At 44.7% G+C, this 288,358-nt stretch overlaps 2 protein-coding genes and 2 long non-coding RNA genes across 8 annotated transcripts; 2 read left to right on the top strand and 2 right to left on the bottom strand.

Moving 5' to 3' along the window:
• Positions 1-94,542: 94,542 nt before the first annotated feature.
• On the bottom strand, positions 94,543-228,532 carry PCDH19 (protocadherin 19). Of its 2 annotated transcripts, none has more exons than XM_083722737.1 (5): positions 225,354-228,532; positions 220,824-221,151; positions 156,540-156,598; positions 148,875-149,047; positions 94,543-96,113 (listed from the first exon to the last, which is right to left on the bottom strand). In XM_083722737.1, the coding sequence occupies exons 1-5, from the start codon at positions 227,498-227,500 to the stop codon at positions 95,521-95,523; spliced, it is 3,300 nt and encodes a 1,099-aa protein (XP_083578863.1). In that variant the 5' UTR covers positions 227,501-228,532; the 3' UTR covers positions 94,543-95,520. The 2 variants fall into 2 exon arrangements, with proteins under 2 accessions (XP_083578863.1, XP_083578864.1); XM_083722738.1 differs by having other exon boundaries at positions 148,875-149,044.
• Positions 114,319-125,996, top strand: LOC310837070. Its single transcript, XR_014560404.1, has 3 exons — positions 114,319-114,516; positions 117,353-118,383; positions 125,916-125,996. It is a non-coding gene; the product is annotated as an uncharacterized lncRNA (long non-coding RNA).
• LOC310837067 lies at positions 127,475-134,795 on the top strand. 2 transcript variants are annotated; one of them, XR_014560400.1, is made up of 4 exons: positions 127,475-127,604; positions 131,500-131,607; positions 134,397-134,482; positions 134,632-134,795. It is a non-coding gene; the product is annotated as an uncharacterized lncRNA (long non-coding RNA). The 2 variants fall into 2 exon arrangements; XR_014560401.1 differs by lacking the exons at positions 134,397-134,482; positions 134,632-134,795 and adding an exon at positions 131,869-131,939.
• A 44,739-nt stretch (positions 228,533-273,271) lies between the features above and the next one.
• On the bottom strand, positions 273,272-280,880 carry RAB9B (RAB9B, member RAS oncogene family). 3 transcript variants are annotated; one of them, XM_083723132.1, is made up of 2 exons: positions 280,709-280,880; positions 273,272-277,671 (listed from the first exon to the last, which is right to left on the bottom strand). In XM_083723132.1, exon 2 carries the CDS (start codon positions 277,652-277,654, stop codon positions 277,049-277,051), a length of 606 nt encoding a protein of 201 aa, XP_083579258.1. In that variant the 5' UTR covers positions 277,655-277,671; positions 280,709-280,880; the 3' UTR covers positions 273,272-277,048. The 3 variants fall into 3 exon arrangements, with proteins under 3 accessions (XP_083579258.1, XP_083579257.1, XP_083579259.1); XM_083723131.1 differs by having other exon boundaries at positions 280,740-280,878; XM_083723133.1 differs by lacking the exon at positions 280,709-280,880 and adding an exon at positions 279,679-279,753.
• Positions 280,881-288,358: the final 7,478 nt, after the last annotated feature.

The following is a 288,358-nucleotide window of genomic DNA, read 5'->3' as shown; positions in this document are numbered from 1 at the left end:
AAAAAATTGGAAACCAAAATAACAAAAATGAAATGCGTATAGACCACCAAATTGTAAAATAGCACAATGAGAATAGTTGGAAGTCAAACACCTAGGGGTATTTACATTGGGTATGTATGTAGGTGATGTAGGTAATGTATGTATTGTATGTATTGTATGTATTGTATGTATTGTATGTAATGTATTGGATTGTCTAATTTTAAGTTTAATAAAAGTAAATTAAAAAAAAATACGGGGCAAACTTAGAATGTGGGTGTTGGTTTAAAATGTGTGTAGCCAATATGGTGCCCCACAGATGTTAGGAACTACAATTCCCATTATCTCTGACCATTGGCTATGGGGGCTGGAGCTGTTAGGAGCTCTTGTCAAAAACATCATCAGAGCGCTTCATTGGCAAGCACTGGTTTCAATTAACTAGAGAAAACTTTCACCACAGATATACTGCAAATTCTGATTTATTTCCATCAATGCAGGATGAAGTAGACTCTCAAATCATTCACCCTATTATAAATAATTATAATACATGATCTATCAACATTGCAGGAAATGCTAAGCATTTATTCTCACATTTTCTTTATTACAGCATGATCCAATTTCATTTCACACTGGTGACACCAGGACTTTACTGAATAGCACAGGATTCTCTCAGTTAGCAAGAACTTCACAGCATCCAGCACAAATTATTTTTTGCATCCCAAAACTATAGCATTCCATCTCAGCATATGACGACTTAGGCATAGTCTGCTTTCTGCCGGCAGATGGTACTCCATATGGGCAGAACTGAAAACGACACACACTAGTACTGCATCACCAGTGGCAATTGAGTCTCCTCCTCATCCCTATGTTCTTTCTGAAGATTGCACATGGCACTGGGAATTGCAACCCTCCAAGTTCTCTTAATGTTTTCTTTCTGAACATTATGTAGACATCAAAATACGGCACAGGCTGCCCAGACTCACTTGGTTGGACAGGTGTTGGGGAGGCTTCAGTTGTATTTTCCTACAGCCATTAACACATGTTGCTGTTGTAGAAGCTGGGGAGGAGACATGCTCTAATCACTTGTGCTGACAGAGGTCTGTGGTCAGTGTTCTTAGAGAGAGACCTCAGCAAGAAGGGGAACACAGCATTTCAAACGGCACTGGCTGACCTGCAAGAATAATGTAAGTTTCTCTGCTGGATCAGAACAAAGGCGCATCCAGTCTAGCATCCAATTTCTCACAGTGGTGAAGCAGATTATTATTATTATTATTATTATTATTATCATCATCATCATCATCATCATTATCATTATCATTATTATCATTATTAAGAATAATTCATTCATCTCACTTATGAATTACTTCCTATGAAGCATCTCAAAGCAATTCCACAATGCAATAAAAACATATAGAAAACAATTGCATATAGAAAAATAGTTTCAATACAGATGCTGAATTGGGTTTGAAACATCCACTTCAAAGGCTCACTGAAGGAAGAAAGTCTTCAAAAGATGCTCAAAAGACAATGCAGATGGCACTTGTCTGATATGCAATGGAAGGGAGTAACTGCCACTACACCAAATGTCTGATTCCAAGGTTGGGTGAAACACACCTCCTGATAATATGGAATCTGCAGAATGCCTATTCCTACAGAGCACAGTGATTGGTTGCAGTGGTGGACCTTGGTATCTCAAATTTCAGTGGCACCCTGTGTGATGCCAAAATCTGGCAAACCCCATCAGCACCACCTCTTGCCTTCCAATGGGTGTAATAGTGATGGCACCTGCTGTGTTGCCCCAGACACTCTGTGCCTGGTGCAACTGCACCAGCCACACTTCCCAAGAGCTGCCTCTATTGAAAGCATATATACGGGATGAGACAATCTTTTAGGTATGCACCCACAAATAGTTGGGAGCAGAGCCATAAGAGTGAGAAAACAGGCAACCAGTGTAGTAACCTAACAGCCAGTTTTCTCCCACAAGAGGCAGTGATAACCACCAACTCGAATGGCTTAAAAAAGGAATGGACAGTTCCACAGAGGATAAAGTCTTCAGTCACTACCAACCATGATGACTATGTACTGCCTCCAGCATCAGAGGTGGGTGTGCCTCTGAATACCAGCTGCTGGGGAAGACAATTGGGAAGAGTTACTATTGCCCCCAGGTCCTGCTTGTGGGATTCCCATAGACATCTGGCTTGTCACTGTAGGATGGAGATGCTGTATTAGATGGGGCTTTGACCAGGTCTACCATGTTCCATTCATGACAAAGTATTGCTTGCAACCACTCTTGCAAAAAGCAACAAGGATAATAATTTCAAAAAGAGAGAAAGGTGCTGACTTATTTCAACCACCCTTCCTCAGTGAACAGCACAACACCTTCTGAATGGGGAAGTCTCACCGAATTCAGTCAGGCTTACTCCCAGGTAAGTGGCTGTAGGATTGTAGCCAAAATGAGCCAATTTCCCCAACAACAGCAAGAAGAAAGGCAGACTGAGAATCTGACAGAATCAAAGAGTCTGCATAGTGCATAATTGCAAACTCCTGCCAAAAGAGAAAGAAAATGTTCCTTTCTTTCTTTCTTCATACGGCAAAAAGCAACACTATTTTCTTTCTGTTTTTCTGGAGAGGGAGCGAGGGGGAGAGAGAGGGAGAAGCCTGCCTGCTCTATTTCCCCCCTAACCATTAAAATAGTGCTTTTTAATGTCTCTTTATGACAACTCCATCGGCAGACACAACATAATTATTGCAAATTGCTTTGTCTTTTAATTGTTACTGCAAGGCAGTGAAACAATTGTTATGTTGACTATTCAAGAGTGGATTGTTAATGGCTCTAATCATTTGATAATCTGGTGATAACAATCAATAAAAATAGTGCGGCTTGGCTGAAGAAGGTTCCTGGAGAAGCAGGTGAGATTTGCTAACATAGTTTTAGCATTCTTTATTAGCCTGGTTTTATCAACTATGGAAGAGATTTTTTATTTAAACTAAAGGATTATTATTATTATTATTATTATTATTATTATTATTATTATTTATACCCCGCCCATCTGGCTGGGCTTCCCCAGCCACTCTGGGTGGCTTCCAACAAAACATTAAATTACAGTAATTCTCTAGTTTATTGACTTGGCCAGTCCATTGAGAGTGTTTTGGTTGTCACTCCACAGATGCTCAACCTGTATCTTTGTGAACAAACTCAAATTATTATAACATGCCAAAAAGCTCCCAGAGAGTTCCTTCCAAAGGGAACCTAACTAGGGGTAAGCACTGCCCATTGAACCTGGCCACTACTCAGAGAAGCAGGGGTGCATATAGCAATGTTAACAACCCAAATATTACAATAAATACTCATCATTTGGTGATACCCTGTTGAGGTGAGGGCAGGATTCTCAGAGGTGGCTTTTCCAAAAGGAAGAGAAATTCACCAGATATATGATTTAGCAGGCCTTTTCAGCTGGATTTACTATCCACAAATAGGTGAGGGGGGGGTGGAATGTCACTGCCAAGCAGACAATAGCTAGAGTCGTGGAAGATACAAGAAATAGTTACTTGGCTGAATGGGAAAAAAGAATAGGAGGCGGGTGCTTAATGCAATTATAGGTAATGAGACCACTGAAGGAAGAGGCAATACCTGAATCAAGATAAACGGAATATATTCATATCTGTGGAGCTCAATGAAATTCACCCCAGAGGCTTCAGAGAGAGAAGCAGAGGTGGTGAAAAGAAGCATTTGCAATCACTTTTGAGAGTTTGTAGAGGAGGGAGATGAGCAGGAAAGGGTAAATATCCTATTTTCCAGAAGATTAAGGGGGGGGGGGGGTCCTAGAGAATTACACTACAGCTGAAGTTTCCCTTTAGCATCTGATCAAATGAAAAGCTTTGAAGGCACCCTGAGAGTGTGCTGGGGAGATGGGAGGAGAAGAGGAAGATGTATTGAAGGGAATGGTGGAGCTACTTTCATTGAAATCTTCCTGCTGGGGGGGGGGGGAGATACAGCAGGGACTATTCAAGCAAGAGGAGTCAAGACTAAGCTTCCCAAAATTCAAACATCCCAGCTAAGTGAAAGCAGCAACCTGAGCTGCATCCTAAGGCACAGGGGAAAACACACAGAAAAATCAAATGCAGATAACAAAAACAATCAGTTTTTGGTGCCATAGGTAGAAATTCAATTGGCCTGGCCTGCACGTTAAAGTCAGCTTAGGGAGAGAAACAGGGGGAGTGTGCCCCTGTTAACTCTCCTTGGTCTTTTAGTGACTTTCAGTACCATTGACCATGGTATTTCTGAGTTGGGAGCAGGTGGCACTCCTTTGCAATGGTTCTAGTCCTACTGGGATGGGTAGGACTAGAACCAGAGGTGGTGTTGTTTAGCCCCATGGAGCCTTCAGAGTGGGGTTCCATGGGGGTTCAATTTTATCTCCTATGCTATTTAACATCTACATAGAACCACTGAGTGGGGTCACCTGGAGTTTTGGCATATGTTATCAGCAACATGGTGATGACACAGAGCTCTACTTCTTCTTTACATCTGCAGGTATGGCAGTGAATGTGTTGGACCATTGTCTTGCCTCGGTGATAGGCTGGATAAGAGCAAACAAACTGAAGCTCAATCCTGATAAGACTGAGGCACTGTCAGTGGGTAGTTCTCTAGACCTGATACATGGGAGGTTGCCTGCTCTTGACGAAGTTACACTCCCGCTGTAGGGACATAGCTTGTGGGCACTTCTGGAGCCATCAGTGTTGCTTGAAATTCATATGGCCTCAGGAGCACAGAAGACTTTCCATCTGCTTTAGTTGGTGACCCAGCTATACCACCATCTGGACAGGGATAGTCTAACTTATGTTGCTTATGCTCCAGTAACCTCTCGATTGGATTACTGCAATATGTTATACACAGGGCTGCCTTTGAAGACGATTCAGAAAATGTCCGACTGCACTGTCCAACTCCCCCCCCCCCCCAAGAAAGTTAAGAGTCCAGGTCTCCTGCTTTGGGAGGTGCAAGGATGAATGTGAAGATAAACTACCAGTTGTTCAAAGTTTCACACACAAACCAACTTAATTCACCTTTAGTTCACCCTGCAATTATGGGAACTACTTTCAGGTATAGCTCCATCCAGTCTTAAAAGAAGCAAGCTGCATTGCAATGCACTGATTAATTAACGGAAGAGACATGCTATCTTGCGAAGTGCTCACAAGTGCATCCTCTGCCTGCAAAACAATGGTTTTTCCACACCAAAAAATTCATTAAATATATGACTGACTCAATGTTAGGGAATGTTATCATTTTTTGCTGGACCTCAGCAAGGACCACCAAGAGAATATATGGCATCCAATGATCCCTTTCACCAGCTGAAGAATGTTGGGGCAAGGGACAGAGAGCTCATTTCTCAAATCTGTAGGCTATGTGATGGGAGAGTGACAACCAGTAGCTCTGGCTTGCCCCCGCTTTTGAGGGGGCCGACGTCTGGTGTCATGTGCCACATCACACAACACACTGCCATGGCATGCCACATCAACCGGTCAATATTGAGGGGGCTTGGCATCATCCTTAAGAACTTCAGTGGACCTCGCCCCCCCCCAAGCTGGTGTGCGTGGTGATAACAATTTGTGCCAAATAAGGATAAACTAATTTATGACCTTCATGAATTTGAGCAGTGGCTTGAGATCAATAAAATGAGATTCTGTAGGACAGAGGAAGGTGTCTACGTGGTTTAATCTTTTCCAGAAGATTAAAGGGAAGATTTGGGAGCAGGCATGCCCCCCACCCCCCAAAAAAAAATCCACAGCTAGGGATGCTCTTGTATACAACATCTCTGAAGTCTCTTAGCTGCCTGCTGTAAATTCCAAAATGCCTATTGTTTACTTAAAAAAAAAATGCACGAGAATGTTGTAGTTGAATGTTTAATCTCACCATGCATCTGATTATATGGAACAGCTGCAACTTCCAAAGACATTCAGCAATACTTATTTTCAAGATAGTTGATTAGGGCTAGGTGAGAGGTAGAGAAGCAGTGGATGGGCATTTTTGGAAAGGCAGAGTTGAGAAGTGGTGTGGATTCTGAGCAAGCGGTAATCCTACAGGAACAGAGCCAATTCAGTAATGTGATGCTGTTGTCAATGGCATGATAATTGTTTCTCTCCACGCAGTAGGAGTTGGGTCCCCATTTGATTCCTTGTGTTTGGATTGAGCATCTTATCTTAATGAAGATAGACAAGCTGGAGAGAGTTCAAAGAACATGCAAAGCAAGGCAGGCAGACTCACAAGAGGAAACAAAAATGTAAAAACCTTTGCAGTTAAGGTGAAAAGAGGAACTAAGCAGTGGATTTTTCTTCTCTCCTGCTGCAGCTTAAGATAGTCTGGAGGCACTACAACTGGCAGAGGCTCACACAGAGAGACTAGGAGCCATCTGGAGGTGTCACCCAGGGCAAAAAACCTAGCTAGTCTCCAGCTATGGCTCTGCAGGGAGTAGAATTGAATTGGAAGGGACTCCAAGGGTCAACTAGACAAACTCCCTGCAATGTAGGACTCCTACCCACAGCCATCCTTGGGTGGGCTTGAACAACCAACCTTTTGGTTAACAGCCAGTGACCCTTTGTGCCACAGGAGGGTCTTTCCTAGCTTTTTCTTGAGATTCAAGGAATTCAACCTGAGGCCTTTTGCATGCAGAACAGATACTGGAATTATTTTTAGGTGTTTTAATTGTTTCTATTGTGAGTTCTCTCTCTCTCTCTCTCTCTCTCTCTCTCTCTGTGTGTGTGTGTGTGTGTGTGTGTGTGTGTGTGTAATTGAAAGAAAGATACTGAATGTTGGATATAAATTTAAGAAACTAAGCCTGAAAAACCACTAGGTTCTACCGCAGTAATATGACAAGCATCCCCTCCCTTGCAAAGTGCTTAACAATTAGCAAACCTTTTTTTTAGCAAACCCGAGTGTTCCATGATGATGTATGCAGGATAGGCCCAGATGACCCACCCCAGGTCCCTTCAGATCTGAACAATTCTGCCAAGGCTCACTAAGTGAAACAAGAGCAAGAAAGCCTAAGGAAAATGCTGGCTGGCTGGCTGGCTGACAGCCAGGATGTAGCTCTGTGTGCTAGAGCTAGAGACGAGGGTCAGAGACTCTGCAGAGTTTCACAGCCTCCTGCCCAAAGCCCAAGCGGAACCATCTGCCAAATTAATATTCCCAGCTATTTTTAATATCTTGTTTCAGAAAAGATCGGAGGTGGAGGGGCAGGGAGTGGGGAAGCTGGCAAGGGGAGAGGAATCAGAAGGCCTGCGATTTTGAAGTCCTTTCAAGAGCCTCATTGGCTGGTTCTTTATTTCAGATTAGTGATCAGTTCTCAGTTTCCCCACACTTTTTCAATGAGACCCAAAACACAGCTAGCCTTTGCAATTCGCATGTCTCTGAATTTTGCAATGTACTTCTCTGACCAATGTTTACAAATATGCATATATTATTGGGAGGAGGTGTTATGAAAAAGGCTATATTAATGAAAATCACATACAAAAATACAGTATATTAGAGGTAATTGCTTGCAAACAAACGTCTGTTACTCAAAAACTGCATTAAAATGTGTTTATTAGGAGATTGCACCTAAATACTGGTGCATTTTCATTAAGGTTTGTTTGTTTGTTTGTTTGTTTGTTTGTTTGTTTTTGTTTGTTTGCTGCAGAAATATGGAGAACTTAATTTAAGACTGGAAACATGAGAAATGGAGCACTGGAATTGTCCGATCATGCCATCCATAAAAGCAGGCACACAAAGCAGATCAGGTCACAATCAAATCATACATTTAAAGCACTCTTGCAGCACTTTAGCAGTCATGAACAATCCTGGGAAATGTAGTTTCTTAAGAGTACTGGGAATTGTAGGTCTGTGAGGGTCAGCATCTTTAACAAACTACAGCTGTAAGGATTCTTTGTGGGAAGCCATGGCTGCTAAAGTAGTATAGAAGTGATTTAAATGTATGGTGTGGATGTGACCCCAGTCCGCTAGGCTAAGAGCTTCAAAGAACAGCACTGAGCCCACTCCAATACCATGGACCTATCATTTTGCAAAACAAGTCTGAAGATTCCTTGAATATACTCATTCCATATTACTATTTTGGATGAATGAGAAGATGTATGTGCATTTGAAAGAAAGGTGACCACTGCAGGGAATGTTATCATCGCTGACAGTGATCTTAAATAAACAGGACTTAAAATATCAGAGTAAGTAAGAAAACATTCCTTGGAAGAAATGTCACATTCTAGGACAGTTGTGCCCATCTGCTTAGAGGCACTCTGATAAGACCCAAGGATGATGACAGGCCGTACAACCCAGGGAGTGTGTGTGACTGACATGTCAGGTTTACTTACCACATCGTCCTTGCAGTCCCAAAGGAACATCTCCAATCAATCTAAAAGACTGTGCAGGGAGTATAATAACTTTAGAGACATAGCCAAATGGGGCAAACACTTCTGCAAGATCTCAAGGAGCAATGTGAAGCTCCACCATCACCTTGTTCATCCCTTTGTGCTACTAAACTGGCCAGCTAGTTAGGCAAAATAACTTCCTCCCTCCAGAGCTCATGTGAATGGGTCTCACAACTGAGAGCTCTTGAGCAGAGGAAATTAATAAATCATTTCTAAAAACTTAGTAAGAAACTTCGAAAGCATAGTAAGAATCTACAATTAGAGATGGGGAAGAAAGGTAGAAATGGACTGGACCACATGGCAATGAAGAACTGGCTTAGAATGGGGGGGGGTGGCAACATTGGAAGCTGCCTTTTACAGAGTCAGACCATTGGCCCATCCAGCTCATCACTTTGTAGACTGACTGGCAGCAGTTCTCTGTAGCTGCAGGGAGGGGTCTCACCCAGTGGAGATGGCAGGGGGGTTAGAACTATGACATTCAGATTGTAAAACAGATGTTGTTCCAGTGCACCGCAGTCCTTCTCAGCACTAATTCCCTGGACCTTCTCCTCCCAACATTTCACAATGAATGGCTGGTGCTCCCTCCCATTGGGAAAAATAGACGGTTGTATATGGTAGAGGGGTCTTATTTCATCAGTCTGTCTACTCCAGCACTACTTACTCTGATGGGAGAGACAGAAACGGGAGAAGCTGTCAACACAGGAAGTCCTCTTTCCAAAAGGTGAAGAATTGTGAAGGAGGGCATTAAAAATAATATGCCAAAAACCAGCTGGTGAATACCTTGTTCAAGGGTAAACAGAGAACACGCACCACATAATTAAAGCATAATACAGGCTCCATAGAATATACATAGAGGTTCTGTCCAATGTTGGTTCTATTCAGGGCTCATCCACACTCCTACTTGCCCTGCTGCTTTCACTTGAGAAAACCCACTGTTTACCGCTGAATCAGAACAAAGTCAAACATTTCCCCCTTCAGACTGACGTTTGCTCCAATTCAGCAGTATAATCAGTGGGTTTCTCTGGGGAAAGCAGTTGGACAAACAAAAAACTATTTGGGGCCATATTTAGACAGCATGGGACAAACAGAAAACCCCTTGGATCCATGCTCTTAGGTAAGTGTGGATGGGCCCTTAGAGTAGGCCCATTGAAATAAATGGACATAACAAACAAAGGTCCATTAATTTCAATGGATCTCCTCTGCAGGGAATTAACACTGGGATTAACATCAACAAGCTGTCAGTTAGCCAAGTTTCTTACAGCACTATCACATCATAACCCTTTATAGACTCGTAGAAGGGCCCATCCCTGATTTTGTGGGCCCAGCCTGCAATATTCCATGAGGTTATTTTTAAATAACTCCTCCTATCATTAGCAGTTGGACTTCATGTCAACGTTCTCCTTGAGAATAAGATTGACACTATTACACTGGGCTGTAGCAAAATTCCTCTTGGAGGGAGGCAGTAAAAATCAGAAATCAGTATGTACAGGCTAAAGTTCCTCTGTTGGCTAGCAAGGATGATCTTACACCTTAATAACTGTTGATATATACTATTGTTGTATTGTGTATTTTGGGCCTATGGACTTCAATGAAATTTTGTTTGTGCGAATTAACATTGGACACAACCCATGTGAATACACACACTAGCAAAAGTCCAAATATCTGGAGGGCACCAGGTTAAAGAAGGCTGCTCACTTAGAAAACCTGAGCTTCAACTAGTCATAACACAAGCCAACTTCAATCACATCCAATATACTTGTTTTTCATTACAGAGCTAAAATTTCTCATTACAAAACCACCAATGTTATAATTAGAAATCCCTTCATACACACAAATCCCTAAAAGAAATTATAGTTGATAGCAAATAAAAATCTATTGACCCCCTTGGCACAGGAAAAGAAATGAACAAGAATTAGAAAGATGAAAGAATTAAAGATTGTTTTACTACAAACCTCTTTTAATGAACATAAAACAACGACTCACAGGAACACACACACACAAGTCTTCTATGCTTACCAAGAATTTGTTTTTTCATAATAAAAGCAACATCACTCAACGGTGCCTATTCTTATCTAAGGCAGGGGTTGTCAATGCAGCACCCACCTTTCCTCCACAGAAATTAGGCTTCAAAGAAGCATTTTATTGTAGCTGATTTAATAAGTCACAGTCTGCGCTTGATAGTGAGAGGGGAGTCCACAAGAGGTTTGCAGTTTTGCAAATATGCCCACCACCTCAAAAAGGTATACCACCCCTGCTTCATATATGTATTCAAATACAACTCATCTGTAAACCAAAGGCTCACTGGGCTAAAAGGAATATCGTAATTAAAGTGAAAGCAAACCTATTATATTAACCCTTGAAAGACTGAACTTCAACCATGACGTTATCAGAATCCAAGGACACAAGCCAGCGAGGCAAAAACACTCAAGGAAAGTGTGAGTGATGTGATCTGGAGACAGTCCCCCAGGCCAGACAGGGGAGACAACTGCATTTGGCACCTAGGCCTGAGGTGCCCCACAGCTTGCATACACTTGCAGGCAGCAGCTCTCCAGAACTTCATGCAGGAGCCTTTCCAGCCCTACCTAGAGACTCCAGGGATTATTCCTTGCACCTTGCACGTTCTGCAGGGAAAACATGCGCTGATATAGGGTTCTTCCCCTTTCCTAAAAGTTCTTCCAGTATTCAACATCTCCATTCCGCTCTTCATATATGGCAGAGAACGAAGTAGCAGAATGGGTTATACAACTTCAGCATGACCAGGGATGATGGGAGTTGTAGTGACCAACAACATCTGGAGGCTGCCATGCTGGCTGCTCCTGCTGTAAGCCCAATAGATACAGTACTGTGGACCTTAGCTCCTTTTGGCGCATCCAGGTGGCCAAGAGTCAGGTATGGTGAGAGTTGTAGTTCACGGTATCTGGAAGGCACCATGTTGGCTACTCCTGCATTACCCCAGCAGCTCCTTCTGGGCAGCAGTCAAGAATAAAGGATGTCTGCTGATCTAATTCACACATAATGATTTCACTGCTAACAAGATACAAATTGCACGTTCTGTCCTGAAGCACTTTCTTGCTTAAAGTTGCATTAACACAAAACGCCTTCTTCTTTTTGGTCTCTCTTTTTTTTTTTTTTTTTTGCTGGCTGGCTGATCCCTGGCTCAGTTCCCTCCAGAGGGCAGTTTGTCACCTCTGTAGCTCTCTTACCATCACATATTCAACCCCAGAAGGGAAATAAATTTCTCTGCCTTCAGCATGCTTCACAGCAAAAGGCCCAGAATCATGACACAGCCAACAACATATCAAGGGACAGCCACCTGAGAAGATGTCAAACAAGCTGAGTTAGGGCTGGTGCAAGCAAACATCAGCCCATCCCAGTGAATTGTGACATGGGAGTGCCAATATGCAAACAGTCAGGACTGGCTATAGACATTTTGATGTCTGCAGTGAAAAATCTAAATAGAGATCTTTCCTACAGCAAACATCTCTATCCATGCAATATATTAAATGTGTCCCTGCTGCAACCATGGTGTATAGCATCAGTCATCACAGCATTTGGAGGCACTTGGTATGATGGGCTCATGAAGTGCTTTTTTTTGAGGGCGTACTCAAGGGTATGCAGTACCGGCACCCCAAATGTTAAAAGTATGGCACTTACTGTACCAACTTCATGGTAAGTACTGACACCTCCCCCCCCCCCCAAAAAAGCACTTAGCTCATGTACCAGTACATGAACTTATGGGAAACAGCCATCAGCTTATGGGAAACTTACAGGAATTTTCCATACCAGTTGAAGGAAGGCAAACATGATAGGCAATGTACACACTGACAGCCACAGTAAGCATAAGTCAGCATACAAAAGCCATTTCTAAAACTCATAGAACCAAGTGCTGCCTCTGCCATTGGCAGCATACCCATGCATTGTCAATGCCAGGCTGTTTTGCACCCTAGGCAAGGTAAACTACCTGCACACACCATCACAACACACAAATGTTTAACTTCAATTTTCAAAACATATGACTTGTAGAAAAAATTAAAATCAGAAAACTTGAAACTGCTGAATTTATTTTAAATTGCAAGAATAAATGATAAAGCAATCTTTGATTATATTTCTTACGTACAAAAGAAAATGTTTTAGCACACAAACCTTTTGGAATAATCTATTAGAATTTAACTTTCAACTTCAGACATATCAAAATTTCACTTTGCATGCCTTTTTCTTTGCAAATGTTGTCATCATTTCCTTCAGGTCAAGTGCCAATGCTTGGGCATGCTCAACTGATATAGTTGCCAAGCCAACTAGTCTCTTTTGCAACATTGTTGAGCATATGTGTGTTTTCATAAGTTTGCGCTTTGAGAAACTGTGCTCACCACTTGCCACTGACACTGAAAGTGTGAGAAGGATCCTTAGAGCAACAGAAACATTAGGCACATTATCCAGGAGTTTTTTTGTTGTAGTATGAAGAGAAGTACTCCTTGAAGCAGCATAGACTTTGGAAGTCTTCGAGCTATTGCTGTAAGTTCACAGAACAGATCTTCAGTATCAATTATGTTTGTTGCCATTGTGCATCAACTGTTTTTCCAAATTCTTGCAAGCCTTAAGTACATCTTCAGTAGATTTCTTGTTGATATTGTATATATCATACAGGAAGCCAAATAGGGAATTATATTGCTGTAGCTGTTAGAATCTCTCCTCAACAGATTATTTGGCTGTGTCTAAGACAGCATAGTAGAAACCTATTTGAAATTTCTGCTTTGGCTCTTGGAGAACCCCTTCTTGGGCCTCAAACTGCTATTCCTTTCTCCTTTTTCTAACTTGTTGTGTCTCAAAGTTTGGTAGTATTTCTGGCTCCTTTGCAATCTCAGTTGTATCCATCAAAACTTGTTGACAAACCTCATCTCACCTGCAACTCACAAAGTAATTCTTGGTCACTTACAATTGGCTTGTAGCTGAATGTAAATCACCTCCCTTATTTTGTAGTAGCTTGCTTGCAAGATTGACTTCAAAAAGGTTGTGTACCATGTAAGGAGGGATACCACAAACTTGAACTTACAAATTGCATAAGCAACGGCCTTAGCTTCAATTTGGGAAGTATTTCCAAATAAACCTTTTAGGTTTGTATTATCAAATATCTCTTATTAAGGCATCATAAACTACCAAGATGATATTTCAGTGGTTTTGCTCTATGTCTTTACAGTTATGCCCAAGTCTGCTACATGACTAGTTAGAATTTGCCAACACTATCAATGCAGATAAATTATTATAGATCTGTTGAACCAAAATGCATCTTGCAGGGCAGCCCTGTATCCCATTCACCCTGAGGAGCCCCAGTTCCCCCGGCTGGAGGGCTGGGAGGGATACACGCCCAATGCCTAAGCCAAGGTCTTCCTACATTTGAAAGTTTAATAAAGTTGTTGCCAAAAATTTAATTCCATAACACGTTGTCACGAGTAATTATTCCTTTCTGGTGGTCCCTGGGGGCCAGGGGGGCTGGGCTCCACCTGGTCACGCAATTCCATTTGCTCCAGCTGTCCATTAAGAGATTCTGTCAAAAAGGCACCTGTAGTTTCCTTTAGCATTCAAGTTCACTCCAGGCCTGATAGTTTTCTAAATGGTCAGTATTCCTCTCATGTGAAGACAGAATTGCTTGAGTCTTTTGAACCTATTCCTTGTAGGGTAGATGCACTATTCTTTTTGCTGTACAACTCACAACCCCCCCCCCCCAAAAAAAGTTGAATCTTTCAGCAATTGATGGTCCACTCCTGTATACTATGCACTTCTATATACTATGAGATTAGCATTTGCTAGTATATAGGAGAAAATATTCTGTGTTTGGGGTCTTTGAGGAAATCATGTGATGTAACCTGCTGTGGTCCATGTTGTATTATAAGCTGCTGCAAAATTATCACTGCAATAGTTAGCCACTTAGCTGGGTCCCTGTAATTCAAGTCAGGATGGATGCAATCTTCTTTTGCAGACATTGCAGTACTCTCACCTTTTTTTTTTCTTGTTCCTCTGTGTGTTTTCCAAAAATATCTTCAATTTGTGAAACTTCTGTCTAGAGTTTATATCATCTGTGGTAGGAGCACCACATTGAGCTCCCTCAGTGCTAGTTTCAACAAAAGTATAGTCATATTCTTGTTCTTCAGTTGCTTTCTGTGTACAAAGTATTTCAGGAACAGCATCACTTGCTTTGCTTGTTCCTTAGATTTTCATGCCTTTCGTTTGCAATACTGAACTCCATATGGTCATATTTTAATCAGCCATAGCTCTCTGGGAAAAAATGAATACATTTCCTAAATAAGATTAAGGTGTGACTGTAAGATTTAAAATCAATTGCATTTTCGCTTTATTTTATATAATTTATACACCATTTGATTGTAAAAAAAATATCCTCAAAGCAGTTTGCAAATACATACACACACACACACACAAAACAACCCTTTTGAAATCTAGGTGGCTGCCTAGTTGTCCTAGTGATAGCACCAGCCCTGGACCCACGGCCCTCAAAGAAGCATGCACCTTCAAGCACACCAGCCTCATAGGGGAAAAGAGTCAGGTGACTGCATGTACCACATCCCAACAGCCTTTAAAAGCTGGAGGGAGAGGCATAACCATTTGCTGAGACATCTTCATAGCTTCATCCAGTCTTGGACGCCTCATGCTGTTCTCAAATGCTTTATTTTTGTCTTTTATTCCATAAAAGTTATACACTGCTTGATTGTACAACAGCAACAACTTTAAAGTGGTTTACAAAAGGATAAAACAAGAAAATCACGAGAAACTCTTTAGCTATGCCTTTGACAGTCTGCCCCCCACAGCCAGACCTGTGCTGTAATAAGCTGTGAATAAAGCTGACCTTCTTTCTTCCAAGAATCTGTCATAGTGCTTGGGACACAAGCCTGTACAGAACCTCTAGATTATCCAACCCTTCCCATTTTACATGTAAGGATATTGGCCAAGCCACACTCACCTGTCTTATACATGATATCATATAAACCATCAGGTGTGGGGTAAGTAAAGATGTGGCTGGGCTTATAAAGAGTTAGCAGGCACCAACAACCAGATGATTGGCAGCAGCTGTGATGGGTGCTGGACTTTGCAATTGTTGACAATCAGCTGGTCACTGGGGGAAGCAAAGCCCTGCTATTTTGCCCACATGGTTTTATTTCAATGGGCAAAATTGGTCACACGATATTATTGTGACAACAGGTAGCTTACTGGAGAACAGCCCTGCCCACCTGTCAAACATGGCCTCCATGGCATGGGGGACATAAAGATATGGCCCACCTACCAGATCCAGTTCCCCACAATGGACCTCACTCTTTTCCATGCATCAATTGCACATAGATTCCAACATGTGGATTCCAGAACTGTGCAACTGGAAAGATCATGTGCAGAAGGTCTTACGTGTATACAACATGCATAGGTTCTCTGCTGATCTTTGGATCAACACGCTGCAATCTTAATCACTGCCTTGTCTCCCACTCATGGACACAGTTCTCAGATTCTTGGCACAATTATTTCCAAAAACTTCATTCCAGAATTCACTTCAGTGCCCAAACATAGATCAAGTTGCAAGATACACAGCTCATAAAACAGAGTTCATTGCATAAGTTAAAATGTCATCCCAACACTTGTGAAGACCAAGGTGGGAACAGACTTTCATGAAGGCAACACCCTGAGTCAATGGACAAGCGAGTGAGCCCTTGTACAAACAGGCCGGGTTTACTCAAGCTGCTGCAACTGAAATTACCTCCTTGGAGATGGAGGCAGGGTTAATAGGTCTGTTTCCTATTCAGCCTAGGCTCTGCTACATCCTGAGGACCAAGGACCAGGAAGTGCTTTCTGGCAAGAGGCATCACCAAGGCCAAGTTCAGCAGCTGTCCCTTGCTGCTTTCTCCTGGCAACCCCCTCAGCCCCTCTATAGTTATGATCAATACTTTCCAACCTACTGGGCCCCTCCCCAGGTTCAGCTTGCACCCTGTTATCCCATTCCTTCTCCCTCTCCTCCCTGCTCTGCCAAGGTGTCTCCACAGGGTTTGGCATTCAATGTGGCTTACTTCCAGCCAGCTAAATGGGATTTGGATTGCAGGCTAAATTACTTGTGCCTAGTCCCATTAAGATCAGTGTGGGAAATTAGTCGTGATATTAGCTGAGTCCCATTGATTTCACTGGGAACGAAGTCTTGATTCCAACCACTGAGTTTTGTGGTGCATTCAGAAGGCAGAATCCTGCTTCATGTAGTGATTCTATGTGAGGTAGTTGTGTGAAATAAAAGCAAAATAAACTGGAGTGCATTTTCTAAATCTTAGATTAGTATTAGAGACATGGGAGCTTGTGAGTGTCACCAATTGCTTCATCAGGCAGAAAACATTTTGGGGCTTTATTTGGAACCCCCAAACTTTCCATACTTCATTGCCTTATCTAGATGGGCCAAATGGAAAGATATATAGGGTTGTGGTTTTTTGCTACTCTTGATGTGCAGACTTGATGAAGGTGACAGGCAGTGAAGACAGAAAAATCAAGAGGCTTAGTCTTAAGAGAATCCAAACCAGCATTAAATGAATCCTGAGGAGATCCAGGCACTCATCTCCCCTGGATTAGCTCCACTTGCTGAAGCCATTTACAGCAGTGTGTAAGAAGCAATTGGGTCTGCAGAATTCTTACCGCTGGTTGTAATAACCTGCAAGGATTGCTATTTTGCCACCGCAACAGCTTTCAACTGTCACAGCTGGAAATAAAACACTTAGGAGTGGTAGGTAGTCTCCAGTGAAACTTTTCTTTTGGATAGGCTGCAGAGAACTCTAGAGCTGCTCTTGCAAAGGGCTCCCACTGCTTTTCATTGTCCATTTTAATGGTCTTCTTGTTCTGGGGATGATCCTTGGCAAACTGATTCTTAGGATGCCCAATGTCTTAAAAACAGTTCTCCTATCCAAGCGGATTTTATAGTGGCTTTCAGCTGAAGTCCATCTAGCTTATTGTTCCTAGAAGAAGCTCAGGGCTTATGGGAGCTGTATCTCAGCAACATCTGGTCAGCCTGAACACCTAAGTTGGGTTTCGTTTCCTAGGAATGAAGGTCAGTGGAGGCTCGTAGTGTCTGTGATAAATGGCTTTCTTTACACATATATACCAGCAAAACCTAAGATGGAAGGGCTCACAGTATTAACACTCCAAAAGTGTTTGCTCCCCCCCATTACATTTCTAGGAGGGCAACAAATCCAAAGCTTTGGATTCTCACAGAGAGCAAATTTAGCATTACATTCATATCTACCCATTCCTTCAGAGAGCTCAATGTGGCATTTATGGTTCTCCCCTGCCCCCATTTTATCCCCTGGACAATGACCTTCATTGATGAGTGGGGATTTGAACCCTGGCCTCCCAGACCCTAGTCCAACATTATAATCACTACACCACACTTGCCCCCTGTCTTAAGCCTCAAGAAAGGAATGGCTGACTATTGTACTTCCACACTACCACCCAGCCAGGAGAAGCGAAAGAGGTCAATCTCTGATTCCCAAATGGTTCTCTTTTCAGAAACATCTCCTTAACAAAGATAGGATCACTAACAACCCTATCAGAGCCATCACGATAATCTCCAGAAATCTTGTTTCCTTTCATTAACGCTCTCCTGATCAAGCCTCAATTTTATAACTACCGTAATTACCCCAAGCTCCAAAGGATCCCTTAGATGTCATCTTCAATATCCCAAAACGCACACACACAATTTACATTGCCTTGTTACTTGGAAGGCTGTGACATTTCCATTTCCTAAACTACATATTGATCCCAATGATATACCATATTGTCTGACTCCAATGACAAAGCAGAATGTTTAAGAAGCCACAGCATCAGCATAACATGACAGAGAGTTCCTGTTCAGGCCAGACTTTGAGAGGGGGGAGTGAACATTGTGCAGAGGGTGGGGTTGTAATAAACATTTCCCTTTAAACCACTACATCTCGTAGATAAACTGGACTTTGAACATCCAGATCTTTTGGATGAAAAGGCCTACCAATGAGAAGATGTGAAAGAATTTCCCTGCTTTGTGTTGGATTCTTCAAATAACACACACACTATTTTAATTAATCACACTATGTAGTGAACACCTGCATTCATCAGAAGACCACTGGAGGAGGAGGGCCTAGGAGAAACCTCAGCAATAATTTACCCCCCCCCCAAAAAAAAACAACTACCTAAGGATTCTACAAATGCTTTTAGCTACAAATGCTTTTGGCTACAAATACTTCAAGTTACAAGCTCTGCTAACCCAGAAGTAGCTGCTCCTGGTTATGAACTTCGCCCCTGGATGTAAACAAAAAATCACACGTCAGAGGTGCTAATGGGAGACCCCATTAGTGAAAGCGCGCCCCAGTAGGCAGACCAAGTATGCGCTTAGAGAACTAGCAATGCAGAGGAACCAAAAAGAAAAAAAAGTTTTAAAAGAATTTGACATTTGATATATATTTTTTATGCCATGAAAGTAGTCATCATGGGAAAAATCAGAACTTTGTTAGACTTCCTTAAGTTCCACTACACACTCTTCCTTCCCTTTGTTCTCTTTTTATTACTTATCCGCACCTTAGCCAGGAGGCATCCTACTAACATAGATCAAAATAATGTGACGAAATCAGATTCTGTCATGTGTTGCAATAAATCTTTGTTTCCTTTCGTTTATAAGATTTTATTTTACGGTTTAGTGTTGCTTTATTTTGAATTGCATTTGGGAGGCACCATATCCCCCCCCCCCCGTGCTTAGGGCCTCTAAAAGTCTTAATCCAACCCTGCACTTGCCTTCCCCCCTCCCTAAACTCCCCCTCCAGCATCCTTGTTGACCCCACAGTCCTTTTCTGTTCTCTTTCCCCCTCCTGTCTGTCATCCCCTCCATTGCTCCTGACTCTCCTTCACTTGGAACGTATTGCAGATGGCTCTGAATGCCAAGAGATAGCCCCTCTTGTTTCCTCTGATGTGGTAATGGCAGGAGTGGATTTAGGGCTATGCGAGTGGTGCACATGCACCGGGCACTGAGCCAAAGGGGCACCGTCTCAAAGCCTAGTAAGTGAGGCATTGGGCTTTGGGAAGGAGGCATGAGGCTCTGATAGGGTCCCACACTCCTCTTGCTAACCTCCCAAAGCCTAGTTAGCACTTTCTCAGCAGTGGGAAGTGGGCTCTAGGACCCTGGCAGAGCCTTGTGCCTCCTTCCCAAAGTCTGGCACCTCACTTAAAGGTAAAAGGACCCCTGACCATTAGGTCCAGTCGTGACCAACTCTGGGGTTGCGGCACTCATCTCGCTTTATTGGCCGAGGGAGCCGGCGTACAGCTTCCGAGTCATGTGGCCAGCATGACTAAGCCGCTTCTGGCGAACCAGAGCAGCGCACGGAAACGCCGTTTACCTTCCTGCTGGAGTGGTACCTATTTATCTACTTGCAATTTGAAGTGCTTTTGAACTGCTAGGTTGGCAGGAGCAGGGACCCAACAACAGGAGCTCACCCCGTCGCGGGGATTCGAACCACTGACCTACTGATCAGCAAGTCCTAGGCTCAGTGGTTTAACCCACAGCACCACCTGCATCCCTCCTGGCACCTCACTTAGCCTCTTTACCCACCTTTGGGAATGTAGTGCGGGGACTGGATTGGTGCCAAATTTTGGCCTTGCACAGGGCACCAAAGTACCCACGTCCACCATCGACAATGGCCTCTTGCTTCCTCACAACCAATTTAGAGAGTAGCATTTCTGTCCTCTTGATGTTATGCTCTAAAGCAGAGCTGTAGAAGCTGCAGTGCTGGAGTCCACCAAAATCTGGAAAGCCATAGGTTTGCTACCCTTGCTGTAAAATACCATGTGCATTGATAGTGCTGCATAAATATGTAATAACCATTTCTTAGGAAGGGAGGGGCTTTTTCTTGTCTTGAACATTTGCGCAGGAGTCGGAAGTTTAACAACAGAAGCCTTTTCCTTCATTGAACATTCCGGCTGGTTGAATGTCTAAACACACCGGTTGAATGTCTGGTCACAATGAAGCTGCTCAGACAAAAGGTGTCCCGCCCTAGATTCCAGAGTTCTGAGTTGCCCTTTGACACCATCATTGAGCAAATGAAGGGGGATGCATTTAATGCTGCTGGAAAAGGGAGTCCTCAAAAAGAAATGACAGTGGGCACCCATTTCATCCTGCAGGCAATACAATGAAAGACAGAAAGCAAAGAAAGGATTCCGTCTCACACGTTTCCAAGCTGCCAGAAATCCAAAGGCTTGCGCAGAAAGATCCGAGAGGGGAAAGATATATGTTTGAAAGAACTCATGACTCGCTCCTCCCTTAAGCAGGCTTTGATTACTAAGGACATTTGCCTGAATGGTGTGCGACTCCCCCCTCCCCCCTCCTTTACACAGTGACCTTTAAAACTACCGGCTAAGCTATTTGCACTGCTTAGCCTAGAAGCTTCACAAGGCGGCAGAGAAAGATGGAGCATTAAAGTTAATGGCTAAATCACCGCATGTCACTCTGGAGAGCAACCTCCCCCCACATAGATGGAAAGCAGCAGTCGTCAAAAAATAAAATAAAAAGTCTCCCAGTGAGAGCATACATCTGAGACCAAGTTCAGCACCGAAAACCCAGTTTTCTCTGTCGTTTCTTCGACATCTGCTGGAATAAGGAGGTAGTGATTGCTTAACTACATAAGAATAAGCACCTTTTGTTCCTCCTAACAAGGCTTCTTTGCCTATTATCACCATCGTAATGACCACCATCACCATTTTGTTTAAGGGATGTAACTTAACATCAAAATGACTTTTGTCATCTATGGGCTCATCCACACTTGCCTTTTGCCCCACACTTTTTAGGCATGGGTCCCACAACTGCAGTCCACAGCAGCCATTTCACTAGGGCAGAGGAGGAGGACAGAGATGGGACTAAACTAAGAATCTCTCCATCTGCTCTACCTTTTGGCTCATCCTCTCCTTGAAAAAAATCTGTTCAAGCTGGTCTTTATGAAAACTAAGAAAAAAATAGCTACTGGGTCTTTTTCTTCTCCTCCCTCCCACCCTGCCAGTCCATTCCCCCTTTTTGTCAGGCCTGAGGACAGGGACTAGGTTTGGAAGGATCTGTCACCTTCAGTTACCCTCTTTTCTCATTTGATCAATCTTAATTCAGTTCTCCAGATTTATGTGATTTAAAACACACACACACACACCCCAAAATTCATCAGCAGGATAGTGCAAATTTCTCCAAATAAACACATCATCATCATTGGTTTTTTATTTTTGTATGCCACTTCCACTAACAACACCGATTTTTATGCACACCTCACCCCAATATATGCACTGTTGTAATCATTATTTGATTGGAGAACTGTGTCACGGAATCCAGATGAGTGCAAATTTCAAAGGCTGGCTATGTTTGCGTCCTCACATTGTTTTGGAAATGCAAATTTGATAGAGTTGCCTTTAAATGTGAACTGGATCAAATCTCTCACCCCACCCCTTGCTAGGAATGACTTTTTTTTCCCTAAAGTGATATTCAGACTGCTGGCAGTAGGTGGGGGTGGGTCTTTAATTTCTCTTTTTGAGCAGGCTCAAAATGCTTCCCATAAATACATGAATATTCTACCTGCCGAACTGCAACCAGCCTTGCCAAGAACACCACCGCCTTTGTATGTTCCATCCATGCTACCTGCTGTGTGATGTAGCCACATGTGTGGACAACTGATAATACAAAGAAGCATGGAATTTTTTTGAATATTTTTTTCTCATTTATGCTAAAATGCCTTTTCATTTAAGCACCATTGCATGAATTTTTAATTTACCTTTTAATGCATTTTAGCACAAGATTAAAAGCAGATTCTTTAAAACAAATAATAATAATAATAATAAAATTGCTAAAGTAGTATTGACCACTGCCTAGCACAAGAAAAGTACTAAAGCAAAGAGACCTGGTAGTAAAGCAGCTTAACAGACTTAGGGGAAAATAGGTATTTTTGGTAATGCTTTAGGAACATTACAAAACTAGTTAACCATCATGTCCAACTGTATGCTGCTTCCAACCTGCTGTAAAATTCCAAGTGTTTTTGTATGCTGTTTATCTTTGATTTATTTTGTGTATTAATCAATAAATTTGAGGGGGGTACACTTGAATTTATACCTCACCTTTCCTCCAAGAAGCTCAAGGTAACGTACATAGTTCTTCTCCTCATTTTATTCTCACAACAACCATGTGAGAAAAGTTAAGCTGAGAGTCAGTGACTGGCTCAAGGTTGCCAAATGAGTTTAATGGCTAGGTAGGGATTTGAACTCAGGACTCCCAGGTCCTAGCTTGATACGCTAGCCACTACACCACCATGGCACTGGACATATCAAGATACAAAAGCAGACTATTTGCCTTGTATGTTTATAATTAGTGATGAGGTATATAATGTATAACCTACATTATGGCATTTTCATGGAATGCATCTTAGTATAACATTCTTCAACATGGTAGCTTCCATATGTTTATTACTCCAGCTCACATCATTGGTCTTGCCAGATGTGTCCGATGGCGGTTACAGACCAGAAAGCACTAAGTTCGTTATCCTGGCCTACATCGCAATTGGCTTCTCTACTCTCAAGTTTGCTTCAAAACATAAACTCTAAAGTGTTTGGTAGTGAACCACTACCTAGACCATGTTCTGAGCCTCATCAAAAGCCTTGCTATAATTCAAAATTTCAGGTCTATTTGCCCTTCTTTTCACTTTTCAGTATACACAGAAACGCACACACACACTCCCCCCAGCAAACAGTTTCTTTACAGCGGAAATCAGTGCAGCCTCCAACTATCTATTATTCATGTCAGAAAACAAATTCTCTTCCCTCCCAGATCCCCAAATACAAAGTCTTAGTCTCCATTGTGCAGCTTAAGACAAATGGAGGACTCCTTCACTCTCCCCTAATAAGACTCTAATAAAACAGCTCTATAAAAAAGGGCACACATTTTAGTATCTCCAGAGAATGACCCTTATTCCAGGAGTCAGCAATAATTCTCCCACAACCTGAAACATCAGCGGCCTTCTTTCAGAATGCTGTGAACTGAAAGAAAGAAGGGTCTTGAGGTAATTTGTTGGGCCTCTTTGGCCTACAGTTGAAAGACCATTGGATGCCTCCCCGCCAAAACAAAAAACAGGGGTAAGGGAATGAATGCAAAGGGCAGGGAGGAGAAATGAGGTCATTGATTATTTTCCTCACTTCTACAGAATGTTCCGGCACTTTTACAAATTCTGTTTGAGGCTGGATAGGATGACAGACAGCAGTTTGCCTGAGGCCACAAAGCAGCACCTCAGCCTTCAACAGACAACATTCTCACTAGTTCCTGTAGCTATTTATTTATTTAAAATATTATTGCATTGCCTTTCAACCCCAGGGTCCAGAGGGTGGATTAAAACTCATCGTTTAAAAGAACAATACTGTACAACAACCACAAACAATCCCAAAAGAAAAGGAAATAAAAGCACCCACCCTCAAAGAAAAACCAGGCTTTGTGCACACCACACATTAAAAGCATATGCGTTCCCCCAAAGAATCCTGGGAACTGTAGTTTGCTAAGGGTTCTGGGAATTGTAGCTCTGTAAACTACAGTTTGCATGTTTCTTTGGGGGCGGGAAGTCACATGCTTTCAACATATGGTGTGTATGCAGCTGCAGCACAGCCAAAATCTGTTGTTGTTGTTCTTTTTTAAAACACACACACACTCACACAAACAAACAAACTCAGAATCCAGGGGCGTGCAGCATGTTCAGTTAATCAAGGGTCACTAAGGGAGTGTTTAGACAAACCCATACATAATGTGGTTGCAGGTGACTCCACAAGTGCTGGGCAATGAACAAGACCACAGAGTTACTCACACATCTGGTCAGTAACTGGAAGTGTGCATGTACAGCTCTTACACACTGAGAGCCAGTGTGGTGTAGTGGTTAAGAGCGGGAGACTCGTAATTTGGGGAACCGGGTTCGCGTCTCCGCTCCTCCACACGCAGCTGCTGGGTGACCTTGGGCTAGTCACACTTCTCTGAAGTCTCTCAGCCCCACTCACCTCACAGAGTGTTTGTTGTGGGGGAGGAAGGGGAAGGAGATTGTTAGCCGCCTTGAGACTCCTTCGGGTAGTGATAAAGCGGGATATCAAATCCAAACTCTTCTTCTTCTTTCACATGCCACCCAAACACTCAAGACAGGTTAAAAACCAGCCAGTTAAAAACAGGCAAGGAGGGTGCAATGCACGTCCGGTGAGGAATGTGGCTTTCAGAGAAGGGTGTGGCTGGGGAGAGTCCTGAGGGCCAGATAGAGAGGCCTGTTGAGCGCCATTAGGCCATGGGGTCTGAGATTCTCTGTAATGACAAAAAAATGCAGGAATTGCTATTGATAGACTTTCCGTTTAATTCCATGCAGAAACTGTGGCCACTGAAATGAAACTGGAGGGTCAGTCTTTTGTCTGAACCGATTTTGACCTGACTCCTTTGCTCTCACCACCATTCAGTCTAATTCTTGTGCCAGAATGGGAATTACCATTCTCGCAGGAAGCAGTAATATGTTCCCCAAATGCACCTCTAACACACAACTCTCTGTCTCTCTCTTTTCCCTGTTGGGTCTCCCTGTTCTGATCAAAAGTAATAAGCCATCAGGGTTGTCTTAGACTTGGGGATGCCCACCTGCTGCCTTCAGAGAGGCCAGACGTGTGTTCTCTGTCTGCAGCACACTTGAAGGGGAAGAGAAGACTCTTTGCAAAATAAGACATGGACCTCAATTAAGTACAAAAAGAATCAAATGCAGGGGGAGGGGGAGAGGAAGGGGAAGTGGGGAGGGGGAGCATTGCCAGTATATGATACAGAAACAAAGGAGGATTACCTGTCTCAAGGAAGTTTATTTATTTGTATTTATTAAATTGCTATACTGCCCTTCATCTGAGGATTACAAGGTAGTTTACAATATAAAAACACAAAAATGTATAGCAATTTAAAGAAGCAACCCCCCCCCCCCAGTTTACAAGGCCACCAATTGCTTTATCAGTCAAAGACCTGGGAGAAGAGGAATGTCTTTACCTGGCAATTAAGATATGCAACGAAGACATGTCAGACAAGCCTCCCTGGGGAGCAGTTCCCTGCCTCTGCAAAGTGGAGAAATTCCTGAGAGCCTTAATCTCAGCAGGAAGTGATCTGACCATGACAAGGGCTGATATCAATATCAATACCAGCCTGGACCCTGTGATCATCATCTGAGGCCTTTTCTCATGTGTCTCCTCCCAGAGAGGTCAGGAAGGCAGCAACACAAGAACAGGCCTTTTTGGTGGTGGCTCCCCATGTGTGGAATGCTCTTCCCCAGAGAGGATCACCTGGCACCATCATCACATATTTTTAAAAGGTAAAGGGACCCCTGACCATTAGGTCCGGTCATGGCCGACTCTGGGGTTGCAGCGCTCATCTCACTTTATTGGCCAAGGGAGCCGGCGTAAAGCTTCCAGGTCATGTGGCCCACATAACTAAGCCGCTTCTGGCGAACCAGAGCAGCGCACGGAAACACCGTTTACCTTCCTGCTGGAGTGGTACCTATTTATCTACTTGCACTTTGACGTGCTTTCAAACTGTGAGGTTGGCATGAGCAGGGACTGAGCAACAGGAGCTCACCCCGTCGCAGAGATTCGAACCATCGACCTTCTGATCGGCAAGTCCTAGGATCTGTGGTTTAACCCACAGCACCACCCGCGTCCCTACATATCTTTACGCACCTGGCAAAAAGCATTCCTCTTTACCTAGGCCTTTGGCTATTAAATAACCTATGGCCTGTTACAGCTGGTGTGGGAGGGGCTGTTATTATGATTATTTTATTATTTTGCTGTCTATTATCATGCTTCTTATTACCCAGAGTCATACTGGCATTCAGCAACAGCAGCCCCAAGGTCTGGCTGATAGGACAACCACAATTCCTCCGGTAGGAGGAGGGGCTGGCATGGAGCACAGTTACTTACCACCTGTGCCGTGTGCCCCTTAACCACCTCACCCCACCTCCCACACCATACCTCCCCCTCCCCCTGAACCACTGTGATTGCCCCCCAGATTGCTCTCCTCCTCTCCTCTCAAACACATCTCCCCACACAAAAAGAGTTAAGACAGAATAATTTTAAACAGATAAAATACAAAGAGCTAAAAACATATTTTTAAAAATCATCAAAAGGTCATTAAACACCAACAGAATTGAAACAATATAAAAAACAAATCTATTAAAGCACTGGTAACAAGAATAAGAATAACATTGTTAAAACATTTTCCTTTAAAATCAGTCAGTTCCCCAAATAAAAGAGTCTTCACCTGCAGGCAGAAGGACAAAAAGGAGGGAGCCAGTCTAGTGCAACTTGGAAGGGAGTTCCAAAGTCTGGGAGCAGCACCTGAGAAGGCCCTTTCTGGTGTCCCCACCAAGCGTGCCTGTGAGAACAGGACTATGAGAAGGGCCTCCCAAGACCATTGAAGCTACAATGTAATTCTGCAATTCAATTTTTGGATTCTGAAGATCTCATAATTCAGGAAATGAATTTCAGAATCAGAACTCCATCTTGGAACTCTTTTGATTGACTAAATTAATAGAGCTAGTATAGAATTTGCTCAATTCTGCTGCTGTGTCAGCTGTCATGTTCTGATTGCTGACGTATGCCAGCTGCCAGTTGCTGTCAAACAATGATAGCAGCTGTCAGATACTGTCACATTTTCACCACTATGTGTCAGAGACTCTGAAATACTGACTGGTACTGCATGTCGGTGATCAAACATTGTCAAAACCTCATAACTACTCATACTGACTGCCAGACACTCTCCAAATGCAAGACTCACAGGGCAAAAAGGGCAAGTGTCAAATGCCATTGTTAAAGATAAAATACTCACTGAATGTGTGCAAATATAGACATATTTGACAACTATTTGCCATTTAAAAAATAATCCACAAAGGACATTTGGGGGCTAATTGCTTTGATTCAGCTCAAGAGGTAGGTGACAAAGATGGTAATTTGCATGGATACCAGTTGCCATGAAGAAACATTGCAGCAGTTGGGTACGTTTAGCCTGGAGAAGATGAAGAGGTGATCTGGTGACTCCTATGTTCAAATATTGTGAGGGCCATCCCATCAAATAGGGGTAGATACCCTTTTTTCCTCAGCTCATTAGTCACATTGCCTCATGGGCATACTTTCAGCAAGTGCACCCCAGAGGTGCGCAAAGATTTTATTATTATTATTATTATTATTATTTTAAGTGGGCAGTTCAATGGAAGTAGCTCTTCACTTTGTACAATAGATTACATTCTAGCCATGCAGAAGTAAGAAGTTCCTGCACACAATTTTCTCCGTCCAGACAAGCAAAATGTGGTGTGTGTCATCCCACCCCCTGGTGATGGTGTTCAGATTTAATGCCCACCCTTCACAAGAAGGTCCCAGAGCAGGTTACAGCAATATAAAATGCAGCATTGTTGTTGTTGTTGTTGTTTAGTCGTTTAGTCGTTTAGTCATATCCGACTCTTCGTGACCCCATGGACCAGAGCACACCAGGCACGTCTGTCTTCCACTTCTGTCTTCATGGATCACTGCCTTGCCGAGGTGAAGGGGCTTGAATAACTCAGAGAAGCTATGAACTATGCTGAGCAGGGCACCCAAGATGAACAGGTCATAGTGGAGAGTTTTGACCAAACGTGATCCACCTAGAGGAGGAACCGGCAAGCCACTCCAGTATCCCTGCCAAGAAAACTCCATGGACAAAGACAACAGGCATATAAAATGCAGCATTTGGTAAAGGTAAAGGGACCCCTGACCATTAGATCCAGTCTTGACTGACTCTGGGGTTGCAGCGCTCATCTTGCTTTATTGGCTGAGGGAGCCGGCGTACAGCTTCCAGGTCATGTGGCCATCATGACTAAGCCGCTTCTGGCAAACCACAGCAGCACACGGAAATGCCGTTTACCTTCCCACCGGAGCGGTACCTATTTATCTACTTGCACTTTGACGTGCTTTCAAACTGTGAGGTTGGCAGGAGCAGGGACTGAGCAACGGGAGCTCACCCCGTCACGGAAATTCAAACCACAGACCTTCTGATCGGCAAGTCCTAGGCTCTGTGGTTTAACCCACAACGCCACCCGCATCCCAAAAAATACAGCATTAAAACAGTTTAAATTACAGTCAGAACTAGAGTGAAATATATGTATCAATTTTACAGGCACTTCCAGCAAGGCAAAAGGACTCAAGGAGGTCATGGAGCAGGACTAGCAAAGGGTGGAGTTTGTGAAGAAGAGCCATGACCCAGGGGTGGGGCATTAGCCTGGAGAGGTTCCCAAGCGCCAGAGAGAAAAGCCCAGAGGGATGCATTTGGCCCCCAGACCTGAGTTCCCCCACTCCTAAGATAAATGGTAGAGGAACATTGCTGCTCCAAAGGGCAGGATCCAAACCAACAGGCACAAATTACAAGGCAAGGGATTCTGCAAAGCAATAGCAAAGGCTTCCTGGTTCAGCACAAGTTATTCAACAGTAAATCAGATTGTCTTGGAAGCTGCTGAAATCTCTACTTTAAGTAGAAGATGGATTGCCAACCTTTTAGGGATCCTGAATTTCCAGCATCAGAAGAGGTTTGAATTTGGTGACAAAACTGAAAAGCCCCAAATCCAGGACATTTGCTTTAAAATGTAAAGTCCTTCCCCTGAATGGGCATGTAAGACCCACCCCCCCAAAAGAGGACATGTCCAGAAATTCCCAGGTGTATGGCAACCCTACTATGTATCTATGGTTCTAGATCCCTAAACAGCCTTACACAGAAGCAAGTTGTTTTTTAAACCACTGCTGTTCGTTGTTGTTTCTGTAAAAACTTTACCCTGTTATTGTTATTGTTGTTGTTGTTGTTCCCCTTCTTCATCTCTTCCTTGATGTAAAGCATCGTGTGAGCAAGTTCACCATCAGGTGGATGCATTTCTGCCTAGAAAGGAAACACAAATGGGACTTGTTTTCCCAGAGTCAGAGGAAAGATGCAAAGAATGCTTAGGCAGCCAGCATTATTAATAGGCAGAAATGCAACAGAAATATCCCTCTCATCGTCCCAAGTCTCCTAACATGCTCTCTTTGTCCCACTTAATAAATCCTTGCAGTGTTCACTTGCCGGGTGGGTCAAGATCATTTTCCTATCAGAGCAATCAGGGAGAAGGCTGGACAATGGAGACCAGTTTCCATTGTATATTGGCAGTCCAACTGCATTAATCTCATACTGACAGATGAGCCTAAGGGACCATTCTCTCCTCCACCCGCCCTCGCCTACATGTAGTTTAAATGCGGGTCCCTCCAGCTCCTGTGTCAAGGCATTTTTTCCTTGAGATCCAGACTCTGAGGCAATGCCGTTGGTCTGCATTTACATTATACATTGGTCTGAAATTCCATTCCAGACTCTTTTTTTTTTTTTTTTTTAAGGAAGGTTTGCATGGAAAAGGAAACTCAAGTTTCTCCTCTTCTTCAAAGCCAGAGGTCAACTTGGTTGGAAATTCAGAATGCCAAGTTAGTAACTTGCTAAGAGCCTCCAGGCTGCCCTTCATTTGCATCTAAAGTTACATACATTTTTAATCCAAAACTCTCCAATCTGCTGGCACGGCACCTTCTTTAATAAATAGAAGCTACGCATTCGAATTTGTTAGATATGTATGTACACACACACACACACACACACACACACGTTTATCAGGTCTGCCCCAGCCATGCAATTACTGGCAACAGGTGGCCGGTGGCAGCATTTTATTTCTCTGGGGGAGGCAGCCTGGGTCCCTCTGTTTAATAAAGTACATTAAGATTGAGAAGCCTGGAGGATTCCAGGGGAAAAAAAACAGTATGCCAGAGGCAAAACACGCAGCCACTCTCGCTCAAAGCAGCGTCGACAAGGGGAAGGGAAGGACCATTTTGAGCCTCTTGAAATCCATTAGGACCTTTTAATTAACTGCTATTACTTTAATGAGATAAAAACAACGGAGGCAGGAGAAAAACACAGAATTGACTGCATAGAATCCAATTCACCGGCAGACTGACTGCCTGTGTACTGATGACCATTTCATCCCTAGACTTTCTCTCCGGGTTTAATGTGCACCAAAGACCTTCTGCCATTTGGCACGTTACTGCGGTTAATCTTTTTTATATTATTATTATTATTATTGAAGCACAAGGCAGAAGGGTATCCCAAAAGGACATCTAATTCAACCCATCCTAGAGAATGCAGTGGTATAATAGTGGTGCTGTGGGCCTATAAGACTGGACCAAATAGGCAGGGGTCCCTTTACCTTTAATGGTAAAGTCTGGAAGTGGGGAGCTCATCATAGCTGCCTCCATTATCATGCTTCCAAGGAGAGTCCCAAAAATGCATGCAGCTGTGTTGGTCCATGAGAGATAGGCAGACCTGGTGGTACATGGAGGTATTAGTAGTGGCTTTGCCTGTGGTGATCTTCTTTCACAACAGCCATGAAGGTCACTGGCTGACTTGGGCCAACCACAGTCTAAACCAAGGCTGGCTTACCTTAGGCCCAGGAGCCAAATGCAGCCCTCCAGAGGCCTTCCTTTTGGGCATTGTCGGCCAGAGTGTGCAAAAGAAGGATCGAACTTTTTTTATGTATGCCACAGCAGCAGCAAGGATACTTATCGCTAAAGGCTGGAAAACTCAAGATCTGCCCACATTGGAAGAATGGCAGATGCAACTGATGGACTATATGGAACTGGCAGAGATGACTGGCAGAATCCGAGACCTCGGAGAGGAACTGGTGGAGGAGGATTGGAAGAAATTTAAGGATTATTTACAAAAACATTGTAAATTGTACGAATGTTAAGAAAGATGTAAGATTTGTAATTATATGGCTCCAACAAATTAGTAATAAGGGATTAAATTTAAAGGTAACTGAAAGAAAAGACAAATTTTAGATAAATAATATGTTAGAATTAAATTTTAAAGAATAAGTGGGATTTAAATTCTAAAATTTGAGATTTAATATTGGACAATTACATAATATAAATTGAACTAAGTAAATAATTTGCTAGAAAAATTTATGCGTTCAGAGTGCAGCAACAAGAGATGAGAGGAAGTCCAAAGATGAGAATGAAATGTGGTTATTGGAAAATAATATGTTTTTATGTATGTTGTTTATTGTTTAAAAATTTAATAAAAATTATTATTAAAAAAAAACAAATGCAGCCCTCCAAGCCTCTCTACCTGGACAGTGGAACTCTTCCTAAGCCCTGCTCCCTCAGCCCTGCTTCATCTCCCCAAGCCATACTCTCTTCTCAGCCATGCCTCCTCCTCCTCCTCCTCCCTAGACCACGTCCCTTCCTCAGCCATGCTTCCTCTCCCCAGGCCATTCCACTCACTGACCCTGCTTTCTACCTACAATGAGTGTTCTTGCCTGGCTAGAATTCAAACCCTCAAACCCTCAAACTCTGATACTGCTTCTTGCTTGTCTGGATGGAGACTAGAGAGTTGTGTGTATAAACTAGCCAACTGTACAAAGATAAAATCGATAGTTGTTGTTCTAACCACTTTTGCTTCCGGCTCTGCCCACCTCTCTGAAGGTGGCCCAGAAGGGAATATAACCCCAAGCTGAAAAGCGTTCCTGCACCCTAGCCTACTTAAGCAAAGGGACCATGTGTGAAGCCACTCCAGCAAAGCTTACAACACCACTCCAACACATGTCATCTCTCCTGCTGTGAGAAAGGGGAGGGGAGCAATCCTTCCTTCCCTCCCTCGATTATGCCACTGACCATTTTTCACATCAGCCCCCACACTCTGAAGCACCCATGGCACAAACCAAGAACAGTTCCTATGCCCCCTAACATGCTTTGGCATCTTTTGTGAAAGTGCCCTTGGCCTGGAACTTCAACACAGTGCAAGAATTGTCTACAGCCTTGTCGGTGTCACAGTGCTGGAAGATGCTTTTTAAGAGGTGACATATAGCTGCAGCTTCCTTCTTTCTTTCTTTCCCTAAGTGGGAGGGTTGTAATTTGAAATAAGCATTTGCAAGCAGGATTTCCCAGTGTAGCGCATGAGTATGCGATAATGGGATTCGGTGCAGTAAGATAGCTCTCTCACTCTAAAGGTAATGATTCTTGGGGGACACCTGCACAGGTGCTAGAGAAATTCTGTTCTTTCATGTTCTGGGAAATTTCACAATTATTATTTTTTTAAGTCAAGAGCTGGAGCTGAATGCCACATTAAGCGGAGGAAGACATTATTGCCTTTGTGATGCAGTCTCAAGCTGCTGTTCATCAGTCCTGGATGCTTAGCTGGAAGTCTTTTTTATATATTAAAAAATGCTTAGGCCAACACATGATACAATAGGGAAGTGGGAGCAGGGAGAAGGAGATATTTCTCCTATGCCCCACACTGTTGCTGATATTACTTGTGCTCTCATGCAGAAGTGAAACTAATCCTTTTAATGTGATCCCTGCAAGAGGAACTGCCGAGCCTGTTCTTATCCCGCCTCGTGTCTAATCCTTTATTGGATCTTGCTAAGCCATTTGCTTCAATAATATCTTGTGGCAGCAGGTTCCACAGCTTAATTACAGGGTGCAAAGGAACACCTTGCCTCCCTTTCGGGTTAAAAATAGCACTTGCTTGAATAAGGCTGATCTCTTGTTCCAGTGATGGTGAGAAGGGCGGGGTGGTCTCAGACAGGCAACCATCATTATAAACCTAGCTATTTTACTGTTCCAGTTGGTTCATATGCATGGACGAGGATGCAGGCAACCTGAATTCTAATCCTCAAAAATCATAGGGTTGGAAGGCACCTTGGAGTGTGTGTGGGAGGGGTATCTAGTCAAATTCCAAATGCTGGTTCTGCAGTACAAGATGCAACAACAGGATCCCTTCAAGATGACCATACACCCTTCAGTGAAGGAGAGCCAATTATCTCCGAAGACAGTATACAGTTAAACATTGCTTAACTGACATCTGCTTCCCTGCAGTTTCTGACTTTTGGTTCTAGACCTGAAATGACAGAGAAGTCTGCACCATCTCCATGATGGTTGCCAGTTTTGTCCTATTGCAGAAGGTGCAAAAGTTTGCAGCGGTACAATGCATACTCTGCATGCATGAAATTCCAGTGCAGGATCTCAGGTACCAGGTCAGGAAAATACCTTGACTTGAGACCCTTTGGCATCTTCACCTGCAAGGATCTCTGGTGTAGAAAGTCTGAGACCTTAGGAAGTTGGTGGCATTTAAAATACTGGAGATAAGTAGACTGATGTCCTGGCTAGTCCAAGGTAGCTCCTTATTCTGTTATTCTTCTCCTTTGGTTGCTGGTCTATGAAAACGTTGCAGTGGCACAAGAAGTGGCAGCCCTAGGAGCACGGAACTGGTCAGGGTAATAGGAAGCTGTCTTAGGTGTCCATACAGCCCAGCATTCTCTCCCATGACTGGCAGAGCTCTCAGATGGGTGTTTTTCTCATCACCTGCTACCTGATCTTTTAAACTGGAGATGTCAGGGATTGAGCCCAGAACCTTGTTCATGCAAAAGTATGTACTCTACATCTGAGCTATGGCCAATACATAAAAATGCATGTTCTTCTATGGTTCAGGCAGTCTCAGCACAGATTTAAACACATGCATGGAGCAAATGGCTTTCCCAGCTGCAACCTTATAATTCAACAGCCATCTGACTCCACAATAATATCCAGTTTGCCTATGCAGCACAATTCCCTGAAGTTCCACATTAAACAATGGGGACTTCTAGTTACTGACATGCAACAGAGATGGCACTCTAAAAGGTAAAGGTAAGGTAAAGGACACATGGTCCAATCGAAGGTGACTATGGAGTTGTGGCGCTCATCTCACTTTCAGGCCAAGGGAGCCAGGGTTTGTCCACAGACAGCTTTCCAAGTCATGTGGCCAGCATGACTAAACTGCTTCTGGCATAGTGGGACACCGTGACGGAAGCCAGAGCGCACGGAAATGTGGTTTACCTTCCTGCCACAGTGGTACCTATTTATCTACTTGCACTGGCATGCTTTCAAACTGCTAGGTTGGCAAAAGCTGGGACAAAGCAACAGGAGCTCACCCTGTTGCAGGGATTCAAACCCCCGATCTTCTGATCGGCAAGCCCAAGAGGCTCAGTGGTTTAGACCACAGCTCCACCCTCTCCCTATAGATAGCACTCTAGATATTGTTCAACTCTCCCATCAGCCTCAGCCAGAATGGCCAGCAGAGGAATGATGGGAGCTGTTGTCCAATAGCATTTGGCAGGGCACCTGTTCCCCATTTTTCCTTTGCAATAAAACTGTACATTCAGACAGGTCTTAAGCTAGATATGACTGAATCTCTGGCCTGCCAGATGTTGTTAAGACTACAACTCTCATCAATCCTGACCAGCAACCATTCTGGCTGGGGCTGATGAAGTTGGAGTCTAAGAACCTCTCATGGGCCACAGGTTTTCCTTCCCTGATGTTACAGGATCAAGTTTTGGTGGGTTTCTAAGAGTTGATGGGAGAGTAGTCAGACTAGGACAAAGACTCTGCACCTTATGGTGGCTCTGTTGGAGACTGCATCAGGTATAGTTTGCCATACAAGTTGTGCCTGCTGAAATTCCCTCTTCAACACAACCAGGCGCAGGAATCCTATCCTCTTTTGCCTCTGGCCCTCTAGTTTGGGCAAGGCCAATTCCCAAGATGTTGCTGAACCATAACTCCCATAATCTCTGGCACACAGCCCATGCTTGTTGAGGCTGATGGGAATTGTAGTTCAGTAGCATTGGGGGGTGGCAAAGGTTCCCCATGCCTGCTGTATGGGGAACAGCCATGAAGGAATGTTTGGCTTAACAAAAAGCAGTCTGAAGATCATTTCAACCAGAGAGAGTGCACAGGAATGACTAAGCTGACAACAGACTTCAACGTGGGCCCTGAAAAACAGCTTTTGTGAGTTTTATAGCAAAGAAAATATATGCCTTCATAAAAAGCCCTAACAGCAGGAAGGCACAAGGCCAGGGGAAACAGGCAGACCAGTAATGGTCTTTTGAAAGCATTTCTTTTCAAGCATAAAACCAAATCTTGATGAAGAAGGTGATGCAACAGAGAGGCCTGGTAGGATATTAGCATAAATGCTTGGTGTAGCAGCAGCAGCTTTAGGAACCAGCTTGCACTTGGGAGAATAACAGTTGGGCTGTGGATGGCATGCAAAGTGCTGGTCACTCAAGGAAGGGTAGTTGCTGATGTTTTTATAAAAAATAGTTTGGGAGTCATTAGAAGCTGAGAGCAGCTCCACGTGTAGAAGCAAAAAAAAACCTCTTGATAAGGCACCTTCATGTTTCATCTGCCTCCCAGGGAGAAAGTGAAGCAAAAATTGGTGGAAGGAAACATCAAGGCAAATGCATCAACACAGCATCTGCTGTACTTCTTAAAAAATAAGGAAGCATTCTTTTCTTTGACAGTTGTAAATGTAAGCTTCCAAGTGAGGGGGTAGTACGTCAGGATCTGATCTGGTTTGAGTCAGATATGAATGTAAAAGGGTAGCCATTATGGGTTCACAGGAGCAGCTGCCTGTTGACCACCATAACAGCCATGGGGGACTGCAAAGCCATTTTGGTCAAGCTGCACCCACCTGCCCTACACCAGATGCCATATATGATGTCAGGTGTGGAGCAGGTCCAGTTGGGCCAACACAGTTGGGCCAAAAAGGAGGTTGCAGAGTCTGCCAATCAGCTATGCCACACAAAGCCCTATGCAAGCACTGCCAATCAGCTGAAGTCCCCTATTTCTGATCTGTAAGCAACAGTACTAGAGCAGAAGACAGAGCTGTGAAATGCAATCCTCTTGTAAGTCCCTACTCTGCCATGAATCCCACTGGGTGATCTTGGACCAGTCATTATCTTTCAGCTTAATCTGTCCCTCGGGGTTACTTTGAAGGTGAAATAGGGAGAAACGATGTATACTACCCAAAGGTCTTTGGAAGAAGGGTGGGCTATGAATGCAATTGATAATTATAGTGCAGTTGGAAAACTCCCATTCATTCCTGTGAGATGTGCACAGAAAAAACTCTCAAATGACTGTGCCCCACATTTATTGATCAGACGTGGGGCTTTAAAGGTGATATCCAGCACTTTGAAATGGGCTTGGAAACAAAAGCCAATGCTGATCAAATAATACTCAGTTCTGCAGAAGCAGAGCCTGTGGGAGCATCAAGAGAAGGCAGGTTTATCAAGTGATCTGGGACAGTGAGACAGGAGCAGCAGAAAATATACAGGCAGGCACCCCCCAAAATAAAACCTGGTGAAGGCAAGCCTTCCAGGACCCTGGACAGAGAACAGGAACTTAGTGTTGGCATGCAACTAAGGAAACAGTTAGAAATACTAACTTCTGACAGATGAATTGGCAGGCCCCCAGCTGGCTCCAGCCCACTGGCCGGTGTGCCAGGCGATCTCCAGTCCTTGGTGCAGCATCAGCGACCCTAGCTTCAGAAGCTAGAGCACGCTCCTCAGCAGAGCAAACGGTACGCAACAGAAGTGGCAGGAGAAGGCTGTGTGAGCATATTTACAAGCAGTTCATTCAGCATAAATGTAAAGGTAAAGGGACCCCTGACCATTAGGTCCAGTCGTGGCCGACTCTGGGGCTGCGGCACTCATCTCGCTTTATTGGCCGAGGGAGCCGGCGTACAGCTTCCGGGTCATGTGACCAGCATGACTAAGCCGCTTCTGGTGAAACCAGAGCAGCGCACAGAAATGCCATTTACCTTCCCGCCAGAGCGGTACCTATTTATCTACTTGCACTTTGACATGCTTTCGAACTGCTAGGTGGGCAGGAGCAGGGACCAACATCAGGACAAAAGGAAAATATGTCCGATCTCCTCTGTGTCCAAGTAAGACAGCTAAAGCAAAAGCTATACACAAAACAGAAGTTCCCAGCAAGCTGTGCTGGAGTGTAAACAGACACGTGACATACAACAGTTCCACACTTCTGTTCTTAAAGGTGCCTTCTTCAGGAAGAAGCCCATTCTCAAAGTATCCTTTTATACACTTTAGGTTTCCTACTCATCTCAGTTTTCTATTCTCTTGCTTGGCTCAGAATCTTAAAGAGGGCACTGCTGGCTTGGAATCTAGCCTTCTATCGTCTCCCCATGATTTTCCACTGGATTCACCACCTGCACTGGTGCATCAGATCAGTTGCTTATGCAGCCATTGAGAAAGAGGATGCTGTCCTCCAATTGAGCTTAGAGCTGCTATCTCTAGGGTTTTCAGACATTGCTTGTTGGGCTTGTGAACTCAGCCCAGAACTTTTCAGTCTGCACCACTGACCTCTTGCCCTCAGACTCTATGTCACTACTGGATTTGCGGTATAACACGTCCCAGTCAACAGTCTGGCAGCGGCAATCTCCACTAGTGGAATGAGGCAGCCCCTTGTGGAGGGCATTGTAGTGGATGCAACTAACCTGGATGCAACTAAAGCATGTGTGAAGTATTACCTATCTATTTTAGTTAGTGCTGAGACATAGATTTTGGCTCACTTAAATAGGATGCCGGTGGCACTGTGGTCTAAACCACTGAGCCTCTCACCGATCAGAAGGTTGGCGGTTCGAATCCACACAGCAGGGTGAGCACCTGTTGCTCTGTCCCAGCTCCGGTGAGTTCATGACAGAGGAAATTGTTGATGTTGGGGTATGGGGTTGCTATCCTGACTTTCAGCTCTGCCACCATGCTACAATAGCACCAAAATGTCTTAGACCAGTCCACATGAGACTGGTCCACTTTTCATTTACAGTTTACAGTGGTACCTCGAGTTAATAACTTAATTCGTTCTGGAGGTCCGTTCTTAACCTGAAACTGTTCTTAACCTGAGGTACCACTTTAGCTAATGTGGCCTCCCGCTGTCACCACACCTCCGGAGCACAATTTCTGTTCTCATCCTGAAGCAAAGTTCTTAACCCGAGGTACTATTTCTGGGTTAGCAGAGTCTGTAACCTGAAGCGTCTGTAACCTGAAGCATCTGTAACCCGAGGTACCACTGTACAGCTATCCAAAGTGTATACACACACACACATCTACTCTTAATTAGTCCTCTCTTCTTCAGCAAAATGTTAAAGTAATTTTTACTCCCCTTCTTCCGCAGCCCCGATATACAGTCCCCAGGGAAGCATTCATTATATCATTAACATACACAGCAATACTTTTATTGTCCCCAATAGGTGACACCACCATGAGCTGGCATAGGAGACAGTTGCTCATACAAATGGCTCATGAGTGCAAATCTCCAAGCAACACACCCAGTGTGGGAAGGCACTTGGGGGGGGGGGGCGGAGAGACTCAACATTAATGGGGCCATTAGTTAGAAATACCAACTTCTGACAGATGAATTTGTAAAAAATTAAATGCCCTCCTAGAAAACTAATATCCTAGTTCACTGCCGTCTCCAACGAGAAAGATGCTATTTGCTTGCACATAGTCTATTATGCTCTGCTACATGAAAGGTCAGGTTTAAATGTGATTTCTTTTTAAACGAAAACCCCCCATTTTTGCTTTAGTCTAAAAGTCACCCACGTGAATGACACATTCTTAAGGCTGAGTGGTATTTGTTTTAAAGAACTCAAGATTACCTAGGAAGCATTTTCTTGTTGTTTTGGGAAGGGATGGTGCAAAAGAAATATTCACTTCTGGTGCTTGACTTTTGCATAAGGGCAACTCAGCGCTACAAGCATTTTTCGGTTTTTATAGATGTTTTCTTGTCATTTCCTGTCATTGTTTTCTCTCTCTCTCTCTCTCTCTCTCTCTCACACACACACACACACACACACACACAGTCTCGGGAATTGTTGAGTGGTGGGAAATCTTTCACCTACCTCACAAGTTCACGGAAGGAAGAAAAATGACTTGAGATATTTATGTTAGTTTAAATTTGGTGAAAGGAAAAAAAAATTGTATATAAAAAGGAGGATTCCCTGGATGCCTAGATCCAGGTTTGGGGCAAGTACTCGTACTCTTTGGTGAGAGAGCCCCAGCAGAGATTTAAAACCACAAAACCACAAAGTGAAGTGTGAAAGAGACCACATCCTTGGTAAGTTATACATGGTTTACTTACAAATTCTTCAAAGCTCAGATTCATGTGCTTTTCCATATAGCAGTAAGAACACACAGGCAGTAAAACTGTGGTTCCAAAGTGGTGAATGTTTATAAATTATTTGTATAGAAACATAAAGATGGTGTGCTTGTAGTCTGAGCTGGCACGACCAGCTCAGACTTCCTTATTAGCAGGAGTTCACATGGTGGAATGGGAAGGCCAAAGACTTGATAACCCTTCTTCCTGAGGTGAAGGGAAGTGACCTAGTTAAGCCTAGCTGGACAGCTTAAGCCTGTCATGCATTAATTGGACCTAAGCATGTTGGTTATAGGAGGCTGGCTATCCCACAATTTTTGGTTCCCTTTATGTCTCACAATTAGCCCACTCCAAATGGAGACTACAAGAAGGTGGGGCAGAATTTAGGCAAAGTGACAGGACCATGGATGGCTCAATGTAGAGAAGAAACAGGTTTAATCTGTAGAATCATAGAGTTTGAAGGTACCCTGAGGATCATCTAGTCCAACCCCCTGCAATGCAGGAATATGCAGCTGTCCCTTACAGAAACCTGCAACCTTGGCATTATCAGCGCCATGTTCTAGCCAACTATGTTTCTAGCTGAGTGTACATGGGCACAAAGGTAAATCAGAGAATGATGCTGTGCCAGCAAAGATATGTAGTCAACTGAATGCTTAAATAGACTATTGTTAGCTCAGGATATCTAGGTCCCACCCAGGGAAACTAAAAAGGTAAAAGGTAAAGGACCCATGGATGGTTAAGTCCAGTCAAAGGCAATGATGGGGTTGTGACGCTTATCTCACTTCCATGCCAAGGGAGCCGGCGTTTATCCTCAGACACCTTCCTGGGTCATGTAGCCAGCATGACTAAACCACTTCGGGAACATCATGACGAAAGCCAGAGTGCATGGAAACGCTGTTTACCTTCCTGCTGCAGCGGTACCTATTTATCTACTTGCACTGGCATGCTTTCAAACTTCTAGGTTGGCAGGAGCTGGGACAGAACAACGGGAGCTCACCCTGTTGCAGGATTTGAACTGCCAACCTTCTGATCAGCAGGCCCAAGAGGCTCAGTGGTTTAGACCACAGTGCCTAGGCCTAAAGCAGCCATGTTTGATTCCTCATGATTCTTTGGCATTGGCTCCATTGGTGCTAGCTGTGTCTGTGGTGAGAGGAGGATCTGTTCACCTGAGGGCTCAGTCTTAAGAGTCAAAGCCCAAGCAACTTTCTCAGACTATGGAAGTGGTAGCAGTGCTTAAGTCAGAAGAACATTAGAATATCCCTGTTGTATCAGACCAAAGACCCATCTAGTCCAGCATCCTGGTCTCACAGTGGCCAATAAAATGCCTATGGGAGACCTGTAAGTAGGATCTGAGTGTAATAGCACTTCCCCGATTTGTGATTCCCAGAAACTGATACTGGAGGTGGAAAAATCCTTCATGATTTTGTCTAATTCCCATCTAAAGCCATCCAAGTGGGTGGTGATAACTGCATATTGAAAAAGCAGATTCCACAGTTTAACTCTGCACTGTACTTTCAGTCTTCCCTGCATCTCCTGTACCCTGGTCTTATGGAAGTGTCTGCTTCCAGGTGCCTTCCAGGATGCATTTTTGGGCATTCTTGCACTCAGTCTTTCGGTGATCCTTCTTTTGTGCTGGGCCGCTGGGACATTACAGCTATAGTTTTACAAGGTGGCTAGTAATAGGGGGGAAATTATGCTCAAATCAGCATAAGAGTTTCTTTAGGCTGTGGTGGCAGATGAAGACTCTGATGTAAAAACAGTTGTCTTTTTGTTTCCTTTTATGTAACCACTTCCACTCCAATTGCCGCTCCTGAAAGTTTCAACAGTGGTCATAGGGAAATAGCCCCCTCACTAACCTGGGATGAGAGCACCTAAGCAGAAAGAGGCATTTGATGCTGCAAGAAGATCAAAAGAAAATAGATGATGTATCTGCAGAGAGACAGTCTTGTGTTTCTTGCAAATATGCAAAGCATTTTGCAGCTGCAAACATGCAATTTCTGGGATGCAATTGCATTTGGAAGTTAGAGGCTTGGAATAGCAGTGTGGCAAGGCATGCAGCTCAGGTGCACATTTACCTTTTTTGAATTTTCTGCTGAGATCACTGAGTTCTTTTTGCCTCTTGCAGAGTCAGGACAGATAAAAGTTCTTGGATGACTTACACTTTCTTTTTGTTCTTGGCAGACTTTGCAAAAAGAAAGGTCTATTAGGAAAATGGAACGTGAGCTTTAAGAGGAGTTACTAAGAATTAAATATATGCCTCTTTTTCCATGGAAAAAAAGTCTGCTACGGTAGTCTTCCCTACTTTGAGGTTCACAGAAGCATCCGGTTGTTCGCTGTTGGAAAGAAGACAGTAGATTAGCTGGTCTGGTCCAACAGAGCTCTTCTTGTGTTCTTACTGTGTGCAATTATAAAAATAAAAGGAAAGGGGGGGAATACAGTATTTATAAAGGCACTCTGCATTCAAACGGCACCACTGTGGAATAAATTTCCTTTTTAACACATGGAGCTATGGGGGGGGGGGAATCAAAAATCAACCTAGCATTGGCTTAACCCCCCACCCCCACCGCCTGAGGTTGTATGTATTATAGATGGATACATCTTGATCTGAATAAATCTGCAGTGCTTTTTAGGCACCAGTCCGGTTAGGATCCATTACTCCTGCCAGACAATGGTAAGATCTTTTGCACAATGCATAATTAACATATGGCATTCACTGCCATGTCAGTGACCCCTAGCTTAGATAGCTTCCATATGCAGCTAGACAAATTCACAGTGGTTAGATCTGTCACTGGGTATTTAACTATGGTAGCTAAATGGAACCTCTGTATTCAGAGAAAGTATACTCCAGAGTACCAGATGTTCAGGACATGCATTGGAGAGGGCTGTGCTTTCATTACCTTGCTTTTAGGGATCTCATAAATAAGTTCTGATGTGTTCTACGTTATAAGTTCTGATATGCAACCCACAGATTCAGAGACAGTAGAAGTTGCTAGGAAGGGGCTTGGAATGGGCTAATGTCTTTCTATCATGACTTTGGGTATCTGATTTGCCACAGTGGGGAATGCTGGAGCAGGCAGACCTTTGTTCTGATCAAGCAAGGCTCTTCTTGTTTTCCTATGAAAATGGTAAGACAAAGATGTCTTTGACATGCACAGTTCTTTAACCAGAGACTGCAAATGGGGCAAAACAAGGATTGTAGGCTTTGGAAACATGACAGAAACCTCAAAACCTCCTTTACCCAAGACAATAGTGGGATGAGTGCAGACATCAAGGGCAATGATGCTTCTTCAATAATACCTTTAAAATTTGCAGGCAGGCAAGAAGGGACGCGGGTGGCGCTGTGGGTAAAACCTCAGTGCCTAGGACTTGCTGATCGTAAGGTCGGCGGTTCGAATTCCTGCGGCGGAGTGAGCTCCCGTTGTTCGGTCCCAGCTCCTGCCCACCTAGCAGTTCGAAAGCACCCCTAAGTGCAAGTAGATAAATAGGTACCGCTTTATAGCGGGAAGGTAAACGGCGTTTCCGTGTGAAGCACTGGTGCTGGCTCACCAGTGCAGCTTCGTCACGCTAGCCAAGTGACCCGGAAGTGTCTTCGGATGGCGCCGGCACCCGGCCTCTTGAGTGAGATGAGCGCACAACCCTAGAGTTGGTCATGACTGGCCCGTACGGGCAGGGGTACCTTTACCTTTACCTTTAAGAGGGGACCTACCATCTTTCTCCAGCAAGGGAATTGTCACTATCCCATGGGGGGGGGGGGAATCATATGACCTTGAGGGGAGGACATTAGAGTGCCACAAAATAAAGGCATACTTTTCTAAAGCTGCATAGCTGCTGCTGCTGCTGCTTCTTTTTAAAGCACAGACACGTTTAAACAATGAACAGGGCTAAAGGGTTAAAGAGCCTCATTCATCTTCCCTTTTACAACTCTGCTGACTCGGAACCTCGTTAAGCCAGTTTAATTCTTCTTTCTTTCTGTGAGAACACACACACACATATAGAATGGAAAGAAGCTGATCTGAATAGGGAGAAGAGAACACATCTACTTAAAGCAACTTGAAAAGGCAATTATATAAATTATCCCTCCTGACTCCCATATAACAGTAATTCCTAAATTAACAGCAATGCTGTATGAATTGTGCATGCATGCATGCATGCACACAAAAGCTCATACCAATAACAAACTTAGTTGGTCTCTAAGGTGCTACTAGAAGGAGATACACACACACACAAACACACACACACTGAGAGGGGGCAGAGAGGGAGGGAGAAAGAGTTTGGCAGCCATGCTGCTGTTCCTACAGTTGCCAATTCATTATCCTCTTATGGCTTTGGCTTCTACTTTTGCAAATAACACAAGGCAAGTTGCATATAGAGGCATCAGGTCTCCAGCATCCCCAAGATGCAGGAACTGTGAGACAGATCATAACAATCATGGGTTGGGGGCTAGAGATGCTTGAGGAATATGAACTGATCCAATCTCCAGCTTCTGGACTTTGCATCCAGAACAGAATGCTACCCTTCAGATTTTGTGCTTCTCCAAATGTTTCCCCAAAATGTGCATTTTAGGCTTAAACACATTTAGAAATCCATGATTTAAGTGAAAATAAGACATATTGCCCATGTAGTCCAGCATCCTGTTCTCAAAGTGGCCAACCAGTAGGACGTGAACAAAAGACCACTCTCTTCTCCTGCAGGTTCCAGCAACTGGTATTCAGAAGCTCTACTGCCTTCAATTGTGGAGGCAGAGCGTGGTAATCATGGCTAATAGCCATGATTCCTCCATGAAGTTGCCTAATCCTCTTTTGAAGCCATCCAGTTTGGTGGGCATTGCTGCCTCCTGTAGGAGTAGGTGCCTTAGTCAGAACACACTCAGAATACTGTGTCCAATTCTGGGCACCACAATTTAAGAAGGACGTTGACAAGCTGGAACGTGTGCAGAGGAGGGCAACCAAGATGATCAAGGGTCTGGAAACTAAGCCTTATGAGGAGCGCTTGAAGGAACTGGGTATGTTTAGCCTGGAAAAAAGGAGACTGAGAGGAGATATGAAAACCATCTTCAAATATCTTACAGGCTGTCACATGGAGGAAGGAGCATGCTTGTTTTCTCCTGCTCTGGGTGGTAGGACTTGAACCAATGGCTTCAAGTTTCAAGAAAAGATATCCTGACTAAACATTCGGAAAAATGTTCTGACAGTAAGAGCTGTCCAGCAGTGGAACAGATTCCCATGGTAGACTCTCCTTCCTTGGAGGTTTTTAAGCAGAGGTTGGATGGCCATCTGTCATGGATGCTTGAGCTGAGATTCCTGCATTGCAGGGGGCTGGACTAGATGACCCTTCAGGTCCCTTCCAACTCTACGATTCTATCATTCTATGATGTTTATGAGTTCTAGGGTTATCAGAGACTGAGAAAAAGCTTTCTCTATCCATTTCCTCCATGCTGTGCAGATTTTTATAAACTTCTGTTATGTTGCCACTTACTCACCTCCTCTCTAAACTAAAAAGACCTGATAAGTGACCAGAACTATACACTGTATTTCTAATGCAGTCATTATGATACTGCCAGGTTTACTTTTGATTCCTTTCCCAGAGATGCCAGGCATGGAATTTGCCTTTTTCACTGATGCAACACACTATGTTTGGAAATTCATATTCTGTGAGAAAAGACATATTTAAATACTATATGAATTTCCATACTGGTTTTTGTTTTTTAAGCAGATTGATGTGGAAATGGGAGAGAGCAGGCTTGTGATAAATGATCATATGTGAAACTGACACTGACCGGAAACAGATTGATCATTGCATCCCCAAATGTAGCCACATGGATTTATAGAATGGGGTATGAGGATGCCCTTGAGTGTGGACCTGTGGTGCCAGTCTCTTTTAAGGTCCACCCATTTTTTTCTGGAGTTTTTAATGGATGGTGTAAATTGGGTTTTGTTTGTAGTTCGCTTGGTTAGCCTGCCTGTTGTTCTCATGCTGCATTTTTGAAGAGTATTATGATCTGAGATGCTCATAATAGGAATGTGGGTGGGGCTGTGGGTTAAACCACAGAGCCTAGGACTTGCTGATCAGAAGGTCAGCGGTTCGAATCCCTGCGACGGGGTGAGCTCCCGTTGCTCGGTCCCTGCTCCTGCCAACCTAGCAGTTCGAAAGCACGTCAAAGTGCAAGTAGATAAATAGGTACCACTCCGGCGGGAGGGTAAACGGCCTTTCCATGCGCTGCTCTGATTTGCCAGAAGCAGCTTAGTCATGCTGGCCACATGACCCGGAAGCTGTACACCGGCTCCCTTGGCCAATAAAGCGAGATGAGCGCCGCAACCCCAGAGTCATCCGTGAGTGGACCTAATAGTCAGGGGTACCTTTACCTTTATGAGCTTAGAACTGCAGTACAGTATTGGCTCATAGTGTATTTGTTCATAATCGGTATTTGTATGCTGTGAACCTTAACAGGCACCCATTGATACCAGTCTCTGAAACCTGCCTGGAGATGAATACTGTACTATTGTGGGTTAATTGCTACTGGTCAAACTGCTAATAGAGCAGAAGGGGAAACGCATGGCCCCCAATGCTCACTTTATGTGTCCTTTAATGTCACTTGAAGTTGCCCCATTCTTCCATCACAGAGTTCCTCCCTCCCTGCAATTTCTTCCTTATTTTTCAAGGCTTTTTGAATTTCTACTCCCTCCTTTCTAGGTTGTTTCAAAACAATTGGAAAGGCCAGTATTTTAGCTGAAAACCCTCAATTTATTTTAAACTTTTTTTCCCCTGGTTACAGAGAGAGAGGGAACAAATTGGTCTGTTTCTACTCTCACTTTCTCTTACCACACTAAAGTCAGCCCAGTATACCTGAAGGAGAGTCTCCACCCCCCATCATTCAGCCTAGACACTGAGGTCCAGCTCTGAGGGCCTTCTGGTGGTTCCCTCGCTGCGAGAAGTGAGGTTACAAGGAACTAGGCAGAGGGCCTTCTCAGTAGTGGCGCCTGCCCTGTGGAACGCCCTCCCCTCAGATGTCAAGGAAATAAACAAGTACCTGACTTTTAGAAGACATCTGAAGGCAGCCCTATTTAGGGAAGTTTTAATGCTTGATGTGTGTGTGTGTGTGTGTGTGTGTGTGTGTGTGTGTGTGTGTGTGTTGGAAGCTGCCCAGAGTGGCTGGGGAGGCCCAGACAGATGGGCGGGGTATAAGTAATAAATAGATCAGTCACTTATTTTGGGCCTATTGTGCTAAAAAGCAATTCCATGGAGCCTGGAGAGATGGGGTGGCAGAGAAAGAGTGAGGGAGATCTATACAATCCTGACAGTTCCTCTATTTTGGCTCCAGCTCCTCATACTATCAAATTCAGCCCAATCTTTGGTGGGTCAACAACCGTTCACTGGAAAAAAGTTTTCCCATCCCTTTTGTAAAGATTACAGAGATCATTTATGTACGAAGGACTTTGAGAACACATGAACATTCTGCAAATGCACTAAGTATCACCTGCACTTCCTTCCATCTCTGGTTTTAAAAAGCACAGACACAAAACCATAGGGAAGCCGGCCTCAAATCGTACGCTGAAGGTTTTACAGCTGTGCGTAACAACACCTTTTCCCTCTCCATCCTGGAGAACATCAATGAACATGCGTGACTGTAACCTTCTAATCTGCTAACAGGCCTATTAGCTGGTGAAAAAGTCCTTTAAGCGAAAGCAGTTGAAGCTTCATCAGTCACTGTGAAGGTACTAAAAGCGAAAAAAATAATAAATCCCACACTGTATGAAATAATCCTCCGTACTGGCAGGCAGATGAGCAAATAGCCCTTTTTTCCACCTCTAATTTCGGAAATCCCCAGTAATGCTGAGATGGATATGTCCTGATTTATAAGGCTGTAGCTAGCAATTATTTCCAGAATCCCTTCATCTCGGTTGTAAAAAATTCACTCCGGGCTGATAATTAAAGAGCAATTCCTTCACCTTGGCATCGGTTTTGTAAAAACAGAAGAAGAAGCAATTCTCCCAGTATTAAACTCCGCAAATATGAAATGAGAGTTTGATTCCCTAAGTGAAGATAATTATTCAGGTCTAGGTTTTTTTAAAATAATAATAATAAAAAAATCTGCACTACAAATTTTCAGTGTAACTTTCTAGACCAAAATAGAAACAAAGATATCTGGTGCTAAAGTTTTGGCCATATCCACCTCGCTTTCACAACTAAATGTTAAAATATCTATGCTACTGTTGCTAACTCCATGATGCAGTATTGTTCTATTATGTTTAGATTCACACCTGAAATCCATAAATGGCCACACAAACATGTTGCTGCTCTGGCAACAGCGATCAAAACAAATCCTAGCAACTTGGGTGTTGAAATGAATTTTATATTCAGAGAGCTGATTCCAAAACCGATAGCAGTAATGGCAGACTGTATGTATGTATGTATGTATGTATGCATGTATGCATGTATGCATGTATGCATGTATGTATATGTAATCTAAACTTAATTTGGGCATTCAGAACAAACAATTAACATCAGCTGAGCCAAGAAAACTGAACTGAGCTCACTTGTTTTGCACCCCACAACCTGACCCTTCTTGATACCACCCATATATTTGAGAAGGCTTCCTGAAGCTCAGCAACCTTCCAAGCATGAAGGCTGTCACCATGAGATGCCACCCTCAAGGTTCCAGCTGAAAGACATGGTTTACTCTCATCCAGCAGGCTGCTCCACTGCAGACCTCTTCCCAAACATAGGGACAGTGTTGGGGAGCAGATAGCATGGAGTACAGGCATAGGCACAGACTGTGCTTATTTTTTCCCCAGTGGGTACTCAAGGGTACACAGTACTGGCAGCTCTTTTTCATTGTTGTTAGAAAGTGAAACACTTACTGTAACAACTCCATGGGGAGTACCAGCACTGATTTTTCTGGGGGCGGGGAGCACTGGGCACAGTACAAACGCATGCTGTCCCCCATCCGAAGGCAACATCCTTCTTTGGCTTTTGTTGCACCTTCCTTGAATGTTTTTGCCTGGCTAGAATGTCTCCTTGAACTACTGATAATACTTCTTGATTGTCTGGCTGGGGATACAGAAGAATGTGCAAGTTAGCCTACTGTACAATGGGAAAATTTGTATTCGTTGCTCCACCCACTTTTACCTCTGGCTCTGCTAACCACTGGCATGTGGCCCTCAGAAGGTAGCTCAGAAGTCAATGTGGCCCTTGGTCTAAACAAAGGTTATCGGTCACTGCCCTAAGGTGTTAATGTATTAATTAAGCATTGATGTATGAACTGGCCGTTATTCTCATGGTCCATATATAATTTCCTTTCTGTAGGTCAATTGGCCCAGGGATGGCTTGTCAGCATCAAATTACCAGCACATAATTTACAAAATGATTTTTGCACATATGCCTTTGTAACTGTCGACACGCTGTGCCAGTTCAGACAGTCAGGATGGTGAGGCGTAGACTTCCAATCACAAGGTTTTGATGCATTTTATCACCACAGGAAGGCATAAACAGAGACCTAACACTCCCTTTGCTCAGCAGGAGCATTCCAGGAAATGGAGACAGAGTTGAGGGTGGAAAATACTTGCAGATGGCTATTCAAAAGCAACAGGTATGGAAAAACCCCAGGAATGAATGTCCCAGGTGCAGATACCAGGCAATGTTTAAAAATCCAATGAAGAAAGACAGGCAGCTTTAATTTCAGTGTGGCTTGATTCCAAGCACATATTCTTAACACTGCAGCAAATAAGATTGCCGGTGAAGCACTGTAGCTAAGAGGCAGAGCTGTGAATCAGAAAGTCCCTGGTTCAAATCTTTCCTTTGCCATGAATATACTAAGTAAAGGTAAAGGTAAAGGACCCCTAGACGGTTAAGTCCATTCAAAGGCGACTATGGGGTTGCGTTGCTCATCTCACTTTCAGGCCGAGGGAGCCGGCGTTTGTCCACAGAACCTTTCCAAGTCATGTAGCCAGCATGACTAAACTGCTTCTGGTGCAACGGAACACTGTGATGGAAACCAGAGCGCACGGAAACGCCATTTACCTTCCTGCCACAGTGGTACCTATTTATCTACTTGCAGTGGTGTGCTTTCAAACTTCTAGTTTGGCAGGAGCTCTCTTCATCTTCAGCATTAAGAATAAAAATACTACTGACTTTTCCTACAGTAAGGATTACAACTAGATACCACATGCAAAGGACCTTGACCTTTGTTAAATGTTAAACATCATTGAGCCCGACTCTCTCAAAAACCCCACCCTTGTGTCCCAAGTTCTTGACCCCAATGGAAATGGAACGAAGAAAACCAGGAGTGCTATTTATTATTTGTAGTCATTCCAATGGCATCCCTTAATGTGTTGCAAGCAAAGCCATTGATGATCTCTGATGCAGGGGATCTGTCAGCTGCCAATCAGAGTAGATTAGGGTGGGGAACCTTAACCCCAGTGGCCAATTGTAGCCATCCCAAAGCTCCTCTGCCTGGCTCTTGAAACTCCCAGACTGGTGCTTTTCTGCAAGTGTATTCTGCAACAAATCAAAATAGTGGTGGGTTTATACTGGACCCATCATTCTGCTTTATTAGTTGTTCTGTGAAGCAAGTTATTGCATTATTATTTTCTGGAGGGGCACCCATGCACTATAGTGCAACGAAAAATAAACTAGGACATTTGTGGCATGAAAAATTTCAGCAGGATGTTATGGGACATGCACTAGCTAGAAACACAGCAGTGTGTCCACCCCTAAACTTTTGCAGGCACTAACAGCATTGGAAACAGGAAAGACATGTGAATGCCCACATACCATTAGAAACACAAATAATCATGAATGCACAATAAAAAAAGAGGGCAGAAGGGGAGCCATAGTAGTTAGCTGAATGAATGTTATCTGAACAACAGCAGGAGAGCTGGGCTGTATTTTATTATTGTTATTATTTTATTTTCCCTTCATCCCAGCCAGAGATCAAAACCATAGCTTAGGAAACTGCAGTGAAGGTGAAAATGCCAAAGAATCACGTGAGCCAAAGTCAGGAAGTCACTTTTGAAAGCAGGAGGGAGGGCAAGGTTATCCTGATTTCACTGATTGTTTCCAGGATAAAAATGACAAAGCTTTTTAACTTGGTGCAGAAGGCTTCTTCATATACGTATAAGCACACTTTGTACACATAGCATCCATGTACGATGCATGAGACTTTATCACAGCTCAAGGACACATTCCTTCTATGCAAAAGCACTTGAGGAAGTGGCTGGGGGGGGGGGCTTGGTTTGGAAGAGTCCCAAAGGACAGATAGACAGGCCTGGATTGGGGCACGTTCAGTCTCTGGGCCTGAGGTGGCCCACTGTCTGCGCAGAGGCTGCGATGTGCTGCACAGAACTCAAAGGCTCCCAGTTCAAGTCCTGGCAGCTCCTCATCCTGTGTTTGACGCAGATTGTAGAGCTGCATAGATAAAGATCACATAATATATAATAACAGTTCTTAACATCATCATATCTGGCCATGTCTCCAATGGGGAGCAATGGACATGTTTTTAAAGAAGGTAAAAGAAAAGTCAGGCCACTTGCTCAGAATAAGCTGTTACAAATTAAGAGTCCAAGGCTGGGGTGACCTGAGCAAGTGAACACATCCAGGGTACACTAAGAAGGCAGGCATAGGGGGATGGAATCCAAAGCCTACACACCTCCTGGGTGACCAGGAAATGTTTTTATACATCAAGCCACCAGTAGGGTTTACCATGTTACGTGCTGATTGGTTACAAAGAGTTGGTGTATATGTTGCCTTAGGAGCAAGGTATTTGCAAACTATTCAACTTTTTCTACTTGTTCTTCATTTCTGTGGTGTATTACTTCCTTACCTTCACCCTCGTGTACAGGAGGGGGTGTTCTCCTTGCTGTTCCTCAGCAGTACGTTCCAAAGGGAGGGGTAGTGATTGCAAAAAGCAGAGGAAACAATACGCAACACACTCGCCTCAGGGTGGTGGCTGCTGTTGGCCTAAAATGATGTTTGTCTGGTTCTGATCCTCTACAAAGCCATGCATTATGGCACAAATACAGCTTTGAACTGGTCCTGCACCTGCAGCCAAACACAACAGAGCACATTAAGCCACTGAGGACTATAGCAGGGGTGGGCAAATATCAGAGACAATCAACACTGGGAAGCAGTGATCCATTTACTCTACACAATGGCATCTACTTAGTAAGAGCAGATAGTCATGACAACAAGGAATTGCATCAGCTTTAATAGTCTCTACACCAGTGGTGGGGAACCTTTCAGTCTGAGAGCTGCACTCCCTTCAGGGAGACTCTCCAAGGGCCCCAAATTTTACCTTTGTACAGTAGGCTGGTTTCTATGCAGACTCTATGCACCACTCCCCTCTATCGCCTTCATCCAGGCAAGTGAGAGGCCTTATCAGAGTCTGAGGACACCTTCCAGACAAGCAAAACACATTCAGGGTAGAAAGCAGGGCCATTAATGCATATGGCCCAGGGACAGTTCTGAAGGCCAGACAGACAGGGCCACATTTGGCCCCTGGCCTGAGATTCCTCACCACTGGTCCTCACCTATTATGAACTCACCCAAATGCTGGTTCCAGGATGGGGCAATAGAATTCATACGAGGCTGTCCGAAGCACAGAAATGACTGCTTAAGACCTGCCATTCTGAAAACAATCGTTTTGGACTTCTATCAGTGGTCGCTGTGTGCACCCAATGCCTGGGGGGAGGGGGAACCTTCAAAGATGCAGGTATTCTATTATGAAAGAAGAGAGATGGTAGTAGCAAAGGTAGATTTGGGGAGAGGAGGGCGGGCCAGGAAAGCCTTTTGATGTCTTGTTTCAGAGAACAAAGAAGCAGAAAGGTGGAACTTCTGCAAGATGAATTCTTTGGAGGAGAAAAAGAACTTGCCACTCACACTCATAAATTCTTGCTTAACAATTTGAGAGAGAGAGAGAGAGAGAGAGGGAGATTCTTTCATAAATGAAATACATCTTACAACTTGCTTGGGGAGCAGCAATACCCAGAGCAAAAAGCAACATGAGAAGCAACACTGTGGAGCCAGCAGTACTTCAAGTGCTAAATGGAGAGAGAGAATTATAGAATTATGGAGCTGGAAGGGACTTTAATATAGATCAGCTGACTTCTGGTGCCATAGCTTCAAGAGGAGGGATGGTGGTTAGGGGAGGGATGGTGGCTCAGCAGCAGAAGACTTGTTTTGTATAGGCCCCAATCTGCACTATACACTTAAAACCTCATCATACCACTTTAAACAGCCATGGCTTCCCCCAAAGGAGACCTCTACTCCTCTCGCAGAGCCACAATTCCCAGAGCGGATACTGTGGGAACTGGAATTCAGTGAGGGGATTAGGAGTCTTCTATCAATTGTCAGTACCCTTAACAAACTACAGCTCCCGGGATGCATGGGGGGGGGGGCAACCATGATTTTTAAAGTGGCATGATGATGCTTTAAATGTATTGTGAAGATGGGGCCATACAAAGAGGACTAGTTTCAGGACCAGAGAGATCCCTGCTGCCAATCAGTGTAGATAGTTCCAAGCTGGATGGACCAGTGGTCTGATATGATAGAAGGCAGGTTTCTGTTCAGAGGAATATTATAGAATTACCTCAGTGGGACAATGAAGGATAGAGGAGAAATCCAACTCAGTTCACATTTAAAGGTGAACCTACCTAGTTTGCACTTTTGGAAACATTCTGGGGACCAAAGCACAGCTGTCCTTCAAAATCCGCACCTCTCTGAATTTTGCAGTCAATTCCCCATCCAAGTGCTGCTTATAAAAAGGCATGTACTTGGGGGAAAAGTACACTAAAATGCAGGGCCAGGCCATTGATGAGACAAGGTGAGGCAGTGGCCTCAGGGCAGCAGGCTTATGACAGGTGTGAGGGCCAGCACCCACCTGCCACAGCATGCATGCCCACTGCCTCCGCTGCTGTGTGCCCATGTGCTGCTGCCAGCAGGCATGTGGTTGGGTGCACGACAGAGGAGGAGGCAGCAAAGTGGGACACCACATTTGCTGTTTTGCCTTTGTGGCAAAATGCCCTGGGCCAGCCCTGTTAAAATGCACACATGAATGAAAATAGCATTTAAAAATGCATTATATAAGGAAAAAGTGCTTTGCCAAAATGTGCTCATTAGGCAAAATCATGTACAAAAATGTCCATATTAATTTGTACTGGGATCCTGGTGCATTCTCACAAGGCCTTTTTTAAGAAGAAAGAATGCATCTCAAGCTGATGTTGAAATGTGGAGAGCTGAACTCAGGAGCTCAGGAAAATGAGAAATGGAGAGAAACAAAATCTGACGGATCCATCCATCCCTAGCTACAATACATGTTTTCATGCAGGAGGTCTCAGGTCCATTTTCTGGGATTTCCACACAGGACTAGGAAATACTTTCTGTCTTAAGCCCTGGACAGCCAATTAAACTAGATGCACCAAAATCCTGACTTGGAGTAAGGCTTATTTTGTATGGCTGTGTGCCTCTCCCTGATCAGATGCTGAAAACAAGGGACTTAGATATGAGAGCATGGTTGGTGATGCAGGTATATAATCCTTGCTACGGTCACATGGGCATTAGAAAGCCCTGCAGCATACAAGGGGAAAGTAATGCAGTTGTCATAGAGCTAGAAGCAGCGGGAAGGTGGTGAGACAGCATGTCTCCTTGTCAAGGCTCAGAGCAAAATTTGTAGTCACTGTGAGCGACAAGGTGCAGCTACAGAAATCTCTGACCTAGATTCCATGGGGTTTCTTGTTCACGGTGACTTGGTTAGCAACAAGCGCATGGCTGTGGGTGACTCCAGTTGCCCACTGCTCGCTCCTCATGGAGTCCTTGCTACATTACTATGTAAATGCTGGGCTGTTGAGTGCCAGGCACAATTTCGCCATTGCATAGAAAACTCATAAGGTTGTGCTTATTGGGAGGCACAGTTCCATTTCCTGAAGGTCTCAGCTTCTTCTTCTTCTTTTTTAAAGCAACTTCATTCCTAGCCCTTATGCACATCAGAAGCTGTCTTATATGGAACAAGATCATGGGTGCTTTAGTTGAGATTCCTGCATTGCAGGGGGTTGGACTAATTAATCCCGGGGGTCCGCTTTCAACTCTACAATTCTGTGATTCTATGATGCTTTTATCTGTAGGTTTGCCACCATACGTCAGGAAAATTCCTGATGTGTCCTGGTTTTTGGGTGTAAAAATGGTGTCAGGGAGCTCCACAATTTTGGTGGCTTCCTTAAAAAAATATCTCAACTCCCGCCCCTCTGCAGGGAGTCCATCTAAGAGTAAACCACAATAGGGGGCCCTATGACTTACATCAAATAGGGGCACCCCGGGGGATCCCCACTGTGGTCGTGGCATAGCCGAAGCCCATGTCCAGGCATCAGACAGAATCCACACCCTTGGATCCCTTTAACAGGATACCCTTAATGAGGAGGAGCAGATTAAGGCTACAACCTCCCCTCCATCCAAACAAAGGCTTACCCTATGTGTAACTGCTGGCAAAGGGTTTAAATTCCCCTCCATGCTCCCTACCAGCACTGATTGGACAGTGGGGCCACCCCTGGGTGAGGCCCTGCCCAGCGCTGCTGACGCAGCCAGGACAGCATGATGGGGGCGTCAGTCTCTGCTGGACCACTGCAGGAGCCCGGATGCCTGGCCGCAACACTGCTCACCGGAAAAGGTGAGTGGTCTTCTTAGTCAGTCACTACAGTGTGAACTATTTGCCATCACCATACAGTAATCACAGCAGTTGAGAAAAGCCCAAGAGCGTTTGACAGGAAACTCCCCTCTCCCTCCCCCCCACCCTCGGTGAACAACTGTAGAGCAGAGCTAAGCAATGGCAGCCGTGTGAATCTGCTTCCCAAGTAGTTAAGGCATGTAAAGAGCAGAGCAAAATTGGAGATCACTGAAGTGAAGCCATGGGCTTTTTCAGTCCAGTGAGTTGGAACATAGTTAGCATGAATATATTTTCTATTTTTAAAAAGTAGCATGAAAGCAATCTTCATTTGCTAGTAGTACTCTAATTGCAATCAATTCTGGGAGGAAAAAAATTGCACCAAAGAATGGGGGTGAAAAACATGTACACAGATATTCTGCATCGAGGCTTCCAAAAGCTTAGAAAGTACAAAGAGCAATAGTGAATGATTTGCACCACTCACCTGGCATTGGTCAGTTGTGCTGCTGCTTACCTAGAGTTAATGAGGTCAGTGTACTGCAAATGCATCAGTGGTGCCAGACCAGTGCTCCTGCCAGTGTGTTTACACTGTGCTGGCCTCACTGCCACCACATCCCTCCCTATCTCCCAATTTATGGCAGGGACACAACCAACCAGAGGTATGGTGACCAGTGCCACCCCACCATGCCATCTGCTACTGAGCATATGCTTTTAAACAAACTACAGTTTCTCATGGTGTCAGAACTCAGAACAGTGGTGTGTTTGAACTCTGGTCAGTGAAAGGCATCAAGGCAGGAACAAACCATGTTTCCAGATCCTCACTTGTTCTGAAACTGGAGTTAAAACAAAGCATATTTACTCCAGTCTTCCAGATTTATCTCAGATTTTGTTTATCTCAATACTCAGTAGCACCAAAACAGCTCTGGGAACATGTGCTAATTTTATCTACATATGCAACAGAGTAGGGTAGGAAAATGCTTGGTCCCATTTCATATAGCAGGTGGGAGATGCCTTTTCAGAAAACTCCCATCATGTAAAACCAAAAGGATCAAGAGGATGATGTGACCCCCCCCCCCCACATGAGTAAAGTTAACAGCATTTGAAGCATTTTAGTTTAAATAAAGGGTCAGTAAGAGGGGACACGATGGAGTTGTATAAAACACTGCATGGCATGGGGGAAATTGTGTAGAGAAAAGTTTCTCTCTCTCCCCCACCCCACTCTACCCCCATAATACTAGACCTCAGGGACATTCAATGAAGCTGAATGTTGGCTCTCTCGGCTCAGTCATTAGAACACGATTCTCTTTCATCTCAGGGTCATGGGTTTGAGCCCCACATTAGGCAAAAAATTCCTGCATTGCAGGCAGTTGAACTAGATGACTCTTGTGGTAGCTTCCAGCTCTATGAATCTAAGATTCAAGACAGACAAAGGGAAGTGCCATTTCGCACAGTGCACAGTCCAATGGAATTTGCTCCCCAAAGATGTAGTGATGACCACCAAATTGGATGGCTTTAAAGGGGGATTAGATAAATTCTTGGAGAATGTGGCTGCCAGTCATAATGGCTATGTTCTACTTTCACTGTTGGAGGCAGTATGCCTCTTGAGTACCAGTAGCTGGGAACTGCAGGAGGGAAGAGTCACTGTGAGAAGAAAAGGCTGGGATACATGGGTCTTGCTTGGTTGGTTGAGGATGGGAGTGGGTCTGTGTGTATCTCAGGCTTTTGCACGGCAATAACGTATCTTTCTTTGGCCTGACCCACCAATGGCCCACCACTCTCAGAAAGTTCTCCACAAGGGAATGTGCCTCTCAGGTGGAAAGAAAAGTTCCCTGTCCCTGATTTTACTTGGAAGACCTGGCTCAAGACCCCATATATATATTACCCCATATATGCTTCCCTGAGCTCCTTAGAGGAAGGTGGGATGGAAATAGGGTGGGGTTTTTTAACCTTCAGATCCTTTCACCCCGTTTGGATAGCATCCTCAGGCTTAATCACCACAACACCATACTTCCTCACGAGGCCTGCTGACAGAGCCACGGTACACCAAACAAATGTTAGCCCTACAGTTCAAAGCCATTCCTGCTGAGGTGTCAGATCGATGCTCGAACGATGCTGTGGAGCACAGAAGCCGGAGGCAGGGAGGAAGAGGTCAAGGAGAACATGCTAACATTCAGCTCACAGAGCAGGAACCACTAAATCAAAGACTAATATTCCTGTATGATAGAGAAGCAAGGAATTTGTCCCTGGTCTGCCACAATATCCATTCCCTATTCATTTCTGACAGGCATAAGAGCCAAACTGTGCAGCAGAAAAATGAAGCCTGCTGTGACCCATTATATTTTGCTAGCAGAAACTCTATCAGAAACTCCTCACTTTCACTTGCATTCTTATCTAAGTGGCAAGAGCACTTAGGCTTGGATTAAAGAGGGACTAGTTGCCTTCAGAGGGACACGGGTGGCACTGTGGGTTAAACCACAGAGCCTAGGACTTGCCGATCAGAAGGTCGGTGGTTCGAATCCCCGCGACGGGGTGAGCTCCCATTGCTCAGTCCCTGCTCCTGCCAACCTAGCAGTTTGAAAGCATGTCAAAGTGCAAGTAGATAAATAGGTACCGCTCCAGCGGGAAGGTAAATGGTGTTTCCGTGCGCTGCTCTGGTTCGCCAGAAGCGGCTTAGTCATGCTGGCCACAGGACCCGGAAGCTGTACGCTGGCTCCCTCGGCCAATAAGGCAAGATGAGCGCCACAACCCCAGAGTCGGTCACGACTGGACCTAATGGTCAGGGGTCCCTTTACCTTAGTTGCCTTCAGCAAAGGATTTTGGGACAGATGTTTGGAGGCCCACTCAGTGGAATGAGCAGGAGGGCTGCCAAGCACAACAAGACTAGCTGACCCTATGTTAAAGAAACACCCATTGCCGTTTAAAGATCATATATGATCATGTAAATGCCATTAAGTCTAAAGTCTAGAATTACATGATGTATTATTGAATAGGGATGCTTTGGAAATGGTTAGAATTCCTCCCTAGTTTGGATTAATAAACTCTGAGTTCCAAAGCAGAATCAATGAATTAAGAATCTTCAGTGTTTTCCCTCTTTCATTTACAGTGGTGCCTCGCAAGACGAAATTAATTCGTTCCGCGTGTTGTGTCGTCTTGCGATTTTTTCGTCTTGCGGAGCGCGGATTCGCTGGGTGTTAACGGCTTTAAGAAAAAGGAAGCAAACCCGCAAGACGTTTTCGTCTTGCGAAGCAAGCCCATAGGGAAAATCGTCTTGCGAAGCAACACAAAAAATGAAAAACCCTTTCGTCTTGCGCGTTTTTCGTCTTGCGAGGCATTTGTCTTGCGAGGTACCACTGTAATTTCCAGATTTTGTATAGAGGCTGCCAGAGTTTTCTGTTCTTTCTAATCTCTTGCATTATTCTGATCGTCTGTATTACCAATACACGCATAAGCATTGATAAAACTTCAAAAAAAGAAAAGAAAAGAAAGTATGTGATTGCATGTATAGTTGTATCACAATCCTTTTTTATTAGTGCTCAGGGCCATACGTTTGTGCATCACTCAAACAACATACAAAAATAATCTTGATACAATGGTATGTAGAATCATGTCAAAAGCTCTTTTCTCATGGTGTTTTACAGTGCACTCTTGCACATCAGTATTGCTGAAGGGGAAAAGATACAAATAAACTTAAGCAATCTATGCACACTCCAATTCCAGAAGCAGTTTTTGAAATTATTCTAGCTATACCAGAATCCAGGAATGCAAAACAGAGGGAATCTATGGAATCACAGAGTTGGAAGGTTTCTTGGGGGTCATTTAATTCAACCCCAGGGCAATAAGGAATTGTGAAATTACATCATCTCTTACAAATGGCCATGCAGCCTCTGCTTAAATATATCCAGTAAAGGAGAGCCCACCAATTTCCTAGAAAGCCAGCTCCACTGTGTAATAGCTCTTACAGTTAGAAAGTTTCTCCTAATTATTAGCTGCAATACGCTTCCCTGCAATTTCCACCCATTAGCTCTAGTCCTGCCCAAGTCTGTTCTGTCTTCTGTTCTGTCTTCTGCATGGTAGCACTTAAGATATTTGAAGACTACTATTACCTGTCCCCTTAATCTTCTTTTTTCTGGATAAGCAGAGATAAGCAGCTTTTTTCAATCATTCATGATAGGGCTTGTGCCCCATCTGCACTATGCAGAGGAGTCTTTTAAATACATCCCTCTACCCAGGGAACTCTGGGAATTGTAGCTCTGTAGGGGGAATAGGGGTATCCTAACAACTCTTAGCACTCTTAACAAACTGTAGCTCCCAGGATTCTTTGGGCGAAGCCACAACTGTTTAAAGTGGTGTGATATTGCTTTAAATATATAGTGCAGATGCAGCATTAGTTTCTGGGTCCCTCATTATCCTGGTCACCTTCTTCTGGAATGATAAAGGAACCAAAAGGGGGAAATCCATTCACCTCTAGAGTTAAGCGACTTGCAAAATTCCCAAGAAAACTTCTATCTCACAGTTGTTTTCTTGGCTCAGAACAATAGATGACAGTTTGTGCACTAATGGCCAAGAGCACGTGCTATGAGAGACCCTAACCAAAGGATTACTATAAATCTAACTGTGCTATGAATTCACTCAATGCCTTTATGGTTTTTGTTTGTTTTTTTTAAATAATATTTTTTATTAAGTTTGTAAAATACAGAAAAAAGAATAAAGAGCATGTTATGAGAATAAAATAAAAAGATTACAAATTTTCTTGTTCTTTTTTCCAAATCTACTGGACTTCCCCACATCCTCCCAACCCTGCATTCTCTGTGAACATAACATCAGCAATTTGTTAACTTATTTCATTACATATTGTATCCTTCGTTTTATCATGTTACCCAATTTCAAATGTGTTATAACCCGAATCATGTGCATTTTCATTTAAACACAATAAAGTTATTTCCTTATTCTATCTCAGACTTCTTGTGCCTTAATTTCCATTTCTTTAGTTTAACATTACTGAAGCTAGAGTTTCCTAAAAGGTGCATTTTTTAACATTCATACAGCTTATAGTGTTTTTCCAGATAGTCCTTAAATTTTTTTCAGTCCTCCTCGATTGTTTCTTCTCCCAGGTCTCGAATTCTGCCAGTCATTTCGGCCAGTTCCATGTAGTCCATCAACTGCGTGTGCCATTCCTCCAGTGTGGGTAAATCTTGTGTCTTCCAATGCTTTGCAATCAAGATCCTTGCTGCTGTAGTAGCATACATAAAAAAAGTTCTGTCCTTCTTAAGCACTCTCTGGTCCACCATGCCCAGGAGGAAGGCCTCTGGTTTCTTAGGTAAGGTAAATCTAAATACCTTTTTTAGTTCATTATGAATCATTTCCCAAAAGGCCTTCACTTTCGGGCAGGTCCACCAGAGGTGAAAGAATGTCCCTTCCGCCTCTTTACATTTCCAACATTTATTATCAGACAGGTGATATTACACTCAATGCCTTTATGCAAGCCACTACCTCCCAGCCTCATTCCTTCTTCTGTGAAATGGTGATAACAATATTGGGCAACTTTATAAGGATGTCATTGAGCTAATACATGAAAAGTCCTTTGGATGCCTTGGAAACTCGAAAGATTGGAAGAACAAGAAACTGAGAGCAGAGAGACTTCCGGGTTGGCGCCATCGCCGAATGGCGGACTCCCTCCGAGCTCCGGAGGGAGCCTGCTCGGCAGGGGCTGGGTCCTACCGCACCGGCGATGCGGGGACCCTTAAAAACCACGGCCACGGAGGCCGTGGACATGGAGACTCGGCTGGCACCGCTAGCGCCCTCCCGACTCGTGAAGGAGCCTTTTTAAAGGCTACGGATCGGGTGCCGGGGAGAAGCGTGGTGCTTTGAGTCCTCTGCTATCCCTGCCGAGCGAAGCCGCATGCCATCCGGCGGAGAGCGCTGACTTCTTCCATTGAGAATTCGGACTTTCAACAACAACCCGTGAGTAATTTGGAAACCGGGTTTAAAAGGAGAAAAAAAAGAATTTTTTTTCGGATTTGATACGAGCGGGGGGGGATCCAAAAAGGAAGTCAGTCCCCCTCCCTACTGTAAACCTTCCAAAACAAGGACTGGGAAACCAAGGTCCAAAAAGAATTGTATTGCTGATAAAAACTAAGAATTCCACGATGGGAAATTACAAGAACTGTGCTGGAGGAAGAATTGAGGGAGAAGGAAAACGTAACCCCCCCCCGGGAACCGGAGTGATTGAGGAGAGAGCCTGGCGAAAAGTGAAGGAGATTTTGACAGCTGTCAAAGTAGCTGTCAAAGTCGGAAATTCAAAGAGGACCTTAATACTAGGACTTTGCTGGTTAAATTTTGTTACAATTAGTTACAACCCGTTAAAACTTGGATACAAAATGGCGAAAACATGGATAACAATCGGACTTTTGGACTAGAGAAAACAAAGTTACAATAATCCCCCTAGAGGAGCTTCGGGACATTACAAAGAAGGTCGTAAGTGGAAAAATACCATCGGAATTTTACAGGACTGGTTATCTTCTGGGAAAGCTGCAAAACGGAAACAATATTGTGTCTACAGGGTGTTCAGCTAAAGGAGACAATAGAATTTTCTATTGAAGAAAGGAAGGGACTGAACGCAAGTTTTTGTTCCTGAATAACAATAACCCCTGCAGACTTACTAAATTTCTGAACTAGAACGTTCTAGCAGCGGAACAAGAGGAAACTGGACTACAACTTGGAAAGAACAATAGGGGGAGCGTTATTAAAGATTTGATGCTAAATGGTTTAAAAATAATTCTAAAAATAATTATAAAAAGAAAAAGCCAGCAAGGAGTTGGGGGAAAAATGTGATTTATGGACTTTAAAAATTCCAGGCAGACAACATGGATTGGTGGTCAGGGGGAAACTAAACCGGGGACAGGGGGGGGGGAATAGAATCCAAAGGCTTGTCAACTATTTTCTGAATTGGTTTTCTTTTACTTACTATACTTTCTATTTCTTATTTTCTTATATTTCTATTGTGTGGGGTGTCTTTATCATTAAAAAAAAAGGGAAATTGTGGAATGGAAAGGGGGTGGGCCCTGGGGAAAGAACTTTTGTTTTGTTAGTAAGGGTATTGATGGGGATCGTACAAAATTAAACTTAAATTCGACTAATGGTTTAAACAAACTAAGTTTTAATTAGAACTGAGAGCTTGTGGAGCCAACAATACGATAGGGGAATATGGTAGGGGTGGGGGAAAGAGGGAGTCCCGGAAAGTGGGTGTATGAAAATAAGGCTTTGAATGTACCTTAATCTTTTCTTTCTGTATTTCTGAAAATCTTAATAAATATTATTTTTTAAAAAAAGAAAGAAACTGAGAGCAGTGGCATAGCATCATTTGCCAACACCTGAGGTAGGCATGTGTGTGCCAGGCAGGGGGGGCATGTGCCAGGTTTATGCACCAGCCCTGCCCTCACCAACACCAGAGCAAACCCACCCGCACCAAAGCAGCGCCACACTGAACCACCTGCCCACCCGCCCATATAGGGGGGAGCCCAGCTTGTCAATGCAGCCCTTGGAGAAGGGGTTGGGAATGCCATTCCATGCTGTGCTGGGGTATCCTGTGGGGGGCACCTGGTTTGCACCCCCTCAAAAATTGTGTGCCCGGGGCCACGGCACCCCTGGCACCCCCCACACTATACACCTGGCTGAGAGAAACCAACATTGGCAGATTTGCCTGTCTCTATCTGCCACCTGAGGTGGTTGGCTCACTCTGCCCAATGAAAGGGGAAGCCCTAAAAAAGGTGTGTATGGATATTACTTGTGTGTGTGTTTAAAGAGTCAGAAGGCTCATCCACGCTTATCTTTTGCCCTGTGCTTTCTGGGCACTTAAAATCTTCATGTCTGAGCACTTCCCCTCTTCCCCACCACCTCTTTCCCCAGGAAAACCCACCCACTCATTAACACTGAATCAGAACCAACCATTTGGGTTTTCAGCGAGTTGCCATTTGCTCCGATTCAGTGGCAAAGAGCAGGTTTTCACAGACCTGTGCCTAGAAACACAGCACAAAAAAAGAAGTCTGGATGAGCCTGGAATCTTATCTCCCATGAGAGCATGCCTTCCCTGGCCCACACTGAATGCAGTTGACCAGAAAGAGCATCTATGATTTGCAAATTAATCACTCTTCCCCTTGGGTAGGGAACAGCACAACTATATGCCAGCCCAGCATGGTGCAGGCAACAGGCTTGATCACCTGTAAAATACATTTCAAAGATATTTAACAAGCTGAATATCAAAACACACACACACAAAGGGCATCTGTCTCCTTCTCCCTCTCTCTGACAGAAAGAAAGGTTCAGAGATGTTGGAGATAACAAAATAATAATTTTTCTTCCTGGACACACTCAACTTTAAGGGGTGGGGAGAGAGAGAGGTGCTCTCCTTTTGGGATTGCTGACTCCCCTAAAAATTCACTTCCTCCCTGGACAATAGCAGCATTATCCAGCAGGTCATGTTGTTCGGATGCCTGATTATCTTCTTCCAAAGGTACTACTCTATTCCAAACTTAAAAATGGAAAGCATAATGCTGGTGGTCAACAAAAGACTCTCTCAAGGCAAATCTAAAAAAAAAAAAAGTATAAACACCAACAACTGGGAAACACTGGCCTGCGAGCACTCCAACTGGAGAACAGTCTTTACCAAAAGTGTAATGGGCTTTGAAGACACTCAAACTCAGGACGAAAGGGAGAGACGTGCTAAGAGGAAAGCACACTTGGTAAACCCTCACCTTGATCTCCCGCCTGGAAACCAATGTCCCCACTGTGGAAGGATGTGTGGATCCAGAATTGGCCTCCACAGTCACTGACGGACTCACTGTTAAAACTGTGTTTATGGAAGACAATCTTACTCCGCTACGAGTGATCACCAAAGAAGAAGACAAATATCCAGCAGGAAATAGAGAGACTGAGAATAGGATAAAAGTTATCCATGTTCTATTTACAGACCACAAAAAGGACCCAAAGGGAGAGATCAAAATTGAGCATTTGCTTTTGATCTCTCCCTCCCCCCCTCCACCATCCACTCTCTCAAATTAATTTAATATGTTAATTAATAAAGTTCCTTTGCACTTCTGAAGTGCCTTTAATCCAAAGGTCTCAAGGCACTCCTGAAAACATTTCCTTCCTATAACACACATAAACAGGCAGAGTGTTTCCCCCACCTCCCAAAAAGCATATCAAGTGAGGTCACCAGCAGCCATAGCTAGAATACTTACACAAGACCACAAAAGGAGTGAGGTTGAGGCAAAGTGTGTCCCTAACCAAAGGATTAGTATAAGGTTGAACTCCCCACTTCCCTCCCAGGAATAGCACCATTGTAAGGAAAAGGTCATCCGTGTCTAGTTTTTGAGCAGAAAAATTCTAGGTAGAGATGGCATGGATTGAACCTGGAACCTCTGTCCAAAGCAGATGCTTTACCACCAAGCTGAAGTCCTTCCCCCATAATGACAAGTGAGAAGAACGCTGTTGCACACAGATTCTGCTTGTGATTTTCCACTAGGCATCTGGTTGTGTCATGAATGAGCCAATCCCCAAGGGAAGTTTGCAGCCAGCTCCCAGTGAAGAAAGGAGCCAGGAAGAAGAAGAGGAGGAGGAGTTTGGATTTGATATCCCGCTTTATCACTGCCCTAAGGCACTGTCCTAAGGCATCCCTAAGGTTAGTCTCAAAGCAGCTAACAAGAAGAGAGAGGGTTAACTGCAAGACAGGAGGATTATAGCCAAGAGCCAACTCCCCCACCCTTAGGAATGCCAAGTGATAACAGAGTTTCAGAGAGTCAGCCAGCAGCTTGCCAGCCTGCTAGTGAAGGGCAAAATGCAGAGGCTAGAAACAAAAGCAGCTCAGAGAGCGGGAAAGACCACGGAAGTACACTCTCAGAGAATGAGGAAAGGGTGGAAGCTGACCCCCTTAGCCCAAGGTGTATGGGGGGGTCTTCAAGACAAAATATGTCACAAGAGGAAGTTCAGCTGTTTCTGGTCTTGCCGGAAACACCCTCCTTAGAAGGGACATCTTTGATTTATGGACGGACGGCTGTGATCACCGCTCCTGTGAACTCTGTTTTTTGCAAAAAAACCCTTCCTTTTAATTAACTACGCTTGTTTGTTATCAAGACTCCCTTACTGGTTGGCTACTGTGAGAACAAGATATTGGATTAGATGGGCACCCTTTGGCCAGATCCAGAAGAGCTCTTCTTATGTTCTTATGCCAGGAGCAACCACAGAGGAGGGTGACTGCCCACTTACCAAGTGTCCCTATTTTCCACGGACATCCCAAACTTACAGAAGTCATCCCAGTTTTTTATTTGATCCCAGAAGGTCCTGCTTTTCCTTAGGACGTCCATATTTTCATCAGATAAATGTTGGAGGGTATAGAGTTATGGGAACCCAGAGCCAAGAAGATAAGTAAATATACATCTGAAGGCAGCCCTATATAAGTTTACTGTTTTTATATGTGTTGGAAGCCACCCAGAGTATTATTTTTATTATCATTATGGAATAGGATGTCTCTATTTTCATTGGGGACATGGGTGGTGCTGTGGTCTAAACCACTGAGCCTCTTGGGCTTGCCGATCAGAAGGTCAGCGGTTCGAATCCCTGTGATGGGGTGGGCTCCTGTTGCTCGGTCCCTGCTCCTGCCAACCTAGCAGTTCGAAAGCATGCCAAAAAATGCAAGTAGATAAATAGGTACCACTCTGGTGGGAAGGTAAACGGCATTTCCATGGGCTGCTCTCGTTTCGCCAGAAGCAGCTTAGTCATGCTGGCCACATGACCCGAAAAAACTGTCTGTGGACAAACGCTGGCTCCCTTGGCCTGTAATGCAAAATGCAACCCCACAGTTGTCTGCAACTGGATTTAACTGTCGGGGGTCCTTTTACTTTACCTTTATTTTCATTGGAGAAAATGCCACACATAGCGCTGTCCTACAACACCTCTTTATAGCATCCAGTATCTGTTACCTGAGGCCACCACATCACTCTGCTTAATGGTAGGGCCATCCCCAAATGATGATAAAAAATCTTCCTTGCTGCTCTACCTGAATTTCCCTATTTGGTTTTTAGCTTAATTTTATGTGTTTGCTTGAAACATTTGTAAAATGCTTATAGATGCATGGGTTGCTACCTCCATCTTCAAGGTCTGCTCATAGGCTTGAGATCCAAGACTGGTTTAAAGTCACATAGCAGATGAAGCTGACCAGGATGCGGAATGAGAAAAGAGGGAGAGAATGATTTTATGTTGTGATCTTCTGCTGTAGCACTAAAGCACCTTGTGGACACAGGGCAAACAAACACCAACACACAGATATGTCACATCCAGCAAGGCCTTCCCAAAAGTTCTGCCAGCATTGCTGGTTTACTATTTAACATGTTCACATGAATATTTATTAGTAGATGTTTTGCAATTGTGGAGATCTTCGTGTATAAAGTGTTTTGCGTCTCACGCTCTGTCAGCAGGGAAAGTGTAACAAAGCTTGAGACAAGCTTCTGGACTCTAATGCAATGTGATGAGTTCCCTGCTTTGGAAGGAAAGTCTATTTCTTCCACCCCGAGCATCTGCTCTAAGCAAAGAAATAAGGAAGTCGGCAAAGTCTGCTAGCAGATGGAAGGAAGGAAGCATTTTACTTGCTTCAGCGTCACTCCAGAGCCCATGAACACTTCACTGCCCATGGAATAGCCCCAAAGTGTGGCTCAAACCAGAGGGATGTGTGGGTTCTAGCCCAACACAGTTTTAACTGGTCTTCAGTGGTCTGAATTAAAAACAGAATTCATTTTAAAATGAAGCATATCAGCTTGATTTCTAAGAACACTGGCTAATCCTGCGAATGCTAACTGGGAGTATTTCTCACTGAAATCAATGATACTTACTTCCAGTGCTTTTTTTCTAAAATAAAGTTTGGGGGTACTCTCATTTTGACTCAAAAAATCACCATTTTATAGTTCAGATCAGGGGGAAATGAATACAGTAAATGGACAAAACTACAAAGAACATGCAGTACCTCATATTACACAGCTGACAGCTCATAGTAACTCACTTCCGTCTGAGACTCAAGAAACACCGGGAAAGGAAATAAAGGCATCATCGGAGGTGGTAACAATGAAACTGACCAATCACCATGCTAGATTCCAACTCCTACATCACACATTAAACGCTTGCTTCCATCTGAGACTCAGGAAACACCGTGATAGGAAATGAGGCCACCATCAGGAGGTAGGAATGGAACTGACAATTCACTGTGGTATTTAATGGAACTGACAATTCACTGTGCTAGAGAAGAAACAAATTTTTTTAAGTGAGTTTCTTCTCCCATTAGATTCACAAAATGTTTAGGGGTATGCATACCCCTGTGTCACTCCAGAAAAAAAGCACTGCTTACTTGGATTGCACTAGTATGGAAGTTCACTGAAGGAATGTTTCTGGTCTCCTCTTCCCCCTTGAAGCCACCTGTACCCTCTCTGGGGATGGGAGGGGAGGGGCTACTGTGGTGGTAGGAAGAGAAGTGGACCCACTATTGGACTCGACTGCTCAATCCGCCAGAGCCTGTCTTCACATGCAGGGAAAGTCCCTAACTCACTGGCTACTTTCACCTGGTTTAGCCAACCAGTCAAAGCTGTTGCTAGGCAGGTTGTGGTTGCCATCACAAACTGACAGCTTCTAGGAGCCACAGGTGAGAGCTGAGTGCAGAGTGTGGACAAAAGGTGAACAAACTACCTCAGAAGGAGCACAATGTGTTCCCCACCAGACATACTATCACTTAAAACAAATGCACAACTTTCCACCCACTATGTAAACAAGAAAAGTTGCTAAGAAGTGACATAAAGTGAAACATGCACCAATTTGCTTTCAAAGGTTGAGCTTTCGTAATAGATGGTGGCAGAGGAAGGAGAGAATAGGCTCTTTTTGTACAGTACAAGGTGTATAGACAAATGGGAGCCACATATTTGGGGGTATTTAGAAGTGGACTGGAGGAAAAGGACTGAAAAATAACGCAATCTTAGATAACAGGACCTAGGTGATTTCTCCCCCTCTGCCTTTTATGAGTGTATGAATAAAGTTACCAAGAGGACTTTGTCTCTGCCCTGTTTAAAATGAAAAGAAATGCCTGTGCTATTATCCTTCAGACTGCAATGTGCTGCTTTTTTATGAATAATAAAAGCCTTTCTGAGCTAAATTGTTACCTTTTTTAAAAAAGGGGGGAGAGATCTAAAAGTCGAATCTCATTCTCATATGACATAGAAATGCTGGTACAGAAGTAGGATTGCATTAGTGATTCGTGGCTGCATTGTATTAACATTGTATTTTACGGAGAAAGGCTGCTTCCGAGTTATCTGGGGATTCTTCCGAATGCTCTCAGTATGTGGATTTCTAGCAGTGGAGGGAAGGAGACATCTTTGGAAGGAAACATCTTTGTATGAATCTGAATGCCTTGAAACAGTAGGTCCAGGAAAGTACAAGCATCCTGGCAGGGGGAGAGAGAATCGGCTTTGCTCACTTTTATCCTAGTGCTTTAGAATCACAGAAACGATGCTATGCGTCATCTAATCTAGCTGCTACCTAGGGAGGAAATCCTGTAACTAAACATGCAGATGAAATTAGAAAGACACCCTAATCTACTAGGGTGGGAGAATCTTTCCATTTCCAGTCCGTGTAACTTCCACATGTACTGTCGTTACCAAAATTCCATTTCCGCATTAATCTGCATTTAAGAAGAAGAAGAAAAGTACATGCAAAAAATACATATCTGAATGTGCCTTTTAATACTTCTGGATAATTTGTGGGATCCTGTGGATAGCTAACTTCTGGTTCAAACATTAGCCTGATTCACACACATTATCAGGTCATTTAGGCTAGGAACTTGCAAAGATCAAACTCCTCAAGCACTCTGAATGTAAGGAAGACCAGTATTATCATTACAGTGGTACCTCGGGTTACAGGACACTTCAGGTTAGAGACTCCACTAACCCAGAAATAGTACCTCAGGTTAAGAACTTTGCTTCAGGATGAGAACAGAAATCGTGCTCTGGCGGCGCGGCGGCAGCGGGAAGTGCCATTAGCTAAAGTGGTACCTCAGCTTAAGAACAGTTTCAGGTTAAGAACAGACCTCCAGAACGAATTAAGTTCTTAACCTGAGGTTTCACACACCTCACACATCCCTGAGGTATCACACACACATCCCGCCCCATATTGCAGCTGAGGTGGAGTGCTGACTGCAACCTGTCTAAAACCCACAGGCCAAACTAGATGTAATCTGGGTAATCCATAACTAGAAAATTCAATAAACCCAAATGCATGGTGAAGTTCAGCACTTGGAGATTGTTCTGTTGTTGTTGTTGTTGTTGTTGTTGTTGTTGTTGTTGTTGTTGTTGTTTTTAAAAAACAGTCTTTGGACCTGGTGGGCAGAACATAGAGCTGTACAACAAGATCCCAAACTAAACATTTTTAAGTAGATCAGCAAGGATTTCTGACTCACTTTTTTTAAAAAACAATAGAATGACCCCCTCAAATCAGTGATGGGACCTGAAGACCATGTACCTTTCTGGCCAAGCTGCTAGGCACCAACTCATACCTCTCCAACTGTCGCAATTAAATCGGGACATCCATTGTTTGGCATGCTCTCGCTGTGGGATGTAATCCACTGGGAGCAGTCAAATACAACATTCCTTGTTTTGCTAGTAGAGTGGATATGCAAGGGAATGTTTGGTCCAGCCAATCAAAACATTCTGTTCCTCTTGGCCTGGAGCATCCTTCCTTGCATGTGACTAGTGGGCATAGCTATCAACGTTTCCCTTTTTTAAAGGGAAATTCCCTTATTCCGAATAGGATTCCTCGCAAGAAAAGGGAAAAGTTGACAGCTATGCTAGTGGGTGGACGTGGTAAAAGACCTGGTAAAAGGCCAAGGCATGCTCTCTCTCTCTCTCTCTCTCTCTCCCATCTTTCTTTCGTCCTGTGAACTTCCCGGACTGCTAACTGCAGTTGCTAGGTCAACCCACATATGGGGTAAACCTGTTTTTATATGTTTGTAACTTTAAGCCTTAAGCCTTCCTTCAGGGATCACACTGTGCTCTGCCTGATCATGAGTAAACTTTCTTTTTATTGCTTATGAATAAGACTGTGGTGTCTTTATTCTTTTAGGAGGGATTTAAAAGGGGATCTTACCAGGAACATACAATTCAATCTGAGGGAGACTGAACTGCATAATAGTAAGAGGTTCTAACGAGCCTGCAACAAGTTTTCTGCTGTATGAAGGGGAATGCACTCTGCTAAGTAAAGGAACTTGCTAGTGCAAGTTAGGGAGGATATTAATAAACAATATATCCTCTCCTGTCATCCTGAACAGTCCCACACTCGCATGAGAGCACATGGGCCAAAAACGTTATGCTCTCGCATGGATCACATGACTCACATGGGAGTGTAGCCCCAGAAGGTGTGCATCCTGGTTTTCTGCAGGGACGTGTTGGGAGGGTGGTGGGCAGAGAACCATGTACACTATCCTCAGCTCCTTGGTGGATGAATAGAGTTGCAAACATAATACAATAATTATGATATTTGTTTGCTTGGTTTAAAGGGCACAATTTCAATTTCAACTGTAATTGCAACGTAAAAAGTCTTTAATTTGCACTCTCCCTACAGCTGCTACAAACTCTTATTTTTAAAAGGCAGGAGATCCTATTCAAATATAGCTCTGAGTCCTCAGCATGTGTAGGATTTGAACCAGGCACTCATCACTCAACTACTTAGCCCCTATATTCTACCATCAGTGCCAGCGTACAGGCCTTTAATAATAATAATAATAAACACCATAAGGTAAAGATTCTCTTCACTCCCCTCTGGTCAAGACGCTGACATTTTAGGTGTGAAAAGCAATATGTATCTCTCACTCCTGGAGGTTTCCGGCAAAATTAAATCAAGGAACTAATAACAAGCCTGTTTTTTCCCTGGTTGGCATAATGGTAACAAATATAGAGGCATGTTAAAGCCAGCCTGAATCCCCACTCTCTAAGATGTGAAAATTTTTGCAATAAAACCTGCTTAGAGGCCTTTGATGAAATCAACACTCAAGGTGCTCTCGGAAGAACCTGGCCAGGGGAGGAGGACAGGCAATGAGAAGCAAAACACAGGATTTAAAAAACACTGCCCAGCCTGCCAAGTGATTTTCTTTCAAATGCAATACCTCAAGGACGTGAAGTTACAGCTTCAGTCTTCACCAAAGCATGAAATCACTTGTTCAAATCACAAGCATGAGAAAAATGTAGCCAGGAGTAACGTAGCTATCCAGGCATCAGGGTTTGAACTTTGAACCCAGAGAGATTCTAATTCAGCCCCCACCATAATGGCCTTAAAAAATGAATGGCAATATGTATTAAAGCATGCATTCAGTGTTAGCCGTCACTCAGAGCAGCCCAACCAACATCAATGCGCAGGGCTAACTTAGATGCATAAATTCAGTGGGTATATTGTTCTGAGCAGAATTTATTTATATCCTGCCCCTCCTTGTCTCAACTTCAACACACTAGGAGGGCCACTTAGACATTGCCCCCACAAATACGCAGATTTCCATACATGTTCCTGTACAAATGTATAGATGAAAATTTAGGAATTCAATTTCATTCTGGAACTTCAGGTTTGTGCAATTAGTGGAAGAATGTGCTCTGCAGCCCTAACACAAATTATCCAATATCTCTCTCTCTCTCTCTCTCTCTCTCTCTCTCTCCCTCCATATATATATATATATATGTGTGTGTGTGTGTGTGTGTGTGTGTGTGTGTGTAGTTCTCATCAAGTGCGTATACCCCAATAGTGATTCCTTCAAACAATTGGAACGGCTTCCTCTTCTTTTCCAGCCTTGAACTTGTCACATTTACACAGGGAACCGCTTTGTTGCAGGAAGACTCCCTCCATCCCTGAAATCTCTCATTCTTAACCTGGAAGGAAGTTAAACCAGCCAGCAGATTATACTAGCTGGAGGCAGCCTTTATTAAAGAAACAGGAGAAGGGCAGGTAGGCACCAAACATGGTAGGATTGGAAAAGTGAAGATTTCAGACAGTGAATGCATCTGCAAGGCTGGAGAGGAAGACTTGGTGATTTGAAGTGGCTGTGCTCCTCCTGTTTCTCATAGCGCTCCTCCTAGGGTAGCCCACATGCTCTGCTTTTCAGAGGAAAGGAGCCCTCTATTTAAAGGGCTGTCCAGTTTAAAGATACAGAACACAATATGATGGGAGAGCAGCATGGGCTTTGAAGTCGCCCATAACATGGGTCACTTGGCACAGCCCCCCACATTATGGGGAGATACATTGCATATCTATTTAAATTGTGGTAATTCTAAATTTTTATACAAGCTAACCTGTCCAAATTTTAAGCAAAGACATGCCCTTTTTGATGGCGCATTTCTTCTTTTCTAATGTAGTGCAAGTGACCACTCTAACATCTCTTCCTCTCTTTTGTTTATTATTATGGTCATTATTAATTCAATTTCTTACCCGCCCTTGAACATAACTTGTTCCAAACTATTTTTAATATTGCATTTTTAAGTTGCTGTGATCTACCCTGGCACAGCATGGTGAAGGGCCAATAATATAATAAAAAAATATTCCAGGGCAAGCTATAGCAGTGTGAAAAGGGGTATTAAAATTAGTTCAAACATTTTCTAGTGGCTCAGTTGTCAATATTTGGGATTTTAAGATAATCAAGAACTGCACCCCTTTCTGAAGAATGAAAAGCAGAACAACCAATGGGATTGGGAAGCAGAGAGAGACTGCAATTTCTTTGCACCATGTCAATCAGGTCTGTGGCATTACCATTTTCTTCTTGCTTTTTGTCCCCCGCGCAGGGCTTCAGATCTCTGAGAAGGGAAAGGAGGACAAGCTAGGCGGCCACACATTGCCTAGGCATTGTATCCTGCAAAGCAGATTTTCTGTTAGCTGCTTTAGTAAGCATCAGCTATTCTTCCTAAACTGGACGCACAACACGTCTCGGTTATAAAATCTCAATCCGTTGCTTTCATTGAGTTGCATAGCTGGATGCCCGTTATATTTTAACAGAGGTGGGAGCTAGTGCTGACTCCGTGTAAAAACTCATAAATGCAGATAGGCCCAGAATCTTTTTTAGGAAAAAAAAAATGCCTTTGGTGGCTCCTTCTGTCTGGCTCATCTATGGTTCGAATGCCATTCTGCAAACAGCATGATGACTTCATCCCTGGAAACATCACCAGTTCCGGTTCCTCATCCACACCCTAGATCAGGCAGAAGCAAACTCCAGCCCTCCAGATGTTTGGGACTACAACTCCCATCATCCCTGACCACTGGTCCTGTTATCTAGGGATCATGGGAGAAGAAGAAGAAGAAGAAGAAGAAGAAGAAGAAGAAGAAGAAGAAGAAGAAGAAGAAGAAGAAGTAGTAGTTAAATTTAAAAAGGGAGTGGGAGAGGGGTGGGCATCTAGGCGGGAAATACTTTGGCAACCCCAACCACCATTGCACATTGTGCGCACAATGCTGCGAAGAGCCAGGAGGCGGAGCCGAACACTCTCTGAATATTGAGAGGGCTAAGCACTGCCTTGGCCCCTAGGAGTTGGTCACCTGCCTCCAGCTGCCTGTGAGGTGAGGCATCATCATTGCCCATCACCATAGTAATGGGTGGGTGTCATTTTCCCATAGAACAAAGATAAGATTTATGCCTTTGGTTCTCTAAACAAGATGCCTTCCTGTGGTTAATGCCAGCAAACAGCAGTCATGATGACTTATTTAAGAGGAGATTGAAATATACTTCTGCGCTTTCTGATATTTCAAAAGGGCGGAAAGTCATCTAGGCACCCCTCAATAATGCTACAGTTTATGACGCATCCCTCCCTCCAAAAGCACTCAATCCCACACACCTGCCAGTGCTTCCAGGTACAAGTTCTCGGGGTTTTCATGTGTTATTACATCTTCCACCACTTTACGGAAAGTCATTCTCTACATGCTATACACTAAGGGCTCCTTCTCACATTCAGGGCAAAGGCAGGTTCCTGCATTTCCAGGGCACATTTTCTGCAACATTTGTTTTCTTACATTTAGGGATAGGCGGATCTTTCCTTTTGAGATCTCTCAATTTATCAGTCTTCTAATCTTAAATCTAAATCTTTACATTTCCTCAGCAATCTGTTATTATTCTTTCTAAATCCCCATGAAACTTTATCAGCCAGTCAGTGCCAATTTCTTCCAACGCACACATTTTTGTGTGCAGTTTTTACTAATGTACATGTTTTTTTTGCAAGCTATTTCTCCTAGAATTGTAGAGTTGGAAGGCACCCTATCTAAACCAACCTCCTGCAATGCAGGAAATCACAGCTAAAGAATCCCTGACAGATGGCCACACAACCCCTATTTTAAAAGTCCACTACCTTCCGATGTCATCCATTCCACTGTCAAGCAACTCTTCTCCTGTAATATAGAGCATTTTTGCACTATATTTTCAGTAATATATTCGATTCTAGTCACATTCTCTTCTTATATATGCATTTTGTTATTCATATTTGTCCAGATTGTTGTTTTCAATTCCACAAATAGTGTATATTAATGATGTGGGATTTTTTAAAATATTGCTCTGCCCTTTCCTTTGCACTGTGAGTTCTGTTATATAAGCCACATAATTCTACATTAAATAGTGGACAACAAGACAAATAACACAGTATTTGGCAGAAACAGAAATGCTGGACAAAGGAAACAGTGCTGATTGTGACAAATACAGGTGTGGACAGAAGTCAGAAACCTCCTATTCTAGAGTGCAGAAGGTAACATTATGCCTTCCAGATGATGTTGGACTCCCATCACTACCAGCCAGCATGGCCAATAATCAAGGATGATGGGAATGGTAGTTTAACAACATGTGGAAGGTACAACATTGCCTACCCCTGCCCTAGAGCAAGGCAATAGTTTCATTCCACTCTGAAGCTAGACCCAGGTGATCAATTGCAACACGCAGGAAACCTGAACGAATTAAATTTGGGTTGCCATATTTCAATAAGTGAAAATCCAGACACAAAAGTTGTTGAATGAAGTTTTTGAGCTACTTTTAAGGAAATTCACCCAAATCCACACTTCCAACATAGGTTGCCGTACATCTGGATTTGCCAGGATGTTTCAGTGATTTCCACCCAGACACTGTTTTCAAAGGCCAAATCCTGGTTGCGTTTGCATACAGGGTGTATGGCAGTCCTAATTAAATGCTGACATATGGCATTGTTTCTAAGAAAGGTATAATACCAGATAACTATGAAGTGCATGGTGCAGTGTGGCTAAGGTCTGTATGTGTTGTGGGTGGCAGTTAGTCCTTCAAGAGAGCATTAAAGAGCTACTGTTGGGATGTGTTGGTGCATTCAGTCGTTTAAAAGCTGCATTTTCATTGCACGGTCACAGGAAGCCCCTCTTCTGGTGCATTCTATGAATGCAGATTTGAAACCAAATAGAGACACATGGCAAACAATATTAACCCCATCACCAATCAAGCTTAAAAGCTTTTCCTCAAGAAAAACACAAGGAGATTGCTGTTAAATAATTGCCGCGTGGGTTCAGAGCTCCTGAGGGCAACGGTGAGATAGTTTCAGCAACAGCAAAATGCCGTCTGCCAAAAGGGAGGAAAAAAGCTTGGCTCCTACATTCTGCTCAGTGCCTGGTGCTACCAATAAAACCTTTTCCGGTCTCCAGGGGAGAACTGAGCCATATGGCAAGGGAAGGTCAAAGCTGTGCACTCGACCTATTCCTTGCAAGGCCTTATGAGAGTCAATAGAATAATTTTCAACTCAGAATCTCTGAAAGGAAAGAAGTCTGATTTTAAAATAAAGGAATGGAAGCAGCAGCTCTGGCAGGGCCTGTTGCCCTAGCCAAAGGTTTTCAGGGCCCCAATTTTATTCTATTTTTAAAGAGCTGTGATAATGAAACTTACAAGAAACCAAAGCTGCAGGATTTCGGGTTTTTTGTGGGGGGAGGTAAAAGAGTTGCCTGGCAACATGACAGGTAAGCTGTGAGGAAAAAGCAGCAATCACAAACATAAGGCCTACTTGACAGTGGAAACACTTTTAGCAGTATGGGCCTAACATGGAATTTCTATTTTAAAAAAGGGGGGATGTCAATGCTCGAGAAGTCTGCTTGGAAATGACATCCTTTACTCCAGTGTAAGGCAGCTTCCTGAGTTCCTGAAATGCTGTGCACTGCCTCCTGTTCCTGTAGGACAGGCATGGCCAAACTTCACCCTCCAGCTGTTTTGGGAATACAACTCCCACCATCCCTTGCTAACAGGACCAGTGGTCAGGGATGGTGGTAACTGTAGTCCCAAAACAGCTGGCGGGCCAAGTTTGGCCATACCTGCTGTAGGAGAAGATACAAAGCAGCCTTATACTGAGTGAGACCATTGGTCCATCTAGCTCAACATTTTCTGCACTGACCGGCGGCAGCTCTCCACAATTTCAGACTCAAGAGTCTCTCGCAACCTTACCTGGACATACCATGAATTGAACCTGGGACTGTCTACATGCAAAGCAAATGCTCTCCCCCTGAACTACAGTCCTGAGAAGCACAAGTGTGAGAAATCCTTAACAGATCAGCTTCCCAACTTCTGTATGCAGCTGATGCTGCACTTGGATTGGTATATCCACTTCTACATCTATCTTATCAGGTCCATCTATTGTAAGAAGAGTGTGGAGTGATGCATACACAATCACAGAGTTGGAGGAGCCCTTGTTGGTCATCAAATCCAGTCGCTTGCTTGGTGTAGGAGAGCCTGACCTAGAGTATCCCCAAGAGACAGCCAGGGAGAGTCCATAACCCCTCTAAGCAATTGGTTTCATTCTCAAACTACAAGGACTCGGGTGGCAGTTATTGGAGAGACAAGCCTTCACCAAAGTACTCAGGGTTGCAGATGCAGCACAATCCAAACAAGCCAAGGTCAAGCATGGAGAATCAGTCTAGGACCAAACATGTCCCCAAAACAAAGTCAAGGCAACAGGCCAAAGTCAACATCACTTGAAGTTTCAGCAAGGTGGAAGGAAGAAGGAGCCACAGGTCTGTGTCACTCCCAGCAATTGGAAGGCTCAAGGGGGAATCCTTATATATTCTTGCCTTCTTAACCACAACTTCTGGCAGTTAAGAGTTATCATGGATTGCTTACTTAAGACTTTTTTGTGTCAGTGCCCTTGAGCATGGAAGGGCTGCTCCACCTCCAGCATTTCCAGGGGTTCTTCATCAGGTAACAATTGGTGAATCCTGCTAGTGTATCCTCAGCATTGGATTCGGGGCTTCTGCTTGCTCCTCAAGGTCCCTGTAGGGTGTCTGGTATGTCTTCTGAGGACCCCATGACTGGTACCAGGTCAGGGCTAGGCATGGCATGCTCCTCCTGTTAAGAGGTTTCTCTTAACATTAACCCAAATCTACCCTCCATAAATTTAACCCCCATAGAACTGTTCCTATCCTCTGGGGCAAGAAAGAACTAGACTTTGCCCTCTTTTGTGTGACAATGTTTCAGGTATTTGAAGAAAACTACCAGGCTGAAGTCTTAAATCGCTAAGTTGCTTGTTATTTCTGCTCCTTGGGTCAATTGGCAAGTCAATCTTTCTTCCATGGCAGCTCTTGACTCTCTCTCCTCTCACAACTCTGGGCTTCCAGCTAGTATCAAATATTGGCTTTGCATCTTCACCATCAAAAGCTCTGCAGATCTTCTCTCCACTCACCTTGGCAATATGACCTGCATGTGCTTGTTCTATCTGATGTGCAGGGTTGGTGGTCTCCTCCTCTTGAAACAGGGTCTAGCATAGAGGATCTGTGGGCTTGAGGTGGAGTTCCACTGCTGGCTGGTGTAAATTCTCATAAAATGTAGCTCCACAGGCAGCTACACTTTGCTCTCTTTGTCAACTTCAAGGCACAAAGGAAGGCCAAAACCCAGGCAAACTTCCATCTCAAACAACTCCAGCTCAAGAGGAAAATGAACCCAGTTCCAGCCCAGGGCTGGCCCAGTGCAATAGGCAGCACAGCCCTTTTTCTGGAACAATAGAATTCCAGAAACATCCAACTGATTGGGAACTTTTTTCAACTATGGTGTTCATCTTGCAAGATCAGCATACTTTAGAGTGGTGGGGGATGCAACAGTTTGAGCATTCAAGACAAAGCTGCATCTTCAATTTCTCAAGCATTTATACAGTGCATGGTTAAACAATTGAATTTGCTCCTACAAGAGGCAGTGATGGCCAACAACTTGGGTGGCTTTAAAGAGGATTGGACAAATTCATGAAGGCTAAGGCTGTCAATGGCTACTAGACATATGGCGCTGTTTTCTACCTCCACAGTCAGCGACAGTATTGTCTCTGAATACTAGTTGCTGGCATAATGCTGTTGCACTCAGATTCTGCTTGTGGGCTTCTCAACATACAGCCGTGCAATTATATTAGGGGAGTTGTTTGCAAAATGTGCACATTATAAATATGCACTAAAATGCTGGTGAATTTCCATGAAGACTATATAAAAATCACAAATTGATGTGGAAGTCAGTTGGAGAAATAAGAATCTGTGGTAGTGAACAACTCGATTCAACCTTACATCAAACCAGGAACAGGCCCTAGTAGGAACAGTGTCCCTATTTTCCAGGGACATACCTGATTTAGAAAACTGTTCCAGTTTCTGATTTGAACCCAGAATGTCCTGCTTTTCCTTAGGATGTCCCTATTTTCATTGGAGAAATGTTGGAGGGTGTGGAGTTATTCTGATCCCCGAGCTGCCTGAAGGCAATCCTGTATAGGAAAGTTGTTGTTTTTTTAATGTTTAATGTTTTTATTTGTTTTTATGTGTGTTGGAAGCATCCCAGAGTGGCTAGGGCAACTCAATAAGATGTGTAGTGTATAAATAGTAAAATTATCGTTATGGAATGGGACGTCCCTATTTTCATCGGAGAAATGTTGGAAGGTATGCTAGAACTCCATGGCAACTGCATCCTTCGTTGATGGCCTTTCAGCTGCTGCTTAAAAACCTTTGAAAAAGCAGAACAAGCCATCTTCCAAAGCATTCTGCTCCACTATAAACAAAGTGTGTCATCAGGATGCTTTTTGCAATATTCAGTCTAAAAAGATATTAAAACACATATGAACTTCCTATATGTCTGGATAGGCTCGCCTAAACAAAAACATTGTTAAGCAGGCACCAAAAGGAGTATGGCAAAGGTGCCTACCTGGTGCAGGGAGTTCCAAAGTTAGGGAGATTGGTTTTGTATGCATGCAGAATGAATATCATATGACATCTGCAGCCATGCAAGTTCTGCAAATCAAAGCACTTAAATGGGCATGTATGGGGTAAGGTGATACTGGAAGATGATGATGATGATGATGATGATGATGATGAAATCAACAGCCTTCTCTGCTGCCTCTGACAAGGCTCCCTCTACAATGCCTGAGGCTGAACAGGCAATGATAACTGCCTTCCATGAATAATAGAAGCTTGACTTACTGGGAACATATTTTTTTGACTTACTGGGAACACACTTTTTTGCATTCAGGACTGCTGATGGGCACATTTCAATGCATTGAAATGTATGGGCCTTTGTCGCTCCATGTCACAAGGTTGCCATTGTGTCCACATTTTTAAGCTACAAAATGCCCCTGACTTAGGGGGCTGCATAAATATCCTTTTGATTGAAACCTGGCCATTATCCCAAACTTTCCACTTTGGAGAGGGCAGGGGGTGCCTGTTCCTCAGCCTGGTTTATTTTCCAATTAAGCCCCATGACCCTTTCCCCTCCCTAGGCTCCAGCCCAGCTGCTTAGGAATGTGGGGCATCAGAGCAGGTTGTCACTCGGTCCCACAGGCCAACGGCTGAGTGGAATCTGATTATAACAAGCCATTTGCCCTCTGCACTGTAAGTCTCACCTGGAAAAGAAGAAAGGGGGAGAGGGAATAAATAAAGGCCGTTTGGGTCCAGAGCATTTTGCTGACACCTTTGGTTTGCTGGAAAGAAGAAAAGCAAGCAGGCAGGCAAACACACTCACTCCAAAAGTGCAAGGTGTCAAGAGTTTTTCTAACTCATGATTGGTAACTCGTAGGGATGCTGTGCATTTAAATGAATCCAGTGTAAGCACATTTGCAATTCCCCGTGATCATCAGATAGGGTTGGGATTTTTTTGTATGTGTATGGGGTTTTTTGTGCTGCCCTGGAGAAGGGTTTAGATTTTAGAAATAAGCACAAACTTTTTTCAGGTGTTTCTGGAAAAGCAGGAAAACTCTGCTTTTCCTTCACTTGCAGGGTTTCCATCTATCCTGTCATCCTCAGAACGAGGCATAGAATTTCAGGAAAACCTGGATCAGGCTACAAGACCAGTTGTAGGTTTTTTCAGATGAAGGTTTTTCCAGTATAGAGACAAAACTCCAACATTTCACATTTGAACATAAGAAGAGCCCTGCTGGATCACCCAAAGACCAGCATCCTGTTGTCAAAGTGGCCTACCAGATGCCTATAGGAACCCAGCAAGCAAGACAGGAGTGCAGTGGAATTTCCCCAACCTGTACTCTTCAGCAGCTGATATTCAGAAACATACCACCTCTGGTAGTGGAGGTAACCAGGGCCGTCTTTACCTGGGGGTGCAAGGAGTGCCAAATTCTGGGGTTATCGCTGCCACTTTTTATTTTTTCAAGTTAACTGTTTTCGCTGATTCCCCTCCTTAAAAGGTCAACAAGTTTGACCTGCCCCCTCCAAAAAAAAATTGGGGGGCACTGGGCAGATCTTTGCACCCTGGTGCCGCATATGCTAAAGACGGCCCTGAAGGGAACATACAGCCATAATTGCTATTAGCCTTTGATAACCTTCTCTGTTAATTTGTCTAGCCCCCCCCCCTTTCTAAATTCAACTAAGTTGGGGGCCATTACTAAATCTTATGGTAGTGAATTTCATATAACTTTTCTTCTTGCCCCAAATCTCCCAACGTTCAACTTCATTGCATTCCCCTGGGCTCTAGTCTTATAAGAGAGGGAGAACAACTTTTGTTCCCTGTTATAATTCACTGCTATACATATTATCCACAGGCCTCTTTACCTCCATCATATCCCACCTTACTAGCATTTTTTATAAATGAAAAAGCCCAACACGTAACATTTTCTCATAGAGAATTTGCTCCAGTCCCTTGATCATTTTTGTTGCTCTCTTCTGAAACTTTTCCTGCTCTACAATATCCATTTTGAAGTAACCTGACCAAAACTCTACCTGCTATAGTATTCCTTGCGTGTTCACACCATAGATTTGGATAATGGCATTTTGATAATTGGCAGTTTTATTTTCCATTCCTTTCCTAATGGTCCCTAACATGGAATCCCCTCTTTCACAGCTGCTGCACACTGAGCCAACGTTTTCATCAAACAATCCACTATGATCCCAATATTTTTTCATTGCAGGTCTTAATGTTTTTAGTGATGTGCTCCTTGATTTGGGGGTGTCTGCTTACATTTCTTCTGCCAAAGTTTTGCTTTTCATTTGAACAAAACTTTCATTTTCTGAATGAAGCCTTTTTGCCTCTTATAAGCTCCTCAACTTGGCTTGTTAACCCAGCTGGCCTCTGTAGAACCTTCCCTGATTTTCACTACACATTCTACTGGAGCTCCTGTTATTGTGGGTTTGAATAACCCTCAAGAATTCTGGAGAGATTTGACCCTCTTGACATCTGCTTTCAGCTTCCTTTTGAGTAGTTTCTTCTTGCAAAGTCAAATGTGACAACGTTGGATTTCCTTGGCAATTGTCCACTTAAAAATACACTGCATTTGATAGTGTTGTGTTGTGGCCACTTTTTCAATTAATTCAACAACACATACCTCACCAGGTCCTGGAAGATAAAGTCTAGGGTCACCTTCCCTCTGGTCAGTTCCATGACTAGGGCACAATCATTTAGGATATCTAGAAATGTTACCTCTTTGTCATGGCTGGAACATGCATTCACTCAGTCTAAGGGATGGCAATTCAAATATACTACATTTATTGTTTGACTCCCTCCTTGGTTTCATTCTCCATCTTATCATTGCCCTGGACATTTTTGGTCAGGAAGGCAACATTATGTCCCTGGTACTAAATTACTCTTGGAACCCAGTATTGCCACCCATAGTAATTTTGTGGAAGGCTGTCCTCCTTGGGATTTCTCAGTGTGCTCTTTGACATAGACAGTGACACCACCTCCAACACATCCTTCTTTGTTCTTCCTAAACAGTTTGTATCCAGAGATAGCTGTGTCTCACTGGTTATCTCCATTCCACCAGTTCTCCTTTATGCAGGCTGTGTTTGTGCTTGCTTTAAATACCAAGCACTCCAATCTTGTCAATCTTGGCTCAGAGACATTCACATATACTTACTCAGTGTCTCTCTCCAAGAGTCTCTGGAATGTGCAGGTTCTCCTACAGTGCTTTGGCCTCTGGATTTGCTTATTATTATTATTATTATTATTATTATTATTATTATTATTTATATCCCGCCCTCCCCAGCCGAAGCTGGGCTCAGAGCGGCTAACATCAAATGCTATCATTTCCCCTTGCACTTTCATTGCCTAATTTTACCCTTCTTCCATCTGGACGTTTTCACAAACATTTTCACTTTCACCCTGGTCAGTATTTTCAGGATGGATTCAAGTGCACCACCAACCTTCCTAGCTCCCACATTATTGGAACATCATAGGCTACCAAACACTCTAGGTATTACCTGAGGGCAACCCATGGATAGCCCTTCTCCCAGAAATATTGTGGGAGCCTCATTGCTTCAACATGTGGCAGTGATGAGTGAGGTAACTTAGATGGCTTTAAAAGAGCACTGAACAAATTCATGGAGAATAAGGTGATAAATGGCTACTAATCCTGATGGCTGTGTTCTGCCTCCCCTTGTTGGACACAGTAATGCTTTTGACTACAAGTTGCTGGAAACCACAGGTATGGAAGAGTGCTGTTGAGCTCAAGTCTTACTTACCAGCTTCCCATAGACATCTAGTTGGTCACTGTGAGAACAAGATGGTGGACTAGATGGGCCATATTCATTGGTTTGGTGGCTTTTATCTCCGAAAATGGCTATGTGCAGAAGATTGTTGATATCAAGGAGACAGTTTCTGGCATTGATTGAGATGATTGTTTATAATCTTCTACCCAATGGCCACCAGTGATTGTAGGATTTGATGGCTTCAAAAGGGGATTAGATAAATTCCTGGAGGATAAGGCTGCTAGCCATTTCTGCCTCCACTGTTGGAGGAATTATTGTCTCTGAATACCAGCTGCTGGGAATAACCAATGAAGAGAGTACTGTTGTGCTCAGGCTCAACAACAAACTACATATCTATCCGCGCTGCATATTTAAAGCACTATTTTACCTTCCTAAAAAGTCATAGCTTCCCTCAAGGCATCCCGGGAACTGTAGTTTGTTACGGGTGCTGAGACTTGTCAAAAGACCTCTATTCCTCTCACAGAGCTACAGTCCCCAGGGAGGTTTAATGAGAAAACCCTCTTCCCAGGAAACTCTGGGAACTGTAGCTCTGTGACTGTTTAATGTGATATAATAGTGCTTTCGGTGTTTAATGCAGATGGGGTCTCAGTGTGTGCCTGTCCCTTTAAAATACAAGTGATTGGGAAGAGGCTGCTTCATATACATTTTATTTCATTGGCAAGTTGATTTGTTTGTTTATTTTTTGCCTTTTACTTCTGAAGATTTTTGCCCTGGGCTGTTGTCATAGCACATGAGTACAAAAAACCAGCAGCCCTTTCAACCAACGGTACCTCCTTATTAAAAATCCATCCCTGGAATTCAAATCTAAAACACTACATTCATAGCTTCTTTCTGCAGCACACTGTTTGGCTTTTGCGTAAGCGCAGGCACCTTGTAGAATCTTGATGTATTTGAGGATGTAATTGAAAATATGAAATCTAAAGATTTTACAGTAAACATCGACTGTGTTTCTACACGCTAGTGAGCTGTGGATGTGCTTTGTACACAAGGTATAGATCATGAGCCCATTAGAAGCCATGGGTTACAATCCTTGCCTGGCACAAATCAGCATGGTGCTCTCGGCTATAGTGGAGTCTAGCTGCCTTAACTCCAGCATCAGGCTCACACCCTTGTTGTTTATGTGACTGCTGTCCTTGAAAGGAATAACATTTAGCACATTACTCCTGGCTGGAGCGTGACTCTGGAATCCTTTTGTTTTGTGGAGGTCTATAAATCACCTGCCTCACCTAAGCTGTGCCCCACAGGCCTGTTATTTATGCAAACTTCAATACCAACATGATTATCATCTAAGCACGCTGCGGTTTTAAGACACAGTGAGCTCCCAAAATGTACCCGGAAGAGGCACAGGCTGTTGACAGCTGGCCAGGAACCTGGGAGGGGGGAAGATGTCATAGCGCTGGCATTTCAGACAGCTCAGCCCTGGCGGCAAACAGGAGCTTTGTAGAATGCATAGTGTAATGATTCTGGGCTAACAAGTGTTTGAAGATCATCGGCCTGATCCATCTCTATTACGTCGCTCTCATTCAGCATCCGTGAAATCCAAAGGGAACATGGTGCTATTGTGCTTGTAGGCTTCTTTCATCCCTCTCCTTTCTCCCCAAAAATCCACAATCTACCACTGGGCAATACCTATATCTGGACCAACCGAAAGGTCACGAAATAATGAGCGAGATTTTGAGTTCTGCAAAATTCTTATCCAGGCAAGTTGTTACACGGAACAGGAGGATGAGGAAAAGTTTCAGAAGCAGACAAATTAGGTGAAGTCAACATGGAGATTGGAGCAGATGGAACAAATCTCTGCTAGGCACTGAATGAAACAGGTTACACATCTAGGGTTCAGGAGAAATGAACCAGTGGCCACTCCCCATTTTGAAAGCTCAAAGGTCAACTGTTAGAGACCCAAGATGGCTGAAATATGAAATAGAATTGGTCAGGGTTACCTGCCATCCCACACTGACCTTAAAAGTCCAGGGAGAAGCAATGCAGGGGCAAGCTGCTTGCCAAGAATCAATATGTTCACACAATCATAGTAAGCCATATCCTGGTTTACTGTGATGTGCAAACCAAGCTAACTGCATTTGCAGAAAAACTTCAGTGCATGATGAATTCCAGTGATGTGATTAGGGATAGAGGATAAATTTGGTTCATTTCCCATTCAAAATCAAACCAACCTAATTTACACTTTCTGAAGCAATATGTGAACTGAAACACAGGCACTCTTTGCTGGTAGGCACTCTTTCAAATCTGCACTTCTCTGAATTTTGCAATGTAGTTTTCCAGTACATTTTTGTACAAAAATGCTTCTAGAAAGTTAAATTGTGCACAAAAATGCATTTACTGGTAGAAAGATGCATTATACTAGGGGAAAATTGCTTTACAAAAATTTGTATAATGGGCAAAATTACATACAAAAATTGAGTATATTAAGAGAAATTGACACTAAATTGCTGTTGAATTTTCATGAGAACTTTTTTTTTAAAGCAAGCTGATGTGGAAATGTGGAGAACTGAACTTAAAATTGGAAATTCAAGCAATGGAACTAAAACTGAGTGATTCATCCATCTCTGGATAGCACGAGGTTGACATGAGAAACCTCCTAGTGCACAGAAGAGTCCATCCAAAGCTGGCTTTTGTCTTGGCATTGCAGATAATTGAAAACTGTATTTGACTAACTGAAAGCTTCCCCAGGCTGGAATTTGAGCACACTAGCATGATTCAGCTGGAACAACTAGAATGGACCACTTTTTTTCTGTGGATATGAAGGGTGGTTATATGAAGATGCCTTTATTGGCCGATTTCCCCCTTACAGTGTGATATTTCTTCCATCTTTCCCTATGGCTTTTGATAGCAGATATTGTGAATATTCAACATCACTCTATTTTACATTCAGGATTTTGACATCCAAAGATTTTGTGCTGCAGCAGTCAATGTATGACAGCAACTGCCATCCAGCATTTTACTAAATCCTACTGCAAGTCATCTATCAGATACTGTCAATTACCTACTGCAGTATTTGACAGTGTCTGATAGATGGCTTGCTATAGAATTTAGCAAATGGTAAGACGACCCCACCATGAGCAGCCAGTTTCTAAGCTCTATGGCAAGTTCTGATTTTTCCCATTTAAGGCTGTATTTTGAATTTTCTGACTTTTGCAAAATTTCAACATTTTACATTGTCTTGTTGTGGTTTTACCTCTAGCTCACCACAGCAACTTCCATAACACCTCTCCAACCCAACTGTTCATTGCTTTCTTTGGTGTTGCTGCTACATATCTTCCATTTTCATCCTATCACAGTGGTGGGGAACCTTTTTGGCTCAGTGGGCCAGATCTTTAGCTCCTTCCATTCCTGTGGAGCCATCTGGTGTCATGATGATTTCAGGTGACTGACAGCTGGTGGGGTCCCACCTAGTGTGTTTCCCATAGAGAATGAGCTGGTGAAACATCAACCAGCAGGATTGAACCCTGCCCCCATCTAGTCACTTAAATGAGCTAATGACATCCAGTGAGCATGATTGGGGGGAAATGGCCACTCAGGTCAACTTGGACCCCCTGGTGTCAGCCTGCAGAACAGAGTTTCCTCATCCCTGCCTTCAGGTGTTCTAAGTCTGCAATCTTAACCATGTTAAGTCCTATTTAATTCAGCGGAACCTATTTCCAAGAAGTGGGGTTGGGATTGTAGCCCAAACTCTTGAGGGTATGATTCCATAACTCTTGAGTACCACACTGCATCTGCTAAATAAAAATAGATCAAACCAACAGGTTTGGCCATATGTGATGTTGTTAGTTTTGAGCTATAAAATCCAATGAATTCACAAACCTTAAAAAATGGCACCACCTATATATCAACCTTCTAGCCACCATGCTTGCATGTCTTCCTGTTGGCTTCCTAGATCTTAGTGGTCAAGTTAGGTCATGTTAGACTTTGTGGGGATCTCCCTATTTAGAAGGTAATGTGTGTTGCTTCACTTGGTTGAAAATCCAGAAAGCCAACAAAGCTTCATTTTAGAGGGATCTGTCCACTATTCTGAATGGGGCCTGAAGTTCTGCCCTAATGGCATCACTGCCCAGAAATATCTATTTCACCACTATTAGGAGGATGCTGGAATGAATGGGCCCTTGATCTAGCCAAACAGGCTTCTTGTTATCCCCCTCTGTTAAGTTCTTCATTCATCAAAGTAGTCCTTGCACCTGTTAGTATCCATCCTTGCAATTCAAGCACCTATCTTTTCTGTGGTGGCTCCTCATCTGTGGAATTCTCTCCCCATGGAGGCTCACCTGGCAGCTTCACTACATATCTTTAGGCACGAGGCAAAAATATTTCTCTATAACCAGACCTTTGGCTGATTCAACAATCAATGGCCTTTTAAATGTGCTGGTGGGAGGGAGTTATTTGGGTTTTGTTTTGGTTGTTCTTATCACAATATGTATTTTGTGATTTCCGTTTGTATCTGAGATATTTGGATGAGGCGTAGTATGAGGAAGGACCACCTGTCTTTGAAAGTGTTCTTCTTTCTTGTCTTTTTTAGAAGGACTATAAACCTCATTGCTACTCAGAGGGATATTATCATATCTTGCGAGGAATCCTATTCAGAATAAGGGAATTTCCCTTTAAAAAAGGAAAACTTTGCCAGCATGGATATTATTAATATGCTGATATATCTAGATGGAGTCTGATATGTGTTGGGTATTCCCTAAGGCCTAAGCAATTTAGCCTAGGACTATTAGATCTATCAACCATGTGTCCTTCCTTCAGTTCCCACTCTTTGACATCCTGCCTGCCATGCTTCGTTGAAAAACTATCCAGAAGCAGTGGCAACCACCAAGTGCATGAAATTGTAATATGCTGGGCCAAGTCATTGCTCCAGTTACTCCAGTACTGTCGCCTTTTGTTGGCAGCAACTATCCAGAATCTCAGACAATGTCCTATTCCTAGCTCTGCTACCAAAGATCCTTTTAACTGGAGATGTTGGGGATTTAACCAAAGACCTTGCACACACAATATGGATGTGCTCTCATCCATCTAAGCAGTTGGTAGATGGTAACCAGGAATGAAGAGAAACAGAAGAAGCAAGAGGTATTGCTTCTGTAATGGGCAGTCAACAAAAGCCTCTTGGAAGGCCTCTTCCTCTCTCTTGCAAGAGTGGCCCCATTTGTTTTTGGTGCAGTAGATTTGCAAGAATATTCACAGCAGGGAAAGTCTCTTGTGCAGTGGTAGAATGCACACAGAAAATCCCAGGAATCTCCAAGTAGGGCTGGGCAGAACTCCTGGGGAGCCACTGCCAATAAGTGTAAGGTAAAGGTAAAGGTACCCCTGCCCGTACGGGCCAGTCTTGCCAGACTCTGGGGTTGTGTGCCCATCTCACTCAAGAGGCCAGGGGCCAGCGCTGTCCGGAGACACTTCCGGGTCACGTGGCCAGCGTGACATCGCTGCTCTGGCGAGCCAGAGCTGCACACGGAAACGCCGTTTACCTTCCCGCTGGTAAGCGGTCCCTATTTATCTACTTGCACCCGGAGGTGCTTTCGAACTGCTAGGTTGGCAGGCGCTGGGACCGAGCAGCGGGAGCGCACCCCGCACAGGGATTCGAACCGCCGACCTTTCGATCGGCAAGTCCTAGGCGCTGAGGCTTTAACCCACAGCGCCACCTGGGGAGCCACTGCCAATAAGTGTAGACAATACTGAATGAGATGGACCAATGGCCTGATTTGGTATAGGTCTTAAGTTCCAAAGCAAGCTATACATGCAAGGGCTCCGCTAGGATAGCCATACATCCAGAATTTCCTGGACATAGCTAGGATTTGGTCTTCGTGTCCAGGTGAAAATGACTGAAATGTCCAGGAAAATATAGCAACCCTTGTCGGGACTCTAGATTTTGGCAAATTTCCTTTAAAATATCTCAAAAACCGCTCTTTTTTGAGATTTTGCAAATAAAATTCAACAACTTTTGTGTCTGGATTTTCACTTTTCGAAAGATGGCTCAGCACAAAATATGTGGGACAGGGAAGGAATACATCAATGTGTCTAGATAAAGGAATAGAGAAGGATGTGCAGCAAGAGTGATTCTGCTTCTCTGGGCACTTCTTGCTGGACTGATTTTTTTTAAAAGAAAACAACCCTACAAATACAAATCTACTTCAGTTGACAAGAAAACCCACACAGGCAGATTTAACCAAACACTTATTTTCCATTTTTATTCAATAATTGCCTTTAATACTAAAATGCATTAGATTCTTGAAGCAGAGAAATAAAAATCACATCAAAGTGGGGAAAACAGTTTGCATCAGGTTTTTTTAAGAAAGAAAAAAACAATGTGGCAGGTACACCATTCTTTTCAAACAGAGTTGTAATAATTTAATAAAGCTGCTTTATCATCTTCATAAAATAGACAGCATGGTGATTATTTCCCCCACCCCACCCCATTTCTCCCTGTTTACAATGATTCAATCACTGTGAAAATGTACATAACATACATATCAGCATATACAACAAGTTTTGTTCTTCATATTATCAGCAGCAGAGACACGTGAGAAAGCAGGAGAAAACTCAAGTCCCACCAAAATCTTTCCACTGCAAAGCGGGCAACACAAGTGTCTTTAGCATCGCGACGCGTCTCTTTCTCTCCTTTGCTGCTGCTGCAGGACTTCAAACATTTCTGCAACTTTAGACCTTGGCATTTGATTAGCGCCAGGTGGCATCCGTTGCTGAAAAGCACAAGCTTCTGCCAGGTCAGCTCTTTGTCATAAAGATTACAAGATCCCAGCTTGAATCAGCTGAACGTCAGCTGATGCCAGTAACAAATCCATTTTCACCGATGCCACAGTGAAAATCTTGCCGGGTTCCTCCACTAAAGTGAATACAACTTCTATGCCGGGTCAACGATTATCTAAAGCTGCAAAGGCAGCTGTACCAACACGATAATCAATTTCCCCCATTGATCGACAAATGAAGTTTCCATTTGTGATTAGTTTCGCTCTTTTTTTCTCTTTCCCGCCCTCCCTCTCCAAGAGTAATTTCAACATATTAATTGGATAACGTGTTCTTTACAACTTGTTTCCTATTTGGAAAAAAAAAGGAAAACATAGTTCACTTCTGCACAATGTGTGTGATCCACAAGCCATCTCCAGCTTCACAATAAAACAAGGGAAATGGCAACAGCCTCATCTTGACAATACAGTTAAATGCTCATGTTCATTCCAGCCATGAATCATATTTTACCAGCCCTTCCCACGCTACTGCCTTTGTAAATTTCATTCAAACAACAACAAAATGGATGTTCCTGGGAGGAAAAAGTATAATTTGACTTGTGAGAGGAACTGCCTGACGGCTAGTTTAGCAAATAGGCAGAGGGTGTTTCCCCCCTTCTAAAATGAACTACCCATAAATCCACTCATGTTATGGTATCTTTGGAGCTAGGTACTCAGAGAATAAGCACTGATTAAATTACAACTGTGAATAAAAAGCATTGCTGCAAATCAAAATCCATATTATACCTGACCGGGGACGGGGGGAATGCTACACTGATTCAACAGGTAAGCAAAGCAAGTTTGACAGTGGGGAACGTTTTGCAGGGTGCTAATATGACTTTCCATGAATTGAAAATAACAGTGAAATGGTGGCAGTGAAAAACATTTGCAATCCTATCTTTGATAAAGGCAATGAGGGATGGCTCAGGCGCAACAGTGATCCCCCTATCTGGAGCTTTGCATGCTCTACAACAAGCACGGGCAGCCCTTGCGTCTGTATAGTGGCCCATTCATTTCAAAGGATGAATGGCCCACAAATCCTTCATTGAAATGAATGGCCCTTCATTGAAATGAATGAAGAAGTCCTTGCTGCTGGGGAGCTTTCATAGGAAGGGCTGCAGCTTAGTCGTAGAGCACATAATTCATATGCAAAGGGTTCCAGATCCAGTCACAGTAATCTCCTGTCTGAAACCCTGGAAATTTCCTGTCTGAAACCCCAGTGTAGGCAGTATTGACAAAGTTGGGCCCATGGCCTGCCTTCTATGAGATGACACAACAGCGCATATGTACCCGCTGAGCCATTTGCTTTTGCATATGCCAACACTTGCACACTACAGGATTTTCTTCCAGAGCAACCTATGGACAGAGGGCATTGATTTCTTGATGTGCTCTTTCTCCTTACACACAGAACAGCTGCTCTACTTGGACAAGGACCCAACACTAGTGAAGCATGAAAGTGGCTAATGTCAGTAAGCGCAATGCTTTCGCCTATGGATCTACAAATTACAAAATGCCACAAATCTCATACAGTGAGTCCTGTGAAATCAGCGCTGGTTGGAGATGGGAACTGTGAAAGGGGTGTGTGTGTCATGCTGGGATATTAAGCAGAATCTTGTGAGTCAGGTGACCCAGGAGCCAAACTCTTACCACTGTTGGCATTGTAGCTCCAAATACCTCTTGCACTCCCATGGTCTTGACAGTTTGCTAAAGCAGGGCACTGGGCCATCCCTTCTATTCTTTCCCAGCTGCTGGCTGGAATCCTTCTCCTGCTCTTCCAAATACATACTGCATGCAGACTGGATCTTGCTAGCACTCAGATCTTGGTGCCTATCGCAAATGTGAGGGTCTTTTTACACTAGCAGTACCTATGGATCAGATCCTATCAAAGGATCATGTTTCCAAGAGTTAGGAATAAGTGAACAGCAATTAAGTGGGCGTGATTTCATTAAATTTCCTTTTTTTTAAAAAAAAAAAAGGCAACTTTCAACTTATTGGGCAAAAAAAGCACACTGACAGTCTATAAATTAGATAACTGCATGAAAAAGCAGAACACCAAGCCCTATCCACTTTCTCTACCTTTTTCTAAAGAAAAGAAATTACTCCAGCTTATTTGATTTGCAGTCCGATAAAGATTGGAGGCTGTTTTTCTGTAGCTATTTTTTAATTTAAATAAATCAAAAGTGACTAATTTTTTTTTATCAAGATAGGTTAGAGCCAGGAAGATTGTTTCTCTAGAAACCATTATTTTCTGTTGATTGGCAGAGCAAGTGTTGAAACAGCAATATATTTCCTTCCCAGTGATCTCCAAGCTCTGAGGAGTATGTTGTAGAGCAGCAAATTCTATCAAATGTAGGACTAATAGCAAGAACAATAGCCCTAACCTGTGTTCCCAACCATCACTGAAAAATTATCCAGTGGGAAATAAAAATAGTAATAATAATAAAAAAAAACCATTCCATTTAATTCAACTAAATTTGTCCTTCCTTTTTTTTACCAAATGTTTCTTATGCGGATGGGACGGGCATCACTTCACAATTTCACACGTGCAAATTTTGTAGCCACACAAAATAATTTGCCGTGGGTGGGAATGATTATTCACCAATGTTCTTGCTTCAAGTGAAAGGGATATATCCATAGCGATCAGCAGCACTCTTCTCATATTTAGGCTGTGCTTCCAAAACATACTCACTAAACTGAATACAATAACTTCTGAGTAGGCTTGTGTAGTGACTGCTCTGCCAGTCTGTCTGTTCTTTGATGCACGTTTTCTATTGCCTAGTTTCACTACTTCCATGGTGCACAAAGAAAACCGAATTAAACCCAGCATTCAGAAGAGCATCCTGTGAGGATGTGCAAACACACATTCATATAGGTAAAGGTAAAGGTAAAGGTACCCCTGCCCGTACGGGCCAGTCTTGCCAGACTCTGGGGTTGTGCGCCCATCTCACTCAAGAGGCCAGGGGCCAGCGCTGTCCGAAGACACTTCCGGGTCACGTGGCCAGTGTGACATCGCTGCTCTGGCAAGCCAGAGCTGCACATGGAAACGCCGTTTACCTTCCCGCTAGAAAGCGGTCCCTATTTATCTACTTGCACCCGAGGGTGCTTTCGAACTGCTAGGTTGGCAGGCGCTGGGACCGAGCAACGGGAGCGCACCCCGCCGCGGGGATTCGAACCGCTGACCTTTCGATCGGCAAGCCCTAGGCACTGAGGCTTTTACCCACAGCGCCACCCGCGTCCCAACACACATTCATACTAGCACTCAAATGTACCCACATTTTTGCACTCCGTTTGATAAACTTTGATAATCAGAGTAAGTCACACAGCTTATCTGCTTCTGGGTGGCTGTCCCCACCCCCCACCCCTACACCCCACCCCATGCACCTGGCTCATGATGAATGGATGAATCAATTCTGAAAAGTTTGGAAAATCCAAGCCAATCTGCTAAACACACTGTAATGTGCTGTGAAGAACACCCATCCAGACATGCTGTGCCTCTACCGGATCAATTACACTAACTTCCTCCAACCTCCTTCTGATCAGTTTCTGCTAAGGGCAGATAATTATACCATGTCTTTGCCACAGGCATGATTAGATCAGTCAGTTACTGCCAAAGAAGGCACAAAACTTCATTTTCTGAAGTTTCTCCATGTGTCCCTGGGGGACTCTTTGCTCAGTGCTTCCCTGATTCCAATCAGGAGGCACACCCAGAAGAGGAGTTTTTACTAATGCTAATTATCATGGGTGGCATCCTTCCCCCCCCCCCCCACTTACACACACTAAAAAGTTTCTTGGGGGCCTAAGAGTAAAAGTGCAAGCCCTATTTAGTTCCCAAGGAAGGAGGGAAGAGGAGTACTCTACGCTGTACAGTATTTCAGAATTTTAGGGGGTGGGGAAATGGAATAGCCATGAACAAGGACCACTGTTTCTGGAGCCATCACAAATGTCCCAAATGAAATTACAGTTTAGGATTGCAATAAAACAATTTGAACTTCATCCACCTGAAGTATGGGAACTGTGGGTGGTCTGCCGAGCTGCGCCCATGTGATTGTGATTTTGACTACAGTGGACAATGTAGTCAAGCAAAATACTAACTTGAATATACAAGGCCATTATTCATGTAAGCATTCCATGCCGCTACTTATAAATGGGCGTCAACATTTGCTGGCCTGTTCTCATGAGGTGTTAGGATGTCAACAGCACAGCTGCCTAGACCAGCCATATAGAAAATGGGATGATGCATGTGGTAAGTACATTTAAGCAAGTCAGGAATGTGCTTGAAATGTTTACACGAGTAATGATTTAACCTGTGGCCTACAACATACACAAATTAGGCCTTTAAAGCATCCTATTCTTCTGGTTCCTAGATAGGTAAAATAAAAATGGGAGATTTGCAGCAGGAAACCAACATGTCGTTTTGGAGAAATAATGTCATATTCTTCCTTGAAAATGCAAGGAAAAGGAAAAGGGTGGGAGGGGGGGAGAAATTGATCTCATAAAAATTTCAAGACAGTGCATCTAACAACTGCAAATGAGATGCTAGATAACCCCTAAAAGACCTGGGGAAGAAACATCGCACAGTGGTGGAGATAGTATGTGGTACAATCATCTGGCAAAATGACAAAGAGCTATGACAAGATTGGCTCTAAATTTTGCAGTTTCTCCAGGTCTTAAGATTGTTTGTTTGTTTGAAGAAAAGGAACGAAAAAAAGAAAACGAACTTGAAAGCATTTCCCATCACTAGACATACAGGAATTTGCAATATCAAATACGATAATAGTACAGAGAAGCATGTGGCAGCAAAAGGTTTCCTAAGGCAGGGGTGTCCACAGCAAAAGAGCAACATCTTAAAAAGTACAAATTAGGCTCTGGGTGTGGGATGAGACAGAAAATTCACCGGCCACAGTCCATAACTCCATGGGGTGCTAATGTACATTTGGAGATGTTGAGCATAGAGCCCCTTCCAGCATGGAACACATTGAAGTGGCCCCCATCTTGCACATCAGAGCTCCCACAAGTGCACGAAAACTGCCGATCAGGGCAACCCAATCTCCAGTTTGCCATGGCAAACGAGCACCCCATTGCTGAAGTTTGGAGGCATGACAAGGGGAGTACTAAGGGAAAGAGCCATCTCAGTGGTTCAGCATCTCCAGGTAGGGTTAGGAAAGACTCCTGGTCTGAAACCCTGGAGAGCCACTGCCAATCAGAGTAGAAGACAATACTAAACTAGATGGACCAATGGTCTGACTTAGTAGAAGGCAGCTGATTATGTTCCTAGAGATTACTTGAAACTGAGGTGTGTGGTGTGGTTTTTCCTTTAGGGATTTTTGTTTTGTTGGGGGTTTTTTTAGATTCAATTCTTCATACAGAATGCCATTTCATAATAAGACTTTTTGAGCTACAAAAATATATAAATTCAAAATACTTCATAGATAATACTTCCAACCACTGAAATGCCACCACTTCTACCATAGTGGGGAGAAGCTGAAGAATGGTGCTACTTTTACTTAGACCAACACCCCTGCTGCCTGTTGAACCAAGTGGGATTGTCACATTAATGATAGCTTCATATATTTTTTTTATAAACAATACATTTAGGGAAAGCTTTTAAATACAGCAAATTTGTGAACCATCAGTAAGCCATTAGAAACAATACACACATCCAGTACTGTTGTTTCCTTTCCTTTACAGTGCAACTTAGAGTACTATGTCCTTTAGCCTCTTCACACCAGGTGAGTCCTTCTCTCTACATTCTTGCAGAAGAGGGTTAATCTCATGCATGATATTTTCACTGTCTGCACCCCTCGGCTCTGCCTCAATGGGCCGAGAAGGGCCATTGTTTACAAACGGCTCCAGGTCGCGACTTCCTGGGCAGTGCATTACGTTGTAGGACACTGATGGTTTGCCAGACAAGGGGCTCTTCAGGTGGATAGGCGACATGATGGGGCTGACAGCTTCACAACCATTCCCTGCCTCCCGGACAGCACCGTTTACCTTCGGGCTACAGATGGCCGGATCCACTGTTCTTTTACCTTTCGAGTTGACTGGGCCCCGCTCCTCGGAGACAGGTTCACTCCCCTCTTTGCCAAATGTTGCAAAAGTTCTCTTTGTGCTACAGTCTTCGTAAAGCTCTGTATCCACAGTGGTAGCTTCTATGGAGAGGGACACAACATTCCTTCCATGCTCGGGGGATTTTGCTCGGCTGGGCACAGGGTTCCGGGGCATCCAGCATCGGTCAGAATGGCCAAGGATCCGGCACTCTTCCCGGCAATGAAATCCCTCACTCTGATCTGTAGAGAGAAAGACAAAGAAGGGCAGGTGATCTATCATGAGCTGCTACACCCAATCCGAAATGTTCACTTGCTGAGGCTTAGCTCCAAGACCTATTGATAAACGACACTACAAGGAAGAATGCAGAGAAGAAACTTGTTCTCAAAATTGCCAGCTTGGAAGATTTATTGCATTTCATCACATTTCAGAAGGCAGGTTCCTTCTTCTGGGGAACAATCTACAAATAATTAAAAATATAAAAGCCAACTATTGGTGCACAGGCACAATCATACACAATGCTATTAAAAACATTTGAACCATTTGGAATATATGTAGTATGTAAGAGAGAGAGAAATTATTATTATTATTACTTCTTCCCAATATCCTTACCAGGCTGAGTTCACTACAAAATTATATATAATTATAAAACAAACAAAACAACTATAAAATGAAAGAAGTGTAAGTACAATTACAAACTGTTCCATATATAAAAACACTTAAAAACAGGGCCAGCACAGATGCAGACTGGGTTGTAAAAAAAAATCTAGCCATCATTTAAGACCATTATATCATCAGTAGTATGAGTGGTTGGGACAATGTACAGTATAGTACAGTACATCATATCATATCACATCATATCAAATCAAAAACACACTTCCATCTAGTCACCAGACCCAGAAACTGCTTAGTTTCAGCAAGATTGTCTTATGTGCCTTCAGACAATGCCCTGGGAACAGGCGTATCTACACCACAGCTCTCAAATGGCTTGAGAGTCATGCTCTCTGCACAGAGAATCCTGGGAAGTTGATTTCTTATTAGTAGTAATTGGTTGAATATGACCGCTTGGCGCAGACAACTAAGTATACCTGAATACTTTTGGTCAGATACATATGCCTCTGGTGTGGTTTTATATTCCTACTTCAGCCAGCGTTTTTTTTAAAAAGAAAACCAATTAGTGTTTGAGGGCACAACTACACCGCAGATAAAGTAGTTCAGCAATCATTTCTTCTCCCATGGATATTGTTGGAATTGTGATTATGTAAGCCACAGAGAGGCAACTTCAGCCCTATGGGCTGAATGTGGCCCCCAAGTGCTCTTTATGAGGCCCTTAGGACTCTCTCCAGAACTGCTCCACACACTTTTCAAGGGCTTCTGCCTGGAGGAATGTCTTGTGACAGTGCCTCCTGCTTGCCTGAATGCAAGTCGTGGGGTGTATAAGAATCTCTGACTTTTGCATGGCTAGAATACAGTCTTCTTGCCATACTAAGGGAAGAGTCGTGCCCATTGATCTTTTGCCTTTGGCAGTGGCGTAGCGTGGGTTGTCAGCACCCGGGGCAAGGCAAGCAATTTGCGCCCCCCTAACCCATGGATTTGCGCCCCCTAACCCTAACCCCCAGATGTTGCGCCCGGTGCGGCCAGCCCCCCCTGCACCCCCCACGCTACGCCACTGGCCTTTGGCCCCAACTGCCACTGGCATGTGGCCCCTGGGAAGTTGCATGTGCAGGAATGCAGCCCTTGAAAAAGGCTCCCCCACCCCTACTATAAGGCCTGTAGAAAAGGAATTACCTGCAAGGACACTAGGGAATCCATTAACAGCTAAATTGGCATAAAACCTACTTACTACCTACGTTTGTAGGGTAGAACTGCGATTCTGCCTATTTTTAATCCCATATACACACCTCTCGTTTCTATAACAAGTAGTAGACATTGGCAAAGTGACATTTTAAAGGGCTCTTTTTATCGCAGTGGGTTTCTCTCCCCTGCCCCCACTTCTATTATTATTTTAACAGGTTGAAGTTCAGCCTCCAACAGGCTAGGTGTCGTTCAGAATTTCTGCTGCTGCTGTCAGAACAAAAAGCTGAAGGGAAACACATTACGATGGGAAATAAATTAAACCACGTTCAGCCTGCGTGGCTGGCTGCGTAGGAGTCAGCATTTTCTTCTTCCTATTGCCAGCGCTAAAAGGCATTGTGCTTTAAACCTTGCTCGACATGAGATATCCAAGTATAAACTCCACACCAGGCAATGAATTTTGCTGGCTCCTCTTTTTATACTTTAGTTGATTTGTACTTTATTTCCAACAGAACTGCAGTGGTGTTTGTAGGCACCTACCAGACTGAGAGGGGCTATAAACAAGTATGCTGCTCAGATTCACCATGTAGCCAGATATTTACTCATGCCAGGTGATGTGCCACAGTTACTTAGGGGCGACTAAATGATGCTTGTTTTACTACTTGGCCACAGTACGAGGATTAACAACAGAAAAACAAAAGTTAACTTTGTGAGCTCTTATGATTGCTAAAGGACTTATACAGTACTTTGAGCCTGGAAGGATAAATATCCACTGTCCATGCACTGGTCTGAGGACCTCATGGCCCTGACGGCATTTGAACATATTGCATATAGATATCAATCTCACATGGAAACCTAGTTGGCCATCTGGAGACTTATCTATTTAATTTAAGTTGCGTGTACTGACAGTTATTGTTTCCATAATGTGAACTGATACTGTATATTATAAGTAGTAGTGGTAGCTGTATCTATATTTTATTTATATTAATTCTTTTTTCCCCTTCCCTCTTTCTTTTACTTTTTAAATTTGCAAATTAAAAAATGATCCGGGGTTGTTTTTTTCTAAGACAAAGGAACAGGGCAAAAGAGGGTATGAATGTCTAATTATCCATGAACCCAAATGCTCCCTGAAAGCTAGTTGTTAGATTTAAGATGCTCTATACTAGGAAGGACAGAAAAGGGTACATTGGAAGTGATATCACTCCATATGACAAAGCAGATATAGACCCCCCCAAAAGCCATAGGAAGTAATTTAGTACTGTGGATGTATTGTCCCCCCTCCTTCCTGGACCAAAATGCTGTGTTCTGAACAATAAAGCAACAACCATAACCCAAACATGGATCTTGAATTCACATAGTCTCACAATGTTTTAGTGAACATACAAGAGAACATTTAATAGTTCATGCATGGCACTTATCAAAGAGAGCCAAGCACATTTTTTTTAAAAGGACTTACATGTCCCTAGAGGGTGAATGCCTGATAAAACTTCATGAACATAGGTTAAAGGTGAACATCACAGCTCTATAAGCCTATTGAGTTTCCTGACCCTCTGAATAATCTATTATGCATTTCATTTTCTGCTAATGAAGTGCTAATAATATCTCTATCTAACTCTTGGAGATTTCCATCCTAGATGCAACCAAAAGGAGCACCAACAATTGTCTATATGTATTATCCTGTCGTTAGCTGGTATTAACAATAAAGAGCACATAAATAAAGGAGGCATCCAAGGGAGGAAATGTTGTAGTAAAGGGTGACTTCAATTACCCTCACATTGACTGGGTAAATGCATGTGTCAGTCACAAAAAGGGGTGGAATTATCAAGCTACCCTAAATGGCTGTGCCCTAGAACAGCCAGTCACAGAACTGGTAAAAGGAGGGGGACACTGAACTTCATTACACATATCAGGGTTCGCCTCTTGCCACCACAAGATGCAGTAACAGCAACCAATTTGCATGGCTTGAAAAAGGGGTTTAAAATATATTCATAGAGGATAAGGCTAACGACAGCTACTGGCCAGGATGGCCTTTTACAATCTCTAGTACTGGGGTAGGCAACCTAAGGTCTGTGGGCTGGATGCGGCCCAATCGCCTTCTCAATCAAGTCTGGGAATCAGCGTGTTTTTACATGAGTAGAATGTGTGCCTTTATTTAAAATGCATCTCTGGGTTATTTGTGGGGCATAGGAATTTGTTCATTTCCCCCCAAAAAATATAGTCCGGCCCCCCACAAGGTCTGAGGGATGGTGGACTGGCCCACGGCTGAAAAAGGTTGCTGATCCCTGCTAGTATCAGAGGCAGGCAAGGCTGTGAATACCAACTGCTGGAGAACATGAGTGGCAAGAGCACTGTTGTATCTTGTCCTGCTTGTGGGCTTCCCATAGACATCTGGGTGGTCACTTTGAATGCCATGGTGCAGCAATCTCTTTGTACATTCTTACAACCTGGACCTACCTCAGTAATAAAGCATGAGCCCAATCCCTAGTATCTCCGGTGAAAATAAACATCACAGAACAGGTGAAACCCTTGTCTGAGCATCTGGAAAGCTACTGTTTTGACAGTCTGACTTGGTATACAGGCAACTTCCAACTGAAGCGGGAGTTATGTACCAAGGCACCACACATTTAAGTGAAACTGCATATATTTGAAACACCATTGACAAAGCCTGCAAACACCCCCCTTCTGTGATATTTTCAGGTCACTTCCAGGTTCAGCACGATGTGCTTGTGTGCAGACATGCACCTATTAGATGTGTCTAAAACAGTCACAGCCTGTATGCTCTTTCCTATGTTCCTAACATGGCTGAGAGAGAACCCGTTTTGTTTGACCATACCAATTTTTGACTAAAATATTCTCCTTTGGAATTCAGTAGTATCTTTTAGCAAACACTCCCACCTTTAATTAGCCACCTTCTAGCTCCATCTCACTTTCCTTATTTTCCATAACATTAGCCCAAGCCACAACTGAATCACACCTTCAGAGTTTGATGTATTGAACCTCACTCGCACCTTGCAAACACACAGACCTTGGAATCCACTCAGCCACAGTGGTGGATCCCAACTGTCTGAGGAGATAGTTCATTTGGATGCTTTGTTCATCTGTGTATGTAACTTCTGCTTTTCAGCTCCATTTGTATTTCCACCACATTCTAGCACAAAAAAGGGGGCTAATAAAAATTCTTGGCACATAACACAATGCAGCAAAAAAAGAGAAAAGGGGGGGGAGAAAGAGCAGCTTTAGCACTTACAGGGAATCGGCTTGTAGAAAAGAAAACCTTAAGGTACTTGCGGAAGGCAGGGAGACAAAAGAGGAAGAAACCAAGTGGATGGAATCTTGTATCTTTAAGGCTCCTCTCTCCTTCACAGCAGCCGCCACATCATTCAAGTGGCAGCAGCAAGTGACTGTGGCCTGGGCGCTGCTGACCCGTCTCATTCTCAGCAAATGAAGCTGCCAGACATGCAAACACACTGCTTAGAAGTGTTTAAATATTGGTGCCCAGTAAAATGTTGGCTTTGCTGTTTTCAGTTCTTGAGCAAAAACAAAGGATTAAAAGTCTCTATCTTCCTGTTCATCCCCAAATGAACAGCTGAAGTCAAGACCATGATATTCTAGTATTTTGCACAAGCATGGGATCGGGTATTGCATGCCTCAATCAGCATCCTGGTGATCGTTATGTATCAATGCATGCACCTAGTACTTATGACTGTGAAGACCTGTGTGTATTCTAGCATTCAGCAGAAGCATGGGACTTGGCACTGTATGAAGAAATCTGCATACTGATAAACTTTATTTGTTTGCTTTTAAAGAAAGCTCCCAGTCCAACTGCAAATGTGGGGGTTAATAATAAAAGTTAAGGGGTACATAGATGGTTTCTACTGGTTAGGAAGTTGTTCTGTGATACCCCTCACAATAATTAGGAAATTGATGGTTGATGCTCCCATTCAGGCTTCTTTGTATAATCTATGCAGGAGGCAGAATTCTTCTCCTCTTCCCTGATGTTTTGTTTATTTTTTTGTTGGAAGCTGCCCAGAGTGGCTGGCGTAACTCAGTCAGATGGATGGAGTGTAATATAATATTATTATTATTATTATTATTATTATTATTATTATTATTATTATTATTATCAGCAGCATCCCTCAATAATATTCCCCCTCAATGCAGAATAGGCAGGGCAGCAGATCTAAAGAGTGGCAGCAACAGAGCTATTAGCTATATCCAGTTGTCCCCAAAAGGAGACAAAAGGCTTGGGACATGAAGGAATACTACCACATGCCCATGCTTTCAATCACACAAGAGAGAGCAACTAAATACAGGCAACTCTCAACTTACACAAAGGTTACCTCCTGGGGATAGAGCCTAAAGCCAAAATCACATTTAGTCAAAACGCATTGGGTTCAATGGTGGCTGGGATTGCCAAAAGTCTTTTCCCCCGGACAGCTTCCCCCTTTCCTCCCCCATTTTGTTATATTATTTGCCAAGTGTGTAAAGCTGAATATACACAAGTTAAATGTCCGTAAGTTTTGAGTTATCGGTACTCCACTGATGTTGCCAAGCTGCCATTAGGCATCCTTCAACCACTTTCTGTTTTTGCAACCCAGGATGGGAATTGCCTCAAAGTGACAGATCCTAGCCTTAAACAATGTATGAGAGCAGCAGACTCACTGGTTTAAGCCCAGAGCTCTGTGCTGAGGACGGCAGAAGGCAGGTGACTGCCTACTGGTGGGCCACTGGTTAGTTTATGCTGGACCACGTAGTTCTGGAATTTGCACAAAAATAAATAAATGCTGTACTAGGTGGTACTTGGTCTGATCCTGCTGAGTTCAGAATACAGCACAGCAACTGCACTGTTTGAGATTGGAGGGTGTGCACTGCATAACACCTTAGTTTTCATGTGTCAATGAATATGCATGCGCATCAAAGATGAGACAAGTCCACTCTCCACTCCAAGGTTTAGAGACCCTGGAGAAGTGGTTGGACTGCAAAGAATGGCAATGCTCGCAACTCACGCTGACATTTTGACAAGACAGCCTGAAAAGTAAAAAATGGAGACTGAATTACCAGGGACAGGGATTAAGAAATGGGGATTGTCCTTGGAAAGTGATGGCAGTTGCAGCATCTGTAACACTAGTCCTAACCTTTTTGCAAAATCAGCATGCCAACCACAATAGTGAGAAGCAGCTTGATTTCTGCCTGTATAACAGACGTACCACTGCTGAATACAACCATATAGGCATGCTCTCCTAGCAACTGTGAGGCTGTCAATCTCTCCCTGAGCTCCAGTTAGACATATGCAAGCTCTGGTACTCATCCTCTTCCCCCTTGATGGCTCACCCAGAGCCCTTGCAGAATTGTCTAATGCAACATATAAACAACCCTATGAAGTAAGCCAAGATCTTAAGAAACAGCAAATTTTACTCAATATATTATTGTACATAATCAAAATGCAATTTTTAAATGCAAAACCTTTCAACATATTACTAAAATTAAACCAATTTGGATTCCTCATCCACATTACAGGAGGCAAGCTATGTCCTTCTCTGTCTTCTAACAAAAACATCACCTTATTGTGTTGAAAGATTTTGTATTTTAGATCCTGCATTTTTAAGCAGTCTATGTATAATAATATATTGTGAAACATTTGCTCTTGCACGGGGTGGTGTTGTTCTTATGGTCATGACTTATAGACTGTATGTCTGCATAAATTCTCTCTCTCTCTCTCTCTCTCTCACACACACACACACACACACAAACACCATAGATTCCCTCACCACAAAATTCGTGGCTACAGGTCTGGCAGTTGTATATGACAACCCTGGGAATGCATATTTTAAAACATGGTCTGAAATAGTGACATAGGTGTGTGGTTGTTGTTGTTTTTTAAAAAAATTATCAGTGAGAGAGTAATATGAAAGAGGAAGAAAAACAAAACAAATTATGATACAATAGAGCATATAGGTATTTAAGTAATACAAGTATTCCAATAATTGTAAAATTATTAACAAAGCATTATATTTTTCATAAATAGCATGAGTGTCATGGGTGTCTGTGTGTGTATTAGTAGGAAAGGCAGCACCCATCTGCACTATACACTTAAAGCAGTATTATGCCACTTTAAACAGCCTTGGCTTCCCCAAAAGAATAATGGGAAATATGGTTTGTTAAGGGTGCTGAGAGGAGACCCCTATTCCCCATACAGAGCTACAGTTCCCAGAACGGTTAAACAACCAATCCTTCTTCCCATGGTCAAAGTTTAAAGCAATTCCCATCCTGTGTGAAAAGACCTCAGTTCAGCCAACTGTGGCAGAAATATCATTCTCTCTGAGAAGTACAGCTAACAACCCCAAGTGAGCCCGGTTTTTCCAACCACCTCTGTTCCAACCTCAAGGGACTGTCACACAAAGCAGCTAATAATGATCCCCAACCACAGACATGTTGTGTCTGTATTGATTCGAGAAGGTCTGAGCCGTGAGGCTTTCTGAGATGTGGGCTGGCTGCAGAGCTGCCAAATTGCTTCACAGAAGTCTTAGGTAAAAAGAAGTAGCGAGGAACTCTGGCGCTTCCCCCGCCGCTCACCTAAAGACAGAACGAAGCCCATATTGTTAAAATAAAGAAGCAGGAAGGGGCAGGAAGGCACAGAGGGAGGCAGAAGGCCCAGCTCAGAGGTGCCCCAGAGATGAAATGGTGGTTATTTTCTGGGAAGATGTAGGAAGCTGCAAACAAATAGGGCCTTGCAGGAACAAAAAAAATCATGTCGGAATTGCCCGCCGTTAGGCCCACAGTGTGCGCTAAGCTCGGCTGCCTGACGACTGCAGCTCCCCCTCGGTTTCACTGCATTTACAGAAGTCTATTACAGAAACACATTACTAGCTCCCTGGGTAAGCTGTGGAATGGGGTGGGGGGAGTGAACAAGCCTCCTCTGACAACTGAACACAACACCAGGCCTGGCTTTAGGTTTTTTTTAAAGCCTCTTATTCACCCAAACAGATATGGATTTAAACTGGAGCCAAGACTGAAAAGCCAGAACTAGGTTTCAAGACCAGGCTGCGCTTTTCCTGGATCATGTTAACAGAAAAATGTGAGGTGGGTTCAATAAGGAGAAGATGCAAGTGCAGGGTGCTCTTTTAAAAGCAAAACAAACAAAAAAAAATCTAGCTGTCTATTGCATTTTCATCACCAAAGAGCCTGATCCTATGTGCATTTGCTTAGAAGTAAGCAAGCGGGAAAGGACATGGGTGGCGCTGTGGGTTAAACCACAGAGCCTAGGACTTGCCGATCAGAAGGTCGGCGGTTCAAATCCCCGCAACAGAGTGAGCTCCCGTTGCTCGGTCCCTGCTCTTGTCCACCTAGCAGTTCAAAAGCACATCAAAGTGCAAGGAGATAAATAGGTACCACTTTGGCAGGAAGGCAAATGGTGTTTCCGCATGCTGCTCTGGTTCGCCAGATGCTGGCCACATGACCCGGAAGCTGTACGCCGGCTCCCTTGGTCAATAAAGCGAGATGAGCGCCACAACCCCAGAGTCAGTCATGACTGGACCTAATGGTCAGGGGTCCCTTTACCTTTACCTTTTAAGCAAGTGGGACATGCTCCCAAATGGGACTTGAATAGGACTTGCTTCCAAGAAAATGTGCACAGGGTTGCTTTCTTAAGAGTGGCATAGGTAGCTCCCCCCACCCCTTTTTATCAGCTCCTCAAATTTGTGAGCAAGGCTGCTATTAGTTTAATAAGATCTGGAAAACTTGACTGTGACTCTAATATCTAAGAGGGTTTTCACTTTCAGAGGGCTTCAAGCAATATGCTGCTCAAAATCTGGTTTCAAAGAGCAGCTTGAAATAGAGAGAACCTGAAATTACAGTTTGGAGGCAGGGAGATGGTATGCAAATGATTTCATATCAGCGCAGCAAAATGTAAGCAAACTGCAACCGCTAGAAACAGTGGGTGTTAAGGCTGCGAGAAGATGTAGACACCATACATTGGAAGTACGTGATTCCCAACAAAGAATCCTGGGAACTGTAGTTTGTTAAGGGCCTTTGGGGACTGTAGCTCTGTGTGGAATAAACAATGGTTTCCATGATTATCTGGGGGGGGGGGGGAGTCATGTTCCTTAGATGCACCACTTCCATTTCCAAAATGTCAGCTTTCCCTGCCAGTATCTTCGTATGGAAAAGGGGGGTTAAGACGGCCAAAACATTCTCATTTGTTGCAAATGAGCCCATATTAGATTTGATCCGACCTGTTGGATTCAGGTTGAATCAAAACCAATTGCCTCACATAAAATTATTCGTTTTGCAAAAGTAAATTGTTGCTATTTCCAGCCCTGTTCTAAAGTTCGCCTTCTCACAATCACTACTGTTACCAGGAGAACAATGAGGCCTGGAGGCGTTCCTCCCACCTATGTAAGCTACACTACTACAATCCAGAAGACTCTCCCCAGTTTCTCCAGTTACAAGAGGAGGCAGTTTCAGTGGCTCATGGGGGGATTAGACCCTTGGTAGTTCCCACTGATCCTTGCAATCAAGGCCATATCGCTGCCGTGTTGGAGAGCCACTGGGCAGCCTTTAGTAAAGACTCTCCTAACTACTGCAGCTGCTGTTTTTGGATGGAAAGGGGAAGAACAGTAGAGAGGGAAGGACAGCTCTGTTAGAACCCATTCTGCCCAAAGTTTAGGAAGCCTGGCCTGATTCACAAGTGGGCTTGGGGTAGAGGGGACATGCATAAAATTAACATTCCAAGCCTTCCCCCACACCATTCTAAAAATTGGCACCATCACTTGTTTTTAGAGCATTGAGACCAATATGGCCTTCCTCTCTGAATTCAGCCTAAATGTACCTTACCTTTCTACGGTCACACTTAGAAGAAAACAGTTCTGAGTAGGCATGGTTAGAACTGCACTATGGCAATGTAAGTAAATAAATAAATAAATATGCCTGCCAAACAAAATTGAAAATGCAGTAGGAATCACTAGCTCGACTTATGCATTCTGCTTGAAGGACACACCGCTGTGAATTCTCATTTTATATTACATCCGACTCTGCTCTGGAATAGAAAGGGAGAACAAAAGTACCCAGTGCATGCAATTAAAATATGCATCAGCTGGCATTTGGGTGCTATATGACCACATATACTTCCATATATTTCAAATCCAAATTCACTGTAGCCGAGCACACAACAAGATTGAAAGACTGACCTGCTCAGCTCTCCTAAGCAATTGAATTATTGGTGATGGAATCTCCAGCACCAGACACAGAGGCAAAGTTGAAACGTACTGAGGTACAAGTGCTTAGGGATTTAATATCACTGATAAATGCTCTGATGGCATGTATGGTTATGCAGCCTGGGCAATCACAATAGAGCCCAGAGCTTCTATTTTGTGGAGAGAAGCACAATTCATTCCAATCTATGTCAGAGGGATTTTGAAGAGGCATATAAGTAGAAGCCATTTGGACTATTTCATACTGAGAGGGAACTGAAGCAGCTGGGTCTCTTAAAAATGGAAGAGAGAGAGAGCATGCAGAGAAGGCACAGGTGTCTGCCTACTTTTGAGCATCATTGAAGAAAACCAATACAGACAAAACTGTTTCTTACTAAAAGTTTTGCTTAAGACAAAACAGGCTTCAAGGGGAATTCTGGATGTCATGTGCTTACATTCAAGATAGTTGGCACGCTAACGATACAAGTATTTATGCAGGAGTCGCCAAGTGTTTTGAGCAAGTGGGCACATTTGAAATGATGAGAAAATGCTGCAGGTGCCACAAAATGGCTGCCATGGGGTGATAGGAGTGTCATAACACAAAATGGCATCCACATATGAAAGAGCAGGCTAAGAGTCAGGACCACAAAATTGTGCAAGCGAGCCTTCCCCCACCCCTAGTAAAACAGCTGTGACTGCACTCCCAAATTACCACCAGAATTATTCTACTTTTCACCACTGCCCTCCTGAAAATGGTCAAAGAAAGCAACAATACTGCTGTAACTATTCAGTGACCATAAGCACCAACCACTCTCCAAGTTCTGAAATTTCATCAGCCATGGTTCACCTGATTGCAAACTCATTTCAGCAGCCATAAGGAATTTGCTTTGTTATGAGGTCAGACTGCTTGTTCATCTGGCCTGCTACTATTTACCCTGGCACAGTTCAATGTAATGCTAAAATAAACACTGGTGCACAAGTGTGCAGGCTGCCGGAGAAGAGATTGCCACTGCTTTGCTCCTCCTCTGCTCCTGCTGCTCCTGTTAGAAGATTCAAGATAGATAAAAGAAAGTACTTCTTCATGAACGCAATTAAACAGTACAACTTGTTCCCATAGAAGGCAGTGATGGCAGCCTACTTGGATGGCTTTAAAAAAAAGCACTGGGCAAATTCATGGAGGGGAGGGCTTTTGAGATCTACTGGACGTGTTGGCTGTGTTCTGCCTCCCCAGCTGGAAGCAGGGATGCTTCTGAATGTCAATGGCTAGAAACCACAGGAGCTGAGAGTTCCCACAGGCATCTGGTTGGCCACTATGAGAACAGGATGCTGGACTAGTTAGGCCATTTGGCACGATACAGCAAACTTTTCTTACGTTCTTACATTCACTGCTCTACGTGGGGCTGCCCTTGAGACTGACCCAGAAACTCCAGCGGGTGCAGAATGCCGCGGCGAGACTCCTTACGGGGTCTTCGCTGCGAGATCACATTCACCCAGTACTATACGAGCTGCACTGGCTCCCGGTGGAGTACAGGATCAGGTTTAAGGTGCTGGTTTTAACCTTTAAAGCCGTATACGGCCTAGGACCCTCGTACCTACGGGACCGCCTCTCCTGGTGTGCCCCACAGAGAAACCTACGGTCTGCAAATAATAACATCCTCAAGGTCCCAGGCCTCAGAGAGGTTAGGCTGGCCTCAACTAGAGCCAGGGCCTTCTCGGCTGCGGCTCCAATCTGGTGGAACGCTCTGTCACAAGAGACTAGGGCCCTGCGGGACCTGACATCTTTCCGCAGGGCCTGCAAGACAGAGTTGTTCCACCAGGCCTTTGGTCAGGGTGCAGCCTGACTCCCTCCTCTGGCAACCTGCACAGAATATTGCTTAATCGGTTGCCATTAATTCGATTTTAATTAATTTTTATAATGAATATTTTGAATGTGTGATTATTTGATTGTTTGATTATTTGATTATTGTTAGCCGCCCTGAGCCCGGCTTCGGCTGGGGAGGGCGGGATATAAATAAAATTTATTATTATTATTATTATTATTGCAGTGAGCAATGGTTTTCCTTAGCATCTCATCCAAATCCAGGCTTATGGTTTGTTTCCTTCAGCCTGTGTTTAGATCACATGCTAAGCCAAATCATGGCTTAACACACAGCAGCAGCATAGGTCCAAAGCAGAAATTATCTTCTTCCCAGGAGCCTGCACACATTCACAGAAAGCCATGGTTTGCCATAGTGTTATGTGTGAAATGAGTCTCTGAGTGACTGCGGCTCTCCATGTCCAAGAAAAATGTTTATTGCCTGATTCATGTTCCTTGTAACTGGAGATACCAGGGATTGAATCTTGGGCTCTCTACATATAAGGCATGTAGAGTCTACCACTTAAAAAGAAATAGATTCTCAAGGCACTGGAATACTGGATAAAATTATAGAGCAAGATTCTTGCTGGCTCCAGTTATAAAGGCTGCTCCTGATGTTTCAGGTGTCTATTGTCTGGGGATGGGGGGGACAGGACAGGGCTCAGACTTAAGCGGTGTTAATATATAGTTTTGGGTTGATATATGGGTCTATATATATGGATCAATATATAGATTTGAATAAGATGTATTGGTTCTGCAGCTATTTGGATTAATATTACTGTCTTCATTTGTATTGTCAGGACTCATTACAGGGATGGGGAACTTGTGGCCCCTCCAGAGATTGCTGGAGACTGTAGCTCTCACCATCCTTAACCATTTTACGTGTTGCTAGGGCTGAGAAAAGTTAATCTGCATGGACATATGTTTCCTGTCCCTTTCTTAATATGAATTATTAGCAGCTTGTTTCATCTTAGAGTATATTTAGCAACATAAAATGTCTGGCCTATTAATATTTGCACGACTATTCAAATTGGCTGATATTTCATAACTGCTTGCAAATTGTCTTGAAATATTGCATCATCATCATCATCATTAGCATTTCTATAGCGTACCCTTCAGCCAAAGATCACAGGGCAGTTTACAATATTAAAATGCAAAAAAATAATAATGCATACAATAATAACTAAAACGATAATCCCACATGCTGTTTAAAAGGCTGTGCATTGTTTACTAAGAGTTAGCAAGCGAACAGCAATCTAGGGGTCTGTGTGCAAGTGCAAAATCACAAAAAGTCAGGGAAATGCAGAAACACCCCCCCCCCAAAAAAAAACCAGTGAGGAAGCCCTAAGACCCTTCCAGATGCTCTTAAGCAAAGCAGCACCTTGCTTACCAGCCTCTGGGGTGCTCCCAGAGCCCTCCCACCTCCTTCCCAGAGGATGAGAAGGAAGGCATCGCCATGCAAGGGCGGAGCCCTCCTGCTTCCTTCCCGAAGTCCTGTAAGCGCTGGGTGCAAGTGGGGAAAATAAATAAATGGAGAGAGGAGAATGGTGGGTTTCCCCAGTTCTCCATTCATTTATTTCCCTACCACCATCCGCATAAAGTTGAGATAAAGTGAGCCCAACTTTCGGGCTTACTGTATTTGGTTAGGTACTTTTTTTTCTGAGTTTGTGATCCACTTTCGGCATGCAAATAAAACAATGACAATGAAGGAGCGTAGCGGAAAATGGCTAGCTAGGTTTTGTTGCCCCTAATTAAGAATGCCTACCAACAAGAGCACAATGCCACAGTGAAAATTTGGTGCATTTTTTTGGCACCCCCGTGGTGCTACTGCAATCAGTACAACACCATGCCTGGGTACGAGCAAACAGCACGACTGTTAAAAAATTCATTTCAAAATCTTCCTGGAAGCTAATAAATTTTACAGCAGTTTCAATCCTTTCTCATTGCAACAAAGGAAAGCTTAGTTCCAGACAAATTAAAAGTAAATTGATTGCCTTAGGGGAATGTATTCAAATATCACTTTTCCATGTTAGAAATCTCTTTCCCTAAAATGCCGAGGAAGGGAAAAGAGAGAGAACGAACCACAGCAATGGTTTGGAAACAGTAAATCATTAAATCCCTGTTTGCAAAAATGGATAGCAAGGGGCGGGGGGGTGGGGGCCATCAAACTTAAAATAAAATGCAAATATGTCACTGGGGTGCAGGCCTAACATTTGTGCCTGAATTTATGAATAATAAATATGAATAAATAGTAAACATGAAGGGATCAAACATTGCATTCAGTGTTCACCCACATTTATCCATCTCTCCCAGACAGCATCTGGAAAGCAACTTTAAATTTTATTGTGTTTAGGGGCCTTGGGGAAAGGAAAGCAAAGAGACCATTCTGCAACAACTCTGTACGGTGGTACCTCGGGTTACAAACACCTCGGGTTACAGACTCCGCTAACCCGGAAATAGTACCTCGGGTTAAGAACTTTGCCTCAGGATGAGAACAGAAATCACACGGCAACAGGAGGCCCCATTAGCTAAAGTGGTACCTCAGGTTAAGAACGGTTTCAGGTTAAGAATGGACCTCCGGAACGAATTAAGTTCGTAACCAGAGGTACCACTGTATTTAAACTTAGAGACAGTTTACACAGTCTTACCTTATCCTTTTTCTTTTCTAAGAAGCCTCTGACCCCATCCTTCCATTGTCTACACTCAAGTTGGGAAAATGTAAATGATCACAGATATAGAGAATTGTTCTGACACCAGCACTATTGCACCCCAGCAGTTGTTGTAAGAACGTTAGGAATTGGTGCCCAAGTATGATCCCCGCCTTCCCTTCGCACCCCTCTTTTTGTGTGTTTCACAACTTTTAGGTGGTTTGCCTAAATCAGGGCCTGAATCCCTTCTCTAGCAGCCTTTTTAGCAAGGTAATAAATCCCACTGAATTCCATGAGACTTACTCCCAGGTAAGTGAGCACAAGAACACAAATCAAGCTACTACACTGAAATGAAACGGAAGCATCTTGGTTGCTTTCTTTTCTCCCTCCCTGTACTTTTTAAACATTGAATCATACAATACATAAAGCTGGCAAACAATGACAAAAGGAGAGAGAGAGATACATACATCATCCTTGATCGATAAGTAATGTTCATAATTCACAATCTGTAGCTCTGTTCGCATCGCTGCATTCATGTGACAATTTGGTCTGCTCTAACAAATCATACCAAATTTGAACTATATTTTGTAAAAATTGCAGCTTACTTTAATTGTTTGAGAAGTTCCAGGTCCTAGAAAGCCATAAATCAATGCCAGGAGCTTCTAGCTGAAGCTAATACTTGACAACCAACAGCTTAGCAGATTCTAGAATGCTTGGGAAATTCGATCATCATGAATTCCGGGTACAAAACGACTCAATCCACACTGCTCCGACTAAATGTGCAGAGAGCAGCTTAGATATCCCTTAGGTTTTGCATTTATGAATGTTCTGACACAGAGCTCAAAAAGGTATCACTATGTCTTTCCAAAATGTGCATTTTGACAAAGAAAAACCATTTAGAAATGAAACGAGCATACTGAGAATAGTATAGATTATTAAGAAAACCCCTTTGCTATGTTGTTTTTGGTGCTTAAAAAAGGCAAGCCTACCCACACATGTAATTTTATTGTGTATATTTTTTTGGGGGGGAACTTCTGGATTTATTCATATTTTTACAAATTTTGTATAAGTTTCATTTTATCTGTATTTTTGTGTGAATGTTTTTCATTGTTTTATGTATATATTTTGTTGATTGTGCAGTATATAAAGCTTTTTAAAGCCTGTACACTTAGAAAAATGCATATCTTGGGGAAAAAATACATATTTATGTGTGTGTGTTTTTATTCAAAAAAATGCAGATTAATGTGGAAACATGGCAGAACGGACTAGTGAATTAAAAAACACACGTGGCACAGATGAGAAATAAAATGATTCTACATCCCTCGTTTGATATAATAAACAGGATACTGCTTATGTGTGTTGAGAGAAATAGATTGAGACAGAGAGACATATGTAATGCAAATGAGCATTTCGGACCAATCTACATTTTACATCTGCATAACAAATCGACTGAAGCAGGAATGCCTTTAAGCAGTCGGAAGTTTTTGTTTCATTTTACTTTCTGTGGAAGGTTCTTGGCTACTGTATTTATTTATTTATCAATCACAGGATGGAACGAAGTCAGTGTACAGTGGTACCTCTGGTTACGAACTTAATTCGTTCCGGAGGTCCGTTCTTAACCTGAAACTGTTCTTAACCTGAGGGACCACTTGAGTTAATGGGGCCTCCCGCTGCTACCACACCGCCGCGGCGCAATTTCTGTTCTCATCCTGAGGTAAATTTCTTAACATGAGGTACTACTTCTGGGTTAGCAGAGTCTGTAACCTGAAGTGTTTGTAACCTGAGGTGTTTGTAACCCGAGGTACCACTGTCCTTGGTTAGTGAACAACCCACTTGCTTAGCCATCCATAGTGAAATGCAAGTCACCCTCTGTGGATGGATCATTGCTTGCTCATAAATTACGAGGCTGCCTCTCTTCCTTATCTCTCCACACGGTTTAATGTCAGGAGACAAGATGGGAAAGAATTACTGCATAATATTTCTCACCTCTTAGCCTTCTCCATTTGCTAATCAGAGAACCTCAGGAATATAATCCAGGCATGGCTTCCCTTTGGATAATGCTTAGAAGATGCTAATAGCAGGGGAAAGAGGCAAATACATCTTACAGCAACTCAGGACATCTCTCTCTCTCTCTCTCTCTCTATATATATATATAATAAAAAAAATCAGACACACAATTTCAACTGTTCCACCATTTCAAGAAATGGACAGAATTTGGACAAAAGAAGCAGTGGTTCAAAAAGAAATTCTTTTAATGGGGAAGGAGGGAGAGAATTTGAATTGCACCAATTTATCAAGCAACCATCAAACAGGCCCAAGGTCTGAGAATCCAGCTTGGTGGGAGTGGGGGGAGTGGGGGGGATTTCCACTGTGATCACCCTGCTAAAGAGGTTAGATCCACAGCCTGCAGAAATCGCTGTAGCCCTGTAAAAAGCAGTGGAGTTGTGCACATTTGCACCAGGTAAAACTGTCACTGGCCTTTTCTTTCTCCCAGCCTATATAGCCATTAATAATTTAATTCCTTCTTGTTTACTGTACTCATGTAGCACATGAAGTGTGACACCTTTGGTTATTTACATCCGAGATAATTTCCTCATGACATAATGGGCAGATAAATAGAAAACAAGAGGAAACAGCAGCTGCTCAGGCTGCAAAAATAACAAGAAAGGAGGTTTATTTCAACAGACAGGATGCTAAATTTGAACACGAGTCCTCAGCTATGGACTTCAGCAACTCACTGGGTGGCTATGCACAAGTCATTCTTGTTCAGCCTCAGGTACCCGTTTCTAACAAGGGAAGCACAACTGGCTTCCTCAATGAGTAAATACAATCTTATACTGTAAGGGGTTTGCTGTTGGTGACACCTCCAGAAGCCATTGGCTGTTCCGCTGTGATGTCAGAGATATGAGTTGGCCCCTCTGCTCCCAGCAACTGAGGAACTAAAGAGAAACCAGAGCTCAGTGGTCGAGCACATGGTTTGTACATTAAGTGTCCTAAATACAATCCATGGCATCTCCAGTTTTAAAATTGATCGATTAGCCCATCATGGGAAAGACCTCTGTCAGGGATTTCAGAGAGCTGCTGACAGTCAACACTAAAAAGCTGCATGGAGAAATAGTCTGACCTGGTATATGGCAGGAGGAGGAAAGAGGAGGAACTGGTGAGAAATGAGGAAGGGCAGGAGAGGAGTGACAGCACTAGGAAAGCGGCTCCCATCTAAAACAAGGATGGGAAACCTATGGCCATCTGGTTGTTGTTGAGCTACAACTCCCATCAGCTCCAGCTGCCATGGCCATGGTCAGGGTTGGTGGGAACTGTAGACCCACAACACCTGGAGGGTGTAAAATTCTGGAAAGCCACTGGCAGTCAGCATGTAGACAATACATAGTTAGGTGAATCAATGGCAAAAGGCAGCTTCCTATGTTCTCCTAAAGCTGCCCCTGCATTGTCATGGGAATCCCATGCTCCTTCATATTTGAAACAAAGAGAAAAACCCAGTTCATATAGAAAACAGAGAAAAGTTCATAAAGAAAACAACAGAAAGGTTCAAGTCTAGCTTTCTCCCTGAAACAATACTCTTCTGTGTATGGATGTTTCTCTTCTTGGGACAACATTTAATCAAACAATGTTTACATGCACACTTGAAGTCTGGTGGTATATTATAGAAATAGTCTTGCCATGTGGTGAGCTGTTTGCTGGACAAGATCTAGGGTCCATATGCACTATATATTTAAAGCAGTACCACACCACTTGAAACAGTAATGGCTTCCCTCCCAAAGTATCCTGGGAATTGTACTTTGTTAAGGATGCTGTGAGTTGTCACTCACCTCACATAGCCACAGTTATTCACCTCACATAGCCACAGTTCCCAGAGTTCCTTGAGAAGAGGGTTGGACTGTGAATTGTAGCTCCATAAGTTGGGTTGGAGGTCTCCTAGCAACTCAGCACCCTTAACTACAATTCTCAGGATTCTTTGGGGGAAGCCATGACTGATCAAAGTGCCACCATATTGCTTCAGATCTATAGTGCAGATGGGTCCTCGGACACATTGTTGAGGTAACTGAAGGTTGCAGAAATTGTTGTTCCCAGCAATGCTAGGAACATGAGCCTGAAACAGCCAGTGCCAGCATCAAATTTTTGATGGTCCATAGGCTGTGCTTTTGCCCACACAGCTTGGTTTCAAGCCATGTGGGCAAAACAGGGTCGCCTGATGTCATTCAGACATCTGGTGGTAGGCATTTGGGAAGCCCTACTCTTCTATCAAACATGGCCCACAGTGGGTGGAGGAGAAAGCAATCTGGCCTGCTGACCATACCCAGTTTCCCACTGACCGTGACATTGGTCTTCAGGTTATGGCCTGATTTTTTAAAATATATATTTGTATAGAGCTAAGGCTGCTGTGACAGTGCATCTTAGATCAGTGGGGGGAGGGTCAAAACAACATTCAAATATATTGATTTTTTTAAAAAATAGGAAATGGGTCCCCAAGTACATGTTTGAATTAAAGGGTTTGAAAAAGTTGAAGACTACTAGTCTAGTCTAGTCTATTACATACCCACAAATCTGGTGGGTCCCACTGGCACATTCCTAAGCTTGTTGTGGACAGTAGGCCCAACACCAGCTTGCTCTTCATCCTTGCATCATACCCACAGCAAGACTGCTAAATCATCAACGTAGCTAATAGGGTATTCTGTACTAAAGCCATTGTCACCAAGACCGCTTGCATTAATAAGGTGAGCCTTAAGAAGGGGGATGAACTCAATAATCTGATAGGGCTTTTTCATCTCGATCCATTATGATTCTATAGTTTGCATACCCAATTCCCATTAATGCTAATGGGAGTTACTGTACTGCGTTCCGTGAGAGAAGAATACAGGCCTTTTGACTTCATTACGGAAATTTAAAATTCATTACCACAGGATACTGAGGGATTGCCCTAAATACTCTCTCTTTGTTATATATTTCCTAGTTAATGCGACCATTTGAGTGTACTGTACCCTGCTGAGTAGGAAACATTTTCTAGGCTGTTTAAAACACATTCTCCACAATTGGAAGCAAGTCTTTTGTCTCCATTTATGCCTTTGACACTGGCAGCCTTCAGCTTAATGGGACCAGAGTAGATAAAAGCAAATTAATCCAAAAGGTGACTTTTTCTATCCTATTGTCAAATCTCACAGATACAAATTCAAGTATTCCTCGTCTTCCTGCGATTCAACACAAGCCATGCATTCAAATCTGAGCTGCAACAATGAATCCAATTATTAGAACATCCTATTCAAAATTATGCGTCAATCAGAAAATGACCGCTTGACTATGCTCATATAAAAAAATACAAAACACTGAAATTGCCAGTGGGGGGTGGGGAAGAGGGGGAATAAGAGGAGATATTCCAAGGTGCAGCAGTGGGGCACACCTTAAACTGGAAAGAACTGGAATTAACCTGCAGAAAATTTGTTCAGAATACTTTTTCTCCAAAGACCTTGTTGTTCTCCAACTAGAAGCTGGAACCTGACTAGCTTTTTAATTGACTTGAAAGGTAGTGTAAGACACATACATCCTAAAAGCCGATGGTGTAAATGAGAGTAGTGAGGTAGCAGTGACTAGTAAGGAGCTAGTAAGACCTGGGTTCAAATCCCTGCTCAGCCATAAAGCTCCCTGGGTGATCCTGGGCCACTCAATTATTCTCACAGCCCAACCTAGGGGCGGCCAAGTGTCCTCCTTAACAGAGGGCAGTCCTTCATTTGACAAGTTGGCTTCTCAAGGTTCAGTTTAAAGATAAAGAACCATAACAGGAGGGGCCTTGAAGTTGCCCATCATCAGCTAACACCCAGGCAGGATACAGAACAGGGACACTGGTCACAGTATCCCCTGCTTTTTTTTGGGGGGGGTGCACTGTAATTCTATAGAAATTATAGCAAGTATTTTATTTATTTATTTATTTTTAAAAATTGCTTCTTAATTAGCACACACAATTCTTTTTTCTTTTCTTTGTGCAGGTCAGTGTATTTTTTGGCAATCCGTTTGTGGAGATGAGCAATTAGCCTAACCAACCTCACTGAGTAATTCCGAGGGGAAAGATCTTCCATTTAAGCTACTTGGAATAGGGCAGATTGCAGAATAGATAGGCAAACAGTGAGAACTGCAGGCAGGGTTATGCTGACAGCATCTCACTCCTGTTAGCAGCTGGGCTGCAGTTTCCTGCTCTAGCTGCAATTTCTTGACCAAGTGCAATACCTGCTGTGGTCAAGCTATCCGAGTCCAGGAACAGCCACGGTTTCCATGCCAGCTGAAAATTGATAAAAGGTGCTCCTAACCCACTGCGATAGCCTAATGTGAATTTCTCACCTTAGCAAGAGTCGGACCAGGGATTTTCTCACTGTTCATGCTCTTAGGGCACAGGAAGTGACCTTATTCGAAGTCAAACTACTGGTCTATTTAGCCCAGAATAGTATTACTCTGACTTTGAATGGCCCTCTTATCAGCAGCTTTTTTAAACTGGAGATGCCAGGGTCCAAACCTGGGACCCTCAGCATGCAATGCATGTGCTCTTCCCCTGAGCTATGGCTGTTGCTTCCTAACTCTTAGTAATGACACACCACCAGCCATTTATTTACTCACCCAGCCCAGTAGTAAATATAATGGTGATGTTTCATGCTTGAGGAAACAAACCTACCATTTCCCACGTCTCTCAAAGGCAAGAATATCAACTTCGGGATGGACCGGGCAGTCAAAAGTGTATTCATGGCACCCTTCAATAGCCTGCCTATTGGGACCTGGCAGCCTCCACCTAACACTGGCCCTCTGTTGTCCTTCATGTAAATATTGTTGGGACGACAGCCAAGGCAGAGGGAAGGGAGTGCCTCTTCAAGCAAGATGGGAATCTCTAGTGTCAGATACAGCCAGCCTGACTAATGAGACCTCCTGCTTGCCAAATCCTCTGTCTATTCCAGCCATTGAATATGCTCAGAAGCTCCATGGCACCAGCCCAACAGTCTACAGATCCCAATCAAGTATCAATAGCTTAAGTGTAAGTGATGGCAAAAGGGGAAAGTGCCAAGTGTTCCTTTTCCTTTCTTTTAGTTTCAGGAACTTCAGTTGCTGTTATGGCACTAGTGGGAACGTAAGCAAGGACTTAATTAATCCTATCACAGAATGGATCCACCACAGGGCAAAGAAAAGCGGGGGTGGGGAATCAAAAGGAGCTATTTTGGAGTCTTTACAAAGAGAGAGTGCCAGGGTGAGAGAGTTGGCACAGTTTTCAGCTGTGTGAGGGTGGCTCCCATTAATGAGGGGAAGTCCGGGATTCTCTTTCAAGCAATGTTCATGGGAAGAAAGGTGAACAGTGTTAGTTTCTTCTGAAGTAGCACACATCACTTAGGGCAGGGGACACAGCCCAGTGCAAAGCCTCTTCTATGTTGTGCAGAAGGTTTCAGATTCAATCCTCAGCATCTCTGGTTAAAAAGGACCTTAGGCCTGCAGGGCAAGAAATACCCTCTGTCTGAGTCCTTGGCAATCTGCTGCCACTCAAAGGAGGCAGCACTGATCTGGATTGACATAAAGTTCTGACACTGTGTAAAGAAACTTCATACACAGTGGTGCCATCAGGGCAGGACTTTGGGGGCAGGAGCCTAGGGCCCAGCCCAGCATATTGAGCAGAATGGCCTCCTCAAAACCAGCAGGGGTAACTTACTACATTCTGAAGTGATTTAGATGTAATGTGTTGCTAAAGAGGGAGGCCCCCCGCAAGACCATTAAATGCAGAGTCTAAAATTACCTGATTATACCATACTCAGACAGGAACATTTTAATGGGGCTCTGAAAACCAGGCATGTAAGAGAGAAGGATGTAAGGGGCAGGATGACACATAAGACCTTAGGAAATTGCCATTTACCAGGGAGGTTTTTTTAGGTTATCTGCCCATCTACTCTCACTGGCTGTAGGTTTTTGAGGGGAGACTAAGCCTGAAGAAGAGATGATTAAGAGGTGAAATGATGACAGCCATCTTCAAATATTCAATGGGCTGTTGTCAGGGCCGGATTTAGGTTTGATGAGGCCCTAAGCTACTGAAGGTACTGAAGGTAAGGGGGCCCTTTATATGTCCAGATGTCCTTTGTCAACAACAAATTTGTCATTGTTTTTTGTGTTGAATATATGCCATGCAACCAGTCTGTGCAGAATGTAGGCACCCTATATACAGAAATGAGAAAACCCAGTGATATTTTAGGGAGCAGGCTAGTAGGCGGGCCCCATTACTTACATCATAGGAGCCTACACAACACAAAACACTGTTGCTGTATGTAGGTTTTATTTTATTTGTTTTTTTATCTTATATTTTGGAAATGTACAACTAGGGTTTTTTTTTCTTTATATTTTTGGGGGGGCCCAAGAGAGTGGGGCCCTAAGCTATAACTTGTTTAGCTTATATGTAAATCCAGCACTGGCTGTTGTATGAACGATGAATTCTATCGCAACCTTCAACCCTTGGCCTAATTGCAAAAGGCCTCTGCAAGCATTCAGTTCAAAACTCTGGCAAAAGCAGTTTGTCCCTCCTATGCAGGGGCAAAGTGTGTGTGGGGAAGAGTGGGTTGCAGAAAAAGAAAAGGTGGCCATCACTATTTTTGGCTTTGGCCCCACCCACATTTGGATTTGCCTTGCCCACCTCTGGTATATGATGCTACCATGGAATGCAGCCAGTACTCTGCATATATTCTGGACCTTTTCCTTCAGCTTTGTTCAACTGGTGACCATGCAATGGGTGCAGAAGCATTCCAAACCCAGAGAGGAACCAACTTTGGCACAGCCCTAACTGAAAAGAGATTATTTGCATTCATGGGATTGAGTGATGCAAGACAGTATTGCCTAATCATTTGTCAGCTGCCAATACATGCACAAACCTCTATTGGGTCTTCATTAGCCCTGCCAAGAACAAAATGCTTCCTTCCAACTGGTGCTGGCTGACCCATCCACTACTTAATTGTCATTTGCATTTCCTAAAAATAAGCCCTAGTTTCCACAGGGAACACTTCTGCCACTCAAGTGCAACTATGGTATGGACTTGAAACAATATCCCCAATTCATTGTTGCCCCCTAGAATTGCACATTCAGCCCACGGAAGACTTGTACTGTTGTGCTTACAGTGACTCAAGAAAATTTGCACATTGTTTCAGAGCATCCCCTTCCACCTATACCTGACTGTAGCCAACCTTATTTTAGGGTATCCCTCTGCCCAGGAAGCAAGACATTTAATTTGTCCTCCTTGCAAACCAATGTGCAGTCTGCCAGGTTCTCCCAACCAATGCTGTCCCACAGTGGAAGTCTTCACAACCTCATGATCCTTCAACAAGACGTGATTACTCCAGCCCCAGCTGGACCCCACTCTTGATTCTTCAATACCATTCTCTTGCCTTCTTCCATGCTTACTGTTTTCCTTGGATTAGTTAAGGACCTTAAATAGATGCCAGCCTCAGGTTCCCCATGTTCATCTATTCCTAAAACATGTTGGAAGTCTTCTGAGAACGCAGGCTACTATTAGAAATATAATTTTACAGCACAATATATTTGCTAAACTGGTGAAATGCAGAATGAAGCACAAGAGTGAATCACAGTCTGCAGGCATAGAGAAGGGGGCAGTGACATATGCCCATAAGGAAGATTTGTGCTTAAATTAAATTCCTGGTTGTTTCCTTGTGTGTGTGGGTCACTCTCAGTGCCAATCAGTATACTGGTGCCAACAGCAAAACCCAACAGTGCCATCTGAACTAAGTAGTTCAACTTGCTGTCAGTGCCAGTCAAGCAACTTTGTCTCTTCATAGCATGGTTTGGATTCCAACTGCACCTGCAAACCAACGGGCTTGGTATAGCTGCCAATCAGTTGGGCAGTGGAGCAGATGGCCTCAGAAGGTGGTGGTCTCTCCTTAATTGGAAATCTTCAAGCAGATGGAGTGACCTTTGAGTTGCCTTCCAATTCTATGGTTTTAAAGAAATGTAGTTGTGCAAACAGAGGAGGGCATCAATTGGACACACACAAAATGGTTTCTGCCTTTATTGTAATAGTTTATAAATGTGTTTCTATGCATATTAATCAGTGCATGACTTTTTTTGGTGGTACATTTCCACTTTTTTGGTGATGCGTGAATGAGCTCCCTATGCCTTAAAAATGCAGCAGCATCTTTGGAACTTTACTCTTCACTGATCTGCTGAATGGGAGAGACCTGGGCTGATGCTGTACAGAGGAAATCCTGCCATTATAACACTAGCAGTGGCAGCCAGAGGTTGTGCCTTTGGGGTGATGAGCAGGCAAAGAGTGTGATGTCATCCTTGAAAATAAAGCTGGGGGCAAGTTGGAATGCTCTCAGTTGCCTGAAGGGAGACTGCAGTGACCAGGAGACAAAGGAGGCTGAGTATTAGGACATAGGGTGGGACAATAAGGCCAGAAGGAAGACCTTTGCAAGGCTATAACAGGATTAGCACATTATTTAAACTGTTTTGTGCTGAATTTAGCTTTTGCTTGTCTAAAATGTTGAAATATGCTATGATTTGTTGCACTAACTTGCATTCTGATAATTTGTGCTAATTGGGTTGCTGTTCTGTTTTGGTCTTCCTTTAGGCAGGAAACACTGGATATAAGCATGATATGAAATGGAAATGGAATTCAAGAGTCACGCTACCTCTGCCTATGGAGGTTCCATTTAACCATCAGGACCAACAGTGATGGGTATGGAATGAGCGTGATGCTTAGGGGTCCTGAAATAGATCCCCAACCTTAGCTATGACTATCAAAAAATATGAAAAAGACAGACATCCAAAATAAATGATTAAATACCAGCTGCAATGTATGCACACAGAGAGAGAGACACCCAGAGTCAGAGAGAAAATGCAGAACCCAGCTTTCCTTAGTGCAAAAATCAGATTGCTTTTAAAGAACAACTTATTACAGAGCATATGAAGTTCTGGTTAGTGGTCTGTAACTGGTCAGATAATTCATAGAATCATTGAATTGGAAAGGACCACCAGGAGCATCTAGTCCAGGGGTAGGCAACGTAAGGCCCATGGGCCACAAGTGGCCCACGGGGGTTGTTTAACCGGCCCACAAGCCACCCCCAAACCAAGCCACCCGCTTGGTGAGTCTCCCTGCGCTGCACTAAAGCAGCGCAGCCTGGCACGGGGTCTCGCTTCTGCAGCGCCGGAAATCGCATCTGCGCATGCGCAGATGCTGGAAATCGCGGGTGCGCGTGCAATGTGGCCCACGAAGGGATCTCTGCTGGAGTGAACTGGTCCAGGCAAGGTAAACCTTGCTGACCCCTGATCCCTGCAATGCAGGAATTTTTCACCCAACATGGGGTTTGAACCCACAACCCAGAGATTAAGAGTCTCATGTTCTTCTATAGTGGAGCTATCCATCAGGGAACTTTCTTATGTGATCTTGACTCCACACCCCAAAGTGCTTAAACTACTCACTCAGCCTCAGTCTGGACTCTAGAAAAGAGAGCTTCCATAATAGAAGCAACTTTGGAACTTCTAAGATATACTCATTTAAATGGAATGCAGTGTAGGGCAGAGGGCTGTTCTATCTGAGTTTGCAATAAGCCTCCCTGACCTCCCCACAAGGAATCAACAGGGTTTTTAATACTAGGGAGTGATGAAACTCTCACATTCTGGGAACAGCAGGAATTCAGTCCCAGAAAGGAGCCTGGTTGGAGCTGGTGAATATTTAAAGTTTGATTCTAGTTCCTCCGTATACAGACACCAACCAGAGTCTCCATTTGAACTTTGAGAGTAACTTTCCTCTTCTGAAAGGGCAAATGTAGCCCTATAGAAACCCTGCCGAACCATCTCCATGGGGAGTCTTCCTGACGCCTCCTCCATGTCTGGTGCACAGATGCAACCCCCACCTCTTGTCACTATGCAGTCTAGTCATTTAGAAAACACTTAGCCATGCAGCAGGCAATAGAATTAAAAAAACATTAAACTTCAGAAGGGGGCTGGGGAGGGGGTGCTCAAACTTTGACAAGCTGCATCTAATGCTAAGTATAATTAATTAAATTGGATGAGGCACAAGGGGAAGAAGGCAGAAGACGATGGCAAGCTGGAATCAGGATGGTAATGCACTGATATTTTGCGCGTCATCTGGTAAAGGAAATAAGCAGGGCTGTAGTGGTGCAAAAGAGTTGGGGAAGACGTGGCTTTCAAAAGGATGCATACTGGGGAAAGGGAGCAAAACGCAGGAGAAAGAAGTAATAGCAATGCAAGAGAAGATGATTAAAAGAAAGCCAGGTAACTAAGAATATTATCTTACAAAAACTGCAATGAAGGCTGCAGGGGTAAACAGCTCAGTGGCAGAGCATCTGCTTGGCATGCACAAGATCCGAGGTTCTATGCCAGGTATCTTCAGGTGGGGCTGGGAATGTCCCCTGCCTGAAACCCCAGAGAGCAGCTGCTGGCAATAATAAACTAGATGGCCTAATGATCCAACTCAATATAAGACAGCTTCCTATGAATAAAATAAGGAGGTCAACAATTCAATGTTGTGAGGTCTGAGAATGCAGATGCACACCCAAAATGAAGAAACAAGAAGCTACATATAGATGGAAGCCACCCTCTCAATCTATTGCTGTTGAAGCCGTTATAGCAGCACCAGTTTCCCAGAGACAGAACTGTATATCCCCCACAATATTCCAAGGGGCAAAGTTTTAACAAGCTTGACGACTCCATCAGCACAGATAATTAAGCAATTAGAACAGTCAGAAGTTGACAAAGCACCAGCTGAATGATGCCCATGAAGCTACAAAAGAGAAGAGGGGTTCTCCCAGTGGAAAAAGCTTTTGTCAATGGTTATCCTGATTGCTTGCCAAGGGTAGGGGGAGCTGCAAGGCACACAGGCAAGGCTGGTTTCCATGCTGCCATGAGGGGAAGGGCAAAAGGGAAAGGCTGGAAAAATGAGAGGGACCGATCGTTTTATTTTATGTGGTGTTTACAAGCCCTCATCCATTGCAAAGGGGTGATGTAGGAAAAAGCTAATTCCTAGTGATATTACTAAATGTTTTTGGAATGTGTGCTTCACAAAGAGACTTCCCTTATGAGCTCAGAGAGGAAAAGCACATTTGAGTCACAATATTTAATCTAGGGACGTTTATGAACAATTTCAGGCAAGGATACTGAGACATGCTGCCAATCCCAGCACTCATCATTCATAGAGAAACAGTTCCACACCCTAGTGTATCAGTGCTATGCAAAAGCCTTCATATTAATAATCTCAGATGGCTCTCACATGCATTTATAACTTACTCCTGAGGAAAAGGAATATTGCTGAGGACGTTGTATTAGGAGTCCTTGCAGCTTGGGTGAATTAGATTGAAGCAATCGTTTACAGTTTCTGGAGTTCAAAGGCTTTATTAATGCAGAAACTATTTATAGAATGAGTGGAAAGGAGAGAGAGAAAATGACTGACATCTTGGCTCAACATTAGGAAAGAAAAATAAACCAAAATGGCCCAGCTTTTTAGAGGTGGAATTAATTTAGAGACAGAGACTACAAGCAGGGAGTAGCTGGATCACTAGTGCCCTCTTGGAGTTTAAAGTAACACAGGCATTAACTACAAATTCAAGAGAAGAAAATGTGTTTGCTTTTCTCCAACACTGTGCATCCAGGAAACTGTCATGGTCCCCAAGGCACCACAAAATACCCAAAAGATATTTTTAAATATATCTCATAAACTAAAAGTATGTAAAGGGCAGAGCTCAAATGACGGTGGGTTTTTTAGTGTTTTTTGTGGCATGGTTTTACTACTTATATGCAAATACTGAAGCACATGGCTACTCAGAGTAACCAGTATATGCAAACATCTGGCTCATCTAAGGCTTTAGAGAACTTTTATTCTCAATGGTGATGGAACTCACAGGTGGAAAATACTTTTTATTTTTACAAATCTTTATTATTTGTAAAGGGGATCTTTGTACGAGTCAATACTTTACTATCCCTTTGGAGCCCTTTGAAATTCTTTTATCCTTCCAAGCAGTGACACTTTATGGCTTACATTTTTTATTCTTTATGTTCGCACTTTGTTTTAACAAAATCTACAAAATATTAAATGGGGGGGGGGGAGAAACGTGTATGTTTTGCAACAGCAAGACACACTGCAATGGTCTAAGATCAGGGGGTCCCCAACATTTCTGGACCCCAGGGACACATCTAAGAAACTCTAAGAAAAATTAAGAAACTGTCATAAGCACCACAAAATACCCATTTCACAGAAAAGCAACAGGCAATGCTCAGAACCTAAGATTCTCAGGAGCCACTCCTTCTCCCAAAACAACCAACTACACACACCCCAAAACAAATAAAACACAGACATATAAAGCAGGCAACTCCTTATAAACCTGATACCCTGCCCCCCAGCAACTACGACAACAAAACCAGCTCATTTAAAAAATATTAGGAGGGGCAGGGACCTTGATGGGCACCAAAGATGGTTTCTGAGGTGCCATATTGAGGATCCCATTCTAGATAAAATTTTGGTCCGATCCAACATTACTCTATTACATTCTTATTCTGAATCAACAGATGTGCATCTCTTGAAAAGAAGATGCACTGCACCCATCTGCAGGCCCCAGATATTCCTCACCTGCTGCCACAACAGATATGGAAAGCCAATACTGTAAATGAGCCTCAAGGAAGAAAAGGAGATCTGCTGAACTGAAAACAGTAGAAACTTGCATGCAATTATTTCATACGTTCCAGAAAAGCTGTGGAATGGGCTCCCATGGAAAGCAGGACCATGTAAAAACTAAACTGTGCTCACCTAAACACTAAAGGCTTCTGCAGCAATCTCCTTCCCTGGGCTGGAGACAGTAGCAGTGGGCATTTTCAACAGAACGGGGGCATATTCACACCATACATTTAAAGCACATCCAATGCACATTTAAAGCACATGGCTTCCCCAAAAAGAATCCTGGGAATTGTAGTTTAAGAGTGCTGGGAATCGTAGCTCTATGAGGGGGAAACTGCAGTTCCCAGGTTTCTTTGGGGTATGTCAAGGGTTTTAGAAATATGTTGAATGTGCTTTAAATGTATGGTGTACATGCACCCCAAGTGTTTTTTCTCCCCATGATTTGCCAGATACAGAGTTTAGTAGCCTGAGGGGCACAAGAGAAGGAGGGAGCACTTTGGACACATTTTCCAACACTGCAGGAGAAGGAGTCTACTACCCTTGCATTTAAGCACTAGCCTGGCAGCCACAGGCAACAAAGAACTACATGCAGAAGAGTGCTTAGAATCCCATGCAAGTGACTGAGTAGGCTGGCAGGGGAGGGACTATTCTCTCCTCTTCTGCACTCAGCATAGACAACAACTGAGTTGCCAGAGAAGGGCAGTCCCCTCTTCTACCCAGCACAGAAATGCAGAAGGCCCCCCACCCATTCTCTGCCAGCACCTAGCAGGCTAGTTTTAAAAAAGCAAGTTAGCAACTTTTGGGGGGTTATTAGACAATCCTGGTCTTCTGAATAGCCAATGTGAAATGTTTAAGATGCAAGAAGCGGAGGTTGTTTTTTACGACCTTGGATGGTGAAAACTGTTCATGATAATTGCATGTTTCTAACTAACAGAAGGTCCCCAGGTGCTGCGAGTTTTGGAAAAACTTACATGAATGAATACATTCCCTAAGACGAAGAGGGCTCAGGTGGAAGATGGATGGTGATACAACATTTCTCCTGGATCCCAGGGAAGGACTAAGTACAGCTTTCGGCTGCAACGCAGTCCAGTGATATGCTGATGGGGAACCAATAGGTGCAATTTCCATGGGGCTGATGAAGAATAATTCATTTCCTTCAAGGGAGTGAGAATAATTCATTTACTTCAAGGGGAATAAACAACCTTTAGCATCAGAAGCATGAGCTCCAAGATTGCTTTCATTTCCCTTGTACATAAAATGAGTTTGATGCAAGCTCCATTTCCAACATGGCTACACATGCTAATGGCAAGATTAGAAGGGTGGCAAGACTGAGCAGCACAGCAAGCAAAATTCAACTGACACGAGTAGCAGGAGCTTCTGGGTTAAGCATGTGGCTTGGTGTCAGTTTGGGGGAAAGGAGTGTGCTCATTTCAGAGAATGAGGTGAGACAGCAAGACCATTAGCCTGGTCTTTCCACTTGGCTACATCTGAGGGAGATGTGAAACAGCAACAGCTCCTCCATGGGCCTGGCTGGGAACAACTATGCTTGATCTCCTCTCTTCCCCTCCCAGAATGATCTCCTGGTAAGTGAATTTGACATGTTTTCTTCACTCGCTGTCCATTTCTCCTCTTGTATCATGTCTATTAGATTGGTAGCTTTTTTAAAAAAAAAAAAGTTGAGCCAGCTTGAATGCAGCTCTTTGACCTGGCATCTTCTGAAATGTGTGTTTTCAGGACCCACCCTATCCCTGTGGTGTAAATTGCTTTATTTGTTTTTTCAATACTGAATTTTTTATTGTTGTAACCTGCCCTGGTACGTGTTGAAGAATGGGTGATAAATGCGATCATCATCAGAAAAGTGGTATACAAATGTAGTAAATCTCTCTCCCGCCCCTCACAAACACTTTCCTTCTAAACCAGAAATGTCCCCGATGTGGCTTCATTTAGTGTTGTGACTTGCTGACCCAATGGCAGCTAATGTGAACTGTGAAAGCCATCACTTTCCCGTTAGGAACTTCGGGAGCCGTGGCTGCTAGTTCTGCATTTAAATGACTAATTGGTGGGAGCAGAGAGGTGAACGAGCAACCCTTCCATTCTATTAGTGCTGGGCTGCATCATTCATTTCCTTTATTTTCACAAAGGTCAGAAGCAAGCAAAGCAGAAACAGATAATTAAACAGTTCTCCAGCCATCACCAATGCACATATTTCAATGAACTTAGAGGCAGCTAGCCAGTGAGAACAGGATTCAAACTTGGTCCTTTCCATCAAGGAAGAATTACATCATCCTGATGCACATGGGTTTGCTGAACGCATGGGCAGAAGGGGTCATTTCAAGGGGAGAAGAGGTGGACAGAAAGGTCTGCTTAAGCCTTTTCAACCTGTTGATGCACATATTTCAATGAGGTTATAGGCAGGATGCCTTCATGGTTGTCATACCACACCACCCCCCAACCACACCCTACTAAGCCAGTACAATAAAAATGAGCTTTCTGTATCTTTGTTTGTGGTTTGGTTGAGCAAGGAATGCAGGATGAGGTGTGTGGGGTTTTTTGAGGTCCTGTAAGAAGACAAATGATAGAGACAGCAGAAGGTTTCGTTGCTGTTGCTGTGAATAAATTACAGCTCACAGAAAGCAAATCACACACTCAGAGCAAAATGGTGGTTTTGTTTTTGTTTTGCGAAGTAAAGCAGCTTTCAAAAGTTTCAATAATTCAGCCCACAAGTAGGGGATGGGGGGTGTTAAGTTACAGGGTAGAGGCAGAAATGAAATGAAGTTTCAAGATATCATGGCCCTTACCAAAGTAATAGCTATTTGCCTTCAAATGAAGCTTGTTTCAAGTGTTTCTCCAGAGAATAGGGGGGAAAGGGAAGGAATAAGCAGAAGCAATGACCTTAACAACAGACACTCGGGTGCAAAATTGCCAAACTACCTGAAGGGAAAATATTTGGTGCTGCAGATAATGGCCTATTAGGCTCAATCTTTAGCCACTTAGAGGGCAATTAACACCAGAAGTTTGTGAAAGACAAGACACAAGCCAGTGCAAATCACCACTTTTGGGGGATCTGGGTTTGTAGGACTAGGGAACCTGCTGGAACCCTGCTCCTCAAAAAGTAAAGGGTAAAGGACCCTGACATCATAACCTCAATGACTTCACCCCTGATCCTCTACACTGGCATTATGAGGCAAACACAGGTTTTGGAGGTTCAATTTCTGGCCCAGAACATATGTGTCTATTCTAGGAGAAATATTTGAACTCAAAAATAGCTTTGAAACCAAGCTGCACATATTCAATTATACATTCAGCTATACAGCCTTCATCAAACTGGTGTCTTCCAGATGTTCTGAATTACAATTCCCATCAGCACTAAGCAAGCAGGGGCTGATGGGCTTTATAGTCCAAAGCATCTGGAAGGCACCAGGCTAGTGAAGGCTGCATTTCAAGTTGTGCATCTGTTGGACTAAGAGCCCCAAAAAGTACACTATTATTTACTAAAAACATTTTTCATTCCATTGCTCCCACTATCTGAGGGGGCTTTCATAAATTTTAATTTAAATCAACAATAAAAACATATCTTTTTAAAAAAAAAACCAAAAAACTATGCGGCTCTACAATGGTACAAGCAAAACAGCAAAGACTGCAGTGGCAGAAAACCATAGGCAAAAGCTATGTTGACCTTTGTTTCTTCTATAACCAGATGTTCACAGCATAAGATGCATAAAGCTAAAAATATATGGTTTTAAAGGGGGATTGGACAAGTTATGGAGGGGAGGTGTGTTAATGGCTGTTAGCCATCACATGTAGGGACTGCAACAAGCCGTTGCATTGTGTGTTCCTTCCTAACAACAAAGTTCCTGTTCAGGATTTCAGACAGCCTAGGCAAGGCATTCAATTCTCTTTCCTCCTCCCCTGGTCTGGTTTTCTTTCCCAACCTTCAACACTGCTTGACTATCATGCATGTTCCGTTCTCATTGGGCTTGCAGAAGGAAATGCCCCTTCAGTTTTTAAGAGAGAGAGAGAGAGAGAGAGAGAGAGAGAGAGAGAGAGATTTTGTCAAACCTCAGGCTTTCACCCAAAATGATATATTCCTGTTGTTTCTCAGTGGGTTTGTTTTGGCTGCATAGCTATTGGCATTCACTAGCTGAGTTAGCTTTAAGAAGGAACAATGGTTCCAAGTTCAGAGGCAATGTGAAACAGCATATCAGTTGCTAGAGGGCTTCCTAGCAACATCTGTCTGGACACGGTTGGAAAGAGGATGGTGGGTGGAGGTGCTCCCTCTGAGAGAGGCATTGCTGAGTCGGAAAATCATATACTTATAGAATTGTAGAGTTGAAAGTGGGAACTTGCAAAGGAAGCAATGATAGCAAGAGCTAGTGTACTGTGATAACTAGAGTGTTATACTTCAACTGCAGAAACCAAGATTCAGTCTTGTTTGGCTACTGAGTGGCTATGGGCCAATCATTGCAACCACTGCTGCAAGGGGAAAAACGGAATGAAACATGTTTACAGCTGGCCACTGGAGTCCATGCATTGATAACCCTGAGGCTGGATTGCTGCAATGTACTCTATGCGCGGCTGCCCTTGGGCCTGATCCAGAAGTGCCAGCTGGTGCAGAATGAGGCAGCCAGACTGCTACCACCAACATTCAATATCACTGTTAGAACATCCTTACTGCCTGCCCATCTACTACTGAGCCATGTTCAAGGTCCTTGCATTAATTTACAAAGCCCTGAACAATTTAGACCTACAGTGCCTGATGGGCTACCTGAATTCTTATAGCTCGATCACCTGAACTCCCAGCTAGATCACTGAGATCATCTGCAGAGTGTCACCGGTAGTCCCGAGTTGGTGAGGCTCATCAGGGAACAACAAAAAACTGAGCCTTTAGTTTAATCGTCTCGATGCTGCAGAATGATCTGCCAATAGAGGTTCAGCAGGCACCTTCTGTTTCAACCTTTAAACATCTGCTGAAAACTTTTCTGTGTTGCTAAGCTGATGCTAAGCTTATGCAGACAATTATGAAAACATCTTTCTGTAATAGCTGGTTGATGATCTCCGATTTCAAATTTTCATGTGTGTGTTTTTTTAAATTGTACTGTATACATGTGTGGTGGTTGAAAATGGCTTTGATGTTTTTATGCAGTAGTGGTATGCACGCTCCCAGGGTTGTCTGTCTCCTAGCTGTTGAGCTGGTGGACTGGTGAGATTCACTGTTGTGCAACAGTCGCACTAGCAGAAACAAATTGGCATCAGATTGTGCAAGTAAATTACCAGCAACTTGCTTATGCTCTTGCACAATAACACTTCACTTGTAGAAAACACAAATAAGGAACTCTTTTGATCTTACGGAGCAGACAGGATGGTATAGAAGGAAGCAATTCCCAGGATATACTGGTCCTAAGCCATTTAGGGATTTACAAATATATTTGCCAATCAATCCCCACTCCATCTTATGTAGAATCTCATTATTTTATGCAGAGGTGCAGAAGAACACCCCCCATTGTCTTCAATGTTCTTTTAAGCAACTCTTTGATCAGTATCAACATGTGTCCCACCCCCACTGCCTCTTCCTTCACACACATACAGGTATGTCTGGAGATGGTCCAGTGTTTATAATGTTTCTTTAATAAAAGTGTCCTGGATTTAAGGGAAGCAGCAAGACTGATGCAGGTTGCTATGGCAAATACACATTTTCCTATTTAGTAGCATAATCAACAGCCTTGTACAATTTTCTGATTTCAGATTCTCATTCCAAATTGTGCAGCTTGGGTTATCCAAGTCACCCTGTTATTAAGTTATTCAAACCATTTTAATTGGAAATATTATTATTATTGTTATTTTTAACAGCTCTGCAAATGCAACACTTTTAAGCCATGCTCTATGCCTTTCTCAAAAGCGGAAATGCCAATAAATTACATTCAGGTTAGGTATCTTTTTTCTGCCATTTTAAGCACAGTTCCATTGCAGCATTAATCATCTGCGCCTCTGCTGAAGAGGAACGTGGACATTCAAGATCAGAATTAAAAGGTAAATGTGCCATGCAAAGGTGGTCTAGGGAGTTGGTCCGTTTTTGTAAAAAAATAAAAAATACCATTGCTATTTCAAGCTTAGAGATCTATATACTGTAGTTTTATTTTGGCTCTAATTAGTGTCATGAAGGAAACACCAAAAGGTTAACAAGAGACTGTTAGTTTATAATGCACGCTTCCTAGTGCCAACTCTGGCGGTTCAGTCTGTTTTCAGACTCATTAGCTATGTAGACTGATTACAGTTTCAGATCAGGAACTGCTCGCTTGCTGTGTTAGCAGAAGGTTCCTTTTTATTCATACACCTACCCTACTGCTAAATATGAAATGGATGGCTTTAACTCTTTGTGGGACTCAAAACTGCAAATGAAAGAGGGAAAGAAGTTAAGTTCCTTCCTCAAGAAGTAACAACTTACTGGGCCCAATCTTGGGAACAAGAATCAACACAAGAGGCCTCCCCTCTGTAGTGCTATTAGGTAATTTTATATTATGGACTTAAAGGTCTTAAGGGGGGGTGTCTTCTTTAGAGTGTTAGTATATATTAATTCAAGGGACGCAGGTGGCGCTGTGGGTAAAAGCCTCAGCGCCTAGGGCTTGCCGATCGAAAGGTCGGTGGTTCGAATCCCTGCGGCGGGGTGCGCTCCCGTTGTTCGGTCCCAGCGCCTGCCAACCTAGCAGTTCGAAAGCACCTCCGGGTGCAAGTAGATAAATAGGGACCGCTTACCAGCGGGAAGGTAAACGGCGTTTCCGTGTGCGGCTCTGGCTCGCCAGAGCAGCGATGTCACGCTGGCCACGTGACCCGGAAGTGTCTCCGGACAGCGCTGGCCCCCGGCCTCTTGAGTGAGATGGGCGCACCAACCCCAGAGTCTGGCAAGACTGGCCCGTACGGGCAGGGGTACCTTTACCTTTACCTATATATTAATTCAATGACTTCAACATGTGTTTAAGCCTACCCTGCTACATTCACCATCTCCATCACTTCATTCTGCTGAGCAGAGTCTCAGACATCTGTCCCAAGATCATGCCCTGACAAGCTGCATTACCTGGCTGAGTACACATCATGCATTTAAAACACACACCCCCCCCCCCCCAAAAAAAAGAATACTGGGGACTGTAGTTTTTAAGGTTGCTAGGAAGTTTAGCTCCCAGGATTCTCTGGGAGACAAAATGTGCTTTAGGTGTATTTTTAATGTATGGCTAGTGGAAGCCAACAGATTTCTTAAAGCTTCTTTCTTTTTCCAAGACATCTTTCTTTTGGGTAACAGGGTGCATTCACAGAATGGTTTCATAGCATCTCATCTTTCAACTGGACAGCCAGAGATGGAATTTAAAGAGGGCAGGATGAGTTGCTTTTGGTGGCAAAGTTCAGGAGTGTAGATAGAGTGATAAGCTCAGTTTCTGCAGAGTGAAGTCTTTAGCAGGGGTGAAATTGAACTGCCTTAGGATTTCTTGTTAGTTTCACCTTGCACTTAGAATCATAGAACTGTAGAGTGGAAGGGACCATGTGGATCATCTAGTCCAGCCCCTGAAATGCAGGAAGGGCCCCATATGGTCCCCCATCCAATTTGAAACCATCCTGGGTCCCGCTTAGCTTTGCAAAGGTGCTAGCAGTTTTATTGCTGAACCATACACCCGTAATAACAACTCTTCTGGTTCCTTTGCAAAATTGAAAAAATGCTTTGAAAAAAAATAAATATTTGAGAACTGGTTCTCAGTCTCACAGGCACTTAAATGTTCAAATTCTGGAGTATTTCAGTCTCATCTAAAAATGGGAGATGCTGCCTGTGTGGCAGGAAATTGCATTTTTCAAGGATTAAATGTTCTTTGGCAAAGAACCTCACCAAACTCCAAGGCTTATTCATTATTCTTGTCCTCTGCTAAGATGTAAACCCCCTTTCTCTTAATAGCACACAGAATAACTGGGTGTTTTTTTATTTCTTTGCAGGCCCCAAATCAATTCTACACATGGGACATAAAGAGATCTTAAAGAACCTGGAGACATGATGCCAAATTACATGTTATACATGCCTACATCAATGTGTAGCTTTAATTTTGAAGGAAGAGGGTGCTTAACCCTTTATGGTATCTGCTTTATCCACTCCCCCTCAAAATCACAAAATACACTCTGTACTTCCTCCCTGCTCCAAAGGGTTCCCGATTTGTGTTTATCCCCATTTAAAAAGGAAAGATGGAGCTTTGATACACAAATCTATGTGAAATGTGTAGCTTGCCCCCTCAAATAATCACTGTTTAGATGATGGTGGTGCTATGTAGTTGTTGGCGAAAACAAGAACATAAAAGAAAACATGAGATTTTAAACAAAACCCGCCTTGCCTTTCTGTTAATTAGCTGCTTTTCACTCAATACCTGCACTTTCAAAGACGGATTCGTATTTTTCCAGTTGCCAAGAGAGGTAGCAGAAAAAAGCACAAAGGGTGAGCATCAAGGCAATTTTTTTTATTATTTTCTTTTTTTTTTAATAAAAAAAATCAAAAAGCAGAAAAAAACCATATATTAAAACTGAAAACACCTTCCAGGTCTCAGCCAGAAAGGCCACATGCTCAACCTTCATTTTCCTTTCCAGGTGGCCTTTAAGCAGAGGGGAAATCAGCAGCACACTCCCATCTGGGATGCCATTTCCTGCAGTTGCACAGAGACACAATTATAGCTGCAATCTCTATCTAACTCCTGTGACCTTGGATTCATTAACTCCAGTGAAAGACACATTCCAACATTATATTATTTCATGTGACAAGGTGTGGGGTTGGGCGCTGGGGCGGGGGAGGTAAGCAAATTAGAGAAAGTCTTTCAAATGCCTGTGATATTTAATAAACCTTGATGTGCAAACAAAGGCGATTACAAGCCTGTTTACTAGTGCGCCCTTAAACCAAATGGATTACAGTATGTTTCTACAGTCATAATTTTAATCTCTCTCTCTTTCCTCACCATCATCACCCTCCAATGAGTGCTTAAAAAGGTAAAGGTAAAGGTACCCCTGCCCGTACGGGCCAGTCTTGACAGACTCTGGGGTTGTGCGCCCATCTCACTCAAGAGGCCAGGGGCCAGCGCTGTCCGGAGACACTTCCGGGTCACGTGGCCAGCGTGACATCGCTGCTCTGGCGAGCCAGAGCCGCACACGGAAACGCCGTTTACCTTCCCGCTGGTAAGCGGTCCCTATTTATCTACTTGCACCCGGAGGTGCTTTCGAACTGCTAGGTTGGCAGGCGCTGGGACCGAGCAGCGGGAGCGCACCCCGCCGCAGGGATTCGAACCGCCGACCTTTCGATCGGCAAGTCTTAGGCGCTGAGGCTTTAACCCACAGCGCCACCTGCGTCCCAATGAGTGCTTAGTTTTTGCTTTAAAAAACAACAACACATGATCTCCACAATGGCACCTGAACTATATGAAGCATTGTTATACCTCTTTGAACAGTCGTGGCTTTCTGCACAGACTACTGGAAACTGCGGTTTGTAATGGCTGCTGGGTGTAGTTTAGAGACCCCTATTCACCTCAGTGAGCTACCGTTCCCAGTATCAGATTTTTATTTTTTTCCTAACAGTTTGTAGCCCTGTAGTTTCATAAGTCCCCATGCCACAAACCTCAGGCTTAGTAACTTAGTTTGCAACTCTATCTACTTCTAGGAGAAAATTTAGACACAGCGAAACATGTAGCAAGCTCATTCAAATTCACATACACACACACACACCACATTAAAACATGCATTTCCCAACCAAATTGAGTTTCTAGTCTCCAAGGCAGAACATGAAAAAGGCAGCAGAAGAAATAAAATAATCCCTCTCCCCCTCTCCACTGGGCTGAAATGAAGTAGCTAAACTTTGGGAACCGACAGGTTTGCAAGAGGGCAGAGGCATGTGTTGTCTTCTGTCTATTTTTTTAAAAGCACTCAGTGTGAGCAAAACCAAAGGAGAAATAACTCCATGAATTGCAAAAGAGGGTATCCAGCCTCAAAGATGCTAATTCGGGCCCTGAGGGATCTAATCAACCTCTTTGTTAAAGTAAAGATAAAACTTTCTGACAGCAAATGCTATTCTGATAAAATGGAATTTTCAATTATGCTATGAGCATCTGGTCCATGCCATCGTTTATGGAGCAAGGCGCCGTGCAGCTTTGCAATGTCAGAAGCTATTCCGCGCAGACAGCTTCTCCCACTGCTGAGAGAGGTTGGGAACGAGACCTATACTGACCAGTATGTTTTGTGCAAAGTAAATTCTGTGCCTTTTCATTTGTGAGGCCTTATAAGATTTGTGCTTAAACCAGTTTGTAATGTAAACATAAACACTGTCGCTGTAGCTGAAAAGAAAACAACTGATTCAGGAGTGAAGAACCTGCATTCCTGCAAATGTTCCTGAACTAAAACTCCCATCATGCTTGATCATTGGTCTGTGCTGGCTGAGGCTGATGGGAGCTGTACTATCAACACATCTCAGGCCACTTCTAGGTTTTAGAACATGCTTGAGCAACAGCCAATCAATGGGCCATCTAACCTACTCATGTCTAGAAAAGCTGAACAATGGCCCATATCCAAGTTAAAATCCCTGATCAATTACAGGGCTTACTGGGTGACCTTGAGCCAGAACCCGCTCTCAACCTAACATACAGTGGTACCTCAGGTTACATACGCTTCAGGTTACAGACTCCGCTAACCCAGAAATAGTGCTTCAGGTTAAGAACTTTGCTTCAGGATGAGAACAGAAATCGTGCTCCAGCGGCGCAGCAGCAGCGGGAGGCCCCATAGGCTAAAGTGGTGCTTCAGGCTAAGAACAGTTTCAGGTTAAGAACGGACCTCCGGAATAAATTAAGTACTTAACCTGAGGTACCACTGTACTTCAAAGGTGTGGAGGGGAACCCTATGTTTATGTCATAACATTTATATACTGCTTGACTGTAGAAAAAAAACTCCAAGCGGTTTACAAATACACCCCCCCAAGCTCCTTGTACAAAGGGTAGGGTGACAATGATAGTGACCATCACTTAAGAAGTCCAAAGTATTTTTGGGCACAAACATGATGCCCTGCTAACCTGTGTCGACCTAGGGCCAGACCACACACACATGGGAGGGGAGGAGACAGAACTATCCATGTCATTCCTAGTATGGCAAGTTACAGTAAAAATTGATAAATAATTCATTTCGATTTTAAAAACAAAGGAACAGATTTCTAGCCCTTATGCACAACAATAGGCTTGAATGAATGTTATGGGTGTCCTCTGGAGGGTGGAGACAAGGGGAACACTCCCCCTCCTCAGAATCCTAAATGTATTTATTTATTCTGAAGTACACAGACACATGCACATCTAGCTAGCCAACAAGAGGCTTAGCATGATCTCTTAGACCAGAGATTTCCAACCTTTTTGAGTCCACAGCTCCCTTGACCAACTACATTCTTTCTGCGGCATTTCTGTGGGGCACAGGAGCCCAGTGGGGTGCAGGAGCCCCTGCCTGCAGAGCTGGCAGACTCTCGCCCTTTTTCGAACATCCTCCCTTGTGTGGTGTTCCCTCATCCTCTTCTTCTCTACCCTCTCCTTGGGAGTCCTCTGAGCAGCCACTGCTGCAACTCCTGTTCTCTGAGCTGCCCCAAAGAGAGGTACCTCCTCACACTGCCCCACAGGGAATTGTCTGTCCATTCCCAACAGCAAGGGCTGGTGGACAGGCTGGCTGGGCTTCCTCACCCACTTGCTTACTCTGAGGCCACCTCAGTTCCTGGCAAACAGCACCCCCTGGCCAGCTCCAGAGGCACCATTCACCTCTGAAGCTTATAGCCAGGGCTGCTGCAACAAACAGCTGTGCAAGTCTTTGGGAGGCAGGCAAGAGGGCATCTGAGGAGGGAGCAAAGGAAAGAGGGAGAGAGGCCAGTATTGCCCGTGGCACCCCTGACCACCATTCAACTACCCCAGGGTGGCATGGCACATTGAAAACCACTTTAGACAATTCCTATTCAGCTGCTGAAATTACATCTACCTCAGATTTTCAAGCCCATGCAGATTCCATTCAGGATGTTTACAAATTTAAAAAACTTTAGGAGTGTATATGTTATTTGGTGTGAGTTATGAGCAAAAGGACATGCCCCCCCCCCAAAAAAAAAATACACCCATCATTAAACCTCACTGAACTATTGGACCACACCAAATTGTTTCCTGCTATTAAAATGGTGTTTTTTTACCACAGTTTCCCTCCCAGTTACAACATGTACAACTGAACAATCCTTTTAACACTTTGCACAGGGTGAAGACATGACTACGTTCAACAATGTGTGATTGTTTGCCTTGTGTTTGCTGAGTGTCAATAAAGCTGAAGAGCTATCTCAAGGAGAAATTTGTAAAACTTATTGACCGTTTGGGCCAAGACCCTTGAGGACGCCTGTTTTAGTTTAAGGAATGACCCACTTTGTACTCAATTTTCCTTTGTGTTATGGGCAGAGAAGCTTTAACAAAGAAGTCTGTCTGGTTTCAGGCCTTATGCCTGGCATAATTCTTTGTAAAAAGCGTGAAATTCAGCCTTAGGGGTTTTTAATATGGTTTAGAGACCTCCATTACAGTTGTTCAATGGGCAAATTGATTCTATATGCCTTTCTACTAGTGCCTTACTATTTTGTTGTTAAATTGGTTGCTTCTTTTTAGCACCATGCAATGGTGTGTGGGGTACAGTCATATAAAGGCTACAAATAGCCAACAACCTGTAGTTGCAAGTCATGGGCCTCCCCCGCCTACCTACCCAAAAACAAGTATTTGAGTGGACAAAGAAGCCTGCCAAGATCCCAGAGACCATAGAGAGAGGAGCTGAACTGTCAGTACTCAAATGGCATCGCTACAGCCCACCAAATAGATGTTTACCTATCCTTAATGTGTGTGGAGGATGGTGTCCCTTACACACACACACACACACACACCAGTGACCCTCCCTTGGTCCCACCCTAGCTAGTTTTATCCATGCCTCCGGAAGGCAGAGAGAGACTGGCATTCAGTCTTTTCCTTATCCCTAAACTTGCTTTGTTAGCATCAAATATGTGAACCCCATCAACAAGTTGCACCCATTTCCTGTATCATTTTCCATCTCCCTAGTTATGCTCCCATCCAGGGGGCAGGGGGGTGGAGATCAGTCCTTATGAGGGAGTAGTGTTGAAAGAGGTAGGAAGGAGTATTTTGGCACACCATCAGTGGCATCTTCCTCTGCCCTTCTGGGTTAGAGGCTGGAAAGCACCCAGCTGTGTATCACTACCACAGGTGGACTGGCAATTGCCATTCCTTCAATAGGAATGAATCTTCTACCTTCTACAACCCCCCCCCCCCGATTCCCATTTCCTCTGACTTCAGTACTGTAGGGGCACTCTCCAACTCTTTCCCCATATGACTAGCAGAGCAGACTAAATTATGCAAAACAAAATATGTACAAAGGTGCATAGGAAGCTGCCTTATACAAAGCCAGACTATTGGTCCATCTAGCGCAGTACTTTCTACTCTGAATAACAATAGCTCTCCTGGGTTTTGGACAGGGGTCATTCCCAATTGCTACCCTACCAGGAAATGCCAGGGATTTAACATTTGCATTTAAAGCAGTTGCTTGTGTCAGTGAGCTATGGCCATTTCCCCATATGAATTTTCTTAGCACAGAATCCAGGTAACCTTAGCATAGAAATTTGGGTTGTTTGCTTTTCACAAAAAGCACAGAGTATGCATAGCTGGAAAGAGCTTTAAATCCTACATTACACATTTTAAAGAGCAAATTCCTAGCAGACTGTTGGGTTTTAGAAAGGCACCGGGTTTCTCTGGAGCCTTGTTTTCTCCCAAACAAACCAGCTACGTGAAAGTTCAGCTGACAAAAAGAACCAGTAAATAAATATGTTGAGTGCATTCCAAGCGATAGCTCTGCACCCTCAGAAATAAACAGATTATTAACTTGTAGGCAGGTACACCAAAGGAACAGCACATTAGTGCAGGTTCCGGTGGGTTCCATTTGGTATCAATTAGCAGGGGAAGGAAAACAATTCAGTGCGGTAATGAACTCCAAATTGGGTGCATATTAGAGCAATTAAAAGCAATCTTTCCAACTGATGAAATCATTCTAATCAATCATTAAGACCATCAAAAAGTTTAAAAGGACTGGGCACAATTCCGACTGCTAAAATAAGATGAGCGGCAGAAGTCAGGAGGATGTTTCTGAGCCCCTCCCTTCCCCACTCCAACCCTCCCCCCACCCCTTTGTAATGCCACACTGACAGACTTTGCCTCGGAAGAGACTCCACCGAGGAGGGGAAGCCTCAATAATTCAATAGGAGAAAAGGGAAGAGCCATAGACTTCCTGTAAAGGCAGACACAAGTGCTTGGGGTCAGGGCCGAGAGTTGCTCCATTAAGGCACAGACAATGGCACATTAATTGCAGTCACAAAATTTACCGCAATGGGAAAATGCTTGACTGGACCTGTCATTTTGAGTGGGAGATTCTAAACCCTACCTTGAAAGCTGATCATCGGACTCCCCCTCCCCTTCTCATCCTTTTGATACTATTGGTTAATCCTAAACAAGGGCACTACCAATGAAGCTGTCCAACAGCATATCTGAGACAGCTGGGGGATCGATCCGCTGCAGAATGTGGTCGCAATGTAAACTGATATCATGTTAAAGGCCATGGATTTGGAATTGGGGAGGAGGGAATTGCACTCTAAACCAGCCAGGGATGTCCTTGCTGACTCAGAAGCATCTCCTGAACTCTAGCCCAGAAGCCACCATTGTAGCAAGGTCTTTCCTACACCACAGCCAATGACTATTCAAGGAAGGAAGGCTCCTTTAACTGAAGAGGCTGCTGTCCAAGTGGATAAGCCCTGCGTATGGAGCTTTCCAGGGTGTTGCCTGCTTTGCCTTGACTTTGCCTTATTGGTCAGGTTGACTTGCCTTATCAAAACCAGAACCTTGCCTTAATTGCTATTGCCTTACTGGTGCTTTGGATTTGCTTGACAGTGTGCTGCTTCTCTTTTAAAAAAATACCTAAAATCATGCTACTTTTGCTACAGAGAGAGAGAGAGAGCGCGCTTCCAGCACTTCGATGCTAGAGCCCGTCTAAGTTGAGTCCATTGCCCGGAGAAGAACATGTACATGACTACTTTTTCTCTTTTTCATGGACATGTTTACTTTCATTCATTCTGAACCATGGATGTTGAAGTCTTACATTTCTGTATATGACTCTTAAGACCAGCTACTCTAAATGCAGAAAAGCTGTAAGTAAAACTGCAGTGGAAGAGCAGATTCTAGCAAGTGTGCCTTCATGGCAGAAATGACCAACTTCAATATAATCTTGTGGGACACTGACTGTCCAGACAGTATGTCCAGGAGCTTCAAATGATCAGCTCTGTAATAAAATTGGCACCATTTAATAGTATGGACTTAACCTTTATGGAGCATGTGCACTCAGGCATATAATTGCGTTGCATCCAGATACAGACATTAATTATATTACATATAAAGAGAGCTCTGGCATTGAAGTGCTGGAAGCGCTCTCTCTCTCTGTGTCTTACAGCTTGAAAACATGTTTACTATAGCAGTAAGAAGCCTGATAACATTGTTCAGGAGGCACATACAAACCAAAGGCTGACAATTGGGCACACCTGGGCTGGGGGGCGGGTTGCCAATTCCCTGCCACTAGCACCAGATTCCAATCCAATTTCTCTTTAACCCTTTTTGAGGTGCCATCATTTTATGCCACTACACGCCCCTCCATCCCTGAGATTAATAACTTTCCAGCTCCAAGCAGTCATGTTATTCCCCACACTGGCCCACCTGACTCCACAGTCAACTTGCATCATACACACATTTAGCTTATGCAAATTCAACTATACGTGCTCAGCTGCAGCACCTGTTTTGTAGACAGAAATCACTCTTGGTGCTTAAAATATTAACAAGACAGCCTCTTTTTCAAATTCACTCTCCCCCAGTTCCCAGATGACAGGATTTAAACCCAACACTGCATTATGACATTGCCCCATAAATGCTCAGCCCCAATAAACCAGCCACCAACATCCTTCAAAATGCAACCTTTTACCAGCACAAACAATGAGTAATGTAATGCAGCTTAGCAAAACGAAACAGGAGTAGTGAGGAATAAGGAATGCTGAAGCTTTAAAAAAGGAAGAAGTTAAGAACGCACCATCAACTCCAGTCCTTTTTGCCTCCCTCTTCCTCACTTCTGCTAGTCACTCGCATGTGGAGGAGTGAAGGGAGGCAAGCAGAGACACAGGGAAGGCCCTCCCCACAGGACATCCCACCACCTTGTCTGCCAGCACTGGGACCAAGGAAGGTGCTGCAAATGATGTAATTTTGAAAATCTGGTAAGATACTTTTGGCTACATGTAATATCTGCCTTACCTGCTGGCCTTGGAACTTAACCTCCACTGAAGATGTGACTCTACTGTATTGTGAACACACCTGTGTTTGGCAATAAAAAAGTACTTTATGCAAATCTTCTGGATTCAGAGTCATGAGAGCAGCAGTTAGATGAAAGGAGGTGAGGGCAATGGGGATCACCACCCAGGTTCCCGTTAGAAAGCTGTAAGAGTCTGCAGAAGCACAGCGTATTTGCATATCTCATTCACACCTAAATGTAATTTACATAATATTTGCACGGAATACATTAAAGTGTTTTGCACCTCCTCTATGCAATATTAGCTGAGAGACAGCAGCAGTAGCAGTTCTTATGAGAAAGCTTTTGAGACCCGTCAGCAGCTTCAATTTACAGGTGCTTTCGCTTCATGATGAAATATTTGTTCACAAGCACAAAAAGGCACAGCACAGAGGGAATTAGTTCTGGAAGCAACTCATGGCGTGTTGGAGGAAAGTCCAAAGCCCTTCTGGATTGGTGGAATTAATGTGCACAGTTCTCTTTGGGTTCTTTGTCCTGCAATGTTCCAGATGGCCATACAATCAAACCTGCTTCCTCAAGCCTTGTGTCCTCCTGATGCAATGGATTACAATTCCCATGAGCCCTAGGCATCAGGGACAATGGTCAGGGATGATGGGAAATGTAATCCAAAACACCTGGAGGTTAGGGGAGACTGCCACAAACGATGCTTCCATTGACGTAAATGCATTTCCAATGTCCAGGGAGGTAGCAACAGACTCAAGAGAACTGAAAGGCTTTCAGAATTACAAAATAGCTTTAGAGTGGAGGGGGAAATATGAGCAACGGAACCTCAAAAACAGCCCAATGAGACCTGAGCATGCTCAATCGCCATGAAATGCTGATTGATTGGGAGAGAGTGAATATCAGGTGAGAGGTTTGGTGTAATGGAGTACTGTGAAGAAGGGAATGGCTGGTGGTGAACTGCAATCTTTTATTGCAGGTCTCACTTGTAAAAGTAGTATGCACAAAAAAGGACAACTTGCTCCACGCTCATGAAGAAAATACAAAACAGGTTTCCCCAGATTTGCAAGTCCAGTTTCTAACCCACTAGCTCTACAATAATCTCACAAGTGCTTCATTTTTTAAAAAAACTACTACCAAAGTATCAGTGGCAGAAACCAATCCTGAAACATCAGGTGTGGGGTTGGGAGACGGAGGTGAGGAGGAAGAGGAGATACAACAAGAGTGTTTCTGAGCATGGAAAATAAATACCTTCCTACCAGTCAATAGCTACAGTCAGCTCATATATCTCGGTCAGAAGCGGGTCATCAGCAGTCGTATTTGTGACCCTTTTTGAAAACTCATTAAAGGCCCATCCAAATTCTTCATAGTTTTAATGTTAATTTCTCTATTGCCTTCTGCAAACTCCCTAGATAGTTTACAAATTCCTTGCTGTTCAACACAATTTGCAACAGCAAAATAAGTTTGCAAAAACTAACAGAAGCAAGAAGCAGCTATCTCAGCTCCCCTTGAGGTGAGTTTAAATCTAGAGGAAAAGCCCAAGAGGCAAGAATGACAATACCAAGGAGGTGAGCCCACTCAGGGAAAAGTTTCCCCTCTGAGCACGCCTTGCTCAAAATCATGAACCAGCTTGGGTCTAGAGGTCTGATAGCACTGACCCAATCTCCCTGCTCCCTCCCCCTCCCACCAACTTTTCTTTTTTTAAAAGACTTTTCCTTCCTTTCTTAGAGGAGAATAATAAATGCTAAGTTATTTCAGAAACAGTCTAGGTCTGGAAAGAATTTAAACTTCCATAGCACAAATCTATAAATGTTTAATTTTCTCATCTCTGCCCATAAGAAGGCTGTCCAGAAAATACATTATTACAGGAGATCTTGCCGCTTGCCCATTAAGCATGGCTGGTGGTGGTAAATTGGAAAGTAATGGCCATGGACTCCCATTTAGAAAGTTTTACAGGGTCAACTGAAGTCATGTCACCAAAATACCCCAGGAATTGAGGTTTCAGGCACCTTTCCTCTCCTTCCGGCAAGGAGCATTCTGCTGTTTGGACGGTGTGGGAAAGAAGCCCTTTGATTTCCTAGGTCACAGCCAGCTTTTCTTTCTTGGTGGGGCTGTCTCATATTTCCCAGGGCGGGCGTTGGAGAAATTATCAGGAGAGGAGGGTTCTCCTAAGAGACAATGGAAACTTAAGAACAGTCGTAGTGGATCTAACCTAATCCAGCTGCCATTTAGCTGCCATGCTAGGCCCACAGCCATAAGGGTTGTTCAGAGAAATATCCTCCTGTGTTCAATGATGAGTATTTATGTATTATTTATTATTATTATTATTATTATTATTATTATTATTATTATTATTTATTATTATTATTATTATTATTATTACTTAACTTTATATACCACCTTTCAACTGAAGACATCAGGGTGGTTCACAAGCTAAGCATACAGGATAGATGCACATAAAAAATAATTATTATCAGCCAAAGGCCTGGTTGAAGAGGAACATTTTTGCCTTGCGCCTAAAGACGTATAATGAAGGCACCAGGGGAAATTCCCCAAGGTGAGAATTCCACAAACATGGAGCTGTCACAGAAAAAGGCCCATTCTTGTGTTGCCACCTTCCTGACCTCTTGTGGAGGAGAAGAAGGGCCTCAGAGGATGATTGCAGCGTCTGGACGGTTTATATGGGGAGAGGCAGTCCTCAAGGTGGGCTCACACTCACAAGCCACACCACCAATGTATTCCCTGGCCACATCTTCCCAGAGGTCATGCATTCCACAGCCAAATGAAAGGGAGCCTAAGGCTAAAAACATATTTGTGCTTCCCTGGGAGTAAGCATGAGTGAACACCACTGGAACATTCTCCCAAGTAGACCAGTCTGCTCTATAAGGACAAATGGGGGCACTGCTCCACCAACCTCACTCTGCTCTCAGGTAGCTCCCATTTGTCTGCCTTCTTACTTACAACCCAGTCTAAGGACAGCACTGCCTGTCAGCTTCCTCCTCCTTAAGCTTAGTGTGGATGGTGGTGGATGGGAATAAAGCTATAATCAGTACTATTTTTTCTAGAAAAAGAGGCACCAGAACTTACCATGAACACCTCCCTTGTTCTCTTATAATGGCAATGGCACCCAAGCTGAGAGATGCTGGAACTGAGTTCCAGGCAGTTGACCTGTCTATAATTAATTGGCTTGGCCTGTCATTGGCTCTGTCTCTAACTACTGCTAGGATCCCTGCCTGCTGCCCTAGCAGCCCCAATGGGCACCAGCCACGACTGAAGTAGACATGCCTTGTATCGTGCTGAAAGGAAGGGGCAGGGCCCTGGTAATTACAAATATTGGCTTGACAATCCTGCAAGACACTTAATGTTTGCAGGCCCTGGATAATTCCTCCTCCACCACCCCCCAGCCCCCATCTTCTTGCTTCAGATTGAATTATTCCTCAATGGCACATATAACTCTGGTTATTATATGGTATGAACAATAACTACAACAAATCTCTTAAAATGCATCACTTCCTTTGTAATTTAATCTTGAGTTGATCTAGGAGTAGGCCTTTGAGCCTTGCAGTTAATCTTATCCCCCAACCCCATGAGAAACTCAAAATGGTTTGGGGAGCTTAATCTTGTTGACTGAAAGCTCTTCATTATAGTTTCAAGTAAAGAGAGGAAATCACAAAAGAAGTGGCACTCCCACAGACAGGAAAGGCAAACTCATTGGTGAAGGAGAGAGTCGTCTTTTTAAAGAAATCTTTCTTGGAGGGAGATAGCTGATCTAAGGTAGATCTTTAACTCGTACATGCACTCACATAACTGCTTCCCTCCATTTGATACAAGAGGTGTTGTTTTTTAATGCTTAGGTTTTGTTTTGTTTATGGGGTTTTTTCTTAAAAAAAGAAAGATGACCAACTTGCAGTTTCTGGGGAGAACTTCATCTTTTTGTAGATTCCTATTGTAGATGCTTTTCTAATAAAATGGTGAAAGCCTATTTTATAACAAACCCTGTTTTGTAAAACCAGTGGTTTCCTCCAGTCTTCTAAATGTTCAGTTTCCGTGGAGTTAATTCTTAGACGGAAATACTGAAGCTTTGAAACAGAAGGGAATTGCGTGTCCCTCACCCCTACTGTCAAAATGTATGTGCTCCACCGCACAAATTATGTGGGGTTGGAATGTGTATGTCTAGTGCCTGGGTTACAAATTGACTGCAGATCAGAACTGTTAAGGCATGTCTGGATAAGGTGGAAAACAGGATCTTGGTACATATGAAGTTCAAGCTATGCAGATTGCTAGAAAAAGAAAAATATGGAGATGGCATATTTTTTCACTTCTCATTCAAAACCTGAGACGTAGAATCCATTTCATAACTGGGATCTGCAACTAAAAGTTGCAGTGTGTAATGATCCCAATTTAGCAAGCCACACCTTCTTTCAGGACACTATTCAATTCTCTCCTCTACCCCCACTTCACCAGACACCCAAAATTCTGTGGTCACTGAACATCGCTCACTCCTCCATGGGGTGGTTTTCTGTGGGGCACTCCTTAGATTCCTCACACACAAACATTTTTTTGTACTTTTGCAAACCTGCTCTCGTGCCACCATTTCCTTCTTGTTTCTCACTACACCTGTTCTGGCTACATAGCCATCATAATTCAGCAGCTAAGTTTGCTGTTTCTGTATATTGGGGTGGAAAACTCAGGCTTAGGAGCCAAACACGATTGTCCAGGTCACTCCATCCAGGACCCTCCCAGCCCACACTAGCACTTCCAAGGCCACACACCCTCCCTAGAGGCCACACCCCTTCACTAGCTCTGCTCCACATTTGAGTGCCCTTGGGCTGTGTTAATTTATTTTGCTTGCTTGGATGGAAGATGGAGAGGGGTATGTGCAAAGCACAATGCAGTTCGCATATTCCCCTAAAACGCATCTTTATAAATCACTTCCTCATCTTCTCTGAACCTCATCCAGCAAGATCTAAAGTTGCAACAGCCAAGGGAGGAAACCAGATTCAGAAAAGGTCCTGAGCCGAGCTGTATAACGCCTCTGCAGCAGGCAAAATTGATCACTTGGGACTTCCAGTTACGAGAAGAACATTTTGCAACAGGTCAAACCAACATCATTTGTCAAGCGGCATGAAGAACAGTTTCAAAACATCATGTCAGGATGAGAAACAGATGCTTTACACTTCTAAAGCATCTCTTTTTATGAATGGATGTGCATTTTCAGTCTCTGACAGCGTTCTTGCTCATATAGACACAGTCTGGAAGAACTGGATCCCAGCCATCAATGCCTGAGGGACATCAAAGGAAAGGACAGAGAGGCCCCGAAGGACAAACGGAATACAGGCAAGCAGAGATGCATGCCAGAAACAGTCTGAGTGTCAGGATTCACACTCGGGGTGCATAAAAATAAAGAGGAAAGTGCCTCTGAGCATGCACGGAGTAGATCTCTCTCAGTCCTAGGTAAGGTTTCCAGAGCAGATAGAACCTTTTTGAGAAACAAAGGACTCCTGGCAGTTAGGGTGAAAATGTATCCTAGTCTGCAGATGACAGTTGTCTGTTTAAGGAATGGTCCAGTCCAAGTTCAGTTCAAAGTTAAGAAGGAGGCAGAGGGGCCTTGGCATTTCCCACTAACAGTCTGCAGGTCTGTTACTGTATTCCCCACTGCAATGAAATGTGTTGTATTCCTATTTAATTATGTCTAAATTTGCATCCAGGGATATAAATCAGCATATGCACAAAAAATTGTTCCTCCCCCCCCCACACACACCTTTTTGTGATGTGGTGTTGTTGTTGTTGTTGTTGTTGTTTTGGTCATGACTCCTCCTGGATGCCACCACTGCCATAGTTGTAAAAATGTGGTGAGCTTTATAAAAGACATCACACATACTGCCCATAAATGTTTGTTAAGTAAACACAAATATCTCCTGGAACAGCAAATTTGTGTGGCATAGACAACTGACCGACAATTTTAGTTCATCACGTTATTCTTAAGCTACAGGGTCAAATCACAAACAGGCCAGAATCTGCAGGCAGATGCGGGTTAGCTTAATGATGAATTGCGATATTCAGAAGACATATTTTTCTAACAGTCCTTTCTCCTTTGAGTTTTGGCTTACTCGTTTCCATGTCTTCTGCTTCACACCTCCTGGATGTCACTCTCTTCCCCACTAACCTACCTGCCAACAACCCTTGCTGCCTGCGGGTCTGTCACGAGCCTTTTCCACAGGCCTTTCCCTTCCTTCCTTAGAACAGCATTGTTTTCATTAATGGTCACTTGCAGGCACCTTCTCCTTGAGCAGTCAGAATGTTCACAAACATTCCATAGCATCATCATCAATGGGCTCAGGGCAAAGGAGAGGCAAAACAGCTCACAAGCAACAGCAGGCTATCTGTATGGGTCCTGTGTGCTCAAAAAACAACAACAACTAATCACAAGTAGCATTTGTAAAATAACTGACACAACAAACCTTGTTCAGGCACCTGAGACCCCATGGAGGTGACGCTGGTATTCAAAACATCGTTGACAGCTGTGTCACAGTACAGCCCGCGCTGGACATCATGCTCACTGTCTGTCTGGTCACTCTCCTCATGCCCGCTGTCCTTCAGGCTGTTCCCCTCCAGATCTTTGAATGTCGAACTGCTGGGTGGAAGAAAGAAGAGTGATTTACCCTGCAGAGCTGTGTCTGAAAACACAAAGCACCCCCATGGCTCAGTGTCAAAAGCCTCAGGCAGGATCTGCAGCATTCCCACCATCCCGTAGGGAGCAAGGTAAGCTTTCTCCACCAGGGTGTCACAAGGGGGCTATTTCCAGTACAAGAGAGCAGCCACTCCAACTCATTGATCTTGGTGCTTGGCATTCAACAAGGCAGTCAGAACTGGAGGCAGCCCCCAAGGTGTGCAGAAAATTAGAGAAGATTCTTGCTCTTATCCTCCTGCGAGCCTAAGCTGTGTTGTAGCTTGCAGAACAAAGTGAGGACAAGGAGGGAAGCTTGAGCAGATCACAGCCAGAGCTCCACTAGAGGCAATATTGGGGTGGGAGGGAAGGCACAGGAGCACCTTCCCTGTGAGAGCAGAGTAATCGGAAGAGACAAAGTACAACAACAATCCAACCTATTCAGCTCAGCACAAGATGTACATCTCTGAACTCCTGCAATGGCACAGAAATAGAGGTCTCCTGTGATTGCTAGTGAAGTGCAGCTGAACATTACGAGGTATGCTTAAGTAGAACTCCCGGGCTAGGTTACTAAATGCACAGGAAACACCTAACAAGACACGGCAGCTGAGCAAGGAACCCACGGAACAGATGCAATATTTAAATGTTCACATCCTTGTAAGACTATCTTTCGCAACAGGCAATTTGCAAGGAACATGGTGTTGCATGCACCTGCCATGGGCTTTGTGCTTGTGGCCTGAGAAATGCGAGTCAGGAATTCAACCAAAGGGCTGAGAAAGAAGAAACCAGCCAAAAACTCCTGTGTCAGGCATGCAGAGCTGCTGCAAGATGACTGGTTTCAGACCTGCTTTGCCTTATTTCCCACCCCCACCTTTCCTTTGCCACACTCTCCATTGCGGGGGATCCCATGTCTAATGGCATAAGAGGCCCAGTCAACCAATCAGCTGAGATTTTCCTGCTCTTCCCTCCCTCTCCCATCACCATGGCATCCAGCACTGTCAGCTTTGATGGCTGCCAGAGCTTCAGTCCCTGGTGCCATAAGGAAAGCCCAAAGACAGTGATACAGCATCTGGTTTGAATGCCAGAAGGTCCCAGGTCCAAATGCTGGAACCTCCCAAGTAGGGCTGAGAAAGGCTCCTGTCTGAAACCCCTTAGATTGCTGCTGCCAGTCAAGGTACGCATTGCCGAGCTCAATGGACCAATGAAATAATAATAAAACATCTGAAGGGCACCTGGTTGAGAAAGGCTGTTCTATAAGGACACTGCTTCAGGGGAACCACGGTCTTGCTGAATCAACTCATAGTTCCATAGGTCTGGAGAGAGAGTCAGGAAATAAACTACTACAATTCACTGCTTTGAAGCTGGCAAAGCCAAAGTTTAACAGCACTGGGGCTTGCACTTCTCCCAGTGACTCATGCTAGGCAAAAGCCCAAGGATCTCCAGCTGAACCACCAGAATGGACAGGAAATGGCTTCTCAACCACAAATACAGCAGACAGGGCACACGTAGGCAGTTAGTAAGGAAGGATACTCAATCCTAGCCTTTCCAAGCCCTGCAGTACATATTGCATAGTGCTTCAATCTCTGCTATTCCCTCCAAATGTTGTTGGGCTCCCAACTCCCATCATCCCCAGCCACCATGGTCAGTGGTCAGGGCCAGCAACATCTAGAAGAGGAGCAGCCTTGATTTAATGTATGAATTTTAAATATAAGACTCTGCAAGTCTCACCATACTCTCTTTTTAAAGTGCTGAGATCAGAAGTTCGAAAGAAGAGTGGGGAGACTTGTAAAGCTGTCAAATTTGGCCTGCAAGGCTGATCCTGATAAAGATCTGGCCTGTGGATACAAAAAGGTTCCTCACCTCTTAGCTTAAAAACCTGTCCCACCAGATTCTGAGGCAGTCTGCTCCATGACTGAACAACTCACACTGTCAATAATTTCTTCTTAAGGTTAAGTCAAAATCCTCTTTCCTGTTTACTTTATATGTGGAAGCTACCTGAGAAGGACTTCCCCACTCGTCTCATTACAGCCAACATCCAATTTAAACTCAGGAACTTTCTTTTTCAATTCAATAATAGAGATATTGGGGGGGGGGGGACTGTGGCCCTTCGAATGTTGTTGGACTCCAACTCCCATCACCTTCAGCCAACATGACCAATGGCCAGAGGAGATTGGAGCTGCAGTTCAACTGGCAGACCACAGGAAGCTGTTGTGGAAGTAGCCAAAATACAGTTTTGCTTTCTGGAGGTTTGGAATAAACCATGAAAATTAGAAGACCCTGTGTTGAATACAGCTAGACACTGGAAGCCAGTGAAACAGTTTCTTAGTAGGAACAACAAGACCCTTCCTGCAGGATGACTTAGGAGGAACAGAAGTTTTGAGTCTTGCCATTAAGAGAGATCAGGTATTGGTGAACACAATGGGCTCCTCAGCAAGTGTAATGTTCCTGACTGGTCAGCAGATTGCTAAATGTCTAGCTGTCCTCCCCACATGGTCCCAGCTAACCAGTCACCAATCCTATGCTTGCATGATGGTGACTGAAATCCCCCCTGCCTCCAATGTTGCCTCCTGTCATATTGAAATAGGTTTGGAAATTCCCTTCCTAACCTGATCAAACAGGTTAGCAAAAAAAAAACACCCAGCCAGCAATTATTCCTGGCAAATTTCTTTGCTGGCCACCAGGACAAGAGGGCCATGGAAATGGCTCACACTTCAAAGCCTTGGGGAATTACGCATGCATCTGTTTGCAAAGACCTTTTCAGGTCTCCATGGAAACCAAGTGGACCACCGACCACGGGATGTTGCGCGGAACCAAGAACAGCATGCAGGAAAGAGGAGAGAGAAAAGCCTGGGCTGAGACACACTAAAACTGGAACACCTTCAAATGCAGCCTTTTAAAATAAAGACATCCCTGCAGAAGCCCTTTAAACCTAGGATTTAGCCAGCATGCATAGAAGGCAGGAGGCGAGGGAGAAATCAATTCAGAAAGACCAAACAGATTAATTAAAAAGTAAGGATTTTGAGATTCACACCACAAAGTTAAGGCAGCAATCACACTTCTCCAAACAGCGACGTTTTGCTGGATTAAAAACACACCGGAGGATTAATAGTTGACATTTCAGCTCTCTGATGAATACATCATGCTCATGACATTCATTAGGGCAAGACTTTCACCAGCACCCCTTGGATGCAGTTCTTTTTTCTTTTTTCCTCGGCTTTATCCCTTGACATATCAGGAATTCTCTTTGCAGATCAAGCATATGGAGCCATCTCTATCTATTATTGCATTTATATCCCATCTTTCCTCCAAGCTGCTCAAGGTGAGCTATACAGCTCTTCCCCTCTCTACATTATCCTCACACTACCCTATGAGTAGGTTGGGCTAAGAGGTGGTGACTGGCCCAAGGCCACCCATCTGCAATATCATACCACTTTAAATAAACATGGTTTCCCCCAAAGCATCTTGGGACCCACGGATTGTTAAGGATGCTGAGAGTTGCTAGGGTACTCCCACATTCCCCTCATAGATCTGTAATTCCCAGAGTTGCCTGTGAAGAATTGACTGCTAAACCACTCTGGGAACTGTAGGTCTGTGAAGGGAACAGGGGTCTGCTTTATCATACCTTGCTCCAGCAAAGGAACAATCACACCAGCAGCTTCAATGTTCCTTTGAAGGCTCATTGGTAACCTGTCCCGGTTTGACATCACACATGACATCAGATATGGGGCAGATGGGTATAATTTGTCAGGAATAGCCTGGCGGACCAAACTGGGATAGCTTCTGGGACAGACTTGGTCCACAGGCAGACAACATCAGAGAAACACGTAAGGATCCCTGCTTGCTGGCTGTAGCCATAGAGCTCCCCTGTACTCTGTCCATGGTCCTGATGCCTTTCTCACAGCTCTTGATTTCTGGCTCCCGAATTTCTGCTTAGTCTCACTTCCAGGGGTATGAAGCAGGGATGGAGGGAGGCAGGGAGAAAGAGCTGCATACACCAAGTTCCATATGATCAAACATCTGGGCAATCTGTACTTTATATATATATATATATACACATTTGCCTTTTTAGCAGAAGCAAAGCCCATGATGCAAGAGGTCAACCTACAACACCAGACTCTCTCTTTAGTCCCTTTCCCAAAGTGTGGAAAGCTTTTTCTGCAGTTAAATAATTCTTCCACCAAATCACAGTAAACTACCACCAAACTGTCAGTTTAGTTTAATGGTAGGTGCAAAGCAAAAGACATGAATAGATTTCTTCTACGGAAAGGACAAACTCCATATTGGACTGCAGTGAACAATACGATGCAGGCCGCAATTTTCTCTACCACAGCAATTAGAAGATTGTGGTTGAATATCATGAGCAATGCAGACAAAAAATATTCATTTCCTTGTCTGAATGGAAGCTGTCTACATGACATGCTCATAATTGCCATACTCCTTATATCTCTTTTACAAAATGGGAGCTTTGGGGCAAGGGGATAATCAGATCCTCTGAAAGGATGTAACAAAATGCACAGAACCCATTGTGCAATCCATCAAGTCCTCATGAGTGCACTGATTCAAGCAAGCTAATAGAATCATAGAATTGGGAAAGGGACCAAAAGGTTCCTGAGTGGGTTTCCCCTCAACAATTCAATGCTTAAAATGGGAGTTGTAATTAAGGCTGCAGTGTTTAACCAATTGATCAATGGAAACAATCAATTTAAAAACAATTTTGATAGATAGACAAAAAGCGGCTTCCAGTTAATTAGGCAGAATTTTTTTTTGTTACTATATTTAATGCAAGCATATCTATTGATCTATCAATCTATTGGTTGATCTACCTATATAATGCAAGCACACACACACACAGAGAGAGAGAGAGAGAGAGAGAGAGAGAGAGATGGATGCATGCTTTGTGTATGGTTGGCATCAACAACAGGCAATTGCCAGGGCCCCAGCAGCACAGCACAGTTCACAGATGCCTGCCATAGTTTACTTCATTAAAATGAGAATGCCCAGTCCAGTTTTCCAAGCAGCACCAGCCAGCTTGTTGTAGCTACCCTTAAAACTTCTCATGGAATGGATCCATAAAGTCCTTTAGGGAGGAACCATAGCACAATGTTAGAGCAACTGCTTTGCATGCAAAAAGGTCCCTGGTTCAATCTCCAGGTAGGACGGGGGGTTGGGAGTAGACAATACTGAGGTAGATGGACTTATAGTTTGGACTCAAAGCAAGGCAGCTTCCTTTGTTCCAGAGAGCACATTGTGCAGGAACTGGCCCTGGTAAAAACAGCAGGTGGCACGCACCATCTTCAAAAAAGCAGAGCTCCTTTCCATGTGGGAAGCTACAAGAAATTCCCCTACTAAGATGATGAGCAGGCTCTAACTAACAGGCACTGCTAGTGGAAGCTGGCATAAGGGCACCCACTACTGCAATGGGGCTTTTTTCTTTCACGAGCAAAGTCTGCACTGTAGGGGCTCATCCACACCTTTGTTCCACATTTTCTAGGCACAGATCTGGGCTTTCCAAGCCCAAATCCAAGCAGTAGGTATTTATGCCCCAGCACTTTTCCTGGGAAAACCTGTGTTTTACCACTGAATTGGAGCAAATATAAATTGGGTTTTCTGCAGATTGCCGTTTTCTTTGAATCAGCAGTGAAATGGGGCTTTTGCATCTTGCGACTGGCATTCGGAAGCATAACAACTGCAGAGAAATGGGTACCAAAGTCTTATGGTAACGCTAACCAAGACAACAGCAGGGTTCGGCTGCATATGAATGACACCAATGCACAGAATTATATTTTAGAACTAAAAATGAAGTTAACATAGTGAAATTAGAGCTTGCATGGTACAGCAAGGAAGAAAAAGAAGAAAAAACATGAAACACTGTTATCCTCCTAAACTGCCTTGATGTTCTCTGATCACATGGGTTACTAACATACCTTTGTCGACAGCCACAAGGAATAGATTGGAAGCCTTCCTTCCTGGTTTAGATTAACCATAGTTTAGCATGTCATCTGAATCGTAAACTGTGATCAGTATTAACTGTCATTTGTTTAAACAACCACGAACCATGTTTTTTAGGTTGCTTGTTTCAAATAACCATAGATCAGGGGTGGGCAATGTGCTGCCCTCCATATGTTGCTGCATTACAGCTCGCATCATCCCTGACCCCTAATGGGAGCTAGAGTCCACAAATTCTGAAGGACACCATGTTAGCTACCCCAATTTTACATTAACAATAGTTCTGATAAAACTGTAGGCAAGCTGTGATTAATCTCAACTGGAAGCAAACCCTTCTAAACCCCTTCTTTTTGTCACACTGGAGAAAGAGTGGGGATGACACAAACCTATGGAAGGAATTCAACATAGTGCTGTGACAAAAGTGCTTTTCAGCTTGAAGATTCCATATGCTGTTCTGGATTTTTTTCCCCCAGGGGCTGCAGTTGGGCCCACAGGGGAGAAGAGCTGAGGGAACCCACTGCTGTAGAGAAACTCCTTGCATGGCTTTCCACTAACAGGACTAACTAGTTGAACACCCCCCACCAAAGGGCTTGCTGATGCTTCTTATCAGCACACTAAGCAATCATTCAGCACAACATCTACGCCAGGCCAATAAGCTCTTGCTGGCAGAAATGGAATCAAAACCAAAACCAACTATTTACCAGTTTGATTCCGGTGCACATGACTTACGCCACAAGCATTGTAGCGAGGGTAAAGGTAAGGAGAAATAGAATGCATTTTTGTCCGCTGTGAAGTGCTTCTGAAATGTTAGTAATTATTGTCAACACGTTCACTGGGGACCAAATTCATTCCTAAGTTTATGCTTGGATGAAGCCAGGGCAAGGATAGATTTATTTTAATAAAGAGGGTGAGGGGAGGGAAGCATGGGGGATGGGAATGAACTGCAATACAAATGTGTGTATTTTTATTTGCAATTCAAACTTCAAGTGAGGAAAGAGTGGTTGCGGGGGGGGGGGGGTAGGAAAAAGAATCCCAAGTTCAGCTGCCTTACCCCCCCCCCCTGACAAGTTCCTTTTCTCTCCTGATATGCCAGGGAGCTCTCTTCATCCACATCTATCATTTTATTCTTGTGCATTGAAAGAGAACAAACTCTATGAATTATAAGTTGTCAGGGTAACAGGGTTCTGCCTAACTGTATGCTCACTTTCCTATATGAATGAGGCACAGCTCATTGGAGAAGGGTGTGTGTGTGTGTGTGTGTGTGTGTGTGTGTGTGTGTGTGTAAACTAAAGGCCAAAGCAGTGAGAATTTAATGGGATGCAAATGCTGGGGGGGGGGGGTGAGAGAGAGAGAGAGAGTTTCAAATGAACAGATTCTGTATACAACTAAATGAGCAGAAAATACTGGGGGAAGTAAAGAGTTAGACAATGTGAATTCGGTTTAAAACTAAGCACTTCTCCCCACCCTGCCCCCCACTGCCACCCCATAGAAAGCAAACAAACACCCTACATACCTTTTTATTAAATGAGCTCTGCTGTTCACATAGTTGGAATCAAAAGAGTAGTTTTCAGTCTGAAAGGAGAGGGGGGAGGGGAAATAGAGATGGTTACATGCACAATCCATTGGCAGTTTGAAAGAGCCAGGCAAGCTGGGACAAAAGCCACAAGTTAGGGGTAGGGGGTAGATTAATCTGCCCCACCTCAGTGCCTCACTTCTCCATCCTTGTGATTCAGTTCTCCACATTCCTGCAGCAATTCGTGAATCCTCATGAAAATTCATCAGTATTTTAGTGCAAACCTCTCCTAGCAAACACATTTTTGTATGCAGTATTGCCAGGTGTACACCTTTTTGCAAAGCCATTTCCCCAACAGAATCATATAATTTTGGAGTTGGAAGGGATTGTGAGAGTCACAACACCCTCCCACCCCACCCCCGGAGTGCAGGAAACTTTTGCCCAGTGTAGGGCTTGAACCCATGGCCCTTGGGATTAAGAATCTCATACTCTACTGAGTGAGCTATTTCAGCATTTTAAGTGTTATTTTCACTACTACAGGCACACTCTGCCCTAAGAAACACATTTTCCTACACATTACTTGGCTTGATAACCGCACTGTAAAAGTCAGAAAACAGCGAATTTTGAAGGATGGCTAGGTTCCAGTTCACATACTGTTTGGAAAACCTCTTTAAATGTGAACTAAATCAAATTTCTCCCCCATCCCTAAGTTGGTGAATAATGTAGATCTGAGCCACACCATCACCTCTCGCCAGCATGCAGGTGTGCCAGCACCTTCACATGAAACAGCTTACTGCACATAATTGCAAAGCTTTAAAAAAACACCCCACTTGCAGTGGCATGCAAGAAAGCCAACCCGCACAGCAGTCTTGTGAAAGCGAATGCCATATATTTCATCAGAGCACATAATTTAAACGGCTGCCGCACAGTGGGATGCTGGCCACGAGCTTTGAATGTTTAGCCTGGAGATTATTAAAAGGCAATATGATAGCCATCTTCAAATATTTGAAGGGCTGTCACAAAGTTGATGGATGATTTTTTTTTTTTTTTTATTTTTTTTGGCACTTCCAGAGCAGCAATTGCCAACTTTTCCGAGGGCTCGAGGGCACATTTGAAATTTGGTAGGAGTGCTATGGCCATCACCCCTTTGGTTGCTTATCTCACACTCAGCCGCTGCAGATAGAGATGAGAAAGCCTGTGGACACGCACACAAACACCAATACACACACACACACACACACACACACACACACTTTGCTTTTCCAGGGGGTCTGGATGAAAGCTGGATCCAGGAGAATTAAAACAGATCCTTTTAAATCTGCAAGATTTTACACAAGGTGCAAAAAAGACTCATTATTGAATTAAAGCTTAACAGTGCAAGACTTCACGACAAAAAAAAAAAAAATCACAGATCCAGTGCCTGCCAACCTCACAATAATACTAGTTTGTATCCAACTGCATCATACCCAGAGTAGAGACACACTGAAATCAATGGACATAAGTTATACGCTTTCAAAATGGTCATAAATGCTGGAACCTTGATTTTAGTTTTAATTCAACTTAAGAGATTCTCAGGATGTTTATATGCCAAATTGTGCAGAGTGCGTGCAGATCTGCCAACTGATGACAAGAAAACCTCTGGATGGTAAAAGACAGATACAAGGACCTGCAAAGGTTGGATTACCGAAAGGGCTTGAATTACCTTCCTTTTACTGCCCCCTTAGCTGCTGTTTCTAGAAGGCTACTGGGACCATGATCTGGCAAATCTGATACCAGCTATACCAGCTGCACTGGCTCCCAGTGGAGTACAGGATCAGGTTTAAGGTGCTGGTTTTAACCTTTAAAGCCCTATACGGCCTAGGACCCTCATACCTACGGGACCGCCTCTCCTGGTATGCCCCACAGAGAAACTTACGGTCTTCAAATAAAAACATCTTGAAGGTTCCAGGCCACAGAGAAGTTAGGCTGGCCTCAACTAAAGCCAGGGCTTTCTCGGCTGTGGCTCCGATCTGGTGGAACGCTCTGTCACTAGAGACTAGGGCCCTGCGGGACTTGACATCTTTCCGCAGGGCCTGCAAGACAGAGCTGTTCCACCAGGCCTTTGGCCAAGGCACAGCCTGACTCCCTCCCTCGGCAATCTTCGCGGAGCTTTGGCACAATGGTTGCCAGTGGCTTGATTTGAATCAATTTTATAATGAATGATTTTAGAGTGTTGTTTGTACTGTGCTTTTGCACTTTTTTATTTTTGTTAGCCGCCCTGAGCCCGGCTTTGGCTGGGGAGGGCGGGATATAAATAAAATTTATTATTATTATTATACCATGCACAGAGTAGTGAGTGCAATTACTACATACTTGAATTTACATCCCATTCCCCCACCAATGAGCCCCAGGTAATGCACTTTACTCTGATCCCCAATAGCCCTGCAAGGTACGCCAGGCTGAGAAAGAATAACTGATTCAGCGAGCTTCACGGCTGAATCATGGGGATTCGAAGAAACCTTAACCCAGCATTTTCCAACTGGGTGGCCCTAAAAAGATGTCTTAGGCCTATGCATCACATCCTCATAGACCATTGACAAGGTGACATTATCAATGCCCACTGATACAGGGAAAAAAATTCCTTCCAGTAGCACCTTAAAGACCAACTAAGTTAGTTCTTGGTATGAGCTTTCGTGTGCATGCACACTTCTTCAGATACCTGACTTCTTCAGATACCTGCATGCACACGAAAGCTCATACCAAGAACTAACTTAGTTGGTCTTTAAGGTGCTACTGGAAGGAATTTTTTTTGTTTTGACTATGGCAGACCAACACAGCTACCTATCTGTAACTGACACAGGAAAGGCACTCCTTCTGGTATTCAGGGCTTCAAGGTAAGAACCAGCACCTTGAATAGTACTTGGAAGCAAACACACAGTTCTTTAAGGCTTGGTGTTGCTTTCTGTCTGTTCCTTCCTGGCTATTCCAGCTCTGGCAGTTGTGCTATGCATTGAATGAAGCTTCTGAGATATATTCTAGGGAGCCCCATGTATTCTGCGTTACAACAATCCAAACAGGAGACAGACCACTGTGACCAGACCTGTCCAGGAATGGTAGGAGTCTGTAGGTTGCCAATTTTATTATAAACAACAATATCTCATGTCTCTAAAATAAAAATTTAAAAAATGCTTTTTTGTCCAGCATCTAAACAATGAGCATGCATATTTTAGATCAGAAACTTATGCACTTGAGTGTCTTTTGGAACATTGCCTTTACAGAGCAGTCTGCAATGGCACAGACTAATTCAGGGGAGACCTAAAGCGCATAGAATTACCATTGCCTTGAAATAGCCTCACAGAGCATATTTTTAAGTGCTCAGTTTTATTCTGCCAATTGCTGTTGCTTGTTATTAAAACATTTTTTCTAAAATGCTTACATTTCTTTTTTGGAAAACTAGTTTCATTGTGGAGTGTGTTTTTTTAAAAAAAAACACCTAAAAATGTCTGTAAGGCACTTTGGGCACCTTCTAAAAGAAAAGTGGGACACAAATAAATAATTACGAGCCATATCACATGTGTGTGTGTGTGTGTGTGTGTATTGACACCTCTTAACCAAATTTTGCAAGATGGTTCCCGAGACCATGGAGCAGGTTTTTGCCTATGTCTGGATATGGTTGGATGTCATTTTAAATCAAGACTGAACCTTTCAAACTGCACTGGTTTTAATCACTGATTTCAGAACTGTACTGATTGCTTGGTTTTAGGATTTCCAAGCAACACTGCTACTACACATATAAGCATTTTTAAAAACAAAACAAAACTGACAATCACAACAGGAGGATTCAGGTTTAAGTGCAGGCACGCTAGTATTCTTGAACCCTTTCCTCTCTGGATGATTTTCTACTCATAAAACTTCCCCTCCACCTGTTTTCCCACCCCGGGGGGTGGGGAGTTATGCGGCAGAGGAACTGAGAGTGGGAAATGACAGGTCCAGGGATAAATAGTTGCCCCCTTCCCACTACTCCTCGATCAAACTCCCAGCCCCCAAGGCAACTTTTGGAAAGTGGCTTTACACCAATTCTAGGCCAGAGAAATTGTGGTGATGAGCAGCATTTGGGCCATCACAGGCCACTAGTTCCCCTTGTGAGGGTTGCTTGTGAGAGTTACCTCACTAATATGCCACCACATTTAGCAGGCCCAGAGGTGAAGGGCAGGTGGCCCATCCTCAGGGCTTCAGGTCAGCAACTGTAAATCACAGGGCCATCAGCCTCCCTCAAATTGTGACCAATGAAACTGGGAGTTTCTACAATACCCAGAATTCTCTGGGAGGAGGGACTGATTGTTAAACACCTCTGATAAGCACAGCTTCTGTGGGGAACAGGAGTCTCCTAACAACTCTCAGAAAGACAACAGTTCCAAGGATTATTTGGGAGAAGCTATGCTTGTTTGAGGTGGTATGATACAGCTTTAATCATACAGGTGGGCCCTGAGAATGTGGGGGTTCCAGACAATGACCTGTGCATGCAGCTTTCCTCTTGCAGTGACATTTAACATTGTGTATTTTCCCTGCCCCATTCAAAAACCCCATTATTTCCGCTTCTCATGCAACAGGTATGAAGAGGGGAACAAAAGGAAAGAGAAAAGCTTTAGTGTCACAGTCTATTAGGTAATGGAAATTGCTCCCAAGGGAAAGCAACAGCCATTCTGCATCGCTTGGCAAAATAGAGCTGGACAAAGTGCTAAGGAATATTCAGCACCGAACGACATGTGTTGGCTAAGGAGATTTGACAGCTGCTCCGACTCAAAATCTGTAGTTTTATTAGTAATAAGATCTCTTCCATATTTCACAATCCCACCACGCCAGTCTGGTGTTAAGTAAGTCATGTCTCTTTTATCTTATATGGCTGCTGCCTGTCTATGGGCTGCTAGGATGTCAAGGAATGTTCACAAACATTTAAACTGCTCAGGGTGAAGGGACCCATAACATGATGTGACCAAACAGTTCGGCATACATAAAAAAAGAAGCAGAGAAAACACAGGGCCCATAGGTGGCAGGAACAGAGAAGCAGAGAGAGTCTGAGAGAAAGGGAGGAAGGCAGGGTAGAAAAAACCTGAAGCAAAAACTCACAAAGTCTAGATAGAGGAAAAGCTGTGTACCCAAGACAGAGAGAGAATAAGAAATACCTTGGAAGTTGGGGGAGCAGGTTTGGGAGCTGAGCCTAGAGAGAGAGAGGACTGTTTAGTCATGGGAGAAGCTATATGGAGTATTGATGGCCCAGTTCCTGGTCATCTGTCACTCTGCTCAGATTCCACATACACAGTAACAAGCACTGATTTCCTGAGATTTTCCCCAGGCAAACTTACAGGCCTAGTTTCTACTTCTCATTTCAAAAAATGAAAGGTGATGCTTCCACCAAATTGTGTCTCAAACACCAAGCATGGTGGATTCCAAGCAGTGAAGAGAGTGCCCAATCAAGACTCTCATATGAATGTGCATTGCGTGTCTTCTCTTATCTGGCCCGATTCCCCTTTACACAGTCCAGGGTTATTACAGCACTGGGCTTCACAGAACTCATTCCAATCACCAGCCACTCAGCTGCAGGTGGCATGGTAGGGTGATGACCCTTACATGGCCTCCCATTAGTCCCACTGTTGCTGCTTACCAGGAAGTAGGGAGGCCTACTGCAGCATGTTGAAGTTGGCATGCTCCAAACATACTGGCAGAGTCAACCAGAGCTCCTGCTGGTACATTTGCACCACACTGACCTTGCTGCCCCCTCACCTACCTCCCTACTCTACCTCCTGGTAAGCAGCAGAGGTCACCACTGTTCCACCACACTGCCCACTACTACAGCCCAAAATCACACCAATCTGCCCAACATCTGATGCCATATGTGACATGAGGTATGGGACAGGCTGGGTTGAGTGCAGTAGGAAGTTCCCCATCTGAAATTCCCTAGTACAGGCAGTAGTGCTGCTTTCAGTGCCTATCAACTGATGTGCATGGAGGGCACACCTTTGAAGGAGCTCCTCTTCAAGTGGTGGTTAGCTGATGGTCACTAAGATGGACCCCATCTATCTACAAATGGGACTCAAGCCAACTCCCATTAGCTGATAGGTGCTGAGAAGGAGCTCCTTTGATGACCCGATGTCATAATATTACAAAGCTGGCCTGCAACTGAGATTGGGGGGCGGGAGAGGTAGAAGGTAGGAATGTAGCCTGCTGGCTAGATGCAGTCCTGCACCCCTGCTTTGCACCCTCAGATGCTCCCCTTTCTCCAAGAGCTGCTTTTTAATCTTTCCCTGTGGCAATTACAAAGAAAGCCTAAAAAAGAAAGAGAAAAAAGAGAGGGAGAGATAAACATATGCAACTTTAATGGTGCAATAAATAAGGGACGAGGGCTGCGTCGCCTGCTAGAACAATCACAGCGGCAGGACGTGCAAGATTGGAACCGCAGAGGGTGTGCCAGTAGAGGCTACGCTTCGGTTCCAAGATAATAAAGCTTAAAGGCGTGCTGGCTAACTGTGACCTTTTTCAAAAATACAAACACAATATCTAATTTAAGAAAAACAGGCGCCTCCCAGGGAGAAACATGTTATCTGGAGAAAGCTAGGGGGGGGGAGTCGGCCTTACAGACAGCACGGCTCAGTTATTGCGTCCGCTTTGTAATTACTGCTGTACAGTCAAGCTGCAGATTTAGTGCACAAAACACTCAGTGCCTGAGATTCTTTCCTCCTTGTTCCTGCAAAGATGACTTTGAATATCAAAGCGCCCGGGGTCTCAGCAGGAAAAACACATGCACACTTTTTTGTAAAATTACACGGCCTCCAATTTCTGACACGGGGTTGTCGGGAGCGTAGCCAAGCGGGCTGGGATGACGCTTTCGCCACGGCTGTGCCGACATGAGGAAGAGAGCACAGAATGACATGCTTGGCAGCAAACACAGCATTCTGAACTGCATGCCTGCTGCCAATCTGCAAAACTGGAGGAGGGGGGATTTGCCAGGGAAAGCAGCAAGTGGGAAGGGTGCTTAACCCTCCTCCCACCCGCTGCTTTTTCCTTTACAGCACTCCCTTCTCCGCTGTCTTCACCCCAACCGAAGAAGGTCTGAAACAGATCTGCCTGCCTAGGGAGGGAAATGAGGCAAAGGAATATGTTCCAGAGGAAAGGCAGGAGGGGAGAGTGTTAACACATAATTAAATCCATGTTCAGAGTCTACATGAGTACCTCTCTGAGTACCACTTGCTCGGGAACAACAATGTCCTGCTCTGCAGTATGACAAGGCTCAACCAGGGTGTGGGTGCAGTGGATGCAGGGCTGGGCTCTGGGGAACACAGCATTCTGGAGCTTCACCAGGTGGCACCTAATTGTTAGCACCACCTGTGCTACAAGGTGCTCATCTACTTAAGGGGTCCATCCTGCTCTACTGCAACTGAGTGGGGATAGCCTCATGTCTTCCAGAGTCTTCTACCTTTAAGTCCAAGGATGGCAGTGCCATATCCTCAGGTTCTTGTGGGGGCAGCACCCCTGTGGCTGGCCCTGTGTGACCTTTCCTTTCAGGTTCAGAGTCCTTGCCCACCCCCTTAACCTGATGAACAAGACTATCACCCCTGGTCCCTGGCAAACAACAGGAAATATATTTTACCTTGATGTTCTGCTTTTGGGCTACCCAGAGGCATCCAATTGACACCTGTGGGAAACAGCATGCCCACTACTTTGGCCCCTGTCCACCACCACCCCCTGCTTCCCTGCTGCTTGGTGCATCATCAAAGTAAAACCCACACATGCACAATGTACTTCAGATGTCACCTCTTTCCCCCTCTTGAGCAAGAAGTTAAAACTAAAGCACCAAAACCCTAACTCTGACGGTTTTCCAGCAAGGCTGTGGCTCAAACTATGCAACCATTATGAAACCAGGAGGAGATGAGAGCTGACCATATGAGGTTTGTACACAATGGCTGGATAATGGATCACACATGTGCCTAGGTCTTGGTTTTTCATGTGTATAACCACATTTTGACCTGCTGACTCAACCACCTGGAGCAGTGGTACAACAAACAACCTGGGGAAAGGAAACAGGACATTCATTAGCTCCACATATTCATCCGGGAGAAAAAGAATCAAAATTACATGCTCTCAGTCCACGTTTCACTGCTTCAAAATGGTAATGTGCAACCAATTCACACCACCCTATGCATGTTGCTGGTTGGGGGGGTTTGTTTGCCTACCAAAAAAAATAAAAATCACTACTTTATTGGAAAATAAATATCACCAGCTACATCTTGACCTGATCACTAAGGCATTGTTGTTACTGAGGTAGTAAAGCAGTGCTTGGGCTAGGCTGCATAAGACTATGTGTGAATGAATGATCCTCTATTTAATAATAATAATAATATGCACAGAGAAAACCAGCATGTCAAGATGAGCCTTTTCCCCTGACTTCCTATTCATCCATTTGCAAGATGGATCTATTGGCGGGCGGGGGGGGGGGTCCCCTGCACAGAAAAGCAATCAATCATTTGAAAGCATTCTGGGATCAAAAGGAATGGTGAGCTTCATGCTCCAAGTTCATGTGAATTCACCCCCAGGTTCGGCTCAACCGTTGGGAAGAGTGGGGCAGCTGCCTCAGGTAGCACGTGCTGTTTGGCAAAGAGAAGCAGTGAGGTGTTGGATGACACAGCTGACCCCCTTCTGCTAGCTGCTCTGTTGCCAATTTTGAAGTAAGATTCAACTGTCAGTCCAGCTGGCCTCTGTGCATGGATAGAGAGGGCATCTTCTTCTCCTTTGCCTCAGGCGGCAAAAGGTCTTAGGCTGGCCCCAATCGACCTCAGTTTGCTCCTGCATTTTTCCACGAACGTTTATGAACATGGAAGGCAGTAGAAAAAGGAATCGTTTAAGTGCAAGGCCAACATCTCTGCTTATAAATCCCTGTGGGTCTTTCCCTCCAACCCAGCTGGCTATCCATGCTTCCTCAGGACACTGAAGAATCCACCGTGGCGTTTTCATCCACCCAACAACCCCCATTAAGAGGGTTCCTGAAAAGCAGATGGCTTTGTTTTAAAATAAATAAATGAATAAAGGGGAGAAAAGGGCAGACATATAGTCCGTAAACAGGCTGTGAAAAAGGAGGTAAGCTGTGGAGGCGAGGATGAACTGCAGTGACGGCTTTTATGCCCCTGCTCCTCTTGTGGGATTCTATTGAATGATCTCGTGCTGTCAGATGGAGAGCTGGCTCCGAAGAAAAGCTGGCCTCATCTCCACCTCCCCATGCCAGCTGCTAATGCCCAGACCATTCTGCTCCCACCTGTGCAAAACCGCTCTGAGTGCCAGCTCTGCACGCATGTGTTGAGCATGTGTGCCTATATCTGTCCCATGGGGTGGGGTGTGCGGAAGGGACAGGGAAGAGGTCCAGAGCTCTTCTCTCATGCGCTCGCTCGCTCTGTGTGTGTGTGTGTGTGCCTGGAGTTAAAGAATGAGCAGATGGGAAGCTTCCTGCTAGACGGGAGAAAATGTGACATGCCCAGCAAGGGCTATAAATAAAGGCCACAATCTTGGGAGGGAGGAAGGGAGATGCAGAAGCATAAAAAGCAACAGCATTCACATGATCAAAGGCTAATGGCCTTATGTACTTTTAAAAATGTACTTTTAATGCACTTCCTTTTTACATACTTCTTTTTTGTTTTTGTATGTGCAATTGTAGCTCAGCTGTCGAGCGTCTGCTCTGAATGCAGAAGGTCCCAGGTTCAATAGGGGACATCTCCAGGTAGGTCTGGGAATCTCCCCTGGCTGAAGAGCTGCTGCCAGTCAGTGTAAACTTATGTAGACAAGTCAGTGTAGACAGTACCGAGAGTGATGGACCAAGAGTCTGATTCAGTATAAGGCTGTGGCCCTATGTATATATGCAGTTGTGCTATGTATATATCCTGAAATTGCTCCAAGATGATTCATAGGGAGCAATTTTTTTACTGAAATTAATAATAACAATATTGATGGATTTCAGAAGGGACTAACTGGGGGGATGAGACTTATTTCTACACTCCCCAGACCCCCTTTTTAAAAAATGGAAGGGGGAAACAGATCTCCCCCAAATAATCACAAAATTGCCATCCAACCCCAGTGAACAGAAATGCACATTTATATCCACATGAAGTTTGTGTGTGTGAGAGAGAGAAAAACTAAGCTTGGCCCCAGTCCTCTAGACATATAATTATTACCTATCAACTCTGCAAATTCTTATCAAAAAGAAACCAAAATCTAATATTAATATGAATGCAATCTTTTATAAAAGTGCAGCACTGTGTGTAATGATTGTGTAGATCCCACTTATTTAATAATAAAAGACCATCATTCCTTCAAGAAAATTGTCCTTTTATTTCCTTCCTACTGCATTTAACCCAGACCTGTTGATTGAGTTTATCCCATCATTATGAAGTCTCCCATAATGTTTGGATCCAATCATCTATTCTATAGCATGTCATTTAGGCACAGGACTCTATGTCCACCATTACTTCCCTGCAAGAAAGGCTGTATTCAATGAAGTCATAGAAGGATATCAGTTCTGCTTCTCTCCAGAATAAAAGATCACATAAAAAGCCATGATTTTGTTGCTGGTATGCAAGAAAGATTAAGGAAGTGTAACACGCTAACAAGAAATAGCATCAAAACTGTCCAGATCGACCTCTCCACTACACATGCATACTTATCCTTAATCTGCAGCACCAGACTTAGCTTTAATTTTGCTAAAGGATTCAAGTCTCACCTTCTTTCTCTTTCTAGACCTCTTTCACTTTTCTCCAACAACGTGTGCTTATAAAACACAATATCCAACCAGATGCCCCAGCAACTGGCATTTAGAGGCATACTGCCTCCAATAGTGGGCTAGAACATAGCTGTTGTGGCTACTAGTCAATGATAACCTTCACTGCTGCATTTTGTAGTGAGCCTGCCGACGCCTGCCTCATGGCTTCTAGTACTTTCCCACCATTGGGCACAATGAGCTGTGCATGTCCACAACTGTCTGTGTAGAGTGATCTACACACCAACAAGGAACCGTGGTTCCTGATGGGGCACAATGCTGGCAGACTTGCTAGGGCCCAAGCACCCTTACAGGGCCACTAAGACTAATAATGCCCTGCCTGACACTCACAGGCACACCAATACCCATGTCCACTACCACGTAGGCCCCCTGGCAGCAGCACTGCTCTACTTCCTCTTGTGCGCTTGTTCACTCACAAGCATATTCAGAGGTGCCAGTGCTGCAAGCAGGTCAAGGATAAACATTACAGTGCTACCACTTCTGCCCCATAAGCCTGCAAGTGAGGGGAAGGCTGGGTGGCTGCTCCTTAAACCTTTGCAAGTACAGTAGAGCATGGAGTTGGAGGAGAGCTGCTGTAGAGGACCCCAAGAAGCAACAGGCATGGAGGGAATTCCAAGTAGCAAACTGGCCAGAGCCCCCCAAATTTTGGAGTTGGGTCAGACCAAGCTTGGATGTTGCAGGGGCAAGAGTCACACGGCGGCCAGCGGAAGTCCACCAATGCAGCCCTCCTCACCTGTGTGCATTGCTTGACTGTATAGAAGGAGCACGGGGAAAGAGCTTCTCTTTCTTGCACACACACAGTTTTTCCTCATTTTCTTATCTTTCTCAAGTAATACCTAAATGGCAGGCCTTCAAGTTTAACAGTTATGCATTCCCCCTGGGAAATGTAGCTTTTGGAAAGAAAGACAACTCTAACACAGAATTTTTTTTATCACTCACACTAAACTACAAATCTCAGGCTTTGGGGCCCAATCATGATAGTTAACACTGTTGGTGGCAAGGAGATACACAAAAGGAGACTTCTTGGATGTAAAGATCCAGGTTTGGGGCAAATAATCTTTGGTGAGAGAGCCCATCTGAGATTTTGAATTCACAAAATATGCAGGAAAGTAAATATACACTGTCAGACCTTTAAAATATGCCCATGTTGAGTTCCAAAATGAACCTCTTCCCTTAGCATAGAGAAAGGCCACACATTTGGTAAGTTTAAAATGGTTTACTTACAAATTCTCCAAAGGTCAGATTCATTTGCTTTTCCATACAGCATCCAGAAAAAGTTGCACAGGTAGTAAAACTTGGCTTACTTACAGTGGTTCCTAAATTATTTGTATGGCTTGTGAAAGCCATGAAGCCAAGCTGGAGCAACTAGCTTAACCTCTTCACATGCTGAGCTTCTCAGGCAGATTGGAGAGGGGAAAAAGCTTGATTATCTAGTTCCTCCCAAGGTTCACACAAGGCTTAGGCCAGGGTAAATGTGTGGTGGGGAGAGGAAATCATGGACACTTTACTCCTCCTCTGGTCCTACTTCTGCTGTGAACTAAGCCCTAGGTTGGCTTAGCATGTTGTTGTTTATCTTGCTCTAAACACACTGTGATCTGAAACTAAGGTTTGTTTTCAAGTTTACAACTCATGGTTTGTCTGGAGTGAGACAAACCATGAGCCTAGATTCAGATGACCTGCTTAGCCAAACCATGGCTTAGCTCACAGCAGTGCAGCAGGAGGAGGACTGGGGAGAATCACCAAAGGTACAGTCTCCTATCAGACAGCCCATACACTCATGTGTTCTCACTAAGCCCTGGATTCTCTCAGCAATGCATATGAAACTGTTCTGATTCATTCTCTTCTTGAATCCCTACCTCAACCACCCCCAAATCATATTTCTTTTAAAGAAGGACACACATCTTTTGCCACCATTGGTGCAGCACATGTGGCTGCAACCCACATGTCGAACCTAACCCAGTAACTGAAAGTCCCAGCAGATTTGCTTAAAATGTTCATATGCTGATTTATTGCTATATTTAACTAGAAATACAATATCACTCTCCCCACAGTCTGGAAGACTGCGACCAGGTGACCTTTGTTCCTGTTCAATCCACAGTCTGGGAGCTAACTGCTGGTGGATGAACAACATCAAGGCCCCAGCTCTCCTTTCTTGTGCCTTTTTATATTCAAATTAGCTTTGCACCAGTTTAAATGCCAGCGGAGCCCCAATGACTACAGCAGCACAGTCATCAGGGGGCCCAAGTGATTGTGGGCACAGTGGAAGAAGACAAGACGTCAACCCTGGCACCCCTGCCAGGGCGCCAAGACTCTTGCAATCATGCCTAGGCCCTGACTATCATCCTGGGTGTTGATTCTAGGCATGCATTGTGGGCAGACCATGTAGACACTATCACGCCAGTACAAAGGTATGTGCATAGTGCGTGTAGGAACTATCAAATAGAGCCAGTGTGGTGTAGTGGTTAAGAGCGGTAGTCTTGCAATCTGGTATTCGCGTCTCCGCTCCTCCACACGCAGCTCCTGGGTGACCTTGGGCCAGTCACACTTCTCTGAAGTCTCTCAGCCCCACTCACCTCACAGAGTGTTTGTTGTGGGGAGAAAGGGAAAGGAGAATGTTAGCCGCTTTGAGACTCCTTAGGGTAGTGATAAAGCGGGATATCAAATCCAAACTCTTCTTCAGATCCAAATGGAGGTCAGCTGTCTTTTGTAAAGTGGGGCACATGACCATGCTGCTGGAGAGTCAATAGCCTGAGGACTTTGGAAGCAGCCCCGCACTACCCTAAAAATATTACCTGTACCTTTTTCTCAGTTGGAGCACACTGGGGCGTAATTCCAGCATCTCTCAGGTGGGAGCCATTGCTGACCGGTGTTCTCCCCATCTGCTTCTTGCCTTTACATACTTCTGAGAAGCCCCAAAGGAACATTTCAAGTCAAAACGGAAGCCGGCCCGTTAAAAAAAATCTATGACTCCATATATCTGCTAACTGCTGCTAGCCACGATTGGTCAAGCTATTTGTATTTCCTTTTCTTCAATCTGTTTCCCATGTAGCGGCAGTGGGCTTTAGGTTTTCCAGCCATACCCTTACCGTTGCACATGCGTGTTTGCGCAGGGTTCCTTCCGAGCTGCCCTAGCCATCCTTCTGAATCCAAGAGAACAAGAGAGGCAGGGGTGCATTTTTTAGACCTGCACCAGAAGCAGGGGCACTGGTATCTGTTCAGGGCTGCCCCCGAGTTACCCAGTGACCTACTCTAACAACTTCATTGTGAGTTCTGGCACCCATTTTTCTTGGGGGGTGGGGGGGAAAGCACTGCCTGTGCCTTTGGTTTTTGTAAACAAGAGTAAAATTACTCTAGAAAGGAGCAGGGGGGATTTTGAATACCTCTCTCTGCTTAAACGCAAAGAAGGTACATTCTTCTTGCAAGGGAATGTTAGAAAATGCATGAACACACACACACGGGAGGGGGTGTAGGAAAGAAACTTTGGGATTTGATTTCTACAGACAGGCATTTTAACAGCCGTTCCATCAACGAAAAAGCCTCAAGCCCCCATGCAGCTTACTAATATATAATTTCTCGAAGTGCTCTTAGCTGTTGTCTTAGCAACACAAAACACAAATATATCAACAGAAACCCACTGAAACAGGCATCCAGCAGGGACGTTTTAGACATATTAATCTCTTTTGTTTATTTATTTTTAACCCGTTACTACTTTCTGGGGAGAACAATGATGTTCATTAGCAACAAAAGCCTCATTAGGCAGTCCAAGAAAGGCTCTTCTGGAATCAGATGCTGTTATGTGCCCTCACATAACCAAGTGACCCGAAAGCTGCAAGATACCAACTAGAAAATGCTTACAGCTTCTCTTTCATGTTGAGTAGTGGGGGGGGGGGAGAGTTATGCAGGGGGAGATGCAACGATATAAGGGAGGAAATCTGTATTAATAAAATCAAGCACTGTGAAAAGGGCGAAGCCAACTGCTAATATTTTCTGCACCAGCACAGTGAATTCTCTTACTTCATGCCAGGGGTGTTTTTAAGGGATAGTCAAAGAAGCAACAAGTCTTTGTGTTGGGTCTCAGATCTGTTGCCATACCTCCCTTTTTTAATTTAAAAAAACAACAACAGCAGCAGCAGCAGCAGGGAGGAGAAACATTATTCAGCCCAATGTTCATATTCCCTTCTGAGAAACCATATAGGTAAAGGTAAAGGGACCCCTGACCAGTTATGACCGACTCTGGGGTTGCGGCGCTCATCTTGCTTTATTGGCCAAGGGAGCCGGCGTACAGCTTCCAGGTCATGTGGCCAGCTTGACTAAGCCGCTTCTGGTGAATCAGAGAAGTGCATGGAAACGCTGTTTACCTTCCCGCCGGGGCGGTACCTATTTATCTACTTGCACTTTGACGTGCTTTCAAACTGCTAGGTGGGCAGGAACAGGGACTGAGCAACGGGAGCTCACCCCATTGCAGGGATTTGAACAACCAACCTTCTGATCGGCAAGTCCTAGGCTCTGTGGTTTAACCCACAGTGCCACTAGGAGCTACTAAATGCCAGCGGTGGTCGGGGCCAGCAGCAAAAATGGGTGGAGCCATGGCTGGAACTTTTAGCTTTGTATAATAGGCTAGTTTCTACACCAATTCACATACCCCTCTCCATCCTCCATCGAAGGAAAGAGGAGGGAATGTTCTTGCCATGCAAAAACTGTCAAGATTGGTGCAGGGTGTCGTTGCCAGCAGTGAGTGTCATAACCGGAGAGCAAATGTGGCCAGGAGAGAGTGTTACGGGCCATGGAGGGCTTGGAGGGCCACATTTGCCCCTGAGCCTAAGGTCTCTCACTCCAGGCTTGCAGGGCTGCTGGGTAAAATGCAAAACACAGTGTCAGTGAGACCCCAACCACACACCTTATTAAAATGCTTGGAAACCTAATTCTGCACCTGTACTGTACAACCAAATGACCATGGCTGGAGCTCAGTGGTAGAGTACCTGCTCTGCATACAGAAGTTCCCAGGTTCAACCCCCAGGTGGGGCTGGGGGTGCCCCTGCCTGAAACCCTGGAGAGCAGCTGCCAGTCAGTGTTTCCAGTACTGAGCAAGGTGGACCAATGACCTGGCTCAGCATAAGGCAGCTTCCTATGTCCTTGTTAGTATAGGCACATCTGTGCCACAGACCTGTGTGAGTCTTTTAAGCAGTGTACCGCTGCAAATTCACAACCAGATGTGTTGGGTCTGGCTCCAGGTCTGAGCAAGGCCTCAGCAAAGTGCTCACCACAGCACCCCTGCTACAATGGTGTCCTTCCAATTGTGAGGTTGCCTACAGGCAGTGCCAAGTAGCTGCAAGCCACTATTTTAAATTTTCCACAGTGCCTTGGAGCATCTGATGCAGTTGTTGCTTCAGAGCACTGTGGCTTGGAATTGCCAAGTGCCAGGGATACCTTTCGCTGAGTCAGACACTTGGGTGTATCTGGCTCAGCATCTTATACCCTGACTGGCAGCAGCTCTCCAGAGCAGGGTTCTCTTTCCCACCCTACCTGGAGATGCTGGGGACCTTCTGCATGCAACGCAGGTGTTCTACGTCTCAGCCACTACCGCCCCCATCCCTCTTTAAAGCAAGGATGAGGAACCTTTACCTTGCAGGGCAAATCCAGCCCTTTGCCCTTCTGAACTTCAGTTCCCAAAATACCACAGAATGATGCAACTTCAAATGCCCTGGGGCAGGGGCCTCCAACAGTGTGCCCATGTGTACCTTCTATGGCACTCACAAAAGGTTGCAACAAATATCTCCTCAAAGATTAGCAATGACCAGGAGATAGTTTGCTCTTACTACTCTGTTTCTGTTTGCATTGGCGCATTCCCTTCTACACTGAACATGCCTCCTTAAACATGCCCACGTTTAAATGGATGCCAGAAGTCAATTACACACACTCCCATCCATTTTGAAAAGAGGAGAGGGGAGTGGTAGGTGCCTTTTCCCCATTCCGTGGGGCTTTTAAAATGTGACAGCCATTTTGTGTTAAGCCACACACCCCACAGCAGCCATTTTGTGACTGGAGCCAAAGAAATTTTCTCAAAATTCCACACGCGCTCATTGGCTCCCAAAATTTGGCAACCCATGCTCTGAGACCAGGGACGGCCCAGCCGTAAGGCAAGGTGTGGCGACTGTCTCAGATGGCAGGATCCACAGGGGCAGCAGATCCCAGTGTAGATCTTTATCCACCCCATCCTACCCTACTTGGTTCCTGATTTAGATCTTCACTCACCACTTCTTTCCTGGTGGGGAGGAGGGCCCCATTTTATGGTTTGCCTCAGATCCCTTGGGCCGGCCATGTCTGAGACATGGAACAGGAACAGGGACCGAGCAACGGGAGCTCACCCCATTGCAGGGATTTGAACCGCCAACCTTTTGATCGGCAAGTCCTAGGCTCTGTGGTTTAACCCACAGTGCCACTAGGAGCTACTAAATGCCAGCAGTGATATCCCTGTTTAGGGAAGTTTTTAATATTTAACGCTGTATTGTTTTTAATACTCAATTGGGAGCCACCCATAGTGGCTGGGGAAACTCAACCAGATGGGCGGGGTATAAATTATTATTATTATTATTATTATTATTATTATTATTATTATTATAGTTAGGCCAGGCATCAATCCCAGCGGCTCCAAAAAGGACACTGTAGCCCAGGCAGATACCTGTCAATGCCAGATGTTGCGGCTGGCTCTGTATATTTTCTATACATTGCACATTTTCTTCAAGAAACCACAGTGTACATGCAGTGTTCACATTTGCTGTGTAACACGCTGAGCTGCCCTTCTATATAAAGTTGTAAAAAACCAGACTGCATAAAAATTAGATATATTGCATTACCCTCCCTCCCCAATACCTTTTGTCTGCATGCTTGACAAATAAAGCCTGCATGTCGCTCTTTATTACCAAACAACAGAGACCTTTACCCGGCGCCAAATCCCAGATCCATCTCGCACATATTAGTGCAAATCCCACAGAATACCAAGCAACAGGCCACTGTTTTCATCTTGGCATTCCCTATATCGAGTTGCATGTATTCATCATGAGAACAGGTGTTCTGAGCTTACGTCAGGCCTGCGGACATACTCGGAGACTGCAACGGGAGGGAGGGGATTGTCAAATCGTTCAGTGAAAGCACACACAAGCCTTCCCAGTGGGGAAAAGCCAAGCTTGTAACATCACTTCAGTCCTTTTCTCCCTTTCTCTCCCTCTGTCTCTTTCTTTCCTTAGTCCATCCGCTGAATTCTCTGAGGGACAATCATTCATGAAACTGCAAAGCCTCACAGACATTTGCTCCAAACTATTGGGATAATCATGCCAACACTTAATTGCTATGATTACATGCAATGCAGAGTCCATGCATTAAATCAAAACAGCTGGCCTTATTTGGAAAACATGGTAATTTCTGAATGCAGTTCAGGCCAGCTGTGGTCCTACTCCCTTACTGTCAATGGTCTTCATGTAAGCTAGAACTGGCAAATGGACCTGCCATTTGAGGGAAGGGCTACAAGCTGAACTTCCAACATTGTCTCTTCAAAGTCTGGCTCAGAAACATAAGATGTTGTAAATGGTCCATGGTCCAGGGAATCCAACCTCCTGTCACCAGGAGTGTCCAGTCCCTTTCGGAAGACCTCCTTTGCTGTTTGACACATTCGCACACACCAATAACAACAAGGTGAGCCTGGAGTATACATTTAAAGCAGTACTTTAAACAGTCACAAAGGATCCAGGGGACTGTATTTTGCTGAGAGCTCTTAAGAGCGCCCCATTCCCCTCACACAGCTACAGTTCCCAGAGTTCTGTGGAAAGGACTGCTCACGAAACCACTCTGAGAATTGCAGATCAGCTGCGATGTTCAGTCTAGTTGTTTTGGAAATAATGAGTAAGCCAATGAAAAGTATCAAGGCCCAAAGGAAATAGCACAAAAGCCAAATATCTGTACAATCAGACCAGCACAAATTCATTGATTTAAAGGCGTTCCTTGTTTTAATCCTTAAGAGAATAAACAGGCCTGGACTGCGAATTCTTATCACAAGACACACCCACTGGTTCATTCTCTCCAGGATGACTCATCATTTAACAGTGCAAAGAGAAATTAGGCACCTCATACTAGTGGAAATATGTATGTATATATATGTCTTGTGTTATTTGTTACATTTTTATCCCACTCTTCCTCCAAGGAGGAGTTTTAGATTCACAGCAAGTTAGGCTGAGTGACTTGCCCTGAAGCTACCTGGGGAGCTTGTAAGCCAAATGGGAACTTGAACCCAGGTTTCCTTGTATGCAGGTTTCCTTGTATGCAAAACCAACTTCCTTATCTCTCCATTACACTGGGTTTTACACTCCTCAAGTCACCTGGTGGAGAAAACTATTCCATGGCCACATGTTTTACATCTTTAAAATGAGTTCACATTCTAGACCAGCCTTTGTCAAGCTTGGGTCCCCCAGATGTTGTTGGACTACAACTCCCATCATCCCTAGCTAGCAGGACCAGTGGTCAGGGATAATGGGACTTGTAGTCCAGCAACATCTGGGGACCCAAGGTGGACAAAGGCAGTTTTAGACCCCTGCAAAGCACCAATAGCATGCTACCATCCTCCTCCTTTAAAGTTGCTGCTGCAACCATTTCAAAATAGATGGTCTGCAGTAGGGATGGGAGAGAAAACTGGCTTGCATTTAAAGCCAGGTCTATCAAATTCACACTTTCTGAAACAATATGAAAACTGAAGCACAGCTAGCCTTCAAAATTCACACATCTCCAAATTTTGCAATGTAATTCTCAATGTCGACAAAAATGTATACAATGGTACCTCGGGTTACATACGCTTCAGGTTATATACGCTTCAGGTTACAGACTCCTCTAACCCAGAAATAGTACCTCGGGTTAAGAACTTTGCTTCAGGATGAGAACAGAAATCGTGCTCTGGCAGCACGGCGGCAGCAGGACGCCCCATAAGCTAAAGTGGTGCTTCAGGTTAAGAACGGACGTCCGGAACTAATTAAGTATGTAACCAGAGGTACCACTGTATATTGTATTAGGGAAAAGTGTGCATAAAATGAATATATTAGTAAAAATAACATATAGATCTACATTACAGGAAGGGGAATTGTATGAGAAAATGTGTCTATTAGGAGAAATTCACCTTAAGACGCTGAGGATTGTGCAGATTGCTGTGGAAATGTGGAGAACCCATTTTAAGACTGGAAAAAATAGAAACTGAGAGAACAAGATCCATGCATCCCTAGTCTGCACAGCGACCTGCTTGTTCTGATCTTCTGCTTCTCACTTGCCAAGATAAGAGGAGGATACCACTGGAGGTTTTTCAATCATGGGTGAGGGTGTCTTTTAAATCAGTAGAAGCTGCTGGCACTTTCAAAGGATGTAAAGATGTTCAGTTCACATTCAGCTTCTTCAAAGGGACACCAAAATGTGAAGTTCCACCATTTTAGCTGCCCTATACTTTCCTGAGCTGCTGAGGGATCACATACACAAAAAGCCATTGTCACAGTTCATTTTAGCCAAGAAAAATGGACTCAAAGGAGGATGGCAAGAGCAGGACTGCTAAGAGGCCTCAGAGTGTGTGACCTGGAGACAGTCTTGTGAGCCAGACAGATCTGAAGAGCCACATTCAGTCAACCGGTTCTCCATGCCTGCTCTAACCATTACAGCACTGTTTCACCATCAGAATACCATTCTGGATTAAATAGATAGTGTGTGAGGCAGAGAAAGAGAGAGAAAAGTGAGGGAGCAACAGGCAAATTCCTCTTGCTCCTTACAGGCCATATCAACTCCCTCTTTTTGGAGTTATTTTAGCCCAGCAGAACCCAGTCTCTCTAAAACAAGCAATTCCGGCCACTGAAATCAGAACTGGATCAACGTCCTTCAGATTCCTTTCCTGTACATTTTCAGTGCCAAGTTGTTAAAACTGAACAAAGAGAGGTCTAATTATCCTGCAGAGCAGACAGGGAAACTGCAAGCTCTCCCAACGAACCTCAACCTTGACCAGAGTGATAGGATGTTCCCCCTGCCGTGACCGCTTTGGACCCCGGGCCTCTTTGTCGAGACTGCCAACAAGGGAGCCAATTAGTGCCAGTCACTGTTTCGACTCACCATCACCAGGTATTCACTGGGGACCTCTACCCCATTAAGCAACAGGTGCTGTGGCAGAAGTACCAGCAAGTGACTTTCTGCCAACATCAAAGGTAGTGGAATCTGCAACCTATGATCTTATCACAAAATCTCCCCACACAGAATTTCAAAATCTGAGTAGGGAAAGCAAAGCATGGCGCTGAGGCTTCTGCTCCAGAGTCACTTGCAAAGGCACAGACAGGAGTTGTGCTGCCCTGGCCTCACAGACTCTAGAATCCCAGAAGTTGCCTGGTTGTTATCTTGAGTGGCAAGTGCGGGGGGCAGAATCTAAATTACCCAGATGGTCCTATCCCTGCACTGCCTACCTATAAACCTATTGGGCCAATTCAAATTATTTGTATTAATTTATAAAGTCCTACACAACTTGGGATCCAACTACCTGAGAAAGTGCCTGCTCTAGTACAGCCCTAATTGACTATTCAAAGCTTATCCAGGGATGCCCTGCTTGCCATCCCAGATGTGTGGGTAGAAACATGCGACAGAGCCTTCTCGATCATGGCCCCCAATTATGGAACTCCATTCTGAAAAACATTCAGCTCTACCCCTCAGCTGTCAGTAGCTGCTGGCAGATTAGAACCAGGGAGGAGGCCACAGCTCATCAGTTTTGCTTGTAGAAGGGCCCAGGATCAATTCGTAGCAATTCCAGTTTAACGATCATGTAGTAAGCAGAGTCTCTGCAAGAGACCCCGGAAAGAAGCTAAGAATCATAACTTTGTGTCATGGACTGGCTGGATGCGCAGGAGTGGTGGGAGGAACCAGCTGGCGGACCCCCAAGGGAACCCCAGGGAAAGAAGACTCAGAGCCAGGGGGTTGGTGGTGGGATGATGCCATGTAGTCAGAAGAAGAGGGAGCAGACCTTTGCCTTATTTCTGTTCTCACACCCATCCACATCCATTCTTCTTCTATCTTTTTTGCCTCCTGTTTAGACCTAGCTCCACTGTCTATTTGACCCAACGAAGCTTCTACAACAGAAGCAAAAATCCTATCTCAGCCACTCTGGAATCACCTCACGTAGAATGCAGTGAAAGGCCCAGTCTTGTCCTGCCCATCCTTCATGGGCGGCATTGCATATCTACACCAGCTCAACGTCCCAAAACGAGACAACAAAGCAGACTGGAGGCGGGTCGACCGACTATCTATTATTAAATAGCATTTAAGTGCCAGTCACCCGAACAAGTTCAATAATGGTTAAAAGGGTTCTGATCTCTCCCATCTCCCTTGGAAACCATTTTCCTACCTCCCAGCTTACTGCTATCCCCAATAATACCCAAGATTGGAAACCGAACAGTAGCAATCAAGAGTCTCTCGCTCTCTCTGAAACAGTAAGTGCATTCAGCTTTTTGATATCGATGTTTTATAATTACAGGGAATACAGGAGATCATCTCCCTGCCTCTGATCAATGCAATGGTCCCCATTTTTGTTTCCAGCAGACATTGCGATAGCTGCTCAACTGAAGCGGATCGGCAGTACAAGAGAGGCAGAGGCGTGTGGAAAATGCGGTGTCCATTTAGATTTACTGTCCAGAAATATAAACAGAATACTTATTCCTGACCTTTTAAGTCCTAATTCCAAATTTAATGAGCCACAATGAATGTTTCTCAGAGTCAGCCTCCGTGCCTGCTTAACTCCCGCAACCCTCTAATTATTGCCGGAGCTTACATAAAGGGCAGCAGATTCTGATGGAGATTATTAAAGAGAGTGAGAGAACTCAAGTTGAGCTTCCATTTCCACCCAATAAAATAAAAAGCATGGCAGGAAGCAGGGGAGGAGAAGCACTATCTAAGGCAAAGGAGAGCTGATCCCTCCACATCGCTCAGTGTACCGTAATGAGAAAAAAGTATCACAACAGATTATATATTACAGCACAAGCATATTCGTTAATCCATTCTGAATCCCCCTTCCCAAATACACACGCACGCACGCACGCATCTTTGCTCATTTTTTAAAATCTGAAAACGGATTTTTTAAAAGGCAAAGGAAGGAGCAGCTGTGACTGGATTTCTAAAAAGAAGCTTGGATTGGAAACCTAGATTCTCAGAGCTACTGCTCACAATGAAGATGTAATTATGCTACCCAAAAGCGACTAATAATATCAGCTATTTGTCGGGCTGGCATATTGGAAATCTGTAACAGCATTAGGGGAGAGTACAAGCGCAGTCATTGCTATAGCCCTGCGCTGACATTCTGGTTGGGGAATAATGCCCCTGCCAGCTGGCCTCACTCCCTCAGCACACCCAAACTGCAGATGTTGGCTATCACATCTGCATAGGGGCCTATGCAAATAGCCTCCAACTGTGTATTCTGCAGGCAGCAAAAGCCAGAGTTATATGGTGGATAATGTAGGGGCAGGGAACCTACAACTGTCCAGGTCTTGGTGGACTACAACACCCATACCATCCCTGACTATCAGCCATGCTGGCAGGGGCTCATGGCAGTTGGAGTCCAGTAACGCCTGGAGCGCCACTGATTCCCCACACCTTGGTTAGAGTGCTTAGACTGAGGTAAGAGAGATCCCAGAATCAAACTTCCACTGGGACACAAAGCTTACCCGGCAACAATGGGCTGCCCAACCTAACCTACCTTCATAAGGTCACTGAAAATGCAGGGGTGGGTGGGGTTATTGACTATGCATGCCATCCTAGTGTCCTTGGAGGGAGGGGAGGATAAAAATGCAATTAATACATAATTTAAAATTACAGTGCAGAGATTGTACTATTCGACCGTGCATGTATTGGGGTCTATGTGTGCATTATTATTGTTGTTTTAATACAGTAAGAAAGCATCTTATGCTTATTTTACTTATGTGATTGCAGCTTTGCGCAGGAAATAAATAAACAGAAAGCAGAGGAAACCCATGCTCTGTTTATTTATTCCCCCCACATAAATACAGTTGTGGGCTTGCCCAACTTTGGGAAGGCAGTAGGACTCTAGGACCCTGTCAGAGCTCCACCTTGCAGAGTCTGGTTCCGAGGGTTCCTCTTTTTACGCATTTTTGCGCTTATGCATGGATCCCCGGAACCCAACCCTCACGTGAGATGCAGGCTTACTGTATTATAATTATTCACATACCAGCGTTCATCTCAAGAAGAAATACCAAGGCAGTTCACAAACCAATAAAAGCAAAATAAGGAAAATAAAACCAATTATAAAAATCTACTTGTAATTAAAAATACATAGCAAAACAACTACACCAAAACCACCGTAATTAAAATATATAATAAGCAAGTCTATTAAAACAGTGTAGCAGTTAAAACAACAGTTGAAGTAGGAGATTAAATCAGGAAGTCAGTGAAAGGTTTGTGTGTACCACCAACGAAGAGCCCACCTCCAAAGTACCACAAGCCAATATTTATCAGGCTGTGGCAAAACTAACTGAGTACTATTTGCATCCAGATTCATGAATAGGGTAGGGGCTCTAGCTAGGACCAACATGCCCCCCCGATCCACTCTAAGCATACAGAAAAATGCTACCCTCCAGTTCCCTGAATTAGAATTAAAAGTTCTAATGCTTTTTCTTGGCTCGTGGCCCCTAGATATGCACAAGACCACGCCCTCCAAAACTTTGAAGCCAAAATCCAGGACATCATCTTCCTGAACACAATCTTCCTTTTTTTACCACAAGAGCACAGTGGCTATTTTGATTGCCATGATCTCACACAATTTTGCACCACAGTTCTTCTCCTCTCCTCCCCCCCCCAAAAAAAAACCCCACTTTCTCAGAGTTTTTTCCAGGAGTATGCAAAACTCTTCATCAACCCAGCACTGAGGAAACAGGTGAGAGCAAAGAGGGGCCCACAGATGCGTTTTTTTAAACCCTACCTGCTTATACACCATACCTGACTTCTTCCAAGGAATCCCGGGAACTGCAGTTTTTGAAGGATTCTGTGAATTATAACTCCAGGAAGGATAAACTATATTTCCCAGACTTCTTGAGGGGAAGCCAGGTTCTCTAAATGTGCTTTAAATGTGTGGCATGGATGCAGCCTAAGTCTCTGAATTTTCATCTGTGAAAAATAATCATCACCGTGTAGCCCTTTGACCTACAGAAACTTGTTTTCTCAATGGCTGCATTCACACATAATATGCCACCATGGTTTCTGGCTTATGGATGTTGTCCCTCAGCTCTGTCAACATCCTTCCTACAGAAAGCAATGCTGTCACTACCCAGACAACCCAGATTTAAAATCAACAAGCTTAAGAGAGTAATGGGGATGAGCCAAGAATCCGTTCAAATCCATCTCAGCTCAAAGCTGTTCTCTTCCCTGCCTCTTCATGTTATTTATGAATGAATGCTTGCTTGCTTGCTTGCTTGCTTGCTTGCTTGCTTGCTCTATCTATCTATCTATCTATCTATCTATATCTATCTATCTATCTATCTATCTATCTATCTATCTATCTATTGTCCATAAATTCTCTGCTCTTTAAAGGTTCATTTCTCCAGGTTTAAATAAGTCTCACCATCATCCACTCTTAAGGTTGAAGATTAGAAATGATGCACTTGTTTCATGGTGCACACTACATGTAGAGTAGATTTTGCCATAACACAGAAATGCCTAGAATGAGCACAACAATATCATATAGCAAGACCTCACCTTCATAAAACAAGCAGTATTCACTTGCAGGGCAAGCTAATCCAGTGCAGGTTCTACCCTTCACTCCAATTTTCAACATGAAGTACGGTATCCAGTTCTGGGCACCACAATTTAATGAGGATATTGGCAAACTGGAATGTGTGCAGAGGGCAACCAAGAGGATGTTAGAAACTCACGCTAAGGCTGCAGTCTTATGCACACTTACATGAGAGCAAGTTCAACCATGGAGCATAACCTCTGAGTAGATATACAGAGGATTGCACCATATGTACAAGGCTGGCTTCAGATGTCTTCAAAAAGTCATACAATTGTGTATCTGTTTGACATCTGATGGCAGGGCATTCAACAGTGCCTGACATCTCTCCCAAACCCTTCAGAGCCACTGCCAGTCAGGGTAGACCAGGTAGATAACTGTATAACTGTACGCTAAGCCATATAAAACTGGTGGCTCTCTAAAAAGTTCTTGGACTCCACTCCATCTCCCATCAGAATACAGAGTGTTTATGGATGATGAGTGTTGTAGTCCAGCAGCATCTAAAGGTAAAGGTAAAGGTACCCCTGCCCGTACGGGCCAGTCTTGCCAGACTCTGGGGTTGTGCGTCCATCTCACTCAAGAGGCCAGGGCCCAGCGCTGTCCGAAGACACTTCCGGGTCACGTGGCCAGTGTGACATCGCTGCTCTGGCGAGCCAGAGCTGCACACGGAAACGCCGTTTACCTTCCTGCTAGAAAGCGGTCCCTATTTATCTACTTGCACCCGAGGGTGCTTTCGAACTGCTAGGTTGGCAGGCGCTGGGACCGAGCAACGGGAGCGCACCCCGCCGCGGGGGTTCGAACCGCCGACCTTTCGATCGGCAAGCCCTAGGCGCTGAGGCTTTTACCCACAGCGCCACCCGCGTCCCATCCAGCAGCATCTAGAGGGATACAAAATCCCCACCTTGCATGTGGAGACAATTCTGTGTCAGAAGGACTAATGTTCTTGCAAGGCGATGACTACACCTGGTACATGAGAAGAATTGGAGAACAAGGTTCAAAGCCTATTCTCTATCACCGGGTTCTCTTCCATCTTTGCCTCTCCCTTATATCATCTTTGAAAATCACATTCCCTGCATCCCATTTCTAAAAACAAGAGAGGAACCCTGCAGGGTCAAAACAAAGGCCCACCTAGTCCAGCCTGCTGTTCTCACAGCGGCCAACCAGATGCACATGGGAAGCCTGCCAGCAGAACCTGAGTGCAACAACTTCCCACCTATGATTCTAGCAACTGGCAGAGGCAATTAAAAAAAGCTCTATAGAGTCCTCTGTCTGTCTGTCTCTGTTTCTCTCCTTTTTCCCCTCCTTTCATTTTCTGAGCATCATCTTAAAAGAGGTTTGTTTTCAAACAAGCTGTAGCCTAAAAGAGGTCTTGGAAAGCCTTAGAGATGATTAAAACTAGACATGGCTTGAAGGTGATGTGGGGATTAACTCAGCTATTGTCTTGAATAATATTTTTGGGTTGTTTGCTCTCCAACACTTACATCACTGCAGTTCAGTAACAGCTTTTGTCTTGGCCATGTTTTTTAAAGGCTGCTAAGTCCCCAATCAGATCCTCTGTGTGTCTATTTGTCTGTCTGTCTGTGTCCTTTTTTGCTTTTCAGAGAAGGGACAACATCTAACAAGTGCAAAATGCCAAGTGAGCACTACAGACAAAGGTGAGAATTCTGACAATGGAAAACGAAGCAGAAATTGCAGCAGTTCAGGCATTCATCTGTGGTCATGAATGGAAATCTCTCTAGGGCATATGACTGGTATCCATTCAGCTTGCTTGTTGTTCTTAACTCAGCAAAATATATGCTGAATCATAGAATCAAAGAACTGTAGCGTTGGAAGGGACCACACAATTAATAAGTTGTGGGGTGTTTTTACATTGTTTTAATGTTTCCTTACATTGAAATGACTGGAACTGCACTTAACATTGTGGCAAATAGAGGCTGGCGTGGAAATGACTGCCTTCTGACATCAATCCCCAGTATCTCCAATTAGAAGGACCAGGGAGCAAATGATGTGAAGGACCTCTACCTGCTGAGGACCTGGATAACTGCTGCATGTTGGAGCAGGCAGTACTTAGCTTGATGGACCTGGTGGTATACGGTTGCTTCCTAAGTTCCTATTAAAGTGTTCGTTCCCCAGCAGTGGGGGAAACATCCCAACAGAATTTAGGCAGATGTGAACCCTGGACTTGCACAGCTCCCAGGAGGAGCTTCTGAAAGTGACCTATAAGCATTTAATGATGACAACTCTCTTTCTTTTGTTGTTGAATGTTGTTCAAATATGTGCTCTTTAAACAATCTGAAAAATGTTTCACAGCCTTCAACACTATTATTTAACCCCGAACAAAGGCAGGAGCAGGTGCCCACTGGAATCAGAAACAGGAAAAGCACTTAGGCAGACATAAAGATCTGTACAGGAGTGGACTGGGGTGAAGAGAATAGAGAAGCGTGGATGCTTTGAGAAACTAAAAGCAAAAGTGAACCTTGTTTTTCATTGTTTCCTGGTGACCTGTTTGTGCCTTTGGTGTCTGCATGTTCACACCCCTTCTTGTTCTTAAGACTCAGAGGCCTGGATTCTGAATAATAACTTAACATTGCAACCCTGTACATGTAAGTGCAGAGGAAAGCCTTGCCAAGTTCAACAGAACTTACCCCTGAAATTTCAGCCTTATGTGTATTCAGCACATATTGGAATCAACATGAATAGTTTGTTATGATTAGCTTAAACTGCAGGGATTCCAATGGGACCTAAATGCAACTGACTTACTGTAATCTGGATCAAACCCATTATCTACCCAGGCGGCTTTGAGGGGAAAAGGAGTAAACACCATAAAAGACCCACCGCCCCCCACCGCCCCCTGTTACCCTTACTTCTTTCTTCTCTTAAGATCAAAAGAAGAATGCTGCTGGGTCAGATTAATCACCCCTTGTCCAATGGCCCATCCGATGCCTATGGGAAGTCCATAAACAGGGTGGGAAGGATTTAGCCCACTCCTGCTGTTGCTCAACCAGAAGTTGGTGCTCAGCTTCGCTGCACATAGCCATTGTGGATGATTTCTCCTCCATGCGTTTGTCTAATCCGCTTTCAAAGCCATTAAAGCTAGTGCCCACCAAGAGTGAATTCCATCAATGAAGTACACACGGTGGGAGGAAATGTTTCCTTTTGCTCATCCTGAATCAATCCTCCTGCATCAGTAATATAGGCTGGCCCTGAGATCTTCTATCACGAGGAAGCCACATTTCAGGCTTATCCAAAGTTCCTCTTTCCTCCAGAGAAAACTGGTTGTTAGCATTCAATCGGAGCAAACAGCAATTCGAGTTTTCTCCGGATTGAAGTTTGCTCCAATTTAGCACTAAAGAGTGAATTTGCCCTGGAAAAGGAGTAGGTCAAGCAGAAAACCGCTCGGACCCAGTGCTTTCTAGGCATTCTTGCTCCATCTTCACTTTCTACAATGCCACACATAATTTTATAACCTTCTATCCTATCCCTTGTAGCTGCCTTTTTCTAAATTAAAAAGGCCTCCAAAGATGTGGCTTCTTCCTTCCTTCCCCTCTTTCGGTTGTCTGCCTCCTGCTGAAATTTAGATTGTAAGCACCTCAAGGCAGAGCCTTGTCTTTTAGTTCCTGTTGTTGTTCATGCCACTCTCTAAAGCAGGGGATGGCACTGTGACCACTAGACATGCTGGAAGCTGGACAACATCTGGAGGTCCATAGGTTTCACATCCCCTGCTGTAAAGCATCGTGCATAAAGGGTGCGGAAGGACTTCTGTTGGCAGTGCAGAAAACTGCATTTGACAGATCCAATTTTTCCCTCTTTATCATGCCCTGGAAATATCTTATTTACTTTTTTAAAGAACAACAACAATGAGGGCAAAACAGCAGTTATTAATTACCCTTAATTAACCCGATTCATAGTATTCGTTTATGCAGCTGTCATGACAACTGTGTAGTCTAACCTGCCAAGAATAGCTTTGCTGTCCATTCAAATCAATCCCTGATAATTACCAGCCTAGTTTACGGGGCTCGTGAGATAATAATGAGTGCCACTATACGAAAGGTCGGTGCTAAATAGTTTCTGAACAGCACGTTTTCATGCGGTCAGTGGGCGAGCCTCAAAAAAAACAAAACATGCTCAACAGAGACAAAGTTTTTTGCCTTTATAAGAAGTCACTGGCCCACGCTCAGGGACCATCTCACTCTGAGATGCCTCTTTGATCTGAATCTGAGCGGCAGGGCCAGGGCAGAGAGGAAAATTATCCATGTTAAACATTAGAGGGAAATCGCAAGCCAATTAAAACTCGGGTGCATTACTGTTGACCGCTGCTCTCTGTGTCTTTGCAATTACTGCACACAGCATCAAAGGGGTCCTTGCACAGGTGAGCATGAAATGAATGAAAGAAAGAAAGAGAATGGGGGGGGGGGAGTGCTAAGTAGAAACATATGGAAGGCAGGGGAAAAGGCAGCTGTGGGAAGAGGCTTTGATTAAATCCCAAGTAGGGTCCTGTTGGTCAGCTGCATCCAGTGGTTAAAGGAAGCAGGTATGGTCTGAAATCAACACGTGATACCTAGCCTTGGTAGCTAGCCAAAATTTGTTATTACCAGAGGGAAGAGACAGGAGTCTTTTGACAGGACTAGAACCCCATGATCTGCCTTAACCTGAAAATTAGGCATTTTCAGATGTGTTGCGTTCCAGAATAGAACAAAATTTATCTAACCGCAGTGTTACATGCTTTGCTGTCCCAACCACCTCACATCATGCCCCAGCTATTCTTGCAGCGAAAATAATATTTCCCCCGCATTTATTCTAAATCTGCCCCGTTTCTATGACTTAAGCTTGTGGTTTATCCTATGCTTCGTGGGCATTAACAGTAATGTAATAAGGCTTTCCCACCATAAAATCAAGAATCCTCACTGACACAACTAGACTAATGCCCAAAAGAAATTTAAAAAATCCAGTTCAGATCCACTATGCTTATACATTTCTGATGCCTTCCAAATGGGAAGATAATAGATTAAATTCTTTCGCCTAGCCCCTGAAAATCATAGCATTGCATTTCTCCTGGAGGGGGATTCCTCATTTCCCCGCTCTGCTACTAATCACTAAATAGCCATTTTAATTTTCCAAGTGCTTTGCTAATCTCGGTTAGCATGCAGCAAGCTCCACGCTGTGCGGAAATAATCCTCATCTTAAGGATGGGAAAGATGGCCAAGGCTTCACGGTGAATCTGTGGTTAGGGAGGTACATAAATGCAGGTCTCTCAAATCCAGTTTCTGCTCCGTGCCCAAAGCAAAACAATTTCCATCTCTGTGACTTGAGTGCTCTGGGTACATTTAGCTATGTAAACAGCAGGTTCCTATCAGACATACCTTGTAGGGCCTCAGTCCCACCACATATTTTAAGCGCTATGATGCCATTTTGATACAGTCGTGGCCTCCCACTCAGTAGTTCATCAAGGGTACTGAGAGTTGTTAGGAAACTCCCTCCCATTCCCACCCCTTCCCAAGCTACAATTCCCATAGTTCTAAGAGGGATTGACTGTTAATCCACTCTGAGAATTACAGGTATATAGAGGCTTCCTAACAACCCTCAGCACCCTTAATGAACAACAGCTCCCATAATCCCTAGGGGGAAGACATGACTGCTTAAAGTGATATCACAGAGCTTTAGGATGTGGCCATACACAAGTTTCAAGGCAGGGCCAGGAAAGAAAGAGAAAACTTTTCGAGGCGGGAGTTGGAAGCTTTTTTGGGAACCAAGGGCCACATTGCTTTCTGGCCAACCTTCCAGGGGCCACCTACCAGTGGTGGGTGGGGCCAGAGGCAAAGGTGGGCAGAGGAATGAATGCAAAATTTGCCTTTGTTACAGTTTCTAGTTTCTATAAACACACACGCCGTCTCGAGGCAAGCAGGTGGCATTACCAGGGTTCAAGCGCACAAAACAGACAGGTGAAGAATCTCAATGGTGGAATGAAGCTGGGATGGTGAGTAGTGTGGCTGGGGAGAGATTGAGGGACCAGATAAGGAGGACAGCAGTTTCCCCTGCCCAGATGATGGAGTGTGATGGGGTGAGGTAGGGACAGAGCTTGCATGCTTGTCCCCACTCACCCTCATTGCATGAGGGCTTGGAAGAGCTAAACTTGGTCCTCTGGGGCAGCAGGCAGCTGACAAGCTCTTCAAGTCTAGGATGCACGAAAGCCTGCCTCTATATTAGCTTTGTTACAGTGGCACTGAGGGGTGCAGGGGTCACCTGTAACAGCAAAACGGACTTTTAAAAAAGTGGGCTATGGATATTTTTTTTTTCTTCCTCTTCATTTTTATGTGCCAGCAAATCCCCTTTGAGCATGGAATTAGATTAGGCTAGGCCAGGAAGCACTATGGGCTGCTCAGGCACAGTGTAACAGCGCTTATAGCAGGAGAATGGATGGAGGACGCCGAGTGAATTTCACAAGTACCAGGCATGTCAATTACTTCCAATTCAGAGCAGTTTCAGCTCAAACTGTTTGTGAGTCCTTTCACTTTGATAAGGGAGGGTGGGGAGGGGGAGAAAGATACATATTTCCTTACTGGTTCCTTTTTCTTTTTCTTTAAGCAACAACCCCAAAATCTTCCATATTATGCCATTTTAAAAGAAACAACTTTAATAGCAAAGTCATTTTCAGAAATATACCTCTTGCGAAACAGCGTTTTTTTGTGTGCACATTGTTTAGAGTAGAGTTTAGATGCAGGAATTGGAGCTAGCGTCAAATGAAATGCAAACTCCATTAATGCCAAAGTGCTACTGTGCCTGAAAAGATTAAACCTTATAGGTTGCACCCAGTGTTGGTCCTCCTCAGGGTAGACCCCTTGGAATTAGGCTCATTAATTCAAGGGGCTTACTCAGTGTAAGACTTGGCTGGATACAGCCCTTTTTGTCTCCAGGCCACAGGTACAGCCAAAATGCAGTATGGGTAGAGTGAATGGCACCATCAGAGGAAGTCTGTGGAATACCTGGGCATGAACAGGACAGCCCAAAGGTCTGACTGTAGCCCAGGTCAAGCCAGACCGACACCCCAGTCTGCATCTTACTTTGCTGCTGCCATCTTCCTTGCTCAACTGACTACAATCACTGTAGCAAGGCAAAAGCAGATGCATGTGTGCTGTAGCATCCGCTTGAGTGGCCATAACTCAGGTAGGGCTGCATCTCAGTGGTAGAGCATCTGTATTGCATGCAGAAGATCCCAAGTTCAACTCCCTGCATTTCAAGGTAGGGCTGGGATATACTCCTGCCTGATTGTCCCTGTCCGGAGAGCCACTGCCAGTCAATGTTGATAATCCTGAGCTAGATGGAACAATGCTCTGACTTGATATATATGGTATATTGTGTTCCTGTGTGGCATCCTAGCATGCTTTTCATGGGTGCTACTCTTTCAAAAAGGTAAAGATAAAGGGACCCCTGACTGTTAGGTCCAGTCACGGACGACTCTGGGGTTGTGGTGCTCATCTCGCTCTATAGGCGTTTGTCCGCAGACAGCTTCCGAATCATGTGGCCAGCATGACTAAGCCACTTCTGGCGAACCAGAGCAGCGCACGGAAATGCCGTTTACCTTCCCGCCGGAGTGGTACCTATTTATCTACTTGCATTTGATGTGCTTTTGAACTGCTAGGTGGCCTACTGCTAATCTAGGCAGAGCATGGCCCCTAACAGGAGTGAGGGACCTGTAGCCTTCCAGATGCTGCTGGATTCCACCTCCCTTCATCTTTGGCCAAAGTCCATGCTTTACCTGTGCAAAGTCCATGCTTTACCTGCACTTGGGAGTCCAATCACTCCTGGAGGGAGACAGGTACCCCCCCCACACACACACACATACCCTTGGCGTGTTTCTCAAACTTAGGTCTCCAGCTATTGTTGGACTACAACTCCCATTTTAATTTTTTATTTTGTGATGCCATAGCCCAGGAGAAAATGCTGCTAGATGTCTTTTGAGTTGTAGTAGCTATGCTTCAATAAATGCAAGCAGTTCAAACAGTGGGATATTTAAACATGCTATTTCATATATATATGCTGGGCTGTGTGTTGTTTATTTAAAGGAAACTATTATGGTCCATTTTGTAAAATAAACCAGCATACTTCATAAACCAGCATAGGACAAGGCTGTTTTGGGGGGGAAATAAATGTAGCAAAGTGGGACTTAACTTCTGAGGAAACATGCACGAAAAATGTCAAAAGCATAGAAATGGAACGTCCCCAATTCCATCTGTCAAAATGGTGAAAGGTGAGTTATCTGTCGACAGCAGGGGAGGGGTCAAATTTGGCCATCGTCTGGACCATGGAATGCTCCCCAAGCTACGTCCCCTCTTTATCCACACCCACTTTCCGCAGACCATATCCCTCACCCACCCTATTTTACACCCTGTGTTGTTGTTTCCTGGCTAGAATGTGTCTCTGAACTCAGGTAATGATTCTTACTTGGCTAGATGGAAGCTAGAGGGGGAGGGTATCTGTAACTATCCCACTGCACAAAAGTAAATCATAAATCCCTTTGCTTCAGCCACTTTTGCCTCTGCTTCTGTCCACCACTGAAATGCGGCCTCCGAAAGATTGCCAAGAAGGGAATGTGGCCCTGAAGCTGAAAAAAACGTTCTCCAGCCTGGTTTATAGGATGGCTATGTGCCCTACTTTGCAGAGAACAGTCCTCTGCTTGAAGGCATCCTCTATCTGAAGGGATGTCCGCCTCAAGTCTAGATGCAAGGACGAAGAATAAGATGGCTCTTGAAGTTGCCCATCAACCATTGAAACTGGGCAGCAATCTCAGCAGACTCACATGGTCACGGTCTTCCTACTATGATAAGCTGTACTGCATTTCTATTTAAAATGAAGTACTTATTTCTAAATTTGCATCTATATATACAAATCAGCACATCAAACTGCAGGCAAATGCAGTCTTCTTTTACCCTCTTCTCACTGACAAATTTCCTTTCTCTTTTTTTTTGTAATCTCCAAAGGGGCACCTTAAAGTATAGGTAAAGGGACCCCTGACCATTAGGTCCAGTCGTGGCCGACTCTGGGGTTGTGGCGCACATCTCGCTTTACTGGCCAAGGGAGCCGGCGTACAGCTTCCGGGTCATGTGGCCAGAAAGATGAAGCCGCTTCCGGCGAACCAGAGCAGTGCACGGAAACGCCGTTTACCTTCCCACCGGAGCAGTACCTATTTATCTACTTGCACTTTATGTGTTATCAAATCCTAAGCAAACTTCTGCTCTGACCCACCACCACCCCTATCCCTCATCTTGTAAATCCTCTCTCATACCCACAGAAAAAAGTTCATTCATAGAATCTGGAAATCTAAACATGTTGTAAAAACATTGCAAGTCACACTGATATCAGACCAAACACAAGCTGTCCCTCAAGTACACGGAAAAGAGATGGCATGGTCAGCACTAACAGTTGCCACAGCCAAGCATGTGCCAAGGACCAGATGCCACTAAGATACCCACTGATCCTGACAGCACTATTGTCCTCACTCATGTAGGGGGCTCCTGAGAAGCTGAAGTCGGTGAACAGTCTCTCTGGCACAACTTTCAACCATTTTGGGCATTCATCGTTCCGCAACATATTGCACTCCTCTGGAGTCTTCTGGACTTCAGAACACTCTACTCAAAATAGAAACTGCCCCAGAGAAATCAGAGCTGCTGAGATCTCATTTATAAATCAGGTAAAGTGTGCATCTCTCTGTTGCTCTTTTTTATTTTTAAAAACCTGAGTCACCTGGTCACCTCAGTTTTACCAAGCAAAACACAGCCACCAGATTCCCAAAGTCGGTGGCTGCAGAAAAGTCATGTTTTCCACCTGCCCCCCAACTGACTTTGCCGTATTTCCACCTGGGGATGGGTGAATCTGTCAATTTTGGCTTCTCTCAGATTCCCATTTTTTTCCAATTTTAAGTTAAGCTAAGCACATTTCTGCATCGGTTTGCAATTTTTTAAAATGTCCTCATGAAAATGCATTAGCATTTTCGTGTACATTTATCCCAATATATACATTTTTACAGGAGACACGGGTGGTGCTGTGGTCTAAACCACAGACCCTAGGGCTTGCCAATCAGAAGGTCGGCGGTTCAAATCCTCATGATGGGGTGAGCTCCCGTTGCTCGGTCCCTGCCCACCTTGCAGTTCAAAAGCACGTCAAAGTGCAAGTATATAAATAGGTACCACTCTGGCGGGAAGGTAAATGGCGTTTCCATGCGCTGCTCTGGTTCACCAGAAGCGGCTTAGTCATGCTGGCCACATGACCCGGAAGCTGTCTGTGGACAAACGCCAGCTCCCTCGACCTATAGAGCAAGATGAGCACCGCAACCCCAGAGTCATCCACGACTGGACCTAACGCTCAGGGGTACATTTACCTTTTACACATTTTTACAGTTTCCCTTAGAAAATGCATTTTTGCATGTTACTTTCACAAATATTATTCATGCTTATGCACACTTTCCTCAAACATGCATTCTTTTCTACACATATCTGAGGTTGGAGAACCGTATCTCAAAATTTAAATGATGTGCAAATGTCAAAGGATGGCTGTGTTCCAGTGCATGTATCATTTCAACAAGTGTGCAAACTAACTTCTCCCCCCACCCAGGATAGATTGGTGCAATCTGTCAGGAATGATTTAGAAAATGTTGCTTTGATCTATCAAGCCAATCTATATCTTTAAATGACTGCACCTGAAATTCAAGCATTAATGACAGCACTGTTTTGACAATTGGAAGAAACCTGACACATCCCTTCCTATTCAAATGAAAAGTCATCCCATATCTCTGCAAACATGTCTGAATCAAGAAAGCAAGCGGCTGCTGTCACTGGTTGGTTTGCATAGTGTTTACTATGCTTCTAGGCTCCCTCTGCTGGATCTGCAGCAAGTAACATTTCATATAGGTCCACTCCCAAAAATTGCAATGAACCTCTTGCACAATGCATCATCTAGGGAGAGCAAAAGTCACAGCAACCTTTCCTCTCTCTTTTGTCGACCCCACTGCTCTCATCATCAACAACTGAATACAATCTTTTCAGAGGGAAACAAGCTATTAAACGTAGAGGCAAACCATCAAAAATAAGGCTGGTCAGTCTCATCAAAATGCATAATTCAGCCCCACACCACTATCTCTGCTCTTTAATCCTTGCTCCCTTCCTGCCAACACCACACAGCTCCCCCCACCCAAATCCCTGACCGGCTTAACTCTCATGGAAAATATATTTCTGATTTCTTCACAAAAACACCAGTGCTTCTCAAGATACAGCTGCTGACACTTTGAGATGTTATATTTGCAAACATTCCATGACATCACAACAGCTCACTAGTGGCTCACCTAATAGCCAAGAAGGGGGACTTCTGGGTGAGAGGTTTTAGAGAACAATATAGATATATGAGGATTTCAAGAAGATGATAAACAGAAAGAAAGTAAACATGTTTACTCAGAGTTTACTCAGTCCCATTGAAGAGTTCCCCCAGCCCACCCCAATCACATAGAAATGTTTGCAGTTACCAGTGGAGGTCCCATGTGAAACTAGTTTGTCAGGAGAGTTCTAGAGTCCATCACCACCTCTCCAGTAGAAAAGAAGGATTTTCCACTTGAGAAGTGGCAGCATCTAAATGGTGGAAATATTTCACTCTGCATGTATAAGTTTGTGTTCCACCAACATGGACACTTAAGAAGTGCATTTATATATGTCTCTTGCTCAACCATTAGACAAAAGTTTGGGGGTTTTCCCTGGAAAAACACCAGTGCTCTCTTACCCAGTGATCGTACTGCATGGGTCATCAGTGTGGTACCCATGGACCAAGGCTTTCACTGATGCATGCTGGGTTCCACCTCCAACCCTCACCCTGCTTACAGAAGACTTGAAAGAAGCCTTCCATTGTAGCCAACAAAAGGCCTTTTTCCAGGTCTAATTGCAGTGCTAGAGGATCTTCAGGTTCAGAACCCTTCCCTTTACAGCTGACCCCCACAAAAAAAATCCCACTGCAATTGAGCTTGAAAAAACCCTTCTGTTGGCTCCAACGGAAGCCCTGATTGTTATGGAAGAGGGGTGATCTTCTTGGAGATTGCAGCTAGAGAGGAAGGTTAATTATTGCCACCCACCCAGCTCCACTCTCCAGGAAGATCTGAATGCAGCTCATTCACAATAAACCACAGTAAACCAGAAAGTCTTTTAATACAAACCATAATACCACATGCCATACTAAATGATCAATTTCTTACAACTGCAGAATGATTTTTGTGTGGCACCTGTATCAGTGCAAGTTCTGCAGATTGAAGTAGTCAAATGAGCACATATGGGGTATGGACTTAATGGTATCTCAGAAAGTTTCTAGTTGGTCTCTGTGGGAAGCAGAATGCTAGACTGGTAGGACTTTTGGTAAAATCTGCAGGAATTTTATTATGCACTTAAAAACTGCCATGCTTCCCAATAGTTCAGCTGTTTGATAGGCTTGATTGACATGATTATGGCGGCTGCACAGAAGCTGAGTTGCATTGCTCCGTGTCATTTTTGTTCCTTCCTGTTGATGGCTTGACACAGAAAATAATTTATTTGGGAAAGGGGGCAGGGGATGTTTTGTAGTGAAGAATCTTTGTGTGGCAATGGCTGCCTCATAGAATGAATTGAAGTGGCCTTTATGTGGCATGCAAACTGCTCTTAGATGGGCTAGAGCTAGACAAACATTGGAAGGGCCCACAACTCATTTGCTTTCCATTCTGCAGACACTTCACTTGTTTCAATGCTGATCCCCAGCAGTGGAAGGAAACAGACGCTGGGGCTGATCCCAAATGTAGCACTGCTCAGAACTGTCTGGAACTGCTAAGCACCTATCTGACTGCTGTATTTGAATATCCAATCATTGGTTGTGTTTTCCTAATGATTGAATCCCACAAGAAAACAGTAAGAGGCTAATTCATTAATTGTTTGCTCTGAGTCAACACATTAGAGCACATTGCTCCTTTGCAAACCAATAATCAATTGGGTAATCAATGGCAAAGAATTCAAGATTTGTTTTTCTCCTTGCTCATTCATTGAAATGTGTTAATGTTCAGAGGTCCAGTTCTCAAATACAATAAATATCAATAAAAATATATGCTAGAGTGTTCAGTCTGCATATGTTATTTTCCCGTTCACATAGGTTATTTGTTTCCAGTCAAATAGTCTAAAATTCTGATTTTTAAAAAAATAATATTTATTAAAGTTTTAAAGGTTACAAAAAGAAAAAAGAGAAAACACCAAATTAAACAAAAACAAGACAACACATCACAATAAGGAAAAAGAAAAAAACAGAAAAATAGAAACAATTAAAAAACACAACGAACCTTCCCATCTTTCATTTGCTTGTTTCCTTGACCTCCTCACACCTCCCTTTTTTGTATTCTAGTTCGGTTAGCTATTTCAGCAAATCCTTTCCATCTTTCCCAGTTTTTGTTCTATAATTTATCTAAATATAATGTAATTTTACTTTCCCTCCTTTCACCAAAATTCTACACCAGCTTCTGTATTCTTAGGGAGTCACTGTAATCTCCAGATAGTGGTCCGAGGTTCAGAAATATATATTGTAGCACAAACTCACACAAATGCACACACACACACACATGGGTCAGACACTGCATAACACCATTGGCACCACCTGCCAGCAACTGTACTAGGTGTGGACTAGGTGGACTAGGTGTGTACATTTTACAGGCTACACATCAAACACAGAGCTTTGACACTGAATTGTAGAATCTTGCTCTTTCTTAAAACCCAGATCCCAAGCACATGCAACCAAAATAAATATGTTGGATTGTAGCCAACATTAGTCCTACTCAAGAGTAGAAACCTTTAAAGCATTATCATGTCATTTCCAACTGTCACAGCTTCTCCCAAAGAGTCCTAGGAACATTAGGTAAATATTAGAATTCCCCTCAGACAGGTACAGTTCCCAGAGTTTCCTAGGAAGAGGGACTGGCTGTTAAAGCACTCTGATACTTCCAACTCCCATCAGCCCCAACCAGCAGGAGCTGTTGTGATGGGTGATGTAGTCCAACTCCCAAGAGACTGCGATGTACTCACATAATTAAAAACTGCCAGTGATCTACTCCCTTTTGGGGGGTTCTGGTCAAAGTTGTTGATGAGAGCTTTTCTAGGGAGGAGGAAAGCCCTATTTTTGGTGGGGTCAGGTCAAAGTTGCTGAGCTTTCTTGAGAGAAGCCAAAGCTTTTTCAGGGGGAGGGAGAGAGCTACTGTGATCTACCCCAGCTCGCAGTGACCTACCACAGATGTCCAGTGATCTATCAGTAGATCACGATCTACCTGTCAGACGTGCCTGATGTAGTCCAAAGGGGAATCTGGAGAGCCACAAGATCTCCCTCCTTGGTGCTGCATTTGCTAGGCCAGGGGGAGGAATTATTTCCAGTGGCTCATACTGCCATCTGCCCAACGGCCTCACAGATGGCAAGCAATTCAAAGTACTTTCTTCAAAACAGGCAGAAAGGTAGCCCAATGTTTATATTACCCTAACTCATTCCTTTAGACTGGTTATGGAGAGAGCCATTTCTCCAAGAACATTATGTGTCTGTAAAAAGGTAGAGAGAGTCATTTGATCTCTCTATCTAGCACTCGTGCTTGCCTGCAATCTTGTTCTCCCCTCTTGACCTACATTGAAGCACCATTTGCAAAGCCTTTTGCAAAAGAAGTGGGGGGGGGAGAGGGGGGAACTATCCTTGATACCAAACAACTGCAGGTTCATAGGCCAAAGACAAACATTATTATTTTAAAGCCATCATTTCCCTAATAGACCCACCATCCTGCTGACAATTCTCTTAGCCTTCAGCTCTGGGGGACGAAAGGGAGGGAAGGAAATGCCAGAGGGGTTTAGCTTAATGGAATTTCATATATACCTGATCTTGGGTGGGCTTATGCAATCCACCAACAAAGGGATTCTAAAGTTTGCCCTGTGGCAGACACCTGCCACTGCAAAAGATAGTATAATCCAACACATCCACAGCTCCCACCAGAACATGAAGGATTAATGTGCATATCTCCCATGGCTAATGTATGAAGCGGGCTAGTGTTTGGCTTCTCCGGTGCTGTTGAAAGGCTATGATCAACTCCAATTTCCATCGAGTCTGCCTTTAATGAGCGTGCTCTCCTCCCAAGTCAGGTTTTTTATTTACAGCAGACTGAGCATCCTCCAATCTGGGCTATGCTGCATGGGGGAACGCGGAGCCCGTTTCACTTTTAACCGCTGCCTCATTAACAATCATTGCCCTAAACACAGTTGCTTTAGCGGGGACCGAAGAGTTCCACGTTAGACAGAGAATCACTTTCAGGCCAAGTAATAATCACTTGTCTGGCTGACATAAGCTATTAGTTCGCTCCAAATCTTCAGCTATTTAAAATGCTGCCAGGCCAATGCTGCAACTCCCCACTCCCAAACTCATTTTTAAAAGCAGTTTTCCCATTTCAGTGGTGATTTTGCCCAAATATATGCTGACACTCTCCCTCTCTCTCCACAGATGCAGAAGGAGCAGGGGGTAATAGGGCAGTAGAATGCTGAGGTGTTAAAGCAGTCCGTATACCTTTGAACACAGAGATGTTGAATGCCTCTGCCGTGTTTAAAAAATATCTGACAGCAGAAAACTAGCAAATCAGCGTGAAATGTTCAAGCTTATCCATTTTCCTTCTATGCTGATTTTCTATCATCGAGGAGTACTCTTTTCTTTAAATTCCATTTAAAAACTGAAATATAACAATACAATGAAATAATATGCACGCCAAAATGTTTGCCTCATAATGAATTCATTTTTCCTCCTTTTCACAGCCTTTCCAGCCCCTGTTCACCAAACTGCACAGCCTTTTCAAATGTATTTGCACCCTCCCAGAAATCCAGAGATGGGATTGGGGAGAGAGAAAGCTAGCAGTGTTGCCAACTTACTTGCTTTAAAGCAGGGTCCATAGACCTCTTCATTCATTCAGGTAACATGTCTGTGGATTTGTGGCTGAAGACCAGAGGTGGCAGATCCATCATATTAAATATTCATATTGATTTTTTTAATGGTATTTTATTGTGTTAATTCTATGAGATTCAAATTATAACACAATAAAATTATAGATACATAAAAGGTAAAGGTAAAGGGACCCCTGACCATTAAGTCCAGTCGTGGCCGCCTCTGGGGTTGCGGCGCTCATCTCACTTTATTGGCCGAGGGAGCTGGCGTACAGCTTCCGGGTCATGTGGCCAGCATGACTAAGCCGCTTCTGGCAAACCAGAGCAGCGCAAGGAAACAATGTTTACCTTCCCACTGGAGTGGTACCTATTTATCTACTTGCACTTTGACGTGCTCTTGAACTGCTAGGTTGGCAGGAGCAGGGACCAAGCAACGGGAGCTCACCCTGTCTTGGGGATTTGAACCACCGACCTTCTGATTGGCAAGTCCTAGGCTCTGTGGTTTAACCCACAGTGCCACCCGTGTCCCTATAGATACATATAAGACACAATGAAATAAAATTTTAAAATCATACAATGAAATGGTCCACCAGGACCCTCAGCAATTTCCAAGTGGTCAGGTGGGCAGGGGGCAGTTTGGGAAGAGTTCAAAGCAGTTGCTGATGATCTTGTTAAATGATCTTGTTAATCACTCTTCCCCAGCAGGTCCCAGGGTGGGTCACAACAACTTAGAAGTTCAGAATTAAAAACAGTAATAAGCAGATGACAATCAAAGGAACATGGTGGGTCCTGAAAACACACATCTCAAAGACCAGGATAAAGAAGTGTGTATTCAAAATTCACCAAAAGCTACCAGATGCAGATCTATGGGGAAGGATTTTACTACTTGTGGGCTGCCCCCAATGATGAATTCTCTAGGGTCTCTCTTTCTCACACACACACACATACACCAAATCTCCACAACCAACAGTCAGGGACCATGGGAGTTGTAATTGAACAACATCTGGAGGGTTACAGGTTCTGCAGTTTTATTATATGCATCAGAAAGCAAAGCAAATTCCAGAGTGATGAGGTTCAAAACTCTTTATTGAGGTGTGCCAGCCACAGGGCAGCAGAGAAGCTGATAGAAAAATCATAGTTCCTTTGCAATAGACTAACAAGTATATTAATTTTCTAATGGTGGACATTCAGAGTATATGAGGCAGAACCATCAGGAACTGAAATCCTGAGAAGTGAGCATCTATATGCATGTAAGGAATGCAGGTGTCACAAAATGAGCCAAAGACAAATGCGAATGTCAGCCACTGTCCCAGAGCTTTGCCCAAATGACCAATTACTGGTATCATCATCTACCAGGAGGCAGACCTCAAGGACGGTGGAGGCCCCCCAAGCCTGAAGGCAGGCAATAGAAATGAAATATTGCATTCTTAAAAACAAAATTCAGTATATGGACCTTGGCTTGTTAGCCACCTTGACCTTTATCCAACAATTACCTAGGCCATCCTTCATCAATTGGAGCCCTCCGTTTGTTTTGGACTACAGTTCCCTTCAGCCCTAGTGAACACAACGATGCTAGCTGCAGTGAACACAACGATGGAGGCTGCAGTTCAAAGCATCAAGACATCTTGTACACCAAATGAAGACAATTTGGAGTATGCAGGAAAGGACAAAAATTAATGTAAAGAACCACAGAATGAGGGGGAAGGGAATAGGAAATGTTAAAATTATGGTTGAATAATTGTTGCAATGTATATACATGAAAATTATAAATAATTTCTTTTCTTTTTTTAAAAGACATCTCAACACCACCCTCTGTTTCTTCAGAGTAGAAGAATGTGAGGTCACAGACTACCTAGATACCACACCTGTAGCCAAGAAACCTGCCCCTGGATCAAAGATTTGTGCGGATTTAGATGCGGTTAACTAAACAGAAGGTGTGAAGTGAATGTCAATGAAATGAACTACTAAACAAGCACGCAACAGTGTTGTTTTCTCCCTGAAGTGAGATGTGCACTACCAAGAAATTCAGCATGAAGAGTGATTACCTTAAGAGTTCCCTAATTTGTTTAGGTTGACCTTAGAATGGAATCAACAAAATATCCTAATTTCCATAAGCACTGGTCTCTAACACACATAGAAAAAACAGTCAATGTTTTTACAATGATGTAAAAAGCCACTCGCAGGCTGTTAAGCAATAAGAGGGAGGGCTCATCAGCTTACATTTACATGGTGCTCCATCTCCCTGGCGCAAGCCAGTCAGATGGGCGGGGTAAAAATAAAATAAAATAATAATAATAATAATAATAATAATAATATTTAGTGTGCCTCTGAACACCAGTTGCTGTGTATCACAAGTGGGTAGATCGCTGTAGCATTCAGGTCCTCTTTGGGGGTTTCCTGTAGGCATTTGATTGGCTACTGTGACAATAGGATGCTGGTCACAATGGGCCTTTGACCTCATGCAGCAGGGAGCGCCTATTCTTACAAGTTACTCTGGCCCATGATCTGGACTAGGAATGGGCAAATGTCTCAATTACCATTTCTCTGTTTCTGATTTTTCCAGTCTTAGATTCAGTTCTCCACATTTCTACATTGGTTTGCATTTAAAAAAACAAGAAAAACACCATCCTCATGAAAATGCAGGGTATAATGCTATTTTCTGCTAACATGCATACGTTTGCATGCCATTTTGCCTAATAAACCACCCCCAAAAATTGCAAAGACACTTTCGATAATAAAACACAGCTTTGTGTGTTATTTTCACTAACATATACTTTTAATGCACACTGTACCCTAATATATATCTATTGTTGTGCACATTTCTTGGCTGGAGAACTGTGCTGCAAAACTGGAAGAAGTGTGAATTTTGAAGAATGGATGAGTTTCAGTTCATGCGTTGTTTTGAAAAGTGGGGATTCAGTAGGTTTGCCCAATGTGAACTGAATGTCTTCCCTGCTTCTAATCTGAACTGCCAGCCAGGGGAGCAGTGAAGGCCAAATGGAGCAATGTCCCACCAAATTGGGTGCTGTCCCACCAACCTCAGCCTGCCCTCAGCCTGTCCCCACCTGCCTGCCTTATTTCTTAAAATCAGCAAGGGGTGAGACTGCCCTTGTAAAATTAGGCATGGAGGAGCATGGGGAGAAAATTGGAATTAGTTGACTCTGATTGTTGTTAGCTCTGCCTCCATCTACTCTTGGGCTTTCTGCCTTCTAGTCCCAGTGGGGAACACCACTGCCACTCTGCCCCCTTGCAACTAACTAATTAGTGGGTACATAAGTATTGGGCTGCAAAAAAATAATCCCCACCCCATAAGGAAGCAGGAAGCACAAGGCAGGTCCCTGATTCCTGAACAGCCCATATACCAGTCAGTTTTACACAGTGCTGTAGGAGGATGTGATGTTATCCCAGTCAAGCAAAAGATTTTCTGTCATTTAAGCATGAAGAGGAAGGAAGAAAGTGGAGGGGGGATCAAACACACCTCCTGGATATTTTTAAAAACATCACTTGTCTTTTTGAGGTTTTCAAAAGCACACACAGACATTTGCGCACTACATAGCATCACGGCAGCCGCTTGAAGCAAACAAAGACTCGCTAATTAGAGAAGTGACCTGTGGACACAGGTCTTGCTTGCTGTAAATCTTGAGAAACAGTGATGAGATACAGTGACCTCCCAAGGAGAAAACAGGCTTTGCCAAGATTTTTGTGCAAAATAAGCCTTCCAACAAGATGAGCTGTGCTACTTACAATGATTTAATTACTAAATGCCGAGTGAGAAAGCAAACTAGCAGTACAGTCAGCCGTTCGCCTCCCATTTCTGCTCCTGCCCAACCTAGAAGGTAGGATCTAGATCAGGAGGAAAGCCACATTTAGTTGACTACTCAAAAGGGTAGGAATGGCTGTGATTCAGTGGTAGAGCACCTGTTTTGCATGCAGCCGGTTACAGGTTTAATCCCCTGCATCTCTGGGAGAGATTCCAAAGTCCAGCAGTAAGTGGGACATTCTACTGAAGATGAGTTCCTAGCTCTGAGCCTGGTGCTAGTTGTTAAAGGTCCACCAAACCCAGAGTCTGGCAGGCAGGAGCCTTCTGTATCAGGCCCCACAGCACCAGAGTGGACCTAGGACCCTCACAGTCCCCATCCCGTGTGCCCAGGGAGTCTCTCACACTACATCATCAGTCCAACTTCACAGAGAGCACACCAGACAGGAGGCATGGAGCACAAGGTAAGTGCCCTTCTTAAGGCCAGAGGGTCGAAGGGACCCTAGTTCTCCAAAAAGGGGGCAGAGCACAGGGGAAAGAGGACTGGAGGCAGATGCTTGAATGGCCTCCATTCTCTTCCATCCCCTGTCAGAGCAAAGTTGCGCACTGGAATTTCTGCTTCATGCTGAAACAGCCAACCTGGCGTTGCTCTGTGAGACCAGAGCATTAGACTGGGCAAGGCTCTGAGTGCAGAAACAGGAGCCAGGAAATTGTATCTGCAAGCCAAGCTAGAGAAGCCATGTTTTACATGCACTTCATAGATTTAAACTTTTCCTTCCAGCTTGAATGATCCATTCTTAAGATAACATCTGTTTCAACAACACAGTACACTGAAAAATGTCTGTTCAGAAGGGACAAGGACAGGGTGGTAAACACTATAAAACAGCATTACTCATCCCCAATCCCCTTCCAATTATTCTCATGATAATTGCCTGGCATTCTACTCACTTGGCCCCTCCTAAGCTTTTATAAATGGCACCGTTTGTTGTTGTTTTTCAATGTCTCCATGCCAGACACAAGTTGATTTCCACAAACTGAGCATATTAGAGGAAGCGCACTCACTCAAGTTGCAGTACGCAAACAAACAAAAAATGTGATTAGAGAAGACACTTCTGACATTTTTTTTTAAAAAAAGACAGGCACAGAATGGGAGGACAAGCTGCGGGAATGGGAGGTAGAGCTGACAAGCACGGAAAAGACAAACAAGCAAATACACGGAGGTTGATCTTGCTTCCAACCACATAACATTTCCGTAGCTCGCAAACAACTGCTAACTTTGGCAGGCCCAGTGAGATAATGGGAAGAAGGGAGATTGTGGAGCATTCCCTAAATGAAAATGCCATTCGCTCAGTGGTACCATAGCTCAGTGGTACAGCATCTGCAAGCAGAAGATCCCAGGTTCAAACCCCAGCATTTTTAGACTCTGCGTCTAAAGCTCTGCAGAGCTGCTGCCAAACGGTGTGGACAACACTGAACTAGATGAACCAATGGTCTGGCTCAGAATAAGGCAGCTTTCCTATGGTTGTATGCTGAGAAAGAATTACGCAGAAATTTCCTAAGCAAGAAAGCACCTCGTCCTGGGTGAATAGCTGGGGAATTAATGGGATTTTAAAAGATTTGGTGAGCCATGACAATGACATGCTCAACACCCCAACAGCAAGGAGACATTCCAGTTTGGTGAAACATTGAAGGGATATTCTAAAGAGTCCCAAACGCCATTATCAACAAGGTAAGGCCTTGAAACAACCTTGCGAATAAACCTACAGCAGTTTTTTATTGGTTTGCTTGCCTGCATAAGTGTGTAATGAACTGCCTTCTACCAAGTCAAGCCATTAGTTCTCCCTAGTTCCTTCTTGTCTACTCTGGCAGGCAGCTGCTCTCCAGTCTTTCAGGGCTTTGTTCCACATAGATGCTTCCTGGGGTGAATAGCATCTTGGTGGTTAAGGATGAGCAAATCGGTTAATTTCCCCCTTTTCCAGTCTTAAATTCAATTCTCCACATTTCCACATCAGGCTGAGAAAAATTATGAGCATTTTGCTGTGAATTTCTCTTCCTGTACACTTCTTTGTATGCAAAGTCACTCAACGTACACATTTTTGCAAAGCTACTTTCACTAAAATAGTGTGCTTTTGTACACTGCTTTTACTAACATATGGATTTTTATGTACACTTTATACTCCGGTACATGCGCTGTCGTACACATTGCTTGACTGGAGAATTGCATTGCAAAATTCGGAGAAGTGCATTTTCAAAGGATGGCTGGGATTTGATTCACATATTATTTCCAAGAACACAGACCTGGCAGAATCAACTTTAAATGTGAACTAATCTGAATTCCCACCCCCCCACCCCCCCACTCCATCCCTATAGGTAGAGGGAAGAAGTCACTGGAACCAGAGAATTAGAAGAAAAATAATCCTTCCCAGTGAGCAATGCCATGTTCCTGATTCTGCTCACACACCTCTATCAGCTTCTCCACCCAGACACAGACACACACAACTGCTGTTTAAAACACACATACGCATTCAGTGCAGGCACACATTTAACGTATTGCCGGTTTGGCCTTACAGAGCCCATACCAGAAGCCAATCCATTCTCTCCACGCTACGTAAAAACACTATGCCTTTGTTTATTCTGTTGAACACTTTGACTGGCGGTCTGCGGAGAACAGAGAATTCATCTAAATTCAAATGTGAACAATGCAGTACCCTTTAATTTATTGCTCTTAATTATCACAACTCACCTTTAAATTTTAATTAAAGGTGCAATCAATTTTTGTTGATTCATTTTTATTAGGCTTTTACAATGGTCGTGTTACAAATTGGATCAACGCGGCGGAAAAGGTCCTCTCCTCTCCCCCCCCCCCCCCCGCCTCCATTCAAAGGAACTTAATGAAATCTTCCTGAGAATTGAAATCTCGGGTTTTGACAGTCTGAAGACAGTCCCTTATTCCAATTAACACCACTGTCATACCTTGTGGTTATGAACATAGGAAGCTATCTTATCCGACTCAGACTACTGAGCTCAGTGTTCCCTACACTGGCTGGCAGCAGCTGCCCAGGGTCTCAGATAGGACGGTTCCCAGCCCTATATAGAGATGCTGGTGTTGTTTCTCCCCTCAAGGCTCATAGCAGTTACAAATGGATTACTAGGACTGGGGAAATGGCAAGGGGGGAAATTTTTCCTCCTTCAGTGCAATGGTCCCAGACTGAATTGGGCACCGTCACAGCTGCATTTATCATTTCAAATAAGAGAAGAAAAGAAGATCAAGAAATTCAGCAAGTGATCTGTCATCTCATCTAATTTAGCTTTCAGATAACTAAGTTTTTTTTAAAAAAAAACAAGAAGAAACACGGGTGCAGTCATTCTAGGAGACTGCCTAAATGAAAGAGATGGAAAGCAATACACTTTTTTTTTTCATCAGCTGTGTTGAAAGGCCAGCACCATCATGCACTTCCTGCCCCTTACTGTTCACGTTCCACCTGATGATTATACAAACTCGTATAATAATCAGCACTTCAAATTGTTTTCCTCTTCCTTCCCAGTTCCTTTTTCCTTTTGTGTTGTGACTTTCAAACTGCAAGCGTGTGGGCACCGACTGCTTTGTTTTAACCAAGTGTATGTAAGTGGCTCTGGGCACAGTATTCTGCTTCCTTGGGCTTCCAGCTCCCTTTGATTATTATTTTTTTCAGAATCAAGTCTCTAGCCGGTATGAATGAGAAGGCATACCCTTTGAAAGGCTGTAGGAAATGTCCGGCATAATCTCAGAAGCCGGAGAGAAGCCTTGATAAGATTTATTTGGCATTAGAAGGAGGAACTGCAGTGTGCTGCATAGGTATTACTACTGGGGAGAAACTGGAGAAAATAGGAAGAACAAGTAGAGAGAGAAATCCGAATTTGTTTCATTTGCATAATTTATTCTGGCCACAGAATCCCAGTTTTCTTCAGCGCAGAATTTGGAGTTATAGTCAGGGAGAAATGAGGGTATTTCCCTGTAAGGGCCAATGACAGATACCCCATCTACACTTGCACTGACATTCTTAACATCTGAAATTCTACTCTATTCAAAGGAAGAAGGGGAGGGTGGGAAAGGTCTGTTTTGCAGAGCAGGAAGCAATCTTTACAAACATCTAATCCTCGGGGACTTTTTTATTTCAAGATTCTTAACTGTTAAAATAAAAAGGAGCCTAGAGATTTAAAAAGACCAGCCCGGTCTCAATTCAATCCCAAGCCTTTCTCCTGCTATAAAGACAGATAGCTGTTATTTTATTTTTTTTCCCTCTCTCCCCTTTTCTTTTCTTTATAGACACCCACTCGCTACTCAGACACAAAACATCTAACGCTAAGTGGCATATAAAGCTTACCATGTTTAGCCTTGTATCGTATCTCACATCAAACAATGTTTTGCCTTCGCGTCATGGCAATAAGGGGAAAGTCACACGTTCAACGGGAACATTAGGAAAATCTTCCTGACAGTCAGATCTATAAGTCTGTTGTTCAACAGCCTCCCCAGGGAAGCTGAAATGCTCGGCTGCTACAGTCGTTTAAAACAAGAACGGACAGAGTCCTAGAAAATACACTGTGGGGAGACTGGCTGGATGAACCCAAACTGCTCTCCCTTTCTCACTCATTCTTTCTCTGCCTCTCCCCCTTTTCCTTAGCTGTTCTAGTTCTATTAGCTGAATTCTAGCTGGGAAGTGGTGGTAATTACAAAAACCATCTCCACCTGGCGGGCCTCGTAATGATCTGCTTTGTAAACAGATAATTGCTAATGAACAATAATCATTATTATTAATGAGATAAAGTGCTGCGATTCAGGTGAAAGGCAGTTCTCCACCATATCAGATGCATGGAAGAGGGGAAGCGAGGCCCAGGCAGGAAGGGCTATGATTTGGAAACATCGGTGCGACACACAGGTACTGTATATGCTTGCCACTCCGAAGGCTGCATCGAGGCAGTACTTCATTCCATTTCACAAATGCTTCCCCGCATTCGGCATTTTGCATGATCTTTCGCACAACATAAAAGACACTTCCGGGAATCTAGCAGAATCCAATGGAATTTTAGTGCTCGTTTCTGTGTTAACTGGATCCAGTGAAAACCTGTGGTCTAAACCACTGAGCCTAGGGCTTGCTAATCAGAAGGTCGGTGGTTTGAATCCCCACGACAGGGTGAGCTCCCGTTGCTCGGTCCCTGCTCCTGCCAGCCTAGCAGTTTGAAAGTATGTCAAAGTGCAATTAGATAAATAGGTACCGCTCCAGTGGGAAGGTAAACGGCGTTTCCGTGCGCTGCTCTGGCTCGCCAGAAGTGGCTTAGTCATGCTGGCTACATGACCCGGAAAAACTGTCCGCGTACAAATGCTGGCTCCCTCGACCAGTAAAGCGAGATGAGCGCCGCAACCCCAGAGTCATTCGCGGCTGGACTTAATGGTCAAGGGTCCTTTACCTTTAACCTGGAAAATCCCAGGAGTTCTGCACCACCTTTTTCTCGCCATTTTCATGTGTCATGCTATATGATGAAATCTGGGACTGTATTTTGGCATGAAGTTCTTTCCTGACATTTTTCATGGGTGAAACAGATGTGCACATGAACATACAGAGTGGTGGCATGTCCACTGATGCCTGCTGTTGTGTCACACCATGCCCACTGGTGTGAATGAACAACAGCACAACAGCCCCATAGCATAGCATGCAATGCAGTGTCAAGGCAATGCAGCAAACCAGGTCAGATGCACTAGCATTATAACTAGGAAGAGCAACACAATAATCTCCACGTCTAAGTGCACCCTAAATTTTCAGAACCAGAGACTAGAGCAGGGCCCAGGAATCTTTTCCAACCCAAGGGTCACATTCCCTTGTAGTGGGCGGAGCAAGAGGCAAAAGTGGGTGGAGCAACAGATGAGATTCTTACCTTTGTGCAGTAGGTGACATGCACCCACCCAAAAATCTGAAGTTCCTACAAGCAAACACCCCTGGCTGTCCAGGCAAGCAAAAAGTGTTATTCTACTCAAGGACACTATCCTGCCAGGCAAGGGCACTTGAGGAGGGCACAGAGCAGCGGAGGGCACACTCAAAGGTGTGGCCTGGGGAGAAGGGAAGAATCCTACACCAAAAGAGACCAGAACCAGTGACTTCAATATTCTTAGAGACTAGGGTGGAATCTACACACATACAAAAAAAAATGCTGTGAATATGCTTTTTTTAAAAAAAAAAGTTTTGAAAAATATATTGAATTTGGCATAGCTCCCTGTCACCATCTAGTGTCACATTTGTACACTGCACTTTACAACACATTTAAAACGTTTTATTTGCAGCTGTGTAGCTGAGTCTTAGAATCCAGGAGATGCCATTTTATGTTACTTTTGACAGCAAACAGTTACTTGAACATGCTTAAAACCTCAATGAGAGTGACCACTTCCCAGTGTTATCAATCAATTACAGATTTTGAATCAATTTGGGAATCAACTTCTAGTTTTTAAACAACTCAGGCTGTGGTCCTAAACATGCTAGCATGTGCAAAGCATGTCATCTACACATGCAAGAGAATCGGGCAATCCCACTCTGCCTGGTCTATGCCACAACAGGCTGCATGCAGATGACGTCGCACCTCTAAATGCTCTCCCATGGAAGAAGAAGAAGAAAAAGGTCCTTATGCCAGTGGAAAAGTTGTATGTATAAGAGAAAGCTGGCTTAGAACTCTTCTCGCAACGTTATAATTTGCAAAGGTGCAGGGAGCATTTTTCACAGAAAATCAGAAATACATTTAATCGTGTGCTCCCAAGAACATGTTGACGTCTGGCATATAGGCCAAATACAGTTGTGCTGTGTGACCCTGCTGCATGCGCAGGTCATCTCTAAATGATCCAAACCCTGTTAAAACTGAGGGGACACACTTCCAAGGAAAAATAGTTGGATTGGGTGTTGAATCCATTAGATTTACACATCGCAAAACCACTCAGTATTGGTGGTAGTGCCTTGAAGTTCTGCAGTTAGAACACACGCATAAGCTTCTCCTGTTCTATTTATACACGATTGGTTTTCCTCTTCTTAATCCCACCTGAAGGATTCTGTGCAACTCAAAAGCTTGCTGTGTTTTTTGCCCAATACAGTTGTGAAGTATATATAATCTGAATCCAGGACTGACACAACAACTAATATAACAGCAACCGATATTATTCACAGGTCAATGCCATTCATGTGTAGTTGGAAAAACCACATTATGGTTTTCATATCAACACCGGCAGCGAAACGGAGCTTTAATTCTCTGGAACGGTGCTATATTACATCTGCTGTGCTCTGTTAATTGCATTTTAGACACTCCCTCACTCCCAGCAGCTACAGGCTGTTGCACTCACTATTGGCTCTGGGCATTTGTGCAATGATGCAGAAGTTGCCTTGGCACCAACTCAGAGTAGGTAACCTTGAAAAGGCCAAGACTGTGCGAGTTTGGAGCTTTCTAGGGTGGAACTTGGCACAAAATAATCGAAACAGAGAAAGCTATGGAAAATGTAGTCAGAGTAGGGAAAGGGGCAGAAATCTCAACTCAGTGCCTCCTTTCATCTCGGCTGTTCTTCAAAAACTCCTGTACAGGTGTGGGTGGTGATATCTTCCCATGTTGCTGGGGAATGAGTTTGAGGGGGCCTCCAGCAAAGTGCCCAGTGGTGGACTCATTCCTATCTCCCATCACATCTCTGCCCGCTCGGTCTCCTCGTCAACTACTCCCCACTCCCCACCCCAGTCATGGGCATCCCCAGAAGCTACAGAGCCATATTAAAATGAGTATTATTTTCAAGGTATTGTAGGAGAATCACAAAGGTAAGCTACTTCCCACCACAGCAGTCAGATAAGCCTATAGAAAGGCACATAGAGTGACAACTCCAGTGGGCCCTGGCAGTTGCCCATGGGTGCCAGGTGACATACCGGCTGGCATAAAACCCCCTAATGATTTCAACCCAGTTCAGGTGAGATTTCAACCAAAGCCTCTCAACTTACTCTGTTGGTGAGCCTAACCATATCTACCCAGAAGTAAGTCCTATTGAATTCAATGGGGCTTGCTGTCATGCAAGGAGGGTCAGGACAACAGCCTTAAACTGGTTTGATCATCATCTCCACTGTCCTGGGAGCACTCGGAACTGGGGCTTTTCTGAAGAGCCCAGGGATCCTTAACAGAATTCTCAGAACTGCTCATCAAACTATGATCCGGTCCAGCACTGGAAAACCATGACACTTAAACCAGTAGAAAGCAGGCAGAAAGTACGCACTGCAGATAATTCTCTTACAGTGCAGTCCTAGGCATGCTCACTCGGGAGAACATTATATTGAAGCTTACTCCCAAGTAAGTGGAGTTGGTTCCTATGCCACTCTGCTATGCTAGCTCTATAACCGCGCAACAGTGCTTACTTTAACGCTGCTTACTTTAACGCTCAGATGAGCATGTTCACACCTGCCTTTTAATACCAGTCTACTCCCACATTAACTTCAACTGAGAGACCACCTCAGTGGGGATTAAGCTACCGCTGTTCCTCTTTGTTTTGCAGACCCACCAAGCAGAAAAACAGCAATTATCACAAATTGCATTAAGTAATGAAGGATAGAGGACATTGCTTTTTGAAAAAAGAGGACATTCTACCCTACCGTTTCTGCCCAGGAGTATTACACTTGACGCCGATGCCACTACCATCACCACCTCCTGCGTTTTTAACAGTTGCATGCCCAGCTACCTCCACCACCCATTGCTTGAAACAACAAGAAGGGAGAGTAATGCTCTTGCATTCAAGTCCTGCTTATGGGCTTCCTACAGGCATCTGGTTGGCTACTGCGAGAGCAGAACACTGGAGTAAATGGGCTCCTGGCGTGATCCATCAGGGCTCTTATTGTGCTCTTATTTATATGCCGCAGTTCCCAAAACAAAGATGCAGAGCTAGGGAAAAATTCATAAGCCAGAGGAAATAGTGGGGAAAGTAATGGCAACAGGGAATGATTGTCAGGGAGGAGAAGGTAGTTCTTAGGGGGAGAGGTGAGGAAAGAACCAAGCAGAAAGGGACACATTTTCCCCTCTCCCTCTGAAGTAGGTGCACAAACAGCTTAGGGACATAGAAAATGCCTCACACTGACTCTGGCTGCTGGTTCATCCAGCTCACTACAGTCCACACTGGCTGATTATGACTGTCTAGGATTTCCAGACAGGGGACCCTTTCAGCCCAACCTGGACATGCCAGGGATAGAATCTGAGACTTTCTGCATGCAGAGCAGATGCTCTATCACCAGGCTTCTTAGACCCCATGGTTACAGATCCTCCCTGCTAAGAACACAGAAAGTTACATCGAACCACGTCTGACCACTAGGTCCATCAAGCTCAGTGCTGTCTACACAGGCTGGCAGCAGCTCTCTGGGATTTCAGATGGGGCATTTCCAGCCCTTCCCTGGAATGCCAGGGATTGAACCCAGGACTTTCTGCATATTAACCAGATGCCCTACCACCTAGTTACATCCCTTCCCACCAACCTGGGTTCCAAACCTTCCTGATCATTCTGGAACATAACACCTATGTGGGACAGGTGGGAGCTTTCTTAGAGCCTGTCACAGCCTGCAGTTGAGGTCTACTGCCATCTTACCTGAGGGACTGTGCACACCTAGCCACAGAAAGAGAGGCAAAGGAGGGAAGTGAAGGGTTTACGGGAAATTCATAGCTGTTGGGTTTTGTTTTTTTATAGCAAGGTAAAACCTTGTTGATTTATCCCGGTGTTTATCTGGATGCTTTAATCTCCATCTCCAATCCATATGCAAACAAACCTGTGGTCACATATGCAACCAGCGAAAGCATAAAAGCTCTGTTGGAGCGGAGGGATGGAAAACAGCATTCCTCTCAAGGTATCAGCGCTGTTTCTCCTAAGCCTCCCAGGGAACAGAAAACAGCAGCAGAGGATGGTGCCCATTGGGACAGGCAGGGCAGGAGGCCAACAGTAGGTGGAGCCAGAGCCGATGACAGGCACAGCCAACTCATTCTAAGTTTGTTCCCATTTTCTGCCTGAGTTCTACAAAGGCAACTGTGGGAAGCTGGCAGGCAATGCCACCCCTAGGGTTGTATGTGAGGAAGAAGGCAAGCAGCTGGGAGTGGGGTGGCTGAGGGCAGGCTGGGGTTGGCGGGGCAGTGCCCCATTTGCCCTGACGGATGCTGGAAAACAACGTTCTACTTTGGCTCTTCTAGAAATAGATCTAACCACAAAGCATGGTTTGTGAATGTCCACACTGCAGTGCAGACCCAGAGAAAGATATGTGTGTTGTGTTGTAGTAAAGGTAAAGGTAAAGGTACCCCTGCCCGTACGGGCCAGTCTTGACAGACTCTAGGGTTGTGCGCTCATCTCACTCAAGAGGCCAGGAGCCGGCGCCATCCGGAGACACTTCCGGGTCACGTGGCCAGCGTGATGAAGCTGCTCTGGCGAACCGGCACCAGGGCAGCACACGGAAACGGCGTTTACCTTCCCGCTATAAAGCGGTACCTATTTATCTACTTGCACTTAAAGGTGCTTTCGAACTGCTAGGTGGGCAGGAGCTGGGACCGAACGATGGGAGCTCACCCCGCCACGGGGATTCGAACCGCCGACCATGCGATTGGCAAGTCCTAGGCACTGAGGATTTAACCACAGCGCCACCCGCGTCCCTCCGTTGTGTTGTAGTAGTGCTCTTCAAATCATATCAGGGCAACTTTTTATATGGTGGTGATGGTGGTGATGGTACGCACCCTTCACCAGCAGGTCCCAGGCAGGAAACAAACAATTCAAAATGCAGTATTAAAAAACAACTAAATCAGTCACAGCCATAGGGTGGGTCTTCAAAACATGCATCTCAGCCATCAATAGCAAGGCCAAAGAAGTGTGTCCCTTGCATTTGCAAAAAGCTGCATAGAGAAGGTGTCAGACTCCCATCAGTCCCGACCAGAATGACCAATGGTTGGGAATGATGGCAGCCGCAGTCCAACAACATATGGAGGGCACTGTATTTGCTGCTCCTGTTCCATGCAAAATATTAAGACAAAAGAACTTTGTCTTCTTTGGCAGCTGGTTCTCATAAATGCACACATTCTCTCTTTCCTTTTCTTTAAACCCCCACAAAAATAATGCTGGTTACCACCAGGGCAACCCCCCATAGTGCCACTGGGTCAACCAGTCAGCAGAGGGAACAAATCCAGGCCATCCTAGCAGAGTGAGTGCTACAGCATCCCATGACACCCCCTGCCCTAACCTGGAAAATCCTAGAACTGTAGAGTTGGAAGGGACCTTGAGGATCATCTAGTCTAACACTCTGCAATGCAGGAAAGTAAGGTGATGTCCAAGGGCTAATCTGTTAATCCCAATGGACTGCAAGACCAGCAACCTAGCAACTTGCAGCTGCTGGGAGAGCTTGGCTTTCTTTCTGTGCTGAGACAGACTGCCTGACACCTGGCCTGACTTCGGCCTGCACCTGCATGCAATCCATCTGCCTCTGATATATCAGATGTTCAGAGCCTGAGTCACTGGTCTGATATACCTGGTGCCAGGAGGCTGAACAATTGGGGGGGAAACAGCCTATGCAAGTTAGGTTTGCATAGGTTAATTTGCATTGGAAAATTTTTCTGATGCCTTAGGGAGTGCTCTAATTTAGCACATCTATTTTATTTACTAAACAAAGCTAAAAATGTTTGAAACTGCAAAGCCTGCCTAATATGCCCCATGCCTGAATTAAAGGATTTATGGCCACATTCACACCATAAAGCACTTTGATACTACATTAAATAGGCATGGCATCTCACAAAGAATCCTGAGATTTGTTAAGGGTGCTGAGAATTATGAGACCTCTATGACCCTCATGCACAGTGTTCCCTAGGAAGGGGGATTTATTATTAAACTACTTTGGGAATTATAGCTCTGAGAGGGGAACAGAGGTCTCCTGGCAACTCTCAGCATCCTTATCAAACTCCAGCTCTCAGAATTCCTTGGGGGAAACCATGACTGTTTAAGGGCTGACGGGCCAACAGCAGAAAAAGCAGACATGTTGACCTTCAAAAGTACTACAGCTTCCATCATCCCTGACTAGTGGAAATTGTGGTCCCAACAATATCTTGAAGTCACCACATGGGCAGCCCTTGGCCAACAGCATTTGCTCCATCATCTGACTCAACCTCATGTGAGACAAAACACAGGCAAGGGGCTCCTTGGACAACAGCAGAAGCTTTATCAGACCTGTCCTTAGGCATCTATGTAGAGGAGGCAGCAGTTAAAGGGCATAAAGGGGAGTGATTTTGCTGCTGTTGGTGCCAGAGTGAAGGGGTGAAAGAACTACTGTATCTGCCTTTACAGAGGAATTATGCAAGGACCAAGAGTTGTGTCATCAGTGTAGTGGGACCAACTCTATGGAACTTCTTCCCACTAGAAATCGGGCAGACATTGCCTGTGATAAATCTCTCAATTGGGCTCATCACCCCCCCCCAAAACTAAAGTCATCATCAGTGTACCTGCTTACAAAGAAGTAAATCCATAGTCACCTGCATTTACCAAAAAAGACAAAAAACAAAGAGCGGAGCGGAGCAGGTCATAAATATTTCAACAGCTTCTCAGCTTTGTTATTCTGTTTAAAGCAGGAAACATGACAAAACCTTTGATTGTTTTACTTAATACCAAATAATAATTCAAAGAGCAACAAACCAGCGTTAGTCAAGGATGCCCAACAGAAGGGTTGTGAGCACAAATCCATGTGCATTTCGTTCTCCTAGCAGCGAAGAAAATGGCTTATCTCATGATAAATGCTTCACTGTTTCACAGCATGTGGGTGTTTTCTCCCCTCCCAAGAAGGGGGGAAGCAAGGAAAATAATAATAAGACATTTCATCGTTCAAATATAAAAAGGACAGATGTAGGAAAATCACCCTCGGGGAAATTGGCTTCATTTCACTGAAATCCGCAATGGCTTTCATACTTTTCTTCCTTTTTTATGTGATGTGTTAGAGACACCTGATACACCAAAGGTGACTGGTCCATTATTCCACCAACCTCAGTCCAGCTAGCCCTCATTTGCCTGCCTCCTTACCTACAACCAGTCAAGGGTGTGGCAGCACAACCTGTCAGCTCCCCCCCCCCCCCTTAGTCTCAGTGTAAGATCCAGCAGGGAAGAAGATGGGGGTCACAACTACAATTAGCTGGATCTGCTTGTCATTGACTGCTCGGGTTCCCTGCCTTCCTCCCCACCAGTACAAATGGACACCAGACACCAATGACGTAATCATCATGGTGGAACGTAGGGAGCTGCCTGATCCAAGAGAGGACTATTTCTCCACCTAGCCCAGAGTTTTCTACTCTGACTGACAGCAGCTCTCCAGGACCCTCAAGCAAAAGAGCATCTCCCCGATTCTCTCCTGTCTGGTCATTTTAAGTGGAGGTGGCACAGGTTGAACATGGAGCCTGCTACGTACAAATCTGTGTGATCCACTCACTAGAGCAATGGTCCTTCCATCTGGAAGCAAGTCATTATATAAAGGTAAAGCTCCCTCGGCTGCTTAACAGGGCACAACAAGAACCAAGAGCTGGAGATTGCAGAGAAACAGGCTTCATAATAATTTTATTATTTATACCCCACCCATCTGGCTGGGTTTCCCCAGCTACTCTGGGTGGCTTCAGCTCATCGGGAGAAGAAATTTCCTAATGCAAAGAGCTGCCTCAGGAAGTGATAGGTTCTCCTATGCTGAAAGAGCATTCAAATGGCCAGGCAGCCATTTGCCAGGGATGATTTGAGCTGCAGCCTGCATTGCAGGTCCTAGGAACATAAGAAGCTCATCTAGTCCAGCATCCTGTTAACACTTTGGCCAGCCCTTGGGGAAGGCCATGGGCAGGATGTGAGACCAAGAGTACTATCCTCTCCTGTAGTTTCCAACAGGTAGCATTCAGAAGCACTACTCACCTCTGAAAGTGGAGGCAGAACACAGCTATCAGGATCAGTAGCCACCGGTAGCTTTATCCTCCACAAATTTATCTAGCCCTCTTTGAAAGCCACCCAAGTTGGTGGTTGTCACTGCCCTTTGTGGGGGCAAATTCCACTGCTTAACTATGCGATGTGAAAAGAAGTTTCTTTTCTCATTTCAGAATCTTCCGTTATTCAGCTTCAACTGGAAGCTGTCCGCAAGTTTACATCGAGCAAGGGACTAGGTTGATGACCTTCACGATGCCCCTTCCGACTTTGTGATTTGAAAAAGCTCTGCCCGTTCCGTCAAGTAGTGCTGATGCTCACCTAAGTAACCCTGTAATCAAACCACGAGGCTCTTGAATTTCATTTGGATTTTATAATACCTTATTTATAGCAGCTTTAAGTATTGAAATTTGCATCCCAACTCCTCCCAAGGTGTTTGAGACACTGCACATGTAGTCACATCCTTTTTAATAATAATAATAATAATAATAATAATAATAATAATAATAATAATTTATTTCTACCCCACCCACCTAGCTGGGTTTCCCCAGACACGCTATGTGGGTAGCACCATGGCACAGTGGCAGAACATCTGCTTTGCATACAGAAGGTCCTCAATTCAGTCTCCAGGTAAGGCTGGGAGAGACACCTGCAAGAAATCCTGGAAAGCTACGGCTGCCAGTCAGTGTGGACAATACCGAGCTAGATCAAGCAATGTCCTCAGTAGAAGGCAGCTTGCTATGCCCCTGTGTGAGATAGGCCAGCCTGAAAGAGCGTGATTGGCCTGGGGTCATCCAAGGCTAAGAAAGGACTCAAACCCAGGACTCCTGAGTAGTCCAACCACTATACAGGTGATTCACATTTTACCTGTGAGTTTGGTTCTGTGGGTCCACATATATACACAAAAATGTGTAGAACCAGCTACCACCGGAACTGGGCCACACATAAGAAGGCTGCTTACTCAACTTTGGAAAGGAGGTGTGAGGGCATCCCATAGCCCTCTTGCCACCTTCCCAAAGCCTGCTGAGCACTTACCTAGCTTTGAAATGGTGGTATGAGGGCTCTGCCAGCTTCCCAGAGCTTGCTGCCTTTTTAAAGCCCAGTGCCACCTTATCAAAAACTACTGAGAGCTTGCCTGGCTTTTGGAAGGCAGCACAAGAGTTCTGGTCTAAGAGCTCTAGCAGAGTCCCAAAACCCTCCCACCATCTTCCCAAACCCTGCGGAGCGCTTGCTTGGCTTTGGGAAGGCAGAACTTCCCAAAGTCCAATGAGTACAAAGCCTCATGAGTGTGAGAACTTTGCCCGCATCCAAGAGCCTTTCTGCCAGCTTTCCCAATGCCCGCTGAGTGCTTGCCCCATTTTGGAAAGGAGGTCCGAAAGCTCTAGTTGCCTGGCTTTGAAATGGCAGCATGGGAGCTCATGCCAGAGCCCTCCTGCTGACTTCCCAAAACCCAGTGAGTGCTTGCAGCTGATAAGTGCAGGAGTTCTGGCAAGCCCAGGAGTGCTTGACTTCCCATAGTCCAGTAAGTGCTTGGCTGTGGCGAAAGGGTTCTGGCATTGTCCAAGAGTCTCTGGACCACCCAATTTGGTACCACCTCCCCAAACTCTGCAGAGCGCTTGCCTGGCTTTCGGAAGGCATTGCTTCCCCAAGCCCAGAAAATGCAAAGCCCCATGAGTGTGAGAACTCTGCCAGCACCAAATGCCTTTCTGCCACCCTCCAAAGCCCACTAAATATTTGCCTGGCTTTGAAATGGTAGGACGAGGGCTCTGGCCGTGTCCCTGAGCCCTCCCACAATCAAAGTCCGGGGAGCACAGCATCCTTCGCAAAGCCAGATCCGCCTTCCCAAACCCTACTGAGCACTAGCGTGGCTTTGGGGGGGGGCGGCACCAGGGCTCTTTCAGTGTCCAACAGCAGTCGTGGACTTCAAGCTCTCAAATTTCAGCAGTGCCCTGTGCAACGCTTCTCATGCTCTGTTCTACTGCGTTGTTGAGGCACCCCCTGCAGTGTGGCACCAAGTGCAGGCAAACCCAAAGTGTGTCACCCCAAAACTGCCTCTGCCATGAGACCTCCCGCTGCCTTCCCAAAGCCTGGAGAGAGTGAGAGCTCAGGGTGCTTGCTAGGGAAGAAGGTGTAATGTCCCAGAGCCCTCCCCAAAGTCTGGTTTAACCTTCCCAAAATCTGCTTGCCTACATTTGGCAAGGCAGTGAGAGCTCTAGCAGTAGGGCATGTTGAGTTTTTAGCTTTCAAATTCCAAAGATGAGAGATGCTGAAAATGACTTGGGAATTCAAGATATTTTGGTTAAATTAATACAAATTTGTTCTGCCTGGTAAGTAACACGTTTGTAAGATTGCACAGAAATCATTAAAAATGATTGCCAAGTACTCGTGGTTATGATACATATTATTATTATTATTATTATTATTATTATTATTATTATTATTATTTCACATTATCTGACATTTTCAGAAGGTAAAATTAAAATTCTTTGATTTTCTGAAAGCAGTTTGTGTGTTCCTCCATCAAACGTTGACTGATCAAGTCTAATGCTTTCTAATCACAAAAACAATGGCAGATTTGAATTCATCACACCCCCAAAACTTATTTTTAAGACCCTTCACTAAATAAATTTGCAAAAGTTGAGTTTTTCCCCTAAAATGGCATGCCTTACTCTGGCAGTGCCCATGCGCCCTTCTGCTCCCTTCCCAAAACCCAGTGCCAACTTTACAAAGGCTTGTTTTGCCTTGAGAAGGCAGCTTGAAGGCTCTGGTCCCAGAGTCCTCTCACCACCTTCCCAAAGCCTGGTGCTGCCTCCTCAAAACCCGCTGAGTGCTTGCTCAGCTTTGGGAAGGAGGCGCTCCCACTGCCTTCTGAGAACTCTGGCAGTTTCCCATCAGTGGTGGACCTTGAGCAAAGCTGCAATTGCATAAGAGAAGAAGAAGAAGAGTTTGGATTTGATATCCCGCTTTATCACCAGCTGAAGGAGTCTCAAAGCAGCTAACATTCTCCTTTCCCTTCCTCCCCCACAACACACACTCTGTGAGGTGAGTGGGGCTGATAGACTTCAGAGAAGTGTGACTGGCCCAAGGTCACCCAGCAGCTGCATGTGGAGGAGCGGAGACACGAACCCGGTTCACCAGATTACGAGTCTGTGAAATGAGTGGGGCTGAGAGACTTCAAAGAAGGTCACCCAGCAGCTGCATGTGGAGGAGCGGAGCCGCAAACCTGGTTCACCAGATTACAAGTCTATCGCTCTTAACCACTACACCACACTGGCTCTCTAAGTTAAAATAAGTTAAATAAGCGTAAGATGTGAGGTACTTGTACCATCCTGGCTCAAATCAATCAAAGGATGTTTAGCTGAGTAACCATGTTTCTTGCACAGACAGTGCCTTTTAGCTCAGAGCTAAATCCCATTTAGTTCATCAAGGTTTTTCCCAAGCCAGTATGCTCAGGATTGCAACCTTAATCAGTTAACAGGATGAATTTCTGATCAAATCTCAATAAACTTGAACTTCAGTAGCCTGAATTAGTGAAAGAAAACAGAGATAGCTTAACATGTACAAAATAGAAGCGATCACCCATCGCCGGGCTGTTTGAAGGGAGGGTGTCCCCCACTTAGATATTTTCCCTAAGTGTTTTGGTTTTGTATGTTTTTTTTACTTCTGCAAACCTTGGGGTTCTCCCCCCACCCCAAGCTTGTCTCTCCATTTATAAAAATTAAAATAAATAAATACAGTGGAGCAATGGACTTATTTTTAAACCCATGCTTCTTAAGTTGAGAGACTTCTCCTTTACCATGCATTTGCAACTAACATAGTCAGAATTAACATCCTGTTCATAAACAGAGTCAGAGGATGAGGACAGGATGATGATGATGATGTCACTAGCAGGGACAGCCATGTTTCATGAAGACAGAAGAAAGGAAGAGAAGCCCAAAGAAAATCCATGCCTATCTGTGTCTTACGTGGTGTCATCTGGCCACCAACTATACAATATCAATATGCAATATCAACATTCAATCGCTACTTAAATTAAGAAAGCTTAATCTGCATTCACAACCTGTGGTAAATGCTCTTGTTTAAATTGCAGGGTGGCACCTGAAAAGATCCAGATCAGCCACAGTAAGACAATGATGATGGGTCACATAAAAAACCCCAAACTATAAAGCCGAAATTAATTCTTTAGACATTATTTTTACATGCACACATGCACATTGTTGGGTCAACATAACGTAGGGGTGGGAAGCCTGTGGAACCGTGGCTGCTGCTGGACTACAACTCCCATCAGTCCAGATTATTCCTGGGACTGATGGGAGCTGGTGTCCAACAGTATCTGGGTGGCCATTGGTTCTCCAAACCTGGTTTAATGGAAGGAACCAACGCCAACAGCTCCACTTAAGACAAGTACAGTGGTACCTTGGTTTGCATACGTCTTGGTTTGCATATGTTTTGGATTACAAACACATCAAACCTGGAAGTGTGTGTCCCGGTCTACAACCTTTTTTTAAATTACAACCCTTTTTTTTTTATTACGAACAAAAAAAATTTGGAGGCCCCATTTGGCAAAAGCGTGCCTTGTGTTACAACCTGTTTTGGTTCACAAACGGACCTCCGGAACAGATTACGGTTGTAAACCAAGGTATCACTGTAGTCCTAAAGTATGTCATAGAGTGAGAACCTAAGGACTACTTTCTGCCTCAGATCAAGGACTTCTGAGTCTTCAGATGGCCTGGGAAGCCCACAATCATGGCATGGAGCCAACAGCACTCCCTTGTTATCCATCCCCAAGAGCTATTACTCAAGTGATCTATGAGGACCATGAATATGGAAGTCCTGTATTGCCATCAGGACCACTAGCCACCATTGGCAGACTTCCTCGTCCTCCGTGAATATGTCAAAACATTTCTTAAAGCCATCTAAACCTAGGTCCAGCTAACCCAGCATTCAACTTCCAACCAAAGTCAAGACACATAATGCTGGGCATTCACAAGCAGACCATGAAGGCAATGCCCACCACCCCTTATGAGGGAAAGCTCAACATTTCTCAAGTCCCGCCCCCTCCACACTCACCTCCGGAAGTGGCATCCCATTGATGATGAGATCTGGCTGCTGAGGGCTCTGGCCGGTGAAGGTGTGGTGGTAGATATGGTTGGACCCCGTGTTCCTGTTGTTTTGGTTTTCTACGTTGAGGAAAGTGCTTTCAGATCGGCGGCAACCCAGAGGCAAGGTCTGCTGGTGGTAGTCAAAGTAGTTGAGAGATGACGTGAGGGAGGAGCAACTCACAACGTTCATTTTATCGGTCTCCTCTACATCCCGTGGCACCAGGCGGATGTCATTCTTGCTGATTTTTTTCTTCTTGTTCGATTTCTTTTGGTGCCCATAGGAGTACTCTGCAATTCTGCAGGACACAAGAAAGCAAAGTGAGTATCTTACTTCATCCTCAAAAAAAGACTGTATACTAGTCAACAGAGAATCCCAAAGGACTGGTTGCCCATCCACCTGCAGGGTCATCGACTTGGCTCTTGTGATAACGGAGGGTCTTTATTTTTTCACAGGCATAAAGTTTGTTGGTCAGACACATAAAGACAACAAGTGAGGAATAAGGACACACACACAAAAAGTTCCCTTGGCTTTGTCTGCTGCTTAGAATTGTTGATATCTAGTTACCAGAGATATAGTTCAGCCTGCAGAAAAGGGAAGAAAATAATTTATGTAAAAATCCATGAAGTGAAAAGTGAATGCATTTCCATTGGTAATAAGGATCTGAAAAGTTATTTAAACGGATTAATATAAAACGTGAAAAGCAGGGGGAGAGAAAAAAACCAGCAGAGAAAGAAGCAGTTCTATTTGCGGTTCCCAATAGCAATAAACCTGACACAAACATTTTGGCCAACCTCCCCTGTAGGTGTGTTGTAAAACTATCAAATGCAAACTTGTGAACAGCCACTTGTCTGGTCACCTGCGGTGAGTAAAACAGTGGCCACAAAGTCGGGTGACCTTTTAAAGCAGTTTGGTGGGCCAGTAAGCATTTCTGTGGGCAAGTCGTTTTTGTGAACTTGTGGACCAGGATGCAACATCCGTCTTGAAAATGTTATGCATCTGTAGACTGCCTTTTCTTTTCAGTTTCGGTTCTCCTCATCACTTCTGGCCAGTCAGAACCTTTCCCCCAATGCCAGCTCTTTCCTGCTCCCTTCAAACTTAACATTCCTGTTGGCTACTGTTTTTGTTTTGTTTGTTTTTTGGCAGACAAAGGTGTTGCGCTTCAGAAGGAGAAAATTATCTTTTTGACCTTCAATCGGTTTACAGAATGTAGGTCTGCTTTGTCTCTTGTACACAAGGAAAGAAGGTAAAGAGTGGGGGAGACAGAGGAGTGGAGTTATCAGTAAACAAGGACCAGAAAAATAATTAAAAACATGACCGCATTCAGCGTTATCTCAGTAAGTCTAGATTGAAGTAACCGTAGCTTGGTATTACCGTTGGGGACTGTGTATCGTTATCAGTGCCACACAGATGTAGATATGCAGAGAAGATGCCAGGCACTGCAGTCTTCCGAAAGAAATCAGTTCAACTTTAAGCAAGGCCTGAAAATACTTGTTTCCAAAAGTGGGGTCCACTTAACTTTCAGAATTGCCTGGCTTGAAAATCCAGGAACTGTAATGATGAAACCACAAGAGGAAGTAACCTGAGAGGATCTTTCCACCTTACATAAGGATGTTGCTTATATTCTTACTTAATTGATAGCAGGGGAGTTTGACCAGGGTGGCGAACGACACTAAGCCAGAAAAGGTATCTTTACCTCTCATCACATGCATCGAGTGAAAGAGCACTTTTTATTAAACTTCCCTGGCACATTTGTGTTTATATAGCTTCACTGAAATATAGGACACTTTAAAGAGCAATGCAACCCAGGATGGATGGAAGGAAGGGAGGAAGGAAGGAAGGAGGGAAAGTTTGCCTGTTCCCAAGGTATTATCATGTAAATTTCCTGATAGTAGTGGAAAGATATCAAAAGAAAGGGACATATAGTTCTGCATTCCAAGTCAGACCAGTGGGCCAGCTAGCTCAGGATGAGCTATTCCGCTTGGCAGCAGCTTTTTAATATGTCAGGCAAAGAGAAGTCTTTTCCCCATCACCTGCTACCTGAAATCGCTTGACTGGGGATACCAAGGATTAAACCTCAGGCCTTTTACATGTTGCAAGAGCTTCCATTCTACCACTGAACTAAAGAACCCTCCCCCAGAGGCAAGGTTAATGGATTACTGAGAGAACAGTGGACTGGAAAAGGAAAGGGTAATAGGAGATGAATGTCAGAAGATGTTGATTTAAAAAAAAAAGGAGTGGAAGAGAGAGACAGGAATCCAAATTGAACACACTGGAGGTCTGAAAATCAGACACAGCAGGCTGATGTGCAGCCATCAGAACAGAGCCAGTGGGACTAAAGAACACTGCCCAGCTCCTGACACTCGTCATCTCCTTCCACCCCTCCCTCCGCTCTTTTCCACGGAAAATATACGTTGCACCAAGAATGCTTCTCTCCATTCACTTTCAAAGCTCTTCTGGTGTGGCTATATAAAGAGCTGGTTTGTTCCTCACTCCGGTCAAGAAATGTTCCTCCCAGTGCACATCTCTATACATTTTCGAAAACCCCAGGTGTGGGGGAAGAGATCCAGACACATAAAAATGCCTTGACTGTGTTTTCCTAAATCTTTCAAGTTTGAAAATGCAGAATCTAAAATTTTGCCTACACGCATTTGTTCTGCTGTCTTATTGGAGGGTGGTGATGGTGCAGTTTCCTCCTATTGACCAATGATTTAATTAACACACACTTCATTAATCCCTGAGCCATCACACTAAACCAACTGGTTATACAGAAGTGCAAATCTGTTAGTGGCGTTGACACAACTGTAAATTCTTTTTTCCTGCTTATGTTCAGTGCCTGCCCTTGCTTAATGGACCAAGATGGAAAAGAAATTCAGCATATTAGCTCTCATTTAAAAGCCAAGTAGCTCCCTAGAAGAGTACATCTAATGGTTTTATTTTCGCAGCTGATTTTCCCTATGTGCACACACTAACACACATGTACACACACAGGTATGTATGCATCTGTGTGCGCACACACACAAAACCCTGGTGCCCATTGTAAAAATGAATGAAAGAGAAACTCCAAGCTCTCAGTCATCATTATATCGGTATAAATAAAACTTTAAAAGGCTGCACATTCTCCCAGATTCTCCAAATTGCCTGAGGCATTTGTATGTTTCAATAGAGAGGGCAAAATTAATTTCCATCCCTTCCATCAGAAATGACTTAGGACTGAAGGAAGGGAGAAGTCACGGCTATTTCGCTCGTAACAGGATTAAACCATTTATGAGCCGCCGCAGCTGCTCCTTTATGGCGCCCAATTGATATTCATGTGCGGTTAGCGTTTGTCTACTAACTTGTGCAACACAGAGAATAGCAAGAGACAGACAATAATCGCCTGGCTGTTACATATTCAGGGGACTTCAATCCACATCTTAAGCTTTCAAATACAGGCGGGGGGTGGGGTTCATGCAGAGCCCCGCATCTCGGACTTAAAAAGATCACCGAACAAAAGTGTAACAAAAATAAGACAGCATTATTTTAAGTGTCAGGAAAGAGCTATGGACAACCTTTTGACTTAGCAATCAATTGGGCTTAAAGTTGTGGGGGTTTTTTGCTGGGGCGATGAGTAGAACAGATGGCTTAGCTGTTGTTTTCTCTTTGCAAAACCTGCAGCACAATTTCCTAGTATAAGGAAGCACTCGCCTTCCCTCTCTCTCTTTCTCAAAAAGACAATTTTAAAAAAGGCTTCCGTGGTACATTTCTAGCTGAACCTTGCTTTCTTTCATCTCCTGTTCTGCCAGCTCCCTGTTCCTTACCTCCCAGAGAAAACAAGTGCAGCTCTAAAAAGCACCCACAGTGACCTCATCTGGCGGGGACAGGCTATTGACAGGACTGAGGAGGCCCTTAAAAAGCAATGTCCACCCGTGGCAACTGCCGTGAGTATGGGTTTATTCATTACTACAGCACCTACTCCCAAACTTCCCCCATGGAGAATCACTCCAGTGATTCTCAAAAAAAAAAAACCCTGACAAAACACCCCAGCAATTTGTCACATCCAAGCCTGAACAGAGCTCCATAGAAGCATATATCCACACCTACATGCCAAAAGGCAGCTGCAACCCTTCCCTTGCTCTTTTTCTTGTACTAACATTTTATGTACTTTGCGGGGGGGATGTGTGTGGGACTTCTACACACACACACACACACTTTCCAAAGATAGGCGAAGTACAGATTTAAGACTGATCCCAGCTGGCCTGTTTTAGATTAAGGATAATTTGTGCCAAGCCATCGTATTAGATCCACTTCACTAACTGGGATTTGGGTGTGTGTGAACACATTAAAAAAAAAAAAAAGTCGGCCAGGAATTGGCCGTGGGTATTTTATGTGGAGCGACTTGATGCCTTCCTTTGGTTTGCAGTAAATTTTATTTTGTTTTAAATGGCACGCTATAAAGGCCAGGCACTAAATTTTTTATTTTATTTTTTTTGCTGGTACCAAGAAACAGACAGACTTTACCTGCAATTGTAGGTCCTGATTTCTTTGTTATCCCGTTTGCACTTTACTGCTACAAAGATCATGGTGACAAACAGAATGGCAGCAATGGAACCCAGGGCGATAATAAAAATCAGGGACAGGTTAACAGATCCTATGGATTCCTGGGCATCCAAGGATGGAGAAAGATATATCAAAATCAAGGCAGAAGCTGAAAGAGATGTTTTCCCATGGTCGTGGGCGACCACAATCAGCTCATAGGCAGTCTTTGAATTTTCCCCAAATGCTCTGGTGGTTCTTATTTCACCATTGACCTGGTCTATCTCGAAAAATCCTCTATCTCCTTCTGCCATCTCATAGGAAAGTCTGCCATTCTCCCCTTCATCATAATCATCTGCCTTGACCACCGTCACCAAGTAGCCAACCCCAGCATTCCTGGGGATGTAAACTTCTGCAGTCCCATTGACTAGAGTAGGAGCGGTTATCACAGGGGTGTTGTCATTGACATCCAGGACAATAACTCGGATAGTGGCATTGCTTTGCAAGGAGGGGTTGCCTCCGTCTTTGGCCAAGACCTTGAACTCAAAAGACTTGGTTTGCTCGTGGTTGAAGGATCTCAAGGCATAGATGTCTCCCGAGTTTGGGTTGATGGAGACATAGGTGAAGACAGGCATGTCCCTGACTTGGGATGGCACAATCTGATAGGAGACGCTGCCGTTAAGGCCTAGATCAGGATCCCTTGCAGAAACTGAAAGGAGGTAGGCCCCAGGGGTGTTGTTCTCCTGCACAATGACCTGGTAGTAAGGTTTGGAGAAATGAGGGTGGTTGTCATTCTCATCTGTAATCTTGACAGTGAAGGATTTGGTGGCCTGCAAAGTTGGGATCCCATTGTCCTTAGCCTGGATGGTAAGGTTGTACTGGTCCCTCTGCTCCCTGTCCAAACGCCCATCCACCAAGATAGTGGAAAAGCTCTCGTACTCTTGCAGGCGGAAGGGCACACTGCCCAACAGTTTACACTGCACCCGGCCATTGGCACCAGAGTCCCGGTCAGATACTCTCACCAAGGCAATAACGTAGCCTGGAGGCGCATTCTCACTGACCTCAACCAACTCGCTGTTGACAGAGAGCAAGTTAATGAGAGGGGGGTTGTCGTTAGCATCCTGCACAGTGACAGTCACCTTGCAATGCGCAGGGATGGAACTGGGGCCAAGATCTTTGGCCTGCACATCCAGTTCGTAGGCATGGCCTTCCTCATAGTCAATTGCACCACTGACCGTGATCAGGCCCGTCTGGGGGTTGATTTGAAAGAGGTCCCTGGCCTTTTCAGACACAAAGCTGTGAATGGAATACAACACTTGCCCATTGGTGCCCTCATCAGGGTCTGTGGCATTGAGGCGGATGACAGGCGTGCCAGGGGGAGCGTTCTCTGGCACGCTCACTGTGTAGGCGGGCTCTTCAAAGAGAGGGTTGTTGTCATTTGAGTCAAGGACCCTGATGTTCAACTCCACAGTGCCAAAGTTGGGTGGGTCACCCCCATCCAAAGCTGTGATCATGTAACTGTAATGAGACTGAGTCTCACGATCCAGGCTCTTCTCGACAACCAGCTCAGCAAAGCGGGAACCATCTCCACGCACCTTGGTCTCCAAGCCGAAGAGGTCATTGGGCGTGATCTCATAGCTCTGCACCCCAAAGCTGCCCGAGTCCGGATCGTAGGCACTCTCCAATGGTACCCTGGTCCCCGGGCTGGCAGCCTCAGAGATCTCCAGTGCGATTTGGTCTGTGGGGAAGCTGGGCGCGTTGTCGTTTAGGTCTTTGATCTCCAGCTTGATCACACAGATCTCCATGGAGCTGGACATGACCTCCAATGAGATCACGCACTTTAGACTCTGCCTGCAAAGTAGGTCCCGGTCAATCTTTTGTTTGGTGACCAGTAACCCCGAGCCAGGGTTGATGTCCACCAGGTGTGGTGCAGAGTTGGAGACCACGCGGAAAGCGGTGGGCTGCCGGGGATCCAGCACAAAGCCTGCGTCTCGGGCATCTTTGGCGATGTTGGCGATGACGGTGCCGGCTCTCTGCTCCTCCTCCACTGAGTACTTCAGGTTGATCAGGGCTCCAGCCCGAGTCCACAAGAGAAGGAGCAGCAAACGGAGCAGTGGGCACAGAATATCCATAGCTCACGGCTCAGTGCACCCACTGCCTCCTCCTCCCCTTCCCTCTTGTTGCCTGTTGATTTTGCGGCTGGAGAAGAGAGGGAGGGATTTGGGCTTACTAGTTTGGGGTTTGTTTCAGCGATAGATAGAAAGAAAGGAGCGAATCAGAAGGAGAGGCAGGGGAGCTGGACAGGGTGGGTGGCTGGGGGTTAATCAGGAGAAGGAAGGGGAGACTTTGAATGTGGTTACTTTAAGAGCTAATTGCTTTCTGCTTCCCTGCCACAAATCTTTCAGCCTCAGTCCCTAGAATAAGCAACACCACCTAAAGAGGGCAGAGAAACACTGAACCCTTATCTTCCACTCAGCCAGGTCAAGGAGAGTTCTAAGTTACAGCACAGCTAGATTCAATTTTTTTTTGGGGGGGGGGAATCACAGACACACACACATCCTAAGTGCAGTCTGTATATTGGAGAGGCGCCTCAATTTACTTGCACCTGGCATGCGCAAATCTCTTTCTCTTCTTGCCCCCCTTTCCTTCACTTCCACTCCCTTCCCCCCCAAATTTGTACAGACCTTTATGCAAAACGCGGACTCTCTGGGGAAGCCTCCGCTTGGCGAAGGTGTTCAGATATCCGCAGATTATTATTTTAGAAAAATGACAGTAATAAAGAGCGGCTGAAATCGGGATGTAGAGAGGGAGGCTAGGCGGAAAGTAAGGCTAGGGCATGCGGAGGAGGGGCCGTAAGGAAGGGGCCACTAGCAGAGGCAAAAATCCTTGTCCGGTCATGTCACACGAGCGAAACTGGCCCTGGGTGGGAAAGGAAGATCGGGCGGATGGGGTGGCCTGGGAGGCGCGGGGGGGGGGGGGGAAGGAGTCAGCTCGGCAAAATCAGAAGGCAGAGAGAGCGTCTTCTTAGAGAACTGCCGCCGAAGCACCTCCGTGCACTAGATGAGAAAGCGGAGGCAATGTCATCCCCAAATTACAGGCTAAACTAAAGGAGGGGGGGAGAGAGGAAACACAGGCAAGGGGGGGGAGGGCACCCTGGATCACAGTACCCACCTCCTCACCTCGGTGTGCAAAACGAGGAACTGCTGGATGGTATTCCGTGGTTTAAACGGGGGTGGGGTAGAAAGGAAGAAGGAACCACCGCTGACGGCTCTGCGCTGGGCGGGAGGCACGAAGCAGGGCGGGGGGGAGGGAGAAAGAATCAAAGGCGCCGCTGTTGCAATCCTTCGCCGGGGAGACTCTCCTTTCTCCTCTTCTCTCTCCCCATGATTATTTCGCATTCGGCATCCTCCGGGCCGCTAGTCGCCAACGGGAACAAAGCGCAGGCGAGGAAAGTTTGGTTGCAAACCTCATCGTCCTTTTGCAAACTGTGGAGGGAGGAGGGGGAGGAGGAGCGGGGGGACAACTCTGGAGCTCCGGTGGAGCAGGAAGCCAGGTGGAAGAATAAATATAAGAATCCCTTGCAAAGAAGAGCTAAATTGGTGGATGTTGCCCCCCTCTCTCTCTCTGTCTCTCTTTAATGTTAAGTTCTCTGGAAGCCAATCCGCGGCTCCACCAGGCGGGCTGCGGGCGCCTTTGCAGAGGCCAGCCAGACCGCAGTGGCTTGCATCGCTCTCCAGCGGGTCAGCTCCTCGGTCCGCCGCTTCTCCCCCTTTTTTTTTCTTTCCTTTTCCCTTCCTTCTCTGTTTCCAAATTTTAAATTTCACTACCCAATTCCCCCTGCCCGACTTTTGCAAGCGCCGGCTTCTGCCTTCCTCCACCACCTCCTCCTCCCCCCACCAACCCGGCGCGCACTGCTGCTGCTGCTTCTGCTGCTGCTGCTATTATTGCTGCTGCCGCTGCTGCAAACTGCTGGCCGCACGCGAGCTAGAGACACAGCGGCTCCGGTCCCGAGCTACGGCAGGGCTTCAGCCAATCGGAGCCCGGGGAAGCGCGTTCCAAGCCGAAGGGGCGGGGCCCGGCGAGGAGGAAAGGGGCGGGGCCCAGCGGGCGAAATGTACAAGAGTGGTACCCAAGGGAGCGAGAGATAAGAGTACCCTTTTCGTGTGTGGGCGCGCGCACGCCGAGGATGCAGCGAAGAGGAGTCACTCTGCAGGGTTCTCCAGGGAGGCAACTGGCTTCCCCTCTCTCCTGTCATCCCGCCCCCCCGCCAACACCCCTTTAGAAATATGATGGGGCAAATCTAAGATTCGGATATTTCATTTCGTTTCGTGATTCCCCTCCCCCTCCTGTAGGTTTGACTAACGTTTGTAGCGATCAGTGTTTGTTGTTTTGTTTTTCTAAGGCTGTTTTGTGAAGAGAACTTGTTCAAATATCATGAGACGGCTGGGAGTTTGCTCGGGGCAAAAATCCTGCAACGTTTTCCTTCCCTTTAAAACTTGCAAGAGCACGGAAACTGCTTGATGATTAACCTGCTTCCACACGCACAAACAGCCTTCTTTTCAGCGCAGAAAGACAGGAGAAGGAGATCGGCAAAAGCAGATAGTACTAAGGGCGGCTGGCGGGGGAGGGGGGTCGGTTGCTAAAGAAGTGCTCGATCGGCTCAAACCCCGCGGTAGGGTTTTCCAGCAGGAGTTAATATTAAGCACACGACGACCTTGTAAGGTAGGCTATGCTAGGAATGGTGCATTTCCCAACACCTGTGAGCTCCGTTGCTTAGCTGAGATTTGAACCTGTTTCCATGCAAACACCTTTAGCCCCCGACACTATACTGGCTCTCGGAGGCAGATTTAGGGGAGCGCAATCAGTTCGGGTGCACTGGGCGCAGAGCCTCGGGGGCAGCGCAACTATTATTAAGAATGGAGCGCAAGAGGGGGGAGGGATGGATTTGGGCGTCGCACAGGGCGCCGCTGAAATTAGAGACCCCAAGGTCCGCCACTGCGACTCTTCTATTTGCTGTTTGAAGCCAGCTACCTGAAAGATAACGTGGTGATTTGGAGAAGTAGATACTTCTAAGGATGCAGATTCCTGCCTGCAACAAGTAATGCTTATTCTATCGCAACGCACTTCGAGAAAAAAATAAACAGGCAAACCTTTTATTTTGCAAAAACCATCATGGATGCAAATATCCAAATAGAGATGTCCTCTGAATAGCATTTCTCCCCCACCTGATTTGAGGTTCGCTGTAACTTAGAAGTTTGCATCTTTTGAACTACTGTTGGGTCCAATAAAACCTCACCATCCCACCGATTTCGAGACCAACCCTGCCTTTATTGCAGTGGGCAGAATGCTAGTGGCTTTAGTTTAAACTCAAATATTTCTGTTGTCCAAATCTGTCTTAATCCCAAACATGGGAATGTGCCTTGAATGAGGTCAGCTCTCCTTAATGAATTTAGCACTATAAAAAGAAGAAGAGAGGACACCTCCTTCAGCTCCCCCCCCCTCCTCATTGTCTGTGCTTGTTAATTACGGTCACCGATGAATAGAAAGCCAGGGTTGTAAGAGCTCTTCCATGACTTGCTTTCAAACAAGCTGAATCCTTAAATCAATGAAACCGAAAAGTATGCTTATAAATCAATCAGACTGCCTTGGGAATTGATTTCACTGAACAAGGGCCTTGTCTGGGCTTCTTTCTGTTTGATTTTAGTTTAGTTAGGCTCAGTATATTGCTTTCTGTGGTTTGTATATTTCAATTCTGGCCCTTTCTTTAAGAATGAAAGAGAATGCAGGCATTTAAAGGGAACAAATGGGAGGGTTAATTGCTAGCCATCTGCCCCACAGTGCAGGTATTTTTTCCACACTAGAACAAACAAGAGTTTTGAAGCTCTTGAGGACTCAAAACATATAAAGATATTTTTGGTCCTTCTTTGCATATTAGCTTATACGATCAAAATTTTCTCTTGGAAATAGCAGAGAGTGATTAGTCTACCACTGTAAAAAGAAAAAAAGGAAACGCATGATTAAAGTGTAAAAGGACATTATACCGTGTGTTTCTATAACTGCAACAATAATGTGGTCAAGTAACCTAATAATCAGACACTAGGACAATTCTGGTGAGCTGTTAGATTGATAGTTCTGGCACCATGAGATGAGTGAAAAATAAAATGGATTCATAACTTTTTATGTATATATAACCATCCAAACCACCTTCCACTTATGTAAGGATGCATCATAAGAGAATAAATAAACCTCAAAGGAAACCAATTCACCAGACTTCCAGTGGGCTTCAGGGATCGCTTGTGTATAGAACGCAACCATAATACAAGAATGAACAATCCTTCATCCTGCTTTCATAGAACAAGCAGCAAGAGGTTTAAAGACAAAGATGGAACATTTTTTCAGAGGGAGGGAGGACTCCTTACCTCAGTGGCCGCAATGCAATGTAAATTAAGCGTGCATTGATTTTAATGCACTTTGCTATGCACAGAGTTGCAGCCTAAAGTTCTGTTAATTTTATCAGCCGCCTTCCCAACATCTCAAAGCATCTCACAGTAACAACAACACAAGGTGTCACGAGCACAGTAAAACCACAAGACAAGTACACGTCCTGGCTCATAAAAATAGAGTACAAAGTGACAACAATAACATCCACGCTGCAGGTGGCTCCAGAAGAGCGTCATTGATGTGCTTAAAATATGTAGCACTTATATGGTGCTCTCAAGTGTTCAAAGCACTTCATATCTTCTTATAACGCTTAAGAAGCCTGTAGGGCAGGTAAGTTGCATTATCTTCTCTTTAGTGCTCCAAGGATAAGCGGTTGAGACGGTTTGCCCAAAATCACCCAGAGAAGTTCACCCAGGGGATAAGATTCAAACAAGGGATTTCCTGATTTGTCGTGCATGCTGCAACTCTATGCACATTTACCTGGCAGTAAGTCCCATTGAATGCATAGGTTAGCACTGCTCATCTGTTAGCTGCTACACTACGCCAGCTAACCTTGATCCACTTGAATTTCCTTTGGGGGTTTCAACTTCTACACCGCCTACCCTGGTTACCTTAGATCCCACCTCTTCATTTGAGAGCAATGGTTCTCTTACAGCATTTCTCTCAAATATTATTTGCATGACAAGCTCCATGTAAAGCAGGGAAGGGGAACATTTGACCCTCCAGATGTTGCTGAACTACAACATGAGCCCAACAAGCATGACCGAGCACACAGAAGGTTGTTGTTTGAAAGTACCTCTCCCCATTGAAATCTCTCCACCTCTGGACAACCACAACATACTAGAGGGAAAATGTAAGCCAAGAGCTTTTCCCTGACCTGCTAACTTTCCATATGCTGGGATATTTTGACACAAGGGCTCTTCTTCCGCTCCTCCTCCTCCTCCATGAATCCATACAGAGAGTTTTGCAGACCTGCCCATCTATATAAATTCAACAGAGCTGTTATAACAAAGGGGCTTGGAACATTTAAGACGGGTTCTTTCTCTGTCTTTCTTTACAACATCTCACAACCATCTTTGGATATACATCTCTTCAAAGTCTCCCCATCACTTTCTGTTGTTTGCTTCCTTTATCCACATAAGCCATGTGGTTAGTTTTAGATCATCCACCCATCGCATAGGTGCCCTTTTAAAATGGTAGGGGCTCCACATTAGGCACACGGTTCAAATGTAGTATCAGCCACAAAATCGCCAACAGTGCAATCCTATGCAGATCTGCTCAGCAGCCAACCCTACCGAATTCAATAACTTACTCCTGGATTGGTGTGTGCATAGTATTTGCCACTTAAGTGGCCCTAGCCATATATATTCTGTTGGAAGCTGCCCAGAGGGGATAGGGCAACCCAGTCAGATGGGCAGGGTACAAACTATTTATTATTATTATTACCAAGTAATAGTACTTTCAACACCCGATCTGAAGTATGATGACAGTAATGAGAACTCAGTTGATAGAGCAGACTTGTGGGTTCGAGCCCCACACTGGGCAAAAGATTCTTGCATTTCAGGGGGTTGGACTAGATGACCCTCACGGTCCCTTCCAACTCTACAATTCTGTGATTCTGTCATGTCAACCTAACTTGCAAGGTTGTGGCCTTTGAGGTCATAAATCTGATCGCTCTAAAAAGCAAGGACAGCCAATGTAGAGCTCTCCAGATGTTGCGGCACTAGATCCATCATCCCTGACCTTTGGCCATGCTAGCTGGGTCTAGTGGGAGCTGCAACCCAGCAACATCTGCAGGTGTGGGGTGCCAGGGGTGGTCAAGACCACATTGGCTATCCCCATTCTAATGCACTAAAATATGGCAGCTGGCTAAGTTTCTTTTCTTATGCAAATCACCAGTTAATGATCCAGAATGGTTGGCTGTGGGGAGCTAATAGTCAGGAGAGAGTTGGGGGTTTCTCTGTGCTTCAGTGAACTACCCTATAGAGCAGGGGTAGGCAACCTAAGGCCTGGGGGGCCAAATGTGGCCCATTCGCTTTGTCAATCCGGCCTGCGGACGGTCCGGGAATCAGCGTGTTTCTACATGAGTAGAATGTGTGGTTTTATTTAAAATGCAACTCTGGGTTATTTGTGGGACATAGGAATTCGTTCATTATTATTTTTTTCAAAATATAGTCCGGCTGGAAAAGGTTGCTGACACCTGCTATAGAGTCTGGGATAGGTGAGCCCCCAATACATAGCTAACTGAGGTTCTGCCCCCCCCCCCAACAAAAGACCTGCCCTCCCTAAGTATATTCCCATGGCCTGCCTCCATTTGGAAGTAGGAGAGAGCAAGAAGCAAGTTATGTGACGGCGACTTGGAGCTGTAAAATCCCTCTCTGGATATCTGGTGTAAAGTAGCAGTATGCTGCTTTATGGGCTTTCTTGCTGGCTGTCTCCACTTATTCCTCCACTTGCCTATTTGAAAACGAAACAAATAGGCGCAATAAGCCTTCCCAGGGCGATCTCATCCAAAGGAAACAAAAGCCCAGCCAGCAGAGCAGCTGGAACTCTTACTTCCTGGGGAAGCCGGGATTGTGCAATAATGCTTTGTGTGTGCTGAAAAGAATGCAGATCCCAGAGTCATAATTCAGATTTTGCAGCATGACTAGCTCAGCAAAGCCTGAGAACATCCTATGCAGTTCCTCCCCTGTTCTCTTATAATGGCAGTGACGCCCATTTGAGAGATGCCAGAACTGAGTTCTGGCTGGGAAAAGCCCTGATCCTATGCATGTTTACTAGGGAAGTAAGTCCCCACACAGTGAGGCTCACACTCTAGTAAGTTGTGCTTTTAGGACTACAGTCTCTGAACATGCTGTCTGTGGAAGGTTTTCCTGCACAATAAGGCTTATTAAGGTGCCGTAAGTCACATTCACGCCATCCTTTAAAAGTACACCCTGAGAACTGCAGTTTGTTAAGGGTGCTGGGAATTGCAGCTCTGTGAGAGGTGAACTAAAGCTCCCTGGATTCTTTGTGGGAGGGTCACAAGCTTTAAATGTATGGTATGGATGTGATTAGTAGGTAAGGAAAGATCTGTCAATCTCACTTGCCCCACCAGTTTCTCATTTTTCCAATCTTATATTCAGTTCTCCATATTTCTGAAGCAATTTGTTATATATATGTATTTCAGTGCGCAGATTTCTTAATAAACACAATTTTGTATGCAGTGCTGACTAATGGACACATTTTTAAAGCAATTTTGAGTATGTTTTGTACATTATTTTTTATGAATATATTCAGTGCTTTTTTCAGGGGGCACTCGAGGGAACACAGTACTGGCACCTCTTTTTCATTGTTTAAAAATGTGGCACATACTGTAACGACTTCATGGTGAGTACTGGCACCTATTTTTCGGGGGGGAGCACTGAATATATTCATTTTAGTGCATATTTTCCCCTAATACATGCGTTTTTGTAAACAATATTTGGATGGAGAATGGCATTACAAAATTAACAGAAGTGTGAATCTGGAAGGATGAATCTGTTCTCATATTGTTTCAGGAAATGCATATTTGATAGATTTGGCTTCAGATGAGAACAGAGTAGAATTTCTCCTCCATCCCTACTGACCATTCTCCTGTTCAGAATGGGGCCTGGGGAAGTGGGGAGAGGGAGAGCCTGCTAGGCCTCATAATAAAGACAGCATTATTTTACATAGCATGTTAAGTGATGCTTTTCAAATGCCTGTCTGAGGAATGCAGACAGAATAGCTGAACACCTTAAGACAGAGCCAAAAACCCAACCCCCTCGCCCCATTAGAACTTCCCCCGACTTATTTACCTTTGATCGGAGTGTGCGGCAATTAAGTGCATTTAGATCTAATTAAAAAGGCCTTGGAAGGGCATTAAGAGAGATTTTTACGACTGGAGCACAGGCTGCTTGTTTTGTGTGTCTGGCAGCCATCTAAAATACTGCTTGGATCGCTTTAGCACGACAATTAGCAACCCACTTCAGTGTTTGCAGGGATTCTGTTTGGAAGCTTTTAGAAGCAACACAATTTTTTATTTTTTTTAAAAAAGAAAGCCTCTCTCTCACTCACTCACTCACTCACTCTCTCTCTCACTTTCAAGTATTTAATATAAAAACACACACATACAAAGGAGATTATCTTGCTGCTATATTCTTGTGGCAAACGTTGTCAGGAACCCACTGATCAATAAAAGTAACCTGGCGCCTTCAAGATTTGATTGAGCTGGAGAAAGAGTCTGAATAGACCTTCTCAACCATTAGCAGGTTATGAGAAATGGAAAGGACTGCACAGGTAAAAAAAGAAAAAGAATATATTATTAATGATGTGGTGGCCTTTACAAAGATGAGCAACATGAGCCAAGAGGCAGCCACCCTGATGTCCAGAAATCCTGAAGTCAGAAACCATGTGTAGACGAAGGCGAGTTACCTAAGGGGGAGGGTGGGAATCCACCCTTTTCACCGAAGAATTGCGATGCTTTCCTCTACCCTCTGATCAACCTCAAAATGTTGATCCAGACCCCTTGTTGTTGGCATCCTGTCTGTCTCAGGAGACAATAGAGGAGTGAGCCTTTGTGGGTGAAGTCAAATTGTCGGAAGGTTATAGAACCTGCTGTGGCTGTAAAGACCATTACAGAAGAGATATTTTTTGTTGTAGCAGGGGCAAATGAAGTTATCCAGTTGTGCTGATGCAAATGCAGCATGACATTGCTTCTCTCTGCACTCCTCCTGCTCCAGCCCCCTAAAGGTCTTAAAACTCTCTCTCTCTTTTAACAATCTCTTGTGGCTTTGGAGTTTATTTTATTTTATTTTATTATTTCATTTCTATATTGCCCTTTTCCGAACATCACAGGGCAGCTTACAATATAAAAACCTTTTTTATTTCTATGGCAAAAACTCTTTGCAAGCCCAACAGAGCAAAGCAAGAATTCAAAAGGATACGGCTGTTCACCAAAAGTTCACAAAGACAGAAAAAGCCAAATGAAAGTTGAAATACATGTAATTAGCATGTTCAGTTGGTTGAACTAGGCATGCATGAAGTTGTCAACACCCTAGAACAGAAGAAGCAGTGAGAAGCGCAGCAATATCCATACAGAGACGCAAGAGGACAGAATCCCTCTCGCTTTAATATTTGCATCAAAGAAAGAATTTCAGCAAGTTCAGCTTTTCTGTGTGATATACTAGACCTGCTGAGATTCCCCTTTCTGCTTAATTCGTTAAAAAAAAAAGTGCAGCAGTCTTTGCTGCAAGTGCACATTGGGCTGCGGCTTAAGACAGAGGAGCACAGCAAGGAGGAAAAGTTGGCAATCCAAGTGGTGGTGAGGTGGGTTGGGCAGGTTTCCTTGCACAGTACCTTTTCGAATGCTAACTTTTAAAGTTCCAGTCTGTGCTCCGGAGGCGCCTTCAGCTTGAAGGCCTAGTTTAATCAGGAGAATACTGTTTACAACAACAAAGAAAGAAATCCTCTTAAAAATAAAACCAGCCCAGGATGTTCCATCCTTTGTAGTCAGCTTTCCGAACTCAGCCGCGTGCGTGCGCGAGGGCGCGCGCGCGCGCACACACACACACACACACACACCAGCCACTGAATATGAAGTGGGTAAAAAAAAAAAAAGAATCCCATGTAGGCAACTACTAACACAAAGTCACTATTATCACCCCACATGGAGCTGCAGAGGCTAAGGCAGATTCTCTCTTCGTTATCTCTTGGTAATTACAGCCCTACCCTGTCATCTGTTTATATTATAATCATCATTTTAATAATTATATCGACAAAACGGTCACTGAAAGCATATCCTTGGAGCTGGAATTTATTATGAGTGAATAAAACCTATTATGCATTTAAGGCGCTGGAACACAAATGAAGTCCTCTCTTTCTCTCTCCCTCTCCAGCGTCTCTTTCACGAGAAGCTGAGAAGCATGAGGAGGAGGAGGGGAAGAGAAACAGGCTACCAGTTTCTTCTTTAAAGACGCAAGAGGGCCATCTAGCAGCAGCTGGTGGCATTGCTTGGGTTTTTTAAAATTTGTCTCCAGCTTTGCTGAGAAGAAATCGGCGGTGCACTTGGAAGGAGTTGGGGGCCGAAGTGCGGGGGCCCACACAGCATTTCGCCAGACAGATAATTTCAGAGAAGTGTGAATTTCAGGGGATGGCTGTGTTTTGGTTCGTGAAATTGCAAATTTGTTAGGTTCACCTTTAACTGCGTAGCGAAATGAATCCCCTCCCTGCACACATCCTTGCCTCAATCAATTGTAAACAAGTGTGTGTACATGAGGAGAAACTTGCAGTAACATGCTGAATTTTCAGGACTTAGAAAAGGGAAAGAAAAAACACCAGCAAACTGATGTGAAAATGTAGAGGACAGAGGTACCTCAGGTTAAGTGCTTAATTCGTTCCGGAGGTTTGTTCTTAACCTGAAACTGTTCTTACCCTGAAGCACCACTTTAGCTAATGGGGCCTCCCACTGCTGGAGCACAATTTCTGTTCTCATCCTGAAGCAAAGTTCTTAACCCGAGGTACTATTTCTGGGTTAGCGGAGTCTGTAACCTGAAGCGTATGTAACCCGAGGTACCACTGTACTAAAAAATGGGAAAACAAGGAACTGGTTGAGCCCTAGGTGGAGTCTTAAGGAACCTTAATACAGTACTGGTTTTATTGAGATGGGTGGTGAAATTTATGCTTGGAAATAATGATCAACATAAATAGAAGCCAAGTTGGAGTGGGGAGTGGATGCATCGTCTCTAGAGCAGGAAGCGGGGAATCGGTGGCCTTCCACTAAGTTAGTTCTTGGTATGAGCTTTCGTGTGCATGCACACTTCTTCAGATACCTGACTTCTTCAGATACCTGCATGCACACGAAAGCTCATACCAAGAACTAACTTAGTTGGTCTTTAAGGTGCTACTGGAAGGAATTTTTTTGTTTTGACTATGGCAGACCAACATGGCTACCTATCTGCTTCCAGATGTTGTTGGACTCCAACACACACCAGCCCCAGCCAGAATGGGCAATAGCTGGAAATGATGGTAGCTGGAGTCCAACAACTGCTGCAGGGACACACCCACCCCAGTCCTTACTTGAAAGTTGACAAACTCACATGAGCACCAAGACACCTTGCAGCTTGCAGAATGTTATTTCATAGACTGCAGAACTGAAAGTATATCGCTAATAAACTATTTTAGGATTATTATGCAAGGTGGGGCGACGCTCATCTCGCTTTATTGGCCGAGGGAGCTGCCATACAGCTTCTGGGTCATGTGGCCAGCACGACTAAGCCGCTTCTGGTGAACCAGAGCAGTACATGGAAATGCCATTTACCTTCCCACCAGAGTGGTACCTATTTATCTACTTGCACTTTGACGTGCTTTCGAACTGCTAGGTTGGCAGGAGCAGGGACCGAGCAATGGCAGCTCACCCTGTCACAGGGATTTGAACCGCTGACCTTCTGATCAGCAAGTCTTAGGTTCTGCGGTTTAACCCACAGCACCACCCATGTCCCTCTTTAATCACCCCACCCTACATCTCTTTCATCAAAGACCCAATCCCCTCATGACATTTAAGCCTGTCGAAGACAGCTGATTGCAGACAGTGGCGTAGCGTGGGTTGTCAGCACCCGGGGCAAGGCAAGTAATTTGTGCCCCCTAACCCATGGATTTGCGCCCCAAACCCTAACCCCCAGATGTTGCGCCCAGTGCGGCCGCCCCCCCTGCACCCCCCACGCTACGCCACTGATTGCAGAGGAAAGGAATGTTGCATGCTTGGTAAAGGTCTTCAGCAACATGAGAGCAGCATGTGCAGGAGTCATCCCTGTTCTGATAATTGGTGTGTTATGAGGCTGCTCCTATTTTTGTTAGGGCAATATCATACTCTCTGACATTGCACAAACAGCCTATAGTGCTTTATTTAGCCCGTTCAAAGCACTACACACACATATACATATATATACAATCTCAGCAATCTTTACGAAAGAGCTGAGGCTAATATTCTTCCCCTCAAATTGCAACCAAGGCTCATGGAACAGCCAAAATGGATTTAAGGTTAATTGCATGAGTGTGATTAATGGGCATTGCTTTTGTTATGTAGACAGCAGCTGTAGGGAAACCGGGGAAACCTCATGGCCACAATCCTAACAAAAATAACCTCTCCGAAAACGGCCACTTGCATTTTGACAGAGGTCTCTAGTGGCACCAATAGTAACCTCCCTCAAAATGAAAGCAGAAGCTTCGAAGAGGCAGTTTTTGTCAGAACCACAGCAAGAGGAGAAATAGTTAGGACCCCTCCAGACTAGTGTTACATTGCAGGAGTATTCTGCGACATGTTCTTGACACAATAATAGTGCATTAGATGTGAATTTGTTTTGTTTACTTTGTTCTGTGATGCTTTCTCAGAGCTACCACATTATTGCTTGTCCAGAGGAGCTATAGCAGAACAAAATGGGGGAGGAGGACAGAAAAATTGTGGTATAAAAAGTTACAGGATGCGCACTGGTTGGAAATGAAACAGTGTGACCACCCCAAAACCTTTGCAGGCACAAACAGTATTGAAAGTGAGAGTGCATGTAACTGCCTCAATAGCATCATGAGTACAAATAATCATAAATTCACAATAAAATGCACACGAAAGCTTATACCAAGAACAAACTTAGTGGTCTCTAAGGTGCTACTGGACATTTTTTAAAATTTATTTTTATATTTCACAATAAAAAGGACACCTAAAGGGGCCCTCAAACCACCACCCCTCTACATACTTCCCCACACTGCCTGGGTTTCCCCACAGCGTGTGTGTGTGTGTGTGTGTGCAAAAGTTTTAGAGTGGGCATATTGCTTTGTTTCCAATCACTGTGTGTCCCATACCTTCCTGCTGAAATCTTGTAACTTTTGCAGGGGTGTATTGCCCATAGAGGCAAGTGGCACGGGGCAGCAGGGTGCCATGTTCTGGAGGACGCCAGGGAAGAGGTGGAGGCTGGATGTGGCACCTCCCAGCATCAGCTCGCTGCCCTCACCCGCCTCTGCCCAGCCGTGCCAAAGCAGCACCGTGCCCGGAGTCTCCGCCTGCTGTGGCCACCGTGGCATGGGTGCCAGGGAAGGTGCAGAGGCTAGGCGCAGCGTCTCCTGGCATCACCCTCGCCTGCCTTGCTGAAGCAGCACTGCGCCCGAAGCCTCCGCCTCTTCTCCGCCGGAGGAGCCACCCTCCAGCTGCTATCCGCCTCCTCCAGTCCCACAAAGGTGCCAGCAGCACCATAACAAGTTCGGCAACTCTGGGAAACAGTGGGGGGGGACGGGACTGGAGGGATCTTTGCACCACGGCGCCGGATATACTTAAGATGGCCCTGAACTTTTGTACCATAAATGTTCCAGGGAGGGGGAACTGCCCTGTTTTTATTGAGCTATAGTACAAGAATGTCTCTCTATCAGGGGTGCCAACTTGAATAACATATTGGGGAGGGCAGGCATGCCCCGCCCCACAATCATTCACAAGACACGGTGCACACACACCATTTGAATGGCAATGCCCATAAACTTTGGGGAGTCCTGAAGGGACCTGGGCCCCTAGGAGTTGACCCCATGGCCCTCCATATTCACTCCCACAAGGTATAGTGATGACCATGAACTTGTCCTACTTTAAAAGGGAATTAGACAGATTCTTGGAAGATAAGACTATCAACAGCTACAAGCCACATGGCTATGTTCTTCCTGTACTGTCATTTTCCTAAATTCCCATTGCTGGGAATCGCAGGTGGGGAGAGCACTGTTCTGCTAATTTCCTGCTTTAGGGCTTCCTACAGGTATGTGATGGGACACGGGTGGCGTGTGGTGATCAGAAGGTTGTGGTTCAAATCCCTGCGACGGGGTGAGCTCCCGTTGCTCAGTCCCTGCTCCTGCCAACCTAGCAGTTCGAAAGCATGTCAAAGTGCAAGTAGATAAATAGGTACCACTCCAGCGGGAAGGTAAATGGCGTTTCCGTGCGCTGCTCTGGTTCGCCAGAAGCAGCCTAGTCATGCTGGCCACATAACCCGGAAGCTGTACGCCGGCTCCCTCGGCCAATAAAGCGAGATGAGTGCCGCAACCCCAGAGTCGGTCACGACTTGACCTAATGGTCAGGAGTCCCTTTACCTTACAGGTATCTGGTTGGCACTTGTGCCAACAACATGTTGGACTAAATGGGCTTTTGGCCTGATACAGCAGGACTGCTCTCCTGTTCTTGTATATATTTGTTCATGGTGCTAAGCTAGTGGTGACTTCTGCCCATTGAGACTGGAAGTGCTTAAAGAAGGCAGAGCAGCAGCAGCAGCAGCAGCAGGTGAAGCCAGAACCAATGACAGATGCGGACCGATCCAATGATAAGCTGAGCCAACTGATACTAGATTGGTCCTCTTTCTCTTCCCTGTTGAGTTCTACAAGTGCAACACTGAGACTTGAAGAGAAGGAAGCTGGCAGGCCATGCCACCCCCTGGATGGGCAGTAAGTAAGAAGGTGGACAGGTGGGTCGCTGGCTGAAAGCAGACTGAAGTTATTGGGGCAGTGCCCCACTTGTCCTTATAGACCAACCAACACTGAGCTAGAACTAAATGTACAGAAACAAGGCAGTTCAGGACTCTGTTCGCTTCATCATTTCTGGGTTTGGGCTTGTACTTGAAGTGTACATGTTTGTGATGTTGTTGTTTTTCAAACACTGGCATTGAACCACTGTCTAGTACAAAGCAGCGTCTGCTATATTGTGTCTCCAGGAAGTAAACAGCTGGCAAGTCACAAGAAAGGGGGGTGAGGGGGTGGAAGGCAGCTTAAATTAGATGTAGAACAGGAATCAGCAACTTAACTGCTCACAACTGTGTACTGCAAAACCTTCCTGGAAAAATTAATTCCAATCATTTGAGGAGCACCATGTGGACTGAGAACTAACCATCTGAAGGGCCATAAACAAAATGTAATTAGAAACAGGGGGAGAGGTGTTTATGGGGTGTTGTATGGAACTGGGATAGGCCTGCTCTTCACTAATACCTTCATTAATGACCTGGTAGAGGGAGTAAACAACACGATAATGAATTTGGCAGATGATAATAAGCTGGGAGGGGTTTTAGAGCAGTGGAGAGCAGAAGAAAATGAATATGAAGAGGCCAAGAGAGGTCAGAAAGAAGGGCAGCAAAAAGGAAGGGAAAGGAAAGAAAGAAGAGCAGCAACTAAGTTGCATCTCTGGGAAAGGTACAACAGCCACCAAGCATCGTTAATTGAAAGAAAACTGGGGTGATGTGTTCAAAAGCATGTGCCAAATAATGCTCAGAGAAACTGGCAGAGATTACAGGATGTGCGACTAGCCCTGAGATAAATATTATGAACTATCAGAAAGCTGTCCAGGCTAGAAATTCAGAGGACACATATAAACAACAAAAATATAAGAGAAATGTACAATGGAACCTCAGGTGGTGGACATAATGAGTGATGGAGGCACGTCCGCAACCTGCAGTATTCGTAATCTGTAGCGCCGTGTCTGCGCACACACGTGACGCAATTTAGCACTTCTGTGCATGTGCAAGCTGCGAAACCCAGAAGTAACCCTTTCCGGTACTTCCGGGTTTCCCGCGGTCCACAACCTGAAAACGCGTAACCCGAAGTGTCTGTAACCCGAGGTACCACTATACAGTGTGTTGGATCTTGCAAACTAGAGACATGTGAAGCTGCTTTATATGAAAGAGCACGGGTCCATGTAGCTAAGTGTTGGCTACTCTGGTTGAAATCTTACTCATGGCTGCATACACATAATGCATTTAAAGAACAGGACTTCCAACAAAGTACCCTGGGAACCAGGGCTGGCTCACCCACAAGGAGGTGGGCTGAGGCAGCTGCCTCAGGCGGTGGAATGCTGAAGGGCAGTTCCCCCACAGGTCCCCTGCTCACCCCTGCCACTGTTACTAGAGAAGCAAGGAGAAGCAGTGGCTTCTGCTGAGATCATGCAAAACTCGCACAACTTCTTGCTGCTTCTCCTTACTTCTCCACCGGAACCTGCAACCATGAGACCCTGGTAAGTGAGGCTACTGCAGGAGCAGAACACCTTCCCATTTTGCCCCAGGAGGCAAAATTGGATGGACTGCCCCTTCTGAGAACTGTTTTTTGTTAAGGGTGCTGGGAGTTGTATGTAGTTCTGTGAGAGGGGCGAACTACAGTTCCAATTATTCTTTGCAAGGAAATAATGTGCTTCAAATGCATGGTGTGCATGCAACACTGGTCTTGCTAGCCATTATTAGCTTTTGGAATCTGTGTGCAGCCACCTCATTCGGTTAACTATTGAACTGCAGGTTGCAAGCTTCTTAGTGAAGAATATTCTGTTGCTAGACTGACTCTGCCCATTGGACCGGGAACAGTACTATAAAGGGCTTCCTCAAGAAACAAGGTGTTTCTGAAATTCCAGCATTTTCCTTTCTGCTTTTTTAGTCTTTGGTCCTGATATTAATTTTTGGAGCATGGAAAATTGCCTTATACTGAGTCAGAATACTGGGTCCAACTAGCTCAGGGTTGTCTACAGTAATGGACCGTGGTTCTTCAGGATTTCAGACCAGGGTCTTATATTGAGATGCCAGGAATTTAACCTTTGACCTTTTGCATGCAAGGGAGATGATCTACCACTGAGCTATGACCCTTCCACCTTGGACTCCTGACCTCACCCTCTGGCTTTGAGTTGCTCATCAGTCCTGGTTTGCTGCTGCCTCCTAGTTACAGTCACCACCCCTCTAAAAGGTTACTATAGAGCTAAAAAATGGGGCAGAAAGGGGGCAGCCAGGCTGGAGTCACTACTACTCTATGAGGAAAGGCTATAACATTTGGGGCTATATAGTTTGGGGGAAGGAAGTGCAGAGAGACATGATAGTGGTGCATGGTTTGTAGAAAATGGATAGGGACATATTTTTCTTCCCCTCCTAAAATACTAGAAAATGCAGCTGAATGTAGAAAGTTCAGGACCAACAAAAGGAAATGTAACGATGGCCAAGAGCCTAGATGTCTTCAAAAGGGAATTAGACAAATTCACAGAGAATAATGCTATCAATGGCTGCTACCTACCTCAAGGATCAGAGGCAGCAAGCACCTCTGTGTAACCAGAGCGGGGAACCTCAGGCCCTCCAGATGTTGCTGGACTCGAACTCCCATCGGCCCAAGGCAGCATTACCAATGATAGGGGCTGTAGTGCAACTAGAAGATCAAAGATCCCTCAACTCCTGCTTTACAGTGAAAGTAAGAAGTGCCGATTTGTGGACAGTGTTTGGAGCACATGAACAGCGTCACAGAAAATTGTACACTGGAGTCCTGGTACAAATCCTGTATAATACAAACATCTCATTTGTTCAACCCGCATTCTACAGAGACTCCAGTTGTACACTGGTTTGAAGATTATAGAATTATATTGATGACATTTCCTATTTTTGGGATATGTGCTCTGTGTGCACCTAAAACTTTTAAGTGAGCGTGATTGCAGCAAACGTGTGCAATCATAGGTACACCAAATAGGAAACTGTGATTGCAGCTGCATCTCACTGCACCCCCAGTCACATGTCAGAATGTGTGAAAGGCAGAAAGTGGCACCACGCAGGCCCCGAACCTAGAGATTCTGGGTGGAGAAATTAAATAATTCCCGCCCCATGTATTCAATAGCCTCCCTACCTGATTGTGTGAACAGGACTTCCTCGAGAATGTACAGCAGCAGCAACCCTGGGTTTGTCTCTGTGCAAGGGGGAAATGGACCCCTACATAGAGAGGACAGTGATATAATTGCCAGGCTCAAAAGTTTTCAGTTCAAAAGAATCTGCTGCTATGAGGCTCCCATAAAAATCACAATGGCGGTCCTATAAGACCTTGGTTAATCCCAGTACATTGGCACTATGAGCTGCTAGCTGAGGAGCAATACAAGAGAGGATTGTCAGCAAGTTCATTATTTGATATTTCCACCTCTAATAGGGATGGGTTTAGCTGGAGCCATTAATACCACATCCACTTTGCTACTCAAAGTAGATTTAGCAGCTCCCGCGTTAAGCTCACCCCCATTACACATCGTGCCTCATTGGATGTATGCAAACACTCCCAGCAAAATGGATTAATAATCCTATTAACAGTCCAGATAATCTCAAGGCGAGGGGGGGGGTGGGAACAAACATGTAAAAGCCAAAGGAAGGCGGCACATAAATAAAGATAACCACACATTGGGGTTTGATCTCTGCATGCCCCATTCTTTCCCCTTGACATGTAATTAGCTCTGCTAAAGCCAGTCAAGGCGATCCCTCTGCAAAGCCAGACTACCACCATAGGGGCACTGTTCATAGTGCCCTTCGTTTGGCTCTTCCCCGGTTCTTTTTGCATTTGAGTCCCAGGAAAGTAATGCCAGGCGAAAGGAAACTAGCATCTTCTCCTTCTCCTTTTAACCCAGCAGGAGCATTTTGTTCCCTAGCAACCTCACAAGGCTGTTAGGTCAGCAGCCAAGAAACTGGGGCTGATGTACAGTCAAGTTGCCTTGTCAGCTGGGATGCTGAAGAGATTTATCTTAACTATGAGGCTAAAATTTGTAGTGTTGGCCCAGGCAATCCTCGCTGGGCAATTCACAAATGCTGTGTGTGTGTGTGTGTGTGTGTGTGTGTGTGTGATTGGCTCATAAAATGAAAATCTGGTTGGATTCTAGGAGGCTTCAAGACGGTAGTTCAACAACTTTTCTGTCTGGATTTTCACTTTTTGAAATATGGCACCACAGTTTAGGAAGGATCCACTAGCCCTGCTCGTCCTCTCTCTCTGGGCCAGGGGTGCAACTGGGGGGGACAGGGACGGCAAATCCCCCCTGAAAATTTCAAGGAGGGAGCCCAGCCCCCTCAATATCCCACACAGATGTGTCCACACAGTGCACGCACAAAGCGCAACATGCTCACATCACTTGCATGTGCCGTGCAATGTGCTTGTGTCACACACGTAAGCTGCGGAAAGTGCGCATGATGCGTCAGCATGTAGCGCAGCGTGCTAAGTGCCTTCAGTCATGAGGACAAGCTGGAGTGCCTGCTCTGGTCTGCACTAGGCCTCAAGTCAGACACAGCTAGTCACTGTCTCCAGGTTTCATACATTAGTAGTCAACCTGCCATCAGAGATAAAACATGTATACACACAGAGTTGACCTACTCAAGGGATCTGGGTAGAAGGCAGATCTAGTCAAATCAATGTGAACCCTAAAAAAACACATCAGGCTGAAAGAGAGAGTGAGAGTCACTCTTCCAACCTCCTTCTCTATGTACTTTTCTAGGGAGCGAACAGTAACCACCCTCACCAGCTCATGATGAAGGGGGCAGTGAGTGGACGAGGGCTCAGAGGATTTTTTAGGCACCGGAGGAAGATCTCAAGGGACCTTTTTGCCCAGGGGCAGCACATTGGCAGCCTCCAGAATGCCATATCTATGGCTAGTCAGCCAGACATTTTATTGAATCCACCACAGGTCATCACAAGACAGAGATGGAGGCAGAAATGTACCTACAGAAATAAAATACATTTAAAAGGGCTATAATTATATATGCATCGATTGCCCTAACAAGAACAGCAATCTCCCTCATCATCTTAGTTCAAAGTTTCTTAGCAGCTTTACAGACACATTACTGTAGTGTGTGTTATGTGTTTCTGTGCAAAAAGATAATGAATTTTCAAAACCTCTATGCAGTATAATCATTTGGTTGTAATATCATACATAAACCTCTCTCATCTCTACATGGCACATAATGTACCTGATCTTTCTTTTTCTCTTCTCCACTAAAGGAAGGATGCTCATTCCACAAAATCACCCCCTTAGGTGATGAGAGCCGACGGGAATCAAGCCAAAACAGGGCCAAAGAGGAGCAACAGGGAATTGTCAGATTGTGCAGGCGGATCTCTGGGGTTTGCATAAGTAAAAAAAAGGGGGGGAGGACCTTTTAAAGCCCAAGCCTGACATTCCCTTATGGGCAGCCTTCCAGGGGCAGAATGCCAGAAGCAAAAGTGAGTGCAGCAACAAATAAGAACAGTTCACTTTGTATACTAGGCTACACTTGAATCTTTGTGAAAGTCAAAGGTTTACACACACACACACACACACACACACACACACACACACACACACACCTCTATACAGGCAAGTAAGTAAAAGACCTTTTCACAGTTTAAGGACACTTTCCAGCCTGGCAAAAGTTCTTGATACAGTGGTGGAACAGGGCCAAAAAGTTGTGTCACATGGGCATGGCACAGAGAGATTCTAAAGACCAGTTGGAGAGGCCTGAAGAGCTGCATTTTGCCCCTAAGGGACAAAAACTCTGCACTGAACAATCTCAGCGGCCATGGAATATTGAGCGTCAGTCGGGAGAGAGGAGAGAAAAAACAGGAGGGGAATGGAGTGGAGGAGGTCCTGACCGATTGAATTCCCTGAACAGGAGTGCTCTTGTAAGACATTTTGCTACACGTCCAGCTTGTATTTGTATACTTCCCATCTAGGAATGCCAAGGGCAGAAATTTAGTACTCAAATGAGACAATGCCTTGCAACACCTTCTTTACTACTCTGAGCACCTAAGAGTGGTTTGACCTGCACCACTGAAGGTGTTAAATGTTTGGCTTCAGTGTTTTTCTGCCCACGACATTGCAATCAGTCATTTATTTCTTTGCTGCTATTTGGCTGAAAGCCCCCAAGCATTTTACAGCAGTTTTTTAAAAAAACAACTCACCATAAAGCAACGTATTTTGTTTCAAAAATCAAACGTAATCAATTCATGATAAACTATAGCAATTGCTATTATTAATAAACACACTCAAGTATAGCAAAGACCAGCACATAACTCTAGTGCATATAAGCTTGCTTTGACTGCCCATGTACTACCAGGTCAGGTTCAAGATTATTGTATCAGTTTACAAGGACTAATCAACATTGACTGATTATAACGTTAAAATGTGTTATACAAACATGACACCAGAGGGTTTGTAGAGCAGTGATCCGTTGACAGTGGGAATTTGCATTGAGAGCTATATCACAGGGTTTTTAAAAGCATTTTGCAGACCACTGTAGATCCAGCCTTGGATACTTAAGGACTGCCTGGTTCCTTATATCGCTGCACAGCCAACAAGGTGTTGGGGGGAGATTATGGTCAGTGGTCCCCCATGGCTCAGTGTCCAGCTCATATCTACCAGAGCTGTGTTTTCAGTGTTGTAGACTCAGGTGGATTGACAGGCACCCTGTTAAACTTCTAGTGCAGGGGTCAGCAACCTTTTCCAGCTGTGGGCCAGTCCACCATCCCTCAGAGCATGTGGTGGGCCGGACTATATGGGGGCGGGGGGAATTGAACGAATTCCTATGCCCCACAAATAACCAAGAGATGCATTTTAAACAAAAGCACATATTCTACTCATGTAAAAACACCAGGCAAGCCCCACAAATAACCCAGAGGCGCATTTTAAATAAAAGCACACATTCTACTCATGTAAAAACACGCTGATTCCTGGACTGCTCCTGGGCCGGATTGAGAAGGTGAAGGGGCCGCATCTGGCCTACAGGCCTTAGGTTGCCTACCCCTGTTCTAGTCCCTGGTGAATGCCATTTTTATTTCAGCAGACATTTAAAGCACATTTTCTGATGTTACAGTTAAGGGTATTTGGGGAGGATCTTTTAAACCTTACTGCACACCATTTGGAGGCCATAGTGCCAAGCAGTATATGAATGGTTCAAATTTAAATAACATTAGTAATCATCAAAGCAGATAGCATGAATGATGCAAAGTACAAGAAAGGGGTGGAGGTGGGGAGACCAGAATAATGTTTATAAGCTCAACAAAAAAGAACAGCCTTTACTGTTTGTTTGGGAAGGAAAGGAGGGAGCTGGGTGCTTCTGACTAGGGAGATTGTTCCAAACCCCAGGTTCCACCATCACTTTTCTTACCAACAAACCTCTCATCAGAAAACGGTGGGGCAAAGAACAAGCACAGGGGTTCCTCCACAGACGCTTGGCAGACAAATCAAGGCAGAAAGTTTGAGCGCCACATTGCCCTAAAAGCAGATTTGGCCAACCACAAAGCTTCTTACCAACACTTGGTGGCCAACTCCAAACCTCACTCTTCCTTCCTTCCTTCCTTCCTTCCTTCCTTCCTTCCTTCCTTCCTTCCTTCCTTTCTCCTCCCACACTTTCTCTACTCACATTCAAAGCTGGAAAAACAAAAACCTGCTTATTAACCCTCATACAGGCCAGTAAAATAGAGTATGACACACATTTCAGCGGCCTGGAATAGCCACAAGTCAAGCATCATTCATCTAGTGTCACGCTATACAAAAGGCTAGGGAGGATTTATGAATATTAATATTTGTTTGTTTGTCTGTTTTATTTAAAAATGTTTCTGAACCGCTTAATAGCTAAAAAAAAAAAATCTCTTAAGCAGTGTACATTATGTATGCTACAGAAACAATATCCATTTAAACAGAAATGCAACCTGAAACCAATAAAATAATATAAAGCCCATAAAAAAATATACCAACAAGTAAAACAAAGATTTGTGGGATTCATAGGCATAAATCAGGATTCAATCTCTTGAGTCAGGGTAGGCTGCTTCATGTATTGCAGGGGAATGGCATTCCATAGTACAGGGGAGCAACAGAAAATGACCACCCTATAATATTCTGTAGGGTGCAGTGCCACAAGTAGAATTTCCTGAAATGATATAAGTGATTTTGTAAGTCTGTACAAGGGTAGATGGTCTTTTAGGTCAACTAGTCCTGATGAAATCCACAGTTTCTACACAATTTGATATCCTGACACACAAACAGCCTCAGAATTTGTTGATGAAACCACGATTTTAGCCAGGGCCGGCCCTACCATTAAGCAGAATGAATCAACTGCCTCAGGCAACAAATACTGGGAGACAGCACCAGCAACTCTCTAGCTGTTCCACTTTCTCAGAGCTATATATCCTGCACCTGCTGCATTCAGAAGCTGATAAAGGCAACAACAATTTTGCATGGAGGTTACGTTCCTGACCCCTGTGTGCATTAGCAGAGCATGCACAAGCCCACTCTGCCCCATTACGCCCATGCCCCATCCCCTTTCCCAGCCACATCCAGGCTGCAGCGATGCATGTGTGCATGGTTGCATGCATATTGGACAAATGTAAAACGGTAGTTCCCTGTACTGCCTCATTCCACATATGGAAATCAACTTTATGGAACAGCATTCTCCCACTGCACCTGATTGCAGCAGGGTTAGTTGGGTAGGGGCCTCTGTCCTCTGGGCCAAATTGGGGCCCAGCACACCCATGGTGTTGTTTCCCCTAAACCATGCACACCTGCCCCACACCTGACATCAGGGGAACTCGATCACACAGCTAATCCCTGGAGAAAGCAGGGCTGAAGTTCAAGCTTGCTAGACTGGCTGCACAAATGAGTTCCTATGAAAAGGTTTAATGTTGGAAAGGCAATGTCAGATGCACTCTTCCAAAGCTTTGATGGGCTTTTTTGGATTCTTGGAGGTTAGGGACCAGGACTTCAGTGCCCTGTATAATTCCTTGCTTCTTGTCCTCATTAAGAGAAGCAAAACCAAACTATACAAACACACCCACCTGCAAATGTGATGTATTTCTTCATACTGTTACTTTGCCGACCTTATTCCAAAAACCACAATGCGGTTGGGGAAAGGTCACACCTCCTTCGTGTTAGCTGGTCCAAATAATCTCCTGTGGGATTACTCTAGTTTTGCACTCATTTTCACTCCATCGAAGGTGACTAATAGCCCTAGAGATGTACCTGCTTTGTGCAAGTGGGAAGGGAAAACAGCACAAGTTGCATTTGGGGGACGTTGAATCAGTTCTAAGAGGCAGAGAATCAGTGGCCGACAGCTCAAAATTGGAACCATCAGCCATCACACGCTGATTTTAGCAAATGATCAAAAGGTAAAGCTGTGAAGTCCACTTATAAAGCTTTTCGAAATGGGAAAGCTAAGCAGGTCAGTCAGGAAGAGACTGGGGGAGGGGAGCAGAAACAACTTCCTTTTTTTTTTTTTAGAAAATTTTATTAAAGTTTCACATATAATAAAGCAACAATAAAAACATAACAAACCCAACAAATATCAACATAGAAAACATAAACAAACAAAAAACAAGCATAAATTCATTCCCTTATTTTTTACAACCTTACTTCCCCGACTTCCTCATACCTTCCCTTTCTGTATTCCAATTTCTAATCTAGGTTCAGCAAATCCTTTCCTTTTATCTTGTTTAGATCTTTACCTTTCTTTTCCTTTTCATACCCATTACAGCTAGTAACCACATAGTATCTAAACCAACATCATTTCAACATTCATTAATTTTACAATGTTTCTTAAGATAGTCCTTAAATTTCTTCCAGTCTTCTTTCGCCGTCTCTCTTCCCTGGTCTCGGATTCTGTCGGTCATTTCTGCCAGTCCCATATAGTCTATTACCTTCATCTGCCATTCTTCCAAAGTGGGTAGCTCTCGAGTCTTCCAATACTTTGCAATAAGTATTCTTGCTGCTGTTGTTGCATACATAAAAAATGTTCTATCCTTCTTTAAGAGCAGAAACAACTTCCTTCCATATAACTGAATGGTCACCACCTGCTCCATTCATGCTACATTTGGGGATACAATTGTTGCAAGCATAAAGTCAGTCTTTGGCTTCTAGTAATAATATATGCTCCAGCTCTTCAAGACAGGAATCCTCCAGGCCCTTTGGTTTGCTGATGAAATGCAATAAATTGGTATGTTACACATTGCAATTTCTGGCTGGTTTTTGTTTTTATTTCCTCCCTCGCTTTACTTTTCACCTTTGGAATGAAAAATAAGGGATCTGTGTATCTTTCTCTGTAAGGGTGAATTAAGCAGCTTGGGGAGCGAACTTTTTTCTGAGCTGGAAAAAGACTAAGGGGGAAATGGTGAAGCAGGGTTTTCATAACATACAGGTATGGGGGTAGTACTGTGGTTGGAACCCTGTTGGGCAGGGTTAGGAAAACTTTTTCAGACCAGTGGCCTCATTCAGGGCCAGATTTAGGTTTGATGGGGCCCTTAATATGTCCAGCAGTCCTTTGTCAACAACAAATTGTCACTGTTTTTTGTGTTGAATAAATGCTATATGGTAATTTATGGACTAACAGGTATCTAAAGCCATTTGCACATAACAAATAGGAGCCTACACAACACAAAACCCTGTTGCTGTATGTAGGATTTATTTTATTTGTTTTTTATCTTTTATTTTGGAAATGGACATCCAGGGGGTTTTTTCCTTTAATTTTTTTTGGGGCCCCCCAAGAGAGTGGGGCCCTATGCTATAGCTTGTTTAGCTTATATGTAAATCTGGCACTGGCCTCATTCCCTTCAGATAAATCTTCCAAAGGGCACATGCTAGGGATGAGCAGGGCCAGGGGAAAAATGAGACAGAGCAGCAACAAATCTAGGGTTGCCATGTGAGTTATTTTTCTTTTTTTAGGAAACCCCAAATAAATCACACTTTACCTTTGTGCAGTAAGCTAGTTTCTTACACACACTTGCAAACAGTGGTACCTCTGGTTACGAACTTAATTCGTTCCAGAGGTCCGTTCTTAACCAGAAACCGTTCTTAACCTGAGGTACCACTTTAGCTAATGGGGCCTCCTGCTGCCACTGCACTGCTGCCGCACGATTTCTGTTCTCATCCTGAGGTAAAGTTCTTAACCCGAGGTACTACTTCCGGGTTAGCGGAGTCTGTAACCCAAACTGTTTGTAACCCAAGGTGTTTGTAACCCAAGGTACCACTGTACTGTATTTCACCGCATACTGGTTGCCACTGTGTAATAGTCACAACCCCCTAAAATTGGTCCCAGAGTATTCCATGCATAATAGTCGCAGGGGTAATTCTGAGGTGAGGTGGGGGTCAAAATAGGAGCTCCTGGCAGCTCCCAAGGTGGCAAGGGCAGGAGTCTGGGCCCTCATTGGCTTGCCAGCCATGAGCAGATGTACTGTATAGGTGGAGGAAGCAAGGCAAAGCCAGGCCCCAGCTGCTGCTGCTGTTGCCGCTGTTGCAACTTGGGTTCACGCACCAGGACCCAGCCAAGAAGGGGATGCAGTAGGAGCACCTCCTCCACCCCGTAAATTCACCTCATAATAGTCTCACACACACACCTTTTCAGAAAGAGAAAATTGGCACAGAAAATGTGACCATTACGTGGTGAAATACGGTACCCCTCTCTATCCTCCATCCAGACAAGCAAGAAGCATCATCAGAGCTCATGGGCATATAGCCCAACTGAGAGCCAAGTAGAGGGGCCTGGGTCACATCCACACCCTGCATTTCAAGCATATGGATTCCCCCAAAGAACCCTGGGAACTGTAGTTTGTTAAGGGCACTGGGAATTGCAGCTCTCTGAGGGGTAAACTACAGTTCCCATGATTCTTTGGAAGAAGTCAAGTGCTTGAAATGTATGGTGTGAGTGGGCCATATTTGGTCTCGGCAGGGAGAAAGGTTTTCCCCCATCTTTGCAGGAATGGGTCCTCTCCTGTAGTTGAAGAGACACGAAAAACAGAGATCCATTGGAAAATTGCCAGAGGACTGAAAAACAAATGTTTCTCTGACAGGGAAAAGCAGAAAGCTCAACCAAGAGCTGCCATCGTAGCTAATCCACAGGACTATGAAATATCAGCCAATCCCACAGGGAAGCGGGGCTGGCATAAGCTTCGAATAGCAGACCCCAAGGTGGATTCCGTTCCAAGCCAATGATTCATTGTCTGCCAGGGTTTACTTTGGCTCCATGACAAGTGTACACACTGCATTTCTGGGTGATGCCAGGTGGACAGGACTCCTCTGCAGGAGCAGGCCAACCTTGGTACTGGCAAGGAGCTACTCCAGGCCTGGCTGCCGACCATGCAACAACAGGTGTTTGCCTGGAGCAGTAAAATGCTTGGATGATTTGTGTTGGGGGTTTGTTTGGGGTGGTTTTTTAATGGGTGACTGCAAGCTGCCTGGGAGCTGCCAGCTTCCCTGGGGGTACTGTAGCTTCCAGAGCTACGCGAGTAAAACAAGCAAGGGGAGAGGGGAAGAATGACTCCTAGGGGGTTATTCATGAAGAATGCCGTGCATCAAGTGGGGAAAGGAGATGTAGCAAAGCTGTGACAAGTGAAGGAAGAAATCTGGGTAGGAATTAAAGATTGCATTTCTGAGTTTGCTTCCCTAGTAAAATATTGTTCGGCGACGGTGACATCATTGGGCATCTGCCAAGGTTTCCAAATGAAAACAGCCATTTACGAGGACAGAAATATTTGCCGCAAGTACTTTTTTGTTGAAACATTCAGTTCCCCACAATCCTCTTCAATGTCACTCTTTCCCACCCTGCCAGCTGCTGAGTCTTCAGCGCCATCCAATTCTACCTTTCCCTACTTCTCTGTGTATTAGTCACATGGGGCAATCACAGCGGATCCCTAATTGTCTATTACAATTGGGGTCACAGTGCAATGGCTATGTAAAAGCTTCATTGGTGGAAATGCAATGAACCGAGAGTGAGGGCAATGCTTGATGGCTTATCCCAGCCAAGCAAGGTTTACTTTGTGAATAGGGCTTACTAGTTTCAGCTGCAAGAGAAGCTTCAGCCACCTTTGGCCAAAGAAGTGAACACAGGAGGTACCCCTTGTGGCTCTTCACAATTCCTGCTTGTAATTTCATAGGTTTTCACCATGTTCCTCCTTCCTGTGGACTTCATTCTAAAGCTCCCACCCTCTTGCCCACAGGCCCAAATGATCAGCCCAGATGGGGATCTTGTATGTTTCTGGCTTTTCCCCATGACTCAGTCCCATGGTGTTCAAAACTTTGAAATTTCAACATAGCATCCACTTTGCAGACTTTTGACCTAATAAAAGATTGGGAGTTCATCTCCGCTGCCCATCCAAAATCCATTCAACTTCCATTGCTGCTGAACAAACAAAGTTCTGCCTCTATCTGATTCTACAACCCACACCTAAGCCAATGTTTCTCCCTCCATCAGCACTTAGCCTCTTGACACAGCCATGTTGGGTTTTATTTTTTTCTCTTTTAATGGGATGATGGAAACTACATTAGCAAAAGCAGAGAGCATCCCTGGCTATGCAGATGGAGTCAAGGTTAATGTTTCCTTTCGGAAACTCTCCAGCAAACTGCTTATTTGAGCGTAGAGGTGAGATGGGCAGATTCATGTTTCTGCACCTCAATAATGGGTATGAAATGTATTCAACTTCTACAGCCTGGCATAGACTGAGCACAGGTGCTGAATTTTGAGACATTCGGGACAAATTAAAGGAAGTCCTTCTCACAATGCATTGTTGAACCTATAGAAAGTGGCAATGGAGAAGGCGGCTGTTAAACCCATTAAAGTCACAATGCCGCCTCCAGGATCAGAGGCAGTTTTGTTATTTATGGATTTATATGCTGCCTAATGCTAAGATAGGCTTCTAAGCAATTTAACAAAGGGGGTGGGGAACTGTTATACAAAAATTAAAATATAAAAATCCATAATTAAAAAACACAGTAAAACAACTCCATTAAAACAGAATGATATCGTTAAAATGTTAAAATATAAGCACTCATAATTAAAATGTGCAATAAAACAATCCCATTAGAACATCACAGCAATTAAAACAGGAGCCTTGGTTCAAGAGATCAAGAGGATGCTTGTGTAAACAGCTGCATCTTCAAAAGTCAGCAGACTGGCACTACAAAAGGGGCCTCTTGTATTTCAGCAGGGAGGGCATTGCATAGAACCAGTGCAACCAGTGTAAAAGCCCATCTCTGCATTGCACAAACCAATAACCATCACACAGCGGAGGAAACTAACCAGGTTCCATTTCTTGAGCTCAGTGCCTGTTACGAAGCTTCTGAATACCTATCACTGGGGAGCAACAGCAGGAGAGGGCTTTTGCCGTGCATTAGTTACCATCCTGATCCAGCCCAGGGATGGTCCTTGTGCACAAGGAAGAGGGGCAGGAGGTTTACTGAGCACAGCCCTGACCCCTTCGTTTCAACACAGATGATGCATGTAAACCAGGCAATTGCTTATGACCAAACCTCTCTGTACCAAACACAGCATGTTTCAAAACAGTATCAAGCTAGTATGGACATGGGTTAAAAGGAACTACAGTGTGTGCTGTTGAGGTATTTGAGGTCTCCTTAGAGCCTCTTTTCTTTTCTTTTCTTCTTACAAAATAATAAAACAGTGGTCATCAAGCAGCTAAATGACAATGCATGAACTGCACGCCACATTTTATGCGACCTAGGCGATAAAAAAAACATTTGCCTTCCTGATCACAGTCGCTTAAGAAAGCTGGAAACCATTGCTTCTGTGTTTGCAAATAGCCTGTTATCAACCAGGCAGCTATTTCCAAGGGTAATCTAGCTTTACAGTGAGAGCGTGGCTCCATTTTCATTAAATCTGATAAAGAATTCAGTGATGCTCCTACGCCGTAGGTCACATCAAAAATATTACTTGGTGCCTCCCAAAACAACAGTGCAGCTGGAGGGGGAGAACAGGGAATGGCGATTTCAGGATGCCTGCTGGGGTCTAAAGACTGGACCCTTTTAAAGAAAATGCCTGCAAAGCTCATTTCTTTCCACTCAGTCCCCCACCTCCCCAATTTCTCTCTTCCCCACATTCTCTCCACTCCAGGCTGGGGCAAGGCTGCAAGAGCCACTGTTTGATCTCAGTGAATTTGAGCTTAGACAGCTACCCGGCCTTCAGTAAACAGAAATAAACAAGCTCAAAATTTGCCATAAATATGTATCTTGCAATACACACAAATGCCAGAGGGGCTTTCTTCTTTGACGCCTGCTGGTTTATTCTCCCCCCCGCCCCCCACTGGGATCACTACTCATGCAAGCCTCTTTGAACTCTCTTTGCTTATAAGTCCATGAAGGAGGCTGCATTCCCATGCCTTTCCTTTGCCACTACCCGAACCCAAAATCGCATCTTTGCTGTTTCGCTTGCTTCTCCACCCACCCACCCCTCACTAATTTTCTTACTTTCAAGTGCAAATGCTTCTTTGAGTGGGAAGGAGACTGGGCTCTCAAGAAAGCCTAGTCCAGGGGCTGCAAACATGGTGCCCGTGGTAACGTCAGTGTGCCCACCACCAGGACCTCCAAGGTTTCCCAAAAAAATCCACATCACCTGTGTGATGGCCTTTATGCTATATGCTCCAACCTCAATCTGCAGAATTGGCAATGGAACAGGTGCCACATAATACCCGTTCTGCAGTTGTAAGAAATCTAACTTTTGATGTGGCAGGACCTACACTTTGGAATTCCCTGCCTATTGACCTACCCTTCTGTTCTCAGCATTTATACTGATTGGCTTGCAGGGAGATTCAACGATTAAGTTAGCTATTTAATCATCCTTCATTCGGATTTGTTTGTGGTGAGGACAGATGACAAAGCAAGTGTGGTCCCACATAGTCCAGCACATTTTCCTGTCATATTCCTTATTGCAGGAAGTGTGGTGTTGTTGGGGAGGTGGGTTTGTTGTGCAAGCCCTCCCAATCAACTATGACTGTGCAACCTGAATTTCCCTGTATGTGACCAAGTCCTATCTGAAAACAAAGCCCATACATTCCACCTGTTTACTATTTACTAGAGAAATGCCTTCTTTTCTGGTGCCTTTCACCAGTAAACCACTGTCCCTGTTTTTGCCCTTGGTACAAAACCAGGACCAGTGTAATATATTTTTGCTGTTTGGGGTGGAGTGGAAAATGCCCTCTGGGCTCCCATCAAGTCAAGGTGCACAGTACCCAACACTGATCAAATCATTTTGACAGCCAAGACAGAAAATCTCACAGGCTTCATTCCCATCTCTGGCAGCAAAAGTACAGTAAGAAGTGAAAATACAAATTAAATAGCTGACACCCAAAATCAGCTGCTGGTGATAGTAGGGCCAATAATAACATGTTATGGGTATGAGTTCCTAGAGATGTCATTCTTCAGGGTTCAACTCCCTCTAAGCTCCTTCTGCACTGAATATTTAAAGCAATCTCAAGCCACTTTAAATAGTCATTGCTTTTCTCCAAGAATTCTGGCAACTGAAGTTAGTTAAGGGTGTTTGGAGCTGTTAGGAAACCCCAATTCTCCTACCAGGGCTACAATTCTCTTCCCTGGGAAGAGAGATGTATTGTTACACCATTCTGGGAATTCATGCTCTGTGAGAGGAAATGGGGAGTCTCCTAACAACTATGAGAACCCTTAACAAATTACAGTCCCCAAGATTTTTTGCAGAAAGCCATGGTTGCTGTGGTATGATACTGCTTTAAATGTATATTGCAGTTGGTGCCAAAGCCTTTAGAGATTAACCTGGTGGGTGGGGCTCTGGTGCATTTCATTTCTAGCAGGCAGCATATATATACATGCCCACGCCCACAAAGGCACCATGCCCCATGACATAACGCACCCTAGAGTTGCTGAACCAAAATGGAGAGGAGCACTTAATTTCTAAGATGGTCCTTAAGCCTTTCTTCCTTCTTCTAAGACTACAGAGAAGACATTTAAGCTTAAAGAACTCCTTGGCTGACATAATAAAACATGACCTATTATACGATGAGCTGGATATTTCTCATGGATGTTAACGAGCCTGTAGGATGAGAGCAGAGGAGCTAAAGTCATTAAAAAAGGAGGACTCTTTGGGTTTACTGCTCTGTTCCCATCCCCAACCTTTTATCGCTGCAGGGGTTTTTTTTTTGTTGGGTTTTTTTTTTTTTTTGCCTCTGCTGCTGCTTCTGGGACATTTACAATTTTGACATTTGAATCCCACCTCCAGCAACATTGTTGAACTGTCTTGCACTGAACGCTCCTTTAAAAAAACACATGTTATTTATGAGATGTGCATTGTGAAACTGGAGATCTGCAGCCTGCATTCTGGCAGCTTTGCTGAAATCAGTGTGCAGATTCTGAGTGAGTGCACTCACACCACCTCTAGTGGTTCCCTGCATACATGGACCCCAACTAGTCAGTGTGATGTAATGTTAAGACTGTTCGACTAGACCCTAGAGCTGAGGGTTTGAATCCCCACTCAGCTATAAAGCTCATTGTTCGACCTTGGGCCAGTTACTTGGGCCAGTCTAACCTACAGCACCAGGTTGTTGTGGGGATCAAATAAGCAAGGGGAGGGGGAGAACCGTGTATGCCGCCTTGAGCTCATTGGGGGCAGGGGGAGAGAAAGGTGGGAAATAATTACAATAATACATAAAGAAACCCAGCATCTCTAGGTCTTCAAACATCTTTTGCCTGCCCATGCCCTTCTTGCCTGCAAAACACAGCCCTTCCTGTGTCTGTGTGATGTTTACTTCTAGCTTAGAAGCAGAAAGCCTCTACAAACACCATAATTCCTGTTGCAGCAGTGAATAGAACACCACCAACTTGGAAAAGGAGGTGCCAACTTACGGAGGAAATCTTGATACTCAGTAGGAGCCAAGGAGTACCTGAAGTGGACCTTTGGAGCACAGGAACCATTCACTGATGAGGGTAGAGGTCATCACTGACCCTACCATTAGGCAGAGTGAAGCTCCCACCTCGGTGGGAACACTCTGTCATTCATCCTGAGTGCTCCAGTCATTCCCCTCTGTTGAAGGACAGAGCCTACTGTTCTCAGGTTTGTTGGTGCAAGGATGGAGCCCATCCAATTGGCTTTTGTACATGGAATGGAGGAGGGGGCATCATATTGTTTTCCTCCACAGGCAGCAAAATGAATTGGGCTAGCCCTGGCAAATATTCCGAGACTGTATTCCATGGGCCACAGTTTTGTACCATCTCCTACAACAATGCTTTGTTGGCAGCATGGTGGGATGTTAAAAATGGCTGCTAGACAAGCTGTCTGATGTTGTTAGGCCAACAATAACAAAGTTAAAGGAGGAGCCTAGGAATCAGTGGTGGGCCCTGCCAGGGCTCTGGAATCTCAGAAGCTGCTCAAGAATTCCAAGTACTGGTGCCAGACTTGCCCAAGTGTACAAACAGATGCGGTGGATCTACAGACCTGGGGGGGGACACACACACACTATAAATAAGACCGAAATTAGATCATTATAACAAAATAACGGTGTTCTGTTGGGCCAGAAGTGGTTTGGTCCTGCTGGCCACATGACCTAGAAAGCTGTCTGTGGACAAACACCGGCTCCCTCGGCCTAAGAACAGAGATGAGCACCCCATAGTCAAATTTGACTGGACTTAACCCTCCAGGGGTCCTTTACCTTTACTTTACTGAATATTATATGAATAGGTACCTCTCAAGAAACCCAAAAATACGGTAACTCTCCTTTTGATACTTAATCCTGAAGTTATTATTACTGATTTACAACTGATTACTACACTTCTGACAACAGCAAAACAGTGTATTGTACAAAAATGCAAAAATAAAGATCATAACTGGTTGGTTTAGGAAAACTTGGCAAACTATCTTAAAAATAAAACTTACATACAAGGGAAGCACAAGATTTTATAATCAAGAATATAAATTTATTGAGAGATGGACCCTTTTTTTACATTTCTGGAATGATGACGTAAATGACGGTGTTTTCCTTTTAATTTATTCGTGTTATTATAGAGTTTGAGTTATGTTGCCCCTCTCTATTCATATGTCATTTCCTTCCTTGCTTCTTTCTTTTCTTCTTTCTTTGAATGAGAAGCAAGAATGTCTGATGTGCAATGGTTTTTGCTTTATATTGTTACAACGTAATTTTTAAAAAAATGATACCACTTTTAACAGTCGTAATTAACATAAAATAAAAAAGGGAGACCACTTTTAACAGTTATGGTTTTCTCCAACAACTGCTGGGAGTTGTCATATGTTTCAGGGCTGAGTTGTTAAGAGGTCCCTATTCCCCTCACAAAACCACAATTCCCATAGTTCCCTGGAAAGAGGGATTGGTTAGCTTCCCCTAGCCATGCTTTAAAAGGTCTTATTGTACCACTTCACCCATTCCCCTAAATTCTGTTGCCTGAAGCAGCCAGCTTCACCTCGCTGAATTGTGGTGTGTACAGCCAACCTTTCCCTTTCCACTGACTAATCGTCCACATCCATTCTTCTAGGATGAGGGTGAATTAATTTCTGAGGCCAAGGGGCCAATCTGCAAGGCGGCAGGCACTCTTATGCCATTCTCGTAATTTCAGAACTCAATCCTTCTGCTGGGTTCACTGTGAAAGCACTTCCATGGCATGCCAATTTGTTTCATTTTTCCTCCAAAGGCTAAGGCATGCACTTACAAACTAGAAAAGTGCTCAAAACCCTTTTAAAGGGTTTTTTTTAAAAAAAAAATTAAATTCTTAAAGCGAGGTGCCCCAGAAAGAAATTCTAGACATCTGAAAAAACGTTCACACTGTGGTGAGCGCCATTTGCCCCACAGTCAGATCATTCAACATCAGAGGAATGAAACTGTGGCAAACAATTTTGCCTGGAGGCAATCAAAATTGTCTCACCCTGTACATCCATTCCTGATCATTTATATTATGTACAAAGTACCTTCACATGTTTTACTCATTTGTCTTGTTAGAGTTGTAATTACTGTGCAGAAAGGTGACTACATTATGAGAAATAGGTTTGCTCACACTAGGTTGGGTGAAATTCGAACTCAAGCCTTTTCTAGACATGGTTCTTATGCTGTTGCATAATCGCTTACTGCACAACCATTACAGGCATATGCATCTATAACTTCCTGATTCTCACTTGCATACAAGTGAGCAAGAAAATGCACGTTTTCAAAGTAGTGTTATATCTGCCCCAAACATTTGGGGTATCAGGAATGGCACATCAATAAATGCAACTAGTTAGCTGGAGACCCTAGGAATCCTTACCAGTGGGACTAAGAACCAGAGAAGTGGAGCTTGTCACTGTCTTGAGTTCTTTCCCCCAGTGGACCTGTCATTTGCATGAGATATTTATTGCTCTTTCCGCATAACAGGGTACAGTACTTAAAATTCAGCAGCATCTTCAACCAGCATTAGAAAGCAAAGATTTACCTCTGGCCATACATTAAGCATCAAAAGAAAAAGTATCGTAAGGATGTAAAAGCGACTTCACATAACTCCTGTTATTATGACCCTTCTCATTTGCTGTGCTCAAAATGAGCCTCTGCACATCACAGACAAAGGGGGGGGGGGAATGAGACAAAGACAACGCACAGACAAACTTCTTATCTTGCCAGCAAAACCAGCAAGCACTTATGCACAATTGTGCCAGAAGGTGCAACTCACATAGCCTGCAATGTTCGAACTATTCCATCAGTGGCATACCTGTGTGATGCCAAATTTGGCACTCTCCCCTCCACACCTCTCACCTTCCGGTCTACTTCATAGTTGTGACATCCCCTGCAGTGCTCCGTAGCACTCCTCTAAATCAACCTCTGATTCTATTCCCACGCAAATGTCAGAAGGCACTGAGGAGGGGGCAGGAAATTGCTCCAAGTTTTCTGAAGAGGAACATGTTCCCAAAACAATTCTGCAGCCTCAAAGAGAATTGAAAAACAAAAGAATCTGTGTCACTTGCTTGTCGATTCCAGTAGCCGTTGCGGCATTTTGGCATCTGGTGTTAGGATGTGCACGTGCGCACGCACACACACTCTCTAACATGAGCATCGTCTTCGCTGACATCTCACTAAACTTTCCAGGGATTTGTGAAAGGCTCTGATAATAACAACAACTGGTTTTTGAAGTGAGGCAAAGCCAAGCCACCAGAACTGCTTCTCATGCATTCCTGATTGAAGCACTGAGATGAAATCAAACCGTTTAAGTCAGCTGTTTTGGCAGCTTTGGGGAACTCGGGCCAAATGCAATCAGGTAGAATATGGAAGCACTCAATCACAGCCTTGGACACTTGGCTTCATCCACTGAGGCCAATGGCAGGTGCAAAAACTTATTTCTTTAATACTACTGCAGCTCTAGTAAAGGAGCAGGTGATTAACACAAGCTAACAGGGCCGTGCTGGCACCCCTCCCCCCACTTGGTTGCAGGGCAGTGGGACATCTCACAAACATTAGGAGGCTGCCTTAGATTAGTAGTACAGTGGTACCTCAGGTTAAGTACTTAATTCGTTCTGGAGGTCCGTTCTTAACCTGAAACTGTTCTTAACCTAAAGCACCACTTTAGCTAATGGGGCCTCCTGCTGCTGCCACACTGCCAGAGCACGATTTCTGTTCTCATCCTGAAGCAAAGTTCTTAACCTGAAGCACTATTTCTGGGTTAGCGGAGTCTGTAACCTGAAGCGTATGTAACCCAAGGTACCACTGTATTGTCTACTCTGGTTGGCAGCAGCTCCCCAGAATCTTTCCCAGAGGTTTTTAAACTGGTTCCTTGTTTTTAAAAAACTGGAAATGCTGGGGATTGAACCCAGGGCCTTCCGCGCACAAGGCATTTGTTCTGCCACTGAGCTACAGTCCCTTCCAAAAAGAGGAGAGGAAGTTTTGGGGGGAAATCCCAGAAACCCAGTCCCAGTCTGCTGTATTTGCTGCGTGATATTGCACACAATAATGTGTGTACAACCTTCATCTTTCAACATGAGGCTCTCATTTTAACTGCTGGAATGTTTTAATGGGATGGGTTCATTGTGTATTTATGGATTTTTACATTCCAGTGTTCATTTAACGGGTTTTTTAAAATACTTTTAAACTGCTTAGAAGCCTGTTTTATTATTTATGCATTTATTTTCTATTGACATTATGTGTTGTGTAAATCTATAATTAAATGTTCTGCACATACAGGTACATGCACAGAGAAAAGCACAGATGGCTGGGTGTCATAGCTCTGGGGAGCTGACTTTCCATACTGCAGGGGAAGGGGATGGGGCCAAGAATTCGGAGTGGGAGAAGGGTTTTCCCTCTGATGTCCCTCCTACACAAGAATGCTGGTGCAATACAGGCATGGTGTACAAGGAACTATCCAACCCAAGACAGTCTCACCACTCCTCCTTAATTCCAAGTACTCCAGCCCAGATGCTCCTGTAGCACCATAACTTCCCCCATTCCATCAGAAACACTGACTATTAAAGCAGGCCTGTCAAAGCTCTGCCAGGGACACGGGTGGTGCTGTGGTCTAAACCACTGAGCCTCTTGGGCTTGTTGATCGGAAGGCCAGTGGTTTGAATCCCCATGATGGGGTGAGCTCTCGTTGCTCTGTCCCAGCTCCTGCCAACCTAGCAGTTCAAAAGCATGCCAGTGCAAGTAGATAAATAGGTACCGCTCCAGCGGGAAGGTAAACGGCATTTCCGTGCGCTCTGGCTTCCGTCACGGTGTTCCGCTGCACCAGAAGCGGTGTAGTCATGCTGGCCACATGACCCGGAAAGCTGTCTGTGGATGTCAGGGAACTGCCATCGGAGAGTCAGGTGGTGGAAGGGCTCAAGGAGGCTAAGAGACCCTCAGATGCTGAGGAAGGAACCAGCAGGGGGAGAGGGAGAGTTCCTGCAGAAACTCAGGCGGAGGGATGGCTCCAAGATGCTTCCAGTGAGAACAGCGGGGAGGGCTCAGGACCTCCGCTGGGGACGCCTACTCCGCGCAGGAAACTGTCACGCACAGAATCCAGACGGAGAGTTTCCGTTAAGGAACTCTTATGTTGGCGTAAATTCCGGAAGCGCCCACTGACAGATTCTGCCAGCGATTGAGGTAGCCATGCACCCATGGCTCCGCAGACTGGGAGAGTTTAGAAACTGAATTGCAGAGCCTGGAGGGCTTAAACGCTTATGCACGAGTAGCCCCCTTAATCCCATAACAGTGGACAAATGCCAGCTCCCTGGCGAGATGAGCGCCGCGACCCCATAGTCGCCTTTGACTGGACTGAACCATCCAGGGGTCCTTTACCTTTTACCACCCTCTCATGGAAGACAGAGCTAGCTACTTAGATGGTGCTGCAGCTCTGTTTAAGATTGGGGGGGTAGCACAGGTAGCACATGGAAGGCAGCTAGGCAGCACATGCTACTTTGTACATTCCAGCCATGGAAAAGTCAAATGTTTTTTGCAATCCCCCGCTAACATATCTCTCTCCATCCAGGTGAGCAAAAGGTATAAATAACCTTATTCGAGCCAGACAAACGCGCAAAGCATGGTCAGGGATGGGTGCAGCCTGGAGAGAGTTCTGATGCCCCAAATGGAGAGGCCCAGCCCTGATTTAAGTCTTAGGGCTTATCCACACTTACCTTTCCTCTGCACTTTCCAGGCATGGCCCATGCTTTAAAGCTCTGCGTCCAAGAAAAGTGTGCAATGCATGGAGAGAGCAGAAGAAAGGTAAACATGGATAAGCTCTTAATCTCATATTGCCTGGTGTTGAAGGGGCATTTGAGACCTGCTCATATGAAGCCTGAAGCCTCGGTGCCATAAGCAGCTATCCAGGGTTCTGTCCAAATGCTGAACCTTTGCCTCATCTCAGCCTACTTTGCCTTGCCTTGCTTTACTTGCAGGAACCAGCACTTCTGCTTGGGAAACTCCCAACACCACCCTCAGCTTAGACCACAATCCCCCATACATTGCCTGCTCTTGATGGGGTTACACTCCCTCTGAAGGAGAAGGGTATGTGGCTTGGTGGTAATTCTGGGTCCTTTGCTGTCTCTTGAAGCTCAGGTGGGCTCAGTGGCACGGACTGCTTTCCATCAGCTTCAGCTGGAGGCCCAAAAGAACCCTTATCAAGATGGGGATAGCCTAACAACTGTTGTCAATTCTAGATTCAGGTAGGTAGCCGTGTTGGTCTGCCGCAGTCGAAATATATTATTTTTTTTAAAAAAATGTCCATTAGCACCTTTAAAAAGGTAAAGGTAAAGGACCCCTGACAGTTAAGTCCAGTTGCAGACGACTCTGGGGTTGTGGCGCTCATCTCGCTTTACAGGCCGAGAGAGCCGGTGTTTGTCCGCAGACAGTTTTACCGGATCATGTGGCCAGCGTGACTAAGCCACTTCTGGCGAACCAGAGCAGTGCACAGAAACACCATTTACCTTCCGACCAGAGCGGTACCTATTTATCTACTTGCACTTTTTTGCGTGCTTTCAAACTGCTAGGTTGGCAGGGGATGGGACCAAGCAACAGGAGCTCACCCCATCGCAGGGATTTGAACTGCTGACATTGGCAAGCCCAAGAGGCTCAGTGGTTTAGACCACAGTGCCACCCGCATGCACACAAAAGCTTATACCCAGAACAAACTTAGTTGGTCTCTAAGGTGCTACTGGACAATTTTTTAAATTTTGTTACTGTTGTCAATGCTCTGGTAACCCCTAGGTTACATTACTGCACTGCATTGTAGGTGGGGCTGCCTCTGAAACTTCAGCTGGTGAAGAATTCGGCGGCCAGGTTGCTCATTGGGGCAAGATGGTTCAAGCATATCCTCTAACATCTCACAGATCAAAATTGAGGTGCTTGTTTTGGGGCCCTGAGCTCTCACAGGAGCCAGCTGATTTGTGCAAGACCCCCCAAAGGAGCATTTTTTTAGGGGGGAGTTCCCAATAATAATATTAAAATAATAATTTATTATTTATACCCTGCCTATCTGGCTGGGTTTCCCCAGCCACTCTGGGCAGCTTCCAACAAAAGATTAAAAATACATTAAAACATCAGTCATTAAAAACTTCCCTAGTTCTCACAGGACTCAAGCAATTTGCTCAAGAGCGCAAGACCAAAAAAAAAAAAGCGTCTTTTTGTCGAGTGCTCTGGCGCAAGCCAGCTGAGTTGCTCTGGAGTGCCAAACCAAAAAAACCCAGGACATTCCGGGTTCCAATCAGAATCTGGTATGGCTTCTGTGAAGCTGGGATATCTTAAAAATGGGACAGTCGAGGGGTATTGGTTTCAACATATTACACCGATCCTGACCTGGCTGCACTGGCTAATAATAATAATAATAATACCTGGAGTCATTGCTTGGAACAGAACATCAGCCCTCTGATGCCCTTTACCTCAGCATGGTCTAATTAAAGTCAGTGTATTGTGGTGCTTAGAGTGTTGGACTAGGACCTTGGGAGGCCATAGTTTAAACATCCAGTCAGATGTGAAACTTTCCAGGTGTGATGGCCTGGGATTCAGATTCGGATGCTGAACCTGAGGAATCCCAGCCTGCACAGGATTCCCCACCTCCAGAACCAGCTGAGCCAGGGCTGGGGCCTGAGCCTGAAGGGTCCTCACCTGTGCTGAATCCTCAGGTGCGGGCATCAGCTGAGTCTGCTCTGGCTCCTGAGGTGATGGAGGACCCATTGCCTGCAGGTGCTCCACTCTCAGCCCTGTCAAAGGAAGCTGAGGTTGCCTCTAGGTCCGATAACCCTCCAGCCTCTCCTGGGTTGCAGAGGCTTAGGGCAGAGAGGCGGAGGGAACTAAGTTCCCACAAGAGGAGTGCTCACCTCCAGGCCAGGAGAGAAAAGTCACCTGAGGATCATGGCTGCCCTATGCCTCAGGGCAGATAAAAGCCAGCCAGCCCCAGTCCCAAGTTGCGGGAGCAACATTGTTGGTCGCCGGTTCCTGCCTGAACCCTGCCCTGCACCCAGCCTCAGCTTTTACGGACTGTCTCCATATTGCTCCTTGGACCAAACTAGGACCTCGCCTCTCGACCTACCCACGGTACCAGCACACCAGGTGAGCTTGCGGCAGTAACTCTCTCTGAGCCTAGTCTAGAAGCTTGTACACCACCTTGAGCTCCTTGGAGGAAAAGTGGAGTATATTTAATAGTAGTAGGAGTAGCAGTAATAGTACAGGCAGGGACCATTTTGTGGGTCTATTTCATGGTCTATTTCCAGGGGCCCCACACATTAGTGGAGCCATAAGCACCCCTGCCCCATTCCATCCCGGTTCTGCCCCCTTCCGGGTCCAAAAGGACTTGTGTGTCGTGATTGTGCATCAATTGGGTGCACCTAAAATGGTCGCCAGCTGTACTGGAATTACCTTCCCTTCATCATAAGGTCCCAAGGCATGTTGCAGCTATTTAGATATACAGTATAATGTTAAAATCAGTTTGAAACAAATTACAGTAAAGGAAATAGGATGGGTCTCATATATATATATGGGTCATATATATTTGTAATGATCGCAACCACCACCATGTTCTGTGTGACAGGAGTTAGGTCCTAAGCTACCCAAGACAAGGTCATTTGGGAAGAAGAAGGCTGGGATATAAATGTAATAAATAACAATAAATAAAATATGAAGTGCTCTGGACTCGCAGGAGGCAATGGATAAATGCTATGCATTAAATCTGCATATTTATGACTAGGAGTTTCATTCTGAACATCCTCTAGTAAGCATCTAGTGCATTACAAAAGAGATGGAGGGGGAAGAGAGAGAACAGAGGGTTAAAAGGGGACACATTTCCTGTTATATAAAGCAGGGGAACACTTGGGGAAGAATCTCCCACGGGAAGTATTGAACCTTTCTCCTTACATTATTGGCCGCCACTTGTGTGAATACATCCCATCTGTGTCTCTGAAAAAAAGCAGTGGGTTTTGTTTGCCTTCTCCTCTGTAAAGGTGGTCACACTGCGATAGCAACTGAGTGCTTTCCTCCCACCCCCCTTTACTGGGGGTGGGGGTGAATATAAGTATGTGTGTGTGGGTGTACATGCACATGGCTGGGTGGGTGAGGGCATGCGATGTTCTGGTTGCGCTGGCTATGTTTCAACGCTGCGGAGATTGCGATGAAACCAGATTCAGTGAAGCATCTCCTTAAAATAGGGAAGAAGCAAATGAGGGCACTTTCATCAAAGGCTTGCACCTGGCTCAAAGTACAGTGGTACCTCGGGTTACAGACGCTTCAGGTTACAGACTCCGCTAACCCAGAAATAGTACCTCGGGTTAAGAACTTTACCTCAGGATGAGAACAGAAATCGTGCTCCGGCGGCGCAGCAGCAGCAGTAGGAGGCCCCATTAGCTAAAGTGGTCTTCAGGTTAAGAACAGTTTCAGGTGAAGAACAGACCTCCAGAACGAATTAAGTTCTTAACCCAAGGTACCACTGTACTGGACTGGGGGCCATTGAAGGATAGAAAGAGAGAGGCCATGTACTCGTATGAACTCGATAAATATTGGAGGGTATTCCTCTTCTGCAGTTATGTTGGTTAAGGCCAATAGCTCAGTGGTAAAAACATAAGGAGAGCCTTGCAGCATCAGAGCAAAGGCACCATCAAAGGCCAGGACTTCAGGGCAGACTTCCAGGGTCCGTCGCCCACTAGCAACTAGCATTAAGTGACATCCTGCTTCCCAATGCGAAGTGTCATTAAAATACCTTTACCTTTGCTGCTCTGATAACACAGAATTACATTTTTTTAATATATATAGTATCAAACTGATGGTCTAGCATTATATTTTAAATAGTTTTAAATATTGCAAGCTGCCATGGGAAGATTTTGTTCTGAATGGTGATGAATGCATTCCTCAAACAAAACAAAAGACTAAAAACGAGTAGCGCAGGCTTTTGAGACTAGACAGAGGCGCCAGTAGAACCTATTGCCAATGCATTCCCAAGTGTGGCCCCACGTTCTAGTATTATGGGAGATAGGAGGAAATATCTCTCTTTCCACAGTTTTACCACAGCATACATAATTTTATAAACCTCTTTTTATATTCTCTGCTCAGCCAGTTTCCTTTTTTTTTCCAAGCTTAAAAGCGAGGAGGGAAGCACAACCCACACTCAAAACCCTCACAAACAGAAAGATCCCTGAATGAGATTTTAGGTGGGCAAACAATGCAGCTTAGGATATAGCAGCTTCCTGTGTTCAGTTTCCAAAGCTTTGGGCACAACAGGTGAGAGCTAATCAGAGGTGCATCCAGCTTTTGTTTATGCTAAAGATAGACCCCTCCATCCTGGTTCTTGACAGCTACAATATTTTGTCTTTGTTTTTAAGACCCACCACTTTTGCAGAATTCATATCATTCTGTTCCATTCTGGAACGGTTTTACGTGCCTTATAATCGTGGTGGTTTCATCTGTTTTCATTGTTGTACATTCTACTGTTGCAAGCAGCCCTGGGATCTTATCCTGAAGTGCAGGTAGGAAAAGTGACAAACAAACAAATAATCATATTGCTCTTTGCGCCACTTCAGAAGATCTTGCGTGAGGCATGATCCCTCTGGACAACTTTCCTAAAATGAGCATCCCAACAGCTCTCTCAGAAGCCCCATAGGGAACACTGATGGTTTGCCATGTGGTAAACATGATGCTGAGAAACACCTTCAGAAATTATTTCTAGATCCACTGGGCCTAATTACTCTGTTTATTGTATTCCACCCACCTTTAAAAGTAATAATCCCTGTAAATCCAGGATACTTCTCATTTGGATGAGCCAACATAATCACACAATGACCCAGATTTTGGGGGGAGGGTGGGGGAACACATTTGCTGTTTTTCTCAAAACTAACACCATTGCCCTGAGTATATATACTTGGAAGTATAAGGTACCTTTCTAAATTGGGCATGTTTGTGTGTGCACATAGACATCAGATTGCATCCAACATTAGTCCTGCTCAGAATAGATGCACATGACAGGCATAAATCTATGAATTTCAGTGAGGCTACCATGTGTCTAACTTAGTGGGATACAACCCTTTAGTCAATCCATGAAAACTACTTCCTGATAAGTGCACACAGGCTTGCATCCTCATGCTGCAATCCTACATGCACTTATCTAGGAGCAAAAGGCCAAAACTGGGTTTTGCTCCTGTAATATGTTTACCTCCATGGAATGTATTTACCTTCTTCAAAGAATGAGGAGAGTTGACCTATTTGCTCTTCTGCAGACTTAGGACTCTTTCTTCCCTGCAAAAGCTGGTTTTCCTTTATTGTCCTGAGCCTACAGTGATCCGAGCTTCTTTCTTTAAAAGCATCCTGCGCTCTGCATTAATACAGAAGCCTCTATTAGCGGCACTAAAGAGTGCTAGGCTGTCCCACTGATGGCCCATCAACATCCGGAATCTCTTCCAATAATTACAGCTTCACGGCCTTGCAAAGTAAATAGGATGCAAGCAGAGCCAAATAAATCATCCTGTCCTCTCCACTGCCACAAATAAAAGAGTCACAACTCCGTGATCCTTTCCATTTGCCAGCAAGCAATCCCTCACCGTAAAGGGTTCACGTCATATAAACAGACAAACAAACAAAAACACGCAGCTACTACAATTAGTTAGTCATCCAAGAACTGCTAAGAGAGCCTTGCAGGGACTTCAGTGTCGCTCGCTCCTGAACACTTTCAGTGCCTGCTCATACTTTCTCATAGAAGATGAAAGGAAAGGTGAATGATGGGAGTTGTAGTCCAAAAACAGTGGGAGACCCAAGGTGGTAAGTTGGCCATTCGGCTGAAGGGCACTTACCGGTAAATTCTTTCTGCATATTGTCTCCAGAAAATCAAGGAAGCTCTCAGGTGATGAAACTGGATGTGAATATGTTGCTAGAAATAACTGGAAAAAAATAATAATTATAGAATCATAAATGGTAGAAATGGAAGGGACCCTGCGGGTCATCTAGTCCAACCCACTGCAATGCAGGAATATTTTGCCCAACATGGGGCTTGGAAACTATAAGTCATAGGGCATTTTTATTCACCCCAGTGACTTGGACAGGTGAGATAATCCAGGACAGTCATTTTAAATCAAAATATGAGTAGTAGGAGTTATTTTTAAAAAAACAAATGGGGTGATCTGCCATGGAACAACCTCATTGAAGGTCACAGGGGTTACCAAGACTTCATTGCTGATTGCAAAGGGGCCCCCATAACAATTTGAGCTTCAGGGGCCCCCAAATGTAGGTCTGCCACTGAGCTAGTGAGCTAGGCCATCCTGCAAACTCTACCCACTTTGGACTCCCACTTTGGACTCTACCCACTTTGGCTCCCACCCATTGCAACCATCCAGCCCCCAACAGATCCACACCCCATGGAACATGTCCAGAGATTTCCACCCACCCTGCCATGCCCTAGCCTAGTTGGACCCTGAAATGAAACTCTTCCCAGGAATAAAGACACAATGGTGCAAACTAGCTGAGTAACAGAGTGACTGCAATGCCTTTTTTGCCTTTGGTTGCTGTGCAGAATGAAGAGGGTTTAGCCAGGAAAAGAGGGTGAGAAGGAGCAGCTGGATGTCACCTTCCAGAGGTGCATTTGCCCTTGAACTGTATTATAGAATCACAGAGGACTCGTATTGACCAAGAGTGCTCCCCTCAGGGCTTCAGGCAGCTAGTCCTCCTCCTTCTGGTTCCTCTCCCTGGGGGTGAAATCCGAAGTGATTTCTCCTTGATCTTATTAAGGCGCAAATGCACCTGGAAACTCTTTAGCCCAAGAGGCAAGATGGGTGACATAAGGAAAGGTAGCAGAATCTTAGGTGTTGCCAGTAGGACCTGTGTGACTTCTGATGGTTCCATAGCCTGCATGGCTCAACAAGGTGGGTCTCAGTGAGCCAAGCCCCCTCCCCTGTTAGAGGTCTCCACGCAGGGTTTCTAAACACGCAGGGTTTCTAAACACCTGCTGGCAAATTCAAAGGCAGCCTTGCCGCATTGCTTGTTTGTGTTAGAGACAAAATGGAAATGATTGTTCCTTTTATTAATACATCCATGTTTTATTGGCTTAAATACATGACAGTTTGGCTTCTTTACATTTCCTGCTCCTTTGGAGTGCTGGAGGATCTGCACCAACAGAAGACTAAAGGAGAACCGGTCAGGCAGTTGAAGCAAGCAGGTGGGAAGACTGAAAAGGCAAAACTCGCCCTTCGAGGAGGTAACCGGCTGCACTTTGAAATGAGTCATTGCCAGAAGTCTCCTTTTCATTTTTTTTTTTAAAATGCAGGTCCAAAAAACAAAACATTGAACTGTAACATAAATGTAAGCATCTAGTTCACTACAGGTGCTGCAAGATACATTCCAGGCTTTAATTGGTGTCATTCTTATGCACCATCCAATTCACTTGACATGAAGCTCATCTGCCTACATGCATTGACCTCCACCTCCAGGGTCTTCCCTGTGAGACTCAGAACAGCCCCACAGCTACTCATAGAATCATAGAGTTGGAAGGGACCCTGGGATCATCTCGTCCAACCCCCTACAATGCAGGAATATGCAGCTGCCCAATACTGGAATTGAACCTGCAACCTTGGCGTTATTAGCACCACGCTCTGACTAACTGACCAATCCAGGCTTGTTTCCTCCTTTTGCAGATGTAGCCTGGGGGCAGTGCATGTCAAGGGATAGCCCACACGGTCTATGCAAGAACATGCCAGGGGTCCTTGCCGCTTCAGGTGGCAGTTTTGCTGGGCTGGCAGCTGTAAAACACCAACCAACAAGAAAAGGCAGGCTACCAAGTAGAAAAGAAAGGCAGATGGTCTTTTAGTGGCCTGCATTTCCCACTCACTACTGGAAGGCATCTAGGGGCTCAATGCTGCCAGCCAAACCCCACCCCACTCCAAAGTGGCAGCTTTGCCCTTGCAGGCATATTTTTCTGTGGAATGAAGGGTTCCCCTTCCCAGGAGTCCCTGCAGAAGTCACCCATCTTTTGCTCCACATTTCATGGCAGAGTGGCATTAAGCATGGAGAACATCAGATTAACAGCTCTCAAGCAAGCGCAGCCTATTAGCGCCTAGTGTGAAGTGACCATAACAAGTCCCCTCCTGGCCTTAACCCTCAGCACTGAACTGGGAACTCTGGTGGGAAAATGCTCCCCCAGGACAGGAGCAGCGGGAAGACATGCTCTGCTCTGTGACAGCAGAATGGAGGAAATGGGAACTGACGGGAACCCAGCAATGTGCCAAGGGCAAAGTCTCAAGCTGTCTGATTTATGGGTCACAGTTTGGGTTTTGTGTGTGCGCACACATGTGTGCATTTCTCCACCCTCTTCTACAACCTCACCAAGAGCAGCCCCCAGAAGTTCAAGTGTCGCAGCTGCAGGCATTGGAGATTGCTTGTCTGTGCTCAGGGCAGGGGTATCCCTGTCTCTGGGTGACACAGATCTTGAGCCTTGCTCCAGTCAGAGACATGATCAGCATTTCTGATGCCACACAGTGCAGAGAAACTTGTGGCACCCTCTAAGTGCTCTGAGGCAGCTACTCAATGTCTTTTCCATTTGTGCATTTGTGATGATTTCGAAGAATTGTGGAATTCTAGAGTTGGAAGGGACCATCAGGTCCAACACCCTGCCATGCAACTTGTGCTCATGATAGTATCAAGGCAGTTATACACAAGCCCACTTTCAATACCCTTTGCACCTACAAAGGTTTTGAAGTGGACACACTGATTTGTTTCCAGTTTGTGCCTGGTCTCGTAACTTTCTGTTGGAACTGTGTCACTTTTTATATCCTATTTTGTCCCACTTTGGCTGCACTATAGCCCCTCCAGCAACAATATTGCCATGACATTGGGGAAGCATCGCAGAGGAGTTAATAAAGCAGGATTAGGTGTGGACACTCCAGAATATAGCCACCTCTAATGCACTGTTATTGTGTCAAAAACATGTTGCAGAAGACAGTCCGGAGGTGCTGCAATTCCTCATTTGCCATCAACAGTTGACAGTCCACCTTGTGCAGGAAGCGACAACAGCAGCTCCATCCAGTGTAGGGTTGCCATACGTCCGGATTTCCCCAAACATTACTGGGATTTCAAAGGCGGAATTGACATTGGTGGGGCGGTTCTGAAAGGTGGCGCTTTGGGGTCTTCCTCTAAAAAAAAAGCCCAACAACTTTCAAGGTTTTTACTTTTTTGAAATATGGCAACCCTAATGCAGTCACAAAACCTAGGCTAGACACATGGCGCAGCCGCAGCAAGAGATTGGAAGAGGCGCCTCTACATCTGGGAGCAACAGAGCAATCAAGCGAGGCTGCAGCATTTGCACCTGCAGCTGCACACAGTCCCCCTTGGGCCTTCTTCCTCTTCACGTGACTGCAGCGTGGCCACTTGGGCGTGGCTTGGTGCAAGTGAGCTTCTGTCACAGATGTCTCAGGGAGGGTGAGACACAGTGCTACTTCCCACAACAGGGTGGAGAGCAAAAGAAATGGGTTCTCATGGGGAGACAAGAATCCCTGTTTGTGCAGGCTGGACGGTTCTGTTCTGTCTGCAAGCAACTCCCTGCTAACACTCACTTTGCTGCACTGCCAAGCATCAAGCAGGCGACCGTACTCACAACTGAGTGCCGCCCCTCCCAGGCACTGATTCCAGCCCATGAGATTCCCCTTGCAGACCTCCAGCATGTCTTCCCCCTCCGTCCCCCAAACCTTTGCAGCCTCCTCCCAATCAAGGTCAGGGAGGGTTCCTGCTCAGTAAACTTCCCACTCTCTTCTCAGCCCCACCACTTTGGCAGCTATATCCAGAAAGGGCAGCAAGAAGCCAATAGCTGCATTTCCCAGCTTACTGTGGACACCTTGCAGCTTTTGCTGCAAACCTTCACTCTCCCTGGAAGCCCCAGCAACAAAGTGCTGAAATGAGGCTGCAGCTGCTTTGCAAGCAGAACTCTGCAGGGCAAAACGTCTGGCAGCGGCATCTCCAATTAAGCAGGTTCCAGGTAGCAATGGCCCCATCCTGGCCTGAGAACCAGGGAGAGCCAATATCGGGACAGACAGAGAAGTATGGGTGGCTACTTTCCTCTAAACAAGGCTTTGGGGTTTGTTCATAGAATCATAGAGCTGGAAGGGACCCCATGGTTCATCTAGCCCAACCCCCTGCAATGCAAGAATATCAACTAAAGCACCCGTGACAGACAAACAGCCAATCTCTGCTTAAAACACCTCCAAGGAAGGAGAATCCACAACCTCCTGAGGGAGACCGTTCCACTAATGAACAGCTCTTACTGTCAGGAAGTCCTTCCTGATGTTTAGTCAGAATCTCCTTTCTTGTAACTTGAAACCAATGGTTTGAGTCCTGCTCCCAAGAGCAGGAAAAAGCAAGCTTGCTCCATCTTCCATGTGACAGCCCTTGGGATGTTTGAAGATGGCTATCATATCTCCTCTCAGTCTCCTCTTATCCAGGCTAAACATACCCAGTTCCCTCAACCGTTCCTCATAAGGCTTGGTTTCCAGACCCTTGATCATCTTGGTTGCCCTCCCTTACACACATCCCAGCTTGCCAATATCCTTCTTAAATTGTGGTGCCCAGAACTGGATACAGGACTCCAGGTGTGGTCTGACTAAGGCAGAATAGAGTGGAATTATTACATCCCTTGATCTGGACACTGCTCAGTGGGTTAGGTATGCAATGATGCAGGAACGAGACCTTCCAGCTGTCCCCTTCTCAAAGCCCTCTGCCCCCCACTCTGACTGCAGCCTGAAGGCCCCCACACCTGGCATGTACTGTTCCAGGATGCGCCCTCCCCCTCCCCTCCCCCTTGGCTTCTCTCAGCAGCAGGAAGAGCCTGCCTTGCTGCTGGTATGCAGGTCAACCGCATGGCCCAGCACACAGTGCTCCAGCTGCTCCTCCATGGCCAACACCTGCCGCACAGCTTCCTCAAAGGCCACAGCCACGTTGGTGTCGTCCTTGGCACTTGTCTCCAGGTAGGGGTAGTTGCCGTGCTCCATGCACCAGACCTGGGCCTCTTCGGAGGTCACTTGCCTCTCCAGCTTGTCCACCTTGTTGCCCAGAACCACAAAGGGGAAGTGGTCAGGGTCCTTCACGTTGGCATAACAGATGAACTCCTTCTGCCAGTGGCCCAGGTTGTCGAAGCTCTGCCGGTCATCCACACTGAAGGTCAGCAGACAGCAGTCAGCCCCCCGGTAGAAAGGGGTCCGCAGGCTCTTGAAACGCTCCTGCCCAGCTGTGTCCCAGATCTGGAGAGTCACGAAGCGCCCATCCACCTCCAGGTCCCGGTTGAGGAACTCAACCCCAATGGTGTGGAAGGCCTGCGAGTCAAACTTGTTGGTGACGTAGCGGTTCATGAGGGAGCTCTTCCCAACGCCACCATCGCCCAGGAGGATCACCTTCAGCAGCAGTGACTTCCCACTCATGGCAGCAGAGGAAAGGTCTAGAGGGAAAAAACACCTCCGTTAGTGAGAGGCCAGCTGTTAAGGAGCCCCTGTGTAAGGAGCCCCTCTCTTCCACCACAGTATAGAGAGGAATCCTACCTGCCACTCCTGTATTTCCAGTGCCTGCCAGGGGAAGAGGACCTTTTTCAGATTGAGGGCCACAATCCCTGCCATGCAACATTCCAAGGGCCGCATGCAAATGAGGGGTGGAGCCAAGGGGGAGAAGCTGGCAGGGCAACAGATGCAAATTTCACCTTTGTACGGTAGGCCTGTTTACACACACACACACACACACACACACACACACACACACCTTGCTCTGCTCTCTATCCTCCATGCAGGGAACAGCCAGAGGTCAAGGACACACTCCACACACTAGTGAGAGTTCTAAGGGCCAGACAGAGAGGTAAGGAGGGCCGCATTCACCCCCTGGGCTTGAGGTTCTCCACCTCTTTGATACGCCTATTAATTTGTGGGACTCATTGCCACAAGGGGTGGCAGCAGCCGCTGGCTTTGAAGAGGGATTCAATAAATCAACAGAGGAGGATGTGAAAAAGGCCTTTCTATGGCTACCAGCCCATGTGACTGCATGCTGCCTGGAAGGTTTCCAGAAGGATTCAGGGATGTCATGTTTCTGCATATCAGTTGTTGGGTGGGGGGAGAGGCCATGGTGCTTGCATTCTACTTGTGGATTTGTAGGAATTACTTAGACTGAGTCTGACCACTGACTGGTCCATTGAGTTCTGCCATGACTGGCAGCAATAGTTCTTCAGGCTTTCCGGCAGGGGACAATGCCCAGCCCTTCCTGAAGATGCCATCAGGGACAGGCCCTGGGGCCTTCTGCATGCCAAGCAGGTGCTCTGCTGCTGAGCTAAAATAAAAAAGCAAATCTAGCTGGCCACTCTTCCAACAGAATGCTGAACCAGAAGACAAAAGGCCTCTGAGCCAACAGGGCTCCTCTGATGTCCTCGGGGCAAGGTCTGATCTACTATGAAACTAACAAAGCTTAATCCCAGGGGGGCTCCAGAAGCGACCTTCATCTACATTTGGCTTAAACATTTGGGGTATAGTAGGCCAGATTTGAGAGGGACGCGGGTGGTGCTGTGGGTTGAACCACAGAGCCTAGGACTTGCCGATCAGAAGGTCAGCGATTCGAATCCCCGCGACGGGGTGAGCTCCCATTGCTCGGTCCCTGCTCCTGCCAACCTAGCAGTTCGAAAGCACGTCAAAGTGCAAGTAGATAAATAGGTACCGCTCTGGCAGGACGGTAAACGGCATTTCTGTGTGCTGCTCTGGTTCACCAGAAGCGGCTTAGTCATGCTGTACGCCGGCTCCCTCAGCCAATGAAGCGAGTTGAGCGCTGCAACCCCAGAGTCGGTCACAACTGGACCTAATGGTCAGGGGGCCCTTTACTAGGCCAGATTTGAGTGACACTACTCAAATTGATTAATTTTTTTGTTGTGTATATTTCAACAATCCCAAAGCTTGAGAGCTGTTAGCACAGACGTTTGTAAAGGTGTGGTGATTTATCATGGAACAACCCCATTGAAGAAGATAACAGTGGTTATGCAGACCTCGCTGCTGCCTGTGAAGTTCAGGCTTCAGGGCCGTGAGAATGTAGGTCTGCCCCTGCTTCAGGGATGCCAATTTGAATAAAACATTGGAGCCAGGCAGGTAACTCTCAAGACATTTGAATTGCAACACCTATTCACTTTGGGGGGGAGGGGCCAACCCCCTCAAATATTTTATTTTATTGTAGGGGAGGGCCAAAGGGACCTCACTCCCTAGGAGTTGGCTCAGGGCAGAGAGTTAAAGGGTGGCAAGCAGTGTGGTGTTCTCCTAACCACTCCTTCAGTGTAGGCTTGTGGTTTGCAATTGCAGCTTTGGAAACTGGACGACTCTGCAGGGCGGACAGAGGCAGTCTGAAAGTAAGCAGGTTGCCCCATGCCGACAGGGAACACAGCAGTGAGGGCAGAGGGCTGGCTGAGTGCCCACCTGCAGTGTACCTGTACTGTGGAGAGAATAGTCCCACCTCCAGGGCAGCCTGGCCAATGCCACACCTGCGCCTCAGCAACATCACTGAAAGGCAAGGCAGGTCACTCAGCTTGTTACACCTGAACTGACCCCCACACACACCTCACATGGTAAGTGTCCCTTTCGCTCCCCACATTGTCTCTTGAAGGGCAGACCTGCCACTTTGCACAAGCCCCCACAAACAGCACAGCATTCTGCTCAGAGCATGAGCAAGCATTTGGTTTTCGGAAAGCTGCAGGCCCTGACATCGCTCTGTCTGTGGGCATGGCTGGCACTGCCATTGTGCAGGCGGACCCTTCCCCCACGGGTAAGGGAGAGGGGACCAACACTCCCTCCCCCTGCTCCACCCACTCAGAGTGATAGCCCTTCTTTTCCCTAAGATGAGCCAGAAAGATTGACTTTATTGTCTTTTTATTTATCAAGGAACCTAATTGTACCTGCTCTCCACTGGAAAGTGGCAGAGTGGGCCATGCTAAGAGCATGAAAATTAAGAGTTTGGATCAGGCCAAGGTCCCCACCCCGCGCAGTCCCGCATCCTGTCCTGACGCAGAGGCCAAGCAGATGCCCTTTAGGAGAAACCAGCAAACAGTAGCGCTCAGCGGTGATTGGCATTCAGAAGCATCACTGCCTCCGGGAGTTTCGATTTTAAAAGGGCGGATCCCTTTGCAAACAGGGCAGGTTGGAGGGGACAATGGTGTGCTCGGAAGTGTCACGGTCCTGCCCAATGGGCTAGACTTGAGGGCAGGGATCCCGGGACTCCCCCCACCCCAGCAGAAGCAGCAAGAGGGCCCCGAACCCCCACATTTGGGAGGGAGGGAGGAAGGCGCATCCATCCTCCTCCCCAAAAACCGAACCATCAAACCACCCTCCCTCGGAGAAGACCACCAAGGCCGGGATCTACCTGACCCGCCGGGATCCGCCCATTGCCCACCCCGTCCGGCCTCCCGCGGCAGTGCAAAGGGGGAACTGGATCCTGCCCCGAGGGAGCGCCCAATGACACACCATCTCCCCACGAGGCCTCCACGCAGCGCACCTGCCCGCCGCCGGCCTCGGACGGGTCTCGAACGCGCGGCCCGCGCTGACCGGGCGATCAAAGGCGCATCTGGAGCCGGGCGGGCCGGGCGATGGGGGGGACCCCACCGCGCATGCGCTCACTGCCTGCGGAGACCCGAGCGTCTTCCGCCAGCATCACTTCGCTTGCTGTGGCCACCAATAGGAAGAGAGCCCGCCTCGCCCCCGCCGGCCCCGCCCCCATGCCGCGACAGGTGTGAAGCAGGTGCGCCGCTGGGGACAACCGTTACCCGGCCGCAGGCAGGCAAAGAGCGCGGACAAAGAGGCAGGGGGCGCGCGCCCTCTTCTCTGCCAGGTGGGAACAACAGGAAGGGAACACAGTGGAAACTACCTTACGCTAATGCAGACCAACAGCCCACCTTAGTTCTGTATCGTCTGTACGGACTAGCAGCAATGGCTCGCCAGAGTTTCAGACCCAGTTCTCCCTCGGAGCCACATCTGGAGGTGACATGTGGGATGTAGCTACTACATCTCAGCTTTTGAATAAAATGGCTCTCCTGGATTATCTCACCTGTCCAAGTCACTGGAGTGAGTAAAAATGCCCTGTGCCTTATAGTTTTCAAGCCTCATATTGAGTAAAATATTCCTGTATTGCAGGAGTTTGGCTAGATGATCTTAAAGCCTCTTCCATCTCTACAATTCTATTATTATGTACAGTGGTACCTTGGTTCTCAAACATAATCCATTCTGGAAGTCTGTTCCAAAACCAAAGCATTCCCACACCAAGGCGCGCTTTCCCATAGAAAGTAATGCAAAACAGATTACTCCGTTCCAGACTTTTTTTTGAGGGGGGGACACCCTAAAACAGCAATTTAACATGAACTTTACTATCTAATGAGACCATTGGTCCATAAAATGAAAGCAATAATCATTGTAATAATAATAATAATATTTTTTTTATTTATACCCCGCCCTCCCCAGCCAAGGCCGGGCTCAGAGCGGCTTACAAGCAATAATAAAAACAAGATGAATGATTACAACTTAAAAACAAAAATACAATACAACATTAAAATAATGGAACATTAAAATATTAAAATGTAGCCTCATCGCAGGAGAAGGAAAAGAAAGAAAGAGGAGGGAAAAAAGAGAGAGAGAGAGAGGGAGGGAATCAAATTGGCTCCAAGCCAAAGGCCAGGCGGAACAACTCTGTCTTACAGGCCCTGCGGAAAGAAATCAGATCCTGAAGGGCCCTGGTCTCATGAGGCAGAGCGTTCCACCAGGCCGGAGCCAGAGTTGAAAAGGCCCTGGCTCTGGTTGAAGCCAATCTAACTTCTTTAGGGCCTGGGACCACTAGGGTGTTATTATTTATGGACCTTGAGGCTCTCCGTGGGGCATACCAGGAGAGGCGGTCCCGTAGGTACGATGGTCCTAGGCCATGAAGGGCTTTAAAGGTCAAAAGCAGCACCTTAAATCTGACCCTGTACTCCACCGGGAGCCAGTGCAGCTTGAAAAGCACTGGGTGAATATGCTCCCATGGCAGAGACCCCGTGAGGAGCCTCGCTGCAGCATTCTGTACCCGCTGGAGTTTCTGGGACAGCTTCAAGGGCAGCCCCGCATAGAGCGAATTACAGTAGTCAAGCCTGGAGATGACCGTCACATGGATCACTGTGGCCAGGTCGGGGCGGGAAAGGTAAGGGACCAACTGCTTGATGCGGCGAAGGTGGAAAAATGTCGCCTTGGCTGTTGCTGTAACTTGCGCCTCCATGGAAAGGGAGGCGTCAAGGATTACACCCAAACTCTTAACGGAAGGCAATGGCACTAATTGGGCTCCCGCAAGAGAAGGGAGTTGGTCCCTCATCCCCATGCCATCCCGACCTAGCCATAGGACCTCTGTCTTCGAAGGATTTAGTTTCAATCGGCTCCCACGAAACCATCCAGCCACAGCTTCCAAGCATCTGGTCAGTGTGTTCGGGGCCGAGTCAGTGTGGCCATCCATCAGCAGATAGAGCTGAGTGTCATCAGCATATTGGTGACAGCCCAGCCCATAGCTCCGGATAATCTGGGCAAGGGGGCGCATAAAGATGTTAAAAAGCATCGGGGAGAGAATTGCGCCCTGCGGCACTCCACACACCAAGGAGTGGCGCAACGACATTTCCCTCCCTAATGCCACCCTCTGTCCCCGACCAGAGATAAAAGAGCACAACCAGTTACGGGCTATGCCCTGTATCCCTACGTCTGCAAGGCGGTGGTCCAGAAGATCATGATCGACCATGTCAAAGGCTGCTGACAAATCTAAAAGGATCAGCAGTCCTGACCCGCCTCGATCCAGTTGTCTACGGAGATCATCTGTTAGGGCAGCCAGAGCCGTCTCCGTCCCAAAACCAGGACGGAAACCGGACTGAAATGGATCTAATGCCGATGTTTCCTCCAGAAACCTACCAAGCTGTTCAGCAACCGCTCTCTCAATTACCTTACCCAGGTATGGAAGATTTGAAACTGGGCGGTAATTGGATAGGTCTAAGGGATCTAATGAAGTTTTTTTTAAGAGTGGACACACCACTGCTTCCTTCAATTCCCCTGGGAATGTCCCCGTGTCAAGGGACAAATTGATAATTTCAACCAGGGGGGTCCGCACAACATCTGGACACTCCCTAATCAGCCAAGACGGGCACGGATCAAGGAGGCAGGTGGTGGGCCTACCAACTTGGAGGAATCTATCCACATCAGTAGGGAGTATCCGATCGAAATGGTCCAACACTGGACCTGAAGTCAGTCAAGGGGCCTCCAGTTCAGTCGCTGTATCTAAATTGGCATGGAGGTCACGGCGGAGCAACAGGACTTTCTCCGTAAAAAAACTCGCGAATGCCTCACAGCTGTGGGTCGAATTTGTGCTTAAATTTGGTTGTCCTCCTAAGGACGTTATTGACCTAATTATTTTAAAAAGTTGTGCCGGGTGAGATCTAGCGGATGCAATGGAAGCTGCAAAGTAAGATTTCTTAGCAGCTTTCATAGCCATCTCATAGGCTTTCATAAGCGTCCTATAAGATGTTCTTGAGGCTCTGTCACGAGTCCGTCGCCATACTCGCTCTAGCCGTCTGAGATCCCGCTTCATTTTCCGGAGCTCCTCAGTAAACCAAGGGGCCCGGTTTCGACGGGGTCGCAGAGGGCGCTTAGGCGCGATCTCATCAATGGCTGCCAAGAGCCGGTTATTCCACTCCTCAACAAGGTCATCTAATGAGTCACCAGGAGGAGCAGGGTTCCGCAAGGCTTGTCGGAATCTATCAGGATCCATCAGTTTTCGCGGACGAGCCCAAATGGGTTCGCCACCCGAGCTGGGGAGGAGCGGGAAGTCTATCTTGGCTTTCAGAGCGTAGTGATCAGACCATGGCACTTCCACAGCAGGGAGCATGATCACATCTATGCCAGCCCCAAAGATCAGATCCAACGTGTGGCCTGCTTGATGAGTGGGGCCCAAAACAACCTGGGAGAGCCCTAGTGTTGCCATGGAAGTCACTAGGTCCAGAGCCTGTGAGGAGGGAGCGGCATCGGCATGGACGTTGAAGTCTCCCAAAACCAGTAGGTTTGGGAACTCCAAGGCCCAGCCCGCCACCACCTCCAGCAGGTCTGACAGGGTGGCTGCAGGTGTGCTGGGTGGTCGGTACACCAGCCAGACAGCCAAGCTCTCCTTGGTGCCCCACACGAGACCAACACATTCAATGCCGGAGATCACCGGTGATGGCAGAGCTCTGAAAGAGCAATCCTCCCAGAATAACAACACTACTCCTCCCCCCCGACCCACAGTCCGCGATTGATGGAGGACAGAGAAACCTGGGGGTGTTATCTCATGTAGGGAGACTACTTCGCCTTCCCGTACCCAGGTCTCCGTCACGCAAGCCAGGTCAATCCCCTGCGAGACAAAAAAGTCACGCATGGTGGCGGTTTTGTTGCCTATGGACCTGGCATTGCACAGCACCAATGACGGAGGTGTGTAATCCTCGCTCTCCCTACCCTCATCCCTTGGGATGGGGCGTAGATTGGAAGGGGTTCGAGGATCACTGCATCTCGAAACCCTTCGCCGATAGCGATATCTAGCCCCACCGCCATTCCTCCCTAGCCCTTCAATTGTGGAAATCCCAGATCCCATACTAGCCTCCCCAATAGATGGGTAACATCCCCTCAATAACAAGTCATCCTTGGGCCAGGACTCATGGGTCAAAGTGGTATGGGAAAGAGGTGGAGGTCTGATAGGGTAAATATCCCTAGAAGATAAAACCCAACCAACCGCACCCCAAGTGGGGGGGGGCAGTCCCATGGTGTTTCATTAACTGTCAATCCCCCTCTCCCTCCTGAGTTAATTGGAGGATTGTTGGTTCTATCTGTGGCTGTGGAAGTATTAATGAGGTATGTGTTATAAAATGTGGATCACTGGCCAACAAAGAGCCAGATTTGAATTCGGAAGATCTGTCCATCCTGTCTCGCCAGGAGTACAGTAGAGAAGGCTGATCATTCTGGTAAGTTTTTGGAACATTAGGCAAAGGTCCAGATGTAGATTTGGTGCTGGATATCTCCAGATTGTCAGCAACATAGAGTTCTTTATGTGTTGTTGCCATAGAAATGTCGGAGACGCCAAATTCCTCATCTAATTTGGTGTCGTTTGAAAAGGGAACAGGGAGTTGCAGTGATGTCTTTCGATGGGATAAAGAGCTGTTGGACGTCTTTAAATATTGTGCTCTAGGCTCTACTGTCCTTATATTTTGGGTAGAAATCTCAGTCTTTATACTCATTAGCCTCTTCTTCAGGTCTTGTAATTCTAGGCTTACAGAGTTCTTTTCTTCCTTCGGGCAATTAGTATTTCTAGTGTTGAGCTTGGTTTCCTTTATCCACATTAGCTTTGACTCTATGCAAGGGACCAATTGCCTCCTAGTTTCGTCCTTAAATACCCTCACTGGGCGGAGAGAATGGAACCACCATAGGGTATCCTTTATCTCCATGAGTTGAGATGGGAGGGTTGATGACCTAAAGGTCATAAATAGGCGCATGGTGTTTCTCAAGGTAGGCAGGAAGTGGAAATTTTCTAGATCTACATTTCGGTAATGGTAATTCAGGAGCTGAGACAAGGACATAGTAATTTGTCTGCGGTTCATCCACCTATGAGTGTATCGGTGAATCTCAAGCATTATCTGGTTCGTTTGCAAGACTTGACAGGACCTCACTTCATCCATAGTTTGAGTTGGTGAGTTGTTAACAGAGTCATTTCTTATCATCCTTTTAAGCCCTTGGGCATTTAAAGGGGAGGAACTAGTATCCAATTGTTTCTCAATGTTAACTATTCTGGTGAGGATTTCATCCAGTCTTTGGAGAACCAGAACCATAGTTTCTGCAGACAACATGCAGATCTCTTGGTAGGGTTGAAAGCAGGCTCCTCTGATATCTTGTTCTAGAGGCATGGGTGGGTCAGCGTTAGGAGTGGGAGGAATCCCTCCTGCTCCTGCTCTTGCCCTCTTGGACAGATTAGCTTTTTTCTGGGAGGAGGGGGGTCGGGTCATTGACATCCTTCTTAAGGGGGGGGGTGAGGTTCCCCCAACGTTGTTACTCACTGTTTGTTCTATTTGCTCTGTTTTCTTGGTTTCCTCAACCCGCTCTGTTTCTGAGCCAGGGCAGATGGCGTTGGCTCTCTGCTGATTCTTTGTTTTAGAGGAATTGTGAGTCTCAATAATGGTCTTCTGGCTCTTTGCACCTCGTTTTCTCCTTCCGGCAGGCATTCTCCTATAAAATAAACAAGACAGTACTGTAGATGATAAAAATAAAAAAAGTTACTTGCACTGATGATAGTCATTGTTTGGATGGGGGGCTTTTATCCATTTCTGCTGTCACACAATCAGCTGATCTGGGTTCCATATAGTCACAAAAACAAATTAACCGAAAAAACCTCAAAAACAAAAATGCAAAACAAAGAGCAAAACAAAAGCACTTGATACAGTACTTGGTTCTCAAACTTAATCTGTTCTGGAAGTCCGTTTGGCTTCCGAAATGTTAAAAAACCAAGCTGCGGCTTTTGATTGGTGCAGACGCCCCAGAAACAATAGCCGACAGCTGTATCAGACATTCGGCTTTTGAAAAATGTTTGAAAACTGGAACACTTACTTCTGGGTTTTCGGTGTTTAGGAATTAAGGGGCTTGAGTACCAATGTAATGTAACAAGAACTAAGGTAAAAATGGATTTTTTAATTTTAAAAATGGAGAAACTATATGATGCAGTTGAAAAAGATTGACAATGGAACCCATGAAGGGGTGGAGGAAAGTTAAAGATTCAGGGAATCCTATATGTTTATGTTTATGATTAGTATTTGAATATGAATGTAAATGTAAATTGCAAAACTGAATAAAAAATGGTTTGGTGTTTTTTTAAAAAGACTCAACTTGACAAACATTGCACTGAATATCGAAGAATTTTGTTCAACACAAGAAGCCCATCCACCACATTAAAATACCCATATTGACTTTCAGTTATATTTTTATTGCTTCTTTTATTTCTAAGTGCCTGCTGGAAAAATCCACAGAGTGGCTAGTGGATAAAGACATTCTGGCAGCAGAACAAGTGGGATTTAGACCCAGCAGGTCCACACTAGATCACTGCCTAACATTAAAACACCTTATAGAAAAAATATAAGTCAGGAGTGCAGGCCTCACTATATGCAGCCTTTCTTGATCTAAAAGCAGCCTTTGACTCAGTTCGCAGAACGAGACTCTGGGACAAGCTTCGGGCCACTACCATTGATAGAAGGCTACTATATTTAATTCAGGTAGTACAGTACATTCAAATACGGCCCTTAGAGTCAGGTGCAGCCAGCTAGGGCACTTAACAGATCCCATCAAAACAGGGTGGCTGGGGAAACTCAGCCAGATGGGCGGGGTATAAATAATAAATTATTATTATTCTTGTAGGGTGTTGGGCCCCATTATTATTTAATTTTTATTTAAATAACCTGGTAACCACTCTCCATAACCTCGACTTCCACCCTCCCAGGTTAGCAAACCGGCACATCACGGCTCTGCTTTACGCAGATGACATGGTAATACTATCCAGAACCCCCATAGAGCTTAGAAGAGCACTAAGAAAATTAGCTGCCTATTGTGAGATGGAATGCCTTGCTTTTGGGGGAAAACCAAAGCTCAGAAATTGGAAACTTCAAGGCCAAAATTTAGAACAAGCCCCCAACTACTGCCACTGTTGACAGCCTGTTGCCCCTTCACTCTGCTTGAATGGGGTATGTCACAATCAGGTGTTTGTGAGCATGAAAATGCTGTTGGGAGTTTCAGCAATGAAGGCTCAGGCATAACTGTTTGAAAGTCTGAACATTTCCTCTTTTTTATTTAACAAAATTTATATACCGCTTTTATAATTTATATACAAATTATTAGGAGAGTAAGTTAAAAATATACTGTAGTTGATTGCCTTATAGGCTAGTTTCCTCCACAGAGCATACACACTTCAGCCTCCACCTTCTCCATTTTATCCTGACAGCAATATTGTGAGCTAGGGCCATAGCTTAGTGGTAGAACAACTGCTTAGCATGCAGAAGGCATCAGGTTCAGTCCCCAGCATCTCATGGTGGGACTGGGAGCGCTCCCTCTGCGCTT

Source organism: Podarcis gaigeae (assembly GCF_964106915.1).
Source record: "Podarcis gaigeae genome assembly, chromosome: Z".
Lineage (NCBI taxonomy): Eukaryota > Metazoa > Chordata > Lepidosauria > Squamata > Lacertidae > Podarcis > Podarcis gaigeae.
Note: the sequence above shows the minus strand (reverse complement) of the source record. Positions and strands in the feature narration are given on the sequence as shown.

Coding starts and splice junctions, on each gene's coding strand:
- PCDH19 (XM_083722737.1), bottom strand. CDS start 227,500: ATGGATATTCTGTGCCCACTGCTCCGTTTGCTGCTCCTTCTCTTGTGG. Junction 156,599..220,823: donor ATGGGATGCCACTTCCGGAG/GTGAGTGTGGAG, acceptor CTCTCCTTTCAG/ACTGAAAACTACTCTTTTGA. Junction 96,114..148,874: donor GTCTCAGGTGCCTGAACAAG/GTTTGTTGTGTC, acceptor TTCTCTCTACAG/ATCAGAGTGAGGGATTTCAT.
- RAB9B (XM_083723132.1), bottom strand. CDS start 277,654: ATGAGTGGGAAGTCACTGCTGCTGAAGGTGATCCTCCTGGGCGATGGT.